Source organism: Pantherophis guttatus, chromosome 2 (genome assembly GCF_059756535.1).
Source record: "Pantherophis guttatus breed Tessera chromosome 2, ASM5975653v1, whole genome shotgun sequence".
Lineage (NCBI taxonomy): Eukaryota > Metazoa > Chordata > Lepidosauria > Squamata > Colubridae > Pantherophis > Pantherophis guttatus.
In genome coordinates this window covers 71,375,116-71,634,594 of record NC_142064.1, presented here as the reverse complement: position 1 = coordinate 71,634,594, position 259,479 = coordinate 71,375,116, and the positions used below count along the sequence as shown (strand labels likewise).

At 38.3% G+C, this 259,479-nt stretch overlaps 2 protein-coding genes across 4 annotated transcripts; both read left to right on the top strand.

The window, feature by feature from the left end:
- Positions 1-54,559: 54,559 nt before the first annotated feature.
- Positions 54,560-251,249, top strand: RFX3 (regulatory factor X3). 3 transcript variants are annotated; one of them, XR_015732265.1, is made up of 17 exons: positions 54,560-56,739; positions 170,333-170,457; positions 181,619-181,716; positions 185,203-185,461; positions 197,463-197,537; positions 210,384-210,565; positions 214,578-214,697; positions 223,608-223,729; positions 225,865-225,977; positions 227,284-227,399; positions 227,827-227,981; positions 242,681-242,778; positions 244,065-244,214; positions 245,855-246,063; positions 247,403-247,458; positions 249,292-249,334; positions 250,908-251,249. XR_015732265.1 is itself a non-coding variant. In XM_034410326.3 (17 exons), the coding sequence occupies exons 2-17, from the start codon at positions 170,341-170,343 to the stop codon at positions 251,144-251,146; spliced, it is 2,250 nt and encodes a 749-aa protein (XP_034266217.1). In that variant the 5' UTR covers positions 54,560-56,739; positions 170,333-170,340; the 3' UTR covers positions 251,147-251,249. The 3 variants fall into 3 exon arrangements, 2 of the variants coding, with proteins under 2 accessions (XP_034266217.1, XP_034266215.1); XM_034410326.3 differs by having other exon boundaries at positions 247,305-247,458; XM_034410324.3 differs by having other exon boundaries at positions 247,305-247,458; positions 250,875-251,249.
- Positions 152,428-155,472, top strand: LOC148115148 (uncharacterized). Its single transcript, XM_087886185.1, has 2 exons — positions 152,428-155,309; positions 155,423-155,472. The coding sequence occupies exon 1, from the start codon at positions 153,064-153,066 to the stop codon at positions 154,285-154,287; it is 1,224 nt and encodes a 407-aa protein (XP_087742311.1). The 5' UTR covers positions 152,428-153,063; the 3' UTR covers positions 154,288-155,309; positions 155,423-155,472.
- Positions 251,250-259,479: the final 8,230 nt, after the last annotated feature.

Here is a 259,479-nt window from a genome sequence, read left to right as displayed (position 1 = left end):
GAGTTTAATTTAATGCTACAGGTGATTATTATATGAGAGGGGGGCATGAACTTCATGAGAGAATAAAATATTGGACTATTAGAATTTCTTTCTAAACTCATGTTTTAAACAATAACTAATATGCTAAAAAAATATTTGCCTGAGACATAACTTCCTAGAATGTAGAAAGCTTCCTTATCATAACAGGACAAAGCATGACAGAAAACACCTCATGAGACACTCATTGATTTCTCATGTGGATCTGAACCCATGCCTGGAGATGTTCTTGGCTTTCCTATATCTTGGGCCTCTCTACTTAGAGGTAAGCCTCCTTATTACCAAGAATGGTATGTTTGGGAAAGGATGAAGAAAACCTACCAAATAGATGCTTTCCTGAGGATCTTATCCTTGTACTGTCTTCAGGATCACAGTTAGACACAGTCTAAATAATCTTCCCTTTTAAAATAGTAACAAAACTCAATCCTTAATGTTTCCTTATCTCTGTCAACATAACCACATTTTAACTGATCTTTGTAAACATTGAAATAGACTGGCCACAGTGCTTAAAAAATTAAGGGATACCATGATGCTGTCTGGAGAAGAAGGATTTCTCAAACTAATCAAGGTTATACCTTGTCATAACATCATTGCCTTCATTGACAACATGTTGAGTAACAGCATATTTCAAGTTTTCACCGAATTCAATAGAAGCAGATACTGTAACTTGAATAATGGATTATCATAAGGATTGGTGCTATCCCCTGCTTTTTTTAAACTTTATTTCCATTACCTGCCTGAAATGTTCTCGGAGATGTATTTATGCTGATGATATCAATCTCACAGTCTAAAGAACCAACTTCAGTGATGCAGAGGACATCCTCGCTCAAGATTTCCAAAAGCTGGATGATTATTTCAAAAAATAGCACTGCTAACCGAGCCTAAAAAATACAGAAATAGCCACATTCCAGCTCAACAATCGATATACAAATTACTGGCCTTCAGTGGAGTTGCTGAACCATATTTTACATTGTAATAATAACTCTCTGAGGGTAACACTGGACAGATCACTAACCTTCCAGCAACACCTGGAAAAAAACAGCTGCAAAATTGAAAAACCGCAACAATTTACTGAACAGGCTGGCTGGGACAGTTCGGGGTGCTGATGCTAACACCCTACAAACAGCAGCCTTGGCTTTGGTTTATTCCACAATTGAACATCGTTCAGGTGGCTGAATTGCACTCACACTCAAATGGTTGATGTCCAACTCCAACAGACTATTCGTACCATCTCTGGCACATTGCATCCCACTCCTGTGCACTGGTTACCAGTACTTAGTAATATCATACCGACCCCACATTAGAAGACAACAAACTTTAATTCAGCTATGGTCAAGGAAGCTGAACAACAAGACTCTCTCTGTTCATCAGAACAATGAACAGCCCATCCATCACAAGATTGAAATCCCATATGCCAGCTTGGAAAATAGCTATTCACTTAACATCTAACCAGTTTAACTCCAAGAATGCCTGGAGAGAAGAATGGTCCAAAGCAGGAGTCTCCAACCTTGGCAACTTTAAGACTTGTGGAGCTTCACTGGCTGAGGAATTCTGGGAACTGAAGTCCACAAGTCTTAAAGTTGTCAAGGTTGGAGACCCCTGGTCCAAAGTACCTTCTTGTGGCCTGACCATTAGTGATCCTTCTACTAAATTACCTGGTTTTGACCTGCTTCACTTTTTCTGGTCAAAATTGAACAGAATTAGGTGTGATACTGGAAGAAGTGCCTCTGCCCTGTATCAGTGGGGATGGAAAGATTCCCCTTATGATTGTGGTGCTGATATGCAAACTCTTAAACATACTGTGGAAGATTGCCCATGATGTGCGTTCTCTGGTTCTCTAGAAGTTCTGTATGAAGCAATACCAGAGGCGTATTTAAGAATCTGGGTTGTTGAATTGGACATTCAGTTATGATGCCACTGCCATACTCCCATAAATGTTTTGCTTAGAATTATGGGGACTGTGTATATATGTTTATTTTTATTATCTTCTCATCATATGCTAAATAATAAGCCTCTTTACCTAGACAAATAGAACATATCTGAATGCAAAGAATATATTATGATAATGGAGTGACTAAGCCATTACTTAATTATTTATTGCATTTATAAATTCATTTACAGCATAAACAAATTTATCATATATTTATCATATTTGAAAATCGTTTATCTCACAGCGATATCTCATGTTTACAGTTTAAAATAAAACTGTAAACATCAGAAATCAACAACCGTCTCAAAACAAAGATGATCCATGTCCACAGCCCTATAAGAATAAAAAATAATAATTGATAAAACAACCATCCTAAAAAAAAAGAAGAAGAGGAAGAAGGAAGTTCTAAATCTAATGTCAAATTTTCCAACTGATTTTTACAGTTTATTCTTTTCACCTTTTACATAGTCAAGCCCTTTTCACAATTCTTAATTTATCTCTTCCCTCTACCTTCCATTCAGTCCAAACATTCTTATTTGAAAGTCAGATATAGAAATCATTCTACACAACTTTTCATGCCATTTATAGATTTACAGCCAAAGTAAATTTCCCAGATCGTCAGCATCATTAATGATTTACAAAAGGAATGGACTAGTTTAGTGAATTGTGACAAAGCAGTTTTTATGTTCCTATTATGTTCCCAATATACCTTTGAAGTAACAAGAAAATAGCAACTCATACATTATTTCAACTGTACAATATGTGTATATGTGGGTGATTTTTAAATGAGAGGGGAGATGATACAATACACCTCGAACATGACCATACATTTAACTTTGAAAACATTTTTAAATATTTCTTCAATGCAATGACCCAAATATAGATCATGAATTTTCATCTGAATGGTGTCACATCAAGATCATGAAAAGAAGATACACAATAATACATAGAAGCATGTGATTCAGGCATTGTTATTATGTAATACCAAGCAGTGCTTCTGTGACTTTATAGAAGAATTTATGCTGGTAGATCCAAAAATGGAGATAATAATATGTGTTTTTTTTTAAACCAAGAACACTCTATTGTCCCTTTTACCATTCCCAGAGCACTAAAATGTTTGTTAAAGTCATTTTTTAAACGTGGTTTTCAACTCGGTCTAAAACAGGGCTCTCCAAAGCGGTCAGTATTAACCTCCAATCATCAAGGACTGATGATGAGGATGACGATGATTGGTCATACAGTCAACTACTTGCTTAGACTGGATTTGGCATTTTTTGTCCACATTCCTTCCAAGAATCTGGGACAGGCAGATGTTATTATTTAATAACATTAAAGGTATTATCAGAGGATGTAAGTTGTTCCAAGTAAAATTGCCTTTTGCAATGGACTAGTGATGATTTTGTCAATGCCAAGGGTGTTCAAGTGATGCTCCAGCTGCTTTTTTTATGGCTGGTGGCATTACAACATCTGCTTATTCCTGGTCCTTGGGAAGAACTCAGTAGGTGGATAGAATAGAACAGAATAGAATTCTTTATTGGCCAAGTGGATTAGACGCACAAGGAATTTGTCTCCGGTGCATAAGCTCTCAGTGTACATATAAATACCAAATCTAATTTAAACAGCTGACTAGCTGTGCGAGCAACCCATAGCATCAAGCCATTGGATAATTCCATGGATCCTTTGGGCCAATGTTGGGGTCGTTGGAGTACTCTGCTCTTTAGACCCAACTTGAACACCACTTTTTAAAATGACTTTAATCGCTTTCTTTTTAGAAAGAGACGACGTAAAGGGCAGCAAACACTGGCAACATTCATTCCATAGGCTTGCTGGTCCCATTCTGTGCCTACCCAGCCAGCCCCAACGGTTCCCTCTCTATAAATGTTTGTCATGTAGATGTCAGAAAATGCATGGCTGCACTCGAACCTATTGGTGGCTTCCCGTTTTTATTATTCACGATTGTAAGCAGGCATTCCAGGCCTGCCCTTTTGACCCATGACTCAAATAAACTAGCAATGGACCTAAGGCAGGGAAGGAATGGGGGGGGGAGAGTAAAATGCATGGAAAAAGAATGATGCAATAACATGCCTCCTCAAGAGGCCACATTCTTTTGTGGGCCTTTGTATTGTTTTTAGTGTGATGTAGAGTGTTAACCATGCTATGCCGAGGAAGGTTACGGATGCTAATTTCTAAGCACAAGCTGCAAATATGAAATAACATATTATTCACCACACAAAAAGTCAAATACGTTCGTCAGTTACTTGTCTGATCCTAATATTATCTAACTCTTTTCTCTCCCTTTGCTCTCACTTGAACAGTGATTTATCCATCAGGAACAAGATATGAAAACTCTAAAATAATGTTGGGGAGTGTATTAGGGATGAAGCAAAGTACGGTTCCCCCAGAATGGTTGCTCTACCCAGTCTAGACAAAATCCAAGGAATGTCTAACTGTGTTGCTTCAGAAGCCAAAGACCCTGTAACATAATTACTATTGATCTGCAGGAGATGAACATGTGACTGGGCTGTTAATCACTGTAAGGTTGCCAGGTGTCCACTATTCGAGCGGACTGTCCGCTTTTTTCACATTATGTTCACTATTTTTTTTTTCAGAAAATAGTGGACATTTTTTTTATTCAAAAGCTTTATGATTGTATATTTTTTAATATTTCTCAACGTTGTACTGAAATTAAAGAATTATTCCTTAAACACAAAGAATTGATCAAAGCTGCGCAGTCAAATAAAAAATACACACGACAGCAAAGTAAAATGTAATTTAATATTTTACATATTATTATAATATATTTGATGTTTTGAATTTTAAGTAAAGTTTTGAAGTGATTATTTTAATACGTGTTAAAATGTTTGTAAGAAAATATATAATTTAATTGTAATTTTTTTTAATTTTTTTACTACTTAACCACTACCCCCCGCCCCCCACTTGTCTGCTATTTTTGGGAAGCAGACCTGGCAGCCCTATTAATCAGCAAACAAGAAGAATAATGCAAAGATAGGATAAAAAGTTGTCTAAGGTTTCAAAGCATCTGCACAGCTCAAGAAAGTTCAAAATTCCTGAATGAGAAGGAGATCCGCAGATCAGAGGTTTAGTTTGACCCAGTAGTCTACAGTAATAAATATGAGTAATATCTACCTTTGCTTTGTCTTCATTTCTTTGTTCCCTTTTGCTTCCTCAGTGTTGTCAATGCCAAGTTTTCTAGAAGTTCTTCAACGTCATTGGAGGGAATTCTGGAAAGCTGTATCCAGAGGTGGGATTAATTTATCTTCCCTACCGGTTCACAAATGTGAGCGCACGCACCTCTGCGCATGTGCACGGTCTTCCGCGCATGCACAATGCTCGCACATTAAGTCCAGGTGGGTGGGCGGAGCTTCCCACAGTCGCCACTACCGGTTCTCCTAAACCAGACAGAACCAGCTGAATCCCACCTCTGGCTGGATCTTTTAATGGGATATATTGCATGCTTCTACAAATTTGTTTGCTAATGTGTAGTCTCTGATCACACTACTTTGGACTTTGGGCCAAAAAAATTACCTGCATTGCTGTAGAAAACAATTTGTAGGTGTTTGGCCACAGTGTGACATAGAACAACAGGTTTAGCAAGACTCTAAGTTCTTCTGCCTGGTCATAGGCTTTCCACAGAATCTTATGGATATTAAGAAAAGCAAGAAGCTGGAGCTTGACTGCGATGAAGTGGTTTCCTTTTCATGTTACGAATATGATGTACAACTAGAAGATAAATTCCTGGCACAATGAGATAGCCCATTTGTATAAATAGGAAGCCCAGGAAGGGTTATAGATGTTCTGGGTATTGCTTAATTTCCTACATAAGGAAACTGAACTGATTCTTTTTCTTTGCATTTAAGCAGCTCTCTGCTTAAATGCAAATTGTCATACTCCTGAAGACTGAAGTGGAACCAAGAGAAGAAAGGCAAGCAAAAGCCTAATATTAGATTTTTTTTTTTTATGAATTCAAATAAGAATTGCACTTGACTGTCATGGACTCAGAACATTAGAGGGATAGTTTGGGCCTATCTGCATGAATGACTTCTGTTGGGTTGAAGTTTAAGTTTATCTGAGCCCACTACCTCCATTCCTATCCCAGACTCGTTACTGGAACAGTGGACAAATAAAGCTTTCCTTTTGCTCTTTGTGAAGCTGCTATCATTGAACAAGAATTTAGAGTTGCAAGAATGGCAACTCTAAATTATGATTTCTCACTGAAAACGAAGACTTGTGTCTCGTGGCTCTCTTTCATTATTAACAGCGCTGCTTCTTGACTTGACTTGTTAAAGTCCCCTAATGTCACCATAAATAGAAAAGACTTTTATTGCACTATTGCAAGTAACAGGTTTGGCAGCATTTCCCAGCTAGTAGCTAATCATTAAACCCACTGGCATCATCCCCTTCTTACAAAAGTGACATTATTCCTGAGATGTTTTTCCATAGAAATGAATAGAACAATTGCAATTTAGATGTGTGAACGAGGATGCTCATACCCAGCCCCTCATTCTTCCTAAATTCTAGAGGGAAAATTCTTCAAGATCCGAATACACACGAATCAATCTCTCTGAATGTGCCAGAGATTTGGCTTTAAGTTATGCACCCAAAGATGGGTTGAAGTAAGTTTGGAAGCCTCTCTCTTTAGCAAGAGTGACATTTTAGTTTGAGAGCTTGGCTTGAGAAGGGTGCCAGAAGGAACTTGGGAAATACTTTGAAGAAAGCCAATTCAGACTAAATTGAATTGATCAGGTGTGTTTATGTGCAAAGGAAACTGGACTAAAGAGCACAATCAGATGTAATGGGGGGTGGGTGGGAAGGGGTTGTCCATTAGTAAAATAATCCCTAGTATCTCGAAGGACAATACGCATTTAGTTGTATGGAGCTTCTTCATGGCTAACTGTCAAATGTTGGGTTTCAGTTAGAGGACGAACAGAAGGTGAAGAAAAGGATGGAACATCCCCACATTTTACTCCAGCAATAAGTAAATATAAAAAGACCTGTCCTCCGAGATTAGTTTCAATTTCATCGTAGTATTTGAATCAGGCATTGTGTGGGAGGCTGCCCTTACCCTGAGGCCATCCATGACCTTCCTGGAAGCAATATCAAAACAAATACACTGTAGCAGTGGTTGCACTGATTCACAACTGAAACAAGGATTATTTACACAAGGAAGGTTGTTGCATATCCAAGGTGAATGTAAAGTACTTTACTTTCCTGCTTGGGGGATATGAGGATTTCAGGCATAGAGTACTCCAAAGACAATAATTCCCCTCCCCCCAAAAAAGAATGATCTCATGCAAATAAGCAAGCCAATTTCCATGTTCAATATAAGGGGAGAAGGTTTCAAAACTTAATCAGGTACTTTTCTAGGGAAACAGGCTCAATAACTTCTTTAGCAACTAAACCAGATTCTTAGAATCTGAATTGCCTAATTTGTAGGGTCAAGCTCTCCAACACATTTCTATAGGATTAAAAGCTGAATGCCTCCCTCCCTCCATCCATCCATCCATCCATCCATCCATCCATCCATCCATCCATTTTTGATGTTGCCCATTCCTAAACTCAAGTTAACCAGGCATTCAAGGCGCTTCTGTCTGATGGGGCCTAGCTCAAGTATGAGCCTGGATCAAGTCATAAGGTCCACACTTCTAACCTGTAATTGAATCTGGATTCCTTACTCTGATCTCAAGTTCTGCGAAGTGGATTCAGCAGCTCAGAGGATCCCTGTGAAAGAAAACAACTGAGATGCACTAAGGTTTCAGCAGAGATATTGAGGTTTATTAAAATCTCTCTTCATTGTCAAAGTTCTTGGGAAAAAGAAGGTTCTGCCAGCTCTTTTAAAAGCTTATTTTGTTTCTCTGCTATTTACACAGTCTGACACTCATTTTCTATCACAGGGTTCTTGAGATTTACCTTCGACAGGATGAAAAGAAAAGTTGGAGAAAAGAAAATCAGAAGATTAATATTGCTGTTGTTTTAAAATACCCAACTTCTACTTTTAGAAAAGAAAGAAAAGAAAATGGTGTAGGGAATAAAAATAATAAAAAAGAGCTTAAAGAAGCTGTGAGTTTTAGGTGCATGATTTATTCTATAGCACAATATACCAAGAAAAAAAATTTCTGTCACTCCCAAAGAATTTCCAGAGTATGCCAGAAGATTACAATAGAACAATGGTTACCCGGGAGCTTGTTTCTCTAATCCACAAAAAAAGAAATGAGGGTTTTAGCCTTCCTCTTATCCCACAGGAAGAAGAAAATAAGCAAAATGCAATGAACTTTTCAAATGCATCTACTACCATTTCTGTTTTTTCAGTTATGTTTTTTTTTAATGGCACAATTGAGGGCCCCCCAACTTTCCTCTGTGGTTTACGGTACCAATATTCAAGACCCTGTTTTCTGAGCAGAAAATGCCAAAGGAACTCCGAAAACGTCTGAAAACTATCTAGGCTAAAAATAATAAACAAGAGAGACAATTGTTATTCACTATACTGTAGCTTAGATATTCCTAGGATAACACCCCTGGATAGGAATGTGTTTTTTCAAATCTGATTTTATCAAGAATGCCCCAAAGTACCAGTATTATTAATGGCAGACGAGGCAGGACATTTGGCTTGTTAATTCTTTCCCTAACTGGAACAGCATTGCAAAGCTTCTTTGGATTAGACCCCACATTGAAACCTTTGAAGGTTATCCTGCAAAGTCAGGCCAAAGAATGACTAAGGATTATGAAAATTAATATAATAAACAGGTAAGGTACAGAGAGCTGTTGAGTTTCTGCTTATGAATGTCTAGGCTGATGGCAATGTTTCATACTTTGCCGTGAGAAAACGCAGACTCTCGGACTGGAATCGTTGAGTAATAGCCCATTAATTCTAGAAGATATTTGAAACCATGGAAAGAGAGGATACATAAAATTGAACCCACGTTGAATCACTCCAATAAAAGAAAAGCCGACTCATAATGCAAAGAAATATGAGCAATCTTAAATGTGAAGGACTGCATGCCAAAAGCAACCAGTCTTAAGATTGTTCAGATTTAGTTTAGATGCAAGGTGGGATTCTGATTCCTTCAATTCCCGGTTAGCATGGGTTGAATTTGGATTAAATTTAGGAGCTGTAGCTCTACCACAACTAGAGAGCAACATAATGGGGAAATCCAATTTGTAAATACCTCAAGTTTTTTTAATGGATAATTTAGTAAAATTTATAAATCTTCTCCCAAAGGTGCTTTTGCAAGAGGCAACTGGACTTTCTGGTTTTTCTTTGAAGATGTTTCGCTTCTCATCCAAGAAGCTTCTTCAGCTCTGGCTGGGTGGTGGGGAATCATCATCACCTCACTGATGATGGTTCTTCAGTCAGAGCTGAAGAAGCTTCTTGGATGAGAAAAGAAACGCCTTCAAAGAAAAACCAGAAAGTCCAGTTGCCTCTTGAAAAAGCACCTTTGGGACAGCCATGACCTGGATGACTGAGAATCTCCATAGACATTTATAAGTCTTCTCTTCCCAAAGAAGAAATGTCATAAACCTATCCAAATCACTATTCCATCCATTATGAAGCAGAATACGAAAAAGAGTTATATCCAAATTTAATACTAATTTGGGCTTTTGTAAAAGTTACTTTCTATCTGTTTTAGCTGCTCCTGAGATCTCCAACAGCAATCCAGAGTGTCCCCTTGTCTTTGGGCCACATATTGGACAAAAATGCACCTATAGGAGGAAGCCTATCCCATTAATAGATACATTTCAGGCTTCTTGTTGATGAAATGTATCTATTAAAAACCTGTTATTAACATTCAGCTGTCTGCAATTATTGCATGTTCGAATCTCCCCAGGCTCAAGGTTGACTCAGCCTTCCATCCTTTCTAAGGTAGGTGAAATGAGGACCCAGATTGTGGGGGCAATAAGCTGACTTTGTATAAATATACAAAAGTATGAAGACTATTGCTTAACGCATTGTAAGCCGCCTTGAGTCTCCGGAGAAGGGCGGCATATAAATCTAATTAAAAAAAAAACAGATAAATCTAGTTGGAGCCATCTGATTAAATTAAATGCTTGCTTCCATGGGACATTTTTAGCATCAATAGGTATTTTTCTTAACAGTAACTCAGTGAATGTATGCGACATGATATTTTAATTGGATAAAATAAAGCAAGGATAGCTGAATACTGGGAATTTTTAAATCAAGGAATGATTCTTCTTTGGTTAGAAGGCCCTTCATTCATAAGTATGACCCTATAATTTTGAAGAAAGGATAGCTCTGACTAGTCATGTGAGAAACTTTTAGAATTACAGTACTGATTTGATTCAGGATGTGTAAGATGTGTTTGGGACAAAATGTGTATTTGCAAAAATTTCCCTTGCTGCCTAAGTTATAAGTGTTCCTACCTAGGGAGGATTTTTCATAGAATCATAAAACATAGAAGGGGTTGGAAAGGAGATTGGATATCATCTAGTTGATCCTCTGCCCAGTATACCACATTATCCCTGAACACCTCCAGAAAAAAATAAGACAGTCTGTTCCAGTGTTGAGCATATCTTACCATTAGGAATTTTTTCGCTGAAATCCAACCAACTACTTCCTTGTAATTTAAACCCATGGTGTCTGGTTCTATGTCTTCAAAAATCTGGATGCTTCTGTCCCATGTTCCATGTGATAGCCCTTCAGATGTTCACAATCTTCTCTACTCCAGCCTAAACATACTAAGTTCTCCAAATATTCCGTATGTTTTTTTCTCTTTCTCCTAGCCCCTTATCACTGTTAGTTGTGGTTCTTGAAATTTATTTTTTTTAAAAAATCCAATATTCTTCCTAAAATGTGGTGCCAAAATCTGGACTCAACAATTTGAACAGTGTGACCAACACAAAATCAAAAAAATCTCAACACTTTTAGTTCTATTGATACAGGAGTTGGGGATGGGGGCAATAAATTTAAATAATAAATATTGCCTAGAGTTGTATTTTTAGATTGTTGATTTTTTTGCAGCTCCCTCACATTATTAGCTCATGTTCAATTTATCTGCTACCATAATGCCCAGAATCTTTTCGTATGGCCTTCCTATACTCTTTTCTTTGATTTTTCCTGTCCAAATGCAGAACTTTCCATTTCTCTCCACTGAATTCAGCTTGCTAATTCCTATCCAGTGTTCCTGATTTTCAAATTCCTAATGATTCTGATATCTCTAATTTTGATCTCTGCTATCTCCCCATCTTTATAACATTTGCAAAGTTCATAATCGTATTTTCAAACCCTTCTTCCAAGTCATAAATATGTGAATAGTTCAGGGTCTAAAGAAGAACACCCCAGAATACCAGTCAACAGTTCCCTCCTGGTTAACAATTGTTCAAGTAATCCATCTAATGGTAGCATAGCTCAGTCCACATATTGCCAGTCTTTAAGGACAAAGCCATGAACATAGAAATCTGTATAAGGAAGATAATGGTTAAGAGTTTCCTCAATTGGCTGCCCACCGAATGTATTAGAATTAGTCTATCAATTCCATCTCTACCAAGTAACATGCTATGATAAATATATTGAGTGTGAATTTCAGATAGTTGCTGAAATCAAATTCCTCATTAACCAATAGAAACATCTGACGTATTTCAGGGATACTGTGAACTGGGGAAGATGGCCATCTCCATAAGCCTTGCTTATGACTTCACTCACGATCATGAACTTTTTAAATGTTTAGTCTATGATCACTGGTTATAGAGATCTATATATATCAAGATCTTTGTCCTGATTCAGACAAATTTAATGTTTATGTTAACATAATAAAAAAATCCTACAAAGATAGAGCATGCCTCTCAAGTCAACTCATCTTTAGATGTACTGGCCAGAGATCGTGAAAATGCTAGACTAAAACATCAATAAGCAATTGAGTGGCAGAAGAAAAGTTTTAAAATCTGCTTTAAAGAAAAGCATGAATGAAAAGACATATGCAAATTCCCAAGGGGTGACTTTCACAGATGTGGAGCCATCATTGAAAAGAAACATTTCCTGATAGTACGTATCCATTTAATTTTTTCTTGGCCGGTCCTTTGAGGCTTATCCCAAAGCTCGTCAAGGTTCATATTAATCCATGCAGCTCTGCATCAAAACTGTTCCCAAATCCTTTAAGGTTACACTTCAGAATGAGAACTTTGCATTCAACCTGAAAACAAATAACTGACCAACGTGACTGGTCCAGAACTGGTGATCCAAGCATGGTTCAAACATCTCATTGATCATCAAGCATCCTGACAATCGCATTCTATGCCAGTTAAAGAAAGCACCATAATTTAATCGAAGGACATAGAGGCACTTTTACAACCTCCCCTGCCCTAAGTTTTTTTTCCATTGTACATTTGATGGATGTGACAGTTTCCCAGACCGAGGCCATTTCTTTCCTATTTGGCAAAGTAGGAATGGGAGACGACTTTGGATAACTTTCAAGATTATTTTTTATTCTCCTACGTCTTGGTTTCCAGATCTGGTGAGACTGGAGCTCCAGAATTCTCAATGCAGCTGGAAGATAGCAATAGCAATAGAGCTTAGACTTATATGCCACTGCAGTGCTTTACAGCCCTCTCTAAGTAGGCAAAGGAAAGTTATGGCAGATATTTTGAGTGCAGTGCTGCTCGGTTGACATACAGTTGATTGACTAGGAGACACATTTCTCATCCTGAAAACCATGGGGGAGATTCAACAGCTTTACTTAAGTAGTGCAGAAAGCAACACCGATCGCTATGGAAAGAAAAACATGCACCAGTTCAACCAATCAGGTCCTTCTAGTGGACCGATGCTATTCATCGGAAAGAGCCTTGTAAAAATCTGATTTATGGACGAGGAATGGCTGGAGTCAAGCATATTAAGTCTCAACCATTTGTTAGATATGTAGACAGAGGGTAAATACAGGTAATCTTTGATTTACAGCCACAATTGAGCCCAAATTTCTGTTGTTAAGTGAGTTTTGCCCCATTTTACGACCTTTCTTGCCACAGTTGTTAAGGGAATCACTGCAGTGGATACGTTAGCAACCCGGTTATTAAGTAAATCTGGCTTCTCCCTTGACTTAGCTTCAGGGGTGGGTTCTACTTACCTTGACTACCCGTTCGCAACGGGGCCACGCGCGCACACTTACTTCGTTCATGCGTTCTTCTATGCAAGCACAGAAGCATTTTGATGACATCGGGGTCGGTGGGCGGAGCCTCCCACCGATTTTACTACCGGTTCTATAGAACCGGTGCGAACTGGGGGCAACCCACCACTGCTTTGCTTGTCACAAAAGGTGAGCACGTGACTTTGGGGCACCGCAACGGTCATAAATATGAAGCAGTTGCCAAGCATCTGAAGTTTGATCACATGATCATGGGGAACCTACAAAAGTCATAACTGTGAGCTATGGTTATTTTTCAGTGCTGTTGTAACTTTGAATGGTCACTAAACAAACTGTTGTAAATCGAGGACTACCTGTAAAAGGTTTCCTGTTTTTCTGAAGTCAGTTTTTTTGCCATATAATTTCTTCTTAGAATAGAAGGCAGAGGAAATAAAATATCTGAATTTCTTTCCTCTCTATGCCTAAAGAAAAGAGGCATGTTGCTTAAGATTACAACATTTGGGGACTTTGTCACAATATTGTCAGATAACAGATCAGTCTGAATATAATATAAATCTAAAGGTCTTTAACTTTGTATGCAATCATTGATTCTATAGTCACAATGAATTCAAACTAGAGGAAAATATAGGTTCTATTATTCTTTTTCTGACAATTTTCATCATAGATTCAGATTAAGGGTACAAATAGATAAGTCTAGCAGCTTTGCTTTTGCAAAATCTGTTATTTCAATGTGATGAAATCTTTTCAGCCCTGCTGCTTACTGATTTGGCAAAAACATGTGATAATATCTGTAATTTATGTTATGCAAGATGCCTCCTTTACTCCTTTTCTCAATGTTTGCATTGTTGCAAATTGCAGAGAGATAAAGGTAGAATGTGGCATACTTACTTGTAATATGGGCATTTTTTAAAAAAAAAATTAAAACAATGGGTTGTATTGCAACATTTTTCTAAATATAAATATTGGTATGCGCATGCATTGCAGGCTGTTTGGTATGAAAATGATATTTCTGTCTAAAATTTCTTCTATATGAAATGTTTTATCTGCTCCAATTTATGCAGGTAGTCCTTGACTTATGGCCACAACTGACCCCAAAATTTAGGTCACTAAGTGAGACATTTGTTAAATGAGTTTTGCCCCATTTTACGATGTTTCTTGCCACAGTTTTGAAGTTAGTAACAGGGTTGTTAAGTGAATCTGGCTTCCTCATTGACTTTGTCAGAAGCTCACAAAAGCTGATCACACGACCCTGGGAGATTGTGATTGTCATAAATATGAACCAGTTGCCAACCATCTGAATTTTGATCACATGACCATGGGGATGTTGCAATGGCCGTAAGCATGAAAAACGGTCATAAGTCACTTTTTACAGTGCCATTGTAACTTTGAACTGTCACTAAACGAACTGTTGTAAGTCAAGGACTATCGGTAGTTCATGATGATGACCTTTTAAACATATAAGTTAAACTTATTTCTCCTGGAATGTTTGATATTGAGAGGTAGATGTATAATTACGAAGAAATGTACCTTGATTCAAAAGCTGTTTTTCACATTTCTTCTTTCTTCACCGAATGCAACCTTTATTGCTGTCACCTTTATTAATAATTTGAGGCTTAATAAAAAGGACTTTCTGTCAGAATCACCATTATCATCTTTTGTAACTGTGCTTAAAGAATATTCTGCAAAGTGCAAAGAAAGTATCGCTATATGGTGAATATTCAAAATAATTCTTGAATGTATCTATAGAACTGCCATTGATTGGCACTGAAAAAGCCTGAATGCTAATTTATTATGGAAACTTGGAGATTTTTAAATGTATATATATATTTGAGTCAACAGGTAGACAAAGAAAATTCAGACCTTTGATGACCCCTGGTGAATAAATTTAGCACTGCATTGAGATAACAGCTTTAAAATGTTTCTCACAATGAAATCCTGTACATTTTCTGAGTCATATAACAAAGAGAATGTTTTTTTTAAAAAAAAATATTATGGATGCTTATACACTTTTTAATGTTTAGTCTATGATTACTGGTTATAGAGATAATCTTTTTAGAGATAACAATAGCTCCTGGGATAATAAAACTACAGAGACTATTTCAATATAGATTTAAAAGGTTTACTACAGAGAAAAGCAACTTATGTAATAACTCTCATTTGCTAAAGAGCATGATGTTTTGTATCTGGAATTCTTCAAGTATTATTCTGTGGAAAATGTCTTTATTTAAATCAAAGCTCTACGTGCGAGTGTAATTTCACAGAGAAACATTTTAGCAAACTGGTATTTTTAAAATGCAGCACACACAACACACTAAAAATATACCCGTGTGACATTTATCTGATATAAAAAATAATCTGACAGTAGAAAATATGATTATCACTCCTTTTGTTTTTTAAAGGTGAATGAGCAAAATATTGCTGTGCACCAGCATGTCAGGATGAAAATCGCCAGCTATAAGTCAGATTGGTGCAAGGAAGTAACCTTTAGGTTTCTGGAAAACATACCATAAATTGTACACATAGTTCATGTAGCCTTACGGATGGCAGGGAAGTTAGAGGGGCCAAATTGCATTCATTGGCCCAGCCTCATACTCCTCTCTGTGGACCAAACTGCCCTGCCCCATACAGTCTCCCAAACCAGAAACGTAGAAGTTATCATAGAGCAGAGGTGGAGAATGGTTTTACAATCTTATGCAGCTGCATTCTTATGCGGACGATTCAGAACTGTGATTGATTGACTGATTGTATGCCATCAAGTCATTGTCAGCTCTTAGCAACTATACCGATCAATGTTCTCTAGGTTCTTCTCCAAGGAACAGATGCTTTAGATCAGAGATGGGGAACGATGGCCTTTTTATGACTTGTGGACTTCAACTCCCAGCATGGCTAGCTCAGGAATTGTGAGAGTTGAAGTCCACAAGTCATAAAAGAGCCATCGTTCCCCACCCCTGTCCTAGAGGAACATGGGTCTGTAAAATGAGGACTGTAAGGAAGGATGGAGAGGAGAAATAATTATAATTATGTTTTTTTATTTAATTTAATTTATATTCCACCTTTATTATTTTTATAACTCAATATAGTGAACATACCTAGTATTCCTTTCTCCAACCCCCCGCAACCATACCTGAATATGTGTTTAATCTTGGTGATTATGCAAATGACATTTTACTTGGAGGATTTTTTTTAAGAAAAAATCCTACCTATGAATTAGATATAGGTTAGTTGACAGCTAGCAATCAGCTGTTAAACTTGTGGTCACATTTCACAATTTGCTGATGGAAGCAACATATAAACTCAGGATAGCAACCAAATAGTTCCACTAATTTTGGCAGTATAAAAACAAATATGAAAAGATAAACCCCCTGGGGGGGGAACTCTTCAGGACAGCCTTGATTTCTGGTGACTACATGAAGAAGTCTCTGCAGTTTTCTTCACAAAATTTTTGGAAGTGGCTTGCCATTGCTTTCTTCCTGAGGCTGAGAGAGTAATTGGCGCTAAGTCACTGAACCAGTAGTGGCATTCAAACATTTTTACTACCAGTTCTGTGGGTGTGTCTTGGTGGGCGTGGCATGGGGGTGTGTGGCTTGGTGGGCATGGCGGGGGAAGGATACTGTAAAATCTCCATTCCCTCCTCACTCCAGGGGAAGGATACTGCAAAATCCCCATTTCCTCCCAATCAGCTGGGACTCAGGAGGCAGAGAATAGATGGGGTGGGGCCAGTGGTGGGTTGCTCCCGGTTTGCACCGGTTCGCAAGAACCGGTAGTAAAATTTTTTAGTAGAACTGGTAATAACATTGACTGGCCACGCCCCCGAACCGGTCCCTGGCCCGGTCAGTGCTTGCTTACCCCGCCCACCTCATCAGAGGCTTTTTTTTTATTTTTAAAAACATTTTTTCTACAAGCTCTTTGGCTGAAAAAATGCTTTTAAAAGTTAAAAAAAAGCCTCTGATGATTGCGTGGCTCAGCTTTTTTCTGCAACCTCTTCAGCGAAAGAGTTTGTAGGAAAAAAATCCCTTTAAAAGCCTCTGGCGATCCCCGCAGATTTGCCTGATCATCAGAGGCTTCTAAAAACATTTTTTTCTGCAATCTCTTCAGCCGAAGAGGTTGTAGGGAAAAAAATGCCCTTAAAAGCCTCTGACGATCCTAGCAGATTTGCCTGATCGTCAGAAGCTTCTAAAAGCATTTTTTTCTGCAACCTCTTTGGCCAAAGAGGTTGTAGGAAAAAAAATGCCTTTAAAAGCCTTTGGCAATCCCAGCTGACTTGCTTGATCGTCAGAGGCTTCTAAAAGCATTTTTTTCTGCAACCTCTTAAGGTTGTAGAAAAAATGCTTTTAAAAGTTAAAAAAAAAAAGTTGGCCATGCCCACCCAGTCACATTACCTGATCAAGCCACGCCCACAGAACCAGTAGTAAAAAAATTTAGAACCCACCCCTGGGTGGGGCCAGTCAGAGGTGGTATTTACCGGTTCTCCAAACTACTTAAAATTTCCGCTACTGGTTCTCCAGAACTGGTCAGAACCTGCTGAATACCACCTCTGCACTGAACCAACTTTGCCCAAGGATGGACTACAATTCAGTCTCCCCTTTCTTTAATTCAGCACTAAGAACATATATCCATATGCATACATTGTGCCATCAAGTCATTTTTTATTCCTAGAGACAACATAAATAGATTTTCTTCATGATGATATGTCCCTATGATATGTCCCTAACCTGGTCCTTCAGTTTTTCCAGTAGTGCACTTATCACCACTTTTTCATCCTTCTTGTGGCTGGTTATCTTCTTCTCTTTCCTCCCTCCTTTCCCAGTATTAGTGCCTTCTCAAAAAAGCTAGGACTAATGTGCCCAAGGAAGGGTAATTTGTGCTTCGAATGAGAACTCTGGGTTGAATTGTTCAGTGGATCTATCAGCTTATTTTCTTGACTGTCTGATCTGTTTTCAGGAGTCTTCTCCAATCAAAGTTCAAGGCACCAATATTCTTCTAGCCTGCTTCTTCAAAGTCCATTTTGACTTCCATAGAGTGTCATGGGTAGATCATACAATCATCACAGCTAATGATTTTTGCAATGGAATTTGATCCTGCCCATCAAGAGCACTCAACAAGATGTAGCACCTTGAAGAAATCCACCTAGCACTGTACTATAGTGTATGTTTCAATAATGTTTCAAAAATGCTCTGAAGTCTTCAGGTCACTCTGCATGCCAAGACTCAAGCTTTACACTTGTCTGCAACTGTGTGTAGGCATCGACGCATACCTACAGTGCATTGTGAAGGGGTTGATGGGTAAGTGTAGGTTGCAGAGGTGTTTGTTGATGGGTTGATGCACACACCTCCCAAATCTCAACTGATTTGTTGTGTGGAGATGCGTGTCCTGCATGCTGATTGATGGATCTGACTTCCTGTTGAGAGGCAGGTGGAAGGCAAATCACATTCAAACAACAAAATGGAGCAACTAGAGGAGAGATCTCCAATGAAGTGTAAATGCAACTGCAATCCAACCATTTCCAAACAAAAGATGTATAAGTTTCCTGACATGCAGTGATGCAGAAGTTTTAATCATGTCTTAGTCTCATCCTGACAATTCCCTAAAGTAAGTCAACCTCCCATACTGTACTGTAGATTTTACAGTTGGTGAGGAGAGTTGAGGCTATGGGAATGGCTTCCTATGGCCTCATAGACATCTCTTTATGAATCATAAAAAATGGGCACAATACAGCCATTCTTTACCGGGCTCCTTCCAGATGTGTTCGGACTGCACCTCCCAGAGTTCCTGGCCAGTATGCCTGCTGGCTACCTTCACATCAGCACATCTGGAAGGAGCCATATGGGAAAGACTGTCATAAAATGTCACAGGAAGGAATGGAAGATTAAACAGCAGATGAGATAACAGACAAGATAATTACACAGCATTAAAGCTTCAGATTTATTTTTAAGACATTTAAGCTCTTTTTAGAAAAGGCCTTGCTAAATTTTGTGGGGGGAAAAAAGTCCTTGCTGCTGACGGAAATGCAGGAAGAAATGTGAATATCAAAATACACTGTTGATACCAAAAGAAACCAGCAGGCAGGACTGATGTGAAGTATAAGAATAGAGGAACATCAGATTTCAGGGTACAGGGAAAGAAAATGTTTATGCATCTTAATGCATATTAAATTGATACTGGTGGAGGAGAAGGAGATACTGTAATATAAAGCAACTCATTTTCCTGCACTTGTGTGCATTTACCAGAAACACAGTCACTTTCTCAAATGTGTAGTTCTGCATTGCTGGAAACCTTTGAAAGTAGAGCTTTAAGTTAGATAGAAAAGAGCTTTCCACCCAGATGGACCTATGGCCAAAGGCTCGTTATTTATGCAATATTTAGATATATTCATTTGCATTCTGAAATAAAGGAATGTTGCATATATATATATATATATATCCATATATATGTAGGTCTTTTGTTATTCGGGTTTTCTCCCGCGTAAAATTGGAAGTGTCTTGGCGACGTTTCGACAAAGTCTCATTCGTCATCTTCAGGCTGGTGTTTTCAGCTTCATGCTTCTAGGAGCAATGTGTGATCGCAGCTGTTTCTTCCTTTTAAGTTAAAAGGAAGAAACAGCTGCAATCACACATTGCTCCTTTTAAACTTAAAAGGAAGAAACAGCTGCGATCACACATTGCTCCTAGAAGCACGAAGCCGAAAACACCAGCCTGAAGATGACGAATGAAACTTAGTCGAAATGTCGCCAAGACACTTCCAATTTTACGCGGGAGAAAACCCGAATAACAAAAGACCTACATACAAACACCCGCGAAAACCTCATAAAATAAATACACACACACACACACACACACACATATATACATACATACATACATATATATATATATATTCTATCTGTTTTCATGGAACACACAAATAAGATTTATGTACATAAAAAAGTGTATAAGTGGTGTGTAGGATTCGTAACTGTGCTTAATGCTTCTGAGTGGCCGTGAAATATCAGCGTCTCTAAATCTTTTTCACAGGGGAAATATATTTCAAAGTTGATGGTTTGTGAGCTCCCACATTCTTTCTGCATGTTCCCTCAAGAAGTTTTTCTTCTCCCCAACCCCGAGCATCAGGTGATTGTTAGCAGAAGATTGGAAGAATATGTCTTCTCTTTGCATTCAACCAATACTACAATTTTATAGATGTTTCATTCAGCATCTGTGTCGAATAGGGAAATGGAGGGCCGAGGATATCCCAGGGCAATATTCTGATCAAAGTAGATAGAACAAACCATGTTTTTTAGTGTGTGAAGGTTTTCATCAGAAATAAGACGTGCTAGCTGAACTATTAGGGATCACGGTGAAAAGGTCTAGTTAGCAGTATAGGTAGGCTCTCATAAGCACCTCTGTAACCCTTCAGAAATGAAATTTAAACCAACTTTAAAGTCATTTATGAGTTTCTTGTTCCTTTTCTTATATACTCTTGTGCCAAGTAGAAAGTGTGGGCTAGAATGCAATGAATGTATTTTTGAATCATTTCTATTGCTCATTATGACTGCCTTTCCAAACTAGCTTCCTTGTGCTATCCAGATGAAACTGAACTGAGGACTAGATGGATGCTATGAGATTCTGATCCCCTTATGACCTCGGCTGCCTGAGATGAAGAACAAGATGGTGTCTCTCTCTCTCCAACCCATTTCAAATTCAGTATCTGTGATCTTCCATGATAGGCAGTCATCCCACTCTGCCTCATGGTAGGGCTGGAACTGCGTAGGAAAACATCAACTCAAGGGTTCACAACGAATTATGAAGGCTGTCATTCAAAGGAATATAAAAAAGCAGAGATGCTGAGACAAGGGTAGTTGTACGTACATAACACATAGACGCACCAATTTTTGCTCTGGCATTTTCTCTCCCATTTGAGACATCACAACAATGTTTTATTTTTCACTTCTAGTTCAGGAACACTCATTTGGGAGTCGGAACATTTTGTATTGTCAGCTGGCCGACTTGTTCTCCTGTCTGTTCCCAAAGCCAGAGGTTCTGCATGACTTATTCATCCTGATATGGGCCGACTGTGCTCGCTTTGGTGGTCGAGATCCTGTGCTAAACCAGCCCAAATATTTGGGAATTGTGCACCCCTGGATAGTTTTACTTACCAATCTTTGTTTGCAGGAGAATGTTGTGTATCCTACAAAGATAAAAATAACTACAACAAGGATGTATTGTATAAACCTTGGAAAAGCCTGTAAAAACAGTAGAAAGAAATCAATTAGAGTCACCATGGAAACAACTAACAATGTTGCATGCTAGAAGGACTGAAAAATAAAGCAAGGAAACCAGCAAAACAAAACCTGCATATATTTGGTTAATATTAAACAAATGAGGTAGAATCCTTATTTGAGACATTTATTTTTTTAAAAAAATAACTAAATTAAAATAATATTGCTGTATTTTAAATAAATGTTTCCAGAATAAAGATGTCTTTAGGAGAAAACTGTAGTTTATAGAGCTTTACGAATTACCCCACGTTATCCCAATTTATTAAATCTTCTTTTAAAAGAGATTAGAATAATATGATAGATATCAAATTTAGATACTCAGTATCTAGCGTGTTTGATACCAAGAGTCTGAAGATAAGTGAAAATCGGTAGTGCTGCATAGTTAAACTTTATTTAAAACCTTTTATTTATTTTAAATTCTTAAAATAAAGCTCTTATCCAATTAAGTGATATGTATATTTATGAATACATGTGTGTCTGTGTGTATGTGTGTATGTGTGTATATATATATGTGTGTGTGTGTATGTATGTCTACATCCATATGTATATCTATATATGTGTGTGTGTGTGTGTGTCTCTCTCTCTCTTTTTCTAAGAATACCCCCGTTTTTAAAAACTATATTAGTAGAAGTATGTAAAACCAGCACTATCAAAAGTTACATGTTCAGCTCTTAAGTAGAAAGAGTAAACATTCAGCCTAAATTACAAGTAAAGGAATAAAGTAAAGGACTGCATGCAGGACTGAGCAATCATCAGTTTCTGAAAGTGAAAATAACACAAAACGTAGCAACAATATGCATAACCTGCTAATGATAAAATGCATAGAAGTTGCCAGTGCACTTCTGGGAGTTCAGCCAGGTGGTGGCCCTGGTAGTTTGTGAGGGCAGTAGAAGAAGATCTGCTGTCTTTGTTAACAGAGCAGAAAGATTAGAGGCGCCATTTCTTCAATCCCACCCCACACACAAGGGCAGATCTAGTCCTCATTAGCTTTTTTTCTGAAAACCTTCTTTTCTCAATGCTGTTGAAATTCATCCATGTGCTGTTCTTGATCTCCAAGAAACCTGAGAATAAAGGTAAGTCACTGCCGTCCAATTGGGGCCAGTATGGATGATTTAAAATAACTCAAGTTTTAAAACAAATATTATTGTCTGAGTTACTGGCAGAGGTCCTTTTCGGTTAATTGAAGCAGAGTTTAATGAATCAGTCAATCAAAGGTTGCAATTTCCCACAGAAATAATAATATTTTTACTAGCACAATTAGTGATCCTGAAGAAAACAGCTAGGGAGCTTTCATATTTTTTTATTTCCCAAATGCCAGTACCAGCTAATTCTGCTCCTGATCCAGATAACAGAAGGTTACAATTCAAGGGGGAGGACCAGTTACTCTTGATTTGTGTGCTGATAAAACATTGACACTACTTCTCAACTGGGCTTTGTCGCCCACCCAACTTCTTTATCCAAAAAGGAGCTGAGATTAGGGTAAACAAATCATTTTCAGGATTGAAATCCATTTATATTTTCTTTCGTGACTCATAAGAAGGTAGAGAATAGTACTTGAGCACAGAATGTGCAGGGGAGGGCTCTGTGTTCCCAGCGTGCAATTGTGCCTCTTTGGCATGTCAGGGACTTGGGGACGTATGAATGACCCTGCGTGGGTGCAAATCAATGGAGCCCTCTCCAAACCTTTTACAAGAAAAGAAGAAACAATGCATCTTCTTAAGAGGGAACTGCTGGAACATCAGGAGGCATATTTGAAAAAACACACCCGGGCAGCCAATGCTATTGATGTTCCCTTCCCTCCACGTTAACAGTCAACATGCATCTGTTCATGTGCTCCAAAGGCCCAAACTGAACTCATCCAGATGGCTCTCCCATCGCTGTTCTTTCTGTCTGTTTTACAAACATAGGGGACACAAGGGCTACTGAGGATTTAGGAGTCTCCTTGTGCTCTTAGACCAGGGGTCTGCAACCTTAAACACTCATTTGGACCCATTTCCCACAGCAAAGAAAACACCGAGAACCACAAAACCTGGATGGGCGTGGCCAACTCGATGTCACTCACTTCCATCAGTCACATGACTCCCCCCTTGCCACGCCTATCCAGCCGGTCATTAGGGCAGAGTATCGGTTGTTAAAAAACATCGGGAACCACAAAACCCTTCTGACATCTCTCTCTCCCTCTCTCCTTGTATCTCTCTATCTCCCTCTCTCTCCCCCTCTCTCCTTGTATCTCTCTATCTCCCTCTCTCTCCCCCTCTCTCTGTATCTCTCTGTCTCTGCCCTGGCCGCTTCTCCATCCCCTGCCATCGCCCTTACCTTCTCAGGCCAGGCAAGGAGTGACTGGGAGGGGAGGGCAAGGGGCGGGGCCAGCCAGTGGTGGGATCACCCGACAGGGAGCCTCAGCAGAGGACCCAAAGAGCTGCATGCAGCTCCGGAGCTGCAGGTTGCTGACACCTGTCTTAGACTATGAAGCTGGGAACATATGACTTTGGGGGGGGGAAACAGTAGCTATGACTCTAAGGTATTTGGCCCATATCAGACACACAACAGGGCACACAAGTAGCAACCCAAAAATTACTACTAAGAATGGTGCTTGCCAAGGACTGAAAAAAATGCATGGCTACACACTTAAAAAGGAAAAAGAAGTTTCCAAATTAGGAATAGGAGAAGGTTGGATTAACTGTCAGTGTGGCGTACATCTTATTTCCTTTGTGTCCTATGTAATGGTTGTGCTGCCCTCATCTGCCATGCAGTTTTCCTTACTTGGTACCCAAAGATTTGCTAGGATATACGGTTGGGGACTGAGGAAATTGCTGCATGACACATTAGCTAATCCAGTTTCTCAATCTCAGCATCTAAGATGTGCCGACTTCGACTCCAGCAGCATGCTGGATGGAGAATTCTGGGAGTTGAAGTTCACATATCTTAAAAGTGACAAGGTTGAGAAACACTGCGTGTCATCCCACCGAATATTTACTGTCAGGTTTACAGCCAAAGCCTCTTTGGATATATGTAGAATCCAAAGGCATTCCTGAAGTAAAAAAAATATTAAAGCACTCGTGGGCAACAAGGAAGGGGCCAATCCACTCACTGATGTCACGCTGGGGCTCTGTTGTACGACCTTTTTTTGCCACAGTTGTTAAACAAATCACTGCAGTTGTTACCTGAATCACACTGTCATTCCAGCTTCCCCCCTTGACTTAGCTTGTCGGAAGCCAGCCGGGAAGGTTACAAGTTGTGATCACATGACCCCAGGACAGTGCAACAGTCACAAATACATGCCAGTTGCCAAGCACCAAAATTCTGATCACATGACTATGGGGATGCTGCAATGGTTGTAAGTTGAAAAACAGTCGTAAGTCACTTTCTTCAATGCCATTGTAACTTGGAACGGTTACTAAACGAAGGGTTGTAAGTAGAAAACAACCTGTAGCCTCATCTTTCTGCAAACAGCACAGTCCCATAAAAGGCAATATAGCAAGGAAGCTTCTTACGCAGAGATCTTCTTAAAAACCACGTTGTTCCAGCTGGCTCTTTAATGTTTTCCTCCCTCCTGCTTTTAGGCCAGATGTCATTTTTTCCCTGTTCTTATTTAAATAAACGTGTTGAATTTGATTCAATGTGTTCTTTATCTTAGCAATAACAAATACCACTGGATTAACATAAGGTGCAGCTCTGTGGTCTGTAATTGACTGTCCTGGAACCATTGGCTTTAGCATCGTTGACTGGGATAATATTGGGAGTTGAAGTCCACAGGTCTTCAAGTTGCCAAAGTTGGGCACTCCTGGCCTAACTGGTCGCTCTTCTCTTACGATTACCAGAATGAGGAGAACCTGAAATATGTCCTTAATGTATTACACTTCAGCCCTCCTTTGCAATTCTCCGTGCAATATACTGCAAGCCCATTAAAATAAATGGGACAAGACTTGCATCAAATAGAATGTCCTTGTAATCTAATTTACATGATAAAACTGGCGCTTTGAATAATGTCAAGCTCTAGTCTAATATATGATTTGATCACCACTACAGCAGTATCAAAATGCGTGTGTCTGGAACATATTTCTTAAACATTACTTAACCCTTATGTCTTGAACATGAAACATGCCTAAAAAAAATGTGTGAATGGGTTACAGTAGACCAGGGGTCTCCAATCTTGGCAACTTTAAGACTTGTAGACTTCAACACCCAGAATTCCTCAGCCAGCAAAGCTGGGTGTTGAAGTCCACAAGTCTTAAAGTTGCCAAGATTGGAGATCCCTGGTCTACTGTAACCCATTCACATATTAAAGTTGCCAAGATTGGAGACCCTTCCAGTAGACCTTTAACTGTAACTAGAAGAGTCCCAGTAAAACAGGGAACAACTGTTTCTGAGGGGATCCCTGTCACGCCCTAAGTAATTGGCAGTAACTTCTTGTAAATAACTGATCGGTCAATATGGGTAGTCCTTGACTTACAATCATTTGTTTAGTGACTGAAGTTACAATGGCATTGAAAAAAAATGAGGTATGACTGCTTTTCAGACTTACGACCTCTGCAGCAGCCCCATGGTCACGTGATCAAAAGTCAGACGCTTGGCTCATATTTCTGACGAGATCGCAGTATCGCAGGGTTGTGTCATTCCCTTTTGCAACCAGCCAGATTCACTTTACAACTGTGCTGTTAACTTAACAACTGCAGTGATTCACTTAACAACGGTGGTAAGGAAGGTTGTAAAATGGAGCAAAACTCACTTAACAACTGTCTCGCTTAGCAATAGAAATTTGGGGCTCAATGATGGTCGTAGGTTGAGGACTGCCTGTAATAATAATAAAATCTTTGTAGTGATCTGACCGGAACTGCCATCATGCACAGAGTTAGGAGAGGCTCATTTCTCCATCCCTTTCTTCCTATGTTTTATACTTTCTCTTGTTCATAAATGCTGAAAAGTAAAAAGAGAAACGGAGGTGAAATTTCTCAGGCATCCCTAGAGTTGCAGTGCTGCTCAAGGACTTAATCTCTGTGATGCCCAGATAAAAAGGATTAAGTGTCAATTAGCCTTTTCATCCCTGTTTGCAGAACAGGGCTGATTGCAGATAAAATTAGCAATCGCATTTTCAAAATCTAGCATCCCTGCACAGGATTTAAGCTTATTTTCTTCGGGTTTGATTGCGCAAAATATCAAAGAGGGATGGGTCGTTTCGCATTAAAGGGAATTTCTCTCAATCTCCAGCACTTGGTGCTTCCCTTTTCTGCACCAGACTTTGAAGGGACAGAATTCTAACATGATGCTAAAGCAAAGATGGAATTAAAGGAAAGGCCAGAGAGAGAAAAAGGCTGATTTTGGGACTCCTTCATTGGACAGCTGAAGGGATTCTGTGAGAGCCTACAAAGCTCTTATTCGAAAATCGGAGAAGTGGAAATTGTCGTGATCTAGAAATGCTACTTCCTGAGTGACAGTTGGTTGAAAAACAAAGCCTAAATCCCCACAGATCTACAGGTACCATAGCCTTATCTTTCTTGCACCGTTGTTTATTTTTCTTAAATTTCCCAGCTCTTATAAAGGAGCTTTGCAGCACTCATTGCAAAATCACAGTCCTAATGGAAATAATGTAGGAGCTCAACAAAGCACCGTTCGGCATCTGCTGGCTAGGAGAAGATGCTGAAATCTTTCCATTTTCTGAGCTGCCAGACATTTAAACCGCTCCCCCATAACAAATTTTGGGACCACAAGGTAGAGCTTTCTAACAAGAATCATTACAACTAGTTAATATCGATGTTAGCATCAGCCAACCGCAATCTCTTCAGCAGCAGTTACAACAACACAAAAAGAGCAGAGGTAAGTAATCAGGGTATCATGTTCCCCCGGAAAGACTGCCTATTTCGTAAATGTTAATAACCCACCCCTCCCGCCGGTTGATCTGATTCTCATTAGACTTGGAGCTGAAGTTTTTTTAAAGCATTCGTCAAGAATAAACATTCTAGGCATATTTTCGAAGGAATTGCTGTGACACAAGCTTCGCCATCAAGCTGTTGTTTTGCTGAATGGAATCTAGAGCCGAACCATTTAGGTGCTTTTTGCAATGTGCTCTGAACGAGGCGCACAGGCCTGTTCCCGGGTGACAGAATTTTTTTTCAGTGTTCCCTGCTGTTTCCTGAAATGGGGGTTGATCGGTTTTTCCAGAAGGCAAAGACGGGGTGTGTGACTTTCTGAACAACATGCTATGCCTGGCTGGGGTGGGAAGGCTTGCTGTTTCAGAAAGAAACTCTTAAGAAAGCCTTCTCCTGGCTGAGGGTCTTTCACAGGCATTGAACCACGGTTTTATAATTCTCACTAACCATGATTGTGCATGCTAGGCATTGTAGCCCCCAACGCAGGCAAGGCGTCAGCTTGAGGCAGGCCGCGCTGCCATGGACCAGTTCTGCCCACTCACCCATCCCCAATTCCTCTGCAAATTCCCTCCTTGCTCCCTCATCCTCACCAGCCATGATTGCTTGGGGAACTGGTCGCTGCAGAGCCTCTGAAGAGTCACTGAGCAGCCATGAACCCCATTAGCGGCTGAGCGCAGCCGCCTGACAGCAGCAGAGGTCTTCTGACCTCCTGCTTCACAGTAGTCGGCATTAATGAAGTCCTAACAAGGCAGCCTGCCAGGAGCTCAGCAAACAGCACGGCAGCCTCCGTTTACAAGGAGAAGGAACTCATTGTGATCAGATGCAGGATTGAGGCAGAGAGCGTAAATTAAGACTCCCGGGCACCAGCCACACACCTTAGATGGGCAGACCACTCATTCAGAAAATGGATGCCAATCTCTTGGTGGGTGTGTTTTTTAATGCAATCCTTTTATTAACAAATGTTAGAATACAAGGAATATGTATATGTACGTATGTGTATGTAATTCATGTACATACACAGAAAAAGTGTCTGTCTGTCTGTCATTCTACACTGTCAGTTTCTGTGAGTAGATGTGCAGAAGAGCAGCCCAGTTTTTTCTCTGACTGCAGCATAATGCTGGCCTGCTGCCTTGCCTGCACAAAATGGCTCGAGGTATAATATTTTCTTGCTCTAGGGATGGAACTGGAAAATAACATTCTTCTACAAGATGTTCCAGAGCAGCGACCCCCAAACCTTCTGGTTCTGCGGACCAGTAATGGTGGCCGTGGGGTGGGAGTGGGGGAGATGGGATGGTTGAGCGTGCTTGCCCGCCATGCACCGGGAGTAGGGACCCCTGTTCTAGAGCACCAGTACCTCTCCTGCCCTTGTTTGTGGGCACAACAACCAGTAACCATCGCCTTGTGTCCATACGACAGAGTTTTAAGCATCTAAAATGGCTTACAATTTACACAGTTCTAATTCCTTTATTTCAACAGACTGCGGAGCCTTTAAAAAGGAATCATTATTGATTTGGTATAATAATGTAGCTTTTCTCAATTTAGCTTTCAGCCTTTCTCTAGAAATTCCAGAAACAGAATCCTAAAAAATAAAGTAACATATCTGCCTATAAAGTCTGAAAAAGAATCCATTTGTACATTCCTATTTCATATACAGTCATCGAAGGATCTCTAAATTATAAAATAATTGTCTGCAAGAAGAACTGGTTATCCATGGGTCACATCACTTTCTGGGTCACAAGTTACAAAATCACTCCTACGAACACATATATGTTGCAGCTACATGTAAAGGTCATTGTACTCTACTCTTTTGTTGCATGTGGCAACAGTGGTGCAATTCTTGGAACCACCTTGAGAATCATCTGGCCTCTCCCCCCACCATTTTGAATAATGTTTTGAAATATCTCGATTAAACTTTTTCCATGTGCTAATGCCCACAATCGTCTATGCATTTGTATTTCATCAAGTTGATTCACATTAATACCTTGGGAGGATAAATGTCCATTCTCTAAAATTGTTTTTATATTTGGAATCGAAACGGAGGTCTTTGTTAATAAGGCTTAGACGCTCTTCTCCAATGAGCATTGTCAGAAGTGAGCATCAACCAATCGTAAGTCATTTGCAGGGAAGTAACTTTGAAATTAAAAGGGGGAATTCACCAGTATGGAAAAACTTGCTCCAACAAGCCAATACATATGAATACAAACACTCCACAAAATACATTTAAGACTCTAGTTGTACAGGAATATATTTCTTTTTTTTTTCTACATGTCTCTTACAAGCAAATAGTATCGTTTAAAGTTTCAGTTTTGAGGAAGACCGGAAAATCCCCAGGCTGAAGTCTTGGAGAGGCCCTGATAGTCATAGTACTAACAATACTAGGTTAGATAGACCAATTATTTGATAGCATGTGCTAACAGTATAACAGAGTTGGAAGGGATCTTGGAGGTCTTCTAGTCCAACCACTCCTTCTTGCATCAGCTAAAATATCCTACCATTTACCGCTACAACTGGAAAAGCAAGGGTTGGCAACTGGTATTCCCTTGACATTTTAGACCCCAAATTCCATAAGCACTTGATATTCCACATGCTGACTGAAACTTAAGCGAATTGTAATCTATATGATTTGAAAGGTCTCCTGCTTTCAATTCCACAGCATGAGGCTTCATTTGCTACTGGCACAAGTATCAGAGAAGGCTTTCTTTCTTTCTTTCTTTCTTTCTTTCTTTCTTTCTTTCTTTCTTTCTTTCTTTCTCTTTCTTTCTTTCTTTCTCTTCCTTCCTTTCTCTCTCTTTCCTTTTCTTTCTTTCCTTCCTTCCCTCCCTCCCTTTCTCTCTCCCTCCTTCCTTCCTTCCTTTCTTTGTTTCTTTCTTCCGCATTACTATAGGAAATGGGTGTCCAATCTTGACAACTTTAAGATTTGTGGACTTCAACTCCCAGATTCTGGGAGCTGAAGTCCAAAGGACCTAAGGTTGGACATCCTACTGTAGGACATTAATAAAGTAGCAGATGGCAATTCAAAGAGTACAGTTCATAATTCCCTGCATGTTCAGTTTTAAGTCAAGCAAGATTCTTAAATCCAGAGCTGCAAGGATAACTGTTCCAGAACTGCAATCAAGTCATGATGGTGAAACTTTTTTCCGTTCCGTGGCTCAATTTTTAAAAATGGATAAGATGCTCTCGTTTCTAAAAAAAGAGGAACCGTGGGGGGAAAAATATGTAGTGAAGAGATGAATGTAAGGCAATAAGCTTGGATTAAATCGTCACTGGTGCAGAATATAACATTTTGATTTCTATTCAGATTCAGAAATTATCAATGGAAAAGCAGATGGGGAGAGTTAATTGGAGCGCTTTCATTCAGAATTGCTGAAAAGCCAAGTTTAATCAAAATGGTTGTCTTGGTTTGTTGAAAAATCAATTTGAAAATTGCAGTTAAGAAAGAGGGTGCTATCATATCCTCTCCTTTCATTACAATGAAACATAGCTTCTGCCTTAGTTGGCAGAGGTCTGCGGTGAAAAAAATGCAGCAAATGAACAAAAATTCCAACACCGTACCGAAAGATCTTTTCCTCCAAGGTTTTTGCCCATCCCCCCCCAAAAAACCCCAGGAAAATGCAACCCACCATTGAAGCACCTCTACTTATTGCTTGTCCCTCATCAGCCATTTTCAAAACTAGGGACACTTTCATTCTCAGGCTGAAATCAATGACAAATAAAGTCCCAATAGAGTTCAGTGGCAAGATGAATGGAAGAGGTTACCCTGAAAGTAGTAAGAGGGTAAAGGAGTAAACCTAAATAGCTTATCCTAGTCACATTTTAATCTGAAGAACTGTGGGGTTTCTAATAGATAAAGATGGATAATTGTAGGCTTAACCTTTGGTCTTAACCTTTAGTTCAGGAGTGGCCAACATTGGCAATGTTAAGACTTGTGGACTTCAACTCCCAGAATTCCCCAGCCATCATGGCTGGCTGGGGAATTCTGCGAGTTGAAGACCACAAGTCTTAAAGGTGCCAAGATTGGACACCCCAGCTTTAGTCATTGAGACCAGTGGTGGGTTCCTCCCAGTTCAGCCCGGTTCCCACAAGCCGGTAGCGGTGACGATATGACGTCACTGAACCATTTCTCCCACCCGCCCGCCCCCCCACCCCACATTATTCTTACCTTTTATTTGGCCCCACTCCAGTGGTGGGTTCCTCCCGGTTTGGCCTGGTTCCTGCGAGCCGGTAGCTGTGATGATATGTCACCGAACCAGTTCTCCCCCCCCACCCGCCCCCACCCCCACCACACCAGGTAAGAAAGAAAAACGGGCCTACCAGGCCATCATGTGCCAGGAGCGGGGGGGAGGGGGTTGCGCACACATGCGCGTGGGCACGTGCGCGCGCAACCCTCCCCTGCCCCCCCTCTCCTGGCACGTGATGGCAAAAAGGTTAGCCATCACTGGCATAGGCTAATTAGCCCGTTGATCTGCCTCCCGACTCTCAGCTGATTTGCTCTCAGCTGTTTTGCGCAGGGCTCAGCTGCTTGCTGCAAAGAGCTAAATTGCTGGAGCAGATTTTTTTTCTCCTTATGCAAATCAAGCTGAAAATGAAATTGAAAGTAAAGCAGGGTGTTGGCTGTTACGTTGGAAAATTAGGCAGAGGCAGATTTCTTTTCTTTTTCCTCACCAAAAAAGGTAGGTGAAAACAATGGGAAATTTAGGGCAAAAGAGGAGAGTTCAAGATTTTAAAACACAAAAGAAAAAAAGCTCTATTTAAGGGAATTGTAATAATTGAGATACTATTAATTGTATATTGTGTTGAAAGTAGAAATGGTTAAGTTGTGGTTTGGAGGAATATATGGGGGAAATTATTTGGTTTATTATTATTGGTAAATATTATTAATTGATTTGTAAGAAATTGGATTGCATGGAAATAATGGAATATTCATGTTCATATTGATTAATATACAAAAAAGATAGTTATATAACTAATTGATTTATATTAAAATGTTGAATTTGTATTAAACAACTGTAATATTACATAATTAACCAATGTGAGGATGGATATAAAAATAAATGACAATGGAAAGGGGTATAATATAGAATAGAAGGGAAAAATTGAATTTGATTAAGATTAGAGTTGAGGATGAAGGGTAATATTGGTTTTTTTAAAAAATAGATGAGGAATAAATATGGCAAAAAGGAAATATAGAAATTGTAAATTTAATTGAAATGACTAAACACTGTTTAAATGTGTGAACCGGCCAAATACTCTGTTCAAAGAAAATACATTGTATGTTTGTATGTGTGTTTCTAATTATTGCTATTTATTAATATTTGTTCTCTTTTATTCTTTAAAGTTTAACAATTCATTCTTTATCTTAATATCTTTATATTTGTTTGGGGTTGCCTTTCTTCCATTTCATCTTTTTTATTGTATAGCAACCTTTCTCCTCAAATCTACCTCTCTCTTTTTTTCCTTCTTACTTTCTCTTCTCCCCCTCTTCTTCTCCTCCCTACTTCCTCTTCTTTTATCCTTCTCCTCCTCTCTTCCTATCTCTCTTACCCTCACTCCTACTCTAATTTCCCTTCCCTTCCTTCCTCCCTACTCTTCCTTCCCTCTCTCTCCTTCCTCCTTCCATCTCTTTTCTCCTTCCTTCATCCCTCTCTATTGCTGTATCCTTTTGTGCATATGGATTACTCAGAGGGCTGAAAAAGTTATTTTTGACTGGTCCTTTCACTTTTGACCAGTCCTCAAACTTATGACTGTCCTCACATTTTACGTTTTTCGCCCTATCTTGTCACCATGGTGAAGAGAAGCAGTTGTGAAATGAGTGACACGGTTGTTAAGAATGCTACAATGGGCATAAATGATGACCAGTCAGAAGTGTGAGGACCAGTAGTTCTTTTGTGCATATGGACTACTCAGAGGGCTGAAAAAATTATTTTTGACTGGTCCTCGCACTTTTGACCAGTCCTCAAACTTACGACTGTCCTCACATTTTACGTTTTTTGCCCTATCTTGTCACCATGGTGAAGAGAAGCAGTTGTGAAATGAGTGACATGGTTGTTAAGAATGCTGCACGGGCATAAATGTGAGGATGGTCAAAAGTGCGAGGACCTGTCAGAAATGACTTTTTCCAGCCCTCTGAGTAGTCCCTATACACATAGCCGTGGCCACCCAGTCACATGACCAACTAGCCACACCCACCCAGTCACATGACCTCCAAGCCACGCCCACAGAACCGGTAGTAAAAAAAATTAGAACCCACCCCTGTAATACATGTAATAATTATAGCAATATTTATAGTTATATTAGCTTATTTATAATCATATTAATTGTACTAGCATACTTATAGACAGTGGTGAAATGTAAAATTTGTTACTACTGGTTCTGTGGGTGTGGCTTGGTGGGGGGGTAATGTTGGTGGGTGTGGCCAACCTTTTTTTTTTTGTACTTTTAAAAGCATTTTTTCTACAACCTTAAGAGGTTGCAGAAAAAAATGCTTTTAGAAGCCTCTGATGATCAGACAACTCAGCTGGGATTGTCAGAGGCTTTTAAAGGCATTTTTTTTTTCTACAACCTCTTTGGCCAAAGAGGCTGCAGAAAAAAATGCTTTTAAAAGCCTCTGACAATCCCAGCTGAGTCGCGCGATCATCAGAGGCTTTTTTTTTTTTTTACTTTTAAAAGCATTTTTTTGGCCCGAAGAGGTTGCAGGAAAAAGTGCTTTTAAAAGTTTTTTAAAAAGCCTCTGATGATTGCGCAGCTCAGCTGGGCATTGTGGGGGCAGGGATTTTTGCTACCGGTTCTCCGAACCACCCACCACCATCGCTACCGAATCGGGCAATCCGGTCTGAACCGGGAGCATTTCACCCCTGCTTATAAACATTCATATTTTACTTACACATAACAATAATCTTTCTTCATCTAACCTCTACCTCTTATCTTTAACCATTGATAAAACCTATTCTATATTGAATAGTACTCTGTATCTCCTTTATCTTTTATTTTCAATTTCCATCTATCCATCTCTGCACAGTCCAATATTTTCCAGATTATGCCAAGTGCCAAGTGTTACTGTCTCCACATTTCTTGTATGTTAGAACAAAAACACTATCCTAAACCCCCATTGGACAAAACTGAATTATTTGAAAAATGAAAGGTTTAGAGCATGGCTAGTTGGGGAGTTCTGGGAGTCGAAATCCATGAGTCTTAAAGTTGTCAAGGTTGGACACCCCTGGCTTAGATCATGTTAAAATCTGCTACTCACATTTACTGTAGAAAGGATGAGAGAGAGAAAGGGAGGGAGGGAGGGAGGGAGAGAGAGGATAATAAAGAGAATATTAGCAATCATGCTTGCATTCAGGTGTCGTGGGTGGGGTGGGATATGATCTATTCACAAAATGACTGCCAAGGCAGGTGTGGGTAATTATAAAACAAATTCCCAGAAGTTAAAGTCAGTAACTTCCAATTTTGCCCTTCTAGAGTCTACTGTTGCTCAGCTTTTCTTTGTTTTTCTTTTAGGGCCGTTGGCACACACACCCCACCTCAAAAAAATTCTTGGAAATTAAGATAATGTTGACATATATGCAGTTATCCATGTAACTTCCTTCCAGAATCTAAATTTCCAAAAGGCAGAACAGAGGACCTGGTGGGTGATAAGCAGGATGAGCTACTTAAGATGTCATGGCCTTCATTTAATTGACAAGTAAACGGCTTGCACATGGGTAGCACCACTGTAAAAAAAATCTAAAAAGGGAGAAGAAAGAAGTGAATTTACAAATAATTTCAGAAAGGAAATGAAGTGAATGGTATGAAAAAGTGTTACAGATTTGTGGCCAATTACTTCGTGTGAAAAAATTCTCAAAGATTCACGGCTATTGGAATAATGCATTTCAAGTATTCTGCTTTTAATAGTACTACTATTAGTTGTGCTCGCTTCTAGTGTTGGAAAGTCATTAGGGAAAAACTGGGTGACAGACAAAAAAATGAAAGTTAAAGGAAGTTGAAATTGAATTTTGCTGGAATGTCAGTTAAAAGAGAGAGTTAAAAATAAAAGAGGAAGAGAGGATGGAGAAATTGTATGTTAACTAGTTACAGGTGATCCACATGTTTAGCAACTATTCAAACTTGCAATAGCTTTGAATGAGCAGTACTTATGACCCATCCTTAGCCTTACAGTTGTTGCATGTCCCCATGGTCATGTGATTATGATTCAGGCACTTGATGCTTGGCTCATGATTATGACATTGCAGTGTCCCACCATCAAATGGTCACCATTTGGGACCTTCTTTGCCCAATTCCAATAAACAAAAACAACGGGGAAACCAGCAGGAGATCACAAATAGTGATCACGTGACGTCCTTCCTTAACAACAGCATGGGATTTGCTTAATCATGATGACCGGGTGTGCTGGAATTATAGTCATGTGACATTGTGCTTTATGATTGCATCATTTAATGATGGCAGTTCCTATCTCAATTGCCATAGTTAACTGAAGACTAGGTGTAGTATTATGCCTTCAATACATTATTTGCTCTACATGTGAGTTCTTGACATTTACTATTTTAACTACTGATGTTATAGTATGGGGGTATCATTAAAGGTCAGTATAATTCACTCACATGCTTATTCTGCAAGACTATGTCAAACGTTTGAAGAGAAGACCCTGATTATTCCTTACAGCAGTTGGGGGTGGTAGCTTGCTACGCTTGGTAACAATGGGCTTATATATTAATCCTTCAGGTGCTCCTTTAATGCACTGAATTTAATCATCTTGCCAATACAGTCTTTTAACAGGGGGAATCAAGATATTTCCAGCAATGCATACAGAAGGCATTAAATGCTAGTGGCTTTTCCCAGGTTAATATGATATACCTGGCAAAACGAACAAAATTTAGCAAATTCTACACCATCAAACCCCTTCATGGATTACTGCCTTGTCGTGTCAAAGGGGCTTGCGTAGCTCAATGAAGCTATGAGCTATGCCATGCAGGGACACCCAAAATGGACAGGTCATAGCAGAGAGTTCTGACAAAACGTGAGAAGGAAGCAACCCACTCCAGTATCTTTGCCATGAAAACCCCATGGACAGTACCAAAAGGAAAAAAGATATGACGCTGGAAGATTATCCCCTCAGGTCAGAAGATGTCCAATATGCTACGGGGGAAGAGCAGAGGGCTAGTACTAGTAGCCCCAGAATGAGTGAAGCGACTGAGCCAAAGCCGAAAGGACTCTCAGCTGTGGCTCCATCAGGTGGTGAAAGGAAAGTCTGATGCTGTAAAGATCTATTCTCCATAGGAACCTGGAATGTAAGATCCATGAATCAAGGCAAGCTGGACATGGTCAAACAAGAGAAGACAAGACTGAACATCGACATCTTAGGAATCAGCGAACTAAAATGGACAGGAATCGGTGAATTTAATTCAGATGACCATCAGGTGTACTACTGTGGGCAAGAATCCCTCAGAAGAAACGAAGTAGCCTTCATAATCAATAAAAGAGTAGGAAAAGCAATACTGGGATACAATCCCCAAAATGACAGAATGATCTCAGTTCAAATCCAAGGCAAACCATTCAATATCACAGTAATCCAAGTCTATGCCCCAACCACTAGTGCTGAAGAGGATGAAATTGACCAGTTCTATGAAGCCCTACAGCACCTTATAGAATTAACACCAAAAAATTATGTCCTTATCATTATGGGGGATTGGAATGCTAAAGTAGGAAGCCAAAAGATAACCAGAATAACAGGCAAGTTTGGCCTTGGAGTACAAAATGAAGCAGGGCACAGCTGATAGAATTTTGTCAAGAGAATGCGATGGTCATAGCAAACACTCTTTTCCACAACCCAAGAGACAACTCTACACATGGACATCACCAGATGGTTAACACAGAAATCAGATTAACTATGTGCTCTGCAGCCAAAGATGGAGAAGCTCTATACAGTCAGTAAAAACAAGACCAGGAGCTGAATATGGCTCAGATCATGAGTTTCTCGTTGCAAAATTTAGACTTAAATTGAAGAAAGTAGGGAAAAGCACTAAGCCACTCAGACATGAACTAAATCATATCTCTGATGAATATACAGTAGAGGTGACAAATAGATTTAAGGAATTAGATCTGATAGACAAGAGTGCCTGAAGAACTATGGACGGAGGTTCGCAACATTGTACAAGAAGTAGCAACTAAAACCATCCCAAAGAAAAAGAAATAAAAGAAAGCAAAATGGCTGTCTGAGGAAGCTTTGCAAATATTTGAGGAAAGAAGGGAAGCGAAAGGCAAGGGAGAAAGAGAAAGAAAGATACACCCAGTTGAATGCAGAATTCCAGAGAATAGCTAGAAGAGATAAGAATACCTTCGTAAATGAACAATGCAAAGAAATAGAAGAAAACAATAGAATAGGGAGGACCAGAGATCTCTTCAAGAAAATTGGAGATATGAAGGGAATGTTTCATTCAAAGATGGGCATGATAAAGGACCAATATGGCAGGGACCTAACAGAGGCAGAAGAGATTAAGAAGAGGTGGCAAAATTACACTATACAAGAATGAGCTTAACATCCCTGATAACCACGATGGGGTGGTCACTGACCTTGAGCCAGACATCCTAGAATGTGACGTCAAATAGCCTTAGGAAGTCTGAGCAACAACAAAGCTAGTGGAAGAGTCAGTATTCCAGCTGAACTATTCAAAATCTTAAAAGACAATGCAGTAAAAGTGCTAAACTCCATTTGCCAGCAAATTTGGAAAACTCAACAGTGGCCACAGGTCACTGTTTACTGTTTAAAGGGTCAGTTTACATTCCAATTCCAAAGAAAGGCAATGCCAAAGAATGTTCAAACTATCACACTATTGCACTCATTTCACATGCTAGTAAGGTTATGCTTAAAATCCTACAAGCTAGGCTCCAGCAGTATGTGGATGGAGAACTACCAGAAGTACAGGCAGGATTTCGAAGAGGCAGAGGAACTAGAGATCAAAATGCCAACATACACTGGATCATGGAGAGAGTTAGGGAGTTCCAGAAAAACATCTACTTCTGCTTCATTGACTATGCTAAAGCCTTTGATTGTGTGAATAACAACAAATTGTGGCAAATTCTTCAAGAGATGGGAGTACCAGACCATCTTATTTGTCTCTTGAGAAACCCATATGCAGGTCAAGAAGCAACAGTGAGAACTGGACTGATTGGTTCAAAATTGGGAAAGGGGTCTGGCAAGGCTATATACTGTCGCCTTGCCTATTTAACTTATATGCAGAGTACATCATGAGAAAGGCGGGCTAGATGAATCAAAAGTTGTAGTTAAGATAGCCAGGAGAAATATCAACAACCTCAGATATGCAGATGATACCACTCCATTGGCAGAAAGCGAAGAGGAACTAAAGTGCCTCTTGATGCAGGTAAAGAAGGAGAGTGCAAAAGTTGGCTTGAAATTCAACATTAAAAAAACTAAGATCATGGCATCCAGCCCTCTCAATTCCTGGCAAATAGATGGGGAAGAAATGGAGGTAGTGACAGATTTTATTTTCCTGGGCTCCAAGATCACCGCAGATGGGGACTGCAGCCAAGAAATTAAAAGAGGCTTGATCCTGGGGAGGAAAGCTATGATAAATCTAGACAGCATACTAAAAAGCAGAGACATCACCCTGCCAACAAAAGTGTGTATAGTCAAGGCTATGGTTTTCCCAGTTGCAATGTATGGCTGTGAAAGTTGGACCATAAGAAAGGCTGAGTGCCAAAGACTTGAGACCTTTGAACTATGGTGCTGGAGAAGACTCCTGCGAGTTTCTTGGACTGCAAGGCGATCAAACCGATCAGTCCTAGAGGAGATCAACCCTGACTGCTGTTTAGAAGGCCAGATCCTGAAGATGAAACTCAAATATTTTGGTTACCTAATGAGAAGGAAGGACTCACTGGAGAAGAGCCTAATGCGGGGAAAGATTGAGGGCAAAAGAAGAAGGGGACGACAAAGAATGAGGTGGCTGGATGGAGTCACTGAAGCAGTCGGCGTGAGTTTAAATGGACTCCAGAGGATGGTAGAGGACAGGAAAGCTTGGAGGAACATTGTCCATGGGGTCGCAATGGGTCGAACACAACTTTGCAACTAACAACAACAACATCAAAATGCAAAGCTACATCACAAACAAATGAGCCATATGTGCTTCTTCCTTACAATCTAGAATAATTGTATAATAAACTGACAATCTCAGCCTCACAGAACTTTGACTAAGATTTCTAGTTTTAGCTAACAGGCAGGAGATACCATGGGGCTCTCCGTCACTGGGCAATGGAGTGATGGATTTAGCTATGAAGGGACAAAGAGATGAAAATGTCTTGAGAAGACAACAGGACATAGCAAAGTATATATAAGAAATGAGGTGCTTGAGAGGGAACCTTGAAGACCAAATTTAATTTGAAGTCAGAACAACTTCAAAAAACAATAATTACACGTTAATTAGTTTAAAGTTATAAACCTGGCTTCCATCCAAACTTTCCAATAAGACATTGTACCACCTGTTTTCAAAGTACAATTTTTCTAAGGAGCTAAATGTTCATGATTCGTTCGTTATCTTTTTTAGAGTTTATACTTAAGAGCTTTTGTATAATATAAGACAAGAAGAGGAGAAAAAGAAAGAAAAAATGCAAGGAAAGAAAAAGAGAACTGAAATTAGGAAATATGTAAATGACTTCTGACTTTCTTTTCAACAGATAATCACTAACTTATTGCTCCTCCTTCCTCTTAAATATTTTGCCAATCCCTCCATCCATTTTTTAACTCACCATTTTTCTTCAATTCATAAATAACCTCTTCATATTTTTCTTCTTTCAGCAAAAAGTCCATGTAAGATTTCCAGTCTATCAAAAAACCCTACATACTGTCTGCCCTCAACAAAATATCTCTCAGGAAGATGGTGACTGAGAGTAGATGATGGATAAGATGGATACGGAAGTATCTCTCTGGAAATATAGCCTTATCAAAAAATTTGCTCACTGTTAGTTTACTGATTGATTAGTTTAAGAAAAAGGATTTTTAAGTCATATATTTAGGGGAGTCGAGGAATTGGATAGAATTGAATAAATGTTAAATTTGGATGTGGGGAGAAGGCTGCTTTGAAATGTTATATTAATATATATAAAAGATTAAATGTTATGTTGTTGTAATAATATACTATAAGTTTGGGGGAGGAGAAAAAGGGCAGATTATTGCGAAAATGGGGGTTATAAGAATATTATGCTAAGGGTCAGTATTTTGAGGAGGGAGTAAGGGAATGGTAAAATATTATGTAATTAGTTATGAATTAGCTTAATGTTGTGAAGAAGTCACGGGGGGGATGGGTGGTGAGGGGGGGGTAGGGAAGAGGGGGGGGAAAAGGGGGAAAAACTTGTATTTGAAAACTTTTTCAATAAAAAAAAAATTTGCTCACTGTACATTAGCCCAATGTGACCATCAAAGAGAGGAGAGAAACACACTGTATTGTTGTGTTTCCAAGGCCCCTTTCCAAATTTGGATATAATATAAATTATATTGTACCCCCATTTCCTTCCCTACAATACGTTCACTATCAGAATGCCCATTTATCTTTTTGTACATCTGTATGTACAAACCCATGAATGTACATCATACATACATGTATGTACATCATACATAAATAGCTGTATGTACATCAGCTACAGTATTTCATCATCATACCTATCGCTGAATCCTACAACCCATTTGGTTTAGATTTGACTCAATATGGTTATTGATACTTCACTTCTCTTAGCCCTCAGAAAACAATAGGCCACTGGCAAAGCTTTCCCTGTCTCTTAAATATTCAAAGGATCAATGTTCACTCAAGCTATATCTGCTAGGATCTGAAAGCTGGCAATCCAATATTATCTCATTATTTCTTCCTGCTCTAAAATGTTAATTGGAATCAAATGCTGAAGGTGTTATCTGTCCTATCGGAGGTCAGCATCCAAACAATAAGTAGAGATGGCAGATTGATATTTCTTACTGGGGGTTTTCATGCTAAGAAAAGACAGGAAATATTAAGGTGTTTTTATCCAGAACAACAAGCTGCAAAGCTGCAAACTGGGATCACAAACATTAAATGGGTACATTGAAGTGAAAAAGAAAATGTTTGAGGGGACCTATAGAACTGATTAAGGCACAAACTAAAGGTCTGTATCATTTATTATAATGAAAAAAAAATCAAGCTAATTTTTAATTGGAAGATACATAACTATTTCTATGTGTGAAATTGGAGTAGGCATTTTGTTTGAAGAAAGTCCTGTGTCAGAGAGATTGGTTTTTTTCCAAACTTTCAGATTACAATATGTGATTGCTCAGAAAATGAGATTATTTTCAGATATGATTATTTGTTTTTCATGTACATGGGGACAGGCAAATAACATAGGAGAACTGATAGCATGTCCACTTCATCCTAACCTGAGGCTGCATCCCCTGCCTATCCAATGCATTTGAGTTCGATATCCCGTTATCTCTTTAAAAGAAGGTCTTGCTGGACAATCCAGCTATGTAAGGGAGGGGGAAAGCATTATATGGCCTCATTCTGAACTGATCACCTGGATAACAACAAAATCCTTTGGCATTTTGACAAGAATACTTTTTTTTTTTTAATTTGATTTATATGCCGCCCTTCTCCGGAGACTCAGGGCGGCTTACAATGTGCTAAGCAATAGGTGTTTCGGTATTTTAGGCAGCATCTAAGTGGCCAGCCGCAAAATATTTACAGAAGTGTGTCTGACATTTCAAAATTCCTATTTTTAAACAGGCATTTCTCAGTGTTTATAAGTTTTGCTTTAATAAAAGGAGTCCTCGGGGAACCAAACAAGAGCTTAAGTAGGTTCTAATTGTTCACTCTGTTCTGGCACAGTAATAAGGCATGGATTGTGCTGATCTTGAATTTTCAACAGGGTCAAGCTAAGGAAAGCAACGGCTTCTGTCTGGCTTCTTTTCCCTTCTATCCAAGCGTGTCTTACTAGCAGGGGAAAACAATTGCTTACCCTCCTGTCATGAGGTAGTGCAGGCCGCTACTTGAGATGGTATGTTTAGCCACTCAGTCAAGTTTCCGGACTAACAGGTCACAAGCTCAAAAATCCTCTCCATCTGTCAAGAGGACTATTTCCTTTAAAAAAAGTGATAGGCACATATCCAAAATAGCCAGGCTGGCGGATCCCAAGTAAAGCCAATGGGAGCTAGAGGACCCTGGAAGGAAATGGCAGTGCTGGTAGTAAATATAGTTCTTTTGTTGCTGCTGTTGGGCCTTTAACCAATGAAAGCAGAAAAAAACTATATAGAAAACCTGTAATGCATCCAGAGCCAGCAACAGGCAGCAGACAGATCCTGGCTCCTCTTCCCAATTTAATTCCACCTCTTGTGCAGCACGGATTGGTGATTGGGAGCCTTGCTTTTTTTGATACAAAATTCTAGAGGTATTTCAAAAATGCACTCTAACCATGTTTAAAGAATACAACTGATGCCCTTTCAAATGTTCATTAAACTCATGTTTATAAGAGGCCTATATGAGGCTGAAAACTACTTTAGGTGTTTCTGCAGAGGCCAGGTGCCCAGCAGCTTAGGCTAAAAGGACTATGGAGAACAGTTACTGTCAGCCAGAAGAGAGGGAGCTCCCAAATTGTGATGTCTCCCTTGGACGATTCCCCAGTTACCTCCTCAGATGAGGAGGATGAGCCAATTCCTGGCATGTCAGGAACTGGGTTGATTGATGGTTCTGAACAGCTGTCCAGAAGGAATTTGGCTGAGGCTCCAGCTGAGGAAAGCTTGCATTGGCAGATAACCAGTGAAGAGGAGGAGGAACTGCCTTCTGCACCTGATCAAGGGCAGAGAAAAGACAGAGCAAAGAAGGTCAGTCAGACTATTTGACAGGAGAAAGCCCCACCCATCTTGATGGGCTGCACTGGAAGCTGGCTATTTACCACAGCAGACGGATGGAGGCATTGCTGGGAACAACATGTTTGTTTTCTAGCTGTCTGTCTGGTCGTCATGATTCCTGCTTCACTCTGGATTGACCCTGTGTTTGGAATTGAATTGTGCCTTGGAGACCTTGGACTTTTCTTGCCTTATGAGCACTCTTGTGTATGGATTTAAGTTTTGCCTGGTAGACTTATTTTCTTTAAGCAACTTTCAAGTGCTTTATGGACTATTTGGCCATTGTTCTGGGGACTCACCTTGGTCTACTCATGGCTGGACTTAATTGGGACAGTTCTGGGTTTTGATGAAGGGAATTGCTGGGGAATATTAATAAATTCACTAAACCACAGGTACGTGTGTATGTGTGAGTGAGTGGGGCAGCACACAAATATTCTTAAGTGTCCAATGAGAGCTATGTAAATTCCTACCCTCATATGAGTGGGATCATATGAGTGGCCTAGGTCATATGCACAGCTGAAATAGGGACATTTAAGTTCTTTAAAAAATATTTTTTCCTTTTGGAGATTTTATGAATTCTTGTGTGTTTTTGTCTAGATGCTACTGATTCTAAGCAAGTATTCATATGCAGCCAACAGCATCCTGCCTTTCATTAGTGACATCTTTTTTTTATATGCATGTTTCATAAACAATTACATATCTATGAACAACTTTAGAGCCCAGAACTTCATTGGAAAATTTAGAAGTACACAATTTAAGGGTAACTGAAATGCTTAAAAGTAGTTTTCTGGGAACAATTTAAGACGTTGGGTCTAACATTTCAAAGTTGGTTGACCCTTTACACGATGGCTGATCCTTTGGTTATGAATCTATCAAAAGCTCTGCAGAAACGAGCTCTCTACAAGATGTTTTCCAAAGAGGTTTGCTAAATATGTGAAATGTCTTCTCCTGCACTGCTTTGAGATATGAAATCTATTGTCTCGGAAAATGTATTTGGCTGCGGTTTCCTCCATATTTAGAAAAGCAATTAAGATAGATTTCTTCAATCTAGTCTTTGATTTTAGGACAACTTCAGCATTTGTGTATGTATTTTAATTATGTTGATGTAAATGTAATGGTTTTCATCTTATTTTTGTTAGTCACTTTAGTCATCTTGCTTGCAAAAAGGCAGAATTGAAAACAGAAAAAAAGATCTCCCAAATGTTATTGTTTTTATAATAGCTAATCAGCATTATCCTTGGGTTAATACATGATCATCCATATTTGCTATTTTTGCCTTTGATTATTCCAAAGTCTAAACAGTTGCCTTAACATTGTGACGCTTTGTTATCTGACTAGCTTATATTGCTGTATTCATACATTTCTAATTTTTCATTGCCTAGCACGATACAAATGAAATTACTACAGCAAAGTTGCAGTATCAAGGTACCATTTCACTTTCAGTCTATAATCACACTTTAATTATTTGGTATGAGATGAAAATTTATTTGGCATACAGTGAAAAGATAATAATAAGCTGGAATTAACTGTTTCGCTAAGTAAACTAATATCATTGTAGTTTTCTTAAGAAATGAAGTCTACAGATTTAATCAAATAGGCCAACATTAGATATTAAAATCTTTTGATTAAACCTTTTGCATTTTATTATAGAGTATTACAATATCTGTCAGAAAAGGTTTTCTAATGTTGATTTTTATTATTACTATATTAAAACATGAAAAAGAATGGTGTGTTTGCTTCGGCAAAACAGAGTAAAGCTAAGATAGCTCATGATGCTCAAAGATCCAGAGAAATGGAGTAAAAAGTCAGAGGAGAGTCTGAAGCTGTTAACTTTGTGCAAACTCATTTTTTTTTTCAAAATGGAAATGGGAGTTTCTCTTCCATCAGGCATTGCAGTGATAGAGAATGGCTATCCTCAGAAAAAATACAATACTGATGACCGGAGAAAAAACACAATACTGATGACCGGAGAAAAAACACAATACTGATGACCGGAGAAAAAACTGTAATCAGAATCAGTCATCTTCTTTTTACAATCTCTCAGTGATTTCTTCCAATATGCATGAAAGTATTCTAGGTTTTAACAAATTTTTCACTTATTTATGCTTGAGTGCAGAAAATTCTTGCCTGTCCTGAAAGCAGAGAGATTGTTTCAGTCTTGCCCCTGTTATCCTTGAATTCTATGTATTCGGCATGAAGATCTATTGGCTTAATTAAGAAGAATGTAGGTTTTTTTGAATAACCCAGGACAGAGAGCTGTACACTTGTTCCAGCAAATGTGAGAATGTTTCCCTGCCAGACTTTTCAGCAAAAACTGGAAGGTTGAGAATAGATGAGGAGCGGATAGCATTATTCTATTCCTCATCCCATTTGGTGAATGCCTCAAACAGGCATTCTGAGAAGACTAGTACCTTCTTCTGAATTCTATAAGTTGACTAATCATGTGAGCCTACATTCTATGTAAATGTCACCCTTATCTAGAAACTCATTCATGTCATTAAGTACTTTTTCTAATGCAGAAAATGGAAGCCCTTTCTGTTTCCTAATAGTGCCTTGGCAGATTCTGCAACTCTATGCAGCAGGAACTGGTCAACTAGCATCAATGATAAAGATACAGACAGTAAGACATATGGTCTTGCATTAGTTGCAAATAATAAATGATCTGTAGAAGAGCTGAAGCCAAAGTGCATAGAGAAGGGTTGTAAAAATTTAAAATCATTGTACACAAGTTTATCTGTATACAAAAACCTTCATAAAGGCCCAAAACTCACCTTTGATTCAAGTTTTTACTCTAAATTGCCAAACTCAATATGGGAGATTTATTTATTTAATTTTTATTCTGCCTTTGTTAGTAAATCAAGGTGGCACACATATATACTACTCTTTCCTTCTCCTATTTTCCCCTCAACAGTAACCTTGTAAGGTGAGTTGGGCTGAGAGTGAATGACTGGCCAAAAGCTGATTTTCATGCCTAAACCAGGACTAGAACTCACAATCTCCTGGTTTCTAGGCTAGCACCTTTAACTTCTAACCAGATTGGCTCTCATGCATGACATGGAATCACAAACCTGGAAATGATCTCAGAGGTAATTGAATTATTACAATTATTAATTTCATGTACATCATAGTACAATCCAACAGCAGTTTACATGATATAAAATACGTAGTAAAAAAGTAAAACATTCACAGTATGATTTAAAAAATACCAATAAAATAACAATTAAAATTCCAAACTAATAACACAGTAGAATCAAAATTAAAATGTGAAAAAAGTTTATAGAAAGGAATGAAAAGATGTTGCTGTGCATGACCTCAGTTCAAATGCTTTCTGAAATAATTCCTTTTGTAACATCTTCCTGAAAACCAGTAACAGAAGGGAAGGCTTGCTGGATGTCCATTAAGAAATTTTTCCAGAGTACTGGCACTACCATAGGAAAGCAACGTCTTCTGGCTTTAGCTCCCTTCATCTATGAGAAGAATGGAATTTCTCCTTAGGACAGGGGTCCCAAACCCTTGGTCTGTGGCGGCAGCATGCCAGAAACTGGGCTGCAGAAATAAGCAAAGCCCAATCCATGGGATGCTGACAGCATGTGAAACCATGACCCCTCTGATCCATGGAAAAACCTCTCTTCATGGAACCGGTCCCTGGTGCCTCAAAGATTGGGGGCTGCTGGGTTAGGAGATCTAGTTCAACTCCCCACTGCATTTAATTAATGCAGCTGTATTTACGATTAATTTTTTGTGGTAGACTCAGCCATTTTGGGGGATATATGCCTGGTGATCTCCCCACCTTCAAATGTTGTGCATGATTATTCCAGATGGACATGTTGACTGGGATTGATGGGAATGGTGCTTCAATTCTGTAAGGGTAACCAAGTGGGATAAAGTTGTTTCAACTCACCTGTTCCAAATAATGCTTTATTGATATTGTTTTTTGTATTCAGCTTTGATCTTCTGACTGAATCTTAGGCTGCAGTATCACACATTCCTGGCAGAATATTTTTCTTCCCAGCTATGACAGACATGTTTAATAATTAACCTCAGTTAAATCTTTTGTCAGGAATGACTATTTTATATATAATCTTTTTCTCTCACATTAATTCTACTTGTCTTCAAATTCATAATCTTTTAAAGTGTTATTTCTTATGGGTGAAGGATGATATCATGTTTTAATGTACTGTATAGTCTATAATTGTGGTATCATATACCTACAAATACTGTAGGCATTCCAGCATTGCAAATCAATTATCTTGAGTGGAAACGTGTTATCTCACAGTTTCAGTGGCTAGTGTGTTTAATATTTTGAGTAACATATACTTCTGACATATTATTATTGTTATGATTATTATTATTACTACTACTACTACTACTACTACTACTATTATGAATCAATAGTCCAAAGTTCTTTGATAAGGAAAATTACATTTCAAATTACAACCAATTCTGCAAAAATAACACATACTACATTTATCAAATCAAATGGCAGTCTTTAGAATTTTTTGTAAAGTTCTTTTGATACTGCTAAAAATGGAATGTACAAATTTAATTTGATTCATGCATCAGACCTAAATATCTACCATGGCATAATGTATTCCAAAAGTGTTTCCAGCATGAGGTCCCGGAATCTGTTTGTATCAGCAGCCTATTCAATTGCAATTTTTCATTGTCAATTAGCGGAACTATGAATGTTAGGTTACTAATCTCAGTCTACTCTCAATACTAAATACTATTTTTTTTTACTTGTAGAGTATATCCTCACCAATCCCATGGGGAGATTTCCCCTTTAATGTAATTTACCATTATGTGACTCTGATCTGGTTACTTGATTCTTCTGTAGTCAAACATTTCTAATTCATTACATTTTAAAAAATAGTACTTATATTATTCAAACCTATGGTAGTCCAGAACTGAAATTTTATTTAAGAATGAACCAAACATATTTAATATTTTTCACAACATATGACTTACATTTATATAAACTAATTCTTATAGGTGAGTCAAGCCTGAAATCAACATTAGTACATAAATAGCATGGAACAAATTTATCTGTTGCAGATCTCTGAAGGCACAATGGCTCCTTTGTGCAATTTTGTTTCTAAATAATACATGTGATTTTTAATTCTAAAATGTTTGCAGACGTTTTCTTCAACTATTGTTGATTTTGTGCCTTCTCTTCCTCTGTGCAGCCACACCCTAGCTCTGTGATGGCAAACTTATGACATGCATGTCAAAACGCCATGACATTTTGAGAGACATGCTAGCATTCATCAACACCCAACAACTATTGTTGAAAGCATGCCCCACTCTCTCATGAATTGCAGAGGCTGCGTTAGAATGGGGTGTGCTCTCACAAGGCCTCCAGAGCCTCCAAAAATTGTGTGAAAACAGGACACACTGTTTTCAGAGGCTGCCAAGGCCACAGAAGAACATTCTGCAAAGCTGCTTCAACAATGGAGGTCTTGGGTGACCAGAAGCGGCCTCAGGTGGTTTGCAGAATCTGTCTACAGAAAGCGAACACTGCCTGAAGGTAAATGGCACATGTCAGATTCTGGCGAGTGCTGAGCAGTGGAGAGCAATCAGCCCATTGCCCAAGATCTGGGCCTCTATTTCAGGCCCACCTTGGCACTGCTGCCAAGTGCTGTTGTTCAGGGTAGGCTAGATGTTTGCATGGGGGAGGGAGATATAGAGAATTGTTTTTCTTTTGTCCAAGGAACGTGTGATGTGATGTGTGATATTCTGAATTTTTCAAGCAAGCAAAAGGTTTGTCATCACTGCGCTAGCTCCTCTGATCTTTCACTTGTTGTCCTTCTCTTGGTCTTCTGATGAAACTAAAGCCCTGACTGACAAAGATCTCATCCAGAGTTTTCATGTACACATTGAATACAAGAGCTCTTTGGCAATCTACAAAAGAGAGGCCTAGGGACTGACCTCTCAGTACCAACAATCCTAAAAAGAGAAGGTTTGAGACAGGGTAATGTAAACCTCAAATTATGAATATATCAAATTCTTAATTAACTGAAAACATTTTCTTCACATATTTTGTATATCTTTTATCACAGTATTAATTCATTGTAAGTCACTGATTTTGCTTTAAGAATTGCAAATAACAATGTCAAGTGCAAAATACAATGTTATTTGCAATTCTTATCAAAACAAAATCGGTATAGATTGTCTGGATGACACTGGCCTATGGATTTGATTTATTTATTGATCAGATTATACACTTTTACATTTGTTTGTATTCATTTATTTAATTAATAGATGATACACATCAACAGACCCTTTATCAACAGACCCTTTAGTGTGTTAACATTATCAGAGCAGCTTAAATATTAGAAAATACACAATCATATTCAGATTAAATATACAGTAGATCATTACATAATAATAATTTAAAATCTTCCAAAAGGTGATTGGAATTACGAAGTTTTTAACTGTTTCTAAAGAATCAATAGAACAAAAATAGTGATATAACAGAAAGATCCTTAGCTTTCATATGCATTAGTCTAATAATTTTGACTAATGGACATACTTGATCAAAATGAAACACAATTTAAAGCCGCCCTCCAGATTTAGCTGTAGACCCTACAGCTAGACTCTTGCCACTGTTGTAAATATGACAAATATATGAAAAAAGTTATATTATATGAAGAATTAACAGTATTAAGTAAAATTTAACTATGTTTAAAATACACAATTTTGCATTTTGTCCATCTACTTCATGGTTCAGTTTATGTTTTAGAGTGAGGTTATTGGAAGCAAAGGGAAAATTTATATCTCAACCTGAGAAAAAGGCCAGATATGTGAAGAAAGGACATCAGAATCATTTTTTAAAAAGGTGGCAAAGTTGTTAGTTTGTATTAAATGGGAAATAAATTCTATTTAAAGAAATTTGCAAATTATTTTTTCTAAAGTATTCCCCTGAAATATATTGCTGAAGCAATATATCACTGATATGTAGCCACATTATAAAAGATAAAATGAAGTCCATGATCAACGTAAAACTCTTGTATTATGCATTGTAGGCTGCAAGTTCAGCCTAGCATTTTTAGAAACAGAATATTTCAGTCTCTGATGATTTATCGGAAATACTATGTTTAAACGAGCAACAATTTCACTGGATTATGATAAAGCAAAATAAGCAAAGTCTTGTTTATTTATGTGTGTGTACATACGGGTTGGACACATCTAATTTCAAAAATTATATAAATTATTCCTACTACGCCATTTAGTTCATATTCTTAGTAAGCTGTGCTCTCCTCTATTCCTCCATACCATCTCTCAAGCTTTTAAATGAAGGCTTTAGTGTAGATGGGATATTATTGGATAAAACCGTTGGCTTGGAGTTAATTATACAGGAAAATACAATTGGTGAACTGGGTGTAGATATTATAAAATCCAATATTTTGTTTCTGAAGCTGATGGCACTTCACAAGAATTTGGATATATTGCGAAACTAATCACAATGGTTAAGTTCAAATATCATATTAAGGCAATAAAAGTGTTATGATTAGTGTGATGAACCATGTCTGTTCTACAATTTAAGATCTGATGTAAACATTGTATTTTTGATTTTTAATGTTCTATCTTTTCTGATATATAGATATGTTTACTCAACTACTTTAAAAAATTCCATATTAATTCTAAAAAAGTTAACATTTAAATTAAAAATGATAAATGTCCTTATCTGCAATGATAATGATATATTTAGATGGGATATTAATCTGAAGAAATATATTTATGTATAATTTCTGGGGCATTCAGAACATTTTCCATTTTTGATTGTATTTGTGTATTTGTGAAATAAGGTACAAAGTGAGTTGGCACTTTATAAAAAGCAGAAAAATTAAAATTGAGGTCTTAACTTCCAATCTCAGCATAACAGTACATTTGATTGAATATATTTTAATCAATAATAACAGACTATAAAATAATACTGATAGAAAATGCATCTATAGCAAACAATATATGGCAAACTTGCAGCTCTACTAAGCATCATCAACGATAAAGTAGCAATTTATTTATTTATTTATTAAATTTTTATACCGTCCTTCTTCCGAAGGACTCAGGGCAGTGTACAGCCAAAATAAAATCTATGGTCTTATAATCCAAACACTGGGGGGCACAGGTTGCAAATCCTCATTTCATGGACCTTGCTATGTTTGATCAAAATTATAGTCAACTTGTATGCACATCTTGTATGTTTACATAAATTAAATCCATATATTTTTCAATTAATCTAATCTGTTTAAAATAACATTTATTAGCATTTGGAGGTTTTCTATCTGTTTTCAAAAGAATGAAAATATTGATAATTCATAACTAAGTAGTTCAGAGAATACTAGTGTTAAACTTGGATCTTGGCCTTAGACTACATTATTTGTATGCAAGAGAGAGAGAAATCTGTGCTTGTGACATCTGAATGTTAATCAGATTATGCAATTTCCTCCAAATTAAGTATCTTTTATTTGACAAAACATAAGTTTAAGTCTGTTTATCTAAGGAAATGTTTGGGTTTTAACTATAGCTAGCTAGTAATTATAAAATCATTAACTACCGGTACATCTTTTATTTCACTTCAATTGAAACTGCCTGTTAAGAATTCATTATTGATTTCACATTTAAATTTAGAACCTTGTTTTATTTTTGTATACTCTATTCAAGCCCAAAGGTTATCTATTATTAAAAGTTTTCTAAAATTATTATTTCTAATCCAAGGAAATCACAAAAATTTGCAGTTGTTTTTGCTATGACAAACCACGCCATATGGTTGAATTCCTAGTAACAATATCAAGAAAAAAAGTGTTATGTTAAAAGTCTGCACATATTTTGGGGGGAGGGGTATGGGCTGGTGGACATTATTAGGAATGATGAAGGAAGGGCTGTGGTTGACACATGTGAATAAAAAGTTCAATCCCTAGTATCTACAAGTAATATTGGTACAGATTTCCATCTAAAATAGCAAAAACACAATAATTAAGGTAGACATTCTGAGACAGATGAATAAACGAGCTGATGTCATAAGACAGTTTTTTGGCAATATGAAACATGAGTTATTGGTTTTATACATAGGCATTATTTAAACATGAAATGACTGTTTCAACAAAAATAGGTATGCATTTAATTTTATATAATTTTGGCAGCTCAAGGTCATAGTCAGAGGAATTCTGAATCTGATAAACCAAAGAGGTTTTATCAGTTATGCTTCAATGATACAATAGAATATACAATAAAGACAACGGTAATTCAGTTGGAAAGGAACAGATAAATTAATGATAAGAGTTTCAGAATGTTTTGAAGTCTATAGATCCTAGTATGAGATAAAATAAAGGCAAAAGTGATTACAGTTTCCTGAAGGGAACATCTGTGAGCCATGTAGAGTGCTGTCCCTATGCAGCTGGTGCTGATCTTCCTAGGCAGAAGTTCATATTAGTTCCATTTAAGCTCTACTTCTGCATATGTAGCTTCATGCAATACGGGCTGACTGATATTAATGCAGTTTTGACAGAAAAAAAGGTCATTTTTTTATTTCCTGCTGTAGGATTCTGCCTGTTACAACTAAAGAATCTCACTGCGGCTATCTGATTGTATAACCTATGTGGCATAACCTATGTATGCAATATATTGTCAGTGAAAGATTTTCAGGTGGAAAAAAGCCCATAGCTTTCCTCTAATTTCCAATCACTACATTGGTTTGAGATCTAATTATGATGAGAAATGCTATATAATGTAATATTGAGATTGTTCCTACTAAATCCAAGACTGCATATTTTCAATAAAGGTGATTCTATGTGCTCTAGTGGGCTTCTCTCTTCCATGTGAACAATAAAAAGGTAAAAGTGACTTCGGTCCAGTCATGTCCAACTCTAGGGGGTGGTGCTCATCTCCATTTCTTACCTGAGGGAGCCCAGTATTGTTCGAGGATACTTCCGTGGTCATGTGGCCAGCATGACTATATGCTGAGGCACACAGAATGCTGTTACCTTCCCACTGAAGTGGTACCTATTTATCTACTTGCTTTTCCATGCTTTCAAATTGCTAGGTGGACAGGGGCTGGGGCAAGTAGCGGGAGCTCACCCTGTCATGAGGTGCTTGGGTCTTGACAAGCTCAGTGTCTTTAATTGCTGAGCCGCAGCCCAGTATTGTGAGCAATACTGAATTTTATTTTAGAATGGAAAACAACAAAACTAAAAGCTACCACTATATTTATATCCTTCCACTTACCTAAATTGAGGCTCTCAGGAGATTATTTTGATTTTTGCCTCATACTCTTATAAACATTGATACACCTGTTCCCCAACTTATTTTGCCAACCTTGTAGAGCATTGTAAGTACTAGTTTTCCCAGTGCAGGGCATAAAAATATTCTGTAAGTTTGTGCTCTGATAGGGTAGCAGTAGTCAACTTCCCGAAGATTGGAACTGCAGTTCATTCCCCTGGATATCTCGAAAGCAGCACATGATGGCATCAGAAAGTTGGTGACATTACAGCAAAGGTAGGTACTAATTTAAGACCCTTTTTCTTTTCTTTGCAGTTTTTAGTGGTGAATACTAAGGAGAAGCTGATTACGATAAATGCTCTAGCAGGGTTTTGCAAGGTTAGGTTGGTAAAATTGGTAAAGAAGTACACTTAAAATACTCATTCTCTGAAGAATCTGTGGTATTGATTCCCTCTTGAATATTAACAGGGAGGGAGTCATCCTGATTTTTAGGACATGGAATATTTCAGAGTAATGTAGGCTTGGAGCAGACCTTCTGTTTTGAATGAGATTAATTTTACATAGAGTAGATGTACTTAACATCTAGTCAAGCTCATGACAGACACAAAATAAATAAACAAATATCAAGCTAAGTTTACTAAAGAAGACAATGCTGGAAGTAAATGTAAGACATAGCCAGCTCTTCTGTACTGAGGACTAACTGTGCCATCAGAAATCAGCTATTTCTAAAATCTGCTCTTTAAAAATGCTATTAATGCAGCAAAAGATCCAGACTGTTTGCATCCAAAGCTCGCTATTCTCAACAAAAAAGCAACACTCTGTGAAGTTCTACTGAATTTTTATTTGGCTGATCTGAAAACCTCTTATGCCCTAGAAAGAACAGCTTGTTCCTATCCTTAACGCAACACCACAGGTCTTTGAACACTTAGTAAGTTCCCTTCCTTTCTTTACAAAATAATACAAAACCAATTCTTCCTAACATTTCACCACCAGAGTATGACAACATGCAGAGTTGTTCTTCGTTGGATTCTTTTTAATGTCTTCTGAAGTCAGATAACAAGAGCCAAATCCAGTCCAAATAACAGCATCCAAGCCAGGCAAAGGAGAGAAGATCCTTCTACAGCTATGCAGAAATTCACTTCATTTTTTGAATATCTCCTATTTATACCACCGTTTATGCTCAACACTAACTTATTGTTATGCATACATACATAGCTCACACTTCTACTGTAAACATTCCAGGGAAAACAAAAACAGAGTCAATACTATATTGGTTGTATTATTTATTCTCATCCGATGTACATCTTGCCTTTCACAGCACTTCCGTCTCCAAATCCAGCAATATGGATAAAATAGGATCATTATTTGTATTTGTGACTCAAGTTGAGCTATAGGAGGTAGTAATTTTTTTGATTTCACATTAATGAACAGACTTCAAAACGGTGATTTTTGAAAAATAGCCTGAAGGTCAGTAGGTTTCTATAATATAAGCCAGAATCCCTTTCTTTTAGGGGAAGCTGAAGAGATCATCTGAGAAGCGATCCTTTCTGCAAGATTTTATATTGCCTGGATCACTTTTCTTTTTTTTTTTGCCTTCTCTTTGAAACATAGGCAGAGACGGCAACTGAATGCCAAATGCCAGAAACTACATGTAGTCCTAAATTTACAACAATTAATTTAGTGACAGTTCAAAGTCACAACACTGAAAAAAGTGACTTATGACCATTTTTCAGTCACAACCATTGTAGCATCCGCATGATCATGTGATCAAAATTCAGACGCTTGGCAGCTGGTTCATACTTATGACCGTTGCTGTGTTCCAAGGTCATGTGATCACCTTTTGCCAAGCAAAGTCAATTGGAGGGGAAGCCAGATTCACTTAACAACTGAGTTGCTAACTTATCAACTGTGGCTAGGAAAGTCGTAAAATGGGGCAAAACCCACTTAACAAACATCTCGCTTAATTTTTGGGCTCAATTGTGGTCGTAAGTCAAGGTCTACTTATACTGCGCTTTTTCTGGGCTGCTTTCCCGGGAAAGAGCTGCACAGAAAAGTATCAAGAAAAAGGGGGAGCAAGAAGAAAGCAGAAACGAACAGCTCCTGCCTCCCACCGTGGGGGCCCAGCAAACCAAAGCTGGGCTACCGGCGTCGTCAAGAAATAGGGATTCCCCGCCTTATCCTGATGCCTTTGCCTCGTTAGCACCGGCGGAAGCTCGGGCGGCCTCCTCGCCACGCATCTGACGGGGGTATCTTTGCCCTGCAGCCACCCTGAGGGGAAGAGGGGGCGCTGAGGGAGGGGCGGGCCGAGTGGTAACCCCTCCTCCCCGCCGCGAGCGCGGAAGCCCCGCCTCTTCCCTCAAGCACCCCCCCCCCGGGCCTGGAAAAGGGCGGTTTGGCTTCTGCCCATCCCCCGCATTTCGGAACCACACAGGAGACCTCCAGCCTTCTGGTTGCCGCACTTTCCCCGCGTAAGATGGCGGCAGCGGCGGCGGCACTACTCAACCCGAGCCATTTTAACGCCCCTAAAAGGGCGGAGGGGGTGGTGGAAGAGAGAGAACAGGGAGAAATCAGGTCCTGGGGCGAGAACGCTCTCCCCACGCGCCTTCTTCCAAGCGGCTCCGAAGTGCGAAAGCGGGCAAAGGAAGAGCTTCCCCTCCTCAAATTAACCACAAGCTACACCTTTCAGCTCAGCCGCTACACCGCAGGCGGGATATTCGATTATCAGCGCGGCTTCGGTTCTCTCCCCCCCCCGGAAATAATAATAAAAGGATCATTGCCAGGCCTCCCCCCACCTCCAACACCACCACGCCGGAGCCGGGAATCGTAGTCCCGCCCCTTGGATGTCCTCCCGTTGAAAGGGAGTTGATTGCAGCGCGCGCCGAGGCGGCTGTGCCGAGCGAGCGTGTTGCTCTCGAAGCCGCGTGCAGTCCAACTGTTCCTCGGGAACACACGCGCTCCTCCTCCTCCTCCACACGCAGATGTACTGAAGAAAACCCACATTAATTCCCCCCCCCTTTCTCTCTCTCTCTCTCTCTCCCCCCCCCCCATCCGCCGTGTAAAATTCATCCCCCAATTCCCTTCTTCAGCCCGACGGGAGGGAGGGGGGAAGAGGACTTATCATTCATACTGAAAGCCCCGCCTCTTCCGGGCCTGTGAGGCTGGGCCACCGCCTCCTCTCCTCCTCTCGCTCTCTCGTTCGCTCTCTCCCTTTTGTGAGTTATAGCAACCGTTGCCTTGTGAATCAAGCGCCATAGTCACCGTAGTCCTGGCGACTGTTACCCATCAACAACAACGGCTCCTTTCCTCCTTCACCACCATCACCACCTCCTCCTGCTGCTGCTGCTGCTCCTCCTCACCCCCAGCCTCACCCCCATCCTCATCATCACCCACAACAACAACCTCCAGCAGCAAGAGCAACACCATCACCACTACCACAGCCCTCCACAGCCCAGGTGAATATGATTGTAATGTGCAACCCCCCCCCCTTCCTTTTTTTTCCCCCATCGAGAAACCGGCCTGGAGTTGCTCCATTGAGCTGAATCACTGAATGTGTGCAAAGCGGGGAAAACTGTAATGTGTCTTATGTGTGAGACTGTATGTGTGTGTGATTCCTCCCCCGGCCTGTTTTGTGCTTTCTTTATATATCCCCTCTTCCCCCTCCTTTCTTCTCTGATAGTGGCTGTAGTGAATTGGTGGAGTTGAAATGGGAAAGTGGGTATGATTTGCACTGGGAGGGGGGTTAAGAATGGAAAGGAAATTGGATGCGAGGGGGGGGAGCTCCCTAATGATCCCCATAAGGTGTCTGGAGAGGAATGGGGGGTATTTTTTGTTCGTTTTAATGTGCCTCATATTCTTATTTTTAGGGAGTTAATGGACGACGGGGAAATAAGGTGGCTGTCCATGCTCTGGGTAGTCCCATGCTTTAACTTGGAATTGGGAATTTGATATATAAGATTTAGGGGTTTGGAACTTGTGTGTGGGCCTTGGACTCCCAACTGGGGATTGGATAGATTTACTATGCTTGTGAACTTTTCTTCTTCTTCTTCTTTTTTTTTTTGCTTCTGATCATCCTCACCCTACTTGCTTTTTAACCTTTTCAGTACTTTATTATGAGCAGGTTGTTTCCTACATATTGACATTAGCTTGATCATTCATAGGCAATTATCTTTGTGGTGCAGATCTTTCATTAAACACTGCAATACCACACAATGTTGATTTGAAAGACGTAAGAGAAATATTTGAGAAATTCATGAGGTGTGATTTAATTCAAATTTAATGCATGTGTATAATTTCAATTTGTTATGATTCTCCCTGGATTAAGCTTGGGGTAAAAGCTGCAAGTAACCTTTCTCGTCTGAAAATTATGTTTATTTAGGATGTTTTGTATATGAAATGAAAAGATACAAGAAAGGGGTAGGAAAAATGTATCCAGATACCTTCTTAGTTGTTGTAGCTTTTACATATATTAATTACTCTTATCTTCTTATTTTTCTTGAATGCTGAAATGGAAATTAAGTTGATCATAAAGAATTACAAATCTTGTGAATTGGAATATGTGAATGTTAATCATCACTCTAGTTGCTAATTATGACTTTTAGGAGGACTTGTGCCAGGAGCATATGGTAATTGTTTGCTCTTCCTGGACAAAAGGTAATATTTCTTATACACCTTAGTAAGACAGGTTGTTGACATTCAGTTACTTTGCACCTGACCCCCCTCTGCTCCAGGTTTTTAACATGGTATTGAAACATTTCTCAATTACTAATGCTGGTCATCGGAGTTCATATTATTTAGAATGCAACCCAGATGTCTTGCAACTCACTTTTTAAAATTATTGTGATTTTGGAAGAGATTCTAGGTTTCCTAATTACATTCTATTAATTTGACTACTACTTATAAAAGAGACTGTTTTAACTGTAATTTTTTTTCACAGTTGTGAAATCTGTATTGAATAGAACGTTACTTGTAACAATGCCAACAAAAATATATTGATTTATCTGATAAAACAACCCCTGAAGAGTCTATCAGGGTATATTATTTCTTAGACTGTCAGTTGCAAAGCAGGTTAGATGATTATTAGGATTTTGGGCTGTTTTCTGAATAAGACATGTATCGTATAATTTTAGTTCATGAACTTATTACCGAATATATGTGTACCTATGTGCATTTACACACAAACACACATATATGAAAGGTATATTATAACATTCTGAAGACTACTGTAAAAACAGAAATGGATAGATTATTCTTTCATTAGGTATTAATATGTACATTGCAAATTATTTTATATACAGAGTACAAATTAATTGTTCTTCTATTTATATTCTTATTACAGTAGGGGCAATTTTCTGCTTCCTTTTGTTGGCTGCATCCACCTGTTGTCTTACTTTAAGCTAAAATTTGTAATTTATAAACTTAGAAAAAATAGTATTTTTTTAGCTGTATAGTTTCTAATAGCTAAGATTACAATGCACCATAGATTCAAAGCCAGAATATGTCATTTAGTGTATTAATAAAGTATGACCATTGCGATATGGTGCAGACTTACAAGGCAAATAGTGAAGCTTTTTCTGATCAACAACAGTGATCAACTAATCAGCTTGTTATGGTTTTTTCTTTTGTATCTTAAAATGATAAGATTCCATAGCATTACTTTTTAAGCTTTTACAGGGCTACTTTGGTTAATATTAGTGTACATATTAAATTTCTTTGCAGAAAAGCTAACTTTAAAGATATCACAATGAGCTATTTCCCTGGGTAAGAAAACAGATTATGCTCCGATACTAACCTAAAATATTGAGAAAAGGTTCTTTGGGTAGTTCAGAAGGTAAATTTGTAAGTTTGTTGAGACAAAAATTCCATATCTTTTCTTATTTGACTTATTAAATAATATAAGAAAAGTATATTTCCTTTGTTGACATATCTCACTGAACTATAGGAGGATGTCAAATTAAAAATCACAAATGCTAATTAATCTAATATTTTCATGTTACATAACTGGATCCTTTTTCATATTATATATTTTATACATGGATCTCAGTCTTTGTTTATCATATTCTAACACCCAACTGGTATCTTTATTTAGCTATCTACCAGATAACTTGTGTTTGTGGTAGACAGTATCATTTCCACTAGCATCCATCATATCTGGAGAAGATGAAAAAGATTTGAATAGTTTACTGAATTGCTTTTCATTGCTCTGCTGTAGATCAAGTGGATACAGTGGCTCATTTTATTTCAGGTCAATCAATCAACCCATCAGAATAGAGCTGGAAGAGACCTTGGAGTTTTCGAGTCCATGCCCCTGCTCAAGCAGGAGACCCTATACTATTTCAGACAAGTGACTGTCCAGTCTTTCTTAAAACCCCACAGTGATGAAGCACCCACAACTTCTGAAGGCAAGCTGTTCCACTGGTTAATTGTCCTCACTGTTAAGAAGTTTCTCCTTAATTCCAGGATGCTGCCATGCCCTTAATCCATGCTCTTGAGTAGGTAACTAGGTCTTACTTATTTGGAGATTTCTTGCTCTTTTTTATAAGTAACATATATAGTGATTATAACTGATGGCTAAGGGCTTAGTGGAGTAGGACACATATCCTTAATGCAGAGCATCGAAATCTATGTGAGACACATGCTCTTCTGGAAAAATATGGAAAATGTTTAAAAAGCAGAAAAAACTCTATGAGAGTTACCATACATCTCCAAATGGACCTTGAACTTAAGCTAAAACTCAAAAACAATAGTAAAAATTCAATTCCAAAGAAACATTAAACATAAAAATATTATAAGAACTCCCCAGAACTCCACCTTCCATACCTAATCAACTATCACTTTGATAACTTTTGTTGAGACTAATCCTGGAGATTTTTTTTTCACTCCATCAAATATACACTCCATCAAATATATGCATGTGGCACACTTGTCTGTGTACACATTCATGAGTATATGTTCATTGATCAGAGCTTACATTCCAAAAGGAGTACTAAAAATTAAAGTATAAATTGAAAGTATCCTTGCTAATTAAAAATGATTTTGTGTGAAATAATTGAAAAAGTAACGTACGTATCATTCAAACCTGTTCCAGCAGAAGCAGCAAAAAAGGGAGAAAGAAAAGAGAATGGAAATGAGGTAAATGGAAGCAATGCTGGAAAAAGAAAAAAGGAGAAAAGTACAGAAAGGGGATAAAATGTAACAGAAGTAGGATGGAGAAAAGAAGGATGGAAAAAGAAACTTTGGAAAGTTCAAAAGGTTAATGTATTGGGCTTAGCAAGTATAAAGCTCTGAATGCTTATTCTGAAATAAGTTACACTGAGTTTAATGGTGTGGTCTCTTATTCTGGAGCATAATAAAGGATTTCTGAGCCCCTAAATTTTGCTCTTTTGTTCATTCTTGCAGTGTTCTTTTGCATTTTTTCCAAACTCTGCAAACTCTTTCCCTCTGGATTTGAACTAAAGTAACTGTTATATTCGTCAGCCAGAAGAATAGAAATGTCTTCCAAAAGGTTTAGCAGTAGAATAGCACACTTCCAACATGTGAAAGTACAAGTCATAGAAGAGACCTGCTCTTATTCTAGAAAGGACATGGAATAATAATAAATTGAGGCTATACTGAATGTTAGGAAGGTTTTTTTTCCTAACAATAAGAGCCATTTCATAGTAGAATAAATGATTCGGAGATGTGGTTCCCTCCTCTTCATTGAATGTGTTCTGATGGAAGTTGGGACAGCCTCAATTACACTTTCCAACCAAAAAATTATACCATAATTGTTTTATTGAGATAATACTGGCTGTCCCCCCAAGCATTATGATAGGGTGAGCTCCACTTCATGACTTTGGGTTTTTTTAAAAAAATATATACTGGGCATTGTTGGTTTAGGTCTCTGGGTTTTTCTGGTGTGTGTGTGTTGTTTTTATTGTTTTCTAATATTCTTAATTACTGTTGGTATGAGAGTTGTGGCTCATCAGATGGGAAGTGATCTTAAATAAATCTCTTAAATAAATAAGCAAGCAAGCAAGCTTAGGTTTCTCATTCTTGTCAAATCATGAAATCTTACAATATTCCCATTCATGGGAGGAGGAGGAGAAGAGAACATTGAGCACTCCCTGCTTCTTGCTCTCATGGTAGTGTGAGTTGTTGCAGTTAAATTGTAGAGGAAAAGAAACAGCTGCTTTTGTTTTTGCTTCACTAAATGGAGGACTCCAGAAGAATATATACACCCTATGTATAAAAGAGGCTCTCTACTGATTCTACATATTATTCTACAATGCTTGCTGTCAATGGGCAAAAGCAATGGTGCTGGCTTCTCCCATTCTCCTGCCTCCATTAAGGTCACTTGTTTATGTTGCAGCTTAATGTTTCCACGTCTTGTTAATTCTCTCATTTTGGTTAATATAGGTTCCCATTCAATAAATGTAAGCTAACTTTCCCATTCAAAGCTTAATTAATGGGAGGGGAGGGATTCATCTTTCTTTTAGTTAACACCAAATATATATGATCTGGATGTAAATTTTGAACTGACAGCATGTTTCAAGGAGGGTATTTCTCATAGAAATGGAAAATACTCCTGGGAAACAAATGCTGCTTTTACTTGAATCTGCTGTAAGAATTCTCTGAATTGCATACCTACAATTGGCTATGGAAATTGTGGAAAATAAAGAATGAAAATAGAATAGAATGTGTGTGTGTGTATGTAAAAGGACTCCTCATTTACTTTAGATTACTTTGCATGAACTAATGTTATTATTTAAGAACTCTAGCAAGGCATAACTTTTCAGATTGCATTATTGTTGATAAAAGGATATTTTAAATTATGCTTCGATCATTTTCAAAAGACAGTTAACCTATTTCTTAAATATCACAAAGGAAGAAAAAAAAATCCAGGGTTCCTAGGTATCTTCCTTCATTACTAAACTGTTTTCCTGGTATAAATCTAAGTCCAATCTTCCCCTTGTCATTTTTGTTGAACTCCCAAACTTGCAGCAAGCTAAAGATACTATTGTGCACTTATATAAGGGAAAAACTTGATGGCATTAATGTAGAGTTCCTTATGTGTTTTCAATTCTTAGAATTCTCTGTTAAGAAAAGGACAATGACCATGACTGTAAATAAAAAAATCTGTATAGTGAAAGAACAACAGTCTTTAGCAGCACTGTCGGTATAATGGCTATAGTGTTTATACTGAACTTTATACAGGTAGTTCTTGTGTAGCATCTGCCTTGTTTAGTGACCGCTCACAATTATAAAATTGATGAAAAGGTAACTTTATGTCCAGTCCTTATATTTACAACCTTCTCAAGTCTGTAAAGCAGAAAAAGAAAAAAAAAAAAGTTGAAGTAAAATCATAAGCACAGTTGTGGTTTTACTTAGTGACCACTTTGCTAAGTGATTGAGTTGCTGGTCCCCATTGTGGTAGTTAAACGAGGACCACCTGTGGTGGATATTTGAATGCTTTTTAAGGGGTCAAGAATGTTTTGAATGGCATGATTTGTTGGTACGTGGTGTTTTGTCTTCATAGAAGGGAATCAGTATTATGTGCTGTATTGTACTACAACACTGTATTCTATTTTCATAAATTCTGGGTTGCTTTTAAGGAGGTACACAGCAGAAATTTATGTTCAGGCAGAGTGGACTTCGGTGGCAAAGACTATATTAGATTAAATTTGAGTATGCTATGAAATTTCTTCTGAGATATATTCTTTTTTCTTAAAGAATACTTTGCTTTGGTATCTTTTTAAATGTTCTTGTTTCTATACTTTGTATATTACCAATTACCAGTCAGTCAATCATTTGTCAATACAATTGCCAGGAGTTGGGTATGACTCAATTGCACACGAACACTAGGCAGGCTACCCATTTTTAAAATGTGTGCGAATTAGAGTAAGCAACTACAAAAAGTGTGATGAAGATTTTAAATTCATCTGATTCACCTTATTAAAACTATGGATTTTTTTTGGTGTTGGAAGTGCTTCCACGACAAAAGGATTTGCCAGTGATATCACCATTGCCCGTGACTTGCCCAATTGGGGGTTCTTTTCATGTTCCTATGACGTTGCCTACTGAAGTGGTACCCATTGATCTACTTGTGATAGCCCGCTTTCAAATGGCTGGTTGGCAGGAGCTGGAACATGTGATAGGAGCTCACCCTATCCATGGCAATGATGGGTCTTGAATGTGAGCCTGCTGATTGACAGCCCAGCAGTCCAACCTTGTGAGCCACAATGCTCCTCAAAATTAAGGATTGTAGGTATTGATACTATTTTGATTAGATTTAAATAGATTTTTTGTACTAAAAAGGATAAATAAAATTTAAATGAATTATTTTTGTAATAAACTTAGAAATTCTTTAAAATTTAAAGAATCTAATCCTAACAATCTATCACATTACAGTATTTAAATAGGATAGGAAATATATATTGTTCCAGTGTAGCCTAATGTCAGTGATGTATTATAGGCATTTTTAGAAATGCTGCTAAACTTGCTTTGTTTACCTGCTCTATTTTATTTGGCCACCGTTAAGATTTTCTTCTTCTCCAGCATGTATTTAAATGCACACCTCTATTTTGTCTAGAACTATCTTATACAACCTGTCACTTCTAAATATATTGAAGCTAAAATTTCTGAACTATATGATCTCTATTTGATGGGTTAATTTGTTCTGGTCTGTGTGGATTGAAAATTAAATGTTTTAAACATGGGCGTATTTTATGTAATTTTTTAAAAAAAATTATGCAGTACCTAGAGTAACTTTTATGAATGGGTGGCTATAGTAAATTGTTTAAATAAATACATTAAATAAATAACATTTGAAATTTGCACTGCAACACATCTAAAGGTTACCAGGTTAGGGAAGATTGATGGACATAGAAAAGTATGCTAAATTGCATGTAAATATATTCATACATGAACATGGAAGGAGATTTCTTAGTTTTGTATCCTTAAAACACTTCATATGCTTTAAATTTCAAAACATCATTGTCACAACAGTTTATATTAAACTTCAGATTATAAATCCTATGACTATTTAAGAGCAATTGTTTCTGCTATGGTTACAAATTCCAAAATTTTAATTCTTTTGTTCAATCACATGGGGAAAATATTATTATAATAATTATAATATTATAATATGTCAGAGTTCGACTTTGTGTATCTTCACTTGAATATAAAATGAACAACCCCCCTATCAGAAATGTAAATTCTAAACATTTTAGTCTTGAAAGAAAAGACAACTGACCTCTCACTAAGTTCAGTTCTAGTGTTTTCATTATTAAGTTAAAAAACAAAACTATATATATATATACCTTACTGCCCTTGAAGAATCTTGATGACAAGAATTTTGACCTTTTCCCTAGTTTTGTAGTCAATGTAATGGTCTTGATAATTTCTTTAATAATGAGAGAAATAAACATACGCTTTGCAAAACATTTTAAGCTGACCAATTTTGAATTCAAAGCATCCCACTTTTAGGGCAAAATGCCCAATTTCAATTGTGTTTTGAGTTTTAAAAGAACTCTTTCAGCCCTTTTTACAGTATTTACATCCAGTTTGTTAATTGAAACAGCTGAGTTGGATGCTTCAGATTCAAAATGGGTGTTTCCAGTTCATTTTGCATATATCCAAATTTTGTATATATCCAAAGCTGTGCATCAAAAGCAAAAGTATTTGAGATTTGTGATATTATTCACCTTTTAAATAATCGGAATTCGAGTCTTTTCATAAATTTTAACTTTTCATCTTGTGCTTAAATTGTAAGCTGAACCTGATAAAAGCTATTAAACTTTACAAGTTGATTTGCACATATCCAGTGCCAGTTTACAAAATTTTAAATCTGATTGTCACAGCAGTTTAGTGAAGTTTAGTGAAAAAAGCAAGCCACAATGAATAAATAAAGACCTCCCTGCCCAAAATATATGATGTGCCCTGATTAATTTAATTGTTTTTTTCTAGCTACATATTAAGAGGGTCAGTAATTAGAATCTGCAGAAAACTCTACATGCAGTCAATGCAAAAGTACCACCCTTGGTACTAAAGAATTAGAAAAATACAACATTGAGTTCTCTATATGCTTGAAAGAACAGAAACAGCAATATTAATGTGTGGATTAGAGCAAATGAAGAATCAGGGTATCTTTGTAAAAATGTAAAGAAGATTATCATTAATAAAAATCACATATTCCAATTTCAATTTTCTATCCCCAGTTAATAAAAATATTGCAGCAGTATATTTAAGCATAAATTTAGGATTGGAGAGGAGCTTTTACAGCAATCTATATTGGTATGAAACAAAACAGCACACTTCCCTCAAAAGGCCTGAAAAATGATAAATTAGAAGAAATTGTTCAGCATTTAAGTTGACAGATTGTGAGTGAATGTTGATACTACAGTGAACTAAAGCAAACTTTCATTTAAATGTCAGTGTGTGTTTTTAAAATTCAAGTTCCATGTCAAAGGAATTGAAGCTTATATTAAGAACCCCAAATGCATGTTTCAATTATCAATAGAACAATTAGTCTTGTTTAAACATAATGGGAGAAACTTACTGAAAACTGCATGTTTGCATTTAAGATGCATATTTTTCCAGCATATACAGTCATTGATAGATGGCTTTATTTATAGCATTTAAGCAACAGAGTTATGAACAGTATTTGTACAAGTGTTCCCAGGTGCAGTTTAGCTCTGTAGTTTGAAAATCAGGATTATGTGGAAAGACTCTAGTTTTCTTCAGCCTGTGAGGACAGATGGCTGCTTTAAACAGGTGTTACTTTTATTTCTTGTGTTGGGATTTCCAGTGGCTCACAAAAGGGCCATCCAAAGCATATGGCTTCTTCTATATTTTTCAGCAGCAAAACATAAGTTTATGTTTTTCTTTTCTTTATGTTCTTCTCTCCTCAGAACATTTTACTCCAAATTGAATATTTTATTAATCTAAAACCTCATGGTACGTTTTTATATATCTCTTCCTAATCCTTTTAGGAGGATTTTTTTTTAATGAATAGGATTGATTTTTGGAGTGGGGATAGGGGAGAAGTTATTTAACAGAGTTTCAATTTGTATAAATAAAAGTAATTCAAATAATCTGTTTATAAACTAACAATTGCATCTCCCATTAGCATTTATTTTTATATAAAATATTTATTTTAAAGTCATGTTGCTCTAGGATTGGATTAATGTTAAAAAACTGTTTTAATATTCTAGATTTTACATAATCATTTTGGAATAAGAACATTATTTTAAAAAAAGTTTCTAAGATAGTAGTTAACGTTGGTTTTGTCACTACTGCTCTTTCAATGATTAAAGTCCCATTATATTAGATATACTTCTGCATAATAGATAGCCAACTTGACACAGTTGTGAATCTGCAGCGGCTTATTTTTAGAATCAGCAGTTTCAATGTATTTAAAAAATCTTGTAATTTACCCTATAGTAGCTTAGATGAGGCTGAAGAAAAATGACTAAATACATATTAAAGGAGTAAATTGTACTGGTTCCATATACCAATATAACAAGCAGCTGGAAAATTGTAGCCTGTTTTTAAGTTGTCATTGATACTGCAGACTTTGCCTAGAGAAGACAGGCTAACATGAATGTGATAATATAATAACTAACTCTAGTTTGTAATACAGCACATGATTTCTTTGTCCTATAGTTTATATAACTCAGAAAACAAATAACTTTTGGACCTTTCTATATATACTTCTTATATATATGCAGGGTCGAGCTGAGGATTTTGTGCAATTCCTTCATGATAAAGTCGCTCGGATTCGGGAAGGCTTGGACTCCGACTGGGTGAGTCCAGGGGAGGAGACGAGGGTAGGTCTTGAGACCATTATCTGGGAGGAGTTTGATCCTGTGGCTCCCGAGGATGTGGACAGGGTTCTGGGTAGGATTAGTGCCGCCACATGTTTATTGGACCTGTGTTCCTCCTGGTTGGTACTGGCCTCCTGGGAGGTTACATGAGGCTGGCTCCAGGGGATTATAAGTGCTACTCTGAGTGAGGGTGCCTTTCCCGCTGCCTTGAAAGAGGCGGTGGTGAGACCCCTCCTCAAGAAGCCTTCCCTGGACCCAGCTGAATTAGCCAACTACCGTCCGGTCTCCAACCTTTGTTTTGTGGCGAAGGTTGTTGAGAGTGTGGTGACACGACAACTGCCCAGGCACCTGGATGAAGCTATCTATCTGGACCCATACCAGTCGGGCTTCAGGCAGGGGTACAGCACAGAAACGGCATTGGTCACGTTGGTGGATGATCTCTGGAGGGCTCGGGACAGGGGTTGTTCCTCTGTCCTGGTCCTGTTAGATCTCTCAGCGGCTTTTGATACCATCGACCATGGTATCATGCTGCAGCGGTTGAGGGGGTTAGGAATAGGGGGCACCGTTTTGTGGTGGTTCTCCTCCTTCCTCTCCGACTGCTCGCAGTTCGTGTTGACAGGGGGGCAGAGGTCGACTTCGAGGTGCCTCGCATGGGGAGTGCTGCAAGGGTTGGTCCTCTCACCCCTTCTGTTCAACATTTATGTGAAGCCTCTGGGTGAGATCATCCGTGGTTTTGGGGTGAGAGTCCACCTGTACACTGATGATACTCAGCTGTACATCTCCACCCCAGACCACCCCAATGATGCCCTTGATGTGATGTCTCGCTGCCTGGAGGCCGTGCGGGTCTGGATGGGGAGAAATAGGCTCAGACTCAACCCTTCCAAGACTGAGTGGCTGTGGTTCCCGGGGTCGCGATATAGTCAGCTGGTGCCATCGCTGACTATTGGGGGTGAGTCTTTACCACCCACGGAGAGAGCTCGCAATCTGGGCGTCCTCCTGGACACATGGCTGTCTTTAGAAGAACATATGACTGCCGTGGCCAGGGGGGCTTTTTATCAGGTTCGCCTGATTCGCCAGTTGCAGCCCTTTCTAGATCGTGACACCTTGCGCACAGTCACTCACGCCCTTGTCACCTCCCGACTGGACTACTGTCTCTCTACATGGGGCTCTCCTTGAAAAGCACCCGGAGGCTCCAACTGGTCCAGAATGCGGCCGCGCAGGTGGTTATGGGCGCAACTCGTTGTGCCCACGTGTCACCCCTCCTGCGCAAGCTGCACTGGCTCCCAGTGGTCTTCCGGGTGCGATTCAAGGTGTTGGCTACCACCTTTAAAGCGCTCCATGGCATTGGACCTGGGTACCTTCGAGACCGTCTTCTGCCACCAGTAGCCTCCCACCGGCCAGTCCGCTCTCACAGAGAGGGTCTCCTCAGGGTGCCATCGGCCAAATTATGTCGGCTGGCGACATCCAGGGGGAGGGCCTTCTCTGTGGGAGCCCCTGCCCTTTGGAATGAACTGCCCCCAGAAATGCGTAAGATCTCCGATCACCGTGTATTTCGCTGTGCCCTCAGAACCTTGTTGTTCCGCCAGGCCGGGCTATCAATGTAAAGATTTTAATTGGTTTTAAATATGGGATTTTAAATTTGGGGGTTTTATAATTGAGCCAATTATTTAATAATTTTAATTATTTTTAAATTTTGTCTGTCTTTGTGCTTTTAATCAGGCTATACACCGCCATGAGTCCTTCGGGAGAAGGGCGGTATAGAAATAAAATTAATAATAATAATTATTATTATTATTAATAATAATAATATTAAAATGTATTTCTTCAGGAAGATGTTGAGTAGTTTGTTTAAATATTTTTATGGGAGAATTTCAGTTCACTTCTATATGAATTTATGCAATTTGTCTCATTTAAATGGGATATAGTTCTAAGTACAGATCTTCCTCGACTTATATTCACAATGTAGCATAGAATTTCAGTCAGAGGCCATTGTGGTCATGATCATTTTAAGTCATTGGTTGCTAAGCAAATCACATGGTTGTTAAGTGAGCAATGTGATTATTAAGCAAATCCAGCATATCCAAAGGGTTTTTTTTTGCCATTTTCTGTTGGAAAATTGTACAATTGCAAATCGTGGTCAGTTGATTTTAGGGTATTGTAATTAGTTGTAAATGTGAGCCAGGTGCCAAGCACCTGCTAGCATCATATGATCTGCCATGTGTACAGCAGCCATACCTTTGAGGACTGGCCATAAGTAGCTTTTTTGAGGTTCATAGTAACTTTGAATAGTTGCTAAGCTGCTGGTTATTAAGCAAGATCTACCAGTAAAAATTTGTGTAAGGTTATATTACTTATATTAGTTATACCTGTTTTCTTATCTTAATTTATGCTTTAATTTTGATTGAGTGGTGGCATATTAGAATTGGTTTTTACATGAACCTTCATCTCTACTGCAATGTAATAATTGTGCTTTTGATGGTGCCTATGAATTTATATATGACTATGCACTATATAATTCCCCATGAAAGAGCTGATCGGATGCAAATTTTGCTTTTTTCCTTTTCCAAAATTGATCAAATAGGTGATTATCTTGATTTTAAATCTCTGCCTAGAAATATGTCTCAGTAATTCTTCAATATTATCAACGTGCTTGAAATTATAGCAAAGTAGTCAGATTGTATACTTCAGTCATGCCAGCTCTTACATGGGGAATTATTTCACTGTACATCGTCATTCATAGGCAAAATCAAAAGGATTATTATTGTATTGTAATAGGAATGAAGGTTCATGTAAGAACCAATTCTAATATACTACCACTCATTAATCAAAATTAAACTTTCGTTACCTTCTCTTAATCATGATTATAAGCCACAGCATAAATCAAAATGTAAGATGGAAATGCCATTATGATATAACTGAAATCCATTGTGCACTCATTCCATATACGATCAGCAAGTGAGTGGCCAAGAAAATACCATAGCAATAGCAATAGCACTTACACTTATATACAGCTCCACAGTGCTTTACAGCACTCTCTGAGCGGTTTATAAATGTCAACATATTGCCCCCAACAATCTGGGTGCTCATTTTACCGACCTTGGAAAGATGGGAGGCTGAGTCATCCTTGAGCCCCTCAGGATCACATGCCAGGTTGTGGGCAGAGTTAGCCTGCGATACTGCATTTCTAACCGGTGTGCCACCGGGCCTCCGTACTTTTCTCATATGAGTAATTCAGTTTGGAAGACAAACAGCAGAGAATTGCAGGTTTTTAATTTCTCAGCAGCCCAACCAAGTCATAATCTACCTATTTTGACAGGAAAAAAGAAATGCTGGATTTCCATTCTAGTTATAATAGTCATTAGTTTGCTTATAAGACCAGCATAAAGTACCTATAAATGGTAAGTTTAAAAAAAAAAAAAGATTCAAAACTTGCTATAGTAATGAAAAATTCCTCCAGAATCTAGAACAGAACGAGCAGCCTGTGGGCTGAATTTAGCTTTGAATCCTGCTTAATTCATCCCACTGAATTTTTATGGTGCAGTTATGAAAAATTAATGATATAGTTTCTTGCTTTTTTGAAGCAGAACAAAATAAACTATGATGTGAATCCTGCAACAGACTTAATGCTTAATTTAATCAACTGGGAGGAGGGCAGAAAATCCTGCCCCTAATCACTGTACATATTTATTCTCTTCTATTATTATAGGAATTTCTAACCAGTCATTTAGAGTAACGATTATACCAATGTATACAGTTTAAAAATATTAGGATTTCCTCCACAAAACAGCTAGTGGTAACAGCTCAGAAACGAGAAGCAAGATTCTAGCCAAGCAAGTTTCAGGAATGGTTTTGCTAGCTTTCTTATACTTTCTTCTTCAGAATTTTTTGGGGAAAAGCAGTCTGGCTGAGCAGGCTCCTACGTCACTTCTATCTTCCAAGAATCCTTCTTTTAAGACAGTTAATAATACAGTGATGGGTCTCTGGGGACTGGAAAGAGTCTCCTGAAGTAGTTTAATGATATGGGCTTCTCTAAGCTTCCTTCTTTCTCCTGGCCTCACCTACAGATGTCTCCCCCAATGAAATGTGGCCTCCAGTTAGGAAAAGTTGGTCTAAGTTGACTACATAGCACATAAAATGTTTGTATCCCTGTCCATGTGATGGGGATAAAGCATATTCCAAGGTATATGATCCAATGTTCAATATTTCTCTGTGTGGATCAGTTCCTTAATTAAAAAAAAGAGAGAGGGGTTCACAGCAAAACTAAGTTCTCTCCTCTGGTTTTGATGTATCAGGAAAATGAGCTGGGAAATATAGCAAATGCGCACACACACAAAAGCAGAATGTGATGGCAAATCAATACATTTTTAAGTGATGGAGGATTGAGAGTATTTATTTACAGTGCTTATAATCTTTCCCTGAAGAATTCAGCAAACAACAACCCAGAATGTAAAAATAATCAGAAAATCACTAATCAAAATGCCTAAGAAAAAGAAAATGCCTTAAAAAAATGGCTTCAGTCAGATCATCTGGGGCCAAAGTTTCACTGGAAAAAAAAGTAGATTTTACTTGTCTGCATGTGGGGGTGACAAGTTTTTCAAGGGCAGGTGTGATCCTAGTATGGGAGTTTTGATGGAAAGGGCCTTTAGATAATTAAATAAGTAAAAATGAAGAAGGTTTATTGAACTACAGTAACAATCTAACTCGAGACTCTCCATTCCCAGGGGCTGGAAAGACACTTGAGGAAAGAGGTGCCCACTCTACTCTACATATGCCAGACCAAATATCCTGAGGAGATGTGCATTTTTGTCCTGCTTGCAGAAGTTGCAGGGCTTCCTCTTTACATTGCCTGATGAAGATACTTATCAAGGGGGTTTTGTACCTTAGGGACAAGCAGCATCAAGAAGGTCATTTAAACCCATCATCTGTGTGCTAGTATGCCTTATCACTTAATTTTATTAACACCCCCCCGCCCGCCAAGAGTTGTTTATGCATTGCAGCGGCAGCTTGGCCTGCTTTGGGAATCTTATGGTACTATTAGGTAGCAACATAGTTTGCCTGGTGCTGCCAATAATCGTAAGGACTATTGTGCTATGCCTACAGAAGTGTTCCCAATATTGATGTAGAGCAGAGAATTTAAACTTTTTTCATCTCATGGCACAAATTTTATAAATTGGACTTCTGGGTTGTGAAACTGGAAATTCTGTGATATCACTGGATACATGAGAAGATAGTCCATTCCTGGTGATGTCACGAGAGGTGGGTTTCTGATTGATGCGGCACACCTGTGGACATTTCACAGCACAGCAATACGCTGCAGCACAGAGGTTGAAAGCCGCTGATTTAGAGTTTCTTCCCCTGTTAACTCATGCCTTGCAATGGTTACAGCAGAAAACAAATATCCAAGATAAACCTGGAGGGCATACTTGCTAGGGTGTTCTCACTTCAGAGGAGGGGTGTGGCCTGTTGATCTTTTTCAATACCACCATTACCAGCTATGGAATGAAATTTAGGAAGTGGGAATGTCTTCTAGTTTAAAGGTTGCTAACATGGGCAATTAGGTTGTCTGGGTTAGCAGTCAGCAATGATGACAATCAGATTGTTTATAACCTGCCTGTATTTTGTACAACTCAAAGAATATAATGTGCATCTGCCTCCTATTTTCTCCACAACAATCTGGGTGGAGCTAAAAATCACTCATAGTTCATTTCAATTCACAATCTCTTAGTTTCTAGTACAGTACCTTAATGATTACACTAGACTGCCTCTCACCATCTCCTTTATTTCTACTGGGGTAGTTGGTCCCAAGCACCTAGTTTTGCTTTATCCATGAGGAACCTGATGGCACCATAGTTGTTTTAAGAAGAGGAGCAACATAGAAAAAAAAACCACTATCTCATTTTCTTGTTTGGGAGATCTTGCCTAGACTCTGATGGAATTTCTCTTCCCACTAAATTAAGCATCTGATTTTAAAACTAAAATAGGAGTAGGGATAGTTCCTTGATGCAGGCAGCCAGATATTCATCAGCAAAGCATGAGGAGCATTAGGCACTCAAGTCACAATTGATCAATCACAGCACTCCTGGTCTTCTCTTCCAGCTTCAGGCCAGACTCCAAAAGGTCTTTCCAGGCCCCGAGCCATATGCTGCTTTTCCCTAGGACTGATTTCTTTCCTCTTCTAAATCTGTTATAAACTAATAGCAGCAAGGATATAACTGTTCTCTGCTGTTCTACTGGCACGGAAGAAAACATAATCATAAGATGCAAAAGAATAGGCTGATTGATCGTAGCACGTAGAAGAACAGAACTTTAGAAACACTGAAAAACTCAAAACCACTGTTAGCTATTGTGAGTCCTAAAACAATAATTCTAATTTTTTCTATTTTTTCTCATTTTTTTTTCTATTTTTTTTCAAGGTCAGAGGAGCCATTTCGAGCTTACCATGTTTTGTACATCTCTTGAATCAGTCAGCAATAGACAAGACTATTTATCAAGACACAAGCCCCACTGTTTTTACATGTGTGTAATGTCACACCTAGAATTGACAATGAAGATATTACATTGATACTTAAGTTTCTGCCTTTTAAGATTGACTATTTATTTAATTTATATGCCATCCTTCTCACTATTAAGATGACTCTGTGCAGCTTACAACACAATAACAGTATGAACCATAAAGTTACCAGGAGGCAAGAATGCACAACAGACTAGCACCTTGATAGAACAGCCATAACGGCCTTGGAAAAGATAATCTAATGCTGCAATGTACAGTATCTGTACTATAAATATCAGAATCATATTGGCAATAGTTTTCCCTGTGATAGTCTCCAGGTAGTCCTTGATGAATCGTACATTTGTTTAGTGACTGTTCAAAGTTACAACAGCACCAACATGACCATTTTTCACACTTATGGTTGTATTTTCCCCGTGGTCACATGATCAAAATTCGGATGTTTGGCAACTGGTATTTATTTATGATGGCTGCAGTGTGTCCTGGAGTCTTATGATCACCTTTTGCGACCTTCTGACAAAGTCAGTGGGAAAGCCAGATTCACTTTAAAACTGCTACTAACTTAACAACTGCAATTATTCACTTAAAAACTGTGGCAAGAAAGGTTGTGAAATGGGGCAAAATTCACTTAATAACTGTCTTGCTGAGCAACAAATATTTGGTGCTCAATTATGGCCATAAATTGAGGACTACATGTATAGGAGTACTATACAAAAAAAAAAAAAAAAAAGCAGGGAAAAATGTATTGACATTTGTGAATGAGAGGTCCTTGGTGCTCTCTGATCGTGATTGTTTTCTTGAAGAAGTTTCATTGCAAACTAGGTAACGTCATCAGTGCTACTAGCTTGGTATTTGGTAATGAAATGTCTGCCAGAAAACAATGAAACTCAGAGAGCACCAAGGATGTCTCATTTCAACCCTGGATTACAAATACTCTCTTCCGTCAACATTTTTGAATATTGGTATTGTGGTAGACTTTTAAGAATACCTTGATAGCCAAGAAAATAAACAGATGGATAATCAAGCAAATCAACCCAGAATTTTTATTTGAGGTACACATGACCAGGCTTAAATTATCTGACTGTACGTTGGACACATTATACAAAGCTTTCTAGACAAGGCTGTAAGGCTGGAAAAAGATGGAAGGAAAAGATAGAAGAGGACAACCAGCAGCAAAGTGGATGGACTCAGTTATAACGGCGATGAATAGATCAAGTTAGGAACCGATCATCATGGAGAAAATCTGTTTAAGTGATCTCTAAGAGTCAAGCCTGACTTGATGATAATCAGCAAGCAAGCAAGCAATTGTGATATCACATGCACATACAAAAAGACTGGTCCTTGTTGTGTAATCATTTCAATTTCAATAGTAATGAAAGCAACAAATTAGTGCAGAAGGTAGTGACAATTTTGACTTGTCTGGAATAACAGGTAGGCAGGCCTTTGCTTACTACCTTGATTTATGACATAGTGACTGAAGTTACAACAGACCACCCAGGATCTACTTAAACCCAATTTTGAAATTCCAGTGGTTCTCCCCTCTCCCCCATGGTCCATGTGATAGCATTTTGGGTCCTCTACTTACAGCTGTCTGCAGTTTCCCAGAGTCATATGACTATGATTTTCAGCATTTTTTGCTGAAAATCAGTTTTTACGTCTGGTTTCTGACAAAAAAACAAACATCCATGGTGACCCACTTAATGACTACCATGACCTAGGACTGGACTGTTGGGGTCAATTACAGTCATAAGAAGTAGAGGAAAAGACTTAGGCTTTCTTTCATCCATCAACTAAACAAGGATTTTTTTTCCAGCATGAGAAACATGGTAAAGCTGAGGGTGAGACCTGTGTCTCTCTTTATAGCTTTTAATGAATTATTGAACACAAATATTTATTCAGAAAATTGAATAAAACACAATACAAAACTAACGTATTAAATTAGTACATATCTAATTATCTATTACATGTTAGCTAATTTAATAGAAAGAATTACTTAAAGCGATTGGATATACTATTATCAGTTGGATTTATTTATTTTTTATTATTATTATTAATTAAATTTGTATACCGCCCTACTCCGAAGGACTCAGGGTGGTGAACAACCATAAAATAAAACATATAGATACAAAATTTAAAATAGAGATAAAACAAATTAAATAAATTTGGCTGAACCATTTTAAAACCCCAATAATTTAAAACCAAATTTAAAATTCCCATTTAAAAAGAGGAAAATTTAGGTCAGGCCAGCTTGATGAAATAGGAACGTCTTAAGCGTGCGACGGAAGGTACGCAGATCCGGGATCCTCCGTATCTCCGGGGGGAGCTCGTTCCAGATAGTAGGTGCCCCCACAGAGAAGGCTCTTCCCCCTGGGGGCCGCCAGTCGACATTGTTTGGCCGACGGCACCCGGAGGAGCCCCTCTCTATGGGAGCGTACTGGTCGGTGGGAGGCTATTGGTGGTAGCAGGCGGTCCCGCAAATATTAATTTATGTCACATCTTTATTATTTTTATAAATAACTCAGTTCAAAATTTAATCATGCTTCCTTTGTGAGAAGGAAAGTTACACTCAAAACTCCTGTAGTTATAGGGCTTAGCACATGCAAAAATAGTAAAAGAATAAAAGTATATCCTTATCCTATATCACAAGTATAGTTCTGAAGATGGGCTTGATAGTTGTAGGTTGATTAAGTGAAAGGTGTCTTAAATTAAATTTCATTATGAAAATGCAGATCTTGAATATATTTGAATTGTTTTTTTCAAAAATACACTTCTGTAGAATTTTATTAGTCTCTTCGATATGCAGTACAATATGGCAAATTGTAACCTGTTATACCCACTACACACTGCTCAGTCAATTGATCAGAATTGTCAACTGATAACTTTTGCCAAGTATTTTAGGAAACTCTACTTAAATTACTACTTAAAATATTAGTTTACTGTTTGTTTCATATAAGTGGTTTTGAAACTGTTTTCTATAGTACTATTACCTTGCTTTATTTCTGTTTTAATTTTCATTAAAAGCATAGCTGTTACTTGAGCCTTTTATTCCAAGATGAAACTATATCCTGGCATGCATAGTGATTTAATTGAAATGTATATTTTATTTGTTTTTGATTCTAGCATTACATGCCAAGAAATTAATTACAGTAATTTTTAAGTTCCTATTGATTACATTTTTTTCCCTTTTATATTCTTTTAATACAATTAATCTTTTAGTAAACCTGACTATTAAACCTTAATTAGTCATCCAACTAACTCAAATCTGGTTTGAATATAACTCTCCAACTGCTTTACTTTTAAATTCTGAGAAAGGTAGTCTTCCTATTTGGAGGAGTTTAAAGTTGGGAAGGCTAGTTTATCACATAGGTTTTCATTAAAATATTCACAAATCACATATAGGCGCCACCTCAATGCTTTCATTGTTAAATTAGGCACATAAATTGTCTATTTCTTTGTGTAATGTTTTGCTAGTTTCCTTATCCACCCATTGTTTATGATGATTATTACTTTCCATATGTGGTTTTTAAATTGGGAATCACACTCTTCAGACCAAGAAACAATCTTGTCCTGGATATTTTAGATATTATGTATGATTTTATGGTAGGAACTTAAATCTGACAAGACCTTTCAATAGTATGGCAACATTAATTTTTAATGTATGTTAATCAACTTGAGAGTTGATATTTAAGCCAGAAGGCTTTAAAGGGGAATAGTTTAGGTATCAGTGTCTAATTGACGCCATAGATGTCTAGATTAATCTGTCCAATACAGACATTCTAGGTGCCAGTTACAAATTAAAATTTTAATTGACTTATCAGTCCTTATCATTTCATTATATTTGGTACGTCTTCCATTTTCTTTCCATTTTCATTGAAAATCTTAGAGCTTTTTTATGCAAATGGGTTTACAGCAATGTTGTTAATATATTAGTATCTATAATACCTAGACTGCATTTTAACTGCTTTCCTCTTTTTCATGGAGGACTTTATTTAACTTAGTAATATTTTGAACCTCATTTTTTACTTTTGCTTGAACCAGCTTTAATCTTGACTGATTGCCTGTATTAAGTATTCTGCAGATTTTTTATATTGTACCTTTTTAAAAGGTGGAGTTGGAAAAGACAAGGCAGTTGCTGCCTGTGCTATATGCCGTTCTCCATTGTGGGTGGAGACAGCAGCCAGGATAGGACAGTCATGTGGGATTGAGAGAAACAAAATGGCGGCCGCTAATTGCTGCCACTGACGGGAGCGCGAAGCTGCTCAGAAAGTCTGCCCGCCTGTCAGCAATAAAATCACTGGAGCATGAACCTTCCAAGCCTATTGATTCAGAGCCAGGTGTAAGGCAAAATAGCCAGAGACCCAATCCCACATGACTGTCCTATCCTGGCTGCTGTCTCCATCCAATGAGAAGGTGCGTCTCAGGTAGGACCAGCGCCCCTTCTCTTAATAGAAATAGTAGTGGGGGCAAAGGAATGGAAATAGGTAGAATTGGAACTGTGAGAAAAGTTGTATATCTTAAGTTTAGATCCTGCTTTCATTCTAGTGCTCAAAGCATTAGAATACAATAAAATGTAAAATATAAAATTCAAGTATACTTCAACAGCTGATTTAAATAAAAATTTCTTTGCCCGTTGGCAAAAAGAACAAGGAGCAGGAAGTAGCCTGGCTTCATTAGACAGATAATTCCTGATTCTGGATATAGCCATTGTGAAGACCATGTTCCTATTAAAAGTGAGAGAGTTATAAACAATGGGAGAGGACACCGTTTTAGTTTCCTGTTGTAACTCAATCCTAGAACTGCTCTATTGCTGTTCCTTTAAAATTACTTGCTGTGATTGTTTAATAATATAGCTGCAATGTGTTTTAATGATATATGCTGTATAGTAATCTTCACTGAATACTATTGAATTTGCATTAAAAAAAAAGACAGGATTATATTATTAAAGCTGGCATCTTAAAATATAGTATAGAGGTAGTTCTCAATTTACGATCACAATTCAGCCAGGAATTTTGATCATAAGTTATTGCAGTTGTAAACTGAGTCACTAAATAACTGGGCTGTTTTTATGATTGTTCAGCAAGTTGCTGCAGTTGTTAAGTAAATCTTGTCATCATAAGTCTGAATCTGGCATATCCAATGGGCATTTTTTTGTTGGTTTGTTGAAAAATATGATTGTGTGACTGTGGGATGCTGCAACCACTTATAAATGTGAGTCAATTGCCAGGTACTCAAAATACACTCAAGTGACTGTGAGTGATGCGTCAGTCATAATTCCGAAAGTGGGTTATAAGTAATTTTTTAATGAGGCCATCATATAAATCAAGAACTACCTGTATTACTGTCCATCTTGTGTTATGGCAGTTGGTATGTGATTATCTCAGAATGTAGCAATTCATCTTGTCTGGACTAATAATAGGATGGAAAGTCAGTTTGTGTAGTGTAGTTATTAAGGTATGGGGCTACAAACCAGGAGACTGAGTTCTACTTTTTCCTTAGGCACAAAGCCAATTGTGTGATCTTGGGACAGTCACACTCTCTCACCCCTAAGAAGTAGGCAATGACAAACCACTTCTGAAAGACCTTGCCAATAAAACTGCAGCAACTAGTTCAAGCAGTCCCCAGGAGTTAAAAATTAATTTGAAGGCACCAAAATGTAGGATGGAAGACTTTTGAAGAATCCCTGTATTGTAGGTTAGGCTGGGAAATTAAAAAAAAAAAAGAAGAAATTCCAAGGGGATGCATTTTCATATTTTCCACCTCGCTGCTCCGACATTCCACTGATTGGGATACTCTCAGTCTCACTGGACAGCCTGGGTGCCACTCAAACTTCCTCTACAGCTAGGATATGCCCACACCTCCTGCGCACGTCCAGTCTTTTCACTCAGGCTTAGGTGATCAGACTGGTGTGCCTTTTGCGATCAGTCAAAACTGTCAGATTTGGTGTTTTAGTGAAATGTTAGACCAGATTTGCTATTAGGAGGGTTCCGTTTAAAATAACAAAAGGATTTAGCGCTGAGCGGTTTTCGCGTTTCCTGGCTGGGGTGCTAACCGCTTTGGGATAGATCTATCAGCGCATAAGAAAGCAGACCTAGTAACGGTCTCTAAGCAGCCGTTGGAGCCGCGAGCGGGGAGCTGGTTAACCGGCGCGCCGGGATAACCGCCCTCGTTTTAAAACCCTCCATAGCTTAAATTCAATTGAATCTATTTGTAAGCGGCTTGGGAGTCCCTGCGCTGCAGCAAACTCCGACTATCAGGAGAGTTACCGGCAATAGAAAGAGGCTGCAGTGAGGAGCGTTGCCTGAGGCTCCGATATCTCGCTGTTAATTGTCTGCCGTTTGAAGTGCCTAGCCGCTAATTGACAGAGCGGTCTGAGGGAGTGCCTTCCGCAGGAGCTGTTTTGAGGCTGTTTAAGAGGATACTAAGTAACGACCACAGACATTGTGTGTCAATTTCTACTCTCCTGAATTCATTCTTCAAAGGAAAGTAACAATTTATTCTTATTCTCAATTTTATTGTGGGGTTTATATTTATAATTTAAAAAAAAAAAAATGACAGAGGAGTTTTCCTCAGAACTAGATCAAGTTGTCTCACCTCCAAGAATGCCATCACCTAAGGGTATTAAATCAAAAAAAGGGAAGGCTAGAACTAGAGAGTTTGTGGACCAACCTATGTCTAGACAGGTGGAAAAGCCTTCAAAAGAAGAACAACGTAGGCATAATGCCCTTGAAAAGCAATTTAATAAGGCCAGAATGGCTACTCAAATTAGACCCCAAAGAGAGGAACAGGAGATACTGTTACCTCAAACTAGTGAATCTTTAATTTCTCCATTGGGAGAAGAAGAACAGAGTGTTTGGCAGAAAGATGAGTTTACTTCAGTTACTCAAGACATGCCTTTGTCAGCTAATGATTTGTATTCAAATACCCAGAGCAGGGTAAATGTGGAGACTAGTAAACAACCTTTAATTCAGCATGCTCCTGAAGCTACTTTCACCCCTACGGCCGCTGGCCTCCGTGTGGGAGAAGGGTCAATTCAAGGCCAAAACTTAGATTTTCAGGCCTTACTTTCACAAACCTTTACACGCATATTTCAAGCGGGGCTACAACAGTCTGGGTTCTTAGCAGAACCAATACCATCGACATCCTTTAATGTTCATCAAAATCCAACTCACCATTTGGTGGCTGAGTGTGGACATACTGAGGAGGAACATCCAGAGTTAGATTGTTTGGAAGAATTTGAGTTGTCAGACGATGAGGAGATGGAGGTCGATAAACCTGCCTTTCAAGGTCTATTTAAGCCCTCAATGTTTAAATCCCTTCTGCGTAAAGCAAGGATAGCAACAAATATGGAACTGAGTAGTGATAAATCCTTGGATTTAAATTCACATGCCGGAACTTCTAGCAATTTATTTCCAGTTCCATCTAAGGACTATGATTATGTTCCTTTACCAGAATTGTTTTCTCAAGTCATTAAGAAACCCTGGGAGAGACCTGGATCTATATTAGGTCCTAACTCTTTTGATAAGAAGCTTTATTGTAGTTCACCTGAATTGGAATCCCTTCTTCTGTTACCTTCGGTTGATGAACCAGTGGCTAGCCTTACCTCACTATCAGTGTTGGTTAGTGATGCAGGTGAAGGTCTGAGACTAGAAGACAAACGTGCAGACATGACTTTCAAAAAAACTCATCAGGCGGCCGCCTGGGCTATTAAGGCAGCAACGTCTGCGTCATTTTTTAATAGAGCTTCGTTAACTTGGCTTCGACAGTTGAAAGAGAGGGTGTCTCCAAAAGATGCAAGAACCCAACATGATCTAGCAAAGCTAATTGCTACAGCAGAGTATTCGGCTGATGCAGCTTTGGATGCAGCCAAATTTGCATCCAGAGCGTTGGCTTCCGCAATAACATCTCGTAGACTACTCTGGTTGAAACAGTGGAAAGCCGATATGAAATCAAAATGGCGTCTTACAGCTGCACCATATCAAGGCCAGTCTTTATTTGGTTCTTCTTTGGATGCAATATTAGTAGAAGGACGTGATAAAAAGAAGGTGCTACCATCATCATATAGACGTCCAGATCGTCGTTTCTCACCATATCCAAGGCAGCCCTTTCGGCAAGAGCAGGGACCTGGCGGTTCCTATTTTCCTAGATCATCTTTTCAACAATATTCCAACTTTTCGGAAAGAGCAACATTCCGTGATAGAGGAAGACGCCAGACAGGTTTCAAACGTCCATTCAGAGGAACGAGCTTTCGCTCATTCCGCAGGGGTAAATGACTCATTGACTCCTCGTCCCATTGGGGGAAAAATCCAGTTGTTTTACCACCAGTGGGAGATTTCAACAAAGGACAACTGGATCATTCGCACAGTATCGGACGGTCTACAACTGGAGTTCACGTCAACTCCTCCAAATTGTTTTATACAATGCCCCTTTCCAAAGCATTTAGACAAACAAAAGCTCATGGATCTGGAAATTCAACATTTACTAAAAATAGAAGCCATAGAATTAGTTCCACCGGACCAGATACAAAAAGGATTTTATTCAATAGTATTTCTTGTGCCCAAGAGCTCGGGAGGATGGAGAGCCATCCTCAACTTGAAGCGGTTGAATCTTCATGTGAGATATCGCCGCTTCAAGATGCACTCCCTCAGGTCGGTATTGGCTTGTATCCGATCCAACGATCTGATGCAATCCATCGACCTGAAGGAGGCGTATCTACATGTACCCATATACCAGGCGCACAGACAATATCTAAGATTCGCTTATGCGAATCGACATTTCCAATACCGCTCTATGCCTTTTGGCCTTTCATCGGCCCCACGAACTTTCACGAAGTTGATGGCAGCGGTTGCAGCAACACTTCGGGAAAAATCAGTAAGGATTGTCTGTTATCTGGACGACATATTGATACTGTCGTCTTCAATAGACCGAGCGAACGAGGACAGAACTGTAGTTCTCAAAACATTGGAGGATCATGGATTAACTATCAATTGGGACAAGAGTCACCTTGTACCAACAACAAGGATTATACATCTGGGAGCAGTAATAGACTCCAGACAGGGCTTAGTATATCTATCGCCAGAGCGCCAATCCAGCATTCGGAGTCTGATAGTTCAGGTTCTATCACAAAAGACTGTTTCATTGATCCTACTGTCTCAACTGCTAGGAAAACTAATCTCTTGTATAAACATAGTGCCTTGGGCCAGACGTCATTCTCGACAACTACAGTGGCTAATGTTGCCTTTCCAAAGGCAGGGCATAGCGGATTCTCAAAACAAAATTGTAGTTCCTCACAAAGTGAGACTATCACTAGAATGGTGGAAGTCTTTTGCAATAAGTGCGGGAACTCTTTTTCTAGAGCCAGTCAGAATCAAGTTGACCACAGATGCCAGTTTAAGTGGATGGGGGGCCCATCTGGGATCTCAAATAGCACAAGGCACTTGGTCTCAGGTGGAGAAACAACAAAGCATAAATTTGTTGGAATTGAGAGCGGTCAGATTGGCGTTAAAGAAATTTCAGAGACAAGTAACAAAAAAACATGTGTTAGTTCTAACAGACAACATGACTACGAAGGCGCATCTGAACAGACAAGGAGGAACAAGATCGAAAATTCTCATGGACGAAACAGAAAGACTAATGGAATGGGCAGAAAAATACGTCCTTTCCATAAAGGCGGAACACATATCAGGATCACTAAATCAACAAGCGGATTGGTTGAGCAGGGGAATCATCGACCAATCGGAGTGGAAGTTGCACCCGAGTTCGTTTCAGCAGATTGTCAAGAGATTCGGAAAACCAGAGGTAGATCTATTTGCAACGGAAAAGAATGCCCAACTTCCGAGATTTTTTTCCCGATTTCAAGTTCCAGGAGCAGAAGCTCTGGATGCGCTGAGAGTTCAATGGCCTCGGGGGCTACTTTATGCATTTCCTCCAATTCCCATCATTCCACATGTCATCAGGAAAATGTTAGAGGAGAAAGCGGATCTGATTTTAATAGCACCATATTGGCCGCGCAGAGAGTGGTTTGCAGACCTGAGGGATTGTTCGATCCAACAACCATGGAAGCTGCCAGTAAACAAAATGTCACTGAGTCAAGGAGCAATTTATCATCCAGAGCCAGAATGGTTCCAGTTGACCGTCTGGCGCTTGAAAGGATTCATCTAAAAAAAGACCAAATACCAGATGAAGTAATTCATATTATTCAAGCTGCCAGACGACCAGCAACCATACGTATTTATAATGCGTCGTGGAAAAAATTTGCCAGATGGGCTTTGGATCATCATACAGATCCTACTTCGGCGAATGTTCAAGATGTTCTAAAATTTTTACAGTCAGGATTTGACAAAGGTCTGGCTCCAGCTACATTAAAACGTCAGGTAGCAGCACTAGCAACAGTGTTAAATACTGACAAAGGTCATTCTTTATCTCAAGATCCTAGGATTAGATCATTTTTACATGGAGCAGCAAATTTACGACCACCAGTGGTACACAGATATCCAACTTGGGATTTAAACTTGGTACTACAGTCATTAACTTCGGAACCATATGAACCTATTAAAGATACGGACTTACGTCATATTACAATAAAACTAGCCTTTTTACTAGCCATAACATCAGCTCGTAGAGTATCGGAATTGGCAGCATTGTCTATTCGTAAAGATCTATGTATATTTTTTCCAGACAGAGTGGTGATGAGACTGGATCCAGTATTCATACCAAAAATTAATTCGCTATTTCATAGATCTCAAGACATTGTACTACCTAATTTCTGTCCAAATCCTAAACATCAATTAGAGAAGGCTTGGCATACATTAGATGTTCGTAGAGCATTGAAGTGTTATATTACAAGAACAGCATCATTCCGTAAGTCGGAAGCATTGCTGATATCATTTTTACCATCGACGATGGGAAAAAAAGTATCTTCAGCTACAATAGGTAGATGGCTTAAGGCTTGCATTGCTTCAGCATATAAAAGGAAAGGTTACCAGGTACCAGGAGGCATAGTACCACATTCTACTAGAAGTGCAGCTACATCAGCTGCTTGGGCCACACAGGCTTCTATAGAAGATATTTGCAAAGCGGCCACATGGTCATCAATATCGTCATTTATTAAACATTACCGAGTGGATGCATATGCTTCAGCGGATGCATCATTCGGTAGAAGAGTTTTGCAATACGTAATTCCCAACAGGGGCCAGGGGATGGATTCAAAACCCTCCCATTAAAGAAAGACTTGGGTATGTCCCAATCAGTGGAATGTCGGAGCAGCGAGGTGGAAAAAGGGACGTTGACTAACCTGAACGTCCGTTTTATCCTCGCTGCGACGACATTCCGTCCCTCCCTGTTGAAGTCCATCGCCTGGCCAAGGTTGGGGGAATTTGTTTTGTTTCCTCTACAGCTACAGTGATTGCAGTCCGAGATAGAATATAGTCTGAAATTGAGGACATAAGCAAGAAATCAAGGATATGAAGATGAAACTTCGTGAAAAGACTGGACGTGCGCAGGAGGTGTGGGCGTATCCTAGCTGTAGAGGAAGTTTGAGTGGCACCCAGGCTGTCCAGTGAGACTGAGAGTATCCCAATCAGTGGAATGTCGTCGCAGCGAGGATAAAACGGACGTTCAGGTTAGTCAACGTCCCTTTCTTGCCAAGAAAAGTATGAAGAGCTTGGCCACTCACAAGTATTCAACCCTGAATTGAAGTATATTTTATTATTTTAAATATCTTGCAGCAACACTTGGAAAAACTAATCTATAGAACTGAATAAAGTTGAAGGCTGGTCTGGCATTCCGAATTTAAAAAGAATTATTAGTAACTACTGCTAGTGCTTCATTTTTCAGCTTCAAGTGTTATATAATTGGAAAATCAGGTTCCTGTAGCAAAGATAAGATTTCTTGTGGTGAACTAAACCTTAGAAAAGAAAAGAGACTTTGATATAAAGATTTAAGAACTATTTGCAAAAAGCTTAATTAAGAGAAGATACAGGTGAAACTCGAAAAATTAGAATATCGTACAAAAGTTCATTTATTTCAGTAATGCAACTTAAAAGGTGAAACTAATATATGAGATAGACTCATTTCATGCAAAGCGAGATCGTTCAAGCCTTGATTTGTCATAATTTTGATGATTATGGCTTACAGCTCATGAAAACCCCAAATTCACAATCTCAGAAAATTAGAATATTACATGAAATCAAGGATTGTACATAGAACAATATTGGACCTCTGAAAAGTATAAGCATGCATACGTACTCAGTACTTGGTTTGGGCCCCTTTTGCATCAATTATTGTCTCAATTCGGCGTGACATGGATGCTATCAGCCTGTGGCACTGCTGAGGTGTTATTGAAGACAAGGATGCTTCAATAATGGCCTTCAGCTCTTCTCCTGCAGGGCGCCCACAGCAGTCATGCCTGGGTAATGACACGGCTGTCATCCAATGACCGAGTCTCCTGGAACTTTCAGCACCGCCCCTGCATTGTTCGGTCTCATGTCTCTCATCTTTCTCTTGGCAATGCCCCATAGATTCTCTATGGGGTTCAGGTCAGGCGACTTTGCTGGCCAATCAAGCACAGTAATCCCATGGTCATTGAACCAGGTTTTGGTACTTTTGGCAGTGTGGGCAGGTGCCAAGTCCTGCTGGAAAATGAAGTCAGCATCCCCATAAAGCTCATCTGCGGAAGGAAGCATGAAGTGCTCCAAAATCTCCTGGTAGATGGCTGCATTGACCCTGGACTTAAGCACAGTGGACCAACACCAGCAGATGACATGGCTCCCCAAATCAACACAGACTGTGGAAACTTCACACTGGACTTCAAGCATCTTGCAGTGTGTGTCTCTCCATTCTTCCTCCAGACTCTGGGTCCTTGGTTTCCAAATGAGATGCAAAAGTTGCTCTCATCAGAAAAGAGGACTTTGGACCACTGAGCAACAGACCAGTTCATTTTTTCTTTAGCCCAGGTAAAACGCTTCTGATGTTGTTTGTTGTTCAGGAGCAGCTTGACAAAAGAAATATGACATTTGAAGCCCATGTCCAGGATCCGTCTGTGTGTGGTGGCTCTTGATGCAGTGATTCCAGCCTCAGTCCACTTCTTGTGAAAGTCCCCAACACTTTTGAATGGCCTTTTCCTGACAATCCTCTCCAGGCTGCAGTCATCCCTGCTGCTTGTGCATCTTTTTCTCCCACCCTTTTCCCTTTCACACATCTTTCTATTAATGTGCTTTGATACAGCACTTTGGGAACATCCAACTTCTTTTGCAATTACCTTTTGAGGCTTTCCCTCCTTATGGAGGGTGTCAATGATGGTTTTCGGCACAACTGTCAGGTCAGCAGTCTTTCCCATGATTGTGATTCCTATTGAACCAGACTGAGAGACCATTTAAAGGCTCAGGAACCCTTTGCAGGTGTTATGGCTTACTTAGCTGATTAGAGTGGGACACTTTGAGCCTAGAATATTGAACCTTTTCACAATATTCTAATTTTCTGAGATTGTGAATTTGGGGTTTTCATGAGCTGTAAGCCGTAATCATCAAAATTATGACAAATCAAGGCTTGAACTATCTCGCTTTGCATGGAATGAGTCTATCTCACATATTAGTTTCACCTTTTAAGTTGTATTACCGAAATATATGAACTTTTGCATGATATTCTAATTTTTCGAGTTTCACCTGTATAAGAAGTTTTAAAACAGATACGGGGACAACTTTTTTCTTACTCTTTTTTAAAAAAATCATTTTTACTTTTGATGAAAATGTAGTGGTATAATTTTTTATCAATTCAGTTAAAGAGACCAGTTTAACATGGGAATGCTTGTTTCTTCTTGAAAAGTATATTTAGTTGGTGGAATATTCATTACAAAAGATAAGGTAAAGAACTAGAGTGTTTTAGTTGCCATGGAGATTTGATGCCTGTTTGGCTGAAGTTATTGAGTGCTATTAAAATGAACTGACACAAACAAGAAGATAATTTTTAAAAAGTCCCCTTTCCTATTCAAGCCCTCATACTGTGAACTAGGAATGGCACATATGCAATTTGGGGAAAGAAAGTTTTGAAGAGAACAAGGCTTGTGCTGTTCTCCAGGCTGGATCAGTGGTGAGTTGCTCCCGGTTTGCACCAGTTCGCAAGAAACGATAGTAAAAATTTGTAGTAGTTTGGAGAACCGGTAATAACATTGGCTGGCCATGCCCCTGAACCAGTCCCCAGCCTGGTCGCTGCTCGCTTACCCCTCCCACCTCATCAGAGGCTTTTTTTTTTAACTTTTAAAAGCATTTTTTCTACAACCTCCAGCCAAAGAGATTATAGAAAAAAAATGCCTTTAAATGCATTTAAATGCAAATGCCTTTAAAAATGCCTTTAAAAGCCTCTGATGATCCCAGCTAAATTGCCTGATCATCAGAGGCTTCTAAAAGCATTTTTTCCTGTAACCTCTGACTGAAAAGGTTGTAGAAAAAAATGCCTTTAAAAGCCTCTGGCGATCCCAGCTGAGTTTCCTGATCGTCAGAGGGTTTTAAAAGCATTTTTTTCTGCAACCTCTTAAGGTTGTAGAAAACAATGCTTTTAAAAGTAAAAAAAAAAAAAAAAGTTGGGCACGCCCACCCAGTCACATTACTCACCACCAAGCCACGCCCACAAAATAAGCAATGCCCACAGAACCGGTAGTAAAAAAATTTAGAACCCACCCCTGAGTTGGATGTCCCTTTCTTGTGAGATCTGAGCAAGACCAGATGATTTTCAGAGGGATGTGGCTTGCAGAAGGAATGGGATGCCCGTTTGCAGATGGTAACGGAAGCCATATTGCAGAGAGAAAGAGAAAGGTCCAAGGTAGTGAAGGTCATCTGGGCCATGGGCAGCTAGGGTTGCTGCTGCTGAGTGGTGCTATGTAGAGTGATCCAGATGGGGAAGATAAGTGGGGGGAGTTGTAGCATCTCTGCAGTTTTAAGAATAAGTGTACTGTCAAGTGCTTGGATTTTTAATCATATGACCAATGGGATGCTTCAACAGCTGTAACTTTGAGCAGAAGTAATATCTTCCTTTGTTCAACACTATTGTAATTTTGAATGGATGCTGAACAAACAGTTATATGTCAAAAATTATCTGTATAACATTAATACCTAAAAAGATATAAGATTTGACTTCAAAAAGAAATTATACACCATTATCATTATTGAAGAATGACCACAAGTTATTTACAACAATTTTAGCTGAAAGAATGATTTTGCAAGAATTTATTCATGAGGATTTATTTATTTATTTATTGATTCAATTTATATGCCGCCCTTCTCCGGAGACTCAGGGCATCTTACAATGCATTAAGCAATAACCTTCATACTTTTGTATATACCTGCTTAGTAGGGTTTTTGGCCCCCTCTAAGTGGTGTTCTTTTTTATACAAAGTCAGCTTATTGCCCCCCCCCAAAATATGGGTTTTTTTTCTTAAAAGATATTTAAAGGATAATGTTAGTGTCAAACTGCGGTGCTATCTCAAAATTAAATGAATTTCCAAACTGCCAATCTTTAAGGAAATCTTTAATTGAGCTCAGCCACCGGATCATGACTCCACGCGGACAAGACTGACCTTTTGCCTCCCAATCCCTCCCTTTCCGATCCCCAAGTCTCTGCTTCTCATTGGCTGTCTTCCAAGTCATTCTTCAGACTTCTTTTCCTCGTCATTTCTCAGGAATATGCCCCCTCCCCTCATTTCCACAACAACCGGGCTTCAAAGGGATTTAGCAGGCAAAAGTTTCAGAGTTTATCTTTCGCTCTCCTCTGCTCTCTCTCTCTATGCCAGCGTTGAAACGCTGACATCCAGCCCCTCTCCCTTCACTCTCCCAGCGGGGCCTGTGTGAAATAAATAACAAGTTTAGTACCTCACCCCCTCCGAGGGGTTACCCCACCCCCTCCTGGCTTGTCCGGGTGATTTGCATGGAATTTAGCTATGAGGCGGTCAGCTTGGATGTTTGTGCTCTTCACACAGGAAGCTTCTGACAAGGGGTAGCCCTTCCACTTAATTAAGTACTGGAGGTGCCCCCTGTGCCACCTCGAATCGAGAACCCGCTGTACTTCATAGTGGGTCTGGCCTCCAACAATTAAGGGCCCTGGGGGATCACGGGGCACCAGCCTTAACGTTGACCCTCCTACAGGCTTCAGGAGGCTACTGTGGAAAACGGGGTGTATCCTCCCTAGTAACCGGGGCAACTGAAATTGTACTGTAACCGGGTTGATTACTTTTACTATTGGAAATGGCCCTATGAATTTTGGCCCCAGTTTTCTGGTCGGGAGTCTGAGTCTCAAGTACTTGGTGGAGAGGTAGACCTTTTCCCCCACTTGGAACGGTCTCTGGGGGTCTCGGTGCTTATCTGCTTATTTCTTATAAGACCGTGCTGCCTTGTCTAACGCCCTCTTGACATTCTCCCAGGTTTCTCTTAGCATTGCCATCCATTTGGTCAAGGTAACTGAGGAAGGAGACTCCCTCGGGTACTCTGGCATGGGGATGAAATCGATGCCACTCACTATCTTAAATGGGGTTAGTCCTGTACTACTGTGGACAGCATTGTTATATGCGACCTCAGCAAACGATAAGAGGTCCGCCCAGTTTGATTGTTGGTAGTCAACGTAGCACCTCAGGTACTGCTCTATCATGGCATTCAATCTCTCCGCCCCCCCATTGGTGCTCGGGTGAAACACTGCTGAGGCCTTGGGATGATCCTATGGATCGAAGGAATTCCCTCCAGAACTTCGCTGTAAACTGGACCCCTCGATCAGAGATGATTCTTCTGGGTACTCCGTGCAGGCGGTAGATGTGTTTTACGAACAGTTTGGCCAATTGGCGGGCTGAGGGTAGTCCGCTGCAGGGTATGAAATGTGCCTGTTTGGAGAACAGGTCTATTACAGTCCAGATCACTGTGCTTCAGCTCGAAGTTGAAACGATTGAAGTATTGGGCCCACCGGACTTGCCTGGGCGATAACTTCCGTGGGGTCTTGAGGGCCTGTAGGTTTTTGTGGTCGGTGCAGACCTCGAACGGTGTCTGGCCTCCTTCTAGCAGGTGTCGCCAGGTTAGTAGCGCCCATCTCACTGTGAACGCTTCCTTTTCCCATGCCGCCCAAGACTGACCTTTTGCGTCCCAATCCCTCCCTTTCCGATCCCCAAGTCTCTGCTTCTCATTGGCTGTCTTCCAAGTCATTCTTCAGACTTTTTTTCCTCGTCATTTCTCAGGAATGTGCCCCCTCCCCTCATTTCCACGACAACCGGGCTTCAAAGGGATTTAGCAGGCAAAAGTTTCAGAGTTTATCTTTCGCTCTCCTCTGCTCGCTCTCTCTATGCCAGCGTTGAAACGCTGACAGTTAGATCTGTCGTGGATATTTTGAAATATTTGAAACAACATAATGAAAAGCAAGCTTTGATCTTTTTACATGCAGAGAAGGCTTTTGATAATTTGAACTGGACTCTCTTATTTAAGATTTTGGAAGAAATGATCTATACATAAAACAACATGAGAGGATTGTAAGCATAAAGAATAAAAAGGAGACATAGAAGTTAAGAGGTTTTGCAGCTGACTTAGTTCTGATTTTGGCAGGCCCTTTAAGGGGAATTGAACTTTTAATGAGTGTATTAAAAGAATTTGGGGCAAGATTAATGAACAGAAGACAAAGATATTATAAAAAAAACATGAAGATACAAGTTGAAAGAACTGAGGAGTAAAATGAATGTTAAGATTGAGAAAAAGGTAAAAAAATACTTGGGTATAATTATGATAAATATGAATCACATGTTGTTTTAAAATGACTATCTTAAAATATAGAATGAAGTTTAAAAAGATATGTCAAAATGGGACAAAGTACAGTTATCACTGTTAGATAGAATTTATTTGATTAAGATGAATACAATACCTAGAATGTTATCTTTGTCTCAGAGAATATCTATTTTGACAATTGATGTTATATATGTGTGTGTGTGTGTATAAATGTAAAATTTGGTGAGGGGAAGCACAAGTAGATAGGTAGGTAGGTAGGTAGGTAGGTAGGTAGGTAGGTAGGTAGGTAGATAGATAGATAGATAGATAGATAGATAGATAGATAGATAGTTTTATTTCTATACCGCCCTCTCCCGAAGGACTCGGGGCGGTGCACAGCCAAGTAAAAACACAATACAAATCCCAATTAAATTTAAAAATTATTAAAATTATTACATTTACGGCCAAGATTCGTTAAAAACCCAAAAATTTAAAACTCCGAATTTAAAACTCCTTTACAAAGATAGCCCTGCCTGTCAGAAGAACAGGGTCTTGAGGGCACAGCGAAAAACTTGGAGGTCAGAGATAGTGCATATTTCCGGGGGCAGTTTGTTCCAAAGGGCAGGAGCTCCCACAGAGAAGGCTCTTCCCCTGGGTGTCGCCAGCCCACATAGTTTGGCCGACGGCACCCTGAGTCCCTCTCTGTGGGAGCGAACTGGTCGGTGGGAGGCTGTCGTGGCAGAAGGCGGTCTCGTAAGTAAATTATAAGGTATTATAAGTTGTAAAAGAAGGAGGAGGATTGGGTCTGTCAGATTTGAAATTATACTTTGCTGCCTGCTGTATAGAAAGAGAGGTTGTTATTAAGAAATAAATGACTCTTGGAATTAGAGGAACATAAGATTTGGGTGGCATGGACATCTCTAGTATGATGAAGTTAAGGTTAATGTAGATGTCCAAAATCATTATGTCAGGCAGTGTCATGCCCCTGTTGGAGCCTGAATCTGCAGAGGAAGACAGGCAGGAACTGGAGCCAACAGAGATCGAGGGAGCGGCTTTGTTGGCTTCAGAGGAAAATGGGGAGGAGCAGACTCAGTCAGGCCAGGGCCTTTCAGGATTGAGACGGCTTGTAGGCATGGAGGAAGGGGGGCAGGATGACCAAGAGAGGCTAAGCAGTGAACATGAGAGACAGAGCTCAGGCGATGAGCATGGACCACCCCCTCCTGATCCTCGAGCACGGAGAGTGGAGAGAAGGCGAGAACAGCGCAGACTGACCCTTGGGAGAGCGCCTCGCCCCTCTTCACAAGACACACCTGGGGACTTAAGGAAATGCTGTGGAGAGGGGCATTTGTTGGGAACAAATGCTGAATTCATGGAGTGTTGAGTGCCGATGTTTGAACTTTTCTGGATTCCTTGCATTCTTTCTGGCTTTCTAGATTAATTGCCTTGCTCCTTTGCTTCCAGGACTCCTCAACTTGTCCTGCTAGATTGCTTGCTTTGCAGCCATTGTGCTCAAAGCATTGGACTGAACTACTTGCAGCCAAACTGCTGGAGGTGTTTGTGTGTGTGTGTGTGTGTGTCATCACTTTGCTCTGGGACTTGACAGAAACGTAGGAGCGTTTGGGGAAATTTGGAGCAATAAAGGGGCGATTTGAACTGCCAGCTGCCTGTGTTACCTCTGTGCCGTGCCTGGGTCATCACAGCAGGCTATTCCTAGACTATGGAATAATTATAAATTTAGTTTATGCTTGAAAACACCTTCGTGATCTTCAGCACAAAAAGCAATTTTATAGACAAGAAATGTTAAGTACACATAAATGGTTAAATACTGTGAGGTACTAATATTTTCTCAAGGGGACTTGAGAAAATTTGCCAATAGGACAATATACTTGTCAATACTTTCTTATGTAGAACTATCACAAGGAGTTAAAGTGGATAAAAGAGTTTATGGTTATAAACAATGTAAGAGTGAGTTTAAACAGAATTATGTACTAACGATGAACATGTTATTGCTAAAATGTACTGTTCAACAAAAATGAACTTTTGTTGAAATGTAAGATAAAAGAAGAACAAGTTAGAAGAATGTATGATAAAATTGACCAAAATTTTTGGTTACAATATAGAAATGGATCAATGGGAAAATAAGTGTTTGAAAGGTTTGAAATTTATATTAATTTCTAACCAGAAAGAGAATTTTTATGAAATGACGTATTGTTGGAGAAATTGTCTAGAACAGTGGTCCCCAACCTTTTTATCGCCGCGGACCAATCAGCCTTTGATAATTTTACCGTGGCCCGCTGAGCGCGCGCAGGGGTGGGAGCTTTGGGCCACACGTGCGTACCTGCGCGGGGCTCTCTTCCCTGGAGCCTTTGCGCACGGCCCAGGAGCTTTTGCGCACGGCCCAGGAGCTTTTGCGCACGGCCCAGGAGCCTTTGCGCTGCAGCGTTCATGTCCCCCGGCCGCTGTGCGGCCCGGTGCCAGGTACTCCACGGCCCGGCACCGGTCCACGGACCGGGGGTTGGGGACCACTGGTCTAGAATGTATAAAGATACTTCTGATCTTTGCTGAAAATGCAAACAGCATAAATTATCATAATTGGTGGAGGTGTAAAAAACCAAAGAAATTTGGATACAAATACATTAATTCAGAAGATTTTATAACTAAATTACAATTGAAACCAGAGGGTTTTCTTTTGAGAATAATGGCCTGGCATCTAGAAAAAAGTCATGGAACTTTATTTTTATATATGACAACTGCAACAAAGGTCTTTGAATAGAAAAAACACAACATCTATATTATTGGCTGATTGAAATCCCCTTATAGACTTTGTGCATGAAACAGAAAAAAATCCACTTAAGACTTGTTTTGATAATAAAAAAATGAATAGAAAAAAATGAGGGTTTTTAAAAATAATCATAGAATAAGAAATAACTTTGTAATCATACTTGTATTCGCTGCAAGGGAAATTGGAAGTTTCTATTTCTTTTAATTCATTCTTTCCGCACTTTAGGTTTTTTTTCTTTTTCCTTTTTCTGTTCTCTTTACTTTGTATTAGTTTGTGTTTGTGTTTATGTTCTCATATATATTTATCTCAGGTTTCTGAATGTAAAGCTAACGTAAGCAATATGGCTTCCCTGCTCAGAATTAGGTCCAATTGAAATGTGATGCCGGGCACACTAAGATTGCTTACCTGTGCAGCGTTCCATGTGGCTGGTTTCTGTGGTTCAATCAAGCCCTCAACTGCTTTGCTTTTAGAGGTAAATTGCCAAGGGATGCTTTCATTGCATAAACGTACTAAAAGAAATAAGTAGATTAATGAACACTAAGGGCAATAGAGCTATGTATTGGAAACGAATGCTACATGCTAGAGATCTCAACAAGTTCACCTCTAACACCTGAAAAATATTCTTCTCGCAGATAAAATTTTATCTGCTGCAATGATGGAATCCTCCAGCAAGTATATAATTTCCACAGGAAGAAGCACTTCTGGTTACTTTGTCAGAAAAGAAGGCAAGGCATCATATAAATGGATTTTTAGGTTTCTCCTGTATTTAAGATTTTAAAACTCTACAGCTAACACAATAGTTTTATTCCTGTGACAAACTAAACTAGTAGGCCTAAATTTAAGTCCTATCATGTGACTGGAATTTAAGCAAGAATATCTAGGGCTGCAGTGCATGTGTAACTGAGACATAGCTTTTAATGTTTATTCTCAATGCATTTTGTCCCTTTTCCGAGGATATAAATTTTATTGGATTGGGCCAACTATGATATTATTGTTAATGTTATACATTCAACACCTAAACTTGAATCTATATATTTCACTCATATTCTGTTTTACATAACATTTCCTTATGTTTCCATGGGGTTATTTCATTCTGCATGTACATATGTAAATTCCTTCATTTATTCTAACACCTGCAATTGGAGCAATGTTTGCAGAAAAGAGGGACTAAAAAGTAACATGATAGGTCAGAGGTCCCCAACTCCCAATCTGCAGCCCAGTACCGGTCCTCAGCCTGTTGGGAACCAGGCAGTGCAAGTGGCAGACGAGTGTGCGAGTCTGCAAAGCTCCATTTGTACAAGTGATAGGCACGCACACAAGACCATCCCCTCTTCCCTCCCGTCCGCAGAGCCGGAAAGATTGGGGACCACTGTGCTAGGTAACTGTTTGGCATACCAAACTTTGAGTATGTTTGTAAAATGAGATTTGAGAAGTTCATTGTTTACCAAATAGTGAGGTGTCATGGTAGGAGTATAAATGAAATAGATGACTTAATTTGTTTCAAACTTGGAACCAAGCACTGCAATTGAATCATTATGTCAGAAAGTGAATTGATTGTACTTTTGGTAGGTGGAACAAAACTGTTTGAATGTTCTATTTTCTGGGAATTTTAAATATTTTAAAATTTAAATATTTCTGAGTATTGGAAAATACTTAGGAGTGGTTGTGCTGACTGCAGAAAACAATGGCTAATGTTGTTTAACTGTCTGAACAGCCTTCATTAAAATGTAACAGTAGAACAAAAGAATAAAGCAAAATATTATTTTGTCAGCTGTGTCATCAATATCAGCAGTTAAGTGCACTAGCCACTGATAAGGAAAGCAAAATCAAAAACCAAAAAAGAGCTAGTGCTATACATACAAACCACCAGAGAAAACAACTAGACTAAAAATATTTTTTTGCTTTTTTTCCATGCACCCTTAGCTCAACATCAACAGAACATGAACAAAATAAATATACAACAAACCAATAAACTTCATTATATAGCTTTAAAGTTAAATGCAAAACACAAAAACCGAAAGCTTGGAATGGGTCTTTGTTGTCTGAAAGATGGGCAGTCAAACCTATGCAGGTAGTCTTGCTTGACTATCTAAATTGGGAACAGCAGTTCTGTTTCTAAGCAGCACAGTTGTTAAATGAGACCTCATGTGTCCATAACTTGAGATTTTACTGCTGGTTTCTATATTGACTGCTTGTTGGAAGCTGGCTGTGAGGTCATTGTGTGACTGTGGACGCTGCGATGGTCATAAATGCTTACCAATTGAAATGTGCCATGTGGATGCTGAGGTGGTCATAAGTGCAAGGACTAGTTCAAAGTTACTTTTTAAAATGGTCTTGTAACTTCAAACAATTGCTAATGAAGGCAATTGTTACGTAAGGATTCTCTGTACTCACCAGTACTGCAGCAAGAATCCAGTCTATTCACAGGTTCCTCACAGCATACTTCATCCTATCTCAGCATCTGGTCAACTGCAATCTAAAATCCAGTATGGCTTCTCAATCATTTATATACCCTACTGCAGTTGCCCAGTCCTATCCCAGCAGATAACTCAGCAGTAGCCAATAGCTGAATAGGATTTTATATTTTTTTTAAAAAATCCAGTGTTGAGTTGGAAGACTATGTTCCAATAAAATCACTTGGAAAAGCATCAGAATAGCTCTGCTCAAAATAATGCTGTTTTACTCCATTTTGAAATTGTACATTTGCCCTGTGGGTGTTGTGTTTCAAAAAAGAAAGACTGAAAATGATTGTTATGAGCTCCTAAGGCTTTGTACTTGAACTCTTTTGCACGCTGCTTCATTTTCTCAATTTTAATGGCTTTTTAAAATCAAAATAAGTTTAAATGTCCTTGTATCAAAAGAAAGGAGGAGGATTTAATGCTAAGGATTATGTTATGAATGGAATTGTAAATTGCAATACAGCTAATTTTCACAATTCTTTGATGGAGCAAAATTCTGAGCTGTAAATATGAATAAAATTGCCTTTGGGGAGGACAAAATATGTGAAATGGACATTGCTTGAGAAAATACCTCAAGCAAACAAAATATTTCAATAAATTACAAATAAATTCTGTATTTGCCTTACCAATTTACTTAATTCTATCACTGCTGGGACAGAGAGAACATTCCTATTTAGTATTTTTGGAATAAAAAACACATTCTGCATTTAGCTGTTAGTGCAATTTAGTTAACTTTCTGACACCCAGGACAATTAGTACCTAACTGTCGCTTCTGCCACATATGGCTTCAAAAGCTGAGTCTGTTTGTCATCTAGAAGAAGGCATGTTTTAGAACATTCAGTTCTTCTGGACATCTATTATAATAACACCAAGTAAGTAACAGTGGGACAAATAAATTGCACCATTTCTACTTTGATGATAGGATAGGCAGGAGGCTATGTCCCTTTCTATCCATTAAGGATAGAAGAGTTGTATATGCCTAGTTTAGTATGGATTTTTCTCATACTGAATAAGCAAATGTGTGATGGAGTGTTCCTTTCATCTTTTAGTAGCCCCTCACAAATTGAAAGTAGATGACTAAAATATTTGCAAACTAAGCTAACAAAGTGCAATTTTGTATGTGGGTATTATTCTCCAGTGTAGCTGCAGAATAGTCCAGGAATGGGTTGCTACAGTCAGATCTGCCCAGAGACTGAGTCGTAAATTCTTAGGCACACCTCTTTGCCTTGCTCTCTCTTGCTCAGTCGCCCAATAGAGATGTTCTTTTTTGTACTCTATGACTGTATTTAATCTTTCCTGGACTATTCTCACAACTTAGGTCCTGGATTCATTTCTTTCAAATGGCTCTACCTCAAGTGTGCTAGCCAGTTCAGCTTTGCTGACACTGCTGCTGCACTTCAGGCCCCCTCTCCATCTGACAGGGCCCTGCTTTGGGATCCACCGCTGCGACACACGCAGGGAACACCTGGATGCCTTTGAAGCTGCACTTCTTTGATGATCGGATCAGTGAGTGGCTGTCAAAATCAATGGCCTCTGCTCAGCCACCGCCATTATGTCGCTGCCGCGGGGGGGGGGGGGACAAGAAGCACCTGGACGCTTTTTCAGGCGTGCGTCGCCTTCAGAGGTAGATTGGATCGGCAAACGGCTGGCATTCACCACCATCACGCAGCAGATGCCATTCTTGCCACCACTGCAGTGTGGGCTGGGGAGCTGCTCGAAGCGGTGCTTATCTTCCCCTATGCAGGAATGCTCTGGTGAGTGGTTGGCCAGTTAATGGCCCCCGCCCTGCTGCTGCCATTTTGCCACCGCTGCAGCATGTGTAGGGAAGCACCTGGACTCAAAGTTTGAAGTGGTGCTTCCCTTTCTCAACCAGAGGAGAGTGCTCGGCGTGCAGCTGGTATGATCGCTCAGCTGCCGCCATCCTTGCTGCCACTGCTGCACATCACCTCGGGCGCCTACAGTTCGCTGCTGATCCCTGGGTTCAGGTTTGGAGTGGTGCACGGAGCTTCTGCGCTCAGGCCGCCAGTCCCTGGTTCCCCAGGGTGAAGAACCGGTGTTTGGGTGCTGGCTAACCCTAGGTTCACCCTAGGAATACTGCCCCTGCAGTGCAGGCCACTACTCCTGCTTAAGTGTGTGCTGGCTAGCCCAGAGTTTCTCCGGCACTGCCACCACCACCACCCTCCTTCTGCCCGTGCGGCTATTATCTCAGCTACAGGGTTCCTGCCCCCTTTTCTTAAACCGGGCATTACCCTGTCTCTGGAAGGAAGGGCTTGACTCCCATACAGCTACTTTACCACCGTCAAAATGGTGGAGAGCTCCAGAAAAAGGGAGAAATGGCTTGCACAGGCTCCTAAACTGAGTGCTGATGCCTCAGTGAGCAAGAAGGCAACTTGCAAATCCTCTAGGTGAGGGAAGGAAAAGCAGGCCTCAAAGGCAGAATTAAAGGACAGGGAACGGAGACAGAGAGCCTTGGATAAGCAAGTCTCCATAGCTGAGAAGTATCAGGCAGAGTTGGAAAAGCGGTCTCACTTAACTGAGCCATCTGTTTCCCGCCCTTTTATGCTAGAGCAAGTGCATCACTCCCCTCTACCCCCCCACCCAGGATTGGTCACCAGGGGGAGCTGGTCAGCTATCCCCTACTCCAGCCTCACTGGATAGCAGGGACAAAGAAAAAGGGAATGGCCCTTTTGCCTGCCAAATCACAGAGACAGAGTTTTAGCCCACTTATGCCAGGGCTTCCGCCCCAGAGGCTTCTTCCCTGCCCCTAACAACTGGATTACCTCCACAGGAGGCTCACCTGTCAGATTTGCCTGATAACTTGAAACAACTGATTTCTCAGGCAATCACCCAGGGCATTGCAGTTGGATTACACCAGCAGCGCTCTGCCTCACTGGTCTTGGAATCTCCTGCTTGCTTGCAACAGGTTCCACTCATTGCTAACTTGCACGAGCTCCAAGGCCACTATCCTGGCCATTCCTCAGATAATGAGGACTCATTCTTGGGGGTTGAGTCCCAGAGAGATCTAGACCTCTCAGATGATGAGGGAATATTCCCTGACATACCTGCCTTTACAGGGCTATTTCCTCCCCGGCTGTTCAAGTCCTTGCTGCACAAGGTGAGGGCCACAACCCACTTGTCGGAGGATTTGCCCGCAGTGGAGTCGGTGGCGCCTCACCTTGACCATAGTCAGGGTCTGTTTTCAGAGCCCATAGCGGAACAATGGACATTGTCCAGAAACAATGGACTAACCCGGCGTCGATCCCCACTCCCAGTGGGAACAAGAGGTTCTATAGGATGGCACCGAGTTTGTCACAAGCATTGCAATTACCCTCGGTGGATGGTCCCATCCTGGCTCTGTCTTTCCCTTCACCGTATTTGGCAGGGGATGCTGCCAATGGTTTGTGAGTGGAGGACAAAAAATCTGAATTGGTTTTAAGGAAAACCCACCAGGCCTCGGCCTGAGCAATTAAGGCCTTGACAGCGGCATCATTCTTTAACCTCACCTCCCTCATTTGGCTCCACCAACTTCAATCGAGGTAGCACCCCAGGAGGCTCGCCTGCATCAAGACCTTAATAAAATCATTACAACGGCTCAATTCTCAGCAGATGCAACCCTGCATTCTGCCAAATATGCCTCCAGAGCCCTAGTCTCCTCTATAACATCCCGGAAGCTATTGTGGCTACGTCAGTGGCAAGCTGACGTTAAGTCAAAGTGGAGATTAGCATCCGCTCCCTATGCTGGAGGCATGCTTTTTGGTGAATCCCTGGACCCGATTCTAGTTGAGGGCAGGGACAAAAGGAAGGTGCTACCTTCGGCGGCAAAATGAGCAGACCGCCATTCGGCCCCCTTCTACCGACGGCCGTCCTTTTGATCCAGGCACAGCAGGGTACCTCCCATCAGAGATTTTACACCCAAAGACAGGAATGCCAGCAGGAACGATGGGGCTTTCAGGACAGGCCAAGGCAGTTTTTCTCCAACAAATGGCCATTTCGAGGAGCAGGCAACCACCAGCTCCGTAGGCAAAAGTGATTCAAAGGCCAACCCTCCCATAGGGTGATGCTTGAGCGTGTTCGTAGACCAGTGGTTGTAGATGACAGACAATTGGGTTTTGAACACCGTAAGATGGGGTCTCTCATTGGAATTCCTCTCCAACCCCCCGAACCACTATCACCTCTTGGAGATCCAGGCCATAGAGCCCATGCCAGAACTCCAGCGGAGACAGGGATTTTGCTCAATCCTCTTCATTGTACTGAAGTCTTCGGGGGGAGTGGAGAGTGATCCTGGACTTAAAGAACATAAATTCCCACTTGGTCTACAGGAGATTCAAGATGAATTCCCTCCAGTCCATCCTGAAGGGAATTTGGCCTGGGGACTTCCTGGCATCAGTCGACTTATCGGAGGCGTACCTCCAAATCCCAATCCTGCCAGCATATCACAGTTTCCTCAGATTCTGTTATGCGGGGAGGCACCTTCAATACAGGGCCCTGCCCCCTTCTTCGTGAAGAAGCTTCACGAAGGTCCTGGCCGCCCTTACAGCACACCTGAGAGAAATCCTGGTTTGATTAAAAACCTACCGAGATGACATTTAGGTCCAGGCCTCCTCCCTTTGCAGGGCAAGAGAGGACCTGGACATAACAATTCAAACTCTGCAGGGACATAGTTTCTTGATCAATTACAAAAAGAGTCAGCTAGATCCCTCCACCGTCATTACTCACCTGGGGGCGATCATCAACTCCTGCTGAGGGGAAGTCTTCCTTTCACCAGAAAGACAAGAGAGCATAAGGGCCCTAATAGTTCAGATCCAACAGAACCCCAGGGTCCCCATAGCCACCTTGTCCACGCTATTGGGCATGATGATTTCTTGTATGGCGATAGTCCCTTGGGCCCGCTTACATGCTCAGAGCCTACAATGGTTCATGCTCCCATATCAGAGAGGAAAACTGTCCAATTCACTGACCAAGACCACGGTTTTCTTGCAAGGCCTAAAGTCCTTCCACTGGTGGGTATCCTTGGCTTTCAACAAGGGCAGTGTATTCAGGGAGCCCACCCGAATGATGCTCACGTCCGACATGAACCTCTACGACCGGGGTGTGTGTGTGCTCACCTCCACACCAGAGTGGTGCAAGGCCACTGGTCCCTGCAGGACCTCACCAACAATATCAACTGGTTGGAGTTGAGGGCGATCCACCTGGCCCTCCGTCACTTTCAGGACTCCATACAGGGGAAACATGTACTTGTGCTGACTGACAATGTAGCAGCAAAAGCTCATATCAACTCCCAGGGAGGAACCCACTCACGGCATCTCATGGAGGAATCCTTGAGGTTAGGGAAGTGGGCGGAACTGAATATCCTCTCCCTCAAGGCGGAGCACATTGCAAGGACATCGAATGCTCAGGCAGACTACCTGAGCAAGATTACAGTGGACAATGCCGAATGGCATCTGCATCCGGAGATTTTTTGGGACATATGCCACAGGTTCAGGCAGCCGACCGTAGATCTGTTCCCTGGAGAGAAGGTGGCATACCTTGGATGTAAGGAGGGCTCTCCGGATATATATTAAACGAACCACGCCCACCAGGAAATCTGATGCAATGTTTGTCTCCTTCCAGCCCACATCGTTGGGCGACAAGGTGTCCTCTTTGACTATCCATCGTTGGATTAAGGTGTGTATCGCCAAAATTTACCAGGTGCAGTTGATTCCTGTACCTAGACGGATAACTCCTGTACCTTGATGGATAACTCAACTAGAAGCGCGGCCACCACCGCTGTGTGATTGACACAGGCTTCCCTGGAGGACATTTGTAGGGCAGCCACCTGGACTACTCCCTCGCCTTTCATTCGCCATTATAAATTGGATGTCTTTGCATCCACGGAGGCATCCTTTGGCAGGAGGGTTTTACAACAAGTGCATTTGGCCTTGGGGGCTCCAGACCTAACAGCTACCCGCCCTTAGGACAGCCAGACTTTGGTATGTCCCATTCCTGGAGTATTCCGCAGCTACACTGGAGAAGGAGCGTTGTCTTATCTGAACGCCTCTTCTCAGTGGCTGCAGAATAGTCCAGCCCTACCCTGAAGTACTTGGGATCTGGAGCCAGCTGTCACTAAAATTTTGAATAGCCTCTCTTTCAGCTTGTGACTTCACCGAAAAACCGGAGAGACAGAGAGGCAAAGGGGCGTGCCTAAGAATTTACAACTCAGTCTCTGGGCAGATCCAACTGTAGCAACCCATTCCTGGACTATTCCACAGCCATTGAGAAGAGGCGTTCAGGTAAGACAATGCTCCGTCTCACAGGAAATGCGTCAGCTACTCTTCACATGTTTTTTATGTTTAGTTAATAGGTTATAAGTGTTATTTTCCTTTTTGATTATCAATTGGTAAACAATATTTAGTTTTTAATCCTTATTACTATAGCTTGAGGTGTCAATTTTTAAGAAAAAGGATTTTTTTGGATTCATCTCAGTCATGTTAAAGTTTTAAACAGTCAATTATAGGAATATGTTTTCCAGTCATGCAAAAAGTTTTTCAAATGCTTCATTGCTTCCTTAAATTGAACTGAAACATCATGATAAACCATGGTTTAATGTACAGTAATAAGAATATTATGTAGTAAATCTTGGGCTTGCTATTCATTCAATGAGAGAGTACACTCTGATCTATTTTTTTGTGATATTTCAAGTCCAATTTGTGAAATTATACTTGTTCAGACCTGGTTTCAGGAGTCTTAATTGTAAATAATCTCCATCCTTTGATTTGTATAGTCCAGGTAGCCTGATTCTGCCTTCATGATTAATGTTTTTTCTGAGCACAATAGTAGTAATATCTAAAATAAATTATACAAACCAGGATTTTGAAGCTGTTTTCACAAGCCATACTAAAATTGTTTATACACAGTAAAACTCATAAATATTGAAAACAATAAAATGCAATTAGTAAATAGTATTAGAAAGGTAGAAAACATAATGTGTTCACTATTTCAGCGCAGAGTAGATACATAGAATAAAAGTTTGGTTTACTTGTTAACTTCCCCACCCCCAAGATAACTTAGCTAGACTATGACATTGCATCTAGAAATATGACTAAATTTAATATGATATTCTGATATATAATTATTAAGATTTAATTGAGCTTAATAGCGATACCTCTGAGTGAATTTCCAATACCTGGAACACCAACTTCACAAGCAAAGAAATTAAGAATATAAGAATCAAGTTTTTTAAAATGTAATATTCACTTGCTTTTATATTTGTGTTTTTATTTATTACAAAAAACATTTGTTTATTTCAGAAATAATTGATTGGTACATGGATTAATTTTCCAAACCATGCTGTTGTCAAGTTCAAAAAATCAATTGACATGACCAGAAAATTGTTAGTGCATGCAATATACACCAGAGCTAGCAGATAAAGGTTTAAGAGTGTATCTGAGTAAGATTGGCTCTGATTTGAGAAACCAGGCAGTCATATGAATATTTGAATCTGTCAACAGTTTGAAAAAGTTATTAGGGCTAATTGTACTGCTAAGATACTTAGGGACGTTATGTATTCATTTACTCACATGTGTATAACTGCCTATCTCTCATAATGACTCTTGGCAGCATACATAATAAAACAATCAAAGTACATTAAAACAATTAAAGCAACCAATTTTAATTAAAAGAGAGAAACAAAATGGCAGCAAAACATAGAAAGAGTGTATTCCGTTGTCATATAGCCAGCTAGTAGGCTCCACTCTCACAGGATCCCCAAGTGGTTGACAGATCCATGTTTTAAAGGTCCTTTGGAAAGCCAATGGGGTTTGGGGCTAGCCTCACCGTTGGGGAATGTCCCACAAGGCAGGGGCCATGGCAGAAAAGGCTTTCCTCTTAGGTCCCACCTGATGAAACACCCTGGCTGATGGGACCTGCCACCTGCCTCTCCTGCCAGACCTGAGTGGGTAGAAATAACCAGGGAGAGGAGAGGTGATCCCTGAAATACCTTGATCCTATGCCATGTAGGACTTTAAATCAGCACCTTGAATTAGACACAAAGCAAATGGGCAACTATTGCAGCTGGTGCAGCAGATGTGTAATATTATGCAGTTCTTGGATCACACATGAACTGCTCACACCAGACATTTTGCAACAGCTGATGTCTCCTGATACTTTTCAAGGGTAGCTCCATGTAAAGCACATTACAGTAATCCATTTGGAACATAAGTAGGACATCCTGATCTGGGCCTCAGCACAACTGGCACATAAAACAAATTAGGGCTACCAAAGACTAATTTGAGTGGGTTTCCCCATTTCCTTTCTAACTTGTTCTGCCTTGCATTTGAGAAATTTTTCTTGTCCTGCCTTAATTTCATATCTTTTCTTCTGTGTCTTTAACTGTGATCTTAGCTAAGCATTCGTATGTAGTAAAGTATTAATTTAAATATCTGCAGAGTCCAAGAGCTGAACATCCCAATAGTAGTAATCTGGGCAGTTGCTTTCTTTTTTTTTTTTAGGGCTGTACATGAGGTTCCAGTTTTCAGACACCTGGCTAGCCTAATTAGACATAAGCTCTGGTCACAGAAGGGATCACGTTCTAGTCTTGGTCTCAGTGATAAGGGCTGCTTTAATGAGTTGCCAGTAAGTGCTATATGAGCATCCCTATTCACTGCAAGGCACGTTTTTCAGTTTGAATCCAAAACATTGCACAGCACTGTTAAAAAGGTACCTGGAAAGCTGTGGTCCTGATATAGGCAATATTAAACTAATGAACCAGTGGCCTAGCTCAGTATAAATTTTTAAAAACCTAGTATAGATGTTCCTTTATTGTTTAACTATATTATATCAGACACAAATAACCAGAAGCAAGTAACTAGGAACTCGTTGAGTTCAAAGCATAGAAGAATTTATTATTGCTACACATGAATCTAGTCAACTAATGGTCAAAGCTAAATTGGTGCTAAATAAGGGTCAACGGAGTTCAAGAGGGCTGCACCTGGGTCTCTTGTGGGAACATAATGACTCCAAACTGATGACATGTTTAACCCTGCCTTCTAGCTTAGCTTGCTCTTCTACAATCATTCTTTTCATTGAGAATTATTAAAACTGCTTTTGCCCAATTCAAGAGTAGCATGGAAGACACAATGTGGCTTGTAAAGTACTTTAAAGTAAAGTTTGTGTGATACAAATACTAAAGAAGTTGAATAGTTTAAATGAAATGATGTCTGAAATGTCAATCTTATCTTTATCAGAAATTCATTTTTCCCTTTCCTCTTTATTAGTGAAATAGGATATACTATAGGATATAAAACAGTAGCAATATAATTAAACTACTGAAAGTAGTATACATTCTAGGTTAGTAAGTTGAACTGATGACTAGTAATAGACGTTCATCAATAGCTTAAAGGAAGTGTCTTAAAATAATATACCAACAGGGAAGTAAATAGATAAAAATTGAAAAGTGCATAATGTTCTCTTGTTACAAATGCTGAAAAGAATCTACAGTTCTCATTATGTGTTTGCATTTCTAGGGAGGGTAATGGAAAGAAACGTACAACAGAAGGATGTTTGTAATTAAGGACACATGTAATAAAGAGAAATGGAAATAATTGTTGAAAGCGGTTGTAGTTGTACCTCAGTTGAAAGACCTTGGCACTTTGCAGCAAACAGGGCAAGTTGAGGCTTGCATATGTCAATTGCCTTTAAATGTGTTACTGATGTTCAAGGAAGTCAAGTAGTAGAACATATGCTTAAAGAAAGGTTAAACAAAAATTAATGGTATAAAAACAGATGGGAAATATCGAGCTTGTGTTTTTGTGAAAAATATGGCAATTGGTCCTAGTTGGAACTATTGATTCTTAAGCATAATTTATTGATCTCTGATACATGCTTGTACTGTTTCTGAGCTTGATGAATGAGCAATCTTTATTTGATTTGGATATGGAGTTATTATGTTTTTTCATTTTCATGAAATGAAGATGAATTCTAGAATTTATGCTGTCTTTTAAAATCATTACTTTTGAATAGAGATTGTTTGGATTCAGCCTGTCTACCCATAATAATAATGTCTGTCCAGGTCCTTGGGGAGGACTTGATAGGTGGATAAAAATGCCAGACCCCACCTAAACATCTGACTGACTGCATGTCCAACCATAATAAAAAAGAAGAAGCTAAAATGCTCTGGTGCTCTAGAATTCAAATAGATAAGCACCTGCCACACAACACCTCAGACTTAATTGTTAAGAATGGCAAAAAAGTCTGCATAGGGACATTGCAATATTTGGAGATAACAGAAGAGAAAGAACTGGAGAAAATCACAAAATATAAAGACAAACTAATAGAAATAGAAGGGCTATGGCAAAACAAAGCAAATAGTAATTGGCGTCCTGAGTGTAATTCCAAAACATCTGGAGTACCACTTGAACACCATCGGCATTGACAACATTTCCATCAGTCAATTGCAAAAGGCAGCTTTATTTGGAACAGCTTACATCCTGCAACAATATCTTTAATGTTAACATCAAACAATATTGTCAATTCTAAGTCCTTGGGAAGACATGACAAGCGGATAAGAATGACAAAACCAATTTAAATATCTGGATGACGCTGTGATCAACAATAACATCTTAAACTTGTATGCTGCCTGACTTAATGTCTTGGACAGCTTACAACAATTACAGAAATCACCATAAAATCAATAAAGCATAAAAATAAAGATGGCAGGTGTGATGAAGTGAAGGATTTCCCTCTCCCTTGCTGAAGACCTCAGAGAAAAGCCAGGTCTTCACAGCTTTTCTAAATAACAGCATAGTGAAGGCCATCCACATCTCAGGGGGAACCTCAGAAAAAGAAGTCAGTTGAAAATAGATAAGGATAATAAAGTAGATGTAGTGAAACAATCATATAGTATATATTTGGACATGAAAAATTGCACTGAATTGCTAACCGTTCAGAATATATAGCTAACGTATTCATGGCTCTTCCTTAGGGATATAGTTGCATTGTTAAACTGATCCCTTTGGATTAGTCTTTACTCTGAAATTTAAAAAAGCAATATGATAAACAATGGCATGATGAAATGCTAGTTGACTATTGCATCTTATTTGAGGTGAGCCTTTTTGCATGTACGTAAGACACCTGCTTTTTTAAAATATTGGACTTTCATATGAATTAATTTGATCTTTTGAATAATTGCTTACAAAACTCTTAAGTTATGTACCATTTACTTGTCATAATGAATTATACATTTTTGTGGCAGAAATTGTTAAAATGAAATTTGCGAAGTATAGCATGTTGGCATATCATTATTGGTTGCTAATAAGTTTAAATCGCTTAATTGAGTTGCCAGATTCCAAATTTGAAATCATCCTGCCGGCTTTTATGATCATAAGTCAATTATCAGGAGTTTTTCGAGTAGCACTGCAACTCAGTGATGGGAATAATTTATTATCAAAATAATTCACAATCCAGAGGTATTATTATGTTTAGCTAATTGGAAAGAAAACAAGATGCCAAAAAAAAAGAAAAGAAAAGAAAATGGAGAAGAGGCTAGCCTGGTAAATGTGTTAGATGGAGAAAGGAAGATTTATTTTAAAGTTTTTCTTAAATAGATCAAATGTTTGATTTATATAGATGACAGAAACTGCAAAGGATCTACACAGCTTAAAAAAAGATAAAATAGTTTTGACTCTTTCTCTCAGCAATCTTTGGAAGAGCCTCAGCACTAACTCCGTATCTAGGAAGACATAATTTGCTGATCTAGAGAACTTCCTTTATCTTAATAATGTGACCAGTTACAGACTTGACTTGATCATCAGTCACATTTTCTAACCGCCACATTTTTTTTTGTTTTATCCCATACTTATTATTTTTATAAATAACTCAAGGCAATGAACATACCTAGTACTCCTCCCTCTTCCTATTTTCCCCACAACAAGAACCTGGTGAGGTGAGTTGGGCTGAGAGGGATTGACTGGCCCAAAATCACCCAGTCAGCCTTCATGCCTAAGGCGAGAGTAGAACTCATAGTCTCCTGGTTTCTAGCCAGGGTTGCCATAAGAAGTAAGCAGCAACCCCAGATCTGTGGCACGGCAAGAAGCCGAACCCAAGCCCAGTCCTGTAGTGTGGTTCGAGGGGGCCAGGCATCTCTTATTAAGTGCAAGAAGATGGCAAAAGTCAGGTGGGGTAATGGAATGCAATACATCGGTGGCCCAAAAATGGAGAGGAGATAGACATTTGGGGGAGTCTTAAGTGTGGAAGGACTGCCAAGTGGCCAGATTTTGATTATGGGGGCACTGTAACAACTGCAACTTTGGGCATGGATCTTGTGTTATCCCTTTGTTCAGCACCACTACAACTTCGAACTGTCACTGAACAAATCATCATAAATTGTGGACTGCCTGTTTTTGGAAATGGTTCAAGAGGGAACACACACACACACACACACACACACACACACACGAGAGAGAGAGACAGAGAGACAGAGGGAGAAAGAGAGAGAGATTATATATATATATATATGAGAGAGAGATGAGAGGGAGAGAGATGAGAGATGAGAGAGAAAGAGAAAAAAAAAGAGAGGGGGGAGAAAGAGAAATGAGAGATAGAGACAGGGAGAAAGAGATGAGAGAGAGAGAAATATAGATGGGGAGAGAGATGAGAGAGAAAGGGAGATGAGAGGGAGAGAGGAATGAGAGGGAGAGAGGAATGAGAGAGAGGGAGAAAGAAAGGCGATAGAGAAAAAGATGAGAGAAAGAGACAGAGGGAGAAAGATGAGAGATGAGAGGGAGAAAGAGAGATGTGAGAGAAAGAGAGATGAGGGGGAGAGATGAAAGAGAAAGGGAGAAAGAAAGGAGAGAAAGATGAGAGAGAGAGAGATGAGAGAAAGAGACAAAGAGAGATGAAAGCGAGAGATGAGGGGGAGAGAGAGATGAGAGAGAGGGAGGAAAAAAGAAAAGAGGGGAGAGAGAGAGAGATGAGAGAGAGAGACCTGTTTCCCACAGAAAAGAAAACACCAGGAGCCACAAAACCTGGATAGGCATGGCTGGGGGTGTGTCATGTTGGGAGTGAGTGTTATTGAGTTGGCCACGCCCAGCCAGGTTTTGTGGCTCCCGGTGTTTTCTGTGGGAAACGGGTCCAAATGCCTCGTTGGATGTTTACAGTTGCAGACTCCTGGTCTAGTGAATCCTAGGCGGCAGCAGGAGAAGGTGAAAAAGGAAATTGCAAGAAGGAGGAAAAGAGACAACTTACGGTGCACTGCATATTTATGTGACATGCCGGAAATCAACCCCCTACAGTTCTCCCAACTTCCCTCCGCCAGCTCCCAACCCCAGTGGACCACTGCCCATGCAGGGCAAAATCTGTACTGCATATATTTTGTTTGATTTGCATATAAAACAGACTTGCAAATAGCCTGTTGGAACATAATCTGTAAGTAAGGTAATGTTTGTATGTTTTTGAGGCTAATTCAAGGTTCTGGTTATTAGTTAAGTAACCCTTTACAGATTCATTACCTTCAGGACTCTCTGGCTGAATCTGAATCTGTCTGTTGAATTTGCACCTACCAAGAAAGGAGAAACCAAGGGGGAAAGAATCAGAAAATAGGTCCTCTCAGTACAGGTTCTTTGCTGCAGAATATTTATTGATTTTTAATGCTTAGTACAGCATTAAATAATAAGATAGAAGAAAGTAATTGAATCTGGAAACTGGATAGATCGGGGGGGAAGAGTATTTCAAGAGAAAAATTTACAGATTAGAAGTTGGCAGAAAACCTTTAGGTTCAATAGATTTAAAATTAGTAAAACAAAATGTCAAAGGTTAATTGATGTGGCACATAATGAGCAAAAAAGGAATCTCCATACAGTATGCCTAAAAGGCATAGGTCAAATGAGAGCCATAGAAGGAGGTGATGTAAAAGATTATCAAGACTTGGTATGCTGGAGATGTGTATATTAATTTGTGAGTATATTCAAGGTAAGTTGTTGTTCTGTATACACAGAAGACTTCATTCTCAGGCATATTCATCCTGGGGTAACAAAATGTGATCTTGAGAGTCTGTGGCAATGAGGTTAGGTTTCAGAGTCCTGGAAAATGAGTAAAAATGATAAAAAATGCATGAGAGATATATGGAAATATAGCAGAGAATTGAGATCGCAGGGAAATTTGGTGGCTGGTGGTCACTTTATTACTTAGTGCTGGAGTGAAATGGCAGACTGCTTTAGAACAGCATTTCCGAAACCAAGTATCTAGAAAATGGACTATTGTGGCTAATGAAGTCAGTTCTGTGTTTATCACCCATGAATCTATGAATCTAGAATTGCAGGTAATGAAGCCCTTTTGGGTATGTTATAAATACAGGGCTTTGTTTTTGTTTTAGGGGTTCAAAAATTATTCTTTTAAAGTGAAGATTTATAAAGTTTGTAAAATCAGTGAAATCAGTTTTTTTAATAGTATCCTGTTAAGCCCCACATTACTGGGCAACATCATGGAAAAGAATGAAAGATTTTCGTTAGATGTCCTTAATAAGCCCAGTATTAAGAATAAAATCTGAATCTTCAAAACTGCATTAGGAGTTGTCAATCTTCATTTATTGGTGAACTTATTGAGGTGGAAATCTTGGAATGGTTTGAATAGTTTTTTCCCAGGTTTCTTGTCAGCGGGACCTGCTTCCTATTTTTGAGATTAGCAACCAATGGGCCTGGCTTCTGACTTTTGATTGTTTATGGTTAATATTCTATTACTCTCCCAGCCTCTGCACAATGTCTCACAAATATTGCAATACTGCGCCGCGATGGCGGAGTGGTTAGAATACAGTACTGCAGGCTACTTCTGCTAATTGCTGGCTGCCTGCAATTTGGCAGTTCGAATCCCACCAGGCTCAAAGTTGACTCAGCCTTCCATCCTTCCGAGGTGGGTAAAATGAGGACCCAGATTGTTGGGGGCAATATGCTGACTCTGTAAACTGCTTAAAGAGGGCTGTAAAGCACTGTAAAGCGATATATAAGTCGAAGTGCTATTGCTATTGTTATTCTGCCTACTTTGTGACATCAGGGATGAAAATTGGGATACATAATTGCGGCCTGTAGTATTTAGGATGCCAAATACTTCTAAAAGTTACCAAATTATCATTTAATGTGCTAAACCAGAGTTACCCCCTGGCAAGATGGGTAGCCAACAAATTTTACAAATAAGCAAATGGGTAAATTATTCACATTGATTTGTTTTCTCCCTTTCTTGGAGTACAAGGTCACTTAAAGATCAAATGTTACCCTAAGTCCACAGCCCTCGGGAGAACACCTGATTAATGTACAAATGCACCTGTGGTTGTTTTGTTGTGTGCTTGGTCGCCATTCTACATTTTATACTTATATATCATCTGTTATGTCCATTATGTCTATGGTTTTCTTTGTTTTTTCTTCATTGTTATTTATTGTATTTTAATGTTGTACGCAGCCCAGAGTTGCACTGGTTTGAGTTGAATGGCCTTATAAATTTCAAAATAAAATATTTTTTAAAAAAAAATTAAAAATGTTATATAATATCACATCTTACTTGGTAGAGGGATTTTAGATAAACTCTGCTGTTTCAACATTGATTCTTCTTTCACTATCTATTGGCTAAATAAACTTTTTTTTTTAAATTTGATTTATATGCCGCCCTTCTCCAGAGACTCAGGGCGGCTTACAATGCATTAAACAATAGCCTTCATACTTTTGTATATTTATACAAAGTCAGCTTATTGCCCCCACAAACTGGGTCCTCAATTTACCTACCTTAGAAAGGATGGAAGGCTGAATCAACCTTGAGCCTGGTGAGATTCAAACTTACAGTATTTGCAGACAGCTGGTGTTAATCACAATGCTATCAGTCTGCTGAATCACCAGGCCCATGTTTCTTCAAACTTTTTCATATTCATTGAGGGTTTTCAAATTTCTGGTAAATGGCATGAAGAATAAGTACTACAGGTAATCCTTAGTTAATGACCACTCATTCAGTGTCCATTCAAAGTTCTGATAGTGCTGAAAGAGTGATACTGATAACTGGCCTTTGAAGTTCTGGCTGTAACAGCATCCCTGTGGTCCTGTGCTTGCAATCCAAAGGCTTGGCAATTGGGTCACACTTTTAGCGGTTGCAGCGAGCCATGGTCTCATGATCACCACTTGCAATCTTCCCTGCTGACTTCCCACAAGCAATGAGGAAGCCCATAGGGAAGGTTGCAAGTCACTCCAGCAAGTTGGTTTCGCTGTGTTTTCTCCTGAAGACCCCTCTACTCATACTCGGGGATTTGTACTCTATAGTGTATGTCTGCCTGACCCCCTTCCCCACACCTAGACTTCATAGCGCATATACGCAAACACTGTGCAACTGCAATTGCAAGGTGCTATAGGATCCCCTGCTCCACTCAGACATACTTCATAGCATTTATCTACCCACTAACCTACTTACAAGCTGCCCTAAACTTGCAACTTCCTGCTGGGTTTCCCATTGACTTTGCTTGTTGGAAGTCAGCAGGAAGTCGCAAATTGCAGCCATGTGAGGGCTTCACGTAATAACAGCAATGGATTCTGGTATTGCTGTCGCTAAGCAATATGGTCCTGTGACAATATATTATACCACTGGATCACTTAGTAATGGAAATTCTAGTCCCAATCACTGTTGAGACTGGTCTAGAGCCAGTGATGGGTTGCCCCCGGTTTGGACCGGTCTCTCAACCTAATTTCAGGCAATAACAATTTTTTGTCACTCATTCTAGAGCAGGGGTCTCCAACTTTGGGAACGTTAAGACTTGTGGACTTCAATTCCCAGAATTCCTCAGCCAGCTCTGCTGGCTAAATTGAAGTCCACAAGTCTTAAAGTTGCCAAGGTTGGAGACCCCTGCTCTAGAGTGAGTGACAAAAACTGTTATTGCCTGAAATGAGAGGAAAATATGAATGCAGCTGATTTTGTCTGGCAAACCTGAGATCTACTAAACCAGGATCCATTTATTTTACTGCAACATGGATAAAAATGTACACTATCATTGTGGGACACTTTTTATCAGTTGAAACCCCATTTGCATTGGAACCCCATTTACCAGACAATATTTTGCTATAATTTGAATTGTAGATAAATTGAAATCTGAAAAAGTAAGATCGTATAAAAGTTTTTTGGTCTTTGGAGCTAACAAAAATATTGCAAATGCCTCTATAGATACTGTAGTAAAGTAACACAAACCGAATCATTTTGTTATTTCCAGTGCAAAGGACATTTCTTATATGACATCTCAGAATATATTTCCTGTAATAATTCTGAAGGCAAAGGACTATACCTAGTCATCTTTTATTGGGTAATATAAGAATGGGGAAATAGTTAACCAAAATCCTTTATGACCCAGGTTCTGCTTCCATGGGCCAAGCTACTTCTGTCTGGAACACAATATCATTTAATTTTTTAGAAATGTATGTTTGTCATTATTTTTCCTTAAGATTCATATGGACCTTTAACCAATAGTTAACATCAGTTTCCATGTTCTAATTTCAATTTTACTCATCCTTGTCTCTAATCTGAGAAGAGATTCCTTCATTCATGCATGCATGCATGCATTTATTCATTTGCTTTAAATAGCACCTCTGAGTGCAGCAAATGTAGACTTCAGAAATCACCTCTAGAGAGTTTGTTCCTGCATAGAGATCTACCTCGGCTCCATATAATGCTTGGCAAAGTTTTTAGCATAGAAAATGTCAAGGCTGCCAATTCACGTCCTTTCATTAAAAACAAATCGCTTGAGAGCTGTTGCAGATCTTCATGTCAACTGGGAGACATAATGACAATGAGTCCTCCAGGTTCCTTTGGGATGGAAAAACACTCTCAAGTATTTAAAGGTGTGGACCTATTCTCTTGGGTTCTCCTTTATATACCATATTTGTACTTTGGCCCATTTTGCAAAAGCTTGACTTAACCCATCATTTATACTTTAAACAAATAAGAATTGCATGTGATGCTTCCCCCCGTCCCCGATACAAACATTATAGTTCAGGAGGAAATCTGTATCCAGTTGGATGCATAGTTATTGATCCAGCAAAATAATTGACATTCAAACCTTTTTAATAGTAGACTATAGTTGTTTGATTGAATTGATTACTTTAAAGTAGTCTTATTTCCTTCATAGTTATCTGATCACTCAGTGATTAACAACATTATGTTTGATATGACATTTTGTATAGGACGTTTCTGGTAATTCATCTGAAATAGATTTTTAAAAAAATCTTTGCACAGGGTTTTTTCATATTTAAGAAGTTAATATCTTTAAACTAAACAATTTTTATAATAATAGGAGACCTTTTAATAAAGATCAGAATGAGCAATTTGTAAGTGAGAAGTTACCATGGCTCTTCTGCTATCAAATTAAATCTCTTTTGAGCAATAGAAATATTAGAGATTCAACAAGGCCATATATCAGTTTCAAGAATTTAATACTTCATTATTTAGTACAACCAAAAGGAACAATTTCCAAAATATTTAAGATATTACTGCAATCAGAAATAGGGGATCCACCCTATAGGATTCTTCAATGGTTTCATTAGAAAAATTACAAAATTAAATTAATAGGACATCAGAATTAGCACAATTTTATCTAACTTGGATAGATTTTATGGTTTATTTCAATAGCAAAAGACTATAATTCTTGTATATTTTATATATATACCAAATTTCCATATGTAGCAGTTGTATGTTTAGTTAAATTGTAGTAGATTGTTGTACACTGCAACTTTTAATTTTTTTCTCTATATGTATTTATGAAAATCTAGTTACCTGATTAAAATTAATACAAAATAATTAAAAAAAAACCAGAATGTCAACTCGCAAAGCATCCCTGGCCTGCTCTCAAGTTGCCATAGGCAGAGGGGGATGGGAAAAGAAATTTTGCAACCGCAGCGAGGCAGCACGTCAGTCAACACAAAAGCACATTCCGGCCATATCTCTGTCAAGGCCATCTCCACGGTTACCCACAGTGGCCAGAAGGGAGTGATCTCTGCAATCCGTGAAATTGCTTCGTTGGAGAATGTGACTGATGATACAACTTGGGGAGAGGGGGGAACAGGATCAGAGCCAGAATATAAATTAAGTGGGATCAGAGTTGGCTTCACTTGGAACATGCTGACATGAGGCTCCTAATAAATAACTGGATTTCTTTTGAAGCTTGGCTCCAGGCTCATGATTTAATTAGGGCATCGGTCGGAACCCTGACACAGAGTTCTTTTCTCGGATACTCAAATATTGTCATTATTTCTTCATGTTGCATTTATAGGTTCTTTTTAATGTCCAGTATTGAACATACTTTAGTTTCAGTTTGTCATTCATAGCCCAGGCCTCTAATCTGATCAGATCTGTTTATGAATTATCATCCTTGCAGTGTCTGCGATTTTTCCAATTTCTGAGTCCCCTGAAATTTTAATAAGTATTCTCCAAATCTTTATCTGAGTAATTAATGGAGATGTTGAACAGCATTGGACCTAAGACAGATCCCTGTGAACTGAAGCATTACTTTTTACTTCCTCCCAGCTTGACAGTGATCCTTTAATTAGCCCTCTTGGGCACTACAGCTTCTTAGCCAGCTGTGTGCCCATCTTATGATAACATTTTTAATTACTTTTCTCCAATGTACTTGTGGTACAATCATGTGGAACGATCAGAAGCTCTGATGAAATCAAAATGTATTTTAAATCTACTGTATTTCTGATTTCTTTCAAAGCCACCATTCTGAATTAGGTGAGAAATTGGTCTGAAATGTATTCTCCATAAATCCATGTGGAAAGCTTCTAATCAATATGTATGTTGTCAGTTTATTTTCTTTGATCTGATGGAATCTTTTCTTCTAGGCATTTTAAAAATGATTTCTAATAAAGGGATATTATTGGAACTGGAGCCTTATTCAGTCTTGGGTGGGGTTTTTTTGCCATTTGTTGATTTGTTTTCATGAAGAAGTAGTCTGATATTAATATATTTTTTATGTGCCTGTTTTACTCTCTTCTTATACTCTTTTTATTATATATTAAACAATACTTTTCTGCTCACTATTCTAAAAAGAAAGGCACTGAATCAGTTAGTTTTAACGTATTTTTATCTGCTGTCAGAATTGGCAAACCTGAATTAATAGGTATTATTTTAGCTCAGTTATGGGCAACCTGACATCCATCCTTCCATTGTTTTGGATTTCAGCTATTGAAATTCTTTGTTATTGGTCATTCTGGGTCAAGTAGTTCAGAACCTTTGGAGGCACAACCCATTTGTCTTTGCTTCATACCCGGAGACTGGAAAATAGTGAAAAATAAAAGGTTATAAACATGGAAAGAATAATACTATGAGATGGGGAAACTTGGGTAAGAAAACCCCAGAAAAATATTTAAACCTGCCTTTTTCCTCTTTTCCTCCCAATCCCTGTATTGAAAAAATCCCAAGATTTTTCCAATACAGTTGGTTGATTTACAATGGTAATTGGGACTGGCAACTCTGCTGCTAAGTGGTGGTTGTAGAGCACGAGTCATATGACTGCACTAAGATACAATGGCAGTTCTAGCAGTTCCAGTGGCAGTTGTTAAGTGAACCCTGAGTGCTCATTAACCGCAATGTCACATGATCATTATATGCGACCTCCTGCCAGCTTCCCCATTTACTTTGCTTGCCAGAAGCTGGACTGAAGATTACCAATGACGATCACATGACTACAAGATACTGCAGTCAATATAATTGCAGGCTACCGGTAGTTGCCAAGCACTGAAATCACAATCACATGACCATAGGGCTGCTGTGATGGCCAGTATAAGGACTGGTCATACATCCTCTCATTTAATACAGTTGGAACCTCAAATGTTCACTGATTGAGTTATTATTAAACAAGAACTACCTATCGGGTTTTTTTCAGTTGAACATTTGGAAGTGCTTACAGTAGTTGAAAATGACTTCAGTTAAATATTTTTTCCTTGGAAAAAGTAACACATTTTTGAAGACAATGTTTTACTTATTCTGAAGGATTATTAAGAAGAAAAAACCTCCAGTGATTCTATTAGGATATACTCAAGAAATCTAGGACACCCTTTCTCTTTAAAATTAAATTATTTGAGAAAAAAAACTGGTTTTCCAATTTGGTAAATACAACCGAATGAAGATTTTTATATAACACAATTTGCTGCCTTAAAATCTAATGTATACTGTATATATATGCAGTCTTAAGATATTTATACTTTATTCTCTAGTAATCAAAGATATTGCTACTTAATGTAGTGGCTACTTCCATTTTCTGTACAAATAATATAGAAAATTTGTTTTGTATAAAATTTGAAATTTAGTTTTGATTCCTCCCCCCCTCCCCCATTTCTTGGGTAGCAAAAATTATTCTGACTTTTTCTGAGACCCTTCACTTTTACTTATACAGGTAGTCCCTCCAACTTATGACCACAATTGGGACAGGAACTTCCATTGCGAAAAGATAAACTGATTTTGTCCTTCATAGGAGAAACAGGATCATTTATGCATTTGACTTTGGATTGGGAATGCTTTGGACCTCTCTTGTTTCTTCTAACATATTGTGGGCAGCTGAGAAGCTAATTTTATCAAGTCTTCAATGTGTGCCAGGGATCTCAGAAGAAGTTGATCTTCCTAATCTAAAATTATAAGTGGTTGCTGAAATATATGAAACAACTTTTTTTTCTCCCACCCTGTCCAAAATAGCAATAACAATAGCACTTAGACTTATATCCTGCTTCATAGTGCTTTACAGTCCCCTCTAAGCAGTTTACAGAGTCAGCATATTGCCCCCAACAATCTGGGTCCTCATTTTATCTACCTCGGAAGGATGGAAGGCTGAGTCAACCTTGAGCTGGTGAGATTTGCACTGCCGAACTGCAGCTAGCAGTCAGCTGAAGTAGCCTGCAATACTGAACTCTAACCACTGCGCCATCTCGGCTCTTTTATAATCTAAATTTAACTCACGTGAGGCAAAAATGATATTTAGTCTAGTTTGGTAATAACTGAAGAATTGACAGTTTTTACAGTTGCTTTCTAGAGCATAGCCACTTCTAAAAATTCTAATGCACACGTGTGTTATATGCTTACATGAGTACGCATGTGAAAGTAGTTTCAAGGCATACTGGAATTTATGTTTCAATATAGTCGTTTTTAAAGGTTTGGAACTCAGATATACTCCTAGCAAATCACAACAAGCATTTAAAGAAATAGAATTGCATTATTTATAGTATACCGAAATTCCATATTCCTCTTTCAGTCCTCATTTTGTGAGATCCCAGTATATGGTTTGAAGTATACTGACTATGCACCGAACACTTTAAGGTTTGGGCCATGCTGTTTAGAACTGTAGACAGAGGCCTACAGGTTTATTAATGCTTTTTAGTCTAAACGCACAACATACCCTTTTAGGTTGCACAGCAACTGATGCCTAGCAACGATAATAGATTGAATTTCCAAGAGTGACCATGCCAGATGCAATAATAAAAGCAAGAGTACAAATTGTTGTCATGGTTTTCACAGTGAACTTGTCTGAATTCAGATTTTTTTTTTCCTCATTTCCCCAAAACTAAATGCCTAGATAACGCATTATATAATCCTTGCACCAGAATCCCGAAAAAGTCCCTAGGTAGTTTTTTTGCTTTATGTACAAGGCCACAAAACAAATGAAAGTTAAACTCTCAAGTATGCAAACCATGCAACTTCACAATGAATTCAAAAGCATGACATGTCAGGAATAATACAAAGTTGGATGTAAAAAGCTGTAGAGAAAGAAAGGTTAAAAGAATTATGGAAGTGCTATATATCAGTAGAACGTAAGCCAGCAATTAACAGATTTGGAGAAAAGCTTCCTTAAATCAATCTGACATTTTAATCTATCCACAATTAGATCAGTTCTTTTTTGGGTTCAGTGTTTTCTGCACATTTCATTTCATTTCACTTTTTTTTTTTTTTTAGAAGAGATCAACATTTGTACTTCACTAAGACTTTTTTTTTAAAGAGTTGTACTAAGAAGCACAAAAAACCCCTGCAAGAATAATTGAAATCTCCAGGATTACATAATGAGGAGAGCTTGGTAGCTATTAATTGCACATTCTTCTGGAGACACTGGCTATGAATAAGTTGCCAGTGGCAGCTAGACAAATTTAGTTCAGTGTCAGAAGTCTGTCATACTGTTCTATCAACTATGCTGTGTGAAGAGTGTATGTGTGTGGGTAGACTGCTGCTGAGGAGAAAGGATGGGAATGGTAAAAATGTTAGAAATTTGGATGTACCTGTCCATAATTTCAGTTTCTGACATAGAGTAGTTCTTCAGCTTAACTAGTTAAGTTTTTGACAGCCATGGGGTATAAACATTTGGACAACATTTGTTCAGCTTCTGTTCTTTAATTTTGGAAAAGGAAAAAAAAACAATAAAATGGTACGTTTAAAGATTGGCAATTATAGTAAAGAACAGGTGTTGTTTGTATTATTTGTGTATAGGGCTCTCATATTAAAATGGCACAACTGTTATGATTAGTTGACAGTTGCCCTAGTGATATAAACATAAAAGCTTCATTTTATAATAATTTAAAGCACATTCTTTTACTGCAAATAAGTTAGGGAATTAAGTTAAGGAATCCAAACTGCCTGAGAACTTTTAATGAGAGGTGAATCAAGGTTTTTAGCTCCTGCACTTAAGCCATACTTCTCTTTCCCTCTTTCTTTCTTTCTTTTTTTGGGCGGGAGGGGGGAAAGTTAGCAGCTTATACTAGAGTGTAAAGAGAAACTTGGAATCAGTCTTGACACTTTACATAATGGTAATCAATTTCCAACTATTGTCATGATATATTGCACTTATTTATTTTTTTTTTAAATTTGATTTATATGCCGCCCTTCTCCGGAGACTCAGGGCGGCTTACAATGTGCTCAGCAATAGCCTTCATCCTTTTGTATATTTATACAAAGTCAGCTTATTGCCCCCACAAACTGGGTCCTCATTTCACCTACCTTAGAAAGGATGGAAGGCTGAGTCAACCTTGAGCCTTGGCGAGATTCGATTATTATAGGTCAAAATGGCAACCAGGTTTTGTTTTTAGTTTAAAGTCTCCAGTTTATTAGGGAAACATGAAAGCGTGGGCACCGTCTTTTCATTTGTGGCTTCTTGGTAGGAAGATCCAAATAATAAAAGTAAATGAATGGAATCCAGCAATGTTTTACATTAAATAGCCTATCAGTCAGATCTTTTTTGTCTGAGTTCCTGATCTTTGTAACACAAAATTCAGTATAATTAGGATAGTTACATATGGTATGCAAGAAGAGAAAGGAAGCCAAATGGGTAATGGCAGAATGGTGTGAAAGGGAGACGGGGTGCCCTTACTTTGTCATGAACAGGCAAAGTCGTCGTCGTTGTTGTTCCCCCCCCGGGGGGGGCAGAGTTCCCTGAAAACTGTAGGCTAGAGGAAGAGGAGTATCCTTACTTTCCCAAGGAAAGCAAAGTCCTCCCCGGGACAGAGATGCCCAAAAACTGGTAAGCTAGAAGCAGCAGGTGCTGCAGCAGATAGAGCCTGGCTAGGTCAAAGTGAACCCCACATCTGAAGGGTACATGGGAAACTATAGCTTGAGGGACAGACATGGATCCTCACTAGGTTATTTTGCTCTCAGCATAGGATGAGAGGCGAGTGCCCGTCCTAGCTGGTATGAAAAGGGATCAAGCAAAGGTAATATGCAAGGAATGGACTCAGATTAAGGACAGGACAGGGAGGCAAATTTGGCCAGAAGACGGTACTTTTGATTTTAAAACACTGAAAGAAATCAGATCATATATAAGAACGTTGGAGTTTTTATTTGTTTGTTTGTTTCTCTCTTCCTCTCTGTCTTCCATGCAACCACGTGATATGTTTAAGATTTGTGCCTTCCCAAATTTAACTGAGATTTATGGTGGGAATGACCAGGGTGTGTAAACCTGAGAGTTCTGTTTTTCCTCTCATTTTCACTGTGTGTGTGTGTGAGAAAGAAAGTCTTTGTTTTCCCTCAAGGTAAATGTAACTTAAATGTTTCTGATCCCTAGGAGAAAAAAAAATGTTAGAAATAATGTTGAATTAAGCAATGGAAATGCCTTCATACTGTGCGCATTCTGACATAATACTGCAAAAAAATAGTTTAGGATAGGCTTTTTTTTTTCCTTTCATTCATCTTGTCCGATTCTCTGAGACTGCCTCAACTAGTTGCTGCTGTTTTCTTGGCAAGGTTTTCCAGAAGTGGTTTGCATTCTTCTGACAGAAGAGTCTCAGGTTCAAGAAACCATATTATGTTTTAATATATGTTTCCTCATAGCATTGCAGTGTTAAATGAACTGTATGTTGATTGACTGCAGCAGCCTAATCTCATTAATTCCACTTTTCAGCGTTGCCTTTATTTGTAACTAGATAACAGAAGTTTCCTATTAAAATATTTCTGAATCAAGGCTACATCTGCCAAAAGAGGAGAAAAGAAAAATACAGCTAAAGAAGTAGCTATTTTTCAGGTATAAATAGAATAGGTACATGGGACTTTTTTGATAAGAAATGAATGCTTATAGTAACTCCTTCTGTAATTATTAGTGTGATGTCAAATTAATAATTAATAATAATGTCCCTTCTTCCTTTCCCCTCCTACCACTTAAAAAGCAATCAGCATTTAAGTTCCACATCTTATATACAGTTGACATAATAACTTAGTTACCATAGGTATTTTGTTCAGTGATTTACTTTGTCTCCAGAAATGCTTATTAGAAATCAGGCCAACAGTTTAAAGAACTGTTTCATACTTTATTTTGGGGAGTGTAGATGCAGAGAAGAAGGAACGGGGATTATATATAATTATGTAAAACCTGGTTTCATTGATTTTAGTTAAAACTGCAAGATGTTTCAGATGCAGTTGTGGAGTGGTCATTTGATGGAAGTTTTTTTAGGCTTACATATTTTTGGTTGGCCTGCTTCTTATATGGCCACCATATCAGTTCAATTCTGTTAATCTATCTGGAGTATTATTTCCTCTCTAATTGTTTATCATTTGGCTATCTTAATATCATATTCTGGGCTATATTTTAGACTATTTATTAAATGGAATAGTTAGAAGGTTTCTTTCATGTTTAAATCTCCAAATAAAATTAGACATCATTACTTCCATAATTTTATTCACAGTACATATTTTTACTAATAACCATATTATTCCAGTTCATTATTCGGAAATTAGAAGATTGGCCTTTTGTTTCTATGGGGGAAAAAGTTCATATAATGAAAAAGCATAAATTTGAAGTTCATTCAAGCTGGAGTCTCTGAGAACTTACCTGATCAGAATAGTGTAACACAGTACTCCAATGTCAGGGTCCCTGGAGAATCCAGAGGCTTGCAGGTGACAGACTGGCAGAATGGAAGTCAGGGCAGACATATTTGCATTCTTCCACCCTTATTCTAAGCTCTGGAATATAAATTTGTTTAAACCAGTTTCGGGATGTGGTAGAAGGCCGAGGAAAGTTGTGATCAAAAGCATCTGTAGCTTCCATTGGCGTAAAATTTTTATTTGCCTCTTCACTGCTGTAGTTTGGAAAGGATTTGTACGTTGCATATAGGTTATGACTTATTATTTTTATACATCAGACTCCACAAGGCATGCCCTTGTGGTCCAGAGCACAGTATTGACTGCTATAAAGCCTACCTGCTAGCTGTACTTTGAAACATTCTCTAATAAAGAAATTAATATGGTGCCAGAAAGAGCTCCCTTAATGGTGTCTGAAATTGGCAGCAAGGGGATTCTATCATTGGATATAACTTTCTGAAACTGGGTCTGCCTTGCTGACTATAGAAGCAAAAGTGCCATCTGTCCTGTACTACCTGGATGCCTAGTTCCAGTAGCTGGAGCATCTGTAGCTCCAGGGGCAAGCAGAGTTCTCAAGAGAGGCTGTTGTGACTCGTGTGACACTTCAACATTACCTATCAGGAAGAATCTTATCAAAGGGATTCTTTCTGAGGAGGTGCAATTCTCCCAGCTACACTGTCATTTATTTGGCACGGCTATGCTATTGGTGAAATATGAAATCAGAAGAATACATTTTTCTCCAGAAGTGAAATAATTTTTAGATTTGAAGTTTTTGTGGAGACAAAAAAACAAAACAAAAAACTTGATGCTGGTACATTCTTGTCACGTATGCTGGCTGGTGGAAAAATTAGCACAAGCATTCCAGCAGCTCCAAGAGCAAGCTTGTTTATAGCTATAAGTCTCAAGTAGCCTATCCATGAGCCATATGAAAGAGAAATAGAAAGGCAGAAAAAGGCACTATCTCTCAGATGTAATTACTGGAAGCGTTTATGGACAATATTAAGCCATAACATAGGTGGTTGTTGTTTAATATGCTGTATGAATCTATTTGTAATATGGCTTAAAAATCTTGCCAAATAACATAATAAGCAATGGTTAAACTATAGTTTGGTATAATATGTTAATATACCCAGAAAAGCCAATTAGTAAATGTGGACGTTAGTTTAACAACAAGAATTAGTTTAACAAACGCAGAATTTAATTATTTATTGGGAATTATATTTATGGCATATTTAATTATATACCTAGTACAACTTAAAAAAAAATTAAAAATAACAAATAGAAAAATTATGAGCTATAAGAAGCCAAAAACTAAAAGGAAAAAATATAAGCAGCCCCTAAAATGAAACAATTAAAACATTTTTTATTATAGTCATTCTCTAGTGTGTTTCAAAGTTTTTTCCTGAGATGTTTGGGATTCTGAGAAGCTGTTTAGGAATTCCAGTTTGAGAATTAGCTTCCAGTTTTTAAGTTACAATGTAGAAAGAAAGAGAACAAAAATAGTGTAAACTTGGTGATGTTAATTTAATTTGAAGTATTTTAAAGTTGTGAATGTTAGAGAAAAAATATAGATCAGCGGTGGGATTCAGCTGGTTCGGAGTGGTTTGGGCGAACCAGTTAAATTCCCCACCCATCCCTCCCCTCCCCTTCTGCCCCACCCCTCCCACTCCTTATCATGCTTCGCTGGCCTTGGGCAATGCATAGAGTCACGCCCGCAACATAGGTGGTAAGCCTTCTTTCGCCGATCTCCGCTCCTCACTCAGCTGCCTTCCAGGCGGCCACCCTTCACCTGACCTGAGAAGGTAAGGCTGATGGTGGGGGAGGGGGCCCATCACACTCTTCCAAAGGGCTGGGGTGGGAGAGATGAGATAATGAGGCTCTTTCGGGCCCAGCTCTGATGGGAGGCCGAAGAAAAAGTGCCTGGTCTGGGCACACAGAGCCCCAGTGCAGTGCTCTCCCCGAGTGTTGCTTGACCGCTGCCCAGAAGTGGCGAGCTACCCCATTACAGGTTGGATGCGGGACCTGAGGTGGAGGGGAGGATAAGCGGGCGGCAGCCGAGAGCCAGGCCCAAAAGGAAGCCAAACCTTGCCATGTTGCCCCCGAGGCAGCCCTTTGGCCAAATGGGCAGGTCCGGAGCAGGTCTCCCTCTCATGGTATGCCACTTTCTGCATTTAATTTTGGAGCTGCCCGGGTGAGAGCAGCCCACCACATCCAGGCCTGGCGGCACCCCCCTAACTGGTGATCCCTGAGAGGGAGAAAGATGAGAGAGAGAGATGAGAGAGAAATGAGTGAGAGGAGATGAGAGAGAGAAAGAGTGATGAGAGAGGAAGAAATGGAGAAAGAGAAAGATGAGAGAGAAAGAGACGGAGAAAGAGAAAGATGAGAGAGAAGAAGATAGAGATGAGAGAGAGAGAGAAAGAGAGATGAGAGAGAGAGAGAGAGAGAAAGAAAGAGAGAGATACCTGTTTAAAAGAAAATACCGGGAGCCATAAAACCTGGGTAGGCATGGCTGGAGGGTGTGTGTGTCATGTGACTGGGTGGGAGTGAGTGATGTAGAGTTGGCCATGCCCACCCAGTCACATGACTACCTAGCCACGCCCACAGAACCTATTGTTAAATTTGAATCCCACTACTGACATAGATGTAATTCCAATTTGCAGTTGTTGTATAGCTTTCAGTCTCTAATAGTTTAAGGTAGTACAAATGTACACTTCCTTAGCCTTAGTGGAATGATTATAGGTATCAGTAACATAATGTGCATAAAAGAGGAAGTATTATGAAGTATTTCTCCCGAAGTTAAAATTGGTGGTATAACTTGATCTCAAATTTCTCTTGGGCTTGTTCAACTTCATTTCTTCAAGTTCTCATTCAGCTGCTGGATATATCTTCTGTAGTTGCTAGAATCTTCTATAATTTCTCATTTTCAGCTTTCCATTTGCAATGCAATTCCTTTATCTGCAACTTTATGATGTCACTCTTGACCATTCTGTTGCTTCCAGCAGGTTTCCTAACTCATCTTCCTTTTGTATACTGAAAAGCTTGAATTGCATTTCATTTGTACTAATCAGTGAACATAGATTAATGGTAGCAATTATCACAAACATCATTAATTGCAGGAATTGGGATATGTCAGATAACAAGATAAATAAAAACCATAGATTTTAAAAAATATTTTACTTCAATTATTTTTGTGCTTTAAAAATGCTAGTGTTTATAGCCATTTGAAAAACAGAATGAAGGAAATAAGGTTAAGAATGTAGAAAGAACAAAGGACTTCTGGCAGTAATAGAAAAAATGAGCATATTCAGGATGGTGGCTTGTGCCGAAGTTGAGGATACAGAGGATTAACTTCAAGCTTAAGGATCACAGAAGATGGATTCTGAGGGGTATCTAAGTCCCAAATTATTTAGGGCTTCAGATAAGATGCAAATCAGAGGCCCAAATTAATATGATTTGTGTAATTTGACAAAGGTAGCTTGAACAATGGGCATTTTCTGTATAATTTTGTAGTCCTTTGAATATGAATTATTATTATCTGATCAGATCCATTTTCTCCAGGTAAGGCCAGGGCTTCTATAGCAGATGAAGACACATCCATATGCTTCTACTGTTGGAGAATCTAGAAGTATTGCCAAATCAAGGAACACATTCAAGCTGTAAGATGTAAATTTTAAATGGAAGAAGTAACTCCATCTGTTGCCTCTATAGGTTCTATATTCAATTTGTTCCATTTGATTCCGTCTGAACAAAAAGTAAAACTGTAAAAAAGGTGAAGTAATGAATTCTCATGTGGAACATTATGAACCAGGGAAATTAAATGAGCAAGGAAGACTAGTTCTCAGATTATATATAGCAGATCACTTTGTTAATTATAACCCTAGCTCAGGCCTGTTATGTTTACACTATTATCACTGAATAGAAAGACAAAGAGCTAGATAAAGAATCATCTGGTTCAGCAGTTAAAAAAAAAGTAGTGAATTTAACTTCATATATTGTTCTACAGTCAGTTTCTAAAACTTCTGATTAAAACTGGACATTTTTATTTTATAGAGATGCCATCAGCAAGAAATACAAAGGCTAAAATAAAAATGAAGTGATGAAGATTAATATTATATATGCTGTTGGAGGTTTTAAGTCATAAACATGGCAAAGATAAGGACTGCCTTGGGAAGAAGCAATCTGCTCTGCATTTCTGATAAAACCCTGCACTTTAGTTAAACAGAGGAAGGAAGGTTTATTGAAAGAAGCAAGTATAAGGTCACTTGACAGATGCGAATGAAAGACAAGCTCATTTCCAAAATTCGGTGGTATTTCTCTAGAAGGATTCTGAAATATTCCTTACAAAGTAAAATGTCAGTGTGCAAAAATAAAAAAAAAATGAAAAAAGAGCAGGGAATGCAGAGAGAGCAGGGGAGGTAAAAATAATAGGGTTGAGGTAAGAATTATTCACGTATAATTTCCTCATACTTCTGAAGACATCCTCTGCAAAAATAGGTACTGTGCATGTTCTCAAGATGGAAAAATTATGTTTGGGTTGAGTTGTTTGCTAGCTAATACTGAAAGCCATTGAATGGGTTGACAGGGGAAGATACTGTTTTTATGAACATTTTCCTCCATTGGTTACTGGCTGCTCCTTTTGACTGAATGGAGTGCAAAAGCAAAAGAAAATTGAGACCTGCTTTTGCCTCCAAGTGACTAAAAAGAAGTTTTTAAAAAAAGGCTTTGAGATGTAGTTTGTTGATGCTACTCCCTCCACTTAGCATATAGAGGTGCTGGGCATAGCGCAGGCTAAAGAATGAAGTGCTGAGCAAGAGTGGATAAGATGCTAGGGAAGCCTACCATCGCTTTCTACTTAATGCAAACCACATAGATGAAGTAGATAATCTCTGCATTAATTGCAAAGGAAGATCCAACAGCAAGAGGCTTGACTGCTGCTCTTCCTAGTTCTAGTTTTTCTGCTTTACCATCATGTCCTCCTTTTCTTACCTCCAGCCTCACTTGTCGAATTTAGTTTGGTTCTTCATACATTAAGTCTTTTGTACTGTTTTCAGACATCCAGTTAAGATGTATGCTCATAACATAGACTGTGTATATGTATGACCAGATGCCAGAATAAAGGATCTTCTCCGTAAGAGGGAAACGTCTGTCACTCTGGGGTTCGACCTTCCATGCTTCGTGTGACCGAGTCCTATAAATTTACATAGCTCCGCCCTCCTGGCCCAGTGTTTCGACTCGGTCTATGCTGACCGGTCGTGTCTCCCTGATAGTCCTTCATTCGTCTCTTGTTATTGTGTGTTCTGGACTTTTTTCCTTCTATTATTTTGTTTTTATTTTGTTTTTATTTTATCTGATTTAGTTTATTTCGTCAGTGCTGCCTGTCGCCGCCTCGCGCTCCCCTCAGCCTTCGGGTTGAGCGCGGCGGCGCTTTTGGCGCCAGCCCTCGCCTCACGCCTCACCATCGGGTAAGCCTCTCTGAGCTTTAAAATTGGCGGTTTTTTCTACAGCAAGGGGAGCTTATTAGATCGCTACTCGACCTGCTGGTCTGCGATCGGGACTTTCTTTTTACATTTCGGCATTTTCGCGCTCCCCTAATTGCCGCGGTAACAGCCCTTCGGCTGGCGGCATTATTTTAAAGGTAATTGGCGGCCCGGAATGCTCTTTTAGCGGCGATCGCAGTAATAGCCTGGAGCTAGCGATCTTCTTGCCGCTTTTTATTGCTTATCCACTGATTTGGGCTTCCTTATTGTTTCTTACAGCGGCGGCAAGAGCTGTTTGTGACGGCGGCCATTTTGATCTGCTGGTGTCTACGGCCTTTTTAATCGATTTCCAAAATGGCGGCTAGAGGTCAATCTGCTTCTCAGCATTCAGGCAGAGGGTCTAAGAGACCTGCTCTCGATGACCCCCTAGAGGGGCCTTCCCCTAAGCAGCCCAAGTCTAATCATCGGGGCAGGTCTGCCAAATCGGCTACTTCTAGGGACGAACAACGCCGCCACAAGGCCATTGAAAAGGCCTTTACCAAGGCCCAGTCTCATGGCACTCAGACCAAGGCTCCAGTTGTTTCCTCAAGGGCTAGTTCTCCAGCTCCATCATTGGCATCTAGTGCCATCCGAGAGCTTTCGCCAGATGGATCTATTATGGCAGCTCCGCCTCATTTACCTGGCTCGGAACCTCTGTTTCAAACTAGGCCTACTGCGGAGGCTCCTGAAGAAACTGCCCTTAACAATCCACCCCCGTTGGCCCCTCAGGTGGTACCTGCTCCAGATTTTCCAGAGGCCTTTGAGCTTATGCTGGCCAGGTTCATTAAACAAGGACTGGCTCAATGCCTTCACCAAGGCAACCCCGATCCTGAACCCCGTCCTTTGCAGCGTCACCAGCCGGCTCCAACCGGGGATTCTGTGTCTGAACTAGACCAGGCTGATTCCATTGCTTCCCAGGATCAAGCTTCTCTATTAGAGTTAGATGAGGTTCCGGATTCCGCCTTATCCGATGACGAGGGGCCTGTTGCTGACCAGACCCCCTTCATTGGTCTTTTCAAGCCGCAACTCTTTCGTTCGTTGTTACGTAAGGCAATTGTGACCACTCGTCTTGGAAATGTTCCTGCTGCTCCTACAGATCCCGTTGCCCCTGATCCGGCTTCCGCTGTCTTTGCGGAACCTTCAGTCGACCCAGAGACTATTCCGGCACCCAAGCTCTTCTTGGATGTACTTCTTCGCCAGTGGAATTTACCAGGTGCTGGGCCGAGCCCTAATTCCCTTGATAAACGACTGTACAATTCTGCCCCCGCTCTGGCGGATTTGTTACAGCCCCCTCCAGTGGACGCCCCAATAGTGGCTCTGTGCAACTCATCCCATCCCGCTGGTCCTCCGGAAGATGCCCTACGTCCGGAAGATCGCAGGGCAGAGAAGACTCTGATCAAGGGGCACCAGGCGGCTGCCTGGGCCATCAAGGCTTCAACATCTGCCTCATTTTTCAACAGAGCCGCGCTGTTATGGATTAAGCAGCTTCAGGAACGCATACAACCTTCTGACTCACGATCGCGCCAGGATTTGAGTAAAATTGCGGCAGCCCTAGAATATTCAGCGGACGCCACTCTAAATGCTTCTAGATTTGCGGCAAAAGCCCTTAGTTCCAACGTGACTTCGCGTCGCCTCCTATGGCTACGCAACTGGAATGCCGATATGCGGAGCAAGTGGCAACTGGCTTCCGCTTCCTATTCTGCAGGTTCTTTGTTCGGGCCTCCATTAGAGCCTCTTCTGGTGGAAACGAGAGACCGACGTAAGATTCTTCCCTCGGCTTCCAGACGCTCCGATTCTCGTTTCTCTGCTCTACCTCGGAACCAGCCCTTTCGTGCTTCCTACTCGGGTACTTACCAACAAAGATTCCAGCGTCCCTTCCCTGCGAGAGGCTTCTCCCAGGAAAATCAGGTCAGGCAGGGAAACCGTTTTTTTCCTAGACGTTCCTCCCGGGGAGGCAGGGGTCGTTTCCAACGTAGATCCCGCTAATTCTGCTCCTATTGGGGGGCGTTTGTCACTTTTTCTCCATCAATGGGAGGTTTCTACCTCTGATGCCTGGGTCCTGTCTACCATTAGGTCTGGTCTTTACCTAGAATTCCTATCTCCTCCTCCTTCTGTTTTTCTTCCCTGCCCCGTGTCCCACAATGTCGCTAAGAGGGCCTTGGTGTCCTCCGCTATTTCACATCTTTTAGACATTAGGGCAATCCAGGAGGTTCCCCGGGAGCAGAGGGGCCGTGGTTTTTATTCCCGTTTGTTTCTTGTTAAGAAGTCCTCGGGGGGATGGCGTCCCATCTTAGATTTAAAGGCCTTGAACCGGTTTGTCTCGTACCGCCGGTTCAAGATGCATTCCTTGTCTACCATCTTGGAATGTATTCGCCCAGGGGATTGGCTATCCTCTATAGATTTAACCGAGGCATACCTTCACATTCGTATTGCACCTTCCCACCGTCAGTATCTCCGTTTTAGTTTTTTGGGGCGTCATTACCAGTATAGGGCTCTCCCCTTTGGCCTCTCTTCTGCCCCGAGGGTCTTTACTAAGATTATGGCCGCCCTTATTGGGCATATTCGGACCCTTTCTATACGTCTGCAATTTTATTTAGATGATATTTTGGTTCTGTCCTCCTCTTCCCCCTCAGCCCAACAGGATTTGTCTTCTGTTCTGACCATCTTGCAGGCTCATGGCTTCTCGATTAACTGGGACAAGAGCCAGCTTATCCCTGGTCCCCGTATTATCCACTTGGGGGCTTCTATCGACACGGTTTCGTCTATAGTATCTCTCTCCCCAGAGCGCCAGATCAGTCTTTCTTCTCTAGCGTCTCAGTGTTTGAGGGAGGGCTCTTGTTCCGCGCTAAAGCTTTCCCGGTTATTGGGCAAAATGGTTTCCACCTTTGGAATAGTTCCCTGGTCTCAATTACACAGCAGACAGCTCCAGTGGTTTCTGCTCCCTCTCCAACGGGCCGGTCGCAGTTCCTCCCTCGTCCTCCTCCGATTGTCACCTCAAGTTTCCGCGTCCCTTCGGTGGTGGACTTCAGATGCCATCGCTCGAGGCAGCTGTTTTCGAGAACCTCACCGCCTGTCGCTGGTGACGGACGCCAGCCTTCTGGGCTGGGGGGCCCATCTTCTTCATCATCAGGCCCAGGGACTTTGGACAACTCAAGAACGTCAGAACAGCATAAATCTCTTGGAACTGCGAGCCGTCCATCTGGCTCTTCTTCGTTTTCAACATCTCGTGGAGGGCCAAGATCTCCTGGTCCTCACGGACAATATATCCACAAAGGCTCACATCAACAGGCAGGGGGGCACTCATTCCCGATTGCTCCTGACGGAGTCTCTACGTCTGGGCTTCTGGGCCGAACGGCACCTTCGGTCTCTCAGAGCAGACTATATTTCAGGAGCCTTGAACACTCAGGCGGATGCCCTCAGTCGACACGTCCTGGATCCGGGAGAATGGAGCATCCCACAGGCCCTATTTCGGAAGATCAGCGCCAAGTTTGGGACGCCTGTTGTCGATTTGTTCGCCTCCTCATCGAACCACCGGGTACCTCGGTTCCTTTCCCGCTATCCGGATCCTCGGGCGGAGGCCACGAACGCCCTTCGCAGCCGCTGGCCTCCCGGGCTCCTCTATGCGTTCCCCCCTCTTCCCCTTCTAGCAAAGGTGATTCGAAAGCTCCTAGAGGAGAGGGCAGAACTGATTCTCATTGCCCCGCATTGGCCTCGTCAACCGTGGTATGCGGACCTCCGCTCCCTGTCGGTAGCAGCTCCTTGGCGCATTCCCCCAGCTTCTCTCTCTCTCTCCCAGGGGGCAATCCAGCATCCGGACCCGTCGAGCCTCCAATTGACCGTTTGGAGGCTGAGCGGCGCTTGCTGACCAATGCCAGCGTCCCTCCACGTGTCATCTCCATTATGCAGGCTGCCCGCCGCGGTTCCACAACGCGCATTTATGAGGCTACGTGGTCCGCTTTTTCTTCCTGGTGCCGGAGGAACGCGGTAGACCCGTTAACTGCTTCTGTCACTGCAGTTCTTTCCTTTCTGCTCGAAGGGTTTGATGCGGGTTTAGCCCCCTCTACCCTGCGACGGCAGGTAGCGGCTCTGTCTACGGTTCTATCGTGTGGCTCTAAGGACTCTCTAGCCCGTCATCCGCTCATCAGGACTTTCATGCGTGGAGCTTCTAATTTGAGGCCTCCAGTGGTTCACAGGTTCCCTACCTGGAATTTGAACTCCGTCCTCCGGGCTCTTATGGCTTCTCCCTTTGAGCCCCTCCGGGAGGTCTCTTTACGTTTTTTGTCGTTCAAGGTTTTATTCTTGGTGGCGATCACCTCGGCTCGTCGTATTTCCGAGTTGGGAGCCCTCTCCATTCGCCAGGACCTTTGTATTTTCCACAAGGACAGAGTGGTTCTCCGCCTTGACCCCGCTTTTCTTCCCAAAGTGAACTCCCTTTTTCATCGATCTCAAGAACTGGTCCTCCCCAACTTCTGTCCCCGTCCCTCTCACCATCTCGAACGTTCCTGGCACACTTTGGATGTACGACGAGCCCTCCGCATTTATATTTCGCGGACATGTTCCTTCCGGAAGACGGAGGCCCTGTTTGTTTCTTTTCAGTTGGACTCCATTGGCACCAGAGTCTCTGGGCCTACTCTGGGCCGCTGGCTTCGGGCCACCATCGCTACGGCCTACCAACGCCTCCATCTGCCTGTTCCTCCTCACATTACGGCTCATTCCACCCGGAGCGCAGCAACTTCCGCGGCCTGGGCTACCCGCGCTCCATTGGAAGAGGTCTGTCGTGCGGCCACTTGGACATCCCTTACGCCGTTCATCAGACATTACCGGGTGGATTCCTTTGCCTCATCGGACGCTGCCTTTGGCCGTCGGGTCCTACAGGCGGTTCATCGCCCGTGACCCCAGCAGTTCCAGTTCTTCTTTCTCCCGCCCTGGAGGACATTCAGCTCTGGTATGTCCCCAGAGTGACAGACGTTTCCCTCTTACGGAGAATGGACGTTGGTCTTACCTGATACGTCCGTTCTCGTTGTAGGGAAACGTCTGTCACGCCCTCCCTGATGAGTTTATGGGGTGGGAGGTGTACTAATTTTTTCTCGTTCTAGGGAGACACATCAGTTTACGCAACGCCCTCGCCGAAACACTGGGCCAGGAGGGCGGAGCTATGTAAATTTATAGGACTCGGTCACACGAAGCATGGAAGGTCGAACCCCAGAGTGACAGACGTTTCCCTACAACGAGAACGGACGTATCAGGTAAGACCAACGTCCATTTTCACAAAAGTATGACACAGATTTGTAAAATAATAAGTAATCTGGCGAAATTGCTTCTAATTTGAGAAGGAATTCTTGCAAATTCTTAGTCAAGCCCACAAATGGTAGAGTATTATTATTCCAATAGATATATTCAGAAGTGGTGGACTGTATGTCATCAGATTAGCATTCACATTCAAAACAATTCATAGATTCATTTTATGCAACATATAAAAGGATAAAGAAATGCCCATTCCCTTATAGAAATAAATTGCTAGTATTCCCATCATGTAGGACAAGTCAATCCAGTAATTCTGTATATCTTAAGACAGAGGCCCCCAACTTTTTGGGCATGAGGGACAGGTTCTGTACAGAGAGGTTTTTCTATGGACTGGAGGGAGCGTGGTTTCGTGTGCTGACTGCATTCTGCAAATGGGGCTTTGCTTGTTTATGTGATCCGGTTTGTGGCATGCCACAGATCGGCGCTGGTCCATGGGCTGTGGGTTGGGGACCCCTGTCCTAAGACAAAGAAGAAAAATACAATTTATCAATTATGAAATTAAGGGAATGCCAAGGAAATGGATTGGTTTATGTTAACCAAGTGAAACTTTGTTGCTAGTGAAAATAGAGAGTTGTCATGTTGGAGATACTGAAAGGCTTGATGATTAGAAATCCATCAAAACAATTTACTTATAGGAGAAACAAAAGCCAATTTAGTCTGGGGACGTTCATAAGGAATTAAAAGGAAGTACAGACAATGCTTTACCTATGTGTAATCACCAAAGTCACCTATGTATATGTTGGACAGCTATATAAATTAGTTCAATAAATCGTTTAATAAATAAAATGCTTTAATTTAAGTAGTCTTTCCTAACCAGCGCACCCTCCATATATATGGATTGCAAGAATTCTTAATGTTGATATACTCTGGAAAACAAGAGAGTTAAGTGGGCATGCAGTTTAGCTAAGAATCTAGGATACAAGGTCAATTTATTGGAGCAAGTTAATATGCAGAGCAATTTGCAACAGGGAAGGGACAATTGCTTCCTCAAAACTGTTATTAGGGATTCAGATATAGCTAAATTCATTTTCTGGGTATGGTTAGGAAAAGTCAAAGCAAACAATAAGTACAATCTGGGTGGCAATTCTTAGGAAGATTTTGATTTGTTTTGATTTGCTTAACAAAATAGAGACTCTTGGAGACCAAAGAATACAGTTATTCTAATGCTACATTAAATTTAGTGACTTAAGGAAAATAATAATATTTCAGGACTAAAAGGATTCCAAAATGATCAAATTGAAGTTTTTCTTAATGGGTTTACCAAATAACAAAACATTTGCAATAAGTTTGGAGGATTTCCTTTGGTTTCATAAGAAAAGCATCTCTTTCTTAATCTCAATTGTTGACAGAGGTGTATCTATATACTACTAAAAATCTTGTGTCTGTAGCCTTTAAGTGGGTGAAATGGTGCATTATGAAGCAAAATGTTTTCAACCAAGATACTTCATGTAGAAAAATCTGGGACCCATGACTCCCAGATTTGAAATTTGACAAATGTTATAAAATATTTTGTAAGAGTTTTGCAAAGTGACTAGTATTATGAGATAAACCCAGGAGCAAAAACACAGCACACAGCACACAGCACATCATCTTTCAGTTGCCTCCACTTATAACCTTACATCAGTTTACAGCTATTAAATCTACATTACTGACATACCTCCCATTTAAAGCTGTACAGCTGATAATCCAAAATCTTTAACATAGTTCTTATATTTTTCTACAGATACAGGTTTAGTTAACATATCAGCTAAATTACAATCACTGGAACAATGCTGTAATTTGATGAGTTTCTCCTTCACAGCTTCTCTGACATTACAGTATTTAATGTCTACATGTTTACTTCTATTCCTAATGCGATCTCCTGTCGCCATTGTTATACATGCAGCATTGTCTTCAAAACTTAGAACAGCATCTTATACATTTACATTTACATCTTTCAGTAACATCTTTTAATAACAACATTTCATGGTAACTTTGAGGTTCATATTTAACACTGTATGTCCTGACCTTACTTGCAGTGAACCATTCAGGAGGTACACCTTTGTTACTCCTCTCTGATCTCCTTGGAATTACATGTTCCTGTGTTACTGTTTCAGGCCTCTCCTCTTCTATATCTATGTCATCTGTACTTTTACTTTTTATCATAACTCTATCCTCATCTAAATCTTCATCTGACTCGGTTTCAGCTTCCAATAGATTTGAACACTGTATTGGCATGAACATCTCATGATTAGCGTGTATCTTGTTCCAGTTCTGCTCTGCAAAACTAGCAGACCTTGAGATTACAACTTGTTTAGTACCCTCTGTAAGTCTATACCGCTTCATTCCTGGCTCATACCCAACAAATTGAAGCTTTCTGGCCTTTGTCTGACCTTTTCTCCTGGTAGCTTTTGGAATATACACCCAGGCATAACTACCAAATGTTCTTCCATGACCTAAAGACGGTTTCTACCATATATCAGGAAATATGGTGTTTCCTGTATTGCCTTGCTCCATAACCTATTAACGATATAATTTGCTGTTAATATGGCTTCTCCCCAGAAGGTCTTACTCATGCCTGCATCAACAAGCAAAGCATCTTTCATTGTCTGTAGCACACTGTTTCTTCTGTCAACCACACCGTTTTCAGAAGGTGAATATGGATTTGTTTTTCTATGCCTTATGCCTAGACTGCTTAACCACCTTTGAAACTTCTCAGACATAAAATCTGTCCCCCTGTCTGTTTGAAGCTGACATACATTACATCCATGCTGTCGTTCTACAAATGTTACCCATTTCCTGAACTGTTGCAATACCTCAGTCTCATTTTTCAGTAAATAACAAGATCCACATCTACTGTAATCATCAACTATGACTAATGCATATGTCGCATCTCCTAAAGAGGGTGTCATAGGACCAACCAGATCAGCATGAACTAATTGTAATACCCTGTTTGTAGTTCTAGCACTTTTCTTACTTACAGGATACAGTTTAGCTTTTGATTCTTTACATACAGAACAATCCAAATATGCATTACATTTCTTTAATTTCAGCCCCTCAGCTACGTCTGGCATTTTCCTCAACACGTTAAAACTTGCATGCCCTAATCTTCTATGTAACAGGTGTATACAGTTGTCATGTGTAGAAACATTTTTAAGTATACATGCACAATTATGTTCTTGCATTCCCAGAACATACAGACCATCCTTTTAACACCTTGTGCACATACGTGTCTGTTCTTCTTAATTGTATATAGTCCCCCAGCAAATATTATTTCATACCCCTGCCTGTCTAACATGGATATACTTAATAAATTATGCTCTAAAGCATTACATATAACACGTTGTACAATGTAGCATCTATTTCTGGTATATACACATTACTTTCCCCTTTTACAGCAGCTTTCTGTCCATCAGCCAGACTAACCCATGTTTTCCTTGCTGGTTTCAAACCAGAAAACACATGTGGATCATTAACAATATGTTGGCTTGCCCCACTGTCCAACAATCACATATTCTGTTGGGTTCAGTCATTGATGCTGCCAGGGAAAATGATGCTGGAGAACTGCTCCATGTTCACTGATTTATTCTGCTCCCTTGTCTCGCTGCCCCGCTGTTCCTCCTCTCAGGACAGCGTCTCTGGAGATGTTCAGTAGAACCACACGTGTAGCATCTCTTCACAAAGTTAACTCTTTCAGCTGCTCTGCCGGCATCCTGGACTGTTGCAGATGCTGGTTTGTGCTGAACACTCTCTTCTCCCTTTCCCGGTCTCCTCTCCAGCTGTTTCTATTCCTCCTCCAACAACTGACCAGCCAGGTACGCCATCATTAAGTCCTGTTCTTGCATGGGCTCAAGACTGTTCACAGGAATGTCCCATGAACTGTCCAAGGAACTAAGCACCTCAGACACCTTGTGTGCCTCTGTATATTTCATTCCCCTTTCTTCCAACTCGAGGAATGTCCATCTCATGTTCTGCAAATGTGTGGACATACATTCTCCCGGCTTCAGCTGTGCCTTATACAGCCTCCTAGTCAGCAACACTTTACTGCCCGCAGTCTCTCTCACATACACACTGCGCAACACCTCCAAGCACTCTTTCGCAGACTGGAGACCCCCTCACGTGTATTAATTAACTCCCTTCCAAGGCAAGAATTATGCTGGCTAATGCCTTTTCATTTTTTCTCTGATCCCCATCATTTATTTGTTTGTTTGTTTGTTTGTTTGTTTGTTTATTTAAATTTATATACCACCCTTCTCCTGAAGGACTCAGGGCGGTGAACAGCCAAAGGTAAATACACAGAATACAAAAATTTAAGAACAGTTTAAAAAACATATTAAACAATTTTGGCCCAACAATTAAAATACCCCTTTTAAAATTAAAATTAAAATTAAGCAATTGGAGAAATTAGACCAGCCCGGCTTGTTGAAATAAAAAAGTCTTGAGGGCCTGGCAGAAAGTACGTAAATCCGGAATCCTCCATATCTCCGGGGGGAGCTCGTTTCAGAGGGCAGGTGCTCCCACAGAGAAAGCTCTCCCCCTGTGGGCCGCCAGTCAACATCATCCAGGACTGCTGGTGGATTAGTAACAATCATCCACAACTCCTCCCTCTGCAGGTACATCTCCATCTTCACATTCCAGGAGAGGTAATTAGTCTCATTCAGCTGAGACACCAGGAAACCTCCTTCCATTACACCGACGGAGGCCATGCTGCCTGCTAATCACAATTTAAATCACTTACTCTGTAGCAAGCTCACAGTGGGATTCTCCTCTCTCTAGGATCACTAGTCACTAGCCACTCTGGCTTTCACTGTGGACTGGGCCCATAACCTGTATATGTTTTGCAGAGTGACTAGTATTATGAGATAAACCCAGGCATAAAACACAGCAGACAGCCTTTTAAATAATTAACAGTGGTTTATATACAACTAAATATATACATACTTATACGTGGTAGATACCTTATCATACAGCAACGGACACAAGGAGAACAATGATATACACGGCGAGAGAGAGATACGGCCTCTAATGGTCACCTATATATAAACACCTCTTAAAATGGTAACAGTGTTGTGTGGACCCCACCAGAGTCTTAAGCTGGTGATTCCAAATGCTGAATCATTCCCATTGCATGAACTTTCAGTTGCCTCTGCTTACAATCTTACATCAATTTATAGCTATTAAATTTACATTACCTCACATATTTTATGCCATAAATTTATCATAAAGCATTTTATGACATAATACAAAACATCATAAAATATTTACTCCTGATGTTTCATTGTGCTATACAGTTCAACATTGGCTACTTTCAAGGCAAATACACCTCTGAATATGTCTTGATTTTTTTTTTAAAAAAAAAATCAAATATATTACAAATTATATCATTGTTAAAGGCATTGAGGAATCTGGTAAGGTAATATCTCTAAAATGATGACTTAAGAGGTAATGGGTTGTCTAATACACAATAACGCTGATGGCCTTTATTTTCAAGCAGTTGTAGGTTGACTCTTCTGAAACAAAAATAAAACATACCTGCAAATAATCTTGCTTGATCGATTAAATTATTAAATTATTAAATTGACACTGCTATAATCACATAAGTCTCCAAGCACTTAACCATATAAAACATAAAAACATAATAAAGGTATCAATAAGTAACGTAAATTCAAATTATGATGTTTAAAGCACAACATTCACATGAAGAAGAACCAGCACACCTTTTTGTGGCACAACCAGACTTGACCCTTTGCCATTCACATCTTGATTGTTCATTCTTCTTCAGTGACTAACTTAAAATTCACTTAAGCTTGCCAGGCCCAGTTCATGACTTCCAGATGAGAGTGTGAAATACCCTAACCTCAAAGGTTCCTGACCTTGAAATCGGGGCTTTTGAATATTCTGAGTTCACAATAGGGCTTCTTCCTCTTTTGGTCTGTACTTAGAACAAACAAAATGCCTATTTTACATACCATTGTTTAGAATGATGAAGTTGAACTGTTTTGTAGCTTGAGACAGAGTTATTTTCTGTATTGGTCCAATATATTGGCTGCAGAAAACGACTTGAATGCTATACTACCCATGGTCTACACCTTTGAAACTCCCTGATTAACAAAATCTACTTAATTGAAGGGGTGAAGAGCCATAATAGATTTTGCTCCAAGCTAGAGAGAGGATCAGGATTGTTTGAAGCGGCTGACCAACCAGCCACTAATGCTGCTGGAGTTGAAAGTTGTAGAACAAAGATTGATGTTATTTTTTATGGGATAATTTGTTGAATTTGGAGCACATGCGCATTCTTTGGGTGTTCTTTGCATGTCTATTTAATTGCAGTATTTACTGTTTTACAGAGGTTGAGGCAATATGTAGCCTTTTTTTCCTGCTCTAATATTAATAATGTTATTCAAGCAAGAATTTTAAAAGTACATTACAAAGGAAGCAATGCAAGCACATTTTAAAGGTATTATTATTACCTTGGCTATTTTATCTGTACGGTGAGTGGTAGGTAACAATCATCACAAACTATAATTCCACCTACTTTTATGGCCTGGGGTGAGAAGTAAGAGATTAGGGCATAAAGCAAGCCATTTCAAATTCTGTTATATCAGAATCCAGCAAATTCCACACACACTGATGGTTTTCCATTTCATGAACACTAGTTCTTGAGAGTTATTTTTTCATTCTTCCATTCCCTCCAAATACTTCTCTGCACAGGTTTTTATAGAGGTTTTCATTTGTATTTATTTATTTATTTGATTTTTATCCTACATTTGTTACTTTTATAAGTAACTCAATACGGCTAACATAGTTAATACTCCCTCTGCTCCCTCCCACCATTTCCCCCACAGCAATAACCCTTGAGCTGAGTTGGGCTGTGAGAGAGAGAGCATGCGACTGGCCCAAAGTCATTTTTCCCAATAGAGATGAAAATGGAAACATTTTTATAGAAAGAAAGCAAGATGACAAGAGTATTTTGAATTGTATGGTTTCTACACATATTGTGATATGCTGACAGGCATATATTTAATTATGGTGACATAAGGAAAATTTTATGAACGTCATAGAAGCAGAGGGACCCAGAATATCTGCCTTTTATAACAGTGACAGGCTACAGTATGTCACTGCAAGTGTTGCAGCAAACATGCACCATCTGCTTTACCTCCTCAGTAAAATCAGTTTACTAGGCAACAGGTACAAAAGGGCATATTATCGTGGAGCAGGAGACATTGCAGCTGATCATCGCTAGCTGCCATAGTAGGGTAGACTATGAAGTCCAGTCAAAATTCTTGGATTAGAAATAAAATCTAATAAAGCAGACATTCCTATCAGCTGGGATGTGTCTCAGCATGGTCATCTCCGGCCCATATCCATAGTATGAATGGCATCAATTCTGTTCTTTGAAACTAGTGAGGTTTATTTAAACTAGTGAGGTTTAATTAACTTATTTGATTATTGCTAGTCCCAAATGTTTGGAATCATAAGAATAATATTAAAAATATTAGTGTAAATAATACTAGGAAAAGTTAGAGGCTTTAATCCTATGCATATGTGTGTGCTTATTTCTGACGAAATATGCTTAACTGAATTGTAAGGTAGTAATCTGCATGCATATACAAAAAAAATATAAACATGTAAGTACAAACAGATATCTTTTCATTTTCATTCTCTTCTAAATCTGTTTTTAAAACATAAAGGCTAATAACTTCTATTCATCAGGGTGCTCCTGCATCATCTCCCAACCTCCACTCTGGTAGGCACTTTGGGGCTTTGAAAAATGGTATGTCTGCTATATGAAAATGATTGTAGATGATGCTGTAGTAAGTGTACCTGGTTACACACTTCTGGTTTTTAAGTGACTTTTTACTATAACGCAGCTTATTCCAAATACTTCATTCTTTACAAATGGTGAAGAAAGAAGCATCATATTAAGGGTCAATCTTAGCCCCAAAGAGTTTTGTTTATTTATTTGTGGCATTTGTTACCAGAACATTTTTGTGAGGTTTCATAAAAATGCAGATTGTTAAATATGTAACAGATAAGTTGTTCAAGAGAGCAGGGATATAAAGCATATACTAAACTTCCACAGTTTAAGCCTACTATTTTGGTCTTGTAATGGTCTTTTATTCAGGTTTGTTTCCCCAAATTGCTGTCTCCTCACATTTCTTGTACATACTCACTAATTTCTCGTTCAGAATCATTTGTCATCTGATTTAGTACATATGAAACCTTCATACAAGCAGTCATAACTTGAAGACAATTGGGGCTGGGATTGCTATTGCTAAGCAGTGTGGTTTTGTAAAGCACACTGTCACATGACCATGTCTCAGTTGTTGTAACCGAAGACATACAGATCTTTAAATGGGAAGCATTAGGAGTCCCTGGGATGCCACAGGGGGTTGCGTAGGGCAGCACATATTGCATGTAATGTGATGTGTATGAGCACAGGAAGGCTGGGCAAGGAGTGTGCAGGATGTGTGTAAACATAGGAACATGGGAAGGGATGTGTGCAAGCACAGGAAGGCCCAGAAAGGCGGTTGCAAGGTGCGTGCAAGTTCAGGAAGTCCCAGGACAGCGAGTGCATGGTGTTTGAGAGCATAGGAAGACCCTGGAAGGAGAGTGCATGGTATGTGCAAATGCAAGAAGACCCAGGAAAGAGTGTGCAGGAAATGTGCTATTTGAAGAATGGCTCAAATGGCTTTAAGGAGGAAGGCTTGGCATAGCCAGGAGCTGTCTTTTATAGGACCAGACCAGGCTCCCTCATCAGCAGTAAGAGGAAGTTGGTGAAGGTCCTTACCCAGAAGGACAGAGTGATGGTGGTGGTGGCTGGAACTTTATGCTGTGGGGTTGGGCTAGCTGGCGGCACTGAGGGGTTTGAGATGGCACTAGGCAATGGCAACACTAGATCTGAAATAAAGTTCTGGGGAAAGGGCATAGTGACCAGCTGAAGGCCCTGGTCCTCTATTTCAGACCCAGCACTGCCACCACTGCCAAGAATGCCACTGTGCGGGGCATCCAAAAGGTCAGAGATGGGAAAAAGATAGATGGGTGGAGAGAGTTGAAGCATCTTTTCAGTCGCAAATGTAGGTGGGTGACCATGCACCAGAATTTTGATGATGTGACTGCAGGGATGCTGCAATGTCTTTAACTTTGACAAGCAGGTATAAGTACCATTTATTAAACTCAACAGTAACTTTGAACAGTCACTGAATGAAAGATCATAAATCAAGGACTACCTGTATTTTCTCATCATCTGCCTCAAATCATCTTGCCTTTTCCTACTGCCTACTATATTTACTTATTAAGAGTTAAGCTATGTTCTTTGTGGCCAGACACTTTTTTAAAAAAAGTAAGTAATTGGGAAGGGAAATCTTCATTATCTTTCATATATATCTCATTCCCGTAACCTTCAACTGGGGAAAATGGTGCATTACCGGGAAACAACTTTTGAACAAATTGACTAATTTACAGAACATGTCCAAAATCTTGGATTTATGACTTCCACAGAATTGAAATTTGGCAAGTTTTATAAAACATTTTATGATATATAAATGATAATAAAACAGCTTATAACATAACACAAAATGTCATAAAACATTCCCTGTGTTGATTTAACAGTGCATACAGTTAAATATGGGCTACTTGCAATGTAAATTCGTCTCGGGGTGCATCCCATTTTTTCTACTGCAGTATGTTAAACGTTGTGTCATTGTTGAAGACATTGAGGTATCTGGTAAAGAAATATCACTTAGTGACCCAAAAAGTCATGTCTTGAGTAATCACCATATAAAAACAAAACAAAGTAATATGTCAGTTGGATACTCAAGTAAGAGGGAAGTATCTATATGGACAATGCAACTGTGGTATGTACTGTCACATATGTGCTGTATTTACACACCATGTTGACACATGTTTGTTTTACTGGATTAATCTACATATGTAATCTGCATTAGCTAATCACATTGTCTGTGTTCACATAATATCCTGAGCCATACAAGCATATCCTATTACGTGTGAACTCAGCTACAGTTTATAGAAACTGTTACAGTGAAAAAGTATTCAATGTTGCCTAATATTTTTTTATGGCTTAAAGTTAACAACTTGGCATGTGTTATAATTTTGACCTAATATTCTTTACACATACATTTTATTAATTCATTGTAAGTAATTCTATACTATCCCTCCCCATTGACTTTATTGCTTTGCTCTGAAGTTAGTTCATGTTATCACCAAGGTTTGGGTGGCACTTAACACATGATACATATAACCAAGAAATATATGATATGGATAGAAAGTTTTGTAGTTTTCATTATTTGTTTATCATTAGAACCACAAGATTAGCCAGTTGGGATCCATTTACAAAATAGTGAGTGTGTGATATCACAGACAGAACATATTATATCTGATGAGTGTATTAATCTGCATATATAAGTAGACTATGGAACCTAACACAAATGCTTGAGTTGTTCAACAAAACAGTACCCAGTTTTGCTTAAATATTATTAGTTTGTTTATTTCATTTATATTTCATCTTTATTTTGATAAATAACGTAGAGTGGTGAACATATCCAATACTCCGTCCTCTTCCTATTTCCTCTGTGAGTTGGCTGGGTTAGGCTGAGAGAAAGTGACTGGCCCAAAGTCATCCAATTAGCTTTCATATCTAAGGCAGGACTAGAACTCACAATCTTCTAGTTTCTAGCCTTGTGCCATTGTTTATTACATTATATTATTATATAATATATTATATTATTATATTATCACATATTACATTGTATTTCATAAATTACATGCATTGAATTAAGAAAAACATTAAGAGAAAAAATATACAAGGCAGTTATTTATTGGCTATTCTTGTAAAATAGAAATTCTGCAATTGTTTCAAATTACTCATACTGGAAATTATGAAAAGTGTGAATGATGTATCTTCTGTTGACTTCTGATATTTTAATGATTTAATGCTTAATGCTTGTGTAGACAAGTTTAAACTGTTTTAAAAGGCATGTCACCCCTTTAAGGATTTCAACAAACAATATACTTTTTGAAGGATACATTAATTTTGAAAATGTTTCCCAGAATTATGGTCAATAGGACCGTCTGATACCCCATGTAATTTTGCTAATTTTTCTGCTGCCTCTTTTCTGCCACCTGGTGGAAAGATCTATGTTTTATTTTATGGTAGAATTTAACTTAAACATTGTAAAGAACTTTTGACCGACCTTCTCTGATTCAAACTATAAAGAAAGTAGAATAAAAATCTCCTACAAGTAAGTTTAATATTTGCTATTCCTATATTTCTCAAAAGGAAGCACTGATTAACAATGATAAAACTCATACAACAATTTCCAGTTAAATTAGAAGAGTAATTTTAAGGACTTTTTCCTTTGGGTAAATTGTCTTAAAGTGCAGTACCCTATAAGTCAGGATGAAATTCTGGGTATAGTAATATTAATGGCAAAAAGGATATGGATATGGTTTGCTTCTGTTTTTCAACTTCTTAATCTAGCTCATAGCTCTTAGTAATACTTGATCGGCTCCCACTCAAAAATTTACAAGGGATAACCTTGCACAATCCAGATAAGATCAGCCAGATGCTACTCAGGTAAATATAAATAGCTCTCATATTATTTTAAAACTGAGTCAGTCTGGTGGTTTGATTCAAGATGACTAGACAGGCTATGCTTTGGGCCTGCAAAAATTTTGTTCTAATAATTCTGGCAATTCCCTTTTATTAGTATATTATTTAAGTTGTTATCAATAGAAAGTGCTGAGCAAAGTTAAGGGTAATAAGGAATACAATATGGTGTAGCTGAGTTTTTCTGGAACACTACAACAGAAGATAATGAAAAGTTGACACATTCTTACTTTTAAAAGATTTCTAATTACCTTGACGGGTTTGTAGCCAATATAAGGGCAACTTGGAAATCTATTGCTACAGTGAACCTTCTACCTAATTTTAAAATGTTCTACATCTTGGACTTCCGGTTTGCAAGCTTCGGCGACGGCGGTGATTTTTTAAAGACCGCCAGCCCCGCCGCCTGTAGAGCCGCCCCGCGAACGAGGAGTGGCTCGAAAACTCCGAAATCTTGAAGATTGTAGGAGCAGAGACAGCAGGGCACAGGTTGAGCCCCTGTAACCCCCCCAGGGAATTGCTTCTGGGGGAGAAAACAGGCGCGGCTCCCTCCCAACCTGCGGAGACTCCGGGCGGCGTGGGACGATTCTGCCTTCAGCAGAACAAGCCGGCAGCAGCAAACTTTTAAAGTGAAAGGAATTAACCCTAACAAACAGCGGAAATACCAACTTGAATCCAGAAACTTGAAAATTGCAAGTATTAGTGCTTTGTTGACTTTTTAAATCAAAAGAGAAAGTGAGTGAGTGAAAGTGATTTGAAAAAATATGGCGCCCAGCATTTGAGTTAACGAGCTAGTGAAAGTGGATTTGTGAAGCCTTCCTGCTTTGCTATAAAGCTACAGAGCTGCTACAAAGTTGCTTTATCTAAAGGAAAAATTTCTTTTTCTAAAAATTTGACTTTGTTTTACTTCAGTTTTATTTGATTAAATCTGGGGGACTTTTTTAGAAGTCTTTGTCCAGGAGGGAAAGGAAAAGGAACTTCCCTCTTCAGAAAAACTAGCCTACGTGGCAGAATGACTTCAAAGAAGCAGGAAGGGAAGGCAACAGGGGGGGGATCCCCCACACACAAACATGAAACGCAGTTTCCCCCTGCTCAACAGTTACAGACTCAGAAAAAAGAATTTGATGTGGGAGATTTAAAAGAATTTATTTCTAAAACTTTGGATGATAAATTTCAAAAATCTCAACAGGAGATAGATGATAAACTTCAAAAATCACATCAGGGGATAGATGATAAACTTCAAAAATCACACCAGGAATTTATGCAGGAAATTAATGAAGTTAAAGATATGGTGAAACAGAATCAAAACAAGGTGACCAAAAAAATATCAGAAGTGGCATCTGGCCTGGCAGAATTTATTGGGAAAGTTGATTTTAAAGTTGAAGAACTTAAATCAGAAGTTAATGTTAAGATGAAAGACAATGATTATAAAATTGCTGATGTTGACAATAAAATGCAGAGAGTTGAAGACGAGATTGTCATGATACAATTCAGGGCAATGGAGTTTGCTATACGGCTTCGAGGAATTCGAGAGGAGGAAAGACAGGATTTGAGACAAGTTTGTTCTGAGGCCCTGGCTAAGATTTTACAAGTTAATCCAGATGTGGTTTTTCACAAAATAGACAAAATTTACAGAGTGAACTCTTGGGTGGCCAGACAAAGACAATTACCTAGAGACGTAGTCATATATTTTACAGATAGAGAAATAAGAAACGATATCCTGCAAAAATCCTTTTACACTTCTGTACAAGTGGGGGGTTCACGAATTGGAATTTATAAAGAATTACCTCCTAAAATGCTGAAAGCTAGAAAAGAATTTGGCTTTCTTGTTAAGGAATTGCAAAATTTACAGATATCTTTCCGGTGGGACGCACCAGTTGGCATAATTTTCAGATACAAGGGAGAAAGATATCGTTTGAATACCGTGGAGAAGGCACAGCACTTCTACACTACTATTCTTAAGGAAAGAACACCATCTCCACGTACATCTACAGTTTTGGAGATTAAAGAGAGTGAAGAGAAGCAACCTCAACGAGAACTGCAAGAACAGTCTAAGCAGGAATTAGAAGAAGTGCAAGGTGCAGAAGGAGGTTTTCTGGATGAGCCTTTGCTGGAATCTTCTCCAATCTTGGACCCGGTTCGGATGATTGAAGTTAAGGATCAACGTATAACTCGAGCTCAAGCTAAGTTACTTAAACAAAAGCAACAACAACAACAGGAAAGACAAGACAAGGAGGCAGATAAGAGTACTGCACAAGAGATTGGAGTTATGGGAGGAGCGAGATCGAAGATTTCGGATGATCTTCAATTATTTTGCTCTTTGCTCCAGAAAGAGGCTGATGATGTTTAGGTGTTTATCCTGGAATGTTAATGGGTTGAATTCAGCACAGAAAAGGAAGAAATTATTTACATATTTGAAACAATTTAATAATGATATAATTTGTTTACAAGAAACGCATATCACAACTCAAGATCAAAAATATTTGATAAACTCCAAACTAGGAACACATTTTATATCTTCAACTTCGCAAAAAAAGAATGGAGTGGTAATTTATGTTAATAAAAAGTTAACAGCTAAAGTTATAGAAACAGATGAAGATGGTAGGTTTGTAGCAATTGAATTGTCTACCGCAAATGGCCAAATTCTTCTGATTGGGATTTATGCTCCCAATCAACAACAGGACTATTTCTATAAGATGTTACATACTAAAATATTGCAATGGGATTACAGATCTATTTTAATTATGGGAGACTGGAATGGAGTAATTGATTCTAAATTAGATAAAAAGAGTTTGGCAAAGTCTAGAATCAGATTACCACAGACCTTTTTTGACATGAAAGAAGATATGGAACTAAAAGATGTTTGGAGAATACATAATTCAAAAGAATTGGACTATACTTTTTATTCTGACAGACACAGATCCTTCTCTAGGATTGACTTTATTTTGTTGACAGATGATTTACTTGTTAAGACAAAAAGAACAAAGATTTTTCCAAGAACTTTGACTGACCATAGCCCAGTATGGATAGAAATTGAGATGGACAAGGTTGAGAGACGTTCTTGGAGATTAAATGAGAATTTGTTTAGATATGAAAAAAATACAACAGAACTTAAAAAGCATTTGAAAGAATTTTTTGAAATAAATTTGAATAAAGGTACCCCAATTGAAATTGTGTGGGATGCAAGTAAAGCTTATATGAGAGGGGTACTTATCTACATGAACTCTAAACATAGACTGTTCTGACAAAAGAAAAGATCTGAATTGGAAATAGAAATAAAGAAAAAAGAAGAGTTACTTATTAAAAATCCAACAGATGAAAGAATACGTAGTGCTATAAAACTTTTGAAAGACCAATTTCAAATGCTTATGGCGGAACAAGTTGCAACGAACTTACAATATGCGAAGCATAATACATTTTGTAACGCTAATAAACCGGGCAGATGGTTGGCTTACACATTGAGGAAAAAACAAAGTATACGGACTATTGATAGTATTGATATTGGAGGGAAAGAAATCTTTCAACAAAAATTAATTAAAGAAGCTTTTGTGGACTATTATACTAAATTATATGCTAAAGAGGAGGTGCAGAATGGACTTATAGAAAAATATTTAAACGATAAAAGAGTTACAAAAATTACTGATCAACAAAAGGAAAGAATGAATTATCCTATAACAGAGGAGGAGATAATAGTAGCAATTAAACAGTTAAAAACAGCCAAAGCTCCTGGTACGGATGGCTTGACTGCAGTGTATTACAAAACTTTGCAAGCTGAAATGGTGGAACAACTTAGAGATTTATTTTGCAATATTCAGCAAGGGGGTAAAATACCCCCATCATGGACAACAGCTTACATATCTTTGATACCAAAAGAACAAATCGGTCCTAAAAAACCAGAGAACTATAGACCAATATCTCTTTTGAATACAGATTATAAAATTTTTGCGAAAGTACTAGCCAACAGGTTGATGCCAGTAATTCAAAAGGTGATTCATGATGATCAAGCGGGATTTATCGAGGGTAGATATATGAAGGACAATGTAAGACAAGTAATAGATTTATTGGAATATCTTGAGAAGAATAAACAGATCCCTGCAGTGCTGGTCTTTTTGGATGCAGAGAAGGCCTTTGACAGAGTGGATTGGAATTTTCTATTAAAGACTTTGAAAAAGATGGATTTTGGGGATCAATTTATACAGGCGATTTCGGCAATTTATCAAGAGCAAAAGGCACAGATCATTATTAATGGAAGTCTGACAACAGAGTTTAAAATTGAAAAAGGAACAAGACAAGGATGTCCGTTGTCCCCACTTTTATTTATTTTAACACTAGAAGTCTTGCTAAATACAATACGGGACTCTAATATCTTGAAAGGTATAAAGATTAGGCAAGAGGATTACAGAATAAAGGCATTTGCAGATGATCTGGTTGTTACCCTATCACAACCAATGGAATCAATAATCTTGATGAAGGACATTATACAAGACTATGGTAAAGTTTCAGGTTTTAGATTGAATCCAAAAAAGACTAAAATGATAGCTAAAAACATGACACAAGATCGTAAACATGAGCTTGAAAGGAGGGCAGGTTTTGAGACTGTACCTAAGGTAAAATATCTAGGAGTTCAGGTTGCAGAATCAAATATGAAATTGTTTCAAAATAACTATGAGGTGTTGTGGCGAGAGGTGCAGAAAGATATGGAGACTTGGAAAAAACTGCAGCTGTCTCTACTTGGAAGAATAGCAGCAGTTAAGATGAATATTTTGCCAAGATTTCTTTTTTTGTTTCAAATGATTCCGGTGCTTAAAAGTGATAAACAATTGAAAGTTTGGCAATCTGGAGTGAATAAGTTTGTCTGGAACGAGAAGAAGCCGAGAGTGAAATTGAAAATTATGCAAGATGTTCCAGAAAGGGGAGGTCTTAAACTTCCAAACCTACAGCTATATTATGATGCAGCAGCTTTAACCTTAACAAGTGATTGGTTTGGAAGGAAAAAGACTGGAATATTGAACGCAGAAAGTTTTGATCTTGAATTTGGATGGCATGCTTACTTATTTTACGACGACAAAGTAGATAAAGTATTTAAAAGTCATATACTTAGAGATTCTTTGATGAGAGTTTGGAAGAAGCACCGACTCAAATGGGATTATAAAATACCGCTATGGCTGGATCTTGGTCATAGTTTGTGGAATACAAATATAATGTCACTCGGGGGGGTTTTATATAAAGAGGTTCTTTTTACAGATGCGGGCAGATGGCAGCTGAAGACATTGCAGACACTGTTGGACGAAGGGATTAATTTAACTTGGTTACAGTATAATCAATTACAATTGAGATGGAAAGAGGACCAAAAAACTGGTATTATGTTGCATGAGGAAGAATTGGTTAGACATATAAGAGAGAAAGGTCCAATGCATATCAAAAGGCTTTATAATGTTTTGCTAGAAAGAGATTCAGAAACTGAATTAGTTAAAGACTGTATGATTAAGTGGGCACAGAATTTTGAAGAACCAGTGATGCTGGAAACATGGGAAAAAATTTGGGTTCAGAATGTTAAATTTACACAGTCGCAGAATCTGAGGGAAAATTTCTACAAAATGTTTTATAGATGGCATTTAGATCCCAAAAAGTTGTCATGTATGTACCCTAATGTTCAGCCAAAATGTTGGAGATGTGAATGTTTGGATGCTACGTATTATCATGTTTGGTGGACCTGTAGGAAAGTTAAGGCTTTTTGGATAAAAATTTGGTGGGTCATGCAGAATGTTTTGAAGAAAAAAATTCAATTTTCTCCACAACTGTTTTTATTGGGTATAGTTAAGGGTTTTACATTGGGTGAAACAAAATTGATATTGTATATGATAACAGCAGCAAGATTGTTGATAGGTAAATATTGGAAGAATGAAGCTTTGCCCACTATTGAGGAATGGACTTTGAAGCTGGCCAGTTTTGCAGAGATGGCGAAGATTTCAGCATATTTAAAAGACTGTTCACAAGAGACTTATGAGTGGGAATGGAAAAGGTGGATAGAATATGTTCAGAACAAATATCAAACTAGAAAGTATCAAATAGCTTTTATTTGAAAATAATGTAATGTAGTGGAAATATTTTAATGTAATGAGGTAAAGAGAAAAATTACACAGGGGAGGGAGGGGTTCAAGTTTACATATAAGTGTTATATTAAGGGTTTTTTATGAGTATGAATATATTATAGGGAAGTCTGGGGGGAGGGGAGGGTTAGGGAGGTCGGGAAGTTTGGGGGGGAGGCGGGGGGGGGAAAAGGGGTGAAAATGTAATTGTAAAACTTTTGCAATAAAAAAAATTTTTTTCTACATCTTATCAGCCTAGCAATATGGCACATGGTTGACTTTGTAAAGCTAAACAGAACCAAACTTTGTTGGGAGACATTCACGAAATTGCAGGTCATGTAGGCTAAATGGGAAAATAATAATAAATAATTGGATAAAAATGCCACATTCAGTCTGAACTGCTGATAATATCATCATCCATGAAGCCAATAGAATTGAGATCCAATATACTTTGTTAATTAAATTCTCTAATAATGGTGATTGCTGTCTTTAGTAGCTTGGGGAATTGGGGTTTGTGGAAGACTGGATGAAAAGAGGGATTCATAAAAAGAGTCCATCTTTTGACCCTTTAATTTTGAAGAAAGGAAGAATACTAAAAGGACTTCCACAAAAGAAAGGATATGTGACAATGGCTACCATCAGCTTGGATGTTTTCTGAAGGTTAAATCTTTCCCTCTTAAAGAATAACTATTGTTCATATTGATTAAATAGAAATTCCATTTATCAAGGAAATATGCATCAAATTATGTGACACTGAGAACATGCAGAGCTAGTTCCGCTCACTTGTCAGCAATTCTGTGAAAACAGGTTTTGGCCTATCATAAGAATGGCACTATAGCCGGGTTCACTTGTTCAAGAGAAGGCATTTGCAGATGATCTGGTTGTTACCTTATCACAACCAATGGAATCAATAATCTTGATGAAGGACATTATACAAGACTATGGTAAAGTTTCAGGTTTTAGATTGAATCCAAAAAAGACTAAAATGATAGCTAAAAACATGACACAAGATCGTAAACATGAGCTTGAAAGGAGGGCAGGTTGACTTCCTGTTTGCTGCTGGCCGCCGCCAGACGTTCCTTTGGGATCGTCAGCTTCCACTGCCTGTCAGAGCCGCCTTCACAACGGAACGGCGGCTCGAAAAAACTCCGTTCCCATGAGGAAACGGAGATAGAGCCGGCAGGGGTGGGTAGAACTCTCTGCAGAGTCCCAAAAGTTTTTCTTTTACTTTTGGGATGGAGCGGATGAGATGCCCCATATCCCCAGCCGCTGCTCCGGGCTTTGGGAGACCTCTGCTAATGCAGAGCCAGGCGTCAAAAGCAAGCCTGCGAATTTGACAGATTACTCAAAGAAAATGTGAGCTGGACCTGTAATACTGAAGCGCAAGTATTTTACTTATCTTTTAAAAATTACTTAAGAGAATAGAGGAAGAGAAAGAGGAAAAAAGTTTCTTTTTAAAATGGTGTCTGCTGCGGCTGGAGAAGAGTTTGAGAGGGAAAGTTCTTCCGCTTTTTATTATTACAATGTAGCGGAATAAATACCACTGGCTACATTTGTAGACAAAACTCCGCTCCTGTTTTTATTTTTCTCTTTTTTCCCTGGAGGCTTGAGTGTTGCTGGCTGGAAGTCTTTTGTCTTGTTTTTTTTTTTTTCTTCTTCTAACAAAGCCTGCTTAGGCGGAAACATGGCACTGAGGCTTGTGAAGTCAGACAAACAAATAGGTGGGGGGGATTCCCCCACTAAGAATTTAAAGGAACAAGTTTTAACTCTTCAGTCCCAGAAACCTGATTTTAATATAATAGAATTTCTCTTAGAGGAGATTGAAAGAAGGGATGAGATTGTGAATCAGCAACTTGAAAAATTTAAGCAGGAAACTAAGGAATTGGTGAAATCCAAGTTTGACTTTTTGCTGCAAAAAATTTTAAAATTGTCAGAATTCATGATTCGGTTGGATACAAATACTAATTTACTAGAGTCAAAAATGGATGAAATTCAAGATAAATTGGACAATAGAATTCAAAAAATTGAAAATGATTTGTTAAATATTCAGGATTATAGTTCAGAAGAAAAATTTAAAATGGATGCTGACCAAAAGTCTGGTAATGTAGAATATCTGCAACAGAGGATTCAAAAAGAGGTTCTAAAGATACAATATAATTTCACAGAATATGCAATAAGACTTAGAGGTTTGCAGGAAAATAACAGAGATGACTTAAGGAAAATATCTTCTGAATTTCTAGCTGGGATTTTAAAGATTCAACCTGAGGAAGTGTTTTGTAGGATTGACAGAGCTTATCGAATAAACTCCTGGACTGCCAAGCAAAGGCAATTGCCTAGAGATGTGGTAATCTATTTTTCAGATAAAGAATTTAGGAATAAAATTGTGCAAAATTCCTTCAATTCTAATTTGCAATTGTATGGAAGAAAGATTTGGATTTACAAGGAACTCCCACCTAAGATATTAATGGAAAGGAAGAAATTTGGCTTTCTGGTGTCTGAGTTAAAAAGGAGAAATATTCAATTCCGGTGGGACGTCCCAGTTGGTATTATATTGAGATATCAAGGAGAAAGATACCAGTTAAATACTGTTGAAAGAGCGGAAGAATTTTATCAAAATAGGTTGAAAATGAATTTAACGTCTTCAGATATAATACAGGATAAGCAGAAGGAGCTGGAACTAAAGACAGAGACTGTACCAGATAAATTGCCTTTGGATTTATCGGATACCCCAGCTGGATTATCTACAAATTTGAGAGAAGTGCCATCTGATTTTAATGTGATGACTTATCAAGGCAAGGACAAGCATGGAAACCAATTAGAGGATATACAAGGGATAAAAAAGAAATGCGAGACACAAAAAATTAGGATGGAGGTCAAACCCACAAAAAGAAAACAAAAAAAGAAATAGGTTGTACAAAAATAGAAATTTCTAACCCAAGCAACAGTGAAGCCAGTGATTTTAAAATATGAATGATTATGTGAAAACATAGAGGAGGCGACATATTGGTCAATATCATCCTGAGGATAGTGGCAGATCTCTGCATTGCCGTAATTTTGGGACATGGAAAGAGCCTCAAATTGATGGTTTTGAATTATCTACTTTGAAACTTCTTTTTGTGTTGATAAATATATTATAATTATCTTGAATTATAAGGCAAGAGAATCACATTGGGACATGCAGAAGATCGGGTTGTTACCCAATACGATGATGGAAATTAATAATCCTGATGAAACCCACAATTATTATTATATGGAATATAATTATAATGTCACTCGGGTGGTTGTTTTTACTTTTATATATATAAGAAGATGTTTACTACTGATGGGGGCAGATATGATTGGAGATCTTGAATAAACTGTTGCATCCGCAAGCTATGTCACCCTATTATGGATGTTGGTTTTAACAATCCAGTGGAAAGACTTCAAGAAGATATTATATGGACTATAAATTTAAAGTTATTGTCTTTTCTTTTTTTATTTAGATATAATGGAATATATATATATATATATTTTTAAGTAGTGTGGGCAGTGAATTAAAGATATCAAGAATTGTTGTGTATGGTAAATTTGTAAGACAGTGGGTGAATAAGCTAGCTACAGACTGATTAGTTTAAGAAAAGGGATTTTTAAGTGATACATTTAGGGGAATGGAGGAAATGGATAGAGTGGAATAAATGTTAAATTAGATTTTATGGGGAGCCCGCTTTGAAATGTTATTAAAGTAGGACTTATTGTATAGTTTTAAAGTGGAAGGTGGTTTTGAATTGTTGCAATAATGCATAGATATAAAACACTATTATGCTAAATTAGAAGTTATTTTATAATAGTTATAGTATAATGTGTTTGTTTTTTTTTTTGTTTTTTTTTTCTCTTCTTCTTTTCTGAAATGTATGGATAAAGGGGGATTTATAATACTTTTAGTAAGTAAAGGTCAGTATTTTGAGGAGGGAGTAAGTAATCTGTTATGAATTAGGGTTTTTTTTTGTTACGAAGAAGTCACAGGGGGGGAAGGGTGGGGAGGGGGGGTTAGGGAGGGGGGGGAGGGGGGGGAAAAAGGGGGAAAAATTTGTATTTGAAAACCTTTTCAATAAAAAAAAAAAAAAGAAAGGAGGGCAGGTTTTGAGACTGTACCTAAGGTAAAATATCTAGGAGTTCAGGTTGCAGAATCAAATATGAAATTGTTTCAAAATAACTATGAGGTGTTGTGGCGAGAGGTGCAGAAAGATATGGAGACTTGGAAAAAACTGCAGCTGTCTCTACTTGGAAGAATAGCAGCAGTTAAGATGAATATTTTGCCAAGATTTCTTTTTTTGTTTCAAATGATTCCGGTGCTTAAAAGTGATAAACAATTGAAAGTTTGGCAATCTGGAGTGAATAAGTTTGTCTGGAACGAGAAGAAGCCGAGAGTGAAATTGAAAATTATGCAAGATGTTCCAGAAAGGGGAGGTCTTAAACTTCCAAACCTACAGCTATATTATGATGCAGCAGCTTTAACCTTAACAAGTGATTGGTTTGGAAGGAAAAAGACTGGAATATTGAACGCAGAAAGTTTTGATCTTGAATTTGGATGGCATGCTTACTTATTTTACGACGACAAAGTAGATAAAGTATTTAAAAGTCATATATTTAGAGATTCTTTGATGAGAGTTTGGAAGAAGCACCGACTCAAATGGGATTATAAAATACCGCTATGGCTGGATCTTGGTCATAGTTTGTGGAATACAAATATAATGTCACTCGGGGGGGGGTTTATATAAAGAGGTTCTTTTTACAGATGCGGGCAGATGGCAGCTGAAGACATTGCAGACACTGTTGGACGAAGGGATTAATTTAACTTGGTTACAGTATAATCAATTACAATTGAGATGGAAAGAGGACCAAAAAACTGGTATTATGTTGCATGAGGAAGAATTGGTTAGACATATAAGAGAGAAAGGTCCAATGCATATCAAAAGGCTTTATAATGTTTTGCTAGAAAGAGATTCAGAAACTGAATTAGTTAAAGACTGTATGATTAAGTGGGCACAGAATTTTGAAGAACCAGTGATGCTGGAAACATGGGAAAAAATTTGGGTTCAGAATGTTAAATTTACACAGTCGCAGAATCTGAGGGAAAATTTCTACAAAATGTTTTATAGATGGCATTTAGATCCCAAAAAGTTGTCATGTATGTACCCTAATGTTCAGCCAAAATGTTGGAGATGTGAATGTTTGGATGCTACGTATTATCATGTTTGGTGGACCTGTAGGAAAGTTAAGGCTTTTTGGATAAAAATTTGGTGGGTCATGCAGAATGTTTTGAAGAAAAAAATTCAATTTTCTCCACAACTGTTTTTATTGGGTATAGTTAAGGGTTTTACATTGGGTGAAACAAAATTGATATTGTATATGATAACAGCAGCAAGATTGTTGATAGGTAAATATTGGAAGAATGAAGCTTTGCCCACTATTGAGGAATGGACTTTGAAGCTGGCCAGTTTTGCAGAGATGGCGAAGATTTCAGCATATTTAAAAGACTGTTCACAAGAGACTTATGAGTGGGAATGGAAAAGGTGGATAGAATATGTTCAGAACAAATATCAAACTAGAAAGTATCAAATAGCTTTTATTTGAAAATAATGTAATGTAGTGGAAATATTTTAATGTAATGAGGTAAAGAGAAAAATTACACAGGGGAGGGAGGGGTTCAAGTTTACATATAAGTGTTATATTAAGGGTTTTTTATGAGTATGAATATATTATAGGGAAGTCTGGGGGGAGGGGAGGGTTAGGGAGGTCGGGAAGTTTGGGGGGGAGGCGGGGGGGGAAAAGGGGTGAAAATGTAATTGTAAAACTTTTGCAATAAAAAAATTTTTTTTCTACATCTTATCAGCCTAGCAATATGGCACATGGTTGACTTTGTAAAGCTAAACAGAACCAAACTTTGTTGGGAGACATTCACGAAATTGCAGGTCATGTAGGCTAAATGGGAAAATAATAATAAATAATTGGATAAAAATGCCACATTCAGTCTGAACTGCTGATAATATCATCATCCATGAAGCCAATAGAATTGAGATCCAATATACTTTGTTAATTAAATTCTCTAATAATGGTGATTGCTGTCTTTAGTAGCTTGGGGAATTGGGGTTTGTGGAAGACTGGATGAAAAGAGGGATTCATAAAAAGAGTCCATCTTTTGACCCTTTAATTTTGAAGAAAGGAAGAATACTAAAAGGACTTCCACAAAAGAAAGGATATGTGACAATGGCTACCATCAGCTTGGATGTTTTCTGAAGGTTAAATCTTTCCCTCTTAAAGAATAACTATTGTTCATATTGATTAAATAGAAATTCCATTTATCAAGGAAATATGCATCAAATTATGTGACACTGAGAACATGCAGAGCTAGTTCCGCTCACTTGTCAGCAATTCTGTGAAAACAGGTTTTGGCCTATCATAAGAATGGCACTATAGCCGGGTTCACTTGTTCAAGAGAAGAATGGTTTGCAGAAGAATGGTTACATTCAACCCCTATGCTCAAGATACTTTGTGGTCCATATTTATGTGTATTATAAAAAGTTTTAAATTAAAGAACATAATCTTTTTTATCAGTTGTCCATAGCATCCAAAAACAACAGATTGGTTGGATCTACATTTTGTATCAGTATTATAGATTATATTGACTTTCCCACGCAAAATAGAAGAAAGAAGCAGTGCGAACTATTTAGTGTTTTACTTTATCCTTTAGAAATATTGATATGTATGGTTGACCAACTGGGCTTCTTAATTAGCTGTCTCTTCCAAATGGGAATTGATGACATGCACATTTTAAAAAATAAATATGCCCTTTTCAGCATTTTCTAACTGCACAATATAGATACATTTTCAGTTCTATACTTCTTTAAAATATTTAGCTTTAGCTGCTTGCAGATCAGAAAAGGGAAACAACAAGGAACACCTACAAAACCTTTTTGTGCTCCAGATGAGAACATGATTGACAGTGAAACTTTCTTTCCCAAGTACTAGCAATGCTGAGTTTTTAAAAGTGGTCTAGTACATGAGCCTTAAAGATATTTTTGTAATACTTGAATAAAAGCTAGTGCTTGAACCTAAAGGGTGTGAAAAAAATGTCAGTTTTTTTTGCCTGGGAAAAAAATTTCTCCAGGTGGCACCACTCATGTGAATACACTTATCAGATGTAATCTCCAGCAGAGAGGCTGGAACATTTAAATAGCCATTATTTTGGAACACTTTATAAAATACCCCTGCAACCTTTGCTTAACATATCATACATGTTGGCATCTGTCTGGAGATAAGCAGAGCAGAAAGCTGAATGGTTTCATAACTGTTCCCATCAGTTGGAAACATGACATGACATAAAAGGTTTTGGCACTTTTCAATGAATGAGATGAAGAGAGTATCTGTAAGCTGTAATAGTACTATTAAAACAAATGCTGTTTTGTGAGTCATCCTATAAAGCTTTTTGGTACCAGAGGGGTAATACAATAAAAATATATGTTGCATGGTGAACAAGTAGTGTCATTAGTATTTTGTCTGCATAACTAGAGGAGGAAGAAGTTACATTGTAGTCTTCCATTGCATAAAGATGGCTATATACCAATAGAAGATAATATTTGTAGCTTGGTGGTTCCTTCATTAGGTAAACAGTCTAGTTGGGTAATGAAACATCTGCAAGAAAACAAACAAGCTCAGAGACTACCAAGGACCCCACAGACAGTATGCTGTCTAGATTTGCCATAGCTTTCCTCCCCTGAAGCAAGCTTCTTTTAATTTCTTGGCTGCAGTCCCCATCTGCGGTGATCTTGGAGCTCAGGAAAATAAAATCTGTCACTACCTCCATTTCTTCCCCATCTATTTGCCAGGAATTGAGAGGGCCGGATGCCATGATCTTAGTTTTCTTACTGTTGAGTTTCAAGCCAACTATTGCACTCTCCTTCTTCACCCGCATTAAGAGGCTCTTTAGTTCCTCTTCACTTTATGCCATTAAAATGGTATCATCTGCATATCTGAGGTTGTTGATATTTCTCCCGGCAATCTTAATTCCAATTTTTGATTCATCTAGCCCCGCCTTTCTCATGATGTGCTCTGCATATAAATTAAATAAACAGGGCAACAGTATACAGCCTTGCCGGATTCCTTTCTCAATTTTGAACCAATCAGTGGTTCTGTGTCCAGTTCTCACAGTGAGAACAGTGAGGCCCTTTGATATCCACAGTCAAAATGTTGTGAATTTCTATTATTTTTTACTTTATTTACTTTACTATTATTTAGCCTTCCTTTGGTTTTGTCAGTTATATGTGACTGGATCAAGATGGATCTGAAGTTGATTCCTTTGATCTCTAAATACTATTACATGGAATAGTCACAATCCTGCCATCAGAGTAGTGGAGAAATGCATTTTATATTTGAATAAAGAAGATACCTACACAACAAATATAATAAGGAAGCAATTTTAGAATGGGTTGACTCCAGAGAAATGAGGGTAAGTAGAGCAAACTGAAGAACGCTCTGCAAAAGCAGAGTTGCTGACAATGGCAAAGACCAAGAAACTGATAAGTAGACCTGTTCCTTGGAACCTCTCTGGATAAGGGGAGGATGTGAGATTGGGTACAGTACTCACACAGCTGCTTCTCTTGAGGAGACTGCAGGACAGGAGGTTTGAGTGCTGGAAGACAACTGGGTTAGTCATCTTGCTCACAATCGCAAAGAAGACTTTTAAAGATTCGCAAATCTCACTTTCTAATCACTTTTGGAATTTGCTCATTAACTACATTTAAGCTGTTAGAGACCATCAGACCAGGGGTGAATTGCTCCCGGTTCAGACTGGATCGCCTGATCCGGTAGCGATGGCGGCGGGTAGTTCGAAGAACCGGTAGCAAAAATCCCTGCGCCCCCCCCATGCCCAGCTGAGCCGTGCCCAGAGACTGTTTTTTTACTTTTAAAAGCATTTTTTCTACAACCTCTTCAGCCGAAAAAATGCTTTTAAAAGCTTTTTAAAAAGCCTCTGATGATCGCACAGCTCAGCTGGGATCATCAGAGGCTTTTAAAAGCATTTTTTTTCAGCAACCTCTTCAGCTGAAGAGGCTGTAGAAAAAAAAATGCCTTTAAAAGCCTCTGGCGATCCCAGCTGAGTTGCCTGATCGTCAGAGGCTTCTAAAAGCATTTTTTTTCTGCAACCTCTTCGGCTGAAGAGGTTGCAGAAAAAATGCTTTTAAAAGTTAAAAAAAAAAAAGTTGGCCACACCCACCCAGTCACATTACCCCATACCCCACCAAGCCACGTCCACAGAACCAGTAGTAACAAATTTTAGATTTCACCCCTGCATCAGACCATCAAACCTGAAAACACTGGGTGAATTTGTTTTTAATCCTAAATCAAAGAAAAACTTAATCATAAATTTAAGAACTTATACAATCTGAAACTAAACATGATTTTGATATTAGAAAGTTATAAATGGACTAAAGGTATTAAAATTGGAATGTTGACATTTTTCCAATAAGATTTTGAAATTAATTATAAAGAACAATCAGCTTCTCTGGAAAATAGCTTCTATTTTGGTTTTTAAAAACTGGACACTAGAGGGACTAATGTTTTGAAATAGAGGATTTATAAACCTGCAAAATGTTCTAGCAATAAAAATTCTTGTAAGCAGTCTTGAGTCGCCATGTGCAAATAGGCAGCAATATAAATTTCCTAAAATAAAATTTTAAAAAATGAAAATACTGAAGAAGTTGTTTGAAGAATGAAATCAGAAAACAATAGCCAGAATGTCAACTGCCGCCAACTGCCTCCCACTGGCCAGTACACTTGCACAGAGAGGGCCTCCTCAGGGTGCCGTCGGCCAGACAATGTCGGCTGGCGACCCCCAGGGGGAGAGCCTTCTCTGTGGCGGAACCCACCCTCTGGAACGACCTACCCCCAGAGATATGCACGATACCGGACCTCCGGACTTTTCATTGGGCCCTTAAAACTCACTTATTTCATCTAGCCGGGCTGGCTTGATCCCATCCTTTGGTTTTAATTTGAAATTAATTTTAACTAGGTTGTTTTAAATTGTGGGCCGAAATTATTTAATATTTTTTAAACTGTTTTAATTTTTGTATGCTATGTTTTTACCTTGGCTGTTCACCGCCTTGAGTCCCGCTGGAGAAGGGTGGTATAAAAATCAAATAAATAAATAAATAAATAAATACATACATACATACATACATACATACATACATACATACATACAATGTTAGTAATAATGTCTCCTTGTATATAGATAGACTATGTCCAAAAGATGTTATTAAAGAAATGACAAGTGTAAAACAAATTTTATCTGACAAGATAGAGATGGTATTGAAAATGGATTTACATTCTACAGGCCAAGAAAATTGAGTTAGAAAAGAATATTTCGATGGATCTATCAAAGGAAATTGGCTGAGACTTTAAAATTCAAAAGAGAAATACAAATGACAAACTAAGAGAGTGACGCGGATCGTTTTCTCCTATTGGATTTATAAACATCTTGACGAACTCTGGTTTAAGTCTTAAAGAGCTCTGTATGATGAGCCAAAGAAGAAATTAAGAAAAATGAAAGCCTACAACAATATTTGAATACACTAAAGAGTAACAGAGACATAAAAGAAAGAAGTATAAAGTGGTTTATTTGATCAAAGTTTAAATGAGATATATTATCTCTGGCAACCCTTTATCTGGGCTGAAAAAATAATGTTTTGTGGCTTTGTTTATAGAGATGGGATATGGAATAAAGAAATAAATGCTTGTAATGTTAGAGAAGATGAGGAGGCAGTAAATTTGGTTATACTTTTAATAAAAGTTGGAAGTCATGTCTTTATATATTTCTTTTTTCTTTCCTTATAATCTTCCTATTCTTCCTTTCCTGCTTTTGCTTTGGTGTTGCTTTTGCTTTATTTGTCTTCAGGAAGATTGGAAAATGACTGCTAAATATTTTTGCAGTCCTTTATTTGATGCTAATATTACTTATCATGCAATTATATTTAAAATTACTATATTTCTTGATAACCACAGTGACTTTAGTTTTAGTATAATTACTATCCAGTTTGTGTTTGCCTCAGCATGCTATTAGTGGTTGCCTTAGACCATTTGAATTAAACATAAAATAACCACATCATCAGCATATCAAAAATAGATGTGGGATAACTCTCCCAGCTTTCAGTTAGAGTGCAGAACCTTGTGTTTGTTAGAAGAAATGGGTTTGTTTGGACCCACAATATTACGTCATTGTTTTCCTTTTTTCCCCCCATTCTCCTTCGTTCTTATTTTCACGTATGCCACTCAGAGTCATTTTGAAGTCAGGTGGCCTCTAAATCAAAAAAGTGAGCAGTAGAGGATGGAAGTTATTTTATGGAATTAAATACCATGTTTCCCCAAAAATAAGACCTGGTCTTCTTCTTTTTTTTGCCTACAAAAGAGACATTAGGTCTTATTTTCGGGGGACGTCTTCTACTGTCTCATCTTGCTGCGGCCGCATCACCGACAGCCCCATACAGCAGGAGCCCTTGTGGCTTCGGGAAAGGCCTCTGCAGCTGAGAAACTAGCTCCGGATTTATGCATGTGCCCCCCCCCAGCCTCTATTTCTCCAGCAGTCCATCTGGAGCTTGTTTCTCGGCTGCAGAGGCCTTTCCTGAAGGCCTCTGATGGTAAAATAGAGGCCAGGGGAATATTGGGCGCACATGTAAAAATCAAACTAGGGCTTATTTTTGGGGATGGGTCTTATTTTTGGGAAAACACGGTAGCAGCAGACCAAGAATGCTGCCTTATTTAATGCTTATTTGAATGGGGAGTGATCAGACAAGACCTCTCCAAGAATGGCACGCTTAACCTACATGTAGGTATTTTAATATAACTTTGTGACTCATTATCAAAACTTCCATCTAGTATGGAACCTGTTGGATTTGCTCATTGCATTGAATCAAATGCCACCTTCAAATCAATTAATGTAACACAAAGAGCATCTCAAAGGCATTGATCAAACGTTGAATTACTGGATTTAAATCTGATTGCTCCATCGGAAGCACATACATTTGGGTCAGCCAGATTGCAATGTCTGGAGTCCAGATTAAATTCCAAGGCACCACAGTTAAACAGAAAGAGAAATGCTTGGTTGTGCAGTAATTATGTCGGAATTAAAATAGTAAGACTTCCTTGGGCCTGGGTGCTTTCTTAATACACAGGTAGCCATATTGGGAATAAGATGTAGTCATCAAGCTCTAAGGTCTTATATTCCCAAGTCTCCTATAGAAAATTAATACTAAATGTTAGTAATTCTATGAGGGATGGAGTTCCTTCTTAGAACACCAACCTGTTATATTGTAAGAGGCATGACATACTATCAGTATTTGACTGCTTTGGGAGCTTAAGGGAGCTTGACTGTGTATACCATTTTGCTAATGCTTTTAATATATTCATTCCTGCAGCTGTTGAGTGCTAGGATCTAGATAGTGTGTGAAATTAATGTACTGTATCTACTCAGTTATAGTGCAAAGTTCCATTAGTTGAATTTTTGGTAGAGGGTTTGAACCCCAAAGGATAACATCTGGCTAACTGTGTCTGACATTACAGATATACATTATATAGTGACAGGAATATTTCATTTGCATTCAGTGATAATATATGATTAGCTAAATTTGACAACCTATTTAATGCATGTTTCTTGACTAGCTTAGGTAATCCTTTTGGAGAGAAAATAACAAGCAGCCATTGGGAAAACTGAACTCCATGGCATTAGCCATATGAGAAACAGAACAAAAATTATTTTCACAATTTTTGTGATTGTACCACGTAATAGCAATTTTCATACAGTGGTCAGAGAAATGTAGCCAAACATCAAACCACTGATTTTTAAAATAATTTAGATGTATTATTAGTCACCTCTAGACAATGTATCTTGCAATACAATTATAGTTCATAAAATACTAAAGATTACAAGGATTTTTTTTCAGTGCAAATCTAGTCTCTTCTTTTTACCATTATGAAATTCCCCAGTATTTGTAAAGCTTTTTATTGTCAGTCTTCAGTATTAACTGGCTCACATTTTCTTCATAGAATAGGAATATAGTACAAAGTATTAAATAATACGTGTAACATTCAGCATTGCACTGACACTTTGGGATTGCCTTTTGCTAAATTCCTTTTCTATCACATTAGATTAGTTTCAGGTCCACCAATTAGGGCAACAGGTGACCCAACCATAGTTCTCTTATTATGCTTTGATCGTCTATAGCTGAAACTAAATGTTCTTGCAATATTTTGGAAAATGATAGTAATTTGAAATTTCTTGTATACTACATTCACTTTTATAATTAAGCTGCCTTGCTTCTATGTGACTAATCAAGTTATTTTAATTTTTAGGCAGATATGATTTTACTTTCTGTGGAGAAAAAAAAAGTACATTTGAACAAAAATTACAGGCCTTTGTTTTCTGTACTGAATTAAAATCTGTATTGTTATTTAAAGTAGATATTGAGATTTCACAAATTTTAGTACTTAAGAGCAGCAGTCATGATAAAAATACATGCTGAAACTAGTTTATTATTAAGATGCTATATTTGCAACGTGTGGTTGGCTATGCAATGGATGCATTAGCTCCATTATCCAGTAAACCATTGTGGTACAGTATATAAAGAATAGAAGACAAAACGATTTCTACTGTACTTCTTGAGTTTATTAAATCATCTTGAAGGTGTTTTTCAAATAATGTGTGTTTTTACCAATACATTTGTTTAAAAAAAGATGAACATTGAAATACACTGCTCAAAAAAATAAAGGGAACACAAGCAGAAGACATCCGAGATCTGAATGAATGAAATAGCCTTATTAAATACTTTGTTCATTACATATAGTAGTTTTGTGTTCCCTTTAGTTGTTTGAGCAGTGTATAAACTACTGTATGCAACGAACAAAGTATTTAATAAGGCTATTTCATTCATTCAGATCTCGGATGTCTTCTGCTTGTGTTCCCTTTATTTTTTTGAGCAGTATACTTTTGTTTAATTTAAAGGAATGCTAATCTTGTCATGATCAGCAGTTAAATTAATACAATATTCTTTTCCTCTTGTGGAAGTTAATTTGGCTTCTTTCAAACTATGGTGACTATCCTTCATCTAGGGCTACTTCTGTAGCCCAGACAAACAACAGATAGGGGTGTCTAACAGTTTACTGTAATTGGGCAGAATGCAAAGGTCTTTTGTCAGATAAGCATGTGAGGCTGGTGACACACCTGATAATTGCAATAGGCAAGGCTAGTCATATTGAAATTCAACTTGTCTCTCTTGCAGTCACATACAGTTTGTTAACATACAGACAGGGTGATTATTAAACAGCAGGGAAGATTATTTAGCCTTTCAGAATAGATTAATCTGACTGCCTTCATTGTGTGAACAAATACCTCTTAAAAAGGGCATTGTAAAGATACTAAATTAACAATTACTTCAAAGCATGTCATCAGCAAAATATTGGCTATGTTGTAGTTAATGTTTCACATAGTACCAAAAAACACCCCTAAGAGGTAGGTCTTAAATATAGACTTTATATAAAAGATAAAAGTTAGCTTGGGTGAAAGGTTAAAAATTGCTTCCATAGATGGAAATAGATGGATATGAATTAACAAGTTTAGGTGTCATTCAGTTTTTGGAAATAGGTTAAAATTGTTTATATAAATTCAATCACTAATAATTTCTGAGTCATGGGGTGTCTTAGTTATGATTCATTTCCTTTCTGGAACTATAGAAATATATTTATTGCTATTGTTTATGTATATAAGTCTTATATTCCTTTCGAACACTTGGTTTTTTTTTTTTTACATTTTTCAATGATCTAGTATTTTAAGCTATGCTTACTTATACTTAGCTAGTGAATGCCAAATGTTTTGCTTCTGAGTGATCACATACACAATTGCTCTATTACTGTATAGCAGGCGTGGGCAACTGTGGCCCTTTTACAACCTGTGGACTTCAATTCCCAGAATTCCTGAGCCAGCTTGGCTATCTCAGGAATTCTGGGAGTTGAAGTCCACAGGTTGTAAAAGGGCCACAGTTGCCCACCCCTGCTGTATAGTCCTTAAATCCTAGCTATATTTTCATGAATTCCATTTCACTGTGTCTGACTGTAACCATTTTGTCTTTCTCTCCGCCACCAATTCCTTTTGAATGGTTTAAAAGTGTCTCAAACAGAAATGCAAGCAGTATAGGGATTTGTATTATAAAGATTTTTTTTTTTTTGCAAAGGAGCGCAAATATTAATATTAAATGTTACAGTAGGAATAACAAACAAAACACAGACATACACTACAACCTTTGTTAACAAGAGTTCTTGTTTTCAAGCAGAATACAATCTGGACACAACGTATGCTACTGTATGAGGAAAAGAAAATAAGGAGTCACACACACACACACACACACACACACACACACACACACACACATCCATATGTGATGTGCCTGTGGAAAAATCTGGACAATATTATGTTATTTCTAGTGGAATGGTAAAGAAGGAAGAAAAGCAATGAAAAATTTGAATGGAAATATGTATGTGTGTGTGCAGTTTAAAGGAGTATGGAAGTAAAACAAATACAATACTAAACTATTTACAGAAAAACAATCCAAATATATGATTTAATTTAGTTAAAGAAAAAGTTGAAGAAGGGAACATGGCTGCAGGACCCAAGCCAAGGTGATGAGGGGATACAGTATCCTTTGAAAAATCAATAGGGACTTCCTGGACAGAAGTGATATCAGACAAGAGCTGCATTATATGGAAAATACAGGTGGCAAAATTCTGAAGAAAATATTTAAAGTCAGGAGGATATCATTTTATTTAACTCATATTCCCATCTTTCCATCATTTAGGTCTCTGGGATGGGCCTTATATTTTTTAGCAAGATGTGTGGATCTAAGAAGCCAGCCAGCTTTTGTTACTATTGTCTAGGTTGCTGGGCTTTACAAGTGGATCAAATTGTCCTTAAACAATGCACCAGTGGGGCAAAGAGCAAGCAATTGCCAAAAAGTCCATCTAGAGCAGGGGTGACAAACTCAAGGCCCGGGGGCTGGATCTGACCTGCTGGGTGCTTAGCACTGGCCCACGGGCCTGCCCTGGAAACAGCGAAGGACTGGCCCACAGTGCCTCTGCCAGTGAAAACATAGCTCAGGAAGGCCACACACGGCCCTCCCAGGCTCCATTTTTGGCCGTGACAGCCGCCTGCAGCCCTGTACCAATGAAAACAGAGCTCGGGTGGCACTCCCGGGCTCCGTTTTCACTGGCAGAGGGCTGCAGGAGGCTGTCGCGGCCAAAAATGGAGCCTTGATGAGTGACTGGCCACGCCTACTCTGGCCACGCCCCCCTATGTCAAACACAACCCTGATGCAATGAAATCAAGTTTGATACCCCTGGTCTAGAGTAAATGTGGGCAAAGCAATACGTGATATCTTAAATAGCAGCAGTCTCTGCCACACAGTTTTTCTTGGAAGCAATTCCTTTATGACAGGTAAGGTTGTCACAGAAAAGAATTTGATGGATTTAACTTTTTTCTTTGCTGATAAAGAGAAAAGTAGTCCTCAAATTTTGACCACAATTGAGCCCAAAATTTCTGTGCCTAAGCGAGACCGTTGTTAAGTGAGTTTTGCCCCATTTTACGACCTTTCTTGCCACAACTGTTAAGTGAATCACTATAATTGTGAAATTACTAACACAGCTGTTCCGAGAATCTGGCTTCCCCATTAACTTTGCTTGTCAGGAGATCACAAAAGATGATGATCACATGACCCTGGCACACTGCAACTGTCATAAATATGAGTCACTTACTAAGCATCTGAATTTTGATCAGGTGGCCATGGGAATGCTGCAACAGTGTGAAAAATAAGTCATTTTTTTCAGTTCCGTTGGAACTTTGGTCACTAAATGAACTATTGTAAGTCGAGGATTATCTGTATTGATTCTGTTAGTCTTTCCATGTGGAATAAAGGAAAAATCGTCTCAGGAAGCACAACCCTAAAACCAGTCTGTAAATAGAATGACTAGATGTCCAGAAAGTCTTATCCTGGCTCAGTGTTCTTCCCATAGGCTTCAGAGTTATGACAGTAACAGAAAACAAAGCCTTGATCATTGTCCCAACAGCTATTTCTTGATCATCGGAACAGTGGAGCCAATTCCGTAGGAGGAATTATTCTTCAGGAGAAAAGACAAAGCCAAGAGGAATTTCCTTTCTGATCCCTTGGGAGGAAATTCCTTTTTGGTTTTAGTTTTGTCTTCTCAGAAAAGGCCAATGGTCTAATAGACTTCAAGGTGCAGAGTTGGCCTTTAAATAAAATGTCAAAAGTGAAGAAGAGCATTAGCAGAGGACAGATTCCAGAAGCTACCACTATGAGAAAGGAGGCATCCATATTTTGGGTCCAGCCAGTTAAGTAGTAAATAGGGAGCTCCTCGGGGGGGAGGGGAGATTAGTCCCAAGCAGTGGTGGGATTCAAATAATTTAACAACCGGTTCTCTGCCCTAATGATTTCTTCCAACAACTAGTTTGCCAAACTGCTCAGAAAGTTAACAACCGGTTCTCCCGGAGTGGTGCGAACTGGTTGAATCCCACTACTGGTCCCAAGGAAACATACCAACCAGGTTACAGGAACAAGGAAGCAAATAACATTGAATTTGAACAGGAAAATAATGAATGCACATTATTGATCTGTTGATAATTTTAATTATCACTGGACACAGTCAAGCAGAAATTACCAAATCATAACTGTATGAGGAAGAAATTAAATAAAAATGAACAACGGCAAAATATTGTTTCTGGGTTTTTTTAAACATAGCATGTGGTTTGATGCTGGCTTTTAAAATAAATGAAAAACCCCGTGAATGGCAAATATGGCAAATATGGCAAATTTGTGACCAGCCAAATGCTACTGACACAATTCCCAGCAGCCCAATGATGGTTGCTGGAAGTTGTAATTCAGCAATATTCAAATGGCCACAATTTTGTCCATTTTTGTTCTGTGAGAAAAATAAAACCTCTTTTCAGTTGAGCTACTAATTTCATATGTTGGTATAGATCTTTGGCAACAGTTTCAAAATGGTTTGTTGATTTACTTACGTACTGCCTTTATGACTTTATAAGTACAGGTAGTCCTCGACTTAACAACAGTTTGTTTAATGACTATTCAAAATTACAACAGCACTGAAAAAAGTGCCATTGTACTTATGACCATTATTCACACTTATGACCATTGCATCAACTCCATAGTCACAAGATTTATATTCAGATGCTTGACAGTTGGTTCATATTTATGACAATTGCAGTGTCCCGGGATCTTGTGATTAACTTTTGCGACCTTTTAACAAGCAAATTCAGTGGGGAAGCCAGATTCACTTAACAACCGTACTGCAGCTGCAGTGATTCACTTAACAAATGTGGCAAGAAAAATGGTAAAATGGGGCAAAACTGAATAGATTTCTCACTTAGCAACATACATTTTGGGCTCAATTATGGTAGTAAGTCAAGGTCTACTTGTAACTCTAGGCAGTGAATATAGCTAATGGTCCTTGCTCCTCCCAACAACAACCCTGTGAGGTGAGTTGGACTGAAAGAGAGTGTCTGTCCCAAGGTTACTCACCAGCTTTCATGCTCTGGTAGGACTGGAACTCACAGTCTCCCGGCTTCTGGCCTGGTGCCTTAACCACTAGACAAAACTAGCTCTTTATCTTTGCCTTCTTTTCCAGAAAGTATTTTGTTTGTTTCCTAATCTAATCTACAAACTGGCATTTTCTGATTATTTCCCACCAAAACAACAACGATCTTAGCCGGTTCCAATCCTGCTTAGCTTTTTTTGGGATCAGTCAAGGTTGGTAGGATAAAGGCAGTTTAAAGAGATTATATACTCATAAAAAAACAAAACAAATTCATAATTTTAATGAGTGTATATTTACCTCTCATACAGCAACAAGAATGCAGACATCAGAGACTGGGTCGGATACAGGTTCGACGGTTACTTTGCAGACTTCCGTAGCTAGCCAAGCAGCTGTACCTACCCAGGTGGTACAGCAGTTACCAGTGCAACAACAGGTAGGTACTGTGTTGTCTTTAAAAAAAAAAAGAACTTTTTGGGCAGTGCCAATTCAATCTCCTATATATGTTTCTTGAAAAGGGTTCTGCTGTTTCAGTATTGCGGAGTTTAAATTACTTTGTTATGTATTATTCAGGAGAGCAGCTGTCCACCTTGTTCTTGATTCAGACTGCTTATCGCTACAAGTCCAAAATGATTATCATATTTCTGCCAGCATGTATGAAGCTACTCAGGTTTAAGAATACATTCATGATTTAGGTTAGAGTAATCCAGGTTTTGTAGTCTAATGCTATCCATATAGGTTCTCATTATGGTTCCTAAAATATTTTGTGCACCTTTTTGACATTAGGGATTGCAATTAGTCATTTTCCTGAGGAAATTGAGGAAGATAATATGCACAATAGTTCTATAAACCAGGAAGTTAGACATGGGATATTGATGATTCGTATATGAAGAAAGTTATTTCTAAATGAAGAAATATTCTAATACAGTTTATGTTTTGGTTCTTTACTCCTGAGAGCTATCAGCATCTCTGAGTGGTTATAGGTGCATTTGGGTTAATGTCAGGGAAATGACATGGGAGAGATGGTTAAATGTATTCCTAAGATAAAACCCATCTTTGTTTTTCAGAGAAACTGGATGAGGCTATCCAGGAAAGGAAAGTCCTTTTGGAAATTTTAAGCATAGATTGCTTATGCCTGAAAAAAAATAGACTATGAATTATACTTTTTGATAAGAACAATATTTAGAAATAAATACAAGAATGTACTAAAGAGATTGCTTTGTTCACAGTTTAAACTGAAAATCTGTTTGAGCACATATAATTACATAAGCTCAGTCATATATGTAATTATAAGTTTATCCTAAGCTAACAGTGTATTCATGATTTTTGTAGTGATTAACATAAGCATTTCAGATGAATTTCACCTATTACATATATTTGCAATTTGACATGGCTTATTTAAAAGTGCTGCAATAAAAGCTTATTTCAGATGCTGTCTTTATAAATCTGAATGAATCTGACACTGATTTGTCTTCTTTTAGAAGTACATTTTATTGAAAAAAAAATGTAAAGTGCTTAATTACTCAAGATGGCTTTTGTTTTTGTAGTGGATGTGTTTATCTACTTTTGTTTTTGTTGACAAATATAATATATCAGCATGTATAAATTAATGCTCCATTTGTTCTTTTGAAACAACAGATTTTAGACTAACACATTCTTTGTTTTGGTATTCTTTTCTTCTGCAAATGACAGTGAAAATAATGACTAATGAAACAGTATCTGAGAGGCTTTGTTTTTATCGTATTAACATATATTTTGCATTTTTCTGTTTGAATGAAAAAGAGTGCTGTGGTTGAACTGTTACTCCACTTTGATATCACAGAAGGGAATGGGGCATTAGTATGCGTAGGAAGAATGAATAACACCTGTTCCAGCTCTAGCGGGAATCATAGTCACTCTGTTTTGCTTAGGTGTAAACATGTTCTTGTTAACTTACTTTTGAAGTAAGTGAGCTTCTCCCAATATTATACATGCTTACTTCCAATTTCCTGATAATCCTCCTTTTTGCTTTTTTATTTCCATTTATAATTCCATTTGGTCATGTGACTAAAGTAGCCTCACTAAGCGAGAGGAAAACATATTGTGGGGTGTTTTTTTTGCTAGAAGTTTACTCTAAAACTTGGCTGAAAGTTGGCTGTTTTGTAGATTTGGAAATCATAGGAAGAAGAGAGTGCAAGCTTACAAAATTCTCCATTAGCAAAATGGTTTTCAAAATGTCCATTTTGAACGCAGAATATGAATTCTGTGTCTCTAATATTTTATCTGGCTTCTTGCAAACATTCGGGCATTTGACTTTAGAGAGTCAATATAAGAGAATAGTATAAACGTGATCACTACTGTCTTTCATTATCTCCATTCCCAAACCATATGTCAAACGGCACGTTTTTTAGTCTCCCTTCTTCTTTTTTGTAAACATTGGTATATTCATGGTTAGGCTAAGCTATCTTCAGATTTCATACATATCATTGAGGAATTGAGTGGTGTGTGTGTGTGTGTGTGAGTGTGAATGTGTGTGTTTGTGTGTGCACACACATATGTACTCACACATCTATTCAATACTACTTTCAACAGGTCTCTCAAATTGCAAGCTCATAGAAGCAAAGCCAGAAGATTGAGTATTGAGTTACTTGTTTGGAGGCTCACTTTTTTTTAAGTTTTGTTTCTCTAGTGCAGGGGTGTCAAACTCGATTTCATTGAGGGCTGCATTAGGATTGTGTTTGACCTTGGGGGGCCATGGTGGGTGTGGCCATAGTGGGCATGACCAGCTCAACGTCACTCGTGTCAGGGGCGCCTGTGGTGGTCTGAGCACTCTGCCAGCAAAAACGGGTTCCTGAGCTCTGTTTTTGATGGCGACGGCGTCCTGCAACCCTCTGCCAGTGAAAACGGAGCTTGCGAGGGCCACCCGCACCCCTCCCAAGCTCCATTTCTCTGGCAGAGGCACCAGGGGCCGGTCCTTTACTGTTTCCTGGGCGGCCCCGTGGGCTGGATCTAAGCAGCCCATTGTCCGGATCCGGCCCCCGAGCCTTGAGTTTGACACCCCTGTTCTAGTGTGTTTTGTATTTGTCTGTTGGTTTATTATTTTAAAAACATTTTGTCATAATTTCTTTCTGCTTAATTTTTGTTCCCATCAATCCTGTCTCATTTTAATTCCAGGTCAATTTTTCACATTTTGCTTTTAGGTGTTTTTTTCTTTTCAGAGTAATTTCCTATGCATTAAATCTATGCTCTCTTTTTCATTTCAAATATTTTTTTAAAAGAAAGAAGCCACTTTGTTCTTTTGGAATACCTTTTTGAAATCCTACTTTCCCTAAGGATTGTGAGGGCATGATTCATTGATCATTTCATTTGGCAGTTTCTGTTTCTGTACTGCTTTTTCTTTTGTAAGTGCTTGCCATTAGTCTTTTTTCTCCTATTAATCATATATACTTGGACTTCACTTTTTTTTTCTTTTGGATTTTATTCTTAAATGCTTTTTAAAACTCTTTTTACATTCTTCTCATTCTTGTACATGCATTGATTCTTTTAGTTTCAAGTGAACCAAGGAATCTTTTGGTGTCTGAATTTGCTCTGCTGTTCCATTTCAGTGTAAAGAATATATTCACAGTCTAATTTTGACAACATTTTACTAGACTTTTAAATTTACCGTCTTCCATTCTTTGATATTGAAAATGCTGCACTGGCATCATGACTAATTATTTCCCATGAATCTATTTCATCTTACACTGTACAAGATTGTGACAATAGTTGAAAGTTCTGTGATTTGATTGTGACTTTGTGAAGAAGCACTTTTTGTCCATTTTGCTTCTCTTATTATTCAGCTTCCTTGAATTACTTCTTCTAATATTATGAGAAAAGGAAAAGAACCTATTCACTTTCTTTATCTGGGAAATTTTTATGAATTCTTATAATATGCTTTCTTACTTGCCTTTTTTAAAGCTAAAATAGTTAGCTTACAGGGATCCCCATAAGGAGATTACTATGACTTGATGGTTTTCGTTATTCTTTTTTCTGATTTTAAATATTGTTTTTCGAAGGACAGTGATCAGATTGATGCACTGCATTTCAAGTTGCAAATGTTCCTTTAGGGTTTTTTTCTTCTTTGAATAGGACATTCATTTGTACCTTGGATCACTTTGCTTACTGATATTCTCAAAGAACAAGTTATTTCAGTAGCAGTCAAAAATTACTTTTTTAATGCTTGATATGTAGTTTTTCATATGATGTATTTTTATCTAGAAAGGATGTTAAGCTAATTAGTTATACATTATTGGATCTCCTCTGAATTTCTTTTTAGAACTTGATCAGCTTTAGAGGCTGACCTTAGGACATGTTGCATATTCCTCTATTAAATCAGAAATTTCACCCTTGAGTTATTTTAAGAACTGTTGGGTAGATACCATCTGGACTGAGCAATTTGTTAGTTTTCAATTTGTCAATTAGATTTAGAACTTCTCCTCTTGACATTACTGTTTGTCTCACATCCTGTGATTTCCTGGAGATGTTAACTCAGTGGTCTTGCATATGCTGCAATGAAGGTATGCTCTCATTCAGCTACTTTACAATATCCACATTCTCCTTTAGTACTCTTTTAATTCCCTTGTTTTACAAAGGCCCAGCTACCTACCTTCCTAACTAATTCCCCTCCCCGCTCCATCTTATCATCATTATGCATTTGTGCTTGCATTTCTTTCATATAAGTTTGTATCTCTTTTCATATTCCTTGTTTGAGCAGGACTTTTATTTATTACAGCCCTTTTTTCACTTCCTTGACCTTGCTTCTTAATCATGGAGGTGACTTTTGAATTTGGTACTTTCTATTATTATGGGTTGAGTAACTTCCAAGCATTCTACAGAGATTTAGCCCTCTTGAGTTTCCTTTTTATCACTTTCCTTATTTTTAACAAGTTTTCCAATGTGTCTGTGGCACACTTCCTTGGCAGTTTTCCATTTATATACAAATTAGATTTTAAAGCAGTGTGATTCGTGTCTGCAGTTGATTCGCTCACACATCTCATACTAGGTCATGGTCACCACTTCACGTGAGGTACAAATAATTTTATCACTCTTACAAACTGAAATCTGAAGGCGTGGTTTATACCACTGACAAATAACAGCTAGATTTCCTACCAGAGGGTGGCATTTATGTGTGATGGAAATGTATTACAGGTAGACCTTGACTTGAGTACTACTTTTATTATATTTCTAATATACATAAGTAAGCAAGGCACTATTCTGTTCCTTTACAAAACGCAAAAACGTTTAGAATACAAATATTTATCCCCCCCGCAACCTTTCAGGTTACTGTCCATAACCAAGACAAACATACAAAATAAAGAAAATAATCACTGTATCTTTTACCCTTTTGAAAACAAGCTCTTGTTTTCTTGTCTTGTTAGTGGACCTGGGAACAAATTTAGACCAGAGCAGGATTGCAAACTCTATATGTCAAGTCATATAATAATAAAGGAAATAATGTGTGATATTGAGGACCCAGATTGTTGAGGGCAATATGCTGACTCTGTAAACTGCTTAGAGAGGGCTATAAAGCACTGTGAAGCGGTAAATAAGTCTAAGTGCTATTGCTATATTCCCATTTTTCTGTTTGGAATATATCAAACTATTATTGTTAGTTGTTTACAGTATTTATAGGCAACTGCATGATGCTTCACAGTAAGAAATTTATTTAAATGTTATTTGTTAAGAAATTTATATGGCTGCCCAGCTTATGCAACTCTCGAATGGTTTACAAGAATAAAACCATAATACAAAAACTAACTAACGGGCCTGGTGGCTCAGCAGACTAAGCATTGTGATTAACACCAGCTGTCTGCAATTATTGTAAGTTCGAATCTCACCAGGCTCAAGGTTGACTCAGCCTTCCATCCTTTCAAAGGTAGGTGAAATGAGGACCCAGATTATGGGGGCAATAAGCTGACTTTGTATAAATATACAAAAGTATGAAGGCTATTGCTTAACACATTGTAAGCTGCTCTGAGTCTCCGGAGAAGGGCGGCATATAAATCAAATTAAACAAAATAAATAAATAACCACCCATCCTCTGGTGACAACAATCAGATGAGCCACTTGATGATATCACTCTGGGGTCTCCAGGCCCATTGGCAGAATCACGTCTTCAAAAGAGTGTCACAGTAGGGGCCAATCTTATCTCTGCAGGGACGATGTTCCACAGGGAGAGAACTGCTACAGAGAAGGCTGTTCTTCTTGGTCCCACTAGATTAGGCCCACTCCTACTCCTGAGGCCCGTAACATTCTCTGTCTCCTTGCCCACGTGGGTCAGGTAAATATAACTGGGAAAAGACAGTCCTTCAAATAACCTGGTCCCAAGTCATGTAGGGATATGAAGGTGACAATCAGTACCTTGAATTGGACCCAGAAGCAAATATGCCGCCAATGCAGCTCCTGCAAGAGAGATGACACATATGCAAATCTAGGCTTGAACAAAATCACAAAATTTATTGCATAGAAATAAAACAATATAAAATTAAACAATAGCATTGTGCCCTTAAAAACGTTCAGTCTGGTTTTTCAAGTCCCCCAAGTATATTTCTAAGATGATAGAATGGAATTCAGACTGCCCAAAACTGAAGCCAAAGTCTGACTAGTCTGACTGAGCCAAAGAGGCTTGGCTCAGATTTATTCTGGCACCAATTAAGTATTTAACAATTTTAAATTAGTATTATACATAACATTGTGAAATCATAGCTGCCCAGTTCCTTAGCTGGTGTTGGCCTTCCCAAGAACTTAGAATGCTATACTGTATCATGTGATATATGTGGATCAAAACAGTGTGACCTTTTGTAATTGACAGATAGAAATTTGGTCAATGTGCGGTGCCGGTAACCACTGGAACCACCACATCCAGTTTATGCCATAATCTTTAGATTTTGATTTTTAGATATTGATATTTTCTACTTCTCTGCTGTCCTCTGGTATTACTACATCAATTATTCACACTATCTTTTTTGCCACCCCAATTAAATCTGGTGTATTATGAATCAAGTCTTTATTAGTTTGTATTCACAAATCCCACAGTAATTTAACCAGGTAATTTTTTTTTTTTTACTACTTTTTCAACTCTTATGTTCCCACCAATTTTTTGTTACTGGTACAGTAACAAAATTACTGGTAAATTTTTACAAATGTTCTAGTGCAGTGATGGCTAACCTTTTTGCCATTGTGTGTCAGGAGAGAGGGAGTCACGCACAGGCGTGCCCACATCCATAATTCTATGTGCCCTGCACATGCGCGCGTAACCACCCCGCTCCCCCCTCTCCTGACACGCGATGGCCCGGTAGGCCCATTTTTCTCTCTCACTTGGCTCCAGAGCCTCTCTAGGAGTCTGAGGACAGTGAAAACGGCATTCCCCACCCCCCCTGGAGGCCCTCCGGAGGCCAGAAATGACCCATTTGCCAACTTCCGGTGGGATCAGAAGCCTCGTTTTTTGCTGTCCCCAGCCTCCAGAGCCTCTTTAGGAGTGGGGAGGGCGAAAACAGCATTCCCCACCCCCTTTGGAGGCCCTCAGGAGGCCAGAAACAGCCCGTTTGCCAACTTCCGGTAGGAAGTAATGCGTGCCATAGGTTCACCATCATGGTTTTAGTGAATGATTTTGGTGACTGTGTTACGTTGTTGTTTATATTCAGCTAGAGTGATCTTCTTTCATGAGCTGAATATTTCTTTTCTTCCTCCTCCCCCTCCTCCCCCTCCCCAAGATGTTTACATTGGATTTGACTTTTTTTTTTTTTAACCTATCAGGTCTTTCCAAGAACCTGGGTAAGCAGATGTTATTTGATGGTGTTAAAGATATCATCACATTCAAAGCAGCTACTACTATTGGTACTACCTTTGCTTTCTTTTGCCACAGTTTTATTTCTATTTGCAGGTTTTTGTATTTTTTAATTTTCTCTACTTCTCTTCTATTTTGCAGTCTTTGCAATTCTGCCAAGTCCACTATCTACTTTTTGTCTTTCTCATCGATGTTATTTTTAAGTCTGGAGTGTGGCAGATTATGTGGCAGATGTGTGTCTGTTTGAATTCTAAAGTTCCAGAGCAATGTAGCTTCTTCATTTTCTCTTACTTTGACTATTTTATGATCCCAACAACTTTCATTTTTCAGGCAAATAGTATTTCTTGCAGATCTTCCATTGTTGCTACTTTGTCATGCTGTTGTTTTTGTTTAATCTGGACAATATTCTTGCAACAACTAACTAGGTGGTGCACTGTTTCTTCAGCTTTTTTGCAGAAATGGCATATGCTATCTGTTGTTACTATTCTTATTTTTCTTATTACACATATATTATACTAGCTGAATACCCGTGCTCCGCTACGAAACTATGTGATCGGGCTTGATAAATTGACACTTACAGCTTGAAAATTAATGAGTAGTTACAATCGGCCTCTCCTCTCCCCTTCTCTCCCTCAGCCTTGCTCCACAGAAGCCTCCCCTATCCTATCCCCTTCTCTCCCTCATCCTTGCCCCACAGAAGCCTCCCCTATACTATACTATCCCCTTCTCTCCCTCAGGCTTGCCCCACAGAGGCCTCTCCTATCCTATCCCCTTCTCTCCCTCAGGCTTGCCCCACATAGGCCTCCCCTATTCTATCCCCTTCTCTCCCTCAGGCTTGCCCCACAGAGGCCTCTCCTCTCCTATCCCCTTCTCTCCCTCAGGCTTGCCCCACAGAAGCCTCCCTATCCTATCCCCTTCTCTCCCTCAGGCTTGCCCCACAGAAGCCTCCCCTGTCCTATCCCCTGGTTGCTGCTGTGAAAGTAAAACTGAAAGTGAAACTCCTCTCCTCTGCTTGTGTTTTGCATTTGGAACATATTTCTTTTTAGGTGGGGAGGGGGAGTAGAACTCCTTAGCATCAGAGCATGTTAATAATAATATAGGAAATACTGATGCTCTGATGGTGAGCACCTAGAAGCCAAGAGGAACATGCGTGGCAAATTTCAAGTTTGTAGGCTTTACAGTTCTGGAAATTTTGTGATGATGCATGAGTGGTATTTCGCTTTTATATATATAGATTCTTTTAGCTGAGTATTTCCTATGTCTAGGATTAGGTAATGCTAAAGTGGTAATTAAACATAGCGTGTGGAACATAGAGTCACAAACTGATGAAAATGGAACTTCTAAGAAGTATGAGTATCAGCCATCAGCCATTTCCAAAGCTCAGGCCTAGCAACTTCGCTCCATTTGCTGATCATCCCAAATATTAACGAGCATTGTCCAGAACTCAATTTAATGCTCTACTATCAGCTATTTTATAAGGCAAGTTTCCAAGATAAGATTGAAATGAACACATCCATAGGCACTTCACTGTCAATTTTACCCTCATTCTCAGCCAGTTAAATACAGCCTCTATTTATTTATTTTTTATATAAATTAATTTTACACTCAATCCCTCTTAGCTGACAAAGTCTAAGGGCACTTTTTTAGTTGCCAAATGTTGTCTCTTAGCAACAAAGATCATAACTCCATAGCACTGATTTGAATTAAGATACTTAAAATAAGAACCAGAATGTCCACATTTAAATTGACGATTATATTGTTAGTATTGTATATTTTATTTTTAACAACCAATATTTGTACTGTGTTCTGGTCTGGAATTATAAGAAAATTTGATTTGCTTTGATTTGGCAACAATGAAAGACATCATAAAAAAATAGTAGTTTCAGAATAAATGCAGATTAAAACTAAAAACCCAAGGAAAAATAATCTTTTTTGCCTGGCATCAGAAGATAATCAGCGTAGTATTCAGATTGAGGAGGCATTGCAGAACATGAGCTCCACTACTGAAAAGAACTTCTTTCATATAGCCCACATGGAAAGACCTTCAGAATACAACAAACCACTATTACATTAGTTTTACTGTTTAATGGATGGTAGTTTTTTTCTTTTAAATTCTGAGAAATAGTACTAGTTTTTAGCTTTGCAAGAAGAGAAGAAAGAACTAACAAAAGCTGAGAATAGTCGCAAAGCTTGATGTTGGAGAAAAGAGCCATGGGCCAAGACAGTGTACTTGATTGTGTGGGTAGGGACCTGCTGGATCCATTTCCAAAAAGGAAAACCGACAAAGCCACATGAATTTTTCTATGACTTGACATTCAGGTGCTCTTCTTCATTTTAATTTGAACCATACATTAATTTGGAGAACAAAAAGAAAAGGGCTTTAATTGTCTTTTATACTATCTCCTGCTTTATTTTCCCTCCAACTGCTGCTTTGCATGAAAATCTCTCTTGAATTATGATGTTCTTTCCAAGTACCAGAGAGGATTGTCATAAATTTTAAACCCCAAAGACTTGTGCTCTGTTCTAAAATGTGCTTTGTTACTGTTGAGAACAGTGCCTCCTATCTCATGTCTTGCGCGACGTTTCAAGATGCTTTAGTTAGTGAGAGATAAAAGCTAAACAATATCTTACTGTCAGTTTAGTTTTTCAAATGTAATTAAAAGCTATGAAATTGCTTATATTATTTTTTGTCCAAATGGGACAAATAAAGAAAAAATCTTAGATATGTTCAACCAATAAGGGAAGATAAAATAGTGGGTTATAGTTTTTGAAGATATTTACAGGCAGTTTTTTAAAAATCAATTTAGTGATTCATATAATGAAGTTTTTATATTGCAGTTCCTGATCAATCCAGAGAATGATTGTTCAGCATTTTCTTTTACATTTATGATTTGTTGGACACTGACTTAGCAAATAGAATAATGTTAAACTCTGGCTCCAGGTAAAGTTGAAAAATATAATTATGATTAAAAATTTTTTACTTCAGTGGTACATAAATCACATCGCAAACGATAAGGGAAATGTGATTGTCAAGAAAAGTGAAATATTACCAAGAGCCCTTTGTAATACTAGCTAAATGTTTTAAAATACATTTGTGTCATTGCAGGGTAAGTAACAACATGTGGCATCATTATTCTGTCCATGTCCGTTTGCCATGGATATTCTAGTAAAATTAATAATTTCTGGGAACCAGAGCTACCTCAACAGCTGTGTGGATCCTAAATAAAAAAATGGGTAGAGGTCCCACTCATTCTTCAAGCTAGAACTATCTGGTCAAACAGCATAGTATGAGATGGCGCTAACAGCACAAACGACTTCATTGTGCCAGGTTCTGTGGGACTGTTTTTGGGCAATCTTGCCTAGGGAGATTGTTGCTGAAAGGAGCATGCGAGACTCAGTGTTATAAACAACAGCTTGTGCAATTGAACACTTTAAAATAAAACTCAGTTTATAGTCACCATAAGTTTAAATGTGTTATTAATCCAACTTCTTGTAATAATGGAGACCTTCCAGCTGAAATTAAAACATGTGATTAATAACTTGGTAAATAATAGAGTCCCTTTATCCATTGAATGTGGAGCTCTGGAGGCAGTCCAAAATGCAATGTGTACATTTGAAAGTAAATATATGCTGCCTGTGAGAAAAACAGCATCTTTGTTACCGTGCTGTAGATTTTTTGATGCAAATTTGCTGTGCAGTTTGATGATATCTCACTAGTCTTAAAACTGTACAGATGAGATGTATAAATCTCTCCCCCTCCCAAAGCTTGTCTTACAGTCTATTTTATTTATAGGTTCAACAAGTACAAACTGTGCAACAAGTGCAACATGTATATCCAGCCCAGGTGCAGTATGTGGAGGGAAGTGACACAGTCTACACAAATGGAGCTATGTGAGTAAAACATCTGGGTGTCTATGGAAATAAAACATTTTCATTCCAATAACACAGAGAATTGAACATATATTTTTTTCTACAGTCTTCAACATTGTCTAGAAACCATTTCATCAAAAATCAAAGCTTTTTATTTTCAAAAGTAAAAATGAAGTAATTCTTTACCAAAAGAAGAATATTAATTTTTAAAAAATTACACAATATAGAATTTTCTGCATTTCATAAAGATATACAGATAGTCCTCAACTTATGCAACCATCATAAATATGAGCCAGTTGTCAAGCATCCAAAAGTAAATTGCATAACTGTGGGGATGTGTGAAAAGTGTGAAAAATGGTCATAAAACACATTTTTCAGTGCCATTATCACCTCAAATGGTCACTAGATGAATTGTTGCAAGTTGAGTACTACTGTAGGTACTTTGATTATAATAATTTTGATACCTCCAGTCTTGTTGCAACATTTCCATATTTAAGTAGAATTGCTTCTGGAAAAGGGCATTAATAGCTTATGATTCAATAGAAAGGTTACATGCAAAAGGTCCAAGTTGCAGTATTCAGCACAATTTCTGGTGACTAAATTTTAAATAGTTCTTTTAAACTTTATTTCTAAATAAACTTGCCTAAATTATTACTTTGAGAAAAGTTGTTGACTGGAAAACTTGGAAAGATGCTGCCAACCACAGATGTCAGGTCTGGAGTGTAAGAAGTCTGATAATGCCCTTGATATGAGGAAGAATGTTTTTTGGAAGATTTTGGTAATTGTCAATTTTATAATATAATGCATTCTATAAAATTTAAGTTACAATTTGAATTATAAGCATATATGGTATGATGAGATAAACATAGTAAATGCTTTGGACATTGGTATTGATAGGCAATCATTTTCACATTATGAAATGGTAATAGTCCTATGTGGAAAACTAGGATTTAATTAAACAATATTGTTAAGATCATATGCAACATGTAGCATTGTATAGCAATGTGTCAATCTTCTTTACTGCATTTATATTCTCCAGTGAAGATTTTATACTCAGGCTGTTGCTGAACTACATCTTCCACCAGTCCCAGTAAGATTTGAGATTGCATTTCAGAAATATCTGGAGAAGTTCCTTTTTTCTTCTTCTTCTGAGCTATGAAATCATATCTGAAGTATAAATATTGCTAATTCTGAATGATTTTCTTAGATATATTATATCCTTATTCATCTGAAATTATACAGAATACAAAAAAGTTGATCAGTGTTTTCCCCATAATATGATTTCATTAATAAGCTGTCTTTCATTAATAGCAGTCTTTGACTGCATTCTGTTATATTTTCTGTTGACAGCTTTCTCTGCTGTATTCTTAACCCTGGTACAAAAGATACACAATTATTTTTAAATGCATAACTAGAAATTATGAATAGCATGGTATTCAGAACAGTACGATCTTCTGTCAAGTATGTGTAGCAATTAAGGTATTGGACTAAAGGAGAGCCAAGTTCAGGAACATCCTTAGACATAGAAACTCACAGGGTGATTGTGGGACAATAATATTGTCTCCGCTGAACATACTTCACAGGGCTTCTGTAATGAGGATGAAGAGAGATCCCTTCGTAGGGTGATCCTTATGGAATCTTGGCCATTGAGGTCTTTTTAAAAAATCAGGATGGTTGATTAGCCTCATGAACAAAGCTCAGGTCCTTTTATGTGTGCTTCAACATTGCATATATAAAGGACAGCACTTTATGCAGCCATTTCTGTAAATTTTGCCCTTTTTAGAAAAAGCCCCCTTTCAAAAAAGAAACATAATGCCCAGATTTCATTTCCAGAACAGTTAGTTGGAAAAATTCATAACATCTATTTACCAGTTAATGATTCTAATATTTATAAAAACTCATTTATTTTTTTTAAAAAATGTGTGTGAATGAGAGAGAGAAAGAAACAGAGTTTAATTTTATGGAAACTCTTGATTCAAAAGGAAAATTTGCTTCAATATATCATTAGCGGTTTTAAATTTATCCAAGTGAATTAATATTATAAGACTGCATTATCCGCAAGCAGTATATTTAGAAGAATGTTTATATGTAACTGAAATCATATTTTAAATGATACGTTAGTTTGGCAGTGTGAAATTTAAAATAAATATAGAATGAACAGGTATTTAAATCAAGGTTCTTTCAGTTCAAATCTATTAGCAATTAACCTGTGTAGAATTAACAAGCATTTAGGTGGAGAATATTTGCAAAAAAAGAAAGAGGCTTTTCTTGCTAGAATGAAATTTATCTATAAAATAGTTTTTAAGCTAAATAGCAACTTCCAGACAAAGATCAGTATGCTGCAGATAAATGAGTCCTTCTGAATGATCAGATGAAAGAAAATTCAGGGTCGCATTCAACTCAGGTACTTGCTGAGGCAAGATGAGATGGCAGGAATACTAATTTATAAAAGGCGACAGATCATTGTCGTGACATTTACATAGAACTTAAGAGAGTCAGCTGGGAATAAATCAGTGTGTGGGTGTGTGCCATGTGCATACCACCCTTGAAACTTCAGAAAATATAGCAGATTTACCCTTGCAGTGCCATATTGCTTAGCTGGGATAATTTCATTACCTGATTGTTCCAAAAGGTTTCTAATATTGCACAAACAAAATATTAACCATAGCCGTAGATAGCTAAATAGCCTTTGACTGTTCAACTAAACCTCAAGAAGAGCCATTGACTGTAAACAAGCCCAACCTCCAAGAATTTAGTTTCCACCTGCTCAGTCCTCAATGTTGTGCACTGGTCAGGAAGATCTGAAAAGGACTTCGTGCAGACTGCTACTTGCATTGAAATCATGCTACTTATAATACATTGGATGATTATATTGTGTTCATGTATTAACAAAGAATTTGTAATTTCAGCCTATTGGGAATGAAAGCTAGCTTTTTCAACTGCCTGGTAATATTTCATCACTTTTTCAGTGTTTAAAGTGCAGGACTAGAACTGGGGAGACTGACATTCAGTTCTACTCTCAGTGTCTATGGAGATCCTCAGTCATCCAGGTCATGATTGTCCCAAAGGTGCTTTTTCAAGAGGCAGCTGGACTTTCTTGTTATTCTTTGAAGTCGTTTTGCTTGTCATCCAAGAAACATTCTTCAGCTCTGTCTTCAAAGAATAACAAGAAAGTCCAGTTGTCTCTTGAAAAAGCACTTTTGGTTCTACTCTCAGTGAAATTTCAATGGATGACATCAAGTTAGTCATTCTTTGTGAGTCTACCTTTTGGTTAGTTCTTGTAATGGATGAAAGAAAGAACTCTTTGTAAGCTACCTTAAATCCTAAAGAAAAAGCAGGGTATGAATCTGAACAAACAATAAATGAGATAAGATTTCAAAGTTCAACTGTACCCTAGTGAATGCTGTAAGATAATGCGTAATTTGGTTACAGCTTAAATGAAAATGTTGATGCCCTCCAATTTAGAGAACATATAAGTAACCTTTTCTTTCATTTCTTTTACTTAAGACGAACAACAACGTATCCTTACACAGAAACTCAGATGTACAGCCAAAACACTGGGGGGAATTACTTTGATACCCAAGGAAGTTCTGCTCAGGTGACCACAGTAGTCTCTTCTCATAGTATGGTGGGCACTGGAGGCCTTCAGATGGGTGTCACAGGAGGACAGCTCATCAGCAGCACTGGAGGTACCTACCTGATTGGCAATTCAATGGAAAACTCTGGCCATTCTGTTACTCACACAACACGAGCATCCCCTGCTACAGTAAGTCATTCAGATCGTTATGTATGTTTATAGCTAGAGTTCTGTCCATTTTGTTTTTAATTGTATTTGTTCTCAGCTGCAGAAGTAGGTTTGCTTAAGGAGATGCCATCCAATTGTACAATTGCAACACAACAGAGTTCAGTGATATTTACACCAAATAATTTGCCAACAATACACAGAAGAAATAATGTGCACTTTTACTATTATCTAGGTATATTACACTCTCCTATTGCCCAGAAGTTCATTTCTTTGTTTTTAAATAAAGTTAGTTTCCACTTAAATTGTACATTTCCCCACTACATAAGTAGATCTCAAAAAATCTGCTGAGTAGAATTTTAGTATCAGAACTGGCTTCTTTTATATCTGAATACCAACGCCCCTTTTGCAAATGTACAGTAGAACCTCTGGTCACGAACGCTTCTGACCATGACCAAATCAGTTATGGAACGAATTATGGTTGTGACCAGAGGTTCTACTGTATGACCAACTTTAACTTTTTGTTGTTGTTGTTAATTTCATGTTCTTTATAACAGCATGAAGAATGAAAAACAATTCCTGTCATCATAATTAAAGCAAATAGGCAATGAAGAAAGAGAGGGTTAAATTACCACGAAAGGTGTATTATAGCACAAGAATAGAATATGTAGTTGAAAGAGAAAATTATAGAATTCCTAATGTATTTATACGTTTAATAAAAACCATATAAATACATTGGTAATTCTATAATTTTCAACATTACAAGGATTTTAAAAGCCAGGCTATGAGGAAGTTATGAATACATCTTAGATGTTAAACTATTTACTGTATATACGACTGTGATTCCCAAATATTTGAAATTGGGTTAATCTTTAAAAATTGAAAAAAATTGTTATTTAATAAACAATGACTTCAATTTTTAAAATTGTTTTATTACTACTTAACAATGGCTTCATATGCATTTCATGCTAAACCATAGTATGGTATAATAACAAAGATGAGTTATAGCTAAACTTGGAGAGTTCTTGAAACTTCTGGTTTAGATTAAGTGCATAATGTCATGTTGCCTCCACTATATAAATTACTGTTAATTTAATGATAGTTTGTATAAAATTGCAATTTCAAATCCTGAATTGTGAAAGTAATTTATTTAAGCAAACAGTTATTAATATTAGTTGCATTTCTTCATTTTAGTAGGTATGCAGAAGAAGCATTCCAAATCTTGTGTTATTTAGTATATTTAAGTGAGTCCTGTATGTGTACATTTTCTTTCTATTCTTCAACAATAGGAGCTATAAAACCTTCAGCTTATGAAGTACACTTGGGTGGTTTTTTTTAATTTATCCATCTCTAGAATATAGTTATCAACTGGAGATGCTTTACATGGCACCCTATCTAATTATTCCATGTACCATCTGTTTGAGAAATGAAAAAAAGATAATTAAAAAATTGCAAAGCTTGAACAAGATAGAAATGTTCAAGCTGCTTGTGTGTTTTTAATATTATGACTAATAGATGTTAAAATAGCAAATGATTAAACAGTAGCTTGTAAATTCAAAATTCAGATTTATTTCTATATTGTGAATTAGTCATTATTTTGAACTGCATGTTAGTTCTGCTTTTATTCATTATAATTTTTGCATCAACAAAAACTTTTTTCTCTCTCATGAAATATGATGAGTCACATTATAGAATGAAATAAAGGGAACTGTTTCAAGGCTGTAGTGAATTGCAACCTGATATGGAAGTTTACTCAGTGATGGGTTTTATATGGCATTACAAATAGAAAAGAAATCGGCCAAGTTCTTTTTTTAATCCACATTTCATCAATTACTTGATGACTCCAATGTGGAGTGGATGATAGTATTTCTCTAATTTCCCTTTAAAAAAGAAACCCTAACATCAGATGTTTACAAGTCTACATAACAAAGCATAACAAGTGAAATGCGGAAATTAGATTTTGAAATGTTGAACTTCATTGCTACCATGCTATTGAGAATCAAATGAGAATTCTTTTTTTCAGAGGAAAACAAACAATGGATTTTATTTTCTGAGATTTTTAGCATTGTTATTTTCCATTAGGTAGCATTAAAAATACAAAGAGTAGGGGTAATTCAGAGATGCTGTACTGGTTCAACAAAATTGGTTCAACACAAGTAGACAATTGAAGATTATTAGCAAAGTCCTCGTTTTCAAAAACTTTATTAATTTACAGAAAAAGCTTTACTTTTTTGAATATCCGGGGTAATCATCATGATTCTAAATTTGAAATGGAAGACTAGAACAAGATCACAATTATTCAGGGTTTCATTTTAACCATTGGTTTCCTGGAGTATGGATTAAATCCTTGATCACAAACAGAAAGGTTAAATTGAGAATTTGCTATATCAGAAAGAATTATATTGATATCTGTTGCAATTTCAGCATAAATGTTTACCAGGTGATGTTTTACTAAAAGCATTTTTCATGTGTGTATTGTGTTTCTGAAATATAGTCATGTGAAAAAGTAAGTACAAGTAAGTTTTCCTTTTTAACACAATGTGGACATGTCAATTATCTTATCTTCATTCAAGCATATAAAGATAAAGGGATGTAATTGAACAAAAACCTTATGAAAAATTGACTTTGCAATTATTTATTTTAAAAAATATATGACAGATATACCATTTTCTTCTGTGGAGCCATTTTAAATTATCCCACGGCATCTCAATAGGATTAAGATCTGGGTTTTGAATTGGCCATTCTAGGGCCTTTCATTCCCCCCCTCCCCCCCGTCATTCCGTAATGAATTTACTGGAATGTTTAAGGTCATTGGCATATTGCAAGGTCCACTTTTGATTGAGCTTCTGTCTTCTGACAGATGGTCTCATGTTATCTTCAAGCACTCTCTGATACAATGAGGAATTTGGATTCTATGATGGTGAGCTGCCCAGGCCTGAGACAGCAAAATAGCCCAAACCACAACATGTCCTCCACTCTGCTTTACAATTGGTATTAGTCTGGTGAAATATTGTCTTTAGTTTTTGCCAAACTGGTCTTTTGGTACAGTGCCAAATAACTGCCTCATCTGTGCAGCACATATTGTTCCAGAAATCCTGGTCTTTGTCTAGGTGTCCATGAACAAAATTTCAGCACTGATGATATTACCTAGTTTGGGTAATGAAACATCTGCCAGAAAACAAGCAAGCTCAGAGAGCTTGACGAACCCTCATTTCAACCCTGAGCTACAAATATTCTTCTTTACTGAAACTTCATTTTTGTCCTAATGTGCTTTCTGGCACACCCCTCCTGTGTAAAACTAATTTGTACAGTTTCGTCCTAATTGTAGATTCATGCACTTTCACATCAATAATGATGAGAGGCTACCATATAGTCACTTGATGAAATTGTGGGATCCATAGAGACTTCTTTCAGCAACTTATGTTCTGCTCTCAGGTTGAACTTGCTGGGATGGCATGGCTTAGGCAAGTTGACAGTTGTTTAAAAATCTTCTTTTGGATTTTTGGGATAGTGGGATTAATTATGTCCATTTGGGTGGCAATCTTTTTAAAATCTCTTCCCAGTGCCTATAACCTTCTTTCTGAAGGCCTCAAAGAGCTCTTTTAATCTAGGCCTGTGATGTCGAACCTATGGCACATGTGCCACAGGTGGCACACGGAGCCATATCTGTGGGCACGTGAGCATTGCCCGAGCTCAGCTGCATATGCGTACGCTGGCCAGTTGATTTTCGGGCCTTCCAAAATTGGGAAATGGGCCATTTCCGGCCTCCCCGGGGTGGGTGGGGAAGGCCGTTTTTGCCCTCCGCAGGCTCCAAGAAAGCCTCTGAAGCCTGGGGAGGGCGAAAAATGGGCCTACCAGGCCCACCGGTAACCTTTTGCCATTGTGTGCCAAAAACGGTGGGAGTGCAGGGCGCATGTGGGGAGGCATTGAATGATGGGTGTAGGCATGTGCGTGCGCAACCCCCCCCCCCTCATTCCCTCTGCTTTTGGCACACAATGACAAAAAGATTAGCCATCACTGATCTAGGCTATGGTGATACCACACAATTCAACAGGAAAGAGCAAATCTAATTAAACGTCTGAGGTTTAAATAAAACATGTTCCTCCCAGATTCTATCTAACAATATTCCAAACATTGGAACCTGATGAATGTAGGGGTGTTCTTACTTTTTCCATATACAATATTTGCATTTATATTTATTTAAATTACACAATGGACTAAAAATGTAAATGGTACATGATATTTTTTATATTATAAACCCTAAATCTATCAGTATTGTTGAAATAAAGAACAAATATCTATGTGTTGAAGTGTGTTGAAAAAGTAAAAAAATCAGTGAGGTGTACTTACTTTTTCATATAACTGCATAATATGCAACATATAATGGAATTAGTCTAACAGCTGTTTAGCTAAATGTCTATGGAGATTATCAGTCATCCAGGTCATGGTTGTCCCAAAGGTGCTTTTTCAAGAAGCAACTGAACTTTATTGCTTTTCTTTGAAGATGTTTTGCTTCTCATCCAAGAAGCATGGCTTGGCAGTGGATTTCTAACCACATAGGCAGCGGTCTCTATGACCTGATCCAACTGTAGATGCCAAGAATTGCATTCTGGATTTTAATGTGCAGTGCATATGCTCTACCATACAACTGCAGTCTCTTTCCGTCTTGAGTTCTTGCTTTCTGGTACTGAAAGTGAAGGAGCCAATCCACAGTCTCAACTGAGATGATGGAGAACAACTCTACTGTTGTTCTTAATTTATGTGGTCATTTTTTCATTTCTTTTTTTTTTAATTAAAAAGTTTTACAAGACAGAAAACATTTTTACACATTTTCCCCCTCCCCCTCTACCCCCTCCCCTCTCCCCCCTCCCCCCCACCCCCCTCCCCCCCAAACTTCCCAGAGCAAATACAGGGTATAGCATTTATCAATCATAAGCTAAACTAAACTAAACTAACCATCTATAAATTCCCGCACCCCCCCCCCCCAGAATCTTGACTCCCCTTGTACAATACAGATAAATTTCTAACATTCTAGTCAATCATAAGCTATTTGGTATTTCCTGGTCTGATATTTATTTTGAATGTAATCAATCCATCTCCTCCACTCCAGTATATATCTTTCTTGTGTATGATCCTTCAAGTACGCCGAAATTTTCGCCATCTCTGCAAAATTTGCCACTTTTAATGTCCATTCTTCAATAGTAGTTGTAAACATTTCTTCTTCCAATATTGTGCTACCAAAAGCCTAGCTGCTGTTATCAAGTTTAAAATCAATTTAGTCTCTATAGCTGTACACTCTGTAATTATACCCAGCAAAAACAATTGTGGAGTAAATTTAAACCCTTTTCTCCTAATATTTTGCATAATCCACCAAATTTTTATCCAAAATGCCTTAAGTTTTTGCAAGTTCACCATATATGAAAATACGTTGCATCCTCCGACTTACATCTCCAAAATTGAGCTTGCATATCTGGGTACATACTCGCTAGTTTTTTTGGGTCTAAATGCCATCTATAAAACATTTTGTAAAAATTTTCTCTTAAATTTTGTGCTTCTGTAAATTTAACATTTCTAACCCATATTTTTTCCCAAGTTTCCAACATTATAGGTTCCTGAATATTCTGTGCCCATTTAATCATACAATTTTTAACCAATTCCGTTTCCGAATCTATTTCTATCAAAACGTTATATAACCTTTTAATATGCGAGTGCCCTTGGTCTCTGATTTGTTTTACCAAGTTTTCTTCATTTTGCATGATACCAAATTTCATTTTTTTTTTCATTTTTTTCATTTCTTACAAGAAATGATCATTTTGGGAGAAGAGAAGCCAAATATTTATTCATATTCTAAACCCATCCCCCTGACTCTATTTCTGTGTAGTGTCTAGATTTGGAAAAGGAAGTTCAGAACAAATGTTTTTCAAAGTTTAAGAGTATTAATTTCTTATTATTTTACTAGTGCTGTAAAATAAATGCTTAATCTAATCGTATTTTAGGTGTACTCTGATCTAAGTCCATTTCTTTTCATTCATTCATTCTTGAAGATTAACAGTAATAAGACCAGGATTCTTCCTTTGTAAGTGTGCCCGTGGTTAGAAATAAATCTTTGTTATGTCACTATTTGGGGAAGGGGGAGAGAGGAAGCCAAATGAAATGAGTACTTTATTTTGATTTCCTTTTTCTTGATGGGAATAGTAGAAAAAGGAAAATAATTTCAGTGGTAAACTGAAAAATCTTAGAAGATTTTTCAGGAGTGCTGTGATTTTGAAATTAGGTATATGTCCCACTTCTCTAGTGAGGAACTTGAACAAGAATACAATCACTTCAGTGGTGGGTTCCTCCCGGTTCAGCCCGGTTCGGCCGAGCCAGTAGCGGTGACGATATGACGTCACCGAACCGGTTCTGCCCCCACTCCTGCGTTATTCTAACCTTTTATTTGGCCCCATCTCCAATCTGTTGCTGCCTCCTGAGTCCCAGCTGATGGGCTATAAGGAAAAAAACTGTTTAAACTCTTGCCGCGGGGCTTCAAAGGGCCGCCCTACAGCTGATCAGTGGTAAAAGGCAGTTTGGTGGTAGACCGGTGCCTCCAAAAACAAATGAGTAGACCGGTGCCTGCAAAAATAAATGGGTAGACCAGTGCCTGCAAAAATACATGAGTAGACCAGTGCCTGCAAAAATAAATGGGTACACCTGTACAGCTCTGCAAGCAGTTAAAAGCCTGGTAGACCAGTACCTCTGTTAAATCCTAAAGAATTGTCACATGACCATCAAGCCACGCCCACAAAATAAGCCACGCCCACAGAACCGGTAGTAAAAAAATTTAGAACCCACCCCTGAATCACTTCCCTGTCTCAAAGAGGACCAGCTAGGACTATACAGGATTATATACTATGTCATTTCCCCATTCCTTTATCTATAGCTAAGACTTTGTGGGCTTGCTTGGATCACATAGTTCCAAATGCAGAATGTGATACCAACTGTACAAATCAGCTGAAATTGAGAAAAACTCGATTTTTTAAAAGGCTTCTGTATTTCTGGAAGTTGCAGGTTGAAAATGCAGGAAGAGAGAAGAAATTCCAAGAATCCCTGCTTAAAGTTGGCAAAATACGAAGGGGAATAGTGTAGATGAAGCCATTACTTGTCATCTGTCCACATAATCCAGGATTTTTCACATTACAGGTAGTCCCTGACTTACAACCATACTTGAGGCTAAATTTTCTGTTGCTAAGCAAGATTTGTTAAGTGATTTTTGTCCCATTTTATGATCTTCCTTGCCACAGTGAATCACAGCAATTGTTAAATGAGTAACACTAATTTATAAATTAAATCAAACTAATAATAATAATAAACACGAATGTTAAATGCATGTTGTTTCTTCATTGATTTTGCTGGTCAGAAAGTCCCTGGGACACTGCAACTGTCATATATACATGCCAGTTGTTAAGCGTCTGCATTTGGATCATGTGACCATGGGGATGCTGCAACAGTTGTAAGTGTGAAAAATGGTCATAAGTCACTTTTTTCAGTGCCAATATAACTTTGAATGGTCACTAAACAAATGGTTATAAGTCAAAGACTATCTACTTCACTAGTGTGAAAAAGATGCTTAGATATAAATACTGCAGTTCCTTCCAGTGATATGAGCTAACATGTGACCTTTTTAAAGCAATCCGGAATTGAATTTTGCAGTCTGTTTTGGCCTATTTATTTCTAACTTGCGAGTAGTTGGGTGGAGAGGCTTTTTTTTAATGTCAAACATACCCCCTGCTACATACACACTTTCCAATTTCCATTTTGCTAGCCACACTGGTAGGGCATATGGCAAGGCAACATCTCTTTTTCATTTCCTCCTTCCCCTTTGTCCTCTATCACCGCACTTTTCTGTCAATCCTTTTCTCCCTTAAATCAGATTAATGTTCTTTCTATCCATGCTTAGAATTATAACATAGCATCCTTTGTGAATATTTTAGGGGGAAAAAATCCACTTTCTGAAATTGATAATCATGAAGACACTCTGAAAAAATGGCTAAGAGACTGGTGTTCAGTGATAGGAGTTGAGGCATTAAAAAGTGGGTCATTCACTATTTATTTGCATAAACTTTTAATACATTGTTACCTAGAGTTTTTCCAAAAAGCCTAAGGCAGTAATCTAACTAGCGAATGGCAACTGCAGGAATATCTAATACTAATATAACCGTCACATTTTACTTTGTTATGTTCAAAGTGAAATTTGTAAATTAAAATAATTGTGGCTCTGCTGTTATTTATTAAAGCTTTAATTTTGGAAATTACAAAAATAGTGTATGCAACTAGAAAGAAACCTTGTGGCTATCTTGACACTGCTTAAATGTCAGGGATTCAGGTTTGATTGCATACGTGTAAGTTTGCAGCCATGAATTTGGATAATTCTTCAACAAATTTCAACTGTCTAACTTTGCTGAAAGCCTACCTATTCCTTCTGACATCATTTATAGGATTAGAATATGTGGATTTATGTAAGAATTTTTTAAAATAATATTTTTGATATATTGCTTTGTAATAAAATAATAAAATATAAATCACTAAGGCTACATATGATTATAAAATATAAAAAACACATCAGAAAGTGTAATATAAATTCATGTAACTTATTTCCTCAAATAATTTTGATTATGGTAGTAAAGTTTAATAGAAGCTATACTTAAAGAAAATAAAAATGAGTAGAAAAGTGCAGGAAGGAAGGAAGTAAAAATATGCTAAAGAAAGAGAAAATAAATATAAAGTTATTTCCATTTATCACAGCTATAAACAAAATTTACCCTCTAAAGTTGCAAACATTTATCTCTTAAACCCTTATCCTATCTGTTACTTATTAACAAATGCATAAAACACCATCTTTTCCGTCTTATGTCAGCAGAGTGCAGAAAGGGTACCCAAAAAAATCAATATATCTTGTTTTAACCTTGATCAAATAAACCAACTTTATATGACTACCTGTTAATAGCCTGAATTTTTAATTCTTTCAAATATTGTTGTAGGCTTTGATTTCTCTTAATTTCTTTTTGTTCCATCACACAGAGTTTTTAAAAATCCAATAGGAAAAAATTACCCAGGTCGCTCTCTTGGTTTGTCCTTTGTATTTCCTCTTTAAATTTTAAAACCTCAGCCAGTTTCTTTTGTAAATCCAGTGAAACATCCTTTTCTAAAGTATTCTCTTAGCCAGTCAATTTTAAATCCACTTTTGATACCATCTCTATCTTGTCAGGTAAAATTTGTTCTATAGCTGTCATTTCTTTAATAACATCTTTTGGACATAGTCTGTTCATAGAAGGAGATATCTTTACTGACATTGTTGATTTTGTGGCTACTATTTTCTGCTTCCATTTTTCTATAGTGTCTTTCAATATTTTCATTGTTATAACATTTTGCAATATTCTACAGACTTGTAAATCTTTCCTCTATCTAAAGATATCCGTTTCCTCTATTTTTTGAAATAATGTAATTGCTTATCTTTATTTTGTCTTGCAAAAAAGCCAAAGCAGAATCTATTTTCCACGAAAACTGTTATTTATAACTAGTGCCAAAATTTTATTGTACAAGTTACAATATTTCAATTTTTTTTCTGGAAGTAGTTAACCAGAAATTTCTGAAAGATGTTAGAAAGTGAGATTTGCAAACATAGTGTCATTTAAAAGTCTTCAAGATACAAATCCCGTCAACTCCGGGCACCCAACTTGCAGAAAACCACTGTTGTGTAGTCTCATAATGGGGAGCAGCTGTCCAGAACACATGTGGGTGATCTTTGTCCTCTCTTTATCAGGAGAAGTTCCAAGGAACCTCTCTATCATAGGTTTCTTGGTCCTTGTCATAGTTATTGGTTTTGCTTTAAAAAAAACTGTCTTCAATTTGCTGTACCTCTCCTGGTGGTTCACTTTCTCAGTGAACTTTGGAAACTAAATGCTCCCAACTTGCATAGCAAGAAATTTTATAGGTATAAAGTATATTGGTATAAATTGGAAAAGGATACTACCTGAAAACTATTGAAGGTGTCTGTGTATTTGATCAAATTGCATTCATGCTATAGTTTCACATAGCCCATTTAATTTACCATACTTTATTCAGCCTATTATACCCAACATTGCATTTTCATTCTTGATATTTTTAGTATGAGGCTGATGGACATACATAGTGTACACACTGTTTGAAGTTTTTAGGCAACAGGTCATATGCTTTATTTTGATAATGGGGGAAGGGGCACCTAGATCTTAGAAAAATACAGAAAGTAAGGAAATTTGCCCAGTCTACATGAAAGTATAATGGAAACCAAATCTGCACTGTATTATAGCAATTTCAGAATCTTACTGCCTTTTGGATACCTTATTAGACAACTGGAATACTATAAATAGGACTGCCACTGAAAGGGTCTAGCTGTGATTCAAAGAGCAGCTGATTTTTACCTTTGAAACCCTAAAATGTCAGGAGCCACGATAACAAATATTCTGCTCCATTATTACCCTGTAAATATGTTAGGATACTTATTGAATGCCCTACACTCCACTGCTAGAAAGAGAACGAATAGCTTCCATGCATGACCATATTTTCCCCATCCTCCCAACTGATTTTAAGAAATTATGTTTTGTGATTTTATCTTTTTTTCCCCCAGCTTCCATTTACTGTAAGGCCACCATATTTTGAGAAAACAGTTTTAAATGTTGGTAGAATTTTATATCCTTTTATATTATTAATTACTTTGGAAACACTAAATTTTAGAACTGATTACTACATCTTAAAATACATGGGGTTTCTTCAAGAATACATTATTAAAGTTTATCAATTCAATATATAAATCAGTAGTTCACTGGTAGAGCATATTTTCTCATGCATTAATATCCAAGCGTTAACCCTTGACATCTCCATTTTAAAAAATCTATTAAATTCAGAGTTTACTATCCAGAAAGCAATGGTCTGATACCCTAAGCAATCTCTGAAAACAACCATTCATTAAAAGATATTATTTTCTTTATTTTGTGGAATCCCATTCCCCAGTTATTAGTTAATTTCAGTACTGCTTTTTCTTTTACTCTGAATCAAGACACTAGCTTCTTCTTTAGACTTCTCTCTTAAAGACTTAAAAGAAAATGAGAATGTATTTTAATTTTAAATTTTACTTTATAATATGTTTGATATAACAGAACCTTTATATTATGCTATATAGAAACCTTTTTTATTAACTGGACTTTGGATAAAATCATTCTATGTAAAGACATCATTATAAGGCTAGGATCCACATGTCCTCTATACTTGTAGCCGATATTCATATGTTTTGTTAATATGCTGCTTAATATGCTGTATTTAAAAGCACAAAGTATGTTTTTTCCAACTGACCAGTGGGGATTGTTAATGGGAACTTTTGTAGCAAAATATTATAGGTTTAAGAGTTGAATTAATTTTTTCTGATAAACTGCATTCATTCTAAGAAGGCTGGAATATTTTTTTCCCCTCAATAGCTAACAATATAATGTTAATTAAAACTTGTTTACTGTTTTTAAAAATAATCACATGGCAAGAGGTGCAGAGTGCATATTATCTGTCCAACAAGTTGACTCTTATAGTTTATTCTTATGCATATTTAGTTAGCATGAGTCCTGCTGAGATCAAGTGTCATAGAGATGAATGTTTGTAAGACTGAAGTATTTCACATTCTCCGCATATCTATTTCTAGGATATTTATCTATTTATATGGGTTGCATACTATGCTCTCAATTCTCAGATGCTTGCATTGTGGATTAGCAAAAAATCATATCTTCCATTCTTTTTCCTGAATTGGAAGTTGGGGGTAAAGGGGTTCTTTCTTAAGAATTTTGTAGACATAAAATCTGATACAGAATTTGCTAGCATAAACATTTGGCATTATGCCTGTGATCAATTAAAAATATCTGCTTTAACTAAGGTTTCTTTTTGAACTGGGCAATCTATCAACATTTCTATAGTTATCTTTTATTACTATCTTGTCTTGAGCCCTTTTTTTAATGACATCTATTATCAGATTGAAATGGCGATTGAGACACTGCAAAAGTCTGATGGTCTGTCCACTCACAGAAGCTCTCTTCTCAACAGCCATGTAAGTTGCCTCTTCTTCATGTAAGCTAATCCTTTGCTTATTCTGCATGCTTTGCTTGTCTTCTAAATGCTTGTTTTGTTTTGTCACCCTCCCCCAGCTTCTGAATTTCCTTTCCACTTTTGAACTCTCATAGCAGCTTTTTTTTTTCCCATGCAAGATGTTAGTGCACCAAAATTGTTTGATTTCCCTGCTCTTAGAATGCTGCTTTTAAGTTTCCTGAGTCACTAAAAGCAATTCAGAAGAAACAGTCAGACCACACCTAGGTTAATACAATCTTCATGTTATCGTCAAGCGTGATGGGAATTGTATCGTCATTTGAGAAGGAGTAAAATCTCATAATTCTGATGAAATACAGTTTAAGTTACATGTAAGCGAAACCTAGTCCACTCAACTATATTGTATTGTAGTAAGACAAGGAAATAGATAAATAGCTAATAAATATTGGTTTAGTTTTGGGCCCATCCAATTTGACCCTCTGAATCCCCGTGTTTTTTAAAAAACTATATAAGTTACTTTTTAATTTGTGTGCAGAAAAATGGAGAAAACAATTTCAGTATGAACAAATTTCTATATTTATGTGCAGTTTTCTAGGCTTATTTGACGGGTTCTAGAGCAAGGTACAAATGCTGCATGAAACAAGTATGCCTGTGTGAAACAACCAAGATTTGCTTTGATGGACTGAAGATTCTATCAAGGACTGATTCAGAGGCTGAATATTTCCAACAAAAAATGTTGGAGAAGGTTCCTTCTAACCTTCTTTACCAGACCAGGTCAAAGTGCTTACAGGCTACATAGCTTCAGAACTACGTTCAGGATTCATTGAAATCACTCAGTCTGACAGACTTTCAGTGCACCTAGTAGGTGGCTTTACAGTATGTTTCAGGTTGTCTTGTTGACCAAACACCTGATAGAGGTGAGCCAGCAGTGTCACCTAAGTCCCATTTGCCAGAACACTTGGTCATTGTATTCTGGAGAGGTGATCTGTCAGAATTGATGGGCAAATCTCCTGGCCTGTGTGCTCAAGAAAACATGGTGGCCAAACACTTGATCAGTTAATGCTGGTGAGAAGCAAAATACCACTCCATTTGCTTGTGTGCTTTGCAATAGACTAACTCAGGGGAAGGCAAATGTGGCTCTTTTACAACCTGTGGACTTCAACTCCCAGAATTCCTGAGTCAGCCAAGCTGGCTCAGGAATTCTGGGAGTTGAAGTCCACAGGTTATAAAAGAGCCACATTTGCCCACCCCAGGGCTAACTAGATAATTGGCAGCAGGCATAGTAGCACCTCTAGTCAGTTCTGGGTTTGCTGAGTGGGAGTTCTGACCCTGGTTGCTGGATTTTCTTCAACAGCCTCAGAGACTCCTCAATGCCACAGAGAATATTCATTTCAGCCTTAAAAAACAAACAAACTGTGAATTCTGGGGAGAAAGGCTGCGAGAGGTACTCAGAAGAAGAACAAATGCTGCACTTGGTTAAGAAGAAAAGGGTGTCTTCCTTTGGAAATCATCTTTTGTGATGGGTGCATCACTCAAAGCTTGACTGAAGCAAAGCATTCCTTTGAAAATTCCACAGCCTTTCTATAGAGTATCATTTAAGGAACAGTATAATCATTTCTTTTGACAGACAGGCAGATAGTATATTTGACAAAATGATACCAAAAGCAATTTGGATTGGATCAAGATTGAGACAGTTTCACCGGAGGTCTAAATGTTAGGTTCCATCCACTGATTCTATTGAGCCTACACTAAGCTGGGCCAAATTTTAATTCATTAATTGTATTAATATTTAATAAGTAACATATTAAGATGACAATAACATAGCTTTGCTTTAACCTTCCTTCACAGAAAAATACAGCAAGAGGTTTGGTTGGTGCCCTGGAACACTTGAATAATTTCAAATAGATGTTCTCAATTAGTTTGTGGCACTTTAGGCACACTTACTGTTTGCTTATTAAACATTACACTGGAAAATCAGTTGCCTTATTTTCTAGCCATGGCAAGTTGGTGTAATAATTTATATTGTTTACATATGGAATCTATAACACTTCTTTATCTGAAAAACAAACCAATATGTACAATATTTATTTTTAGTTATCTAAATCAGATAATTTGTAAATTATTCAGCCTTCACTGAATATTAATGTACAGGTAATCTCTGACTTACAATCACAATTGACCCCAAAATTTCAGTTGCTAAGCAGGATAGTTGTTAAGTGAATTTAGTCCCATTGCATGACATTTTGCCATAGTTGTTAAGCGAATCTGGCTTCCCCCATTGACTTTGCCTGTTAAGAAGTTTACAGATGGGGATCACATGACCCCGGGACACTTCAACTGTCATAAATACAGGCAGTTGCCAAATGCCTGAACTTTGATCATGTGCCCATGGGGAACAGTCGTAAATGTGAAAATCGGTCACAAGTCATTTTTTCACTTTCATTGTAACTTCTAATGGTCACTGAATATGTCAAAGACTACCTGTTTTTATTTTTATTTTTTTTGTTTTAGAAAAACGGCATCATAAAACTGTGGTCCTGTGATTTTTGTTTACTCTGTAAATTTAAAAATAGAATATGTTAGATGACTACAATAAATTGAGGGGGGGAAATTTAATAGTATACCAGAATAAATTTCAGACCTCTCTTCAGAGGAAGAGAGCCAAATACACTTCAGAGGGAGGCATGTTCTGTGATGCAAGGGCCCACTAAGGTCTGCCATCTCACAACATATCTCTTGTGGGGAAGAGAGCTATCTTTTCTACATGAACTTGTTGCTGTGATACATATTTCACCCTGGAGCATTAGATTATCATTTAGAGAAGGCGAGCACTAAATAGATAAACAGCAGCTGCACTGACTTGAGTTACATTTCATAAAACATTTTAGATTTAAATTGAATTTTTGTACTGTGCTATTCTATTGTGTACATTTTCCTGAAAATTAAGATGAAAACAGAATTTCACAATAATGAATCATGCAATTAATTCACAGTTTTGGAGTGTGTGCCAATAGCAAAACCTTAAATGACATATTAAGATCATATTAAGTTTGTGTTTAGTTCCTAAAATTATTGTTAATAATTGCTCTTTTTGTGACTTTTTTTAATTGATGTCCATTCCTTATTTGTGGAATCTGAATTAGAGTAGGCTACAACTGAGCAAGGAAATTCTGATTAGCTACAATGATAATGGTAATCATAAACTAATTCTGCATCAACCTCTGTCAGTTATTTGTTTCTTGCTTGAGATTATTCGAATCCTATTTGCTCAGATATAACTTACCAAAGTTATATCACAACATGAGTTTTATTTTCAACGGCCTCCCAGGCAAGGGAAATTTTGAACCAGAGTCCTAGATATCAATGCTCAACTTGACATGGAGTTATTGGCCAAAAATATATATTTAAGTTGGTTGTCTAAGAACAAATTTGCAATTTGAAAAATGCTTGTCAATGAGTTTGACACAATCTTTAAGAAGAGCCTATTCTAGAGCAAGATTTGCATTGTTGGATTTCAGGGCCAAATATGGACACTTCCATCACTTGCTTTATCATGAAAGTACATGCATATATACTACCTAAGCCATTGAAAATATTGCTTGTGTTTTGTTTGACTTCCCCTCCCTTAGGCTTTGATATTTATCATTCCCATTGGAAAGAACAGCCCATTGGGATCTGAATCCTAGATTGCCTTATTTCCTCCTAGACTCTCATTATATATTGTAAGCAGAATTGCTAAGTTTATAATTAGGTCCGTTGAACTATCGTAAGAACCTGATACATTGAATAAATGGGGGTACTGTCTAAGGGCAATGCTGACTATTGATATTATTGATTCCGTTGACAGTTGCAAAACAAAATGGCAGTTCAGAGCTGAAACTCCGAGGCTAGGAGGGAGATGTTTTGACATTTTCAAGAGTGTGGGGGTCAATTAACCATCCACAGACCCCCCCTCCCAGCAAGCTGAGGTATTTTCGGCTCAATAAAGCTGTGGATGGAGCCCAAGGATAAAACCCGAGCCGAGCCCGAAGATCAGCTGTTTGTTGGTAAAAAGACTGAGGGCGGTGCGGAGGATGTCAACATCAAAACCTGGCTGTCACGACCGGGTCAACCACTGAGTCTAATACAGCTGATGAAATGGTTGGCGAGACGGTGGCAACATCAACTCAGGATAGGGTGTTGATAATGATGCCTGGGCTAATAGGCGCTGCATGTAGCAACACTGCGGCGATGATGTCTACGGCAAGGGGGGTTACCACAATGGCGAGGGGAATGGCGCTAATGGCAGCGATGGCAACACCAGGAGGCTGCAAGGAAGCCCTCGTTGTTAATAGAGGAGAGGGCAATGCTGCAAAGGCTATAAATGTTAGGATCCCTTCAACCTCTAGGGATCTGTTGCACTCCTCTTTCTTGAAACTCTGAGGACTTATTAAACTAATTGAACTAAGTAGCCTGAGCAAGGTGATGGATAGGGATTGAGGATTACAAACTGGAGATGATGACTTACTCTCCCCCTCAACTGTCCCTCTCTCCTTTATCAGATCTAGGTCTATTACGACCACTCAGCGTTAACTTGCAATCTTAGATCGGTCTGCAGCTTTATTTACCACCTATTCCCCAAGATTACCCTGATTATTTAACCCTAAATACTTTGTCCAGTGGCTCTGCCTTACTTTTTTGATCTAATCCTCGGCCATCACTGGTATCAGGACTGGAGGAGATACAGACATTGAGAGTCTTGGATTATGGGGAGATAGACCACCTTCTCTTTGTTTGTTTCAAATGGTTTGGTCGCTGTGAGAGGACGTCCCTTTGAGACCTGTATCCCCACCTCCTTTGGATGGACTTACTACAACCACAAGACTTCCCATCGTCGTGAGAGGGCGATGATGTTCCGATGTATTGACATTTGTAACATACTGGTCTTCCTTTAACATCTATTTCCTCCCTTATTTTAAATTACCTGTCTTAACCATCTCTAACACTCTTAGATGAAAATAATCCTTCATCTCCTTCAACTCGCTCCTATCTTTGATGTATTCAACTGCGGAGCTCCTTGCACTGCGAGATTCCCCCCTCTCGCATGTCTGGCCCTCTCAGTTATCAAGGGCCGCCCTTGAGGACGGGTTTTGGAACCCCGAGAGGTGGTTTGCAAAAAACCGACGGCTTTGGGGGTTTTTAGATAAATCTTTAAGTTCTATTTTAAGGGGTTCTGGGAGGGATTGTGGGAATGGATCTGGGGGGATCCATAAATCCACTGAAAGGGGTAATGGGTCTGATAATCACGGTGGGGAGGATGGGGACAGAAATCTGACAAGGATGCAGGGGGATGAAGCGATGGGCATTAGTATAGTAAGTGGGAGGGGCAGATATGACGGCTGCAGGGGGCCATATTATGTTTCGGGAGTGCGCACTCGTTGTTTACGAGCGATTGCCCACTCCGACCCCCAAAGCACTGCTCTTTTCCCGGGTTGTTCAGAGTCTCAGACCCTGGGTCTATGGCTGATGTTATGTAATGCCAGGTCAGTGGTAAATAAAGCCCCCCTCATTCATGATCTTATTTCAGAGGGGGGTGCTGACCTGGCAGGGATTACGGAGACCTGGTTAGGCCAGGAGGGAGGAGTTCCCCTTGTGGAAATATGCCTGCCAGGTTTCCATGCATTCCATCAGCCAAGGACTCAGGGAAGGGGTGGGGGAGTGGCAGCAATCATTAGAGAAAGTCTTTGCCCGAGGGAGGCCACTGTTCCTCAGATAGCCGGATGTGAGTCCCTCCTTGTGAAGTGGGGTCAGGGGATTCAGATGGGCCTACTGATTGTGTACCTGGCTCCCTGCCACGTAACAGCGGTCCTGCCTGAGCTCGACATTATAGCCGGGGTGGCGGTGGAAACCCCCAGACTTATTGTTATGGGGGATTTTAACCTGCCATCCGCTGGTGAGATGTCAGAGACGGCTCGGGAGTTCATGGCTTCCATGATGGCCATGGACCTGACCCAGGTAGTTCAAGGCCCCACCCACTTGGGGAATCACACTCTGGACTTGATTTTTGTCTCTGATCAGTGGCTAAATGATCTAAGAATAGGGGATATAGACATCAAGCCCTTGTCATGGTCTGATCATTCTCTCCTTCACATGGACTTTCAAGTCACTTCCACCCACCGCAGGGAGACGGAACCAACCAAATGGTTCCGTCCCAGGCGCCTGATGGACCCCGAAAGGTTCCTGATGGAGCTTGGGCCATTTCCTGAGACTCTGGCTCACAACTCGACTGAGGACCTGGTGGTCGCCTGGGACAGGGCGGCTACTGGGGCCTTGGACCGCGTTGTGTCTTTGTGGCCTCTGACCCGATGCTGATCTCGTCTATCTCCTTGGTTTTCTGAGGATCTGAGAGAGATGAAGCGTCGGAAAAGACGCCTGGAGAGCGATTGGAGGACAAGCCGATCTGAATCTGACCGAACACAGGTGAGATCTTATATTAAGACCTACCTAGTGGCGATAAGAGCGGCGAAGTCTAGCTACTTCTCCGCTCTTATTGCATCTGCAGAGAACCGCCCAGCCGTGCTGTTTAGGGTGACCCGCTCCCTACTTCAGGTGGGGGTACGGGAAGATCCCTTAAAGGGTCGAGCTGAGGATTTTGTACAATTCCTGCATGATAAAGTCGCTCAGATTCGGGAAGGCCTGGACTCGGATTGGGTAGATCCAGGGGAGGAGACAGGGGCAGGTCTTGAGAGCGTTATCTGGGAAGAGTTTGACTCTGTGACTCCTGAGGACGTGGACAGGATTCTGGGCAAGCTTTATGCTGCCACATGTTTATTGGACCCGTGTCCCTCCTGGTTGGTACTGGCCTCCCGGGAGGTTACACGAGGCTGGCTCCAGGGGATTATAAATGCTTCTCTGAGTGAGGGTATCTTTCCCGCTGCCTTGAAAGAGGCGGTTGTGAAGCCCCTCCTCAAGAAGCCTTCCCTGGACCGGCTATATTATCAAATTATCGTCCAGTCTCCAATCTTCGCTTTGTTGCGAAGGTTGTTGAGAGTGTGGTGGCACGACAACTACCCCGATACCTGGATGAAGTTGTCTATCTGGATCCGTTCCAGTCGGGCTTCAGGTCACGATACAGCACGGAAACGGCATTGGTCGCGTTGGTGGATGATCTATGGAGGGCTCGGGACAGAGGTTGCTCCTCTATCCTGGTCCTATTAATCTCTCAGCGGCTTTTGATACCATCGACCATGGTATCTTACTGCACCGGCTGGAGGGGTTAGGAATAGGGGGCACCGTGCTTCGGTGGTTCTCCTCCTTCCTCTCTGACCGTTCGCAGTTTGTGTTGGCAGGGGGGCAGAGGTCGACCTCAAGGCACCTTATTTGTGGAGTGCCGCAAGGGTCAGTCCTCTCACCCCTTCTGTTCAACATTTATGTAAAACCGCTAGGCGAGATCATCCGTGGTTTCGAGGTGAGTGTTCATCAGTATGCTGATGACACACAGCTATACATCTCCACCCCAGACCACCCCAATGATGCCCTTGCTGTGATGTCCCGTTGCCTGGAGGCCGTGCGGATCTGGAAGGGGAGAAACAAGCTCAGACTCAACCCCTCCAAGACCGAGTGGCTGTGGCTTCCAGCGTCCCGGTATAGTCAGCTGGTACCATCACTGACAATAGGGGATGAGATCTTGCTCCCCACAGAGAGGGCCCGCAACTTGGGTGTCCTCCTGGATTCACGGCTATCTTTAGAAGATCATTTGACGGCCGTGGCCAGGGGTGCCTTTTATCAGGTTCGCCTGATCCACCAGTTGCGTCCCTTTCTGGATCGGGACACCTTGCGCACGGTCACTCATGCCCTAGTTACCTCCCGTGTGGACTACTGTAATGCTCTCTACATGGGGCTCCCCTTGAAAAGCTCCCGGAGGCTCCAACTGGTCCAGAACGTAGCCGCGCAGGTGATTATGGGCGCAGCTCGTTACGCCCATGTAACACCTCTCCTACGCGAGCTGCACTGGCTCCTGGTGGTCTTCCGGGTGCGATTCAAGGTGTTATTTATCACCTTTAAAGCGCTCCATGGCTTAGGACCTGGGTACCTACGAGACCGTCTTTTGCCACCAATAGCCTCCCACCGACCAGTTCGTTCTCACAGGGAGGGACTACTCAGGGTACCGTCAGTCAAATTATGTCGACTGGCGACTCCCAGGGGGAGGGCCTTCTCTGTGAGGGCTCCAACCCTTTGGAATGCACTGCCCCCGGAAATACAGAATATCCCTGATCTCCGTGCTTTCCGCCGTGCCCTCAAGACCCTGATGTTCCAACAGGTGGGGCTAAACATATGAACATGTGAATGATTTTTTAAATGTGATCTAATTCTGGGTTTTATTTAATTGACCAAACTAAGTAATAATTTTAATTAGCAATTTTATGATGTTTGTGTGTCTATATTTTTCTTGACTGTACACGGCCTTGAGTCCTACGGGAGAAAGGCGGTATAGAAATATAATAAATAATAAATAAATAAATAAATAAATAAATAAATAAATAAATAAATAAATATTACCACATGTATTTTATCACTGCATTTTATTTTATCTATTTTATCACAGAATCAGATCATGTACTTTAATTTCATTTTTTTATATGGCCGTAAGACTAATCAATTAATAAACTGTTGCTATTACTATTTCCTCAGACATGTTGTACACTCATCCACTTATAATTATGTGACAGAGCAGCTGTTTGTTAAATTCTTGTGTTGTTGTTTCAAATGTGGAATTACATTAAATAATTACATTAATTGTTACTACCTTAAAAATACTGTACTGCTTGTGATAGAACTTCTTGCTGTTTAATCTAGTGCAAAAGATCCTTTGTCAGTGAAATCTGTAAGCAACATTCTTAAGAAGATTCCTTGACTGTGCTGTGTCAGCCATATCTATGGCAAGTGACATTGATTTAGAATTAATTAAAGATGGATCATCTATCTGGGAAAGAAGCTGTCTAGGCTGGGAAATTAAGCAGGGGTACCTCTAGTTAATCTGTAAGTGAGACCACCAAGGAATAACAATAGCACTTAGATTTATGTACCACTTCAGAGCATTTTACAGCCATCTCTAAGCAGCTGATAGAGTCAGCATATTGTCCCCAACAATCTGGGTCTTCATTTTACCAAACTCAAAAGGACGGAATGCTGAATCAACCTTGAGCCAGTGAGAATCAAACTGCCAAACTGTTGGCAATCAGCAGTCAGCAGATTTAGCCTGCAATACTGCATTCTAACTACTGCACCACCACAGCTCTTAACTAGGATTGTAGGCTTGATTGAGAAAAGTCAGAAAAAATTCTAGAAGAAGCCAATGGCAAACTTATTTCCATATCATAGCCAAAAAATCTATACAGACAAGTTTGCCAGGAAGGTACCAGAAAGTGGGAAAAGGCTTTATTTTTCATGATCCATCTAGGATGAAAAAAAGTGACATGCATAATTTATCTTTTGTCATTATTAATTCAGAAATAGGAAGAGCATAGGTACTTCAATCCGTTCTGGTTAATTTTAATAAATTATATGCATTAAGCTACGATATTCTTGGTTTCTGGCTTGAGAGGTGCATATTCAGTTCATTAGTGTATTTAATAAAAGACAATGGTTATGATTTCCCTTGCTCTATATCAGCATTCTGATAGCAATTAAAGATCAGATTCTCTGATCAGCTATACAGAGAATGAAAATATGAAATGGTCAGTCAGTGAATGTGAGAGACAAAAAAGACTGGCGTTTAGTTGCAGAGGGAAAGATATGGAAAAGAGCTTACTGAATTGGTGAGCTTACTGGTGTGGAAGTAAATAAATTTTCTTATCAACTGTAAGCTCGGTCAGTAATTGTTAACTGTTGGTAACAGCTGCCCTTCCATAATTACAATCAAGATTTAGTTGGTATGTAGTATTGTCAAAGATTTGAGCTTGACAGTGTAGCGTTGCTCATATTCCTAAAACTGTTAGTATTTTGAAAGATTCCGCTGAGATTGTTTAGAATAATTTGAAGTAAGCAAACAAAATCACATGTTTATATGTTTTAATACTATTGTCAATTACAATAAAGCTAACGGAATGTATATTGGGACCTTCAGATTATTCACTATAAACTTCATTTTCACTGTCAAAAACTATTCTTGTTTTGAGTAGGAAACTCATACTGCTGGTTATTAGAGAGAGCAGTTGAGAAACTTAGAGGTTGTGTATCTCTGCTAAAGATGATCTGCAATAAGCAGGTGGACTATATAACAGCAAATAGCACCCATTATTCTGTTCCATTGACTTAAGTGGTGCTTTTATAGCAGCATGGGGAAAAAGTGCACAGCATGCTAAGTCAGAAATGGAACTCCTTTCAATCCACCTTTCTAATTTTAATGTGTGACTGTTTTCATTAGCTGTTTTCATCTCCTTGATCTTGAATACACGGATTTCCACATAAAGTTTTTATTATAATTACCAGAGATGTAACAGAAATTTTATCAGGCCTGATGTACAAGTAGTCTTTGATTTATGACCACATTTGAAACCAAGATCTTAGTCATTGAGTGAAGTGGTCATTAAGCAACATGTCACGTGACTGCTTTGCTCAACAAACGTAATCCTGGCACTCCTGGTTAAGGTCATTAAGCAACCTCGCAGGTCATTAAATGGGCTAAATCCAAGGTAAGAAGCGTAGGGTGCCACATGAGGGGTGGGGGAGACCACTGAAAATTCTCCCTGCTGAAATCCATACAGGATTTTTCGGCACCTTGCACTCCTTTCCTTATCACACTGCCTCTCCCTTTAGGAACTGGAAATCCTTCCTGCTGAAATCCAATCCTCCCTCAGGATTTGAGCTCCATTTCTGCACCCCACTAAAAGAGTTCAGCTCTGTTCTATGTAGATGATGTCATTGTGTGCATGACATCACATGATCACAGGGCTCTTGGTAACTGGTTATAAATGTGAACAGGTTGCCAAACACCCAGATCACAATCATGTAACCACAGGAATGGTGATGCAACATTGTACAACAGCTGGAAGTGTTTATGCCAAAGCCCATATGATCGGCTTTTCAAGGTCATTGTAATTCCTGACCATCATTAAACAAAATAAAAGCATTATTAATAGCACTTAGACTTATGTACCGCTTCACAGTGCTTTACAGTCCTCTCTAAGCGGTTTATAGAATCTAGGATTACATGTACTTAATAGCCTGGATCATTTCACTATATGTATAATTCTACTGCCAATTGGATTGTTTTAGCGTTTTCAATATTTGCATTATTTTTTTTTCTAACAGCCAGGAACTTATGCATTAGTGACACTTTAGCAAGTGTCAAGATTGATAGGGAGAGATCCCTTAGTTGCTTTGGGGAGTTTTGACATTCACAGTTGTCTGATGACTAGAGTGAATTAACAGCTCTACTTCATCACTAAATGCAATGCAAATTCTATTGCTTTATATACAGTAATTCAGTTTTCCAAGGGACCTAGCACAGATGGGTGCTGCTTATATATCAGATTGCTTGGAGTTTTATAATAAATTCATGGCTAATAATCAGTTTCCCCAGCTTTAGTGTACAGTAAGTAGGGAATGTTTTTGAAGAATAAAAATAATCTTGTATAGCATCATCACTATTAAAACCCAAGATTATATATATATTGTTTTTCCTCTGCTGCTACTGGGAATAGAGAAATGAATGTATTATTCCATGATGCTGCTGGCAAAGGAACTTTTAGAAATAGCAACAATAGCAGCAGTAACAATTAATACTACCTCTAAGCTTTCTGTTGCATCTGTGCATGATTTACTCAGATGTCACCTTATTCTGGCTATGTTGCTACACAATGTGTTATTTTTCCTTGTTTCTTTTGATATTGTGATTAAATGATTCAGTCACACCCCAAACAGAGATGCATCAGAACCACCTGTTGTCAGCTGAATCTTTACAGTAACTTTGCAGAGTCAAGTGAAAGAGGGGGTGCTATTTGAAAACATCCCATTTTCATTTTAAGTTTTGGGAAATTCAGAGTTTTGCTTAATTAAGGAATCTAACCCTTTCTAAGCGTTTCCATTTCATAAAAACTATAGCATAGCTAAAGAGAATTTTATTAAACAATATATTTTGTGCTCTCTCATGATAAAGGTGGCCTATTTTATACCTTATGGAATTGACTTTTTTGCTTTCTCCATTGATAAATGAACTCTGCTCCATTTATACCACAAGTATGTAAAATATACTGCTTAATGTGCAATTATTAACATTAAACATAGACCTACCTTGTTTCACATGTGAAATAAATAAAATCGTTGAGAGAAATAGCTTACAGGGCCAAATGAAATTTCCAGAGAAATTAAATTCTTTTATCACTTGTAAAGGCAGATTTTGCTCTTTACAAAGTAAAATATTATTATTATTATTATTATTATTATTATTATTATTATTATTATTATAGTAAAATTGTGCAATAACCTTAAGCTTGCTAGTCCCATAATACATAGACTATATTCACTTCATAAATACCATTCCTTTTGGGCTTGTATAAACTACCTTCAGTATTGCTCACATTTTCTCAAGGGCTAACACTTTTTCTCTAAGTAAATATTATTTCACTTTAAATGAAATTGCAGCTATTTTGTTGAAGTATTTAGTGTTGTCTGGGGTCATTAGTGGATTATGCTTTTTTCCCATTATCTGTAAAGTTGTAATGAAGTAATACACTAAGCTTGAGAGAATTATCCTGGAGTTGGAAGAGGGGGCTAGTTCAGACAATAACTATTATTTAATCTCTAATGAAGCCTCTTAATTGTTTTTTGAACTTGTCTTATTTTTTTCTTTGTCCCTAAATTGAAATAGCTTCAATGGCTTTTAGACAACTATGAAACAGCAGAAGGAGTGAGCCTTCCCAGAAGCACTCTCTACAACCATTACCTGAGACACTGTCAGGAGCATAAATTGGACCCTGTCAATGCTGCTTCTTTTGGAAAACTCATACGGTCAATTTTCATGGGCCTACGGACCAGAAGATTGGGAACCAGGTCGGTGTAAGAAAATCAAGGTTTGGGGTATAAGTACTACTTCATCTAAGAGCAACTGTAATGCATTGAGGCCAACATTAGCATGTAAAAAGAATCTCATTAGGTCAAGTCAAAGTCTGATCAACAAGTCGCATAGCCTTTTCCCACTATAATTTAAGAAAGTAGTATTTATGGCATTGAGTCTGCAAGTGCAGTAAAGTCACTTAGGGAATAGTTGTCATTGATAGCTGCATTTGTTTTTGGACAAACTTTCAAAAAATTTGGAGTAAAAAAAATTTCTTGTGTAAAAATGTATTTCTCTTTAATTGTCCTGAATGTTATCGCATATTGTTTTAGTGTGTAACTCAGACGAGTAACATGAGAAAGAGAGAAACATATTGTCCGCATTTTCTACCCTAAGCATACTTTCATTTCCCCTTTTACGACCTTTTTCTAAGCTATAAATACTATGGTCTTCCGTAGTGTAATACTTTAGACATCTAATTATTTGGGGACGCTTTATGTACCTTTACCAGCTTTCCAGCTATTTTATTTTTGAGACCTAGTGGCTTAAAATGTACACAATATCCCCAAAGTGTTTGCATTACACAATAGTTTCACTTATTGGAAATGTAATTTTCAGTTTCTTTTGTAGTGATTTGTGACTTAGATTTTATTGCTGCCTGGCGGAATTTTTTAAAAGTTGACTTAACTTTTCCCCAAAACTCAAAGGGGGGATAATTACTGCTAGTTCAAAGCACATTAGTATGTTTTTGAGATTTGGGTTTTATGCTCCAGTGCAGATCATGTTATATTTAATTACATTAAACTGTATCTGCTATTTTAAGTTTATTCAGCTACTTCAGTCTTTATGAATAATTTGATATAATAAACAAATTGCAATCTCATTACTTGCCCCTAACTCCAGTGGTCACAAACAGAAATCCTTGGAGAGCCACTTTGTACGTGTCTTCCTTATAAAACTGGTCTATCCACACCTATTGATTCTTTTAATAATAATGTTCTACCAATACATATAGAATAAATGTCTAATGACAGGTAGTCCTAAATCTGCAACCACAATAGAGCCCAAAATTTATGTTGCTAAGTGAAACATTTGTTAAGTGAATTTTGCCCCATTTTACGATCTTTCTTGCCCCAGTGTTCATGTGAATCACTGCAGTTGTTAAGTTAGTAACATGGTTGTTAAGTGAAGCTGGCTTCCCCATGGGCTTCGCTTGTCATAAGGCTGCAAAAGGCAATCACATGACCCCGGGACATTGCAGTTGTCATAAATACATGCCAGTTTCCAAACCTCCCCACAGGAATGCTGCAAAAGGTCATAAGAATGAAAACAGTCATAAGTCACATTTTTCAGTGCCGTTGTAACTTTGAACAGTTCCTAAACAAATGGTTGTAAATTGAGGACTACCTGTAATACACATATTTTCTGCTGGCCTGAATTAAATCCCCCTCCTCCTAGGCTTTGCAAGTTGAGGTAGCCACATAAATAAGTTTTTGATGGCAATTCTATATAACAAATACAAAGTCTTAAAGTTTGTAAAGTGGCATTCAACCTTTGCTTCCCTCCAAATGTTTCTGCGCTTGTTAGGGTTGGGCGTTGCCTTAACTTGATTGTTTTAAGAGCTATGGAGGTCCAGGCCAGGTTCTAAGGCAAGACAGGAATCACACTATAATACGCTGCTTACCATTATTTAATTTTCTGCTTTTGGAGGCTGAGTGCTAATTTTAGGGAGTCATTGCTTTTTGTTACATACTACTTATGTATCTTTCACTGTATACTATCCAGAATTAGGGATTAGTTTATTTTTCAGATCAATTCAGATGCAACTAGAACAATGAATGTGAAGAATTCATTTACATCCCAACTCAATTTCCTTCAACGAATATAAACTTTTTTTTTTTAAAAAAAGTTTGTCTTATAATTCTTTTCCATATACCTCATAAAGTATTTTTCCCACTTTTTTGGAATCCTTTTTGCTTTTATTTGGGTAAAACCCATGTTTAAAAGAATTAATTTTTCTAAGAAATTCTTTGGCTATGCTACAATTCATAGTCATACTAATATCTTGGATTGGGTAATGTCAAGTTGATCTAACTATTCTTTTCAACTCTGCTTCTGTTGTTGTGATTTTAAATAAACTTCAAGCATGATAGAAAGGCTCTATCTGCAGGTGTAGTATACAGAAATTGAATCATGCAAATATACTTAGAAACAGAAACACTGCAGACATACAAAGACACATTTTCAAGACATGCCCAAGCTAGCGGTGATGGATTATCAGAACTGAAGAAGCTTCATGGATAAGAAGCAAAATGTTTTCAAAGAAAAAAAATCCAGTTGCCTTTTGGTAAAAAGTACCTTTGGGACAACCATGATCTGAATGATTAAGAATATCCATAGACAGTGACTGAGTAGGAAAGAGGATATGGGCATGGGGCAAATAGATTAAAAAAAACATTGACCCATTGTGTACCAGAGGGAATTGTATCAATTTATGGAGAGTAAATGTATTTATTTATTTGATTCAATTTATTTTGGTGCCATCTGATTCCAAATTGACTCTGGACAGCTTGCAGTACAGGAAAAACTGGATAAAATATAATAGGATAAAGAAAAATACAACAGAATAAATAAAGAAGATAGCAAATCCAGAAAGCCAACATGCAGAATTATACAACATATTATAAACATCCAACAAGGGGTTCCAAAAGTTATTAATAACTACAAGTCATTCTGAGTGTCAGTTGTAACAGGACAGTCAGCAAGTTAAACAGTGTTGCCTACATCTAGGACAATAAATGAGAAAAATATTATATTCAGATTCAAATTCTATACCAGTGATGGTGAACCTTTTTGGCACTAAGTGCCGAAAAGGTTGTGTGGAAACGGCACGCACGTATGTTTTGTTGTTTTTTTTAAATTTGATTTATATGCCGCCCTTCTCCGGAGACTCGGGGCGGCTTACAATGCGTTAAGCAATAGCCTTCATACTTTTGTATATTTTATACAAAGTCAGCTTATTGCCCCCACAAACTGGGTCCTCAATTTACCTACCTTAGAAAGGATGGAAGGCTGAGTCAACCTTGAGCCTGAGGAGATTTGAACTTACAGTAATTGCAGACAGCTGGTGTTAATCACAATGCTATTAGTCTGCTGAGCCACCAGAAAAGCCAAACTTCCAGGTTCTAGCATGCTCGTGTGCCTGACGATCAGCTGGCTGGCATGCATGCACAGGCCGGTTTTCAACACTGCCATGCGCACGAATGGATCACGCTCTGGAAAAGCTGAACTTCCGTGTTCTAGTGTGCATGCGCACCTGAAAATCAGCTGGCCGCCGTGCATGTGCACCCTGGCTTTCGCCACTGCTGTGCGCGCAAAGGACAGCTGATCATCGTGTGCACATGCGCACCAGAAACCCAGAATTCAAACAGGTAAGGCCGTGTGTGCTGGGCGACATGGCTTCACGTGCCACTTTGGGCACACCTGCCATAGGTTCGCCATCACGGTTCTATACCATTCATATTCTATACCATTCAGGTTATGGTTTCTCTGTAGATAGTTCTTTCACTGCTATAGAAACAGGATGCTAAACTTACCTAGTATTGCTTTTCTCATGTTCTCTAAATGTCCCTGTGAGAAATGAACATGCTCAGTGGTCTCCAGAGATCATGGAGTACAGTTAGAGTATGTGAATGGCTTTATGGAATACAGGATTTCAGCATGGCCAGCTAGTTAGAATCCCAAACAGGTGCTTTGTTTGGATGGCTATGAAAGGCAAGTGTGTTAGTAACCTAAATAAATCTCATATGTGTGTGTGAGTGTGTGCTCATATGGTACCTTCTGCTTGTTACCTTTTGTTTTGCTTAGAAGGGAGAGTTGGAATACCAGCCACTGCTCTGTGAGTTGCCTCTTTGGAAGCAGCCTTAACGCTAACATAGCTCAGGATCTGTGCTATTTCAGCAACATCCCAGTGGTTGTCTATTGATTGTTGGTTGCTTTTTCCCAAAGGGGGAATTCCAAATATCATTACTATGGGATTCGTGTCAAGCCAGACTCTCCTCTTAATCGACTACAAGAGGACATGCAATATATGGCTATGAGACAACAACCCATGCAGCAGAAACAAAGGTAAAGTATTCTTAAAATAAGTAGTTTGCATTTAGTAGATTTCAATGTTGGTAGGGAGAGGACATTGCAGTATCTGAATTATATGACAAATAAACTGGAGGGACAGGACCAGCAATTGTGGACTTTGATAAGTGGAATGTTTTTGATATGTACAGATAGTCCTTGCGTAATGACCTTAATTGGGCCTGGAATTTCCATCATTAAATGAAGCAGTTGTTAAGCAAAATATCATGTGACTGCACTGCTTAGCAACTGCTGGTCCAATGATCCCAGTTGCTGTTGTTAGGCAAGGACCTCATACTTCTCCTGCACTGCCACACTTGCCTCCACTTCAGTTCCCCCACCCACCTACCCTGTTTCCCCCAAAATAAGACATCCCCTGATAATAAGCCCAATTGGGCTTTTGAGCACATGGCAATAAGGCCTAACTCTTATTTCAGGGTTCAAAAAAATATAAGACAGGGTCTTATTTTGGGGGAAACACAGTATCTTCCCTCCTATCTCTGCCCTGTTGGCCGTCTTGCCCTGCCTACCGCTGCTGCTCCCAGCTAACTCTTGCCATCTTCTTTCTGCTGCTGTTGCCTTTTGCACCTAACTTAATGAATGGTTGTTAAGTGAGAGGATTACCTATATTGTAGCAATCAGAACTGGACATGGTATTCCTGGTGCAGTCTGACCAGTGGAGCAAAGAGTGGTACTATCACTTCCTGTGATTTCAACACTGTGCCTCTGTTGATGCAGCCCAAAACTACATTGGCTTTATTGGCAGTAGTGCCACATTGCTGGCTTATGCTTAATCCAGGGCACTTGGATTCTTCTCACAAGCATTATTGTCCTGTACCTTTTTCATCTAATTTTTTCTAAGTGCAGAACCTTACATTTCTCACCACTAAACTGAGCCTATCTTCAAGGTGTTAGCAATCCTTTCCCCCCAACTTTGTGTATTGTAAAAAACAAAACAAAAACCAACTACGTAGGTATGCTTGTGGAGTCACTGAGAAACATGTTTAAATTGAAGGAGATGTTATTGCTTAGGGATTATGTGCCTTGTTTATAATTAATAATATTAATCTGACTATCCCTGGTTCTTGGGTAGGACTTGATAGGTGGATAAAAATGCCAAATTTGGTGTAAATATCTGGTTGACTGTGCAACCAACCACAATAATAACATATGATGCTATTGTTTCTATAAAAAGAATTTCTTAACATTCTCAGTATTTTATCTTAATGGAATCCTCTCAGCTTGGCAAAACCTTTCATGTGATTGTGGGGATTGAACGAGACTGTTTTTAAATGAATATAGAAAACATGCTACTCTGGGTTTAGGATACCAATCTAACAAAAAAAAAAGTGATTGTTAATCAGAATATATCTGTGCAACAGTTGCATGAAAAATAAAAATAGCCCTGTTGGTTCAGGTCAAAGTTCACCCTGTCTAGGATTCTATTTTGTCCTCAGATGACTCTAGGGCATGGGTGTCAAACTGGTGGCCCACGGGCCAGATGCATCACACGCGGGCCACATTCACCCCAGCTCCGCGAGTGGGGAAAACATTGCGAAACGTCATGTGATGGCAGCATGACATGGCGAGTTTAACACCCCTGTTCTAAGATGATTGCAAGCAGGAGATGGAGATACACTTTTCTCTTGCTACTGTTTCCCTGCTAGAAATATTTCAGTGCTCCTTTCCACAAGAATTCCAGAGGCTATTCAAACCCTGTGTGAAAAAAGTCATAAGTCATAAGTTTATTTTGTCAAGCATATATAAGATAATGGGTAAAAGTATAAACACAATTTGAATACATGAAAAGAGTAAGTAAAAAGGAATATTAGGATAGAGATGGTAGGCACGCTGGTGCACTTATGCACGCCCCTTACAGACCTTTTAGGAATGGGGTGAGGTCAACAGTAGACAGTTTAAGGTTAAAGTTTCGGGGGTTTGGGGAAGAAATTACAGAGTCAGGTAGTGCATTCCAGGCATTGACCACTCTGTTACTGAAGTCATATTTTCTGCAATCAAGTTTGGAACGGTTTATTTGAGTTTGTATTTATTATTTGCTCATGTATTGTTGTGGTTGAAGCTGAAGTAGTCATTGACAGGAAGTACATTGTGGCAGATAATTTTATGTACTATGCTTAGGTCAGACTGAAGTTGGCGTAGTTCTAAGTTGTCTAAGCCCAAAATTTGAAGTCTGGTGGCATAAGGTATTTTATTGCAGTTAGAGGAATGGAGGACTCTTCTCGTAAAATATCTCTGGACTCTCTCGATTGTATTTATGTCAGATATGCAGTGCGGGTTCCAGACAGATGAGCTGTATTCAAGAATTGGTCTAGCAAATGTTTTGTATGCTCTAGTTAGTAGTACAACATTACCAGAGAAGAAGCTACGCAAGATTAGGTTAACAATTCTTAATGCCTTTTTGGCAATGTTGTTACAGTGGGCTCAGGCACTTAGATAATTAGAAATGAGTATTCCAAGGTCCTTGACAGAGTGAGGGTCTAAATCTCCTCCTCAGTTTCACTAGGCAACCTGGTCCCAAGTATTTCAAAAGAAGGGGGGAATTATATCCCTGTGCTCCATGCTATGCATAATTTTATATCCTCCAATCATATCCTTCTTGGTTTTTTCCCCCCAAGCTAAAAAATTCCAAAAAATTTACAAACTGATAAGAAACAACTTGATAGTTTTGATTGCTCTTTTGCATTTGTTTTATATCTTTTCCAAACACAGATTTATTGTAGCTTTATATGAGCATCACAATGCTGTCAGTTCTATTTTCAATCGCTTTCCAAATGTTTTTGAAACTGGAATTTTGCCTTCTTCATGGCTGCGACTCTCTGAACTGACATTTGCATTGAGCTATCCAGTATGATGGCAAGATCCCCCCGCCCCCGTTTAATTAAAATTCAGCTCAAATTGTATCAGTTTATACTTGAAGTCTTTGCTCCAATGTGCATCACTTGAATTAGAATTGCTATTTGGTTAATTACTGGTAGAGTTTAAAGAGGTCCTTCCGGGGCCTTTGCCACTCTGACCTCTGCAGATTTGGGTAGCTCACTGCATACTCCTATATCAAGATAATTTATAGACAAATTAAAAAGCCCCAACCCCAGTACAGATTTTTAACTGGGACTGAACTGTTGGCTGAGAAATTCTGCCCAATTGTTAATCACTTCATCCAGTGAGTTGACTGCAATTGTAGGTATTCTTTCTCTCAAACTGGGCATTAGAAGGGGAGGATATATTTTGCATATCCTAGTCAACCAGGGAAAACCACACAACCTCTCCCAGTTAGCCAAATAATCCTGTTAAATGTGTTTGTGCAATACAAACGTGACAATTTTGCATATAAAAGTCTATTTCTGTTTGCATGTTCTAGTTATGAGCTCCCAATTACCCTATCCTCTTTCTAAGGAATGCTGACTGGGACTCAGTGTTCCTAAAACTTTATTTTTTAAAACAGCTTATTATTTCAGTTTATTTGTTCTTTTTGGATGGCCACTTTTTTGTTATAATTAAGTGGTGAATACTCGAAAAGCTTCAGTCTATTCTGTGCTCTTTAAGAGGACCATTGATTGCAGTAGCTAGGTTAGTAAATATTTTGTGCTAGAACAAATTAGCCAAAATAGCAAACCCAGCTGCTCTGTACTGTTTTCATTTTCCATGTCTTCAGTTTAGCAGCACTGGAAAAAGAATTAACATTGACAAAGCATTAATTCAGTTTGGGAAAAGGGGCAGGCTCTTCTGTTATTTGTTGCAGTGCTGTCTGAAATCCTTTAGAAATAGTAATCTGTGATCTGTTTTAAAATTCACTGTTATAAGCAGTATCCTTTTAACTATATCTTTGAAGCCTCCTGACTTACTATTGCTCTGCTCTGCTCAGTTAGTTTGTTTTTAAATAGAGGCTGTTCTTGAATTTAGATATTATTTTCAAGTTAATTAATTTTGTGCAAATTTAATTATATTTAGTTACTAGTCTGGATCAAAGCTACAATGGGATCATCACGATATAATCATATTGGCCCAAGTACTGTATTTGAGCCTAGTTCCATTTCTGGCTCATCTACCTTCTTTAGTTTAACTGTAGGCATTAACTATAGTGGATACTGGCCTCTACCAAAGAAGTTGTTTCTTCCAAGGGAGAATCTGCCCCTTCTGCCTTCTCCACGTCTGTTTGGTGTGGGCTTTGGTAAGAGGTCTGATTTCTGCAGCCAAGATGTTGGCTATTTCCTACAACCTCTGAGCTCTGCAAGGGCCAAACTCTGTTACTTTTGCAGCTTGGGTTTATCTTTTCATGGAGTGTTTAATGAACTCCTTGAGTTTAAACCACATCCATTTGTATGGTTGTTACCCTTGTTTCGATACCCCACCTTTTTATAGATATCCCGCCTTTTTGTTCGATATCCCACCTCTGCCACCAATTTGTCATAGATTCTTTTAAGAATACCCAACCCGGATTGTGGGGACAATAAGCTGGCTTTGTATAAATGTACAAAAGTATGAAGGCTATTGCTTAATGCACTGTAAGCCGTCCTGAGTCTCCGGAGAAGGTCAGCATATAAATCAAATTAAAAAAAAAAAGTATAGCCAACTCAAACACAAAAGAGCCAGCACAGTGCAGATCCCCCTACATATACACTCATGCACACACTACTATAGGCAGTTCTAAATTTACAACCATTTATTTAGTCACCAAAGTTACAGCTTTGAAAAAAGTGATTGTCATGGTCATGTGACCAACATTCAAACACTTGGCAGCTGGTATGTATTTAGGATGGATGCAGTGTCCCTGAGTCATGTGATCACCTTTTGCCACCTTCTGACAAGCAAAATCAACAGGGAAACTGGATTCATTTAACAATCATGTTAATAATTTAACTGTAGTGATTCACTTAACAACTGTGGTAAGAAAAGTCATAAAATGGGGCAAAATTCATTTAACAACTGTCTTGTTAGCAACAGAAATTTTGGCTCAGTGGTGGTCGTAAGTCCAGGACTATCTGTACGCACTACTCACCACTACTCCACTTTTCCCCACTGCTGCTACTCCTTCTCCACCTACTATTTCTTATCAGTCCTCCTATTCCTTGGGAATACTGCTACTTGGGAATTTTGCTAGAGAAAATTACCTTTATGGCTGCTTTAATTCCACACACAAATGCACCCTCCACCACCACCGCCCCTTTCAAATTGTCCTCTTTTAAAACTACTCAGCTTTTATAGCCAATTTTGCTGTGCTGGCTGGCTTAAAGATACAGGAGGACGGTAGCACAAATGCAGGGCATTTTCTGAGCAGCCTGCTTTTTCTCTCTCTTTTTCTCAACAAATTTGGATTTTGAAATAATTCATTTAACATGTTGATTTAATTGTCATGTAATAAACTTCTCTTCAAAGAATCCTTTAGAAGCAGCTAGGGACAGCTTGTAACATTTGCAGTAAAGCATTTCTAGGAAGGTTGCCATTTTCCATGTTTAACAGTAACTACAGACGTCTGTTAAACATAAAAAGGTATCTGTTTAATCATCTAAACAGCAATAGCAATAGCACGTAGACTTATATACTGCTTCACAGTGCTTTACAGCCCTCTCTAAGTGGTTTACAGAGACAGCATATTGCCCCCAACAATCTGGATCCTCATTTTACCCACCTCGGAAGGATGGAAGGCTGAGTCGACCTTGACCCTGGTGAGATTTGAACTGCCAAATTGCAGTCAGCCGGCAGTCAGCAGAAGTAGCCTGCAGTACTGCATTCTAACCACTGCGCCACCACGGCTCTTCAGTGGTTCCCAATCTTTTCTTTACCGTGTACCCCCTTTAAATACCTTTTGAGGCCATAGATCTTGGCCACGATGCACCAAGACTTCATTCAAGATTTAAATGATCACATTTCTTCAAACCTTTGTGGACCCCCTGTGACAGCATTGCGGGGGGAGGCCCCAGGGGTCCACGGACCACAGGTTGAGAACCACCGATCTAAATCATCATCCAGTTATTTCTATTCTCTTTCTAGAATAAGTGAGGTGAGTAAATACAGACTTGTAAAATAAAAAAATTAAGCTGAATTTCATGTCAATAGTTTGTAAAGAAACCAAGGTAAAACACAATCAATTCAGATTTTGCAACGGTCTGGATTGTACCTAGAGTGAAGTTTTTAAACGAACTGATTTATTTTGCAATAACTAGTATAGTATCTCTGTAAGATATATATGACATTGTAAGAATGATCAGAGTGCAAATGATTATGCATGTATGGAATGTGAATTTGTGACAAGATAACACTATGTCTTAAGTATGTTTGTGGAAATGTTTTTATTTTTTTATTTTTGCCTGTAAATTTGAAGGCTTAAATTCAGGCTAAGTTAGTCATGCTTAAACTTCAGTTCAGCAGATTTTATTTCTGTGGGACCAGCAGCAATTTATACCTTTTTTCGGTATAAATGTGATACCATCATGCATGTAAAAAAAGGATTAGGCTTGCATTGCAGTACTGCTTCCATCACTGTTGCTTGAGTCCAGACTAGAAGGCCTCCAAGGCCCCTTCCAACTCTGCTATTCTATTCTGTTCTGTTCCGTTCTGTTCCGTTCTGTTCCGTTCCAATTAGATTCATGGAAAGAATATGGATCATGTCCTGATTAATTCAAATGCAACTGTTTTCAGTGAGTCAAGTATAAGCATAAATAAACTTGAGTGAATTCAATACATCATGGAGAAAAGCTTATATGGACTGGGTAGGCAAAAGTCACAGATTGAGACCTGAGTTAAGGGTGTTTTAGGCCACCATTTTGAATATATGACCAAGACGTGTCATGGTTATAGGAAGAGTAAAAGATGATAAACAAGAAGTAAAAAAAAGTATGTTAGAGAAAATTGATGATGGAGGAAGAGGATCAATTCCATAGCTGTAATTTTTCAAATTTCAAAATGCTCACTAACACAAAAGACATGGGAGTAATAATTCTAATCTACAACTCTACAGTACTGAAGGCTAGTATTACAGTATTTGGTTGCAAAACTACTATACCACACTTTCTTAATTTTTCCTATAAATTCTGGAATTGTTTTTATTGTGATAAACAAGTATAGTCTTAAAACAGTTGTTACTTTGATTTGATATTGTTAAACTTATGGTTTGAGTTACCAAATGGAATGATTAACGCAGAGGCAACCTGCGTTAATTTCTTAAAGAGGCAACCTCTTTAAGAAATGAATACAGTTTATGCTTTTGAGGTCAGGTTGAAGCTGCCATGAAATTACTATCATTTTAACTATTTATAGACAGATATAGAAACTGTGTTATTGTCAACATAGCTACTATAGCTACTGTATTTTAAACAGCGCTTATAGCAATATATTGGTTTTGTTTCTGTGCTTTCTCAAAGTCACTTTAAAATATACTGGTTTCTTTCTCTAAACTATGAATTTATATTATTGTCAAGTTTCGAGGTCGTCAAGCTGCATTTACTCTAGTGCTGACAATTATAACTATTAGATTCCTGCCTTTGTTGAGATTTATTTGTTTGTTTATTTGCCTGCATTTGTATACTACTTACTTGGATTTTCCCACTACGTATGTCCACAAAACTATATTATGATATTGGTGAAAAGCATTCCCTTGCAGGTTATAGAATAACGAAATCAGGATCTTCTAAATAAGGGGTGGGGATGGGGGACTGAAGAAGTCATTGCCAAAGAAACTAATCTCTCACTGCTTTCCCACTGAAGGTAATTTCAGTGTTTCGGCTACCAAAGCTGCCTAACCAATTGGGTAAAGAAGCAAAATTAGGCATTTTATTTATGTATTTATATGTCATGCTTCTACACTACTCATCTTCTTCAGGGAATAGTGCAAAGGCCATTAATACTGGACAATACCTACACCAGCTAAGAAGAACGGAAAATATTTCCATTTCTACTACCTCTTCTTAAAAGTTGGAGGTTTAAAATGTCAGCCTTCTGACATATTGAAGAGGACAAACGTAGTCAAAATAAAAATATTTACTTCCTGGTTTTTTCTCTGTATATAGCAATAGGTGTCTTCCCTTCTCAGAGGTAGACCAGAACAATTTAAGAAAGTATGTAAATACCATTATGCCTTTAAACGGGTAAAGGCTAAAGGAATAACTAGGAAATACAAAAGTTGGAACTTTAAATATATCTTATTTGCCTAGTAGCTGATTAACTCAAATGATTGGATCACTTGTATTCGTCATAAAGATGTGCATGCTTCTCTAGCTGAGAGGGAACTAAGACTGTAGTTGCTGCCTCAAGAAGGAATGGAAGAAGTATAGGATTTCGCTGAACTTGGTTAGAACTCAATGGTCTCACATGGAATGTAAAAAAAGGCCAGCGGGCCACTCAACAAGCTTTCTTCCTGAGCTTCTTTCCTTAGCTATTTCTCTTTTTCAGATCATGTGGGAAATGAATTGACAACTGGGGAGAGAACCAAGTGTTTTTGGGGAACACACTGGTGTCAATCTGTGGATCTGCTCTACTATGTTAATTAAGAGAATCCACATAATGAAGGGTAGCAAGCTGTTCATTTTAAATAAATAGCTGGAAGATGCTGGAAATTGATATGTGCAGTTTGAACCCACACTGAAAAATTAAAGCTAATTCAATTCTGTAATTATCTAATAATCCATTTGCTTACTGTATAATGTTAAAAGAATTCAAAGCTATCTGTAATCATCCAGCTTACACACACGCTACATGAGGTACCAATAGAAAAGCGAATGCTGACATTTATGCTGAACAGTAGTTACCGGTATCTTTTTACTGCTTATTTGATGGAAGGCATCACAAACATTTCTGAAAGCAATATAAAGATATGTCATTTTTCTGGGGGGAAAAAAACTATAATAATCTTATAAATGCTATGTTGCCTATGTTGCCTTTAATATATTTTAGGTACAAACCTATGCAGAAAGTGGATGGAGTCTCAGATGGTTTTACAACAAGTGGTCAGCAAACAGGCACATCTGTTGAACAAACTGTGATTGCTCAAAGTCAGCATCATCAACAATTTTTAGGTATGTGGAAAAAGAAACGTGGTCATCTTTAGCTAAAATACAGAACAGGGGTGGTTTTTTCCAATAATCCATTGTAATTAATAAGACTATTTTAGTGAATTTAATAGGATTGCTTCAACTTGATAACAAAACAGGTGTTGAATGTTTCATTAGGTTTGTAGGTCAAGTGCACTTTCTGACATCCTTTTGTTGTTGTACTGGAGAATAACACTGTTTTACTCCTCTGATCTATGATTGTACTCTCTGAAATATGTTAATTTAAAGCAAGGCTGGGAATTTCTAGATGTTGCTGAACTGTACTAGCATGTCTGATTACGCTGGCTGGAATGTAAAATCTATAGCTGTCAGGAGCAAAAGTTCAAGTCCTGATGTCCAATTAATGATTTATTGCTAAAAAACCTATGCACAGAAAGTTTCTCAAGTAATGGTTAGCACCTGTTTGGAGTTAGATAAGGGGCAACAGAATTCAAGAGAGGTTGGAGTTAGTTCAGTTGTGGCTATGTAAGGATTCTAGACTGATCCCCCTTTTAACTCTGCTCCTAGGTTCTTTTCCTAAAGGAGCTTAGCAACATCAGATGGTCTCAATATAGTTTTAAAAAACCAAAACAAAGGGTAGATAAGGATATATCAGTGCTATTGCTAAAATATTGCCTTTGCACAAATATGTGCAATATGAACTACTTTAGAATTATTTGTTCTCTGAATCAGTTAATCACTGATTGTTTGTGTACACTCACACATATATGTATACATATATACAGTTATTGATCTATATCAATAATACCACTTTCACATAACACCATATTGAATATTCAAGGCTATTGAGAGTTGTATTTTTTTTCAGTTGGGCAATTCATAGTTTAAGAGTCAAATCTAACACATTAATAAAATGTAGATGCAGCAGTGGGAAAGAGATAATTAAATGATGAATATCTTGGCTCAGCCAAAACTGGCATACAGAGAGATAAGGTAGTCCTGTCAGAAGATGCCATACCTGAGAAGAGAGCAAATTAGGATGCACTGCCTGAGAAAATTAAAGTTCCCTGTCTTTGAGGCTAAATTTTCAAGAATTGATACTGTTTTCTTCAATGGCATTGAGTCTAACAAACTGGGCATGCCACAGATGTAATATTTTAGTGAACCTCTATTATTGCAGGCAATAACTCTGAAGAAATTCATCCTGGCTAGAGAGAATTTAGTTAAATATATGGGAATTCTACTAAACCAAGTCTGTTATTGAGTTTGGCCGAGGGCAACTGTTAAGATGCATTCAAATCAAATCCATTTATTTTGCAGTCATTAACTAAGGCAAATATAATAACAGGCATAAAGAAGAGACTAAAAGGATTACAATTGGTGACTTTAAGACACTTTATTTCTATATCTCAATTGAGAAGTCATTAAGCAAATGCAATTTTAGCTGTGTGAATTTTAGAATGCATTTCTCAGTTCAAGGGAAATAAAAGCTGTGCTTTGTTCTGTAATGATTAGATCTTATCGGAAGTGATGTACTCACTTTTAGCTTCACTTTTAAATAGATGTAAATATATTAGAATGGGGTAGATGAGGTCATTGAAAATGATCAATGATATATAAAACATAATTATATGAGGAAAGATGGAGAAAATTGTATATGTTTGTACTGGAGGAAAAAGGAATAGCATGAGACCACTGTTCATATACCTAGAAAACTGACATATATAACAGGCAGAAATATCTTTTATAATTCCCAATAGATTTGGACTAGTTCCAATGGATTGAATTTAAAAGAGGTTAGAATGTAATAGAACATTAGGAGAAACATTTCCCTCTTTGAACATATTCTAGCTCTGTATTTCCTGTTTAAAATCACATCCTTTCAACATTTATTTTATTATTCCACTGAATGCAGCACATGTTCAACAGATTTGGTTATTTTGTTTAAAATATTTAATTTAGAATTATAGACCCTTGATTCAAACTGCAAACAAATTAAATTATACATCATCTTGCCAAATATTTCTGCTTTTGGTTTTGAATCCAATACATAGGCCTTTTGGGTATTTATTTCTTAATATTATTCATTGTTTTCTTAATTATATTATGACTGACACAGTCCACAATATATTTCTTCTATTGGGTTGTCATGGATACAGATGCATCTCGAGCACTTCCAGATTTTGGAGAAGTTGAAATCCCTTCGCTGCCAGATGGTACTACTTTTGAGGATATTAAGTCTTTACAGAGTCTCTATCGAGAACACTGTGAGGTAAGGAAGAGGGACTCTACAAAACAAGTCATTTTACCTTTGAGTCCCTCTTATAAAATATAAAATCCCAATTGTCTCCATTCCTTCCTGGTTCTGTTTTCTGAAAACGTTGCTAAGTGAAATAATGCTTCACATAATATATATTGTATGTCTAAAACGCTTTGGGTGTAGCCAAAGAATAGAAAGCTGGTTTTGCTTTTTAAAGTCTTCTTTGCATTATGTTAAGTTCTGCCATCATAAAGATCAGTCATGGTTAAGCTGTGGCAAAATGGAAGACGCCAGATGTAAAACAAAATCAGTGTTGCAAACAAAATTGCCTCAAACACTGCTGAAAGATCTGAAGCATTATATGATTATTGGATGAAGCAATTATTTTAACGTGAATTATTTAGAGAATAGTTGAGGGACCTGGCGTACATTCTAGAATGTGGGGAGAGAGAAGCCCAATGCCATTAGCCCATCACCATGAGCCATGGTGGCGGAGAAGTTAGAATGCAGTACTGCAGGCTACCTCTGCTGACTGTCAGCTGCAATTTGGCAGTTTGATTCTCACCAGCTCAAGGTTGACTCAGCCTTCCATCCTTCTGAGGTGGGTAAAATGAGGACCCAGATTGTTGGGGGCAATATGCTGACTCTGTAAACCGCTTAGAGAGGGCGGTAAAGCACTATGAAGCGGTATATAAATCTAAGTGCTATTGCTGTTGTTATTAGAACTTACTCTCACCTTTGCACATCGAGCACAGCTACTACCAGAGGATTGGGGAATGATCCAAAAGATCTGGAAAACATCAGGCTACTCACTTCTGTTGCAGAAGGTGATGGATTCAAGAATTACTTTGTACTTTATGAGGAGAGCTTCTTCTGCTGTCTAGAACGTCACTCAATTGTTAATAGGTGGACAGTGTCAACTTAGACATCAACATTGTCTTCTTTCTCAGTTGATAATTATGGAACTCCTTTAAAATTACTACTTAGCTGACATCATTCAATTTATGTAGGTCAGCCTTTCCATTATCATTTATTGTCTATATTTTTACTGAACTTCTGTGTAAGGCAGGATATATTTTTTTCTTCATATCAGAAATTATTATAAGGATAATCCTTGTGAATGCCATGTAATAAGTCTGTTTATGAAAATGACCAATCGAATGACCCAGCTACTGCATAATTGTGCAGTGCGAAAAAAATTTATTCGGAAATGAGTCCCACTGAGCTTGCTGGGGTTTATTTCCTTATAAACTGCAGCCATGGTATTTATCATTAAATAAAGACAAAATGCAAACCGGTATTTGCTTTGGATTTTCAGGCAATATTGGATGTTGTAGTGAACCTTCAGTTTAGCCTAATAGAAAAATTGTGGCAGACTTTTTGGCGCTATTCTCCCTCAACCACAACTGATGGCACTACTATCACTGAGCCAAGGTTAGTATTTACCTTAGACCTTGGGTATTCGGTTTATAAATAAACAAAACAAAATCTACCTTTTACATCCAAAGGAATGCTGGCCTTTAAATTATTAAAATAAAAAGTTTCATTTTATTATGAGGACTGCAGCATTTAGTTGTATGCATATCATTTTATTTTCTGCGAATAGGACCGAGTTATTTTCTCATGGGATAATTCCAAATTCAAAGCCCATTCTTATCACTGCTGCATACAACTGTGCACCTTGGTTAAAACTATGGAGGCCATGTATCAGCCATTACAGCACAAAACGCCTCAGGGCAACTAAGTGTGTTTCAGACATCTCGAATGTTTTATTTGTAAAAGCTTTGAAATCCATTGTTCTTTTTTAATCTTCATGTAAATGCATTTTCATTTATTCATTTAATACATTTGTTCACACCAGCAATCTGAGTGAAATAGAAAGTCGACTTCCGAAAGCAAAGCTGATAACTCTGTGCAAAAATGAGTCAATTCTGAAATGGATGTGTAACTGTGACCATGTGATGTACCAGGCTTTGGTGGAGATTCTCATTCCTGACGTCCTTAGACCTATTCCTAGTAAGTTGAATATAGATGACGTCTTGTAAGGATTTTTTTTTCCTACTGGTGATCTTTTGCCTACTGTACCTCCCAAGGAACCCGTTAGGAATGATTTTCAAAGCTATAGAAATAGTGTGAGTATAATCATTTTTTATCTGGAGTGTAGAAAAATACACCATACAGTAAATGTTTGACCGCTCTTTTTAAACCTAGATTTCAACATCTAGCAGATACTACTTGAATTGTGGGGTTGGGGTTTTTTGGGTGCGATGAAGCAAATTCTTTGCTTTATGGAGCAAAAGAAATATTCCTTGAATTTTTTTCCTGGTCTATGAAATAGATGTGAGGATTCAAATAGTTGTGGGGTTTTTTGTCAAATTTATTTTATATTTTTCCAACTTCAACTAGGAAAGCTAGCCAGCTAGCCTATAGTGCTAAATCTCCAACTGTGTAATGTGTCTGTAGTACTTTCTCGCCAAAAGAAAGCTTTTTGGTATATTATTGGCAAATGCTACAACTGTATTTTCTCTCCTTGCATGGTTATATCACAATCTGTGTCAGTATACTTACAGAAGAAGGTGTGACCCATCTAAATTCAGTATTTCAATCCATCCCAACCTTGACACAGATGTAGCATTAATGTTTTCTTTCACCATTAATTTTTCAAGTTTCTCAATCTTTTAAAAATGCAGCATCTGCTTGCAAATATTATAGGTTGATTAGCCATCCATTGTTGAAAAAAAAAATCTTTTAAGAGGAGAGTTTCCTTTTCAGTGAGGCAATTATTTAGGCCAATGCAGTGTAGTTTGTTGTTCCATTCAGAAAGTTGATTTACTGTGGTTTTTAACAAAACACATTTCTATTATAAAACATTATCTAAGCATTATAATAAATATTGAATTTTCATCCCATTAATAGTAATAGTCAATAGTTTTGAGAGGAAAAAAATCGATATAATTGCACACTCATTGTGTTCTATGAACAGTTATTTTGTAATTCAGTTAGATGCACTTGTTTCTCCAAGTGATCTGTAACATATAAAGCATTTTTCTTTTGAAGCCAGTAGAAATGTTACTATGGTAATTGTTATAAACATTCAGAAAATGTGTATCCATCTTCGAAGGAGAGTACACCTCTTTCACTTATGAAAGAGACTGAATAAAACCTTGCTATTTATATTATTTTTCGTATAATGTGAGTGTTCTTATGGAGCACAGTCAGTCCATATGTCAATGATGTCTTCTGTATTGTTCTAAAATTGAAGAGTTGCTATAACCAAACACATGGAAATTCTGTTTGTTTTAACCCCTGAAAGCCACAGACAACATTATTTAACATTTGAAATCTAAATACCAACATTTGCTGTCGTCTAAAAATTATGGTAATTTGAATGACATCTATGAGGTTAAATGAATATTAACTGAAGTAGCAACAACAATTTGCAGCTGATATTTATTCCTGGTTATTTACAATTAGTCAAGAATTGGATCTGTGTTTTCATTCTGTTCCATTAAAGGTGTTTTTTTCTCCATTCTGTTACTTGTTTGTTTTGTAATTTATCAAGAAGCTAGCAATTGTTGAGCACCATGTTGTTAAAATTCAGGATGTACTCAGACTGCTGAATTTGAGGGCAAAAGAAGAAGTTTTGTTTCATTGACATCTTTAAATCACCTTCTCCAGGTGACTTCATCCAGCAGCTTGATAGAGATATTAAAGTGTATGTTGAGACTTTGTAGACTCTACACCTTAAGCAGTATCTAATCCAGCTGCAGTTCCTTTGTGTTACATTTTGAAATTGATCCTGCAGATATCAGTGAAATATTATATGACAGGACACCTCTCCCCTTCCCAATATTCATTGCACTAATATCCTGCCTTTTTAAAGACAGAGAGAGAAAGAGAGACAGAGGGAGAGGTGGGAGGGAGGGAGCTAAAGATCCATTATAGCAGGACTATCAAACTCGTGTCCTGCGGGGCGGATGCATCATGTGCTGGCCATACCCATGCCCAGTTTAGTGAAGGGGGGGGAAGTCCCGATACATCATGTGACGCCGCTGTGACAACATGAGTTTGACACCCCTGGGTTATAGGGAACATGGTGTTTGTCCCCCAACATCAACTTATTAGGTTGGCTGTACTGAGAATGAATTCTGTGGTGGACTAAGGATTTGAAACTAATTTTCCATAATCCACAACCAATACCTTCATTATTGCTATATTGTTGGGGTTATGCAGCCCCAATTAGCCTATTATTAAGTCATCCAGATATCATATCATAAAGTGATGCACAAGAGTATCACTACAGATCAAGAGAATGGATTTCAGACCAATGATTAAAAAGATGGTGGGAGAAGGGAAAATGTTACTGTCTCGGCCACTTTCCTAGTCATTGGCTTGACAAACTCTAGTGCTATATTTCTCTTTGACTGTTCTCTTTTACTTAAATAATTAAGTAATCCCATTCAGTGATTTCTTTGGCCAGCACATAATTGGCATCTAGAGAAGATGAGAAGAGAGAATAGTTGAATGAATAAAGCAAACTTACAAGGGGAGCTAGAACTTTTGGAAGACTGCTTTTCATAAAATGCACATACACAGAACATGAAACCAAATTAACCATGAAGTTCAAATGATGGTAGCTCTAATAAAATAATTGATCATATTTACTCAAGTATAAGATAAATTAAGGTTGTTCTCCAAAAAGAGAAAAAGAAGAATGAGACAAAACATATTGTAAACCTATATCATGGTCATCTTTCTTACTACAGGTAATCTTTGACTTCCAACTACTCGTTTACTGACCTTTTGAAGTTACAATGGCACTGAAAAAAGTGACTTATGACCATTTTCAGACACTTAGTAATTGGCATGTATTTATAATGATTGCAATGTTTTGGGGTCATGTGATGACCTTTTGCGACCTTCTGACAAGCAAAGTCAATGGGAAACCCAGATTCACTTAACAACTGTTTTACTAACTTAATCACTGCAGAGATTCACTTAACAACTATGGCAAGAAAGGTTGTAAAATGAATCAAAACTCACTTAACAACTGTCTTGCTTATCAGCAGAAATTTTAGGTTCAATTGTGGTTTTAAGTCAAGGATTACCTGTATATCTGCTTGGTTGCCAACTCTTGCTGAAACTGATCCTGAAGATTTTCTCCTCAGTAAATCTGTGCATGTGACGTATATCTATGTGTACATAGATGAGTATATATATATATATACCCTGGTGAGAAAATACATTTCAAAAAAGGCTAATGTCAGAATTAAAAATTCAGATGATGATGATGATGACATATGCATGGTGTATGTGTTTGTCAAATTAATAAGTGCTAAGCTAATTGAGTAAAATAAGGAAACGCTTATGAGTTTTAATCCTACCACAGTTTGCTGCTCTTGAAAGAGGAACAGGATCAGAGCATACTACCCCAGCTCCTCTCCTTGCCTCCAGATCTGGAAAGTTACAGTCTGCATTGAAACAGAAAGAGGAGGAAACCGCAACTTTCATTTCTGTCTCCCTGAGAATGCGAGCTCTAGAAAAATGCATGGAGTTCCCCAGTTGAAGGGGCTGTTGGTAGTCAATTCCATTTGTTCTTCCCACTGGTGCAGAGGAGATAAGGGTGGCTTCTTACAACTCTACTTCAGTCACTCACTTGCATTACAGGTAGTCCTCAACTTATGACCACAATATGACCACAACAGTTTCTGTTACTAGGTCAGTGATGGGTTGCTACTGGTTTGCCCTGGTTTGGGTGGATCAGTAGTGGTGGGAGGCTCCGCTTACCCTCCCAGATGTCATCAAAAACACTCTGAGCATGCGCAGAACCGCGCGCTCCCGGTAGCGAACCGGTAGCACCGGGATTTGAAACCCACTACTGTGCTAAGTGAGACATTTGTTAAGTGAATTTTGCCCCATTTTACTATCTTTTCTTGTCACAGTCGTTAAGTGAATCACTGCAGCTGTTATTTTAGTAGCACTGTTGTTAAGTGAATCTGGCTTCCCCATTGACTTTCCTTGTCAGAAGCTCTCAAAAGGTGATCCTGTGACCCCAGGATACTGCAACTGTCATAAATATGAACTAGTTGCCAAGCATCCAAATTTTGATCACGTAACCATGGGGATGCTGCAATTGTTGTAAGTGTGAAAAGCAGCCATAAGTCACTTTTTTTCAGTGCCATTGTAATTTCGGACAGTCACTAAACGAATTGCACCTTCCCCATATCCCTTGCTTTCTGTATTATTTCTTTTGGCTTGCATATGTTAGATTCTCTTCTGCTTCAAAGATTATTGTATGGGGACAGTGCAATCCATATTCCTCTCTGGAAAATATAGTAGTGAATAATTTAAGCAGCAGGAATACTCTCTGATCTGATGTTGAAGTCTCATATGAGAGTTCCTCATAACAACAATCAGAATAATCTGCTAAAATTCAGATGGGTGATGTTCTGCACACACACAAACAGACAGCCAGGAGTTAATGAATCAAACAGTCAGGAATTCCTTTAAGATAACAGTCTTGGCAGCAAACCATTAATTGCCTGCCAAGAGATTTTACTCAATAAGGGAGGTTTTTTCTCCTCAGTCCGATATACCAAATTAATTCCACAAAGCAAAGTATTGTCAAAGTCCAGTCTGAAGAAATCCAAAAAGAGATTCTAACAGGATTCTAGAAACACGATATGACTTCCAAGCTTTTCAATTTGTCCGTCAAAAGGCCTGAATAGCTGACACACCCCCTTTTATCCCTTGTGGGGTGTGGTCCAGTGACTCAGCTCAATCTCTGGCCCGCCCATGCCTTTTTCTCTGCTGCGCGTGCTTATCTTTCCGACACTGTCTGGGATCCAGCCAAAACTCATCCCCCTCACTCTCTATCTGCGGCTGCTCCTAAGTGCCTTGCTCCTGGCATATCTCTTGGCCTTCGGAAGAAACCTGAGGCATTGCCAGAGAGCAGGGTCCTAGAGAGGGAGGCCTTGCCAAATCCTCTCCTTCACCTTCTGAGTCCTCTCGCTCTGTTAGGAAAGGTTCGGGGGTCGGAGTCACAACAGGTGATTCCATATTAATGTCTTCCCCTTTAGTAGTTGAAGTCCTGGTAGTAAACCATTAACTCCCTTTTAATAGTGGTCAGTAATCTGAAGTTGGTCAAAAAACTTAAGAGTAGGGAAGACTAGCTTCAACACTCACCCCACCCGACCCCACCCCAAGAAAACATATCCCAATTGTTGTTCTGGCAAAAGCCTAATACAATCCTTGAATAAATTCTAAGTAGTATAGAATTTAACAGACTGACTTGTCCTTGAAGAACAACAAGAGATGATATTACACGACTGAGGCAAGTTATGAGGCGCTGGTTATTATCTTGCAATCCCTATATGGCAGAAGACCAGGTTCTAGAAAGAAATACTCAAAATAGAATTCACCTCCTTTCTGCTCCCTGAGATCATTTAAAGAAGTTCATTTAGAGTTGTAAGGGACTTTTCTTACAGCAAATCAGGTCAAGTCTTGCTGTAGCTGCCCCAGCAGATCCTCGGAATGCATTTTCCTGTTAATGAAGTGGAGCCGTCTGTGGGGTTTTTTTGCTTTTTAAAAGGCCTTAAACAGATCCTATCTTTTTCTATTTAAAATTATTTTAAATAATTTTAATTTTGTTTAAAATTGATACTTGTGTCTCTGTGTGTGTGTCTTTCTCTCTGTGTGTGTGTGTTTGTGTCATTGTTGACTCCTGGCAACTGCCTCGACTAGGCCCTGCAATTTCCTTGTCAAGGTTTCAGAAGTGGTTTGCAATAGCCGCTTTCCTAGGACTGAGAGAAAATGACTGGCCCTAGGTCACCCAGCTGGCTTTGTGCTTTAGGTGGAACTAGAACTCACAATCTCCCATTAGTATTTAAAAAGAAAAATAGTATGAAAAGAGTTTTATTTAAGGTTATCATAACCTTGAAGCCATTTTAAGATTCGAACTATTAATATGACTTTTTCTAAAATGGAATGTTCAGTTCCTATCAAAAGGTTTACAGGATCACAAGTCTCTTCAGTCATAATAATGTATCAGCGGTTATTTGTTAATGATTGGTGAAATTGATAATTTAGTTATGCAAGATTCTTCTCATATTAAAACATTTCTTTTAACAGTCTTCTGAATGACACCAGAGGTTCAAACATTACATCAAGGGTACAATCGGGTGTTCAAAGTTGTCTTAGATCAAGAGTAGGCAGTAAGTGCAAGCATGATGTACCTATTTGGGATGGAATATCAGGCCACAAGTACATAAAGATGGGCTTTGCATATAGCATACATAGTTTGAGATGTCTATAGGCACAGTTTTGAATAGATCTCTATGCTTTTCAGATGATCTGGAAGAATTTTTAGCTACCCATTGTTTAATAACAGGAACAATAAAATGATCCCCCTTTTCTGTATTAAACTGCAAAAATGAAAAACCTTGGGGTAGCCAACAGAATTGCAGGATTATAAGCATTATTTCTTTCGGCATTAAAAAATGTTTCTGAGCACAATATACTTCAGTTCTAAGCCTCTGTGTTTTGTACCGGGACCATTTAGTGGATTTCAAGTTTTGGGGGTGGGATGGAGGAAGCCGGACCTGTGTTATATCTACCTATGCCTGCCATCAAGAATAATAGCTGCATTGGTTTGTAATATCTATTCAGATATAGGAAAACCCATGATTTTATAGCAGAGGAAAGTCATTATCTGTTTCTTTCCTTGTTTCTAAAATAGCAGTAATGATATCAAGGGTAGTAGTAGAGAATCTATAGACAATAAACTATGGTGCAGTGCATTGGAACATGCTGGATATATTATTTTAAGTCTGTCATCTTTATAATTGAGGGAGACAGAAGGAAAAAATTGTTAAGTTCTTGGGATAACTAAGATCAGTGATATGTGAGTTGGCAGGAGAGTTAGGAGGATTGGAAGCCATTTTTTTTCAGCGGGGGGTATTTGGACAGACAATTGGTGGCTGTATGACATTTAGAATATTGGAATCAAAAGCTACTTAGTTGAATTTATGCTTTCTTTAAATGAATGAATGTGGCGTCTAGGAATCTGCTAGGGGAGAGAAAGTGTTGATTTTCATGCTTTTTCCTATCTTAAAGTGCATTTATGAAGTCGAAATTGCGCATTCAAGTCATTTTAACAGCATCAAGCCTTATTATTAAGGCCATTTTTATTTTGGTTTTGTTCTATTTCTCTTGTAAGCTTTCTCAAATAAAACTGAAGAATATTTGAGTGCTAAGAATTAAAGCCATATTGTGCATATCCTTTAAAAGGACTGGGGAAGGCATGCAAAACATCCATTTTTGAATCATTGGAACAGTAATGTTTATTTCCAGGCTCCTGCCATCTACCATCCGTGCAGAGACAGCCCAGCACACTTCAATTGCAGTTACGCACACTCAGAAAAAGATGTGGCAGATGTGGAATGTGTTAATCAGTAAAAAAAATCGATGTTTCATAAACACTCCTTGTTTTCTGAAGGTTCTTTTGTGAAGGATTTTTGCAGTCCAAAAACAGTGTTGTGATTTTCCTTTATTTCGTATGGTGTAACAGGATACAGCATTAACCGTTTTTAAAATTTTCGGTACTCCAGCTTCTTCTTGCTGGGAGATCCTACAGCCAGAATGTGTAGATTATTTAGCTGTGACAAAGTCACTTTGCTCAGAGCACACAAGGAAGCTAGTCTACACTGTGCCCCAGTGTTGTGATCTTTTGATATTATATAAAGAGCACTGTTTGGTATACAGAATAATTGTACTTAGGGTTACCTCAAATTGGCAAATCAATCATACATTTCTGCTGCCTTTAAAATGATTTGGACTACAATTCCTATAATTTAAACATTGGCCATATTGTTTGAGGGCTTATGAGTTTGTAGCTTAAACATCTCACTATTCCTGTTCTAGACAAAATATTGTCAATGTTAGTAGACTCTTATTTTAGAAATGCCTTGCTAAAAACAAAGTTGTTGGTGGTGACGACTTTTAAATACAGCAGAAACCTCTATAGGAGCTGATAGGGTGCTAGACAATAAAAGATAGGAAAATTATAGAGTATCAAATGAACATGGAGAAACCACAAATTTTAAACAATATATTCTGTAGGAGGTAGCCAGTGTAATACTAGCTTTTGAAAATCTGGGGTGTGATGGCAGTGCTGGTGAAAACTATTAGAAAAACAAAAGACAGTAGAAAGCAATATTGTGGGGAAAAGTCATCTTTGATAATGCAAGAACAAAATTCTGTTCTCATTTATTGTTAATGAAATTACGATTGCAAATGCTATATCTAGCTAGCATCAGTCCACTTGTACTATAGTAAATCACTCATCATTTCACAATGTTGCACTCCAGTGTAACTTGTTATTTTATTTTTTATGTATGACATTTAATTGGCATATTGCTACCTCTTCTGATTGGGGGTAAAAATATACAATATTCAGTGACCAGGAAAAATTGAAACTCACATGTAGCTTCAGACTTCATCTCTCATAATTTAGCTGCTTCCACTAAACTGTATTCATTGTCCTGAAGGACTGTTATGTGGAGCAGTGGCAGGAAGGGGAAGGCAAGCTGTTCCACAGAGGGGAAGTTACAACCCAGAAGACCTGTTCCCTGCCATCCTCTCTTTTGATTTCTCACAGGAAGAGAATCTTGGCTTAAGTAGAATAAATATAAAGTTACTACCTGCCTCAAACAGTCTCAGAGCTAATAAGGACCCGAATCATAAAGGGCTACATAGGTTATAACTAGGACCTTGAGCTGAATCTGGAAGGATATTGGAAACTGTGTAAGGCTATTGTAAAAATGGCGTTGTTCTAATGTACTGGCCAGCAGTGGCATTCTGGACCAATTGAAGCTATCAGATTGCCTTTCAAGGACATACAATGTAAAGTGAAGTACGCACTTCAAATACAAGGTGACAAAGACATGAGTTATTGTTGCCATACCTCCTGATGCAGAAAGGGCCACAGTTGGCCCTCAGATTCAGGTGGGCAAACACCATCTTGGCCACATTTTCCACCTGCAGTACTAGCAGGACCTGCAAGACTAAAATAGCCCTCAGACTGCAGACTATTCTTTCAGGGTCAGTGCAATCCCACCCAGAGCTAAAGTTGGAGGGATTCTAGAACCTGAAGATTTCTGAACAAACAGTTGTTCCATCTTGTTTCTTTTCATATGGCTTATCTTATTATTCAGTTTCTGAACAAGGGAGGAAGGACAGAATGGGCTATACCCAGTGGTGGGATTCTGGGGGTTCTAGGGGGTTCGGCTGAACCCTTTGTTAAATTGCTGGCTCGCCCCGCCCCTTGCCCCGCCCCTCCGCACTACTATTTATTCCCAATAAATGGGGCGAACGAGCCAGCAATTTAACAAACGGTTCGGTGTTTTTTTGTAATTTATTGGCCCCGCAGCACACCGAACCGTTTGTTAAATTGCTGGCTCGCCCGCCCCTCGCCGCCTCCCCCCCACGCCTCCCACCCAGCTTGGCTGTCTCAGGAATTCTGGGAGTTGAAGTCCACAGGTTGTAAAAGAGCCACAATTGCCCACCCCTTCCCTAGCCTGAGTTCCGCTGCCTGGGATCCACGTGGGCTGCCACGTGGTTCCCCACCGGCTCCAGACGCAAGTGAGCAGGATGGAGAAAGCAGCTTCCACGCCTTCACTCACCCTCACTCTCTGCTCTGTTGGATCGCCGGCCGTTCGTTTACCCCGCCCACTCCCAATCTATTGCTGCCTCCGGAGTCCCAGCTGATGGCTAGAGGAAAAAAAACTTCAAATTCTTGCCGCGGGGCTTCAAAGGGCCGCCCTATAGCCAGTGGTGCAGCCGAACCGTTTGTTAAATTGCTGGCTTGCCCCGCCCCTCCGCACCACTATTTATTGCCAATAAATAGTGGTGGGCGAGGGGCGGGCGAGCCAGCAATTTAACAAACGGTTCGGTGTTTTTTTTGTAATTTTATTGGCCCATGGAGCTTCAGCATAGGCTAATTAGCCCCTTGATTCTATCGGCCTCCCGGCTCTCAGCTGATTTGTCTCAGCTGTTTTGCTCAGGGCTCTGCTGCTTCCTTGCAAAGAGTCCTGGAGCAATTTTTTTTTCCCTTAGCTATGCTGAAACACGAAACTGAAACTGCTTTGCTGTTGCTGCAACGTTGGAAAATTAGGCAGGCAGAATTCTTTTCTTTTTCCTCACCAAAAAAGGTAGGTGCAAACAATGGGAAATTTAGGGAAAGATTTTAAAACACAAAAGAAAAAAAGCTCTATTTAACTAGGGAATTTAATAATTGAGATACTATTAATTGTATATTTCTGAAAGCAGAAATGGTTAAGTTGTGGTTTGGAGGAATATATGGGGGAAATTATTTGGTTTATTATTATTGGTAAATATAATTAATTGATTTGTAAGAAATTGGATTGCATGGAAATAATTGGAATATTCATGTTCATATTGATTAATATACAAAAAAGGTAGTTATATAACTAATTGATTTATATTAAAATGTTGAATTTATATTAAACAACTAATATTACATAATTAACCAATGTGAGGATGGATATAAAAATAGATGACAATGGGAAGGGGTATAATATAGAATAGAAGGGAAAAATTGAATTTGATTAAGATTAGAGATGAGGATGAAGGGTAATATTGGTTTTTTACAAAAATAGATGAGGAATAAATATGGCAAAAAGGAAATATAGAAATTGTAAATTTAATTGAAATGACTAAACACTGTTTAAATTTGTGAACCGGCCAAATACTCTGTTCAAAGAAAATACATTGTATGTTTGTATGTGTGTTTCTAATTATTGCTATTTATTCATATTTGTTCTCTTTTATTCTTTAAAGTTTAACAATTCATTCTTTATCTTAATATCTTTATATTTGTTTGGGGTTGGCTTTCTTCCCTTTCATCTTTTTTATTGTACAGCAATCTTTCTCCTCAAACCTACCACCTCTCTCTTTTCTTTCCTTCTTACTTTCTCTTCCTCCCCCTCTTCTTCTCCTCCCTACTTCCTCTTCCTTTCTCCTTCTCCTCCTCTCTTCCTCCCTCTCTTACCCTCCCTCCTACTCTAATTTCTCTTCCCTTCCTTCATCCCTCTCTATTGCTGTATCCTTTTGTGCATATGGACTACTCAGAGGGCTGAAAAAGTTATTTTTGACTGGTCCTCGCACTTTTGACCAGTCCTCGAACTTACGACTGTCCTCACATTTTACGTTTTTGCCCTATCTTGTCACCATGGTGAAGAGAAGCAGTTGTGAAATGAGTGACATGGTTGTTAAGAAAGCTGCACGGGATAAATGTGAGGATGGTCATAAGTGTGAGGACCGGTCAAAAGTGCGAGGCCCAGTCAGAAATGACTTTTTTCAGCCCTCTGAGTAGTCCCTATGCACATAGCCACGCCCACCCGGTCACATGACGAGCTAGCCACGCCTACACAGTCACGTGACCAGCTAGCCACGCCCAGCCAGTCACATGATTGTCAAGCCACACCCCCAACTAAGTCACGCCCACAGAACCTGTTGTTAAAAAAATTGAATCCCACCACTGGCTATACCACCATCATCATCCAAAAATTCTACCCTGTTGACTTTGCTGACGTTTGTCTATGAGCTATCCACAGCTAACAAGAACTTTCCCTTTCCTACTCTTGTGTGGATTACAGGTAGTCCTTGATTTAACAACAGTTCATCTAGTGACTGTTCAAAGTTACAACAGCACTGAAAAAAGTGACTTGTGACCACTTATGACTGTGGCAGCATCCCATGATCATGTGGTCAAAATTCAAACGTTTGGCAACTGACTTATATTTATGATGTCCCGGAATCCCACGATCATCTTTGGAAACCTTCTGACAAGCAAAGTCAATAGAGAAGCCAGATTCACTTAACAACCATCTTACTAACTTAACCACTGCAGTGATGCATTTAACAAATGTGGCAAGAAAAGTTGTAAAATGGGACTACACTCACTGAACAAATGTTTTCTTAGCAACATAAATTTGGAGCTCAATCGTGGTTGTAAATCAAGGACTACCTGTATTATCTCTGTCTATCTTATCTTCTTATCTATCTTATCTATCTTCTTATCTTCATTTGTACCCCTTCTTATTGGTATTGTTGTTGTTGTTGTTATTGTGTTGTTTTGTATGTACACTGAGAGCTTCTGCACAGGAGACAAATTCCTTGTGTTTCTAAACACACTTGGCTAAACAAATCATTCTATTCACTCTGCTGTTCTTCGCTCCGTTCTATTCATCTAAAAATGCCATATAAATTTAAAAGTATTTTTGGGATTGAAATAAAATTATTTGGATTTATTTGAAATGGGACTCCTCTGAAATGGTTAATTATTAAAATATTTTTTGTGTATTTTTAAAATAGTATTTTATGGGTCTTGACCTTGTTACCTTTTTATCTTCCCTGATCATCTTTCTACCACTCTGCTATTTAATTTTAAAGTGGGAACATTTTTAGTACTGTGTTTATATAAAACATTTTATTATTTTTGATACCCTTAAATAATGAGCAGCTGTTTTGTAACTTGTTAGTTAATCCTAATAAAAGTATTAAACAGCTGCTACTTCATTCTAATGTTATATTCCAGGGTAAGTAGTTTACTCTTTTAATCTCTAAATCTCTAGTCTAATCTAGCCATCCATTTAGCTACTTTGGTTTAAAGGAAAATATATAACATTAATGTTGCAATTTATTACAGTTTAAAATCAAATGTCAGATACATCTCTGAAAATTAATAGCCTTTTTAGCCTATCAAATATTCATGCTATTCTAAAGAATGGTTTCTGTGGGCAATAACTATGGCCTTTGTTAGTGTAAACAATATTAAACATTACTCTTCTTAATTTATATTATAGCTTTTATTTTTATCTTGGATTACTATGGGCCTTTCTGCAAAAGGCACCAAGACAATGTAACAATGACGTTACAGAGGTAATTTTCTGTGGTGCATATAGGAAATGCGGCTTTCACACTTTCTGTAACAGAGTCTTGCAAGTAGCCAGTTCATTTGCTCGTATGAGCCATTTCACATGGCCAGATTTCTCTGGTACTTGTGAAAGCCATCTTGGGAGTCCTCCAGCTCTTCCCAGCAAGGAAAGGGAGAGTGGCATCTCAGCTACAATGGAAAAGGATAGCCTTGGCAATTTATGGTAGGGGGAAAAATCAGGAGGGTTCTCCTAGCAGCCTTTTCAACAACAACAACAACAAAGGATAAACTGCAGCTCACAAAAGCTTGTTTTTAGTAAACGTTACTTGGAAAAAGTACCACTGGCTTCCTCCTGATTTCTGAATTATATCAGAGGGTCTTGTAGTATTTGTGTTCAGATGTTTAGGCAGCCATCCATGTTTTCTCCACTGGGCCATCAGAGAGAGTAAGTTCCCTTCTGCCCCATTTTTAAATGCATTTTTTATAGTTTTGGAAGATTTGTCCTCTCTAAAACATTGTTATAAGTTTGTCTGTGTTTGTATGTCTGATACTCTTTTGACTATGTAAATAACATAATTCATTTGACTACATAAATCATATAATTCGTTTCCGTATACTGGAAAGGACCAAAGCAAGCTGTATCTGTTACAATTCTGATTAGCCTGCCATGTCTTCCCACAGAATACTCTATTCCTGGGTTTTTCTTTCATTTTTCTTCCTAACAGCCGGTATGTTGTGGCTATTAAATAGACAAGCCTCAATTGACTCTGATTTGGGGAACAAAGAAGCTAATGCTTTTTTTAAAAAAAATAAACACTGTATATCATACACTTCTGGAAATCTCAGGGTGTCCATAAATGTATAAATACATAATGCTTTCAAATAGATGAGGGATAAAGTAAAGATTTGCTGTTTAAAGAAAAATACTGAAAGATCATATTAGTCATAAAATATTACAATGTATCTAAAACAACTTCTTGAATTGGGTTATAGGATGAAAATCATTCTTTTCAAAGAATAGTTAAACATTCAGTGACTGCTTAGTATTACTTTTCATGCTTAAATTTTAAAACCAAATAATACATTTTAAGACACTGCATTGTAAAAACTAATGTTTACCAAACAAAATTTTTCCCGCAGTTGATCAAGTTATGATGCATGATAGTGTGCATACACAATAAAATACATTTCTATAGGATAGTACATAAAGCACACCCAAATATTAGCATTCTTTTCCTACCACAGAAATGTTTAAGAGTGAACAATTTATTACTTTTAACTTCACTGCAGGATCAAATGCCTTCAAGAAATAATATGTAGCCTAGAGTAAGATTGTCACATTTGTGTTCCTTTGTGTATTGAAGAATTAACAAGTCACTGATTCTGATCTGGGATCTACATTTTACTGCAAAAATGACCCCATATTTTCAGGTTGATTTTGGGTCCAATATGACAAAATACTCCTTTATACTAAGAATTTCTGATTATAGTCCAAAGTTACATGGCATAGACACATGATTAGCATCTCAGAACAGTCACTGCAGCCCTCAAGATTTGCTGTTCTATAGGTATGTTGTAATAGAATAGCGCTACTTATAATTATGTGGTATTTCTTTTCTGTGTTGATCAGTAACATGCATTAGCATTTGCTCTCTCCCTTTACAATTTAGTTGTAATATTCAAGGACATTGATCTGTCAATACATTCATGCCTTGACTTTTTTTTTTTCATTTATTGTGTGCTTACTTTTCACGCATAGGTGCCTTGACCCAAGCCATTCGCAATTTTGCAAAAAGCCTTGAAGGTTGGCTTTCCAATGCCATGAACAATATTCCCCAGAGAATGATTCAAACCAAGGTAAGCTAAAGAGTTACCCTTGCTTTCAAAATCATTTGCAACAAAAAAGGTGTTACAAATACTAATAATTCAACATTACCTCCTCTATTTCATTTATAAAAAGACACTACAAAAGAATCCTTTTAAAAAACGGCGTAGAATCTGCTTTTGGTTTTATATTGCCAATCTATACTGTTCTTTAAATTTTGCTGTAGAACGTTCATTTACTGATATCTAAATCACTAGTTCTCAGTCTGTGGTCCATGTGAGGCCTCACCCAGGTGGTTCATGGGAAATAAATAATGTAATAATATAATTTTTCCACTAAATATAGTGTCATATATGTAATATATTTGTGAACTGGCATAATAAACATTAGAAATACAGTAATACCTCCAGTTAGCAGACTGCTTTGAGAAAGGAGATTTTTAAAACTGTTCATTATACCTGAATCTATCTAATTAACATAATTTGTATAATTTGCCATAGATTTTTCAGATGGATTTGCCAAATGAGATTTTTCCATTATTTGAGGGAGAAATTCAAACTGAGATTTTTGTCTTTTACATGTGAATATCTATGGAGATTCTCACTCATCCAGGTCATGGTGGTCCCCAAGGTGTTTTTTCAAAAGGTAACTGGACTTTGTTTTTTTCTTGAAGACATTTCGCTTCTCATCTAAGAAGCTTCTTCAGTTCTAATTCAGAAGTGAAAAAGCTTCTTGGATGAGAAGCAAAATATCTTCAAGGGAAACAAAAGTTCAGTTGCTCTTTGAAAAAGCACCTTTGGGACTTGCATGTGAATGGAAAGTTTTACAGTAGTTGCTCTTGTAATATAATCTCTAATCAACCAAAGACTATGTGAAAAAGGGTATTTTAAATTATGTGCTCAAGTGGTGATCTAACTGGTAAAAGCTTTTGATGTTGCTGTAGTAGTCTTTGAGAAGAGATTTGCCTCTCTAGCAAATATTTACTGAAGGATTCTAGATGGCATAAGTGCCATATTCTTTAGATTCTTTATATTTCACAGCAAACTGGCACAAGTGTGTACCACAATATTCTAAGATGGTGCTTCCTTTGTACACTTTTTGTACGATATTGTTTTTATTTACCTTGCATTATTAACATTACTGTTATCATGTGCACACATCTCCAAAAGTCATATTCTCATCAGATTTCTTTATAAGACAATATTGGCATAGTTGGGTAATATTTCTCGATAAACATGATTTATTTGTAAAAGTTGCTAACCAGCACCAGCTTTATAAGAGAATAGGAGTATCAGGTCTTTTTCTTTATTTTTCGCAGGTTGCCGCTGTAAGTGCCTTTGCTCAGACTCTGCGAAGATACACATCTCTTAATCATCTGGCTCAGGCAGCCCGAGCTGTCTTGCAAAACACTTCTCAGATTAACCAGATGCTCAATGACCTCAACCGTGTTGATTTTGCCAATGTCCAGGTATGACATGACATGACATGGATGCTTTGTTTGTAATTCTTTGGTCCAGTCATTAAGGCACCAGGCTAGAAAGCGAGAGACTGGGACTTCTAGCCCCTCCTTAGGCATGAAAGCCAGCCAGGTAATTTTGGGCCAGTCATTACTCTCAGCCCCCACAGGGTTGTTGTTGTTGTGGAAGGAGATATGTTTGCTGCCTTGAGTTATTTATAAACAATAATAAAAGTGAGGTAAAAAAAACCTAATACAAATTTTAAAAAGCCCTCCTTGCATTTGAATTTCAGAGATGCCAGGGAAAGTTCAGTCTAGAGCAGGTGTGTCAAACTCAAGGCCAGGGGGCCGGATCTGGCCAACGGGATGCTTAGATCTGGACCACGGGGCTGCCCTGGAAACAGCGAAGGACAGGCCCGCAGTTCCTTTGCCAGTGAAAACAGAACTTGGGCGGGCTGTGTGCGGCCCTCCCGAGCTCTGTTTTTGCTGGCAGAAGGTTGCAGGAGGCCATCGCAGCCGAAAATGGATCTTGGGAGCCCATTTTCACTAGCAGAGCACTTGGGCCACCACAGGCTCCCCCTGACATGAGTGATGTTGAGCTGGCCATACCCACCCCGCCACACTACCCTGGCCCCCCAAGGTCAAACACAACCCTGATGTGGCCCTCAATGAAATCGAGTTTGATACCCCTGGTCTAGAGAAAACCTGCCACAATAATCTTTTGTTTTTGCAAGAAAAGATTCGTGAAAGATTTCTGTAGCTCATTCTCCCCCCACCCTCCCAAAAACCTACTCTGATTTTTACCTGTTGACTTGTAGACAATGAAGGGTGTTTCTTAACATCCATGATAATATATCTGTGGCCGATATCTATCTATATCTGCCAAAGCTTTAGAAAAAAAAATGTTTAGCAGCCCATTTGAAATGATTCATTTTTTTAAATACAACCCATTCAGTAAAACATTCCAATGTTCAGCAGTTCCATTTCTCCTCTTCTCCTCCTCCTGCTATTCCACCTTTGAAACCTTTTTCAATCCTTTCCGAATCAACAGAATGTTGGAAAGACATTATGTGAAGGAGCTTGGAATTGGGTCTGCCAGCCAAATTACTCTATGAAAACTAAACAAATTTAGATTGAATTTAGTGTATAGAAAGAAGCAGCTGAAAAAAAACATCAAAACTGAAAACGAATAAAATTGAGAGTAAGGATCTGTTGAGAAAACTATTTCAGAAGAAAAACCATCCTTGCATCACTATGGGATGGGTAGTTGAACTCAGAATGCTGTTCACTGCTTTGTTCTAAGACAGGAATGGGCAATTTTAAGACCTAAAAGTCACCATAGTTGCCCACCTCTGTTCTAAGCCTTCCTTCTCTTTTCAAGTCACATCACCTCCAGTGGAAGAGTTACAACCTATCCAGAGTTTCCCATTACACTGATGAATACAAGCATGCACAAGGGGAGAGCAATAACATGCAGAGTTATTTTATTATCCGGAAGAAAATTCAATGTCCTCTATCCCTTGATTTGTTCACTGAGTACTTATTCTTTTTTTTTTGTTTTACTCATTGTTTTCCCTTCTAGGCATCTTTAACTTAAATTTAAATCGGGCACTTGAAGCTCCTCTGTTAAAACTTTTTTTGAATTGGTACAGGAGCAGGCTTCCTGGGTGTGCCAGTGTGATGACAACATGGTACAACGGTTAGAAACAGATTTCAAGATGACTCTTCAGCAGCAGAGCACTCTGGAGCAGTGGGCTGCCTGGCTTGATAATGTAATGATGCAAGCACTGAAACCATATGAAGGAAGACCTAGTTTTCCTAAAGCAGCACGCCAATTTCTGTTAAAGTGGTCTTTCTACAGGTCAGTGCCCTGATTAAAGAGGTTATATTTTGTCTCAGTCCAGTAGGGTAGCGCAGTGCTTTGAGTTCAAAGGCCAAAAGGTGCTTTGAAATGCATAGAAATGGGCATGTAGCACCTGTTTGCCATTTCTTTAAACATTTCTTTTGTAAGAATCATGCAGCAGGTATGAGGTCCCGAGAAAAGACACAGCTGCTTTAAAGCATCACAGAAATACAATGTGCTTTTGAATGTATACCAACTGGATCATAGCTCTCAGCCATAAGTGATCATAGATGAGGCTGTACAACTTTGTTAATGTACCATATCGCTAATAAAAGTAATATTGGGTGGGGAGGGAAAGACGTGTCAATAAGCAGCAGTGGAGCTTGGATTTATGCATTCTTCCCTCCACTCCTTTCTTTTCTAATTAAGCCTTAGTGCGACTATATTTTCATCCTGTTCTTTGCTTAAAGTAACCCATTTCTATTGCCTCCAAAGTAAGAAGAAAGAAAGTAGGTGAAGACAACCCTAGAAGCCTGCTTCAGACAGTTTCTAATATCCTAACTTCAGGGGCTACTGCCACCGGCAGAAAACATTGAAGCATATTTTGAGTTTACAAAAATGATTTGTTACGTTTTCATTTTTAGTTGATGTTGCTTATAAGCTGAATTTGTATTTTAAAGGGAAAGGAGAGAAACAGAAGTAGTCCATCAACCAATAATAAGAATGCTAGTTAAGTCCAGCTGTATATGATGAGTCATTTATATAATAATTATTAAAGTGCTGTCTAAATGTAATGCCTAATTAAGAGATAGGCAATCAAGAGGTCACACGGGGCCCTTCACCTAGGACAAGGGTAGGCAACTATGGCAACCATGTTGGCTCAAGAAGTCAACAGGTAGCAAAGTTGCCATAGTTGCTCTCCCCTAGATTCATGTAGACCTTAGTCACATTTAAAAGCCATTTAGGGAAATTAGTTTATACTTCTGGCAAGAGTTATCTGAATCTTGAGACAGAGAAAAGAGGGAATTTGAAAAGAAAAGAATGACCCTGCCCACAACTTGCCATAGCTTGGCCAGTCTTCAGCATGTAGTATAACACCCCTTTCTTTCCTGACAAGAAAACTAACTTTACTTTTAAAAACCATTGTCCTCTCCTGGCTTAAATAATGTAATTGTTAGAATTATGTTGGATGTGTCAGAAATTTCTGGCATATTTATTGGATGATAATGTGTTTCATTTGTATTTTCATCTTGATATAGCTCAATGGTGATTCGAGATTTAACTCTGCGCAGTGCTGCTAGCTTTGGTTCTTTTCATCTGATCCGTCTGTTATATGATGAATATATGTTTTACTTAGTTGAACATCGGGTTGCTCAAGCCACAGGAGAGACACCTATTGCAGTCATGGGAGAGGTCAGTCTACAGTTGGAATCCTTTACCAGATAATTTAACATCAAAAAGGAGTAATTATCTCATTAAGTTATACTTAATTAAGTAAATGTGTTTTCTAGGAGGTAAATGTGGATCAGTTATAATTAAATTCCTTTCATCTGAGATTTAGATATAATGGATGTCATCAAGTTTCAGCTAAGTTGAATCTATATAAAGCTCATATAGAAATTCATTTTCTTTTGTTTGTACATTCTGATTATATTTATTCACACTAAATACTGGATCGAGTATTTTGCTGTTACCTTTCAGATCCTGTGTGAATTTCTAAAATCTTATGTTCATTTCTGAAATCTATGGTCCTTCTTTTTAAATTATAACCTTCCTGAATTGCCAAATATTCAAACTTTTCTCCTTGTTTTTTTTAAACGGCAGTTTGACACTCAGAGTTAAAAAATTAATTAAACCTATTTTCTTGTATTCATAGAAATAAACAACAAATAGTAATATTTTCATCCTTAGTAAGATTTTTTTTTTCTGTCACCCAATAGTTATTTTTTAATTGAAGATGATGATTAGGTTTTTTATTTTTGTTACATCACAAACTTGTTTCAAGAGAACTTGGGAAAAGGTGATGGTTCCTTTTTGAAGCACAAAGTAATAATATATCTTATATATGAAGCATCAACACATTTGACCATGTTTAATATTCCACAGCCATTAAGAATATGCAAATATTCTTTCTTCATATACTTCATTACTCTTCTTTCTGGGTCAAAATGAAGAGTGTACATTATGAAAATAAATTCAGAAGTAGGCAACACGCGTTATTTACTTTTATTCACAATATTAGGCAATACATCTAGTTTTTTGTTCACTATTTAACATTTTGTCATTCCAAAATGAGGTATGTATTTAAGTTTAGAATAGAAGGCTTTGTGGTATGTGTTACAATAGTGCACAGAATAGTTTCATGAGACTAACAGTAGAAACTCAAATAATTAGGAAAAATGATTTAGAGATTACCAAAGATGAGCCAAAGTCATTGATTTCCAACTTCAGAATGGTCTGGTTCCATTCCTGTTAGTCTCGTTTTTAAACCAGAAGCTGGATACGCATTTCAGAAGAATCAAGCCTCTTTTCAGATCTGGATTGCTTCTGTAAACCAGTGGTTCCCAACCTGTGGCCCGTGGATCCCTTGGAGGCCATGATGTTGTCACATGGGGTCCAAAAAGGCTTGAAAAAAATGCTAGCATTTAAATCTTGAGTTAAGTTTTGGTGGTCCGTGTCCATAAAAGGTATTTAAAGAGGGGGCCTGAGGTGAAGAAAAAGTTCTAAACCATTTTTAATTTGAAGGATTCGCTTCCAGAAATCCCTGAACCACCCTGGAAGGAATGGGACAATTCGCTATGGCCAACTCGTCACAGGGCAATTTATTTAATTATTTAAAATAAATAAATAAAAATATTTTATTTTTTGTTTTTCACATTTCATTTGGTCCCTATTTTTGCATCCTTTCTTTAATGATTCTATTCCATCATTTCATTAATATTAGTGTAACTCTTGTCCCGCAGCGTGTTGGCTATGGCGAGTTGTCCCATGACAAGTTGGCTGTGGCTAGTTGGCCGTAGTGAGGTGGCCATGGCAAGTTGGATGCAGCAAATTGTCATAGACACCCCTCCCCCCCCGAATGGCATAATCTGAAGGATATTGTAATTGTTCCATTTGTGAATAAAAAATAGTCATACTTCTTGGGAAACATAGTTATGATTAGATTTCACAGAGGATTTAACTGATACGGAAAATGCTAGTATAATGTATTGTATTAAAAGTTGCTATTTTGATTTTCTTCCACAGTTTGGTGATTTAAATGCTGCATCTCCTGGAAACATGGACAAAGGTTAGCATACTACAGATCTTCAACTTGATTAGGAAATTATAAATGTATTTCTTTACTATATTAATAAGCCACTCCTTGTTTTCTTAACTTATTCACTTTTTTTTGTATTTCTACTTAATCTGAAAGCTTACTTTGAAGGCTGGGAGATCTTTTTAAAAGATCTAGTGAACTATAGCGATCACTACAGTTTAACTATGTTTTATTAAGTAAACTGCAATTGACAAGGGTCTCATATAACATACTAATCCACAATCTAGTCACATTATGATTTGTATGATGCGTGAATCCAACCAGTGGGATTCTGAGGAAGAGCATCTCATACAAAGGTTCTTTCACTCGATGAAACATAGTATCCATTTAATTTATTGACAGCATGAGCAAATTTCAACTGAATTTGGTATATTAGTGGTTGTCGTCACTTAGCAACAGTAATTTGGACTGGAAACTCCATTGTTAGCAATGTGGTTTGAAGTGAAAAAAAGCCATGTAATCATACTGTCTATGGAGATTCTCAGTCATCCAGGTCATGGTTGTCCCAAAGGTGCTTTTTCATAAGGCAAGTGGACTTTGTTTTTTCTTGACGTTTTGCTTCTGATTCAACTGAACTGAACTGAAGATGCTTCAAGGAAAAACAAAGTCCAGTTGCCCTTTGAAAAAGCACCTTTGGGACATGTGTTCATATTACTTAGTGATGGTGGTCCTGATCAGTGGTAAAATCCGGCCGGATTTATCCGGTTCGCGCGAACCAGTAGCGCCAGCAGCAGGAGGCTCCACACACCCGCCGGGATGTCATTACATCCCGTTTTTTACCCTTTGCACATGCGCAGAAGACTCTGCGCATGCGCAGAAAAGGTGCACATAGCGCGCACGCTCTCCCATTCCCGAACCAGTAGTGAAGGTAAGTGAATTTCATCGCTGGTCCTGATTGCTGTCATTGAGCAAGGACTTCACATGAGCCCCTCTGACTCCCTGCTAGCTTTCCCATTAACTTTGCTTGCGGGGAGCCAGCATGGAAGATTGAAAATTGCAATCTTGTGATTATGGGGATGCTGTGTTGACCATAAGTACAAGGTCCAATTGTAATCATCAGTCGTTCAGAGCCATTGTATGTTGAGACACTTACTGAATGGTCATTAAATGAGGACCATTTTGAACTTGTGCACTGGTTCAAGTCCTAGTGATCCATTATGGAAATAAGGTAACAGTCTCCACTGAAGTAGTTACAAAACATGGTAAAAAATTGGGTTCATTAGGATTCATTTTCGCACAAGACGTGATTTCTGGTCACAGAAAGGAGATTGCTTCCTTTACTTGCAGTCCCCATAGTAGAAATAAAGGTGGGAGCTTAAGATGCTGCCGGGGAATAAGCATTCATCTACAAATACAAGGACTGACTAATTAATAAGGAGAAAGCTGGAGAGTGCACATATGTAATTTACCTAGGATTGGATTTGGACACAGAGACTATCCAATTTAAGTAACTTGACACTTTGCTACGGTTGTTAAGTCTTTCTATCTCATTGTAACATGACTCTTTCAGATTGCAGGATTCATGGTGATTTTATTTGTGCAGATGAAGGCAGTGAAGTTGAAAGTGAAATAGATGAAGAGCTGGATGACTCTGGAGAGCCACAAGCCAAGCGAGAGAAGACTGAAATTAGCCAGGCCTTTCAGGTGGGCTGCCTGCAGCCGGTACTCGAGACTGGAGTACAGCAGAACCTTTTGAACCCTCTTCACAATGAGCACATTGTCACAGCTACTCAAACGATCAGACAGTGTAGTGCGACTGGAAATACATATACTGCGGTCTAACAAATATTTAAAGTTCTTTTTTCAGATTGTATTAGCCCTCTTGATGTTGGGCATATCATAGGGGACGGAAGGGATGCAAAAAAAAAAAAGATTTCTGAAAGTCGACTATTGTCAAATTTTATCTGTACTTTTGCTGGAGTTGTGAAATGGAATGGGTCTATGTATTTGGTCAGATTTGGGGGGGGGAAGGTAAATACAATCATTTTACACTGGCCGCTTAATATAAAAAATTTTCTTAGTTTCAAAAGTCAAGAAGCATTTTTGCGAAGATTAATGTTAATGTTTTTTGTCCTCTTTATAATTAAAAGTAATTTAATTTTTTCATAGTTTTTACAAAATATTTTAATGTTAACTGTTAGTCATGGTGATTTCGTATAAATAGGGTTTTTAATTAATTGCACTCTGAAATATCAAGAATTTTCCTCTTTGATTTACACTGGAGGCACGCTCGTTTGATAGCAGCTGCGTTAGAATTATTATTAAAAGGCAGCTTTTGTTGGAGAAAACTGGAAAATAACTATTTTGATACATTTCAGAGTGCTCAACAGATATATTGGAAGATTTATTATAATTCTAGAGAACATAGATTGTCTTCTTTCTCAGAGGAAGAGTGGTTCTCACTGTTTGCAGGATAAATGAGAGCTCTGATAGCACATGGTAATGTGTACTTAATAAAGGTACAGATGACACCATTATGGACAATTCAAGCTTCCTTAAATCAGTTTCAAATTTTGGGATACTAGCTCCTCTCTCATAAGACTACTGATTTCAGGTACATTCTGCCCAAAAACTGACTCTGTGCAACCTCCATTCGTTTTAATTAGAGTTTTACAAGATTTGAATTAAGGCATCTTTGATTTCCAGTGAGAACACGATCATCTTTAAACGAGTGGAGGTCATGTTACAGAAGCATTTGCTGGGTTCTGCACCTCATATACATATGGGACCACTACCCAGATGCTTTCTGCTCTTCAGTGGGGAGGTTGGCTACTGAAGTTTTTTTTAAAAAGCATCTTGATTCCTTCTTTAAGTGTACGTGCTACTTATGCTGAACTGGACATGCAGGAAACCATTCCTTTCAGATGACTTTTTAATTCTATGTCCTTTTCCTCATGATAGTTCAACCTGCTGCTCTTGTTAAAGATAGTTTATAGGATGCAAGGAATGTAGCAACCTGCATTGTAATTTTGCTCAGAATAATTCCTGGTTCTTAAGTGGATTTCATTTTATATAAAATGTTTTAAAGGCAGTGAAACTGGCACATGTCACTTGTACTTATTTCCCAATTGCGTAGAATTTGAATAGGTGGCTAGATGGACCATTGCCATTTAAGAATGTACATCAGGGATCATTGTACCTCGGCTATTACATGGTGCCTTAAACAGAACTGAAGCTAAGATTTTCTTGTTAATAACTCTTACATTGATTCAACAAAGTGTGCCTGTCTTCTTTCTTTCTTCTTTCTTCCCCTCTTTCCTTCAGATTCCCTAAACAGTAAGGGCAGGTTACATACTTCAGATATCAAGATTTTTTTTTTAAAGAAAATTAGATATACTATCCCTCTTAGAGTGACAGCCTTTTTCTTTCTTATTTATAGCTGAACTTCACTTTATTACTAATCAGATTTTCTGGGGTGGGGTGGGATTGGGGGAAAACGGTGGAAAACAAACTAGCTTTAACAGTGTCAAAGGTCAACAGAATAGATTAGCTAATTCCCAGACAAGAATTTATATACTTATATATAAATATATATGCATATATATATATTTCTAAACCCTTATCTACTTTTAATTTCAAAAAGTAACGTAAGCAACGTTTTTAAAAAAGCAGCGTATAGTTTCAATAGTGCATATGGTGATGGGGGGGTCAGTCTGCTATTTTATTTAATGGTTCATTCATAGTATATGTTGTTTCCCTTTTATTCTCATGAAGCTGTTCTAGTTAGAATGCATTACACATTTTATTGGTTTAAAAGACATGTGAATTTCCTTAGTTTGACCAAAACAAACCAAAAATGAAGGAAAGCACAAAGAAGATTTACAGGTTTTATAGCAAGACCTATATAAAATATTAGCGTCTTGTTTATTGTTTGTTTGAAAGACAATTTTCAAGATTATCACCAAATGCTTCAACAGCAGGTGGAATTTTTGGTATATTTTTAGTACACAGGTTGCATCCTTGATTTTACAGATATCAAGAATACCTAAAGATTTACTAATTTTTTTTATTTGACTATTTCTACTTCAAAACTAAGCTTTAAGAATTGCTTAGAATTGCAAAATTGGGCCGAACTAGGTATTGTGCCTAGTAATTCCTGCCATTTGGTTAAACATGCTGATATATTTCATTATAATTTTGTTCTTTCTGCTATTGGAATATGTTCTTATTTTTTCCCATTAAATCCATCACACCTACACCCCTCACCAATTTTTTAAAAACTAAGCTGTGATAGTTCCTCCCTCTCATTGTGCATTATGAAATGTTTACACTTAAATACAGTAAAATTAAATGTAGAAACAAAGAAACACTTTTCAGCATCTTTTTTTGAGAGTCTATTAAAGTTCTATGTTAAATATGATTTATTTACTGGTACTATCCTTCCTGGATGACAAACTTGTGTTTCTGTATTACTGTCTTCTTTTGTCCTGAATACTGGATTTTGTTCATGCAGAAAAATGAAAATGATGCAAATTTACTTTTCTGAGAGAGACAGGGCTGTAAATTTTTATGATACATTTTCCAGACCACTCCCCTTCCAGTTGATCACTGTATTCAATGTGCCAAAAAGATTGATATTTATTGTTATCTAACATCATATCCTGGAATTCTGGTCTGTTGTGGACCATACAAATAATGAAATTTCACAACCTGTCAGTGTCCAGAATATATTCCAAAATGCTCCAATAAGTCATCAACACAGATAACAAAAAGCATTAGAAGAGCTTCTATTAATCATGAATCAGAATAATCATTGTTCATGTGCATCTTTGTCCCTGAATAATTTTTTTATATTTTTATGTCTAGTAGGAATTATAAATCAAATGGCCAACTGACTTGCATTATCTTCAGAAGCTCTTCAGTATAAACCGGCTCACTTTAGATAGCATTCTGACACTGTACTACTTGTGCCTATATGTTATATACATTTTTCAAAATGAAATGTATGAGGGCTGGGATTCAGATAATCCCACGCAAATGCCCTAGTGTTCTGTGCAAATACCAGGGCTTCCCCAAATTTCTCTTCTAGTTGCAGCTTCTTTGTACTTGATATGCCATGCCATACATTTTTCACTGAAGGTTCCATAAATGGTTTCACATTATGCCATGAATCCAGTATGATCGTAATAATCAAGGAGTATGTACTCATCAAAAAAAATATATATTGAGGAATAGCTTAATTGAAGCACTTTGGGGAACATTGCAAGAAAATGAACTAATAACATTTGAGAACAATTTGTCTAAAAAAGTTTTAAATACTATTTTTTTTAATTAATTAAGACTTTTTGGCTCTTGAACAAGTAATGCAGTGATCAATACTGATGATTCTATTGAAAATTCGTATTCAGAAACGGGGCCCAGTTTTCATAATCTCTTCAGGAATGCAAAATCTTTGGTGCTGTCACCTTAATCTGTTTTTGTCCTGTCCTGCATTTTTTTTCTTTGTGCTTATTTTTTGTATTATAACATGTAATTATAACACTACTTTAGAAATCATTTATCCATTAAAAAAAATTCTACAGTACTGCTGTGCAATGTTACCATATTTGGTTCACAATGGATGATAGCAATTGAAATAGTACTGAGGATGTGTAGGTCTACATATAATTTCTTTAATTTAAAAACGAGGTATTCACAAACGTTAGAAACACTTTTTTCAAATGATTTCTCAGCAAAATATTAAATCATTTCATAGATTTGACAGGCCAAATAACACTATGTAACACTTTGAGAACACTTAATGCTGATTTGTGAAAGCAGTACCAGTTTCTGAAAACTGGGCCCTCATTCCTGCATTACAGGTCAGTCTCTGTGTATATGGTTTAAAGGAAAAGGAATTCTAGTATTGTTGCTAGGTTATTTGTTTAGTGACTAAAAAAAACTGGAACAGAAGCATAAATTCAGTGCTTAGTTCTAGTATTAGAGCATTCTTTTGATGATAATGCCTTGAATTAACCCTTTGAGCATTGTAAGTAAATATAATTGATGTGAATCTCTAAGAGTCTTGAGATCATATGAGCTCACAATGCCCACTCCCCAGAACAGTATATATATGTATCTGATTTTCAAAAAAACCCAAGGATTTGTACTTCACCCAGAGACCACTGACTACCTCCCCTTCCATAAAATAACATAATTTTTTTCCCTGTATAATCTGAATGTAAATGTGAACCATCCTAGGCATTATCTATTAAGGATTCCTGTGTTTTGATTTTCTTGCAAACACTCAACATTAAACACTTTGAGGTAGGCATCTGAGTTTAATTTATTCACTGCCGTTTTACCAGGAGTAGGGAACAAATGATTGTTCACAGGTAGCTGAACCATAATATCTGACATCCCTCACCATTGGCTTGGATGACCAATGCGTGGGAGCTGTTGTGCAGCAACATCTGGGAGCCCAAAGGATTCCTTTCCCTAATATGTACTGCCTACAGAAGCAAGTATTTCTACCGTTATAGGTTTTTTGATCGAAGATGTTGGCTTTGGAAACATTTCACAATTAAATGTTTGTTTAAAAAATTATTTCCAGGTAGTTGAGAAATCATTAGTTAGTGTCAAAAGATGTAAATATAACCTGTATGTCAAAGACTTGAACTTTGGAGTTAATACATTGTTATCTATTACCATCCATTGGATGTTGCCAAGGACTGCAGTCTAAAGGATGTGTATGTATCCATAGTCACAAAATTGTCTGGACTTGGAAGTGTATTGAATACGCTATTGCAAAACTCTTTGCAACTGAAAGGCAAGTTGTATCTTGCCTTTCAAATGGCACGAGAACCTCTAGTGAGGTTCTCGTGCTATTTGTGTGTACGCAGACAGGCTTACCACTACACATGCAACTATGTAGAATCGTACTTTTATTTTAGCACATTATACCACTTCCAAGTTTATTATTGAACATAGACAAGGGTATTTTTATGGAATTCCAGATTTAAGACAGTGTTTGGGTTAAAATAAGCCACAAGTGATATAGCAGTGGATTTTTAAAACATATAAGAATTAGGCCTACATCAAACCATTTTCTAGATCAGATTTGGAGCCAACCAAGACAGACATTGCCTACAAGTTATGTATGCTACCCCAAATCAGGCTGAACAAAACTTCTGGTTTTGCTGCCTGTCCAGGATTACTGCAGTTGTGTAAATTGACAAGTTGCAGCTCCTAGCTCACAGCTGTGCATTTCATTTGGTGAGTCTCAAGTTGTGTAAGTTTAGAATGCAGATGCTATAGTGCAGCATTCAAGTGCATTGATCCCAAGCAGTTATCAGTAAATAATCCATGCTCCCGCTATGTTTATTTTAAAGACACTGGACATTAGTTCAATGCAAAGACAAAAAAATAAAAAAAGCCAGCCTTTCTTTTGTTTCAAGCTCTTCAAATTAATGTACAATGAAACATAAATGCAATACTCAAAGGGTTTATGAATTTATTCCTAATGATTTTCTGTAAATGCTTCTCAGTTTGCATGCATTGATCATTGCTGCTAGTGATTCTGTGTGCCAGTAGAACTAAGTTTACGTTTTACTAAACTATTTTACTAAATAGTTAGAAGCCACTTTCAAAGTGACTACCTAGGGTCTTTTGGCAGAAATAACATACCTTGTTTTTAAAGAATTTTTGTCTACAATTTTATTTGCTTTTTTAGCTTTCTTTTTCTTTTGTTTACTAAATTACGTTGAGATTAGAAGCCCTGAGTAATAATTGGTAAGGATGGCTCATTTAAATTAATAATTTATCATAAAACACACCAATATACATGGTTGATTACAAACCTTGCATACCCCCGTAGCCTCTTTCAACTTGTTTAAGAACTGCTGCTGAGCAGCTTTCTATTTTAAAAAATTATATCTGGAGAAAATTATTACAAATTACACAAGAGTACTTTTAGGGTGCTCACTGTAGCTTTTTGAAGTCGAGGAAATGAATCTGTTGTAATCATAATAGGATCTGGATGTGGTAACTGTGTGATTTGCTGTTCAATTGACAGACCAGCATGACTTGCAGGAATAAACTCTGTATCAAATGTTAAGTTTGCCTGATTAATCCACAGACCCCAATTGGACTTCATCTTTGCATAATTAGTGAATCCCCCTTTATGATCAGGTTACCAAAAAAAAAAAAAAAGGCATCTATGTAGGTACTATTTAAATAGCAAATCCTCAAATTTTTTACCATAAAAATGCCCCTGCATAGTCTATAATAGAGTATTATTAATAATAATAATAATAATAAAGCACAGAGAAATTGTTCTAGACCTTTAAATCAGGAAACTGAAATGCAGGTTTAATTTCGACTTTATAGGAAAGAGTATATTTACTGGAAGTGAAAGTTGCCTGTTTACAAAACTCCAGGTAGCTTGAGAATTTTATATTTAGATCTAGATTGGAGTACACATCTGAAATTCAAACAACAGTATACAAAATATTTTCAACTTTGAATATGAAAAACAAATTAATGAAAGCAGGCTTCTCCCTTAAACCTTAAAAAGTATAGATTCTCCATTAGAAATCTGATTTTTTTTTTTTTGGAAAATTAACTAGTGAGGGTATAAAACTAAAAAAAAAAAAACTTTTGTGTGCCTTTGTAAAAACCTGGGAAGTTTGTGCCTATTTAATTGGTTAATTTTAGTTCTTACCAATCAATAACCTTACTATCACTCAGGGCTCTCTTATTTTAATAGTTCTTTTTTTGTGTTTCTTTTATATTTACTTTTCTTCTTTTTTTCCCCTGGGTGGATTAATTACCATCATTTATTTTGTTAAGTGGAAGATTATCCTTTTCAGTCCCACAAGCACAGAAATGCAGGAAACACTAGTAGAACTTATTGGATCTTTTTATTTTTAAATTGACTGGATATATAATGTAAATGAGGTAAGCAACTTTTTTGTAGATTGTATGTGTGAGATAATGTAATGTTCTTTTCCAGTTTTTGGATTACAGTTGAATATACTTTTTAATTATTTAAAGAAAACATCTTTACAGAATAACGTGATGGGTTTTGTATAATGTATTGATTCTGTAAATACGTATTTCCTGATGTGATTTTTGTGAAAATGCTAAATCTTTTAGTATATCATGTCCTCTCAAAATTGGCAAGAGCTAAATAATAGTTTGTGGGCAATTTGTATTGTGTACTGTACAATAACTGGGGAACTTTTATAATTATAAAAATATATATTAACTTTTAGTGTGTTGTTTAAACAAATGACTGGAACATACTAAAGATAGTAGGATTTTTCTGAATATTTCAGACTTGAACTCAGGCTAGCTTTCTTGTGTTTTTCAAAACAAAATTGTGTCTTGTCTTTTAAAATCAATAAATTTGTTTTCTTGTTACAAAAATATTTGAAATGTTTCCATTTTTAAACAATAGATTACAGAAGAAAGTGTAAGTCTCTGATACAGATACATGGTGTATTTTCTCACAGTTGATTTCTAAGAAAAGAGCAGCTATTTTAAACTGAACAGCACGATATGATTTGCGTCAGTCCACATAAAGCATGCACAATATTTAAAAGTTTATTCTTTCCGAATTGAACATTTGGAAATCCAATTGCATGTATACTTTGAAATATAGGGAGCTGTATTGCCTAAATCAATTCTCACACTTATTAATAATATGCCCTGGTTCAAGGAGCCAAAAGTAGAACAAGAAGTATTCTTTGAAGGAGAATCACTGTTCTTTTCTAAGAATAGTGCTGTCAACCTATGATATAGGTAGAACCCTTTTCACTGTTCCCAGAAGGAGATATGATCAGGGAGCAGGATTTATCTGTCTGGTTCACATTATTGACATTTTGTGTGAAACCATAGTATTATCACTGTAGATAAAGGAAACAAGCCACCAAGAACTGGGCAATTAATTTCTGCAGGATTTGGAATGTCCCTCCTAAGGAGCCGTGGCGGCGCAATGATTAGAATGCAGTACTGCAGGTTACTTCTGCTGACTGTCGGCCATCAGCAGTTTGGCAGTTTGATTCTCACCAGCTCATGGTTGACTCAGCCTTCCACAGGGGTGAAATCTAAAATTTGTTACTACAGGTTCTGTGGGCGTGGCTTGGTGGGGGGTAATGTGACTGGATTGGCGTGGCCAACTTTTTTTTTTTTTT

Excerpts from the sequence above, each read along its gene's own strand:
- LOC148115148 (XM_087886185.1), top strand. The coding sequence starts at position 153,064 with ATGGCACTGAGGCTTGTGAAGTCAGACAAACAAATAGGTGGGGGGGAT.
- RFX3 (XM_034410324.3), top strand. The coding sequence starts at position 170,341 with ATGCAGACATCAGAGACTGGGTCGGATACAGGTTCGACGGTTACTTTG. Across the intron at positions 185,462-197,462 it reads CACGAGCATCCCCTGCTACA|ATTGAAATGGCGATTGAGAC; the intron begins GTAAGTCATTCA and ends ATCTATTATCAG. Across the intron at positions 210,566-214,577 it reads ACCAGAAGATTGGGAACCAG|GGGGAATTCCAAATATCATT; the intron begins GTCGGTGTAAGA and ends TTTTTCCCAAAG.